This window comes from Dermacentor andersoni, chromosome 1 (assembly GCF_023375885.2).
Source record: "Dermacentor andersoni chromosome 1, qqDerAnde1_hic_scaffold, whole genome shotgun sequence".
Classification (NCBI taxonomy): domain Eukaryota; kingdom Metazoa; phylum Arthropoda; class Arachnida; order Ixodida; family Ixodidae; genus Dermacentor; species Dermacentor andersoni.
Window position 1 is genome coordinate 100,820,565 of NC_092814.1, and position 211,740 is coordinate 101,032,304.

Below are 211,740 nucleotides of genomic sequence, written 5' to 3' on the forward strand. Positions count from 1 at the left end.
TCTCTCTGCTATTATCATCGTGGGTTCCACTCGTACTGTATAAATCTCTATAGAACTCCTCAGCCACCTGAACTATCTCATCCATATTAGTAATGATATTGCCGGCTTTGTCTCTTAACGCATACATCTGATTCTTGCCAATTCCTAGTTTCTTCTTCTCTGCTTTTAGGCTTCCTCCGTTCCTGAGAGCTTGTTCAATTCTATCCATATTATACTTCCTTATGTCAGCTGTCTTACGCTTGTTGATTAACTTCGAAAGTTCTGCCAGTTCTATTCTGGCTGTAGGGTTAGAGGCTTTCATACATTGGCGTTTCTTGATCAGATCTTTCGTCTCCTGCGACAGCTTACTGGTATCCTGTCTAACAGAGTTACCGCCGACTTCTATTGCACATTCCTTAATGATGCCCACAAGATTGTTGTTCATTGCTTCAACACTAATTTCCTCTTCCTGAGTTAAAGCCGAATACCTGTTCTGTAGCTTGATCTGGAAGTCCTCTATTTTCCCTCTTACCGCTAACTCATTGATCGGCTTCTTATGTACCAGTTTCTTCCGTTCCCTCCTCAAGTCCCTCCTCAAGTCCTCAAGTCTATATATATATATATATATATATATATATATATATATATATATATGTGTGTGTGTGTGTGTGTGTGTGTGTGTGTGTGTGTGTGTGTGTGTGTGTGTGTGAATAGCAATATTAAAAGTTACGAGAATGAGTGAGCTACGAGCGGTTCAGTGTTTTCTCGGACACTTTTCACGTCGCCGCACTGTCGTGCTTCTTAACCAAGATTTCACGTCCGGTAATGCGAAGGAGGAGACAGCTAGCCAGGACTCGTGTGGCACGCGTAATCGCAGTTGACTGCTCATGCAGTCATGATAATAAACTGAGAACGTCTCCCGTGTAAGCACATTTTTCTATCTTGTGGCAAGTACAGGAGTTAAAAAGTTGTTGTTTCACTGCAAGTTCTGTTCTGAGCACGTAAAGCATAACGAAATATCTTTAACCGGCTGAACATTTGTTGAAATGCAAGACAACTTTGCAGATGTTAGTACTATTTGACGGTCGCCAGTGCATTTCCCTTTTTTGTGCTTTTGTTTTGCTTGCCCTGCAAAGAGGCGCAGCCGGCGCGAATAATGGTGCAAACCTCTCCTTTGATGTTAATCAAAAAGGCGTTTTGGGCGCAAAACACTTAATTTCATCAATCCTTCTTTATTTAAAATACGAATTCGATGACCGATGAGCTAATATACTAATGGCGTAGCTAACTGGGCAGAATTTCTCATGTATGTATATATATATATATATATATATATATATATATATATATATATATATATATGCAGGGTGTCCCACGTAACTTGAGCCAAACATTAAGAATGCCACGTAGCTGGACAAAAACCAAGGTAATGTTGTTTGCCGTCGCCTGGAGATACTCAGAATATTTTTTTTCATCCTGCCTAATTAGATAAGTAGCCTTAATTAATTATTCAATCAACTTCTCAAATATTCAAAAAGCGGAATTTGATAAACCACCCCTTCCTTGCTACTGACAAGTGGATCGGTATGCTGGGTTCTGCTCTCATGCAAAAAAGTTTAGTGGACAAACGGGGCGATGTTTAAATGAAAGGCTAAAAGAACATGAACGCTCACAGGAAAAGGGTACTGGTTCCAATATGGCCATCCATTGCAAAGAGTGCGGGTGCAAGCCTCGCCTGCGAGATACCATTGTTCTAGACAGAAGTCGAGACAGCGTTGCCCGTGAGCTGAAGGAAGCCTTCCACATTAAAAGGAAGGGCCTGGAATGCGTCAGCAAACCATCAAAAATTCTGTATAAAAGTGAAATGTCCTTTTTAGAAACCCTTAGTTAGAACTGAGCACGTTGCTGCGCCGCCTGCGCTTGGTGAAAAATCTTAATATTTTTGGTTTTAATGGGGTACTCCCTTACGGCGGTGTTTTTTGTCCTTTGGCCCTATACACCACGTGTCATGTCGCGATCGTCATCTTTTACAATCGTTTTATTGCCTTTTGCCTAGTTACCACGTGATTTTCGACAACGTGTGAGTTGAGCTGCCAGATTTGCGTATATTTTGTGTGTTTCTGACAATAAAGCATCAGTTGTTAGTAAGCGCTCGTCCGTGTCTCTTCTTCTGTCGTCTGTTTGGCACTTTAGTACTTCAGCAAGACGCTCTTTGACCTAAATAAAGCAGTTAATGTAGTTTGCCATGAGCTCCTCATTACAAAGTTCACGCAAACGGGCATACCTCTTTACATCACTGTCCTGGTATCTAATTACCTAAGCAATAGATCATGCTTCGTTAGCATTTGTGACAGAGCTCTGTTCGCTATGAGGTCCGTAGCAGAGTTCCTCAAGGATCCGTTCTTGGCCCTCTTCTCTTCTTATTGTTCATCAATGACATTTCGTCATCAATTCAACACACTTCATTCCTTCTATACACTGATGACTTAAAGCTACTCAAGACTGGCAACAATGTTCACGAAAGACACTTTTCTCACTCTCAAACTGGTGCAGAGACAATAAGCTATACTCTTAAATGCTTCCTAAACTATGGTACTAAGTTACTCGCGAAATACACACCATGTGCAATTTTCGTACACCTTTCGCGTTGCTCCATGGCTCAGGGTTGATTAAATAAATGAGATATCCGTATGTACTTTGACAAAACCTTATGGTTCTTTTCACACGGGGAGGCTAAACATGTGGAACAACGTGCTCTTCGAGCTCTTGGTATTGTTTGTCGTATATCGCATGACTTTAATTCCCCTGTTGGTTTTCTGAAATCGTATTTTACTGTGTGCCTTCAACTACTAGAGTATGCCTCTGGGATGTCCATGGGACGGAACTTGCAAATTTAATTTTGATTTCATCGAATGCGTGCAGAATAAATTTATGTATATTCTCAAGCACCGCTTCTGCGCCGTCGTTGGGACCATGGTCCAGCCCCCTCAGATTTACCTCAACTCGCACCTCGAAAATCAATACCTATGAAATCAGACCTTTTGTTCCTTTACAAGGTGGTTCATGGAACTATACATTGCCCAAAGCTTCTTGATTACATTACCGTTTTCCGCGCTGCAAAAGTATACCAGGCAGCATTTCGCGTTTTCTGCGCGGCCTTGCTGCAGTAGTCACTGTCGTATGGCTCGACTCCAAAAAAAGATGTAATAAGTATTCCGCCTGCATTTATATAATTCACAGTGCATTCCCTGTATTCTGTACATGTGTAGATAATCATTTTGTATGTTTATAACTGTGTTTTACTCCCGCCTCCTCGTTTTCTTTTTCCCCTTTTGTTTCTCTCCCTCAAATTGTTTTGTGTGCCACATCCGTATTTTCTGTAGATGGTGTCACGTGTATTACTTTAAGTGCACCAGTACAAAGGCTCTGTATCTGTTTTTGGCACTATAATAAACATTTGATTGATTGATTGATTGATTGATTGATTGATTGATTGATTGATTGATTGATTGATTGATTGATTGATTGATTGATTGATTGATTGATTGATTGATTGATTGATTGATTGATTGATTGATTGATTGATTGATTGATTGATTGATTGATTGATTGATTGATTGATTGACGCCTGAAGACGAATCATGATTCGTATGCCTCGTTTCACGTCTCGGCCGATGATGTAACATTTCGAAGCCTACAGGACCCCTCTGTGTGGCCAATAAACTGCTTATTTAAGGCATTTGAAGGACCTCTCCGCGAAAGTCTGCTTCCCGCAAATGAGTTAGATAGTCATACTAATTATTATCATGACTAGAAATCTTAGTTCTAACTGATAAGGGGATTTATTGACGGCAAGCGACAGACGAAAAACCAACGCAGTCCCAAGGGAACAACGGTCTCGGCGCCAACAGCTCGTGATCTGCACTCGCGTCCTACATCGATGATAGCGCCCCTCTACTGCTTGCTTCCTGCTCTTCTCCTTCATCACATTACTATCAAAATGCCAGTAGTCTGATGACAAAAGCTAGTCTATTGCGTTCCATTTTTTTTTTTCATACGCTTCTATATTAGTTTTGACAGAGACGTGGCTTTCTTCCGGTATATCCTCATCAGATTATTTTCCGCCTAACTATAGCATGTACCTCCGCAACTTTGACACCAATCGGGGTAAGCGCATCGGAGGAGGAGTCCTGGTCGCTTTGCATAGTACGCTTGCGTGCGTGTGTTGCGCGGACTTGGAATCCACGCCTGAATTCATATGAGTAGACCAGTCCTGCGGCGGGGGATAGCGCATGCTATAAGGTGCATTTTGCGTATCACCCTGAACGAATCCATCTTTATTCCACGAGCGTCTAGAATCAATTGAGAATATTGTCACCTCCCACCATAAGCGTAAATTTAAAGTACATGCAGATTTTAATGTACCTGGAATACAATGGGATAAACTGTCAATATCTCACTTTAACAACTAGAGAAAGAGAGAGAGATAAATGAGATGCAAAAGAAAGGAAGGTTAACCGGAAGATAGATATCCAGTTTGCTATCCTGCACTGGGTAAGGGGTAAGGGGAGATCAAAAGATGAAGAAGAAAAGCCCACACAGAGAAAGAGAGGGATATATCTTAAATATCGCTAATCTTCAAGAAATATTAACATTAAGTTTCGGTCTCACTGTTTTTCTTTTCAGGTGTACTACCATTTACAACACCGAATACACGAGCAAACGAGGCGGGCCATGCTGCAACTTCTTTTCTGAGGGAGCATATATAATGCGTCTAGATTTGAGGCATATCGTCAAAGTAACGGCGGCGCAAGAAAGGAAATAGTTTTTTTTTTTTTTTTCAACAACCACCAAAAACCACAAATCACTGCTTGATAGGCCTTTTTTCACGTTTTGCATTTCCTGAAAGAATCGTTTCTGAATACGATTCTCACTTCGCTTCGCACGGCTTCAAGCACAGCTTCAAGCATAGCTTCAAACAATATATATCTTTTTTTGTTGTAGCGCAAGCTGAACGACAAGGACAACAGAAAGGCGTCGTGTGTGTCAAATGGGCCTTTCTATTGTCCATGTCGTTCATCTTGCGCTACAACAAAATAAGATATCCCGTACCAACAAGCCCCTATAGCTATCTTCAAACAAGAAATAAGGGCTCGTCACGTCCTGATTGCCGCCTACATGGTTCAAATGACCGCACACTGGGGTTTGCCTTGACTCTCAACAACGCACTTCGCAAAGGTAATGCAAGCAGTGTACATGAATTAAAACTGCACAATGTTTTGATGCCCTACTGGAATTTTTCGCTTGCTAATATGAGTTTCCCGTTGTCTTATTCTTGAGGCATCGTTCATGCTCTCGTCTGGAAGGTGCAAAAATGGCCGTTGGGAAGAAAGTATAATAGACCCGAATCAGTTGAACTACAGCTATAGCTGTAGTTCATGGGCAGATCTTGGATCGAAATTAGTGCAGGAAGCTAAACCGGCTGACTAGAGTCATTGTTTCGCGGTTGGGACTTCTGTAATTCAAACTGCGTGTTGCTATACTCCAAGTGATGACTTCATCTGGAGAGGACAAATGGATCATTTGCTGTCGCGTCCCCCCCCCCCCCCCGGGCCACGTTCAGATTTCAAGCTGGCCCTCCCTCAAATTTCATTTGGCCCATGTTCAAATTTCAAGTTGACCCAACCCCAAATTTTAAGCTGGCCCACCTCACATTTCCAGTTCGCCCACCCCCAAATTTCAGTTGGCCCACCCCTACTTTAAGCTACCCCGTGCATTTTCTAAGGAGCCCTATGTATCTCTATGTGTAATCTCTTTTTATTTTATTCTTTGCTTTAAATTGTTTTTAAAGCTATCAGTCACCTACATTTACACTATCATAATGATTGTGTCTTAACTTTGCAAATTACGCATTTTTGTGCAGATAGAAGGCATTACACATTTCGAGTGACAGGGCTGAGGGGCCCGCCAAAGAATGCTTACGCATTAAAATACCCCGTGACTGCGCTCCCACTCGCGTCATCATATAGCACCCCCGAACAGGCTCCAGTCCGAACGAAATAAAGGAAATAAAGAAAAAAACATCGTGATCGTGGTAGTGCCTTATCTACCGCGCCCCGGCTGAAGTAACACTTCGCGTTTGGTGATAGTTTGAAACAAGCTGTGAAAGCTGTTGTCTTTGGGTAGATAAAGTGCACGGATGGTTCTTTTTTTTTTTGTCACAATACCCGTCAGCAAAAAAAGCGAGTTGACAGCATCAGTGCAAAGGTTTAAAGGTGCGCTTTGTTTCGTCCCAGTCGCCATGTGTTTCTCTAATGAGCAGAAGGAAAACATGATCCTTGCCTTAGGAGCTGCAAATGGCAACAAGAGGAAGACCGCAAATATATGTCAGTCATGGAAGCGCGGCGGTAGACCAAACGCATTGACGATCATCAGAAATTATGAAAACCTGCGACAAACCGGCAGCTTCCAGAAACAGCGGCGGTGGACTCCATCTTTGAGTCCTAGTCTACGCACGGATGTTCTAGTATTTATGGGCTCAAACCCTCATGCTAACGTGCGCGACGTGGCCGCCCAGGTACCAATTTCCAAATCATCAGTTTGAAGGATTCTAAACGACGGCCTTTCACCCGTACCACCTTAACCAGCACCAATGCTTGGAAGACAGGGACCTGTAGAATCGTCTAGATTTCTCGAATTGGGTCCTCGCAAAAGTCCATGAGTCATCAGATCACCGGACAGATCAAGCCAATTTTTGCAAAAACACCCAGATAATTTGCATAATGCACACTATTGGAGCGTCTCCAATCGACACTGGGTCAAGCGCACTCAGCACCAGTACCAGTGGTCGTTTAATGTGTAGTGCGGAATTGACACCGGTGATATATAATTGTTTCCACCTTCTTCGATCACACACTGAGTGGACAGCGTTACGTGGACTAAATCCTTGAAGGAGTGGTGGATGAGTTTCTCAGCGAAGTCCCGCTGTCACGTCTTCCTCTTCTGTGGTATCAGCAAGATGGGGCACCAGCACACTAGCTGGATGAGACTTTTCAAGTGCAATGTAGAATCGTCTAGTTTCAAGCATCATGGCTCACCCGCATCATTATACTCGCACTGAAGTCAGAACGGCTGGGGTTTAGCTTAAAAATATACTGCCACGTACTGCAACGTACTGCTGACGCCCACCGGATCCTTGGTCTTCACTGGTAACTTCAACGTGCATCACCAGCTATGAACCACCAAGATTGACGGCAGCCTAACGTATCGACGAAGCACTTGCTTTGACTTGACTGATTTCCAAGCACTTTGCTGCGTGCACAGACAGTGTTCCCTCTATCCCGCTTTCTTTCTTTCTGGTCCCCCTTTCCCTTCCCCCAGTGTAGGGTAGCAAACCGGACGCGCGTCTGGTTGACCTCCCTGCCTTTCCTCTCTTTGCTATCTCTCTCTCTCTTCAAGTGCAATAGATTGGAAGGCGCGGGCCTGTAAATAGGCCGGCTATAGGTCAACCGGCATCTCTACACTCGATTTCTTCGTTTGGGGTTATGTAAAAGATCGTGTTTACATGATCGAGACCACGACGTCAGATGAGCTCAAGGGAACTATAACGGATGTCTGCCACAGAATTCCAGCGCCAGTCATCAAAAAATCCACTGAAGATCTGATAAAGCGGACTCAGTACTGCGTAGCTGCATAAGGAAGCCTATTCGAACACGCATTCTAGGCAGCAGCTGGTGTTCAACGACGCTTACGAATCCACAGATAATAAGTGCACACTGAAATCTAATGTCTTTATTTTCTTTATTTATTATTATTATTTTGCAGACGTCCCGATTGCCAATTCGGCACATTTAGAAGTGGTACATTTGCTTTCTTTAACGCATCGGTTTTGCCTTTTCTCTACACGTGTGTCGCTTCCCGGTCTGCTTATCTCGCTTTTATTTTTGCCAAGAACCTCTTTTTGCAGCACGTATACACTCTCATGAAAAATAAAACCGTCACTTTAATTTGGCTTTGGTCCGAAGCACGTTTCTGGCGCGAAATATAGTTTTGCGCGCACTGTTTCGATGCGGTGCGAGCAGAGCCGGGATTTTGAAACATGATATGCCTAGTGCATTGCTTTTCGCGTTTCGTCCGTGGTCAGAGTGGCGCTTCGCCTGCATATTCAAGGGGCTTTTGTTATCAGTGTGATCAGTCAGTTTTTACAGACGGATAATAAGTGTGACGTAAAAATGAGAGGAAAGAACAGCTGCGAAGCTGCTGAACTTGCTGTCAGTGCTCCTTCCATACCATTATCAAGGTGATGCGCTGTTTCTTCGGGTTTGCGATAGGCAAAGCAGTTGCATTCAATCAGCTTATTTGAGGGCGCTGCCTTATAATGCGGGTGGGAGCGAAATCACGCGGTATTTTTCATATTTCGTGGGGTTTCTGTATCAGTCGGGAAACAATAGTACACAATTGGTACGTCGCTGAAAATGCTGCAGTTAGATGTCATTTGGGGGTGCCTCAAAATTCCTCATTCCTCAAAATTCCTTAAAACGTTCTTGAAGTGGAGTTTATGTGGCTACTCTATTCGACAAGTCGCCAGTGTTCGATTCCTGGGCATTACTCTGGACCACAGGCTAAAATGGCGTCGCGCTGTTGACAACGTGGCGACATCATCATCACAGAGAATCCATGTGCTTCTTTCACCGCGTCGCTGGCATACGCTGGAGTAATCACCCGACGTCCATGCTACGGTTACATTTAGCGTTGATTACCAGTAGGATACTATACCAGCTTCCTCTAATGTCGTCATCGGTTAGCCAGTATGAGTGCCTAGAAGCAATACACAGGAAATGCCTTCCGCTATGTCGAGGAGTTCCTTCTGCAGCTTCGAACAAAAAGATATTGTGCGAAGTTGAGTTATGCCCTGTTGGATCAGTCGACATTGAGAGGGACTTTGAGAAATGAAGGTTTTACACTATGTACAGGAATAGCAAACAAAATAATAGAAAAAAATCATCGACGGCCGGCAGCAAATCGGATGCTGTGGCCTGTGGCAAGAACAACGATGGTTATCTGGCTTACAGCCCCTTTCAGTCCGTCGGCGTCACGCCATTTTCAGCCAATCGTCAAGCCCGGGCAGGTGTCGGCATTTTCATCGAATCGTCGAGCCCGTACAGGTGTCGTCATGTTCATCCAATCGTAAGGCCCGTGCAAGTGCCGTCATGTTCGGTTAATGGGGACACTCTATGGGCTCTATTCTCCGATGGCTGCCTCCATCCGGCGTTGCCTCCTCGCCTAGAAGGCGCTCAGCTGCAGGGGACGGGTCGTCTTGAACGACATTACAGTGCTGCAGCAGCATTTCCCGGGTCTAGGGTCAACTACCTCGAACTGCGCCGGCTTTCAGTTGCGCTTTCGGGAAGCCTCACGCAGGGGGAGACAAAAGCTCCACACGCGGCACACGAGGGCGGGATAGCCAATCTGTCTCACGGGTCCAATATTATGGTTGACGTGAACCTGCGCACTGTAATTCGAATGCGAGTACACTGTAGCCTCATCACCATCACCACCGTCGTCTGGATCATCCTGGCATTCCGTGCGTTTTTCTTCCGTGTAGGAATAATCATCATTGGGCTTGGGAACTTATAACGTCTGAGTCGGTCACTATCCAGGAGCAGGAACAAAAACGCACGGCGCGAAGTAGGGGTTCATGTTTTCCATGTCGTCCATAGCTGCCCGCGACCGGAAAGAGGCGACCGTGACAGGAAGCAGAGGCGGGTGAAGGAAATACGTCATGGGAACTTCCGGTCAAATGTGCCGATTTCGGCAGAGCAAATATTTTTGCTCCGCAGAGCGATCCGGAATCGGTGGCTGCTCTCAATCTTCCATTGGAACACATAACTCACGCTCTCATTCCGCCATTGGAATAGGATTGTTCCATCCAGAGCAGAAAACCTTGATCTGGATCTACCATTGCAATTCAACATAAATGAGTCTTCGCCCGGCAAAGCCCTTCTCAAACTTATAGGTGCCAGGACAGGAAGCGTCGCTACTTCACTGAATAAGGACAGGATCTGCATGTGATACCCCTGCAAGGCTATTCAAGACGGGACGTACCGACTCTCCGCTGTGTGCTTCGCGCAATGAGACAAGAGACCTCTAACACTTTCTGTGGTCATGCCCATGCCTACTGTGGTGAAAGGGACGCTATTCTTGAGAACTTGAAAAAGAAAGGCATCCCACATGCGTGTCTTCAACACCTAATGTTTCCGAAAGGATCTGCTACAGTCTGCAAGGAAGCTTCATGCCTTCTCCTCACATTTGTAAAAGACACTGAACTGTGCGACAGATGGTGAATACTACAGTGAAAATACCACAGCAACTGCAGGCTTTGATCACCAGGCGAAACACGCCTGTATCTACAACACACCACCACACACCCTCATACGGACGGTGTACCAAAATTATCCTTGGCAAAGAGTGAGAGAGAAATAGAAAAGACAGGGAGTTTAACCAGGATGTACCCGGTTTGCTACCTAACACTAGAAGAGGGAGTAGAAAAAAAGAAGTGCAGGGGGAAATCAAGTGATGCGCGCGCACTCACAACAGCGTTTACCGCACCCTCGAAGGCGCTCGCTGAGCCCAGTCATTTTTACATAGTGTAGCAGGGCTCTGGTGTCTCTGTGCGCATGACGGTCGAGTCCATGGTCCTAATATTTTTTTTTTTTTTATTCCGAGAACGCTCTGTGGTCACATCGGCTTAAAGCGGTACGCAAAATCTGACTTTCCCCATCAAATGAAGGGCACTAACTATGGGTATGTACACTATGGTCTCGTTGCAGTCACAAATGTTTCACGAGGCATTGTCCATCATGTCGATGAGATAAAAGTAGGTGTTTGTAAAAAGTAGTGGTTACAACATCAGGGCTCCATTTATCGAATTGAACTAGTTGCTTTGATTTATACCCAAATTAACTTCCCCTTGACATTCGAAGGACTGACAACCAGTAACAATTAAAGAAAAGTTCGCAATCATGAAGTAAAATTGTCTTTTATGTAAACGATAAAAGAAATATGCTCATTTCTTGTTGATTCTTCACGACAAATGCGGTAGCAGTCACGCAAGCAAAATAATCTCAACTTGATATACTGTTTTAGTGGCTGATTACATGTACAAGATGCATAAAATCCGCAGTCATTTCGAAAGAAATGTCGAACTAGCATTTTCCTTACATGAGCCCGCACAGTGCATTGATGCAAATAGACAAAAGTGCAACCACATGTGCGTTCTGCAAATTTAACGTAGAGGCAGCCTTAGCACCAAACAGAGCTAGGAAAGGGAAGTAAGTCATTATACGGCGGTCCGCACACATGTTGTTTGAGTAAAAGTAAACATTGATTTAACTTTCAAACAAAACGAACAGCTTATGAAAGAACACTAGCTGATATTTTACATACAGCACGAAATATTGAAAGCTGGGCACGAGTGCATTTCAGGGTGAGAAATAACATACATACAAGAGAAAGGAGCAAAGGAGGAGGTTGCTAAGGGTAGGAAGGGAATCTCCTACGCATATATACCATGCTTCATTCGGCAAAGCACTGCAACGCCTTCGCTTCAGGGCTCAGTATACGCAGTTGTGCACGGAACACGATTCAAAAGTCACATTTGGGCACACACATCTACGTACAGATGTCCACCCACCCTTCTCCCTCCCTATCATTCCCGACAACGCAGCTGTGTTGTTATTTCGTGCAGCTGCATTCGGTTCCACATGTTTTGCTGTTCCTACTCACTCTCACTTACATCTGCTTTTATTGTGCGTTGGGTGGGAAACTCCTTCCTGTTGTGGATGCAGCGATGAATCTCCAGCTTTGTGGAATCGATGTCAAATTTAGAGAGCTACATAGTTATTATTGTATACTCTTGTGCTCATTACTCCCTCCAAGCTGACGCGTAACTGAAGCAAAAGGCCTTCCCGAACTTAAAAAGAGGCACGAAAACATATTCAGTGACGCTAACATCAACAATATAGACAAGCTCAATAACACTTCTGAAAGAGAAAATTGGTCACTTGAACAGAAAGAAAATTTTCTCCAGAAGACGACGTAGGAGTGAACAGGCCAAATGCAATGACATTTTAGAACGCGTAAAAAGCCTATTGTTTCAAACAGTGCCGATATATAACAGACTCCATGCTAAGTTTTCCATTTGAAATACGAGTGGATGCGTCACGTAAAGCTAGCAAATATGGAAGTTTTTCAAAAAAGAAAAAAGAACACCGCCATTCGCACTGGCCGAAAATGACGCAGGACCTACAACGTTGAGGACCAGGGCGACTCCTCGGCATGACCTCTGAGATTACCTGGCTCCGGCGGAGCGCTGAAAATCTCGAAGGCGATATACTGGGACTTGTGTCACATCAGCTGACCGCCAAGTGTACGTGTCGTCTGCTAAGGTGCTCCTTGAAAACGATTAAGGAGAAAATAAGGCAGCTACCTACTCTGAACCTTTGCCAAGATTGTTTCAATAGTAATACTGTAGTACTCATTTATAAACAATCTGGTCAAAGTTAAATTTGGTTGCAGCTGGCCTTTAAAAACGGATGGCAGCGCCACCTTTGAATTCCCGCAGGAGTGTCCCGTGACGTCACAGGTAGCTATTGTTCAAGCATTTACCTGAGTTTCAAAATTCACGGAAAATAAACAGGGGCACTTTTTGTAGGCATATCAAATGGTAAAAAGTGATAACCCCGAGAAAAGACCTCTAAACATTGTGACATTGCGACGTTACTGCCGCCGACAAAGACGGATGCTGCAGCTCGGGCGACAGGGTTAAGCAAAGTGTAACTTAACAAAATCAAAGAAACAGTTCAATATCGTCCGATATTTCATCAAGGCGCCTGTGTGCTTTAGAGATACCTATGAGCCGACATTATTATGTATAGGTATTATGTCGTGATCTATTGTCTGATTACACAGAACAGAGGTGCGAACACATCTGCAGAACACTGGCACTATTTTGTTGGTCAAAGTGCAAAAGTGTATGGCCGACCTATAAGGCAAGCGAACCGAAAATTGCCGACCGACGATCCGCGCCAGACCCCGGGGAGATAGGCAAAGAAAACTTCGCTTTAGATGGGAGCGAAAGATTGAGAATTTAGACAGTGTAAACGCCGGCTGGCTGCCCTGTGCTGGGGAAAGCTTTTCTGTAAGGCCGATTATGTCGCACACCAACAGGTAAATACCTAAAGCCCCTTTAGTTACGCCGACCTGTGAAGCGCGGTGTATTGAAGACTGCTTATCAATGCGCTTGTACGAGATCTGTCGTGGTGCGGCTGCGCTGCGATACTTCCAACCTTCTGGGAATCCTAGGTACCTGCTGATACATATTTCCTATATGTCTCGTATAACCCCTTCTGCGAACTAATTGGCTAGATGGGCACATGGCTGTAGACTTTAGAATAATTTGTCCTGTACTTGTGTCTGGCTCTTGAATTCAAACCCGTCACCGGATACTGCGCATTTCAATCATCAAACATATCCCTAATTAGAAAGTCTACGACAGTGTGTACATTCTGCTATCCTTATTTGGTAATGATCCTGGAGAATTCGTCAATGTACACTAGGAAAGACTGCGACTTCTTTGTATCCTCGTTTTTTTTCTTCTTCAGCTCTGGGAAATGAGAATTGACTCGCTAGAACGGCACACTTGAGTAAGGTGGAAATGTCATACTGTCGGTTTTATCCATGAGTTTCTGTTGACACTCATGGCAGGAACTTATGTAATCACTAAGATGTTTCTTTATTCCGGGTCATGTAAATCGTTTTAGCATTTTGCTGCAGATTCACGAAAAGCTGTCGTGCCTTCCAGAATCTGGATTGTCGTGGTACAGTTCAAGGGGCTTTCTTGCCAACGTAGCTGAAAAATGAAACTTTCCGTCTGTGTAAAGCAAGTGATCTGCGTCTTCCTGGATTTTGAGCGAGCATACGCTTTTCTCATTATTACAACTTTTGATAATGAAAAACCTAGAATGTGTCACCGTTCGACATTTCTTGTTCACTCCTGCACTTGTGCCACCTCAAGTTGCTAAATTCAATTGATCCCGCGAGGAACCCTCCCTTTTGGTTAAAAACATTCAGTAAATGGGTTAGATACCTGATCGTCAGTGAGAAGTTAATCGCTAGCACGATCACAAATGCCGTTTTCCGTGGTATGCTCTGGTCTTTCTTTCGTTTTTTTTTTCAATTTTGTGTGGGTATGCTATGTATAGTACAATAGCCAACCATTTTGCTTCCTCGTTCACTGGCACTTCGGCGTCTTCTCTGGAAGATGGTATGGTATGATGAACTTTATTTAATGTCCTGAAGATCAACCCTTAGGTTGACGCAGGCGGCTCCCACGTCGGGACAGTAAGGTTTAACCTTACCGCCGTATCATGGGCCTTCTGGACGGCCTGTACTTGATCGAAAAGACCTCCACTGTGTAGGACTCGCTGCCACCAGTCTCTCTCCTTGTCACAGTCTGTGAAAGTCACAGGACACTGCCAAAGCATGTGATCCAGAGTAATGATGCCATTACACTTCTCGCAATTGATTGGTATCTCTCTTTCAGGATATATCTTGTTAATAAAGTTTGGACTTGGATAAGTTCCTGTTCTCTGGAAGATAACAGAAACTATATTGTTTCTAAAGAAACATCCGTGTCTGACCCGACATGGTGGATAGCGAATCTTTGTACGCACTCTTGCACTCTTCTGTGCAAGCATAACCGGCCTTCTTCAGATGTTGTTCAACGGCGTAGCTCGTGCTGCGAAGCACTTTGTGGGATTTCTGAAATGCCCGGCGAGGCAAAGCAGAACTCTTATCTCTGACTTCATCTGTCGAAAAAGTTCCACGGACTATGCTTGGTGCTCTTCGTGAAGCCATTTAGAATCATCCCCTGGAGGAAACTTGACTATAGTTGTTGCAGCCGGGTGTGATTCCACGTGCACCACTTACGTCACTTCAAGCGGGGCACATGTAACTGACGTCACATAAAAATAATCTTCGCGTTGAATAAAACTGACTGTTTCCGTGTTAATAACTCTGTTGTTATTGTGGACTACCTAAATAATGAAGACTTTACTACTGGCTTCAGAGCCTTCAGCAATGACGTTATCGATCTTTAATATTCTTTGTCACGTGGACAGCTTGTTAAACAGCGTTATACAATGTATTGGGGAAAGTATTGTCAAGACAGCGTTTAGGAATAACTGTGGGCCAACAGTTGAGCCTTCTTTCTTTTAGGAATTCTGAGTTTTTATATGAAATCGACCTTTGTTGTTTGGCTTGAGAAATTGTGCATTCACCAATCAGACATGTGTATATGTTCGAGCGTCTCGCCTATCTTAAGCAGTCTTTTTCTATCCAAAGTAGATAGGGCTCTAGACGTTAAACCTCAAGAAGTTATTTCGGTCTTCGGATACATGATTTATTATTTACGGATAGAGCTCAGGGAAATGAAATCATAATTAGACGTTTTAAAGAAGGAGGCTGAGTCGGCCTGATTTTCACTTCCGATTTGCCTTAGAATAAATACAGTTCAGGTATTTGACGTAGAGTTGCACTTTCTTACTGACCATGTGGTTTACATTTCGCTTATAACCACTCAGAACTTGTGAACCATGGAATTGCCTAGTCCTGCCGACGGTCGGCTTTGGTACAAAGTTGTAAGAATTAACTCAGCATTGACAAAAGCATACTGATCGCTTAGAAGCTACCCTATGGAAGTGCACAGGATACCATGTGCACGTCCTCTCATCACTTTGTGAAAATCTGTTAAAGATTGTCGAGAAAGAATACGGGCCTTTATCTTCACTGCAAGCTGAAAGAAACAAGAATTTGGCAGTCGTACCGCATGTGCACATGATCTCACACGCGGTCTTGAAAATATGGGCAAGCGCTTTCGTGTTCATGTTGAGTTTTCTGCCTCACGCACCTCAGGAAGTGACGGGATATCAAGCCAGAAACACGCAAGAAATTTGTGGCGTGCGATTCCCGAGTAATGTACAGGATCCCTCTTTCCCGTTTACATATATGTATGTACATCAACGAAAGAAGTCGCTGTATAAATGTACATCTATAGGAGCACCAAAATTCAATGAGTAGATCGCCATTCTCTCATCTTGCGTCGCATTTGCAAATCATGCCAGTGTCATCCGTTTTTTGAACATAACGCCGCTGTGCCGACACGTGCCAGCCAATTGCATTTCACTTGAGGATGAAAAGTTCAATTGCATTGATCGTCATCGTTAGACATGTCTCTTTGTTGTTTTTCTTCTATTTCTCACATCACGCCTCTGACAAGAAGTAGTCCGTGTCACCATGCAGAACAAAGCGTTTATTTTCCGCAGAGAATATATATACCAAAGAAAAGAGGGAAAGGGCAGGGAAGAAAACAAATGAGACTAGGGCGCCTACGCGCTCCACAATTGTGCTTAACACTGGGAGCGTGTGCACTGTAACAGTATATTTCCTTATGTGCGATAAAAAATCCAGCTATGAGACCAACACTCTTATGGGCCTTTTTCCTTATTCGTTTGGCGCTTGAGATATAGAATCAATGCAGTGTTATGAAAGAATTTTCTAGACATGCTGCTCTACATATCAGAGACCGAGAATGTACGCAGAGGCTTGACCAATCTCAATTGGTGAGCAGAACTATAGCGATAGGACGGCGCATGAGATTATGGAATCAAATGAGATAAACTTACAGGCACATCAGTTGGCCGTCAATGTGAATGTAGAAAAAGAAATTAAACCTTTCATGAAGGAAACGTCTGAAAACTTTACAGGATGACACGCTATGGTGTCCTTCTGCTAATCTTATGTGTTTGTCTTTTTATGTGTTGTTAATCGCGTAGGTGCGTGTGTGTGCGTGCGTGTGCGTGTGTGCGCGTGCGTGCGTGTGTGCGCGTGCGTGCGCGCGCGTGCGCGCGTGTGTGTGTGTGTGTGTGTGTGCGTGCGTGCGTGCGTGTGTGTGTGTGTGTGTGTGTGTGTGTGCGTGCGTGCGTGTGTGTGTGTGTGTGTGTGTGCGTGCGTGTGTGTGTGTGTGTGTGTGTGTGTGCGTGCGTGCGTGCGTGCGTGCGTGTGCGTGTGTGTGTGTGTGTGTGTGTGTGTGTGTGTGTGTGTGTGTGTGTGTGTGTGTGTGTGTGTGTGTGTGTGTGATGTACTGCTCATAAATTCTGCATAAACTTTTGTTGACAGCATCTTGTCCGTTCTTTCTGCAGTCATCGCGCCTTTTGCGCAGGACAAAAGAAAATACGAATTACACGCTCATCAGTACTCTTAAGCAAACGTAGCCGCTCGGTATATGGGCGAGACTACCTGTGCATACAAGCAATCGGCCCGATTACGACTACTGCTGTTCCATGCGACTACGAGCTGTTCCAGAGCGCCCCTAGTGTAATGACATTTGTCCGATTTCCCAACGCTATGCCGACACGCACCAGCGATTGCGGGAGCAGAGCCGTAAATCTCATACGTTCCTGTCACGTCCGCGAGGTGGCGCCACGCCCACAACCGCTACGCACAACGGCCTGCGACCTACGCCACAAGCCGTGCGGTGGAGACCGCATACTGAGTCGCAGCAAGGGTGTTCGCAGCGCATAATTAGCGCCGCGCTTGTCTCGGCGGCGTGATGCCACGTCGCACTGGATGTCCGAGTACCCGGCCAGGCCCGTACAAGCTAAGCTTTTGCGACGCAAAGATCAACACGAATTATTACTCGAGTTTCCCATTAGCAAAGAGACACGTGCCGAGGTCGTCTTTACCATAATTTAGAAGTTGTGGGGGACCACTGCTGTACTCATGTCCCATTCTGAATACCGTACACGCACGCTTGCGCGCGGCTGCAGCTCTTGCTATGGTCAGAGGTGTAGGGCGCCAGCGCCGTCTGGGCGTAGCACGTGCCTCGAGATGCAGTGTTTTCGTGTGCTTGTGTCCGTTGGCATTACAGGGCAACGCGTTCATCAGGTCAACCCATAGCGCAATATTTAAGCGCAGAACTAGGACACCATCTATGAAGGACGTGCGTTGGCGTTCGCGCGTGTCATTCGGCCTTCTACTTATGCGTATACAGCGGAACTTTATCGAGTAGACCTGAAAGAAGCTACTTACGCATTCGCTTTCATCAACAAAATGTGTAGTTCGTGTATGCTTCCGGGTAAACGTAGTTTTTTTACCGACCTGCACAATAGCTGCTTTCCATTACAGCGCCCTGTTAGCAGCACGGATCGGAACTGACGTATATATGTATACGGCGATTAACGAGCGCTGGATACTTGCTCGTGACTGAAATAACTGCGGTTCACATCCCTCACAACAACAACGATAATAATAATAACAACAAAAATAATAGAAAGTCACAGTTCCACACGAAAGGCGAAGCACTGATAGCGAAAGCAAAGTATTAGACAACTACACAGAGTATTCTTGTAGTTTTATTGGTCCTATAAATTGCAGTAAACATTCGCTTACTAATTAAAATAAAAAGCATGGTGTCACGCACGCAGAGGCAGACATGACCAATTATCGCTCGATGACCGCGAACACTCGCTGTAACAACGCTGGAGTGATGAAGAGCTGCCTTTCGCTTCATCTCCTCGCCTAAACTTGAGATCACGCAATCTCCTATAGTCATAGGCGCGCAGAAAGACAGCGCACATGAAGTCACCAGCTATCTAGGCTCGACCAATCTTTTCACCCGCCGTAGGTTACTTCCAATATAGGACGCACGGGCCGCGTATGCGCTCAGACAAGCTGCGCGTGTGCACAGCAGCTTGGCCGCGCTAGATCACGTGACCTCCAACATCGGGCGGGCAGGAACACGGCATGCATCAAGCCACCATCCTTCTTGCCTCACCTCCTCACGTTTTTTAATGCGATAGTAACTATATGGACACTCTAGGCGCATTTCTGCCGTCAGCGTCACCATGATGTTCTGTATAAAGCTCAAGGGCGATAACGTCGTCGCTGCGTGCCGTATGCTCTATGTGCGAGTGAAAGCTTGCGAGGGTGAGCCGACGATGGAGGCTCAATCTTGCGCACGCAAGGAAGGAAAGCGGGGATGAAGTGCGCCGTCTTCCCTCGCACACAAGGCACCGAGAAAAGGGGAGGTATGGGGGAGTTCTACTCCGACGGCTGCTGCGTATGGCGCGGCCGCGCGGGTCTTGAAAGCGATTTGCGATGAGTACAGAGTCCAGGTGCGCCGGGAGCTTATAGCTTCGTGTGCGCTGTGTTCTCGCAGCTTAGTTCGCGTCGAAGCGAGAGGCAGCACGAAAGTCAATTCGCTCGCTCCTGCTGCCGCGCTTCCTGACTCCGGAGCTTTGACAGCGAGTGTCCGCGCTCATAGAATGAGATGTGTTTATGTTTGCCTCTGCACGCGTGACTGCATGCCTGCTACAATAGTTAGTAAGCGAATGTTTATGAATTTATACGGACGAGAAATCTGATATCCTTACTTCGTATAGCTGTATACTAATTTTCTATCGCAATGGATGCTTTGCCTTTCGTGCGAAACTGCGAATTTTTTCTCGCACCCTGAGCACACGGCGCGCGGGGCGCGATAGTATCTTATCGCACTTGTTCTTTTATGCAGAACATCACGGCAACGGTGGCGGCGAAAACTAACCCTGAGTGACCCTATACGATTGATATTGCAATAATAATAATAATAATAATAATAATAATAATAATAATAGTAGTAGTAAAAATTGACAGTCACATTAGCATAGGCCAAAGAGGCTGAAGGAGAAAGTCTGCACGCTCAAGAGGCATTCATTAAATTACTTGACATTCTCATTCGAATGCGTTGTTACTTCTTCTTACTTGTTTTCACCCACCAAAGGTCGTGTGTTCGAGTGCTTTAATTAGCGCTACCTTAATTTGCTGTGTCATGATTAACTTTGCCCTAATTAACACCAAAGGTCGTGGATTCGTCTCCCATCAAAAGACGAGGATGCGACTCCCACGAAAGGTCGTGGTTTCGAATGCCTCAGTTAACTCTATAATAATTAACTGTGCCTTAATTAACTTCGCCTTAACACCAAAGGTCGTGGGTTCTACTTCCACATAAGCTCGAGGGTTCGACTCCCACCGAAGGTCGTTGGTTCGAGTGCCTAAATTAACTCTATCTTAATTAACTTTGCTTTTTTTTTGGCACGATGAGTGGTATCGGGACCAGTTGTAGAAGACGACGACGCTGGACGCGCGAGCAGTGGCACGAGCGCATGTATGCGCAAGGTGAGCTCACATGACTTTCTGCACCGCACGCCGCGTTTTCCAGACTATCGTGGGTATGAGCCACTCAAGGCTTTCACCTTAATTATTATTATTATTATTATTATTATTATTATTATTATTATTATTATTATTAATTTCCTTATCGTGCCCAGGAACAACCGTATAAGGTCTGAATGCTGGCGTACGCAAACATTAAAAAGCAAACAAAGAAACTGCAGAGCAATATAAGCAAAAAAAAAACAATGATTAAAAAGAACAAGGTTGAGAAGAGTGTATAGACATACAACAAAGCGCAAGATAAATGCAAAACAAAAAAGAGGAGAAGGGCAGTTGAAAATTTTTGAAACTATGGCACTACAAAGCGAAACTCAGAAAAGAACAATGACAGCGAGTTATGAAAAACATAGAGATTATGAAAATAAGCGTTACAAATACTTTATATTCTATGGACGGATAATGTTGTTTATGACAGGCAGTAACATGGAGAGGTCCATGTTCTCTGTTGATCTTGCGCGGAATAATAAACATGATACCACTGAAGAGTTCGGGACAGGTGGGGATACTGTGAAGGAGTTTGAAAAAAAGTCAGGTCAGCGCGATTACGTGCGCAGCGAAGTAAAGACAATTACAATAACCTAACGGTGCTAGAACAAGGGCCAGTGTCCCTGTTAGCAAAACTGTGATTTATATGCTTAAACACTTTTTCTGGACCCGATCTATAATGTCACTGGTGGATCTAGAAATACCATTCCAGATCACCGACGCGTATTCCAGTTGAGGAAGACAGATTTATGTGTACAACTTGCGCAATGGTGTGATTTTATATCATCATCATCATCATCAGCCTAGTTACGCCCACTGCAGGGCAAAGGCCTCTCCCATACTTCTCCAACTACCCCGGTCATGTACTAATTGTGTCCATGTTGTCCCTGCAAACGTCTTAATGTCATCCGCCCACCTAACTTTCTGCCGCCCCCTACTACGCTTTCCTTCCCTTGGAATCCAGTCCGTAACCCTTAATGACCATCGGTTATCTTCCCTCCTCATTACATGACCGGCCCATGCCCATTTCTTTTTCTTGATTTCAACTAAGATGTCATTTACCCGCGTTTGTTCCCTCACCCAATCTGCTCTTTTCTTATCCCTTAACGTTACACCTATCATTCTTCTTTCCATGGCTCGTTGCGTCGTCCTCAATTTCAGCAGAACCCTTTTCGTAAGCCTCCAGGTTTCTGCCCCGTAGGTGAGTACTGGTAAGACACAGCTGTTATACACTTTCCTCTTGAGGGATAGTGGCAACCTGCTGTTCATGACTTGAGAATGCCTGCCAAACGCCCCCCAGCCCATTCTTATTCTTCTGGTTATTTCAGTCTCATGATCCGGATCCGTGGTCACTACCTGCCCTAAGTAGATGTATTCCCTTACCACTTCCAGTGCCTCGCTACCTATCGTAAACTGCTGTTCTCTTCCGAGACTGTTAAACATTACTTTAGTTTTCTGTAGATTAATTTTCATACTCACCCTTCTGCTTTGCCTCTCCAGGTCAGTGAGCATGCATTGCAATTGGTCTCCTGAGTTACTAAGCAAGGCAATATCATCAGCGAATCGCAAGTTGCTAAGGTATTCTCCATCAACTTTTATCCCCAATTCTTCCCACTCCAGGTCTCTGAATACCTCCTGTAAACACGCTGTGAATAGCATTGGAGATATCGTATCTCCCTGTCTGACGCCTTTCTTTATTGGGATTTTGTTGCTTTCTTTGTGGAGGATTACGGTGGCTGTGGAACCGCTATAGATAGCTTCCAGTATCTTTACATATGGCTCATCTACACCCTGATTCCGTAGTGCCTCCATGACTGCTGAGGTTTCGACTGAATCAAATGCTTTTTCGTAATCAATGAAGGCTATATATAAGGGTTGGTTATATTCCGCACATTTCTCTATCACCTGATTGATAGTGTGAATATGGTCTATTGTTGAGTATCCTTTACGGAATCCTGCCTGGTCCTTTGGTTGACAGAAGTCTAAGGTATTCCTGATTCTATTTGCGATTACCTTAGTAAATACTTTGTAGGCAACGGACAGTAAGCTGATCGGTCTATAATTTTTCAAGTCTTTGGCGTCCCCTTTCTTATGGATTAGGATTATGTTAGAGTTCTTCCAAGATTCCGGTACGTTCGAGGTCATGAGGCATTGTGTATATAGGGCGGCCAACCTTTCTAGGACAGTGTTCCCACCATCCTTCAACAAATCTGCTGTTACCTGATCCTCCCCAGCTGCCTTCCCCCTTTGCATAGCTCCCAAGGCGTTCTTTACCTCTTCCGGTGTTACTTGTGGGATTTCAAGTTCCTCTAGACTATTCTCTCTCACCTTATCGTCGTGGGTGTTACTGGTACTGTATAAATCTCTATAAAACTCTTCAGCCACTTGAACTATCTCATCCATATTAGTAACGATATTGCCGGCTTTGTCTCTTAACGCACACATCTGATTCTTGCCTATTCCTAGTTTCTTCTGTACTGCTTTTAGGCTTCCTCCGTTCCTGAGAGCCTGTTCAATTCTATCCATATTATACTTCCTTATGTCCGCTGTCTTATGCTTGTTGATTAACTTAGAAAGTTCTGCCAGTTCTATTCTAGCTGTAGGGTTAGAGGCTTTCATACATTGGCGTTTCTTGATCAGATCTTTCGTCTCCTGCGATAGCTTACTGGTTTCCTGTTTAACGGCGTTACCACCGACTTCTATTGCGCACTCCTTAATGATGCCCATAAGATTGTCGTTCATTGCTTCAACACTATGGTCCTCTATATATATATATATATAAAGATCCCAGCACACAGCCGCTCGCGCCACTTGCTCTGCGACAGGACTGGCTTCGTTCCAAAGGTCTGAAAGATCTTTGCGCCTAGCTTCGGGTGTCTTAAATTTCACAGGTTCCTTCTTGCTGTAAAGGAGATAGAATAATTTGCCTTTGAACTTCATTACCTGCCATGCGAATTGAGTAGCCAGGCTTAAAATTTTTATTCCTCGGAAGCTTCCGTTGTTTAGAAGAGCTATATATACAATCAGGGCCATCTGCCGTGAATGGTTGGAGCTTTCATTAACAGAGCCTCATGTGCATGCGCATGAATGCGTGTGAGAATGCCAGCTTATATACAGTTATCTTTGTTCGTGTATATAGTAGCTCATCGTATCATAACATAATCACTCGCCACCTACCTTTCCCTGTATTTCCCACGTCCCCTTTCCACAGTGAAGAGTAGCAGGCTAGAGACACGCTTTCCAGGCCGACCTCTCCTCCTTTCTCTTCATTAAAATCTACTCCTCCTCCTCCTCCTCCGTTAGACGCTGGCCAAGAATCCTGCCGACATCGATACGTGCCTTCTCCCAGGCCCCGAAAACTATAGTGATATGTAACTCTCGCGAAATATTGGCGCCGTGAACAATCCGCGGTACTAATTTTTTCCACGCGCTTCTTCAGGGGCATGGCCATCTCTCGAAGCTTTCCATTCACCAAATATTCAGAAATTTCAGTGTAGAATAAAACCGCGATACTTTCTTTAGTGGTTGATGGGTAGCATTTATTATGTCAAAATATATTCACGCGTATTATGGACGTTTAAAAGCACACTGAAGGCTAATATAAAGTCAAGCTAAAGTGATAGGTTATAGAGAATCTCTAAGGCGTCAATGTTATCGCGAATAGAGCCCTAATAATCGAGAAATTTCTATTTCTAGCGCCGATTGCCCCACCGTATTCAACACGTTTTTTTCATCTGTTTTCACTCAGGAGGACTTTTCCAATGTTCCAACTTTTCCGGAACTTGATGCCGCATACATGCAACCAATCGATATCACTGTTGAAGGCGTTAAATTACTCATTAGTAACCTCAAAATATCTACTTCCGCCGGCATTGACAACATTAATTCTAAGATTTTAAAAAACACCATCACTGCCTCAAGCAAGATTTTATGCCATATTTTTCAACAATCCCTAGCATCTGGAAAGTTACCCACCGATTGGTTAATAGGAAAAATAATACCAATTCACAAATCTGGAGATGTTCATACACCTGACAACTATCGGCCCATATCTTTAACCTGCATATGTTGCAAAATGCTCGAGCACATAATCACTTCCCACGTGTACAGCCACCTAGAAGCTCACAATTTCTTTTTTTCTAATCAGCATGGTTTTAGGAAGGGATTTTCTTGTAACACGCAATTGTTTGAACTAACGACTGACTTGCACTTTAACATGGACTGCAACCTTCAAACTGACTGTATCTTTCTTGACTTTTCTAAAGCTTTTGACCGCGTGCCCCACTGCCGCCTAATTTCTAAATTATCTGCCCTACGACTTGACTCTTTAACATTATCCTGGATTCGTAATTTTCTTTCTTTTCGAAAACAGTTTACTGTTGTTAACAATTTCTCTTCCCCGTCTTCTTCTGTTAGCTCTGGTGTGCCACAAGGCAGCGTCCTTGGCCCCTTACTCTTCTTAATCTACATTAACGACTTACCCACCCAGATTACTTCCTGCATGCGCCTTTTTGCCGATGACTGCATAATCTACCGTCCTATTCACACGACTGACGATCACTTGAAACTTCAAGCAGATCTTAACCTTATCGCTAACTGGTGTAACAAATGGCTCATGACTCTAAACTTTACAAAGTGTGAGGTGATGTGCTTCAGCCGAAAATGTGTAAATTCTAAATATTCGTATCACCTTAATAACACTATGCTTACCCACACTTCATCATATAAGTACCTTGGTGTTGTTCTTACAGATAATCTTTCATGGGCCCCACACATCACTTCTACATGCGCGAAAGCATCACGTTCTCTTGGCTATCTACGACGCAACTTGCGAAATTCGCCGCCAAACATTCGAAAACTCGCTTTCCAAACATTCATTTTGCCACAGTTAGAATTCGCCTCCCCAATTTGGTCTCCTCATCAAAATTATCTAATAAATATGACGGAAATGGTACAAAACAGAGCAGCCCGGTTCATATCCCGTAACTACAGCATAAACTCAAGCATTACACAAATTAAACTAGACCTACTGTTGCCGCCTTTAGATATCCGCCGCCACATCGCTCTTCTCTGCTTATTCCACAAATATATTTACACTAATAAACGAACCCGGTTACAACTACAAACACCCCACTCTTTTTCACGCAGATTACATAATCAGTTCAGTTTCATGCGCATATACGGTAGAACAAATGCATTTAATTCATCTGCACTACCACGTGCCATTCGTCTCTGGAATGACCTCCCCGATAACATAGCCTCCATATCTAATCCCGACACGTTCCGCTCTCAGTTACTCATGCTTTTCCCATTTAATACCGTTCACGAGTAACCAATCTAGTGTATGTTATCGTGCATTTTTGCCATGTTGTATATCATTTTCACAAACGGTTTTCCTTTGCTCTGTTAACAGTAACAAGTGTTCGTGTGCCTTCAGATATTGCTTTGTATTCCTAGTGCCTTCAATATTGTGTAACACAGTAATCTTTTTATAGCACTGATCCTGTTGGAAATTTGTACTTTATACCTTTACTATTTAATATGCCCCCCTTACTTTATGCCCTGCCATAGGGCCTGTAAGGTTCTTTTGAATAAATAAATAAAAATTGAGGTAAGTGCAGGACATTATTAGAGACTCCTCCGGGACATTCAAGTACTTGCCCGATGACGAAAGAACTCCTCTGTTAAATTCTGTGACTAGTACTCAGCCAAACGTTGCAAAAAAAAATATCCCTGTATTGTATTATAAGACGAAATAATATACTACTTGTCGAGTTCTAGTTCCTTTTTAGAAAAAAGAAATTGAAACTACCCTTTACAACGACGTGGGCGGTCGCAAGGTTTCGTTTTCGCTCGACTCCGCGCCGCCCAAGCTTTCGCGTTTCAGTGGTTTAGTTATCGCGTAGTGTTGCGCTGGTTTGGCTGGCTCGCGAAGCTCGCACAAACTGCAAGTAGCAGAGAATTCAACTTGCATGTGATATCGGGGGATGCCCGAAAGGTCTACGCCACTTGACCAAAAAGCAGCTGCAGTGGCGAATCCGCCGCTATGTCTTGGCTCGGTACCGCCGTCTGTCGGGCACCGTTTTATTCTTCGACGGCAGCGAATGGTGGTAATGGCAACGTCACCACTGCCCGGTTGGGTGGCGGGAAATTTGAATTGCGATAAAGGTACTCGGACTCTTCAGGTGCAATTTTCTCGTAAACTAAGTTTTTTCTTGGCACGAAACAAGCGTTGCGAGGTTTCTGGAATAGTATTTAAGCAGTCAACATTGACAAAAAGGAAATTTCTTACATTTACCATCTGCTTTTATTATATTTCCATTAATTGCGCACTCACAAATATTTGCCTTTGCAATGTCATGGCAGGAGAAATGTCTTGCACGCGCTTTCGCGATAATTAAAAGCGCTATGTGCCTTCATCGCTTCGGAAACGTTATTTGAAGACAGAAATTTACGGGTTTTTGATTTGACAAAGTTCTAACAGACCGATCATTCAGATCATGCAACATCTGGGTGCCTTTGTGCAACTTTTGTTTCTGCAGTTTGCGCATTCCACCACACAGCGCTGGTCGCAGACAGCGTGGTCAGCGCTCTCAGAACAGTATATTCAACGTGACGAAGGGCGCTGCGCAAATGCGGAAAGCAACATGACTGACAGCGTAACCGGCTGTAGTTCATAGAGAAAAGTTCGTTTATCGCGCCCATGGCAAGCCGCGTGCCCACGCGTATTGCTACTCACCTCTGGTGCATGCTGAGGCGGCAGCGATGGACGAACGGACGGACGGACGGATGGACGGATGGATGGATGGACGGACGGATGGACGGATGGATGGATGGATGGATCCTTGCGGTGACTTTTGCATGAGGCACACGAAATCGCCGTGAGGTCAATAACTGGTCACAATCGATGGAGCCACGCACAACTTTATGAAGAAACTGCATGTCATGCACAAATCGCCTGTAATGAAGAGAACACATACTAAGGTCTGCTAGGGGAGAATCATAGTTATAGAAACGACGGCGACCAATATATATATATATATATATATATATATATATAATAAAAGAGGCGTACGAACTTACGCTGAACATTTCCGATTTGACTGGGATAGCTAACGGAGACGCTGTTCCAGGCTACTGACGCGAACTCGAGATGTGGTCTCACAAGAGCACAGTAAAGAGTGCGCAGACACTCGTATCAACGAAATTTTCTTGTTAACCTAGAAATAACGCCAATATGTCTCAATGCACGCAAAACAATTGAAGATACATTGTGGGTCTTTGGGTCTTACCGGAGCACCGACCACCGCTGGTTCGAGTTTAGCGAGCCACAGGGCCGCGTCAGCCGTCAGCCTCTAGCACGCCGCTGCGCGCGAGCTCAGGCCGCAAGGAGTTACCGAGCGACGCACGCAAGAACACAGTATTGCCCTAAGTTGACGGAAACCGTTTATTGTCTCCGGCGGCACCCAACACTGCACAAACGCCCGGTCCCGGGGCCGCGGGGAACCGAAGGGGTCCCGCACCAAGGGCGAAAATATAGACAGGGGCGCCTATAGCACGTCGCTGCGGGAGCACATGCAGGCTCTAGCTGGGACACGCCGCTAGGAAAAGTCCCGGCGGCTATGCTACTTGCTCTCGCGATAACCAATGGGCCAACTCGCGCGAGCCCGGGCAAGCTCGTTCGGCTTGGTCCCCCGATAAGTGCGGCTCGTCATGGTACGACCCCGCGCGAGCACTAGGCACCCGTTCTTCGGCTTAGCGTCCGGAAAGGATCAACACAAAGTACGCGCTCCCCGCACGGGAAAAGGCACCGTGCGTGAGCTCAAGTCCTAGTCACAAAGGTGTCGGCGGACGAGAGCAAGCATGTACGTACTCGGTGCAGTCCAAAGAAAGGAGCCACGCTCCTCTCCGTCGGCAGCTGAACGCGGCCGCGCCGTGACTGAGCGCCCCGGCCGCCATCCCCCATAGGTGGTGTTGCCTCACCGCAATTAATCGCGAGTGGTGCGCCACATTGCGCCACTGCTGACAATTGGTTGCGTGTGGGAAGGGGGTGAGGCGTAGGGATGGCAGAACAGGTGAATGCGCGCGCAATGATGCCGACACATTCCTTCATCCCCGAAACATGCAACCGGAAAGCGGGATTTGAGTCAACAACACGACCAGTGTCTCGTACATGGGCAGCACGAAATATTTTTCCGTCAAGAAGAGTATCATTAAACATAACTGTGTCGTGTTTTCTAGTAAAAGACAAAACATACGTTTTCTTAATGTTCAACTTAAGCCTATTCATCAAGCACCATTTCTCGATGATGCCAATGTCAGCTTGCAAACGGCGGCAGTCCTCCAAGTTCTCAATATTACGGAAAAATGTTTAATCACCTGCAAAGAACAAGACCTTCAAGTACATGACATGTAGCGGCAACCCATTGATAAAAACTAGAAACAACAACGGCCCAAGGCTGGAGCCTTGAGGAACTCCCGATGATGATCCTGACATGAAAATCTGGAATCGATGATGATCCATGGAATCGACGATGATCCATGAAAATATGACCAGAGTACGGCGGCTGCAAAGGTAGCTTTTGAGGCATTTGCAATACAGGGGGCAAAGTCCGTATTTTTCAATCTTCATCAGAAGTACCTCATGGGAAACCTCGTCGAAACCCTTAGTCAATTCAAAGTAGATTGTGTCTACCTGACCGTGATTAAACACGTGAGGCCCAATGTATCCAAGAAAAGCCCATAAATTCGATTCAACGGATCGTCCTTTTAAAAAATCGTCTCGCAAAGACGAGATTTTTTGTTTGAAATATGAACTCATGCCTATTCAAAGGGCGCAGCGCGACTGGGACGGAGACAAAGGAACACGAACCACAACAAAAGCGCTGACTAACAAGTGCTTTTATTTGCACCGAAACCAGCCTATTTATGCGCAAGGAGGCTTGCCATGTAGCATCGCAAATTGGCAGATATGGTCACACATGATCAATTAAAAACAATATCCCGTAAACGTTTAAGAACACGTTACTAAATTCATAAAAACAGTAAGAACAAGATATGGCCATCGAACATACTCTACTATCGCCACGTATCTCGATGCTTCGGCCTAAGTCGAAGTCACTATGCATAAGAAAATATGATAATGTAAACAAGGAACATGCGGCACAGAACAAGGTATCCACCCACTTGGTTTGAGCAGGCTTCTGTAACGAAAAAAAAAACACCTTTAAAAGGGGGTGAAACTTTTTAGACCTAAACAAAACCTTCAAGAAACTCAATCTCATCGTCCCTCAAAAATATGGATGGCTTGCAGACACAGTTGTGCGCCAATCTTTTGATAAAAAAAGTTTCCACGATTTCTCGCTCAGTCCTTCCTTTGCTTTCATCAGAAACTTAGTGTCGTCAAATTTTGGTTTGCAGCCGCACAGCTTGCAATGTTCAGCCAGAAATCTGCCTGTCTTATTACGTACACTAAGATTATGCTCCCTAGCTGGCCCGCTCGTTGAAACATCTCCCCATTTGGCCTATATACCGGCGACCGCAACACAAAGGAATTTCATAGACAACATTTACCATACAGTCTGTGAATTTATTTCTGTGCTGAGTAGTGCATTGTGGCAACTTCTCTTTGTTTGCCATTGTACAAATTTTTGACAACTTACACGGCGTAGAAAATACAATCGGAACTTCATGCTTCAAAGCAATCTTCTTAATGCTGTGTGACAATTTATGAATATACTGAATCACATGCACTGGCCTTTTTCGCTTACCAGGCTTACTTTTTGGGTTAGGGTTCTTAATCTTTCGAAGCAACGCTTCTGAAACAGTAACTAAAACCGATGGGTATCCGGCTTCCTCCAGCCGTGTCACCTGGAAGTCAAAGCTTTCGCTCACTACGTGGAAACATGTTTTCGTTAAGGCTGATTGAAGGCAATTCATTACAATTCTTCTTTTGACAAGTTTGCAATGGGCACTGTTAAAAGGCAGTAGTCCCTTTTTAGACCTCAGGTTATATTTCCAGCATGTATGGTCATCCCTAAATAGCAACAATAGGTCCACATACTGTAGTTGGCAATTCTTTGAAGTTTCCCAAGTGAAGCTAAGCCCGGCAGAGTTGGATGAGAACGCCTTAATAGAGTCATGAACAACAGCGTTCAGCTCATCGTTTGAAACATTTCTTAAAATTACGAGAAAATCATCTGCATACCGGCATATTTTAACAACACGAGGCTCCTGCCCATGTGAGTGAATGCCTTTCCCGACATAGGCCAAAAACACGTCACGAAGAACCGGAGCTACAGCCGAGCCTATACATATTCCTCGATTTTGGAGGAAAAACTTTCCCTCAAACTTCACAGCAGTTGAGTTTAAATAAAATTCTAATAAGTTTAAGAAAGCGTTATTTTGAATCCCTGTAGCATTCTGAAAATTGCTTTCTCCGTAAGTTGCTATCATTTCTTTTAAGACACTTAGCAGCTCTTGATGTGGAACAGAGTAAAACAATTCGGCAAATCCCCGCTAGAGCTCACCTCTTACCGCCCAATAGCGCTGGCCAGCTGTGTAGGAAAAATAATGGAACGGATGAACCTTGGTCGCCTCTAATGGTACCTTGAACAATACAAGATTGATCCGAATTCCATGGCTGGTTTCCGACGTGACCGCTCTTCGATCGACAATGTAGTTGATCTCGTTTCATATGTCCAGCACGAAAGGTACCGTAAGCGTTTATCTGCAGCCTTATTCTTAGATGTGAAAGGGGCATACGATAACGTATTACATGAGGCCGTTCTCGACGCTCTTGTGACGGTTGGCCTAGGTGGTCGAGTATTTTTGTGGATTGCAAGTTACCTATCTGCAAGATCCTTCTATATGTTAACTGACGATGGCCCAACTACGCGACGCTATATCAGTAGGGGCGTTCCTCAAGGCGGTGCTCTCAGCCCGACGCTATTCAACCTCGCTCTTATTGGGCTTGCTGAATACTTGCCAACTACCACCAAAATTTCAACATACGCAGACGACATCTGTGTCTGGACTTCGGCAGTCACACGTCCTCAGATACGTGCACGGCTTCAAAGAGCGGCTACTTTGACAGCGAGCTACTTGTGTGAACAAGGTCTCAGCATATCACCAGAAAAATGCACACTAGTGGCATTTACTCGCAAACCAATGACGCCTTATGTCATCTCAATCAATGGGCGGACCATTTCCTATGTCAGTACCAACAGATTTCTTGGCGTAATTATCGACCGAGACCTCTGTTGGAGCCCGCACGTGGCCTGCATGAAACGGCGCCTGACAGCAACCTCCCAGTTGTTTAAATACTTGACAGGAAAGACGTGGGGGATGTCAGTAGACGCAATGCTGAAACTCTACAGAGCTCTCTTTCTCGGTGTTTTTAAGATATAGTCTACCTGTACTGAACAACACCTGCAAAACAAATATTCGTGTTCTGCAGGCAGCACAAGCTCAAGCACTCAGAGTTTGCCTTGGTTTGCCCAGATGCACGTCAACAGAGGCAACTATTGCGATTGCTCGGGACCATCCAATGCAAACTCACATTACGGTGGAGGCCCCATTACGGTGGAGACATTATGCACGTGCCCCCTATCACCACCTTGCAACACTACCTTCAGAGAGGCACCAAGCATTATTCCTAAATCTATCGTCAAGTACAACGACAAACTTCCCTTGGGCTTCACCGCTGCATCTAAACCATCGATACCCCTTGGTGTCTTGTCAGCCCCACAGTCCATCTCAGCGTACCAGGAATCGGGAGAAAGTCTGAGCTGTCATCGCCTGTGCTGAAACAACTGCCTCTGCTTCTTCTGCACGAGAGGTACGCGGACAGTGCACATATTTATACTGATGGTTCCACATACATCCAGTGTTCGTCCGGTGCTGTGGTCGTCCCAGCAAGAGCTATTACCATCAGCTTTAGGACCGCGACCACCCAACGACATCGACATCTGCGGAACTAGCTGCTCTTCGCGCTGCACTTTGTTTCGTCAATCGGGAACCACCTCGACAATGGTCAATCTTCAGTGACTCAAAGGTAGCCCTATAATCTGTGCTATCAGCTCTGCGTCGCGGGCCATTCGAACAGCTCGTGCTCGATATCAGATGCCTACTCCATACATCACATGAGAAAGGACATCACGGGACGTTTCAGTGGCTGCCAAGTCACTGCGACGTCATAGGAAACGAAGACGCCGATAAAGCCGTTCGGGCAGCTCTTGAAGACACACAGGAAGAGGCCATACCACTTTCACGGTCCGACGCAGCCAGCAGACTTCGAGTGCTTACACGGGAGATCCCGCTCTCTCTATGGTGCACACCAAGCAGCCAGACGTGCCCTTTTGATGCATCTCTGTATGCCAACTGGACTCCGCCGAAGTGAGGCCACTCTGCTTTATCGCTTATGGCTAGGGGTGACCTTCACGAAATCTTATTCATTTCGCATTGGAATGGCCGACAACGCTCTCTGCAATGCCTGCATTTGCGAGGAGACGCTAGAACACATTCTGTGCGACTGTTCTGAATATAATGTTCAGAGACAGTCCTTGGCGTCCGTTCTACCACACCTTGACAATAGACCATTGTCAGTTGCAACTATTTTCACATATCGCCGACAGAAGACATCGCAGCTGAAGGCGACGAAGGGACTACTTCGGTTTATGAAGGAGACGGACTTGGACAAGCGGCTGTGACAGTGATGTCACGTACCGCGCAAGAGTGACAGACTGTAACTTACGATGTGTGTGCCATGTTATGTGCTCTCTCTATCTCTTCTCCCTATCTTTCATCCCCCCATCCCGCTCCTATGTGTAGGGTATCAAACTGGTTAAGCTAAACTGGTTAACCTCCCTGCCTTTCCTTCTCCTCTTTTTCCTTCCTTCTATATCAATTAAAAATCCAAATCCAAAACCCAAAAGTGTTACAATGTCCGAAGAATTCCTTATCGAAAAGGGATCTCCGCTCACCAGAAGCTGCAGATGCTTTTGAAGGTATCGAGCGAAGACGCGTTGCCATGAGCCATTTTCCGAAGCTATGGCGGAAGTGGTGCTCCTGGTTTATGCGTCTTCAGGGTGAAAAATACGCCAAGAAACCCAAGAAAGCCTCACTAAGTGCAGATCCTGCAGCAAATCAAGTGTTTTTATTTTTTGGGTCTGTGGATTGAACGTTACTTTTTTTTAATTCTTGTCAATGGCACGAGCTGCTTTCTCCCGAGCCATTGCCTTTGGCAACACGGAAAGCCACCTTCCTTGTCATCTTGCAGAACAATAAGGTTGTTTTCTTCGAGGGCTTTAGAAATCTTCGTAAAAGGCGGGTTTGAGGCCGGAATGGTCGCAACATTCCTTTTCAGGCTTCTTTGTTGTGCTAAGCGCTGCGGTCTGCAATCCGGCGTACCATGGAAAGCAACTCCGAACGCCGGACAGAAGGTGGGAAGCTGTACTTTGGTCCTTTGTCCAAAATATTCTCGGCCTCTGGTGGGATCTTCGCTCGCCCTAGAACCTTCACCTTATTCCCGTCGACGATTGGCTTCCTTAGTCGCATTTCCAGGCTTCGAAGCGCTCGTTGCCAAAGAAATTCAGTGGAAATCGCCGCTTGCCTTATCATTGCTTCCAGGCGTGTGGATTCCTTTAGTGGTACAATTCCTGTTAACACAAGAACCCGTAGCCAATCATGGAACATCCTAACTTGTCTCCAGTACTCCGACTTAAGGATCTTGCAAACTCGCCTACAATATCCCCAGGACGGCTCAAGAACACCACAGATAGCTTGGACTTCTACTGGGACAACCATGTGCTTGATGCAATACGAGACTACTCTGGACTGGCTTGTCGAAACAGCAATCAGGTTTGCACAGGCCAAGGCTGGATCAGTCCGAAAAGTTCCAGAGAGAAAAGGGCCCAATGTAGAAGACATATGTCGCAGTAAAACTTTGACAACACTACATTTCTGATGAAAGCAAAAGAAAGGACCGAGCGAGAAATCGTGGAAGCTTTTCTTTATCAAAAGATTGGCGCACAACTGCGTCAGCAAGTCATCCATATTTTTGAGGGACGATGAGATTGAGTTTCTTGAAGATTTTGTTTAGGTCTAAAAAGTTTCACCCCCTTTTAAGTGTGTTCTTTTTTTCGTTACAGAAGCCTGCTCAAACCAAGTGGGTGGATACCTTGTTCTGTGCCGCATGTTCCTTGTTTACATTATCATATTTTCTTATGCATAGTGACTTCGCCTTAGGCCGAAGCATCGAGATACGTGGCGATAGTACACTATGTTCGATGACCATATCTTGTTCTTACTGTTTCTGCGGATTTATTAACATGTTATTAAATGTTTGCGGGATCTTGTTTTTGGTTGATCATGTGTGACCATATCTGTGCTGATTGCGACGCTACATGGCAAGCCTTCTTGCGCATAAATAGGCCGGTTTCGGTGCAAATAAAACCACTTGTTAGTCAGCGCTTGTGTTGTGGTTTGCGTTTCTTTGTCTCCGTCCAAGTCGCGCTGCGCCTTTTGAATAGCCATGAACCAACTCGCCCAAATCAATGTTTTAATGAACTGATGCGTTTGCGCATTACCATTTCAAGAACTTTCGCAAAACAACAAATAAGTGACACTGGCCGAAAACTTATTCACATCACAAGCATTGCCGTATTTAAATACAGGAACAATTACGGATAGCTTCCAACGGCAAGAAAAAACACCAGTGCTCAAAGATAAGTTCAACAAATACGTCAAAACAGAACTAAAAATGTAAGCGCATCCTTTGATTATTAAGCTGGTAATTTCATCGACTCTTGTTGAAAGCTTTGCCTTAAGCTTCTGAATTGCCGATAAAACCTCATGGTATGGTATGAAGAACTTTATTTAGGTCCTGAGGAATCAGTCTGGGACTGATGCGGGCCGCTCCCACGTCGGTACAGAGAGGCCGAACCCCTATGCCGTCACACGGGCCCTCTGGACAGCCCTGAGTTGGTCCACCAGCACTTCACTGTGCAGCATCCGCTGCCACCACTGTTCATCTCGAGAACTATCACCGGCCAACGCCAGGCAGCGCCAAAGCATGTGTTCTAAATCGAGCAAACCCCCACACTTACTACAATAGACTGAAACCCCGCAGTCCGGATTAATTTTATTCATGATGACCGGGTGAGGGTACGTTCGTGTCTGCAGAAGCCTTAATGTAACCGCCTGTGGCCTATTTAGTTTAGAATGTGGCAGGGCGAATGCCCTGCGCCCTAAGTAATAGTGCTTGGTGATTTCGTTGTAGGTTAACAGTTGGTCCCTGTACTCAGGAGCGGAAGATCCAGCCCCTTCAGGGAGTACACGGCACACTAATCCTCGTGCCTCCCTGTGCGCCACCTCGTTGAGGTTACGCGGGGCTCCCTCCACTGTCCCCATGTGCGCCGGGAACCAAGTAACTGTATGCGAAGTGATATCCCTACCCTGCAGCAGTCTGTTAGCCGGTTCCGCAACAAGTCCTCTTGAGAAGGCTTTAATCGCAGATCGCGAGTCACTAAACACCAAAACTCTTCTTGAAGCAATTAGTGCTAGAGCAATAGCCACCTGTTCGGCGACCCCCGGATTTTGGTATAAATGGAAGCGGCATTTCTAACGCTCCCTTTGCTATCTACCACCACCACCGAATAAGCATTTTTACCATTAATCCATGCGGCGTCACCAAACGCAGACTCCTCCTCCTGATCCTTTGCCCTTCGCAACAAAGCCCTAGCTCTCGCGACCCGCCTCCCTACCTTGTGCACGGGGTGCACATTCCGTGGAAACGGACGAACCATGCTATTTGCCCTAAGGTTCCCGTTCAACTCGTGTAGGGGAGCCCTATCGTGCGACACAGCCACCGATTCTTCAATTGACTCTAAAATATACCTACCCGCTGGTGTATCTAGCAACCGCTCCCTGTGTGCAGTACGCTGAGCCTCGGCAATTTCATCTAAAGTATTATGCAAACCCAGTCGTAACAACATATCGTTTGACGTAGTCGTAGGCAGACCAAGTGCAGCCTTGACGGCTTTTCTGATTAATGCTTCCAATTTATTTTTCTCCCCCCTATTCCAATTTAGCATACCTGCCACATACGAGAAATGACACATAATAAACTCGTGAACTAAGCGCATCGCACCTTCTTCTCCTAAACCCCTATGCCTATTAGAGATCCTTATAAGTCTTATGGCCTCCTCCGTCTTCTTGGTAATACGCTGAATGGTTCTAATGTTCGATCCGTTCGCTTCAAGTACAAAACCCAGGACCTTGATTGCTTCAACTTTGGGTATCACCGACCCTTCCCTAGTATTAATTCTAATGCAAGGCTCAACTTCCGGTACCCAACCCTTCGGCCTACGACCTAGCTTCTTAGATTTAAAGATCAACAACTCCGACTCTTCAGTGGAGCACTTGAGCCCCATGAGACCCAGATACTCCTCCGTAAGCGTTACCACCTTTTGCAGCCTAGCCTAAAGCTGTCCATCACTACCACCGACACTCCATATAGTAATGTCATCCGCGTAGATAGAATAGCCAATATCCTGGACAATGTCCAGCGTATTAGCCAACTTCGACAACGCCAGATTGAATAACATAGGCGAGAGTACGGATCCCTGCGGAGTACCACAGCAACCCAATTTAAAGACTTCCGACTTTATCTCCCCAAACCTGAGACACGTCCTTCTATCCATAAGGAAAGCCTTGACAAAGTGGAAAGGCCGCTGCCCCATATTCAAGTCCGATAGCACCCGTAGAATGAAAGAATGTCGGATTTTATCGAAAGCTCTTTCCACATCAAGTCCAATTAGTGCCTTAGTATCCCTTGTCCGCCGGTCAAGAAGCTGATGCTTAATCTTGATCATAGCATCTTGAGTCGAGAGGCCGGGCCGAAATCCTATTATCGAGTGCGGAAAGACCCCATTGCCCTCAACGTAACGCGTTAGCCTATTTAAAATGACATGCTCAGCGACTTTCCCCAAACACGATGTCAGGGAAATGGGTCTGAGATTTTCAAGCCCTATGGCCTTCCCCGGTTCGGGTATCAGAACAGTAGTTGCAAGTTTCCACTCTTCCGGGAAAGAGCCTTCCTTCCATCGGCAATTGATCTCCCGCGTAAGGAACTCAATTGACCCGTCGTCTAAATTCCGTAAAATTTTATTCGTAATTCCATCCGGCCCTGATGCCGATCGACCATTAAGGTTCTGCAGCGCCATCCTTATATCACTTTCAGTAAATTCCTCATCCATAGCTGCATTTTCGTCCCCACTATATTCCAAAATCACGTCAGGTGTATCGTGCCAGGTCTCCAACGGAAGGTATCTATCAGCCAAATCCTTCAGCAACTCCTGCTCTGTGGAGTCCCGACACGCCTGATGGACCAGCTTACCTATCACAGTCCTCTGATTAGATTTAGTGTTTGTCTCATCTAGTAAATGTCTGAGCAAACTCCAGGCGCCTCCCCTCTTAATGCGACCATCAATAGAATTGCATGTTCGTCGACGATTTCATGCACCAAGCAGTCAGTGCTGCGGTTGTGCTGTCAGAGCTCACAAAGCAAGAGCTAAAGTGTTCTGCGAAAGCTTGGCATACATCTTGCGGTTTGAAACAAATACTGTCGCGCATCTTCAGAACAGCAGCACTGATCTCATCTTTACTTTGCTTCCACACAAAAGCCCAAAAAGAGTTTGGTTCTTTCTTGAAGTTCTCTTCAAGAAGTTTATGGTATTCAGCTTCATTGCGTACAATAAGTTTTTTCACAATGTTTCTACATAATGAATATATTTGGTACCAATACTCACTTTCTGATTTCACGTACAGTTTGGATACCACTGTTTTTTCTTCAAGTAGTGTTTCAAATCGCAAGAAAACCAGCAAGGGACTCTAGATATCTTCGGATGACATCGTGGTACACATTATTTCATTAATCCTTGTACAACTGATGTCCCTAGCTCAACGCATGAGCCAACATTGCCGATCTCAAAGAATCGATACCAGTCATAGTTTTGAAGCTCAGTGTACAGCCCAAGGTAATCGCCGTAAGCGCGTACCTAAATTTTTCTGGCTTGAGTTCGTTTCAGTTTGGACGAAAAGACAAAAAGAATCACAAAGTAAACGGTCAATGAAGCTTATTTACCAGAACAAGAGGATCGCGCACCCTTTGAACATCAAAAACATGCACGTTCGATATAATTATATCTAAGATGTTACCAGCGCAGTTATTCATCGTGTTATATTGACGTAACCCATGAAAGTTAATCAAATCAATGAGACATCTGGCTTTTTCTCGTACGGCTGTGCGGTCACTGTTGACCAAACCAGTTGCCCATTCGACATTAGGAAGATTAATGTCTCCGTAAATGTAAACCTTGCACTTTGAAAAATCAATTTTTTTCCCCAATATCCAAAAAATTATTCGTGAAAACGCTAGGATCCGAATTAGGCAGAAAGTAATAACAGCCAACGAGATAGTGCGATTTGTCACGTGTTGGAATTTCCAACCACACACATTCATCGTACGTCTCCAAGTCTTGCCTTCTAAATGCACCTAATACAGAACGGCATGCTATGAGAACTCTGCCACCGTATTTAACCTGGTCAGAGTAAATTCTGTCAGCTCTGAAAACAGCATACTCATCTGAGGAATGAGAGGCACTTGTACATGACAAGTTTAGCCACGTTTCCATCAGGCATATAATATCATGCTCACACTGGTATCCATTCGCGAAGAACAGTTCAGCTTTAGTTCGAAGTCCTCTCGTGTTTTGATAATACAACTTCCTGTGCCATTTTCGGAGGAAGTTAGAGCACTGTTAAAATTAGCAAAGTGCCGTGAGGGCCACAGGTGGTGACGCCAACACGGTGCAAGCCATAGGAGGTGTCTCCTCCGCGCCGCCTCCGCGGTCGTGTTCTATGCCCTCCTAATTGCTTCCTCGCTCGAGCATGCCAACCGTCCTACCCCCCCCCCCCCCCCCCCCACCCTCCGCCCGAAGCGAGGACGTGCTCCTCATTTCAACATATCCATTCGGCGCCATTGCCATTGGCGCCTTTATCTCGGCGTCTTGATGGCAGGAGCAAACCGGGACCAGCAGATGTGAGGACCGACAGCGCTAAGTGCTTCGTCGATACGACGCGCTTCTTCCATGGGCAGTAAATATGCAACCTGCCCCTATTAGCAATGTCCCTGTTTCATTTATTTTCTTCTTGTCTGCACACGAGATAGGATACCAGTTGGCCAGCCAGGCAAGTCAACGCGAAACGTATCTTTACGAGAGGGAACACAGTGGTTCAGCGCATATAATTATTCGGCAAAACCTTCATCGGTAGTTGCTTCTGCTATACTGCTGCTGCTGCAGGTACCAGATACAAAGCATAGGTGTGCTTTGGCGTCCTCCTATAGAACACTCACTAGCGTAGGAAATACTACACGCTGATTGTGTGGCAAAATCAAACGCGTCTTGCGCGAACGTAGTGGCAAGAGGTGTCCGAATCGGTTGACGCCACGCTTCTCATCTATACTCACTGCAGTTCTACTTGGAGCACCTCTATTTTCACAGTCGCACTTCCATTTAAATCATTGTTATATTTAAGATTAACTTTATCTTTTGATCATTGCATTTAACTTTATATCATTCATTTTCACGTCACCACTCGTAATTTTCTTCGTTTCTTGACTGGGAGTAGGGAAGGGCGCCGGTCACTATAAGCACGTGCACACGGGCCTAGGCTTAGTCTTCTAATGAAGCATGACCTTTTACTGATCCGATATAGCCCTCCGTCGCCTACCTTTCTTCCTTGTTACTGTGGAGCGCATAACCAGAGGTCTTCCGGAAAGCCCATGAGCCTTTAACAATGACTGTCGCGCAGCAGTATTTCTAAAGTTACAAATCAGTGGTTCCTTTAATCTATTCGTTGGTAGTCTGTCGTCTTGTGATCACGCTGTCTTTCAGAGAGCGTACACGGGACATAGCTGGCTGTAAGAAGTCAGTTGGGAGGAAACCTTGCCTTTCATTAAGCGCAGTGTAGCTCCACCCCGCTCTTGGAAAACGCCGTTCTTAAACTTGCATGCGGGCAGGCTCGAAGGTGAGCATAGATACTTATTTTGTAAGGAAATTATTTCATCAGTGTACCTGACTGTAACTGGCGTATTGTGAAGTCGCAAGGGTGTGCCAACGTGTAATAAATGGCTTTACTTCACCACCAAAGCAGCCGGGAAGGGATACAGAGGCTTGGCCTTGGGGAAAAGTTTATACAGAGACTATTCACATATAGCTATGAATACTCTCTGGCCATTTGGGGCTATCTCAGGCCGTCTATGCCAGATTGATTGACAATAATCCGGCACGGCCTTAAATATATGTTCGATGTCCCTGGCTCGCCCGTCAATCCTTGGGCATAACAAAAGCGGAAACGGACGGTGGCAATCGCAGTAACCCAGTCTGCTTCCCTTCCCGTGAAATAGTACTCGGGAGAGTCCATGATGGAGTCCCTTAACAAAGAGTTAAACGGCGTCGCTAACCTAACAGCGGCTTTGTGTGAGCGGAAGGCAAATCTCCAGGCGCAGATTGAATGCATGCGGAGAAGCCCTCGTCTCCTGACAGTGCGAGTGAATCGACGGGGATGCTACATGGCACAGCAGACGTCATGGATTTTGAAGTGATTGGAATCTGCTTTCGATAGAAAAAAAAAGTATTATAATTCAGCTGTTACTCCCTCGTAAAGAAACTTTTACAATCCCTTTGTTCTTAGAGCGAGGGCACGCAGCCACTAGCCGCATAAATCTTTAAGAAAGAACGCAAAAACCCATTTATTACCATCAACTCTTCAGTTCGAATCCACGCGAGCTGCTTATTTCTCAGTTTGTAGAGCAACGCCCGTGTCATCCGAAGGTTGTAGGTTCGGTCTTCATGGGCGACAAGTTTTTTTCTTCCAGTTCCTTTTTTTACCGTTATAAATATGAATATTATCGTAAATTTAACCCTCACGCATAATTAAACTACTGATAGAGTGCCTCGAGCAGCCAGTCGCACGGCAATTTTACGTGTATTCGCGGGCTTCTTCCACGCTCAGAAGAACACTTTTATGTAGCACGTATTGAGCAACAGAAAACTGTATCGGGAGTTTTTCATGCTGCTTTACAATTTTTTCATTGACACTTTTCATCTAACTATAATATTTGAGAAGTCGATTAATTAATTAAGACTAATTATGTAATTAGGTGGAATGAAAAAACAATCTGAGTATCTCCAAGCGACGGCAAACAACATTAAATTGGTTCTGTCCATGTACGTGCCATTTACATATTTTTAAATCTTGGTGCATGATAGTGGGGAGACCCTGTATGTGCTAACTAATGATAAAATGGTGACCAACATTACTGGAGAAATTGCAGCACAGCTACCCTATATTTACGAAAGGGAGGCATGATTGACATTGCCGAGACTGCCATCGCAGTGCAACAGATTGCGTGCGAGACCACCGCAGCCCAATGCCAGAGGCAAAAGTACATCTGACACTGCAGGAGACAGAACACTGCGAGTACTGCGCGTAATACTGGGCTAGTTACCGCTGTCACTTCGCACAGTGGTCAAAGCAGCATTTTTTTAAATTTTCATTTCAAAGCATACCCTCTCAGAAGCGCCGCCACTGCGTCTAGATTATACATGCCGCAGCAAACAGAGGGCCGCATGCGCATGATTTGATTATTATTATTATTATTATTATTATTATTATTATTATTATTATTATTATTATTATTATTATTATTATTATTATGCTGATGATGATTTATGGAGTTTAAATCACACGCGGGCGCAGTTTTTCAGCTATTTCTGAGTTTCTGGACAACTATCAGTGTGGCTCTTTTGCCAAATCACCTGTAGCGCCTGTAGCGCGTTATGGGGCTTCAGCGCCTCCCCTCCCCCCCGAAATTTTTTCGTGCTGTCGTGCACCGCCGGCCAAAACAATCCCTGGCACCGGAAATGATTCTGGATTTTGTCTAGAATGTCTTTTTCACGCTTGAAAAGACATAGACATTTCAGCGCGCACATTGCCAACTCGGGCTGGATTTCGTGGCAACGCCCATGCACCTGGAGTCACATAAGGCGAATGAGCCCCATCTAAGCACAAAGTTTTTTATGGCAAGCGGGCTCGTCGCGGCACCTCGCGGAGGCCGCGGAATCTACGGAGCGCAAGGATTTTCATTCCGAAACTTTATGGGAGTAAAGTTCTCATAAACTTTTGATGCGAAAGGTGCATTGACATTTCCAAAGTCGTGCTTTAGATTTTCAATTGCCGAACTTTGTGGGTTTAATGTTGTTATAAGCATCTGACGCCAAAGGTGCATTGTGGCACCAACACAGTTTTCTAAAGGCGTATGAGACAAGCCAAATCAACACACTATCAGACAAGTTGACAAGACACGCTGCGAGGTCTGATGAGACGAAGCGTTGTGGTGGTTCATTTGTACCGTTGGGTCACAGAAAATAATATCAACAATATATAATTTGACTTTTATTCGCGAGGACACATTGAGCCTCTTCAATTTTTTTGTTCTCGCTACCCGTGGGCTGCCTGAGCCAGCCAGAGCGCATGTGTTTTTCTCGTGTTGCCCCGACCACCGCGCAGCCACTTTGGTGCGCCTTCGTTTTTCTCTGGCTGAGTGGATTTTCGCCTGGCAGGGTTTTATACGTTTTCCGGCTACCAGATGAGAAAAAGAAACAATGGTCGCTCGCCACCATCACTGCGGGGACTCGACGGATCGCAACACTCTCGCTTGAGGGCAACCTCTCCGGAAAGTCTTCTGTCGCCGGCGTAAGATATCGAGCAGTATGCGTATGGTTCTCGGTGGACCAAGCGTCTCACGTTTTCTTCAATATTCCTTCGGTAGTCACATTAGGTACCCGCCGTGGTTGCTCTGTGGCTATGATGTTGGACTGCTGAGCACGAGGTCGCGGGATCGAATCCCGGCCACGGCAGCCACATTTCGATGGGGGCGAAATGCGAAAACACCCGTGTACTTAGATTTAGGTGGACGTTAAAAGTACCCCAGGTGGTCAAAATTTCCGGAGTACTCCACTACGGCGTGCCTCATAATCAGGAGGTTTTGGCACGTAAAACCCCATAATTTAATTTTTTTTTATCATTCCGATAAGACACAGCGTTATCTAGCCCCTTTACAAACGAGGCAGGGTGAAAACCTCGCACCTCGACACAACAGTTGTTGAGGTGCGAAATCAACAGTTATGCATGAAGCAACTAGCAACAGTTCAACATGCGCGAAGCCACGCATAACATGGATGCAAAAACATGAATCGCGTGACAACTGGTGCGAGGATTTACTGGGCCGCATAAAATAAACAATTTCAGTTCTTGCAAGCTTCAGTAGCTTTAACATGCAACACAATGCGCTTGTGCAGCCGTGCTGCCTAGCTAGCGCAACGCGGTAAAGAAGCGGCAAACAGTATAAGCGGCCAACGGCATTCAGAACTTTAGCGAAATGCCTTTAAACTTCATGCTGCGCTGCAGGCGAACTTCGTCGCTTAACCGTCTGAATATGATCGAGTGGAAAAAACACCGACACGACAAAGGAAAGGGTGAGAACAAGAAATTGAAAAACCTCTTGAAAAATTGCAAGAATTGCGCTTTTACTTCAAAATCAAAACCTCGGATATGTTTTGGACAACATTCGGCCAATTGGGCTTACATCGAGTCAAGTCAAAATTGTAGAAAAAGTAATCCATGTCCAGCTCAATGAATTTACTTCTTCGCAGGGTATTCTGTGCTCGATACAAATAGGATGTAGGTCTCAATGTTCCATATGGTTAGCTCACGTTGATTTAGAAAGCCGCATTTGACTCGCAGGACTCTCAGGAAATGTATCAGCATTGGTAACTTTAAATATTGCAAAAGCATATGACAGTGTCCAACATGTCATTTTAATTTCTAGATTAGCAAGCTGTGCTTTTCCAGACTATTTAGTGGCCTGGATACAAGAGTTCCTTTCTGGTAGAGAATTCTTTTGTTTCAAGGATGGGGGGATATCGGGCACATATAAACAGACGAGAGGCCCACCACAGGGATCAGTTCTTTCACCACTTCTGTTTAATATTTTGTTATCCTCTATCCCAATTCATCAGGATGTGCAAGTTTATCTCTATGCTGGTCACGTGATATCAATACGTTATACCAAACCTTCCAATCATAATTGCCTGAACTCAAGTCCAGGCTGGACGGACCATTTTTTTCACTCAACGCCAATGCTTAACGTAAAAAAAAAAAAAAGAACAGAGAGGCATGGTCTCTCTGTTCCGACATAGGACTAGCCAACGGCTGGGTAGGGACCTACCTAGCAGGCCCCCTGCCTAGCTCCTCAGGACCCCAATAAAGTCATTTACTACTACTACTACTATTTATTTTCATTATCGAAGTGAGCCGATACCGCAAGTTGCAGCTTTGAAGTACTTGGGGATAGCCTACGATAGTAAGCTAAACTGGCAGCAGCAAATCGAAGCAAATGCTACTAAAGGAGAACGTGCAATGGAATTGTTGCGCCGGTTCAGTAACAAAAACACTGGGATGCGTAGGGCTGCGCTGCTTTACGTCCACCCCATTCTCGAATTTGGCTGTGTTCTTTTTTTTTTAGGATGTGCAGCATACAAGCTAAAACCTTTAATATCACTGGAAACGCAAGCGCCGCGTCTTTGTCTTGGACTGCCAAGTTTTGTGGCTAACAATGTGCTTTATCTGGAGTCTCGAATTATTACGCTTTAATCCAGATTTAAGCAATTTACTGTCCCGACTTTCCTGAAGTTTTATGATGCATCTCTCTCCCATTTGCAACCCGTTTTCATCAATTCTCCCGATTCATTTTTCAGTACAGGTTGGCGGTTATCTACAGCCACAAGTTGTTTTTGTTCAGGTGCTGTTATCAAAACTTCAAATTTGTCTATCGAGCCTAATTTCTCCAAATTCTAATTCGTTGAAACTGAAACTCTTTTTTTATTATATTTTTCCAAAACACGCAAAACCTCATCGTGCGCGCATACTCGAAGGTCTCCTTCAAGATCATCGTAGTCAATTTCCATCTCACTTGGTTATTTCTACGGGCGCAACACAAAATTTAGAGATGGACGGAATTGCATCTTTTCAAATCAGCTTGACTAGTCTTTTGCTCTCCGTCTCGCTAATTACACTTGAATATTTCTTGCAGAATTTCTGGGAATTATTGTGGCTATCGGAAAATTGGGTGCACAGCAATCTAACGTAATAAGTGTTGCAGGCGCGCTTTCGCTTTTTACACATTTAACTTCTACTAATCGCTCACATCTCCCGAGTATATTTTCGACTCTTACCCCAGGCAATTTATCGAAGTCCGCTTTGTCTGGGTCCCTGGAAATAAGGAATCTTTTTCAATGGATCAGCTGACTCCCTCGCATCGTCATCATTAAATGGTCCGGTCTTAAGTGTTCTTCCTTATTGCTTTTTTATAACAGGAGCTAGATATAAACGTCTCTTATTAGTGAATTGTAATGAATCATCCATACTTTCCACAGATGATTTTTGACATCTAAAATGTCAGTGCAACACGAGCAAATGTCTTTCCCGCCAATGCGAGGTGACGTTATCAAGCTTCCGCTGTAGAGTTCTCCCGCCTTAATTTTTACCTTCATAGATGTGGTTTATCCATAACTGAACTCTGCTCTTTTTGTAATGAACCAGAAACTATTACCCATTTCTTTCTCACCGCTGCTTCCCCTCCCTCCGCAGAATGTTCCTTGGATTTCCAACTGGTAATATGGGTTTAGCGCTTACAACCATAAACATTTTAACGCGACAGCGAAGGGTGTCGTGTCGCAGAAAATCCGGTATTGGTGTCCGGCGTTGGCGTCTTGTGAGCGAAAATTCCCGTATATATTTAGGTATACGTATATGCCAGCGCCTTGCTACATAACATGCGGTATATGCGGGTTATATTTCCACGCCATTCTATCACTGAAGTTGCTCATACCTTGTCTTACATTCTTGAAAAAGTTATTCCTCGGTATTTTGAGAATGACAGCCCACAAACAAATGTCATGAAACAAAACACCGACAGCGCATTCCTTCTATGTTAAATCTTCGGACTGAAATAGTAAAAGTGCGAAACAATAACGGGAACCTGAAAATGATGTAAATATTTTGGCGGTGGCTGTGGGCATTACCTCCGGGATCGGCCAACGCAAGAGGCCGCGTTTCTATCAGAAAGCTCGCCTTCGTGCATAACGTTTGCCAAGTTCATTGCTGAAGTTGCGTTGCATTGTATGTTTGTCAGTGTTCTCACTGAGCAATTACCGCTAATTCTCTTTCTTAATCCAGTAAGTTTCATTGTTTGGCGCTACACAAGCATGAACATATGCAATGCATCTTTAATGTGCCCATTACCGTTCCCTTTCCATTCCAGTAAACTTGACAGTATCTAGCATCAACAAATACATAGACCAAAGCTTCATGACATTAGCCGAGCAGCGCGTGCGGGCGAGCGTCTCAGTCAATGCCCTTACAAAACATTTACAGAAAGTCTATAGAAATTTGTCTATGACGTCTAAAGACTATTGATATTTCTTTAGCTTATAGACCGTCTATATACTTATGACCTTACACTTTTTATAGACTAGTGCATAAAATGTCACTCTATTGACATTTTATAGACTGCCTAAGATTAATGAAAATTCACGTTTGTAGACAAATGTCTGCAGAATGTCTAGACAAAAGTGCATAGGGTTATACAGCTCTATTTTTGTACACTGAAGTCTGTGGAATGTCTATAGACAAATGTCCATAGATAGTCTATAGACATTTGCTTAGACATTTTATAGACTTCACTACAAAAGTATAACTGAACATTTTATAGATTCAAGCTATCACAGCCCCTGACCCTAATTTATCCCCTCCCATAAAATCTGCATTTTGCGGCTTCGTAATTACCTCTGTCCTTTGATTATTGTTCTTTTTTTATCGAGTTTGGTAGCTCGTTTACATTATTGAAGGGCGAAGAGTTTATCTGTCTTTAGATTTTATATAACTTATTGTGGAAATGTTTGTACTGCCCAGTGTTTCTCAGATACGAAGAGTTTAAAACCTTTGTATTTTTGAATTAGCTTATTGTGAAAATGTTTGTATTGTCCAGTGGTCCTTACAAACGAAGGGTTTGTAATGATCTTGTAATATTTGAATTGTTAGCTTGTTGAAGAAATGTTCGTGTTGCTCAGTGTTTTCTCTCCCTTTGCCCAAGGGCGTTATGAAAGTCTACCATGAGTGTACGTATTTTTCTTTTTTTTATTTATTTATTTAGTACCTTAAAGGGGCCCCTCACCAGGCCACATATCAAATTTCGTTTATACGCTGGAAGTTGTTACGTGCCCTCTAGGGAGCGTTCTGCCGCAAGAATTTTTCAAATTGGTTCATTAGTAGCCGAGATAGAAATATTTCAGTACCGCGAACCCATAATTTCAAGAGGCGAGTGCCACTGCCAATAAAACCCCTTAAACTTCGTAAACGCAGCGACACTCTCCTCCTCCGCCTTCACTCCTCCTCGTTTCTCCTCTCTTTCACGCTCCCTCCTCGACCGTGGCGCCGCCTACACTGCTCGAGCGTAGCAACAGCGCCAACATGCGCTCCTCGCCACTCCGTAGACGTGCCGTAGACGCTTCTCGAGCAAAAATGGCGCTGATGCACGGTGCGAGGGCCCACGTGATGCTATTAGGCCAATAGCGACACGGCGTCGGCCTCGGCCAGAGCGCGCGAGGAGGAGGCGGCATTCTTCAAAGCGTGGCACTACTTTACGAAGTTTAAGGGGGTTTTAACTGCCAAGAGAGACACTCTCTCCACTAGCCCCTTCTAGCCTCCGCAAGCAAAATTCCTTCCCCGCGTTCTCCCATACCGGAGCTCGAGGATCGCGTGACGCAACGCCACGGGTCCCACCTTCACTTTTTCTTTCCTCGCTTTTTACTGGTGGTGGTGGTGGTGGTAAAACTTTATTAATTCTTGAGATGGAAGAGGGGAGTAAGGAAAAGGGTAGGATGGTATGGAAGCGGTTGGGTGGGTCCCTATTCCAGGACACCAGTGATCCTGGCTACTCTCTCCGCCTGGTCCAAGAGGCCCCTTTGGCCCACAGCCCCGGCCGGGCGAGGAGGGTCTACTACGGCTCCCTATTAGAGTGTTTTAGTTGAGCGTCTTTACGGTACGCTCCGCTCCGAGCGGCCCCGCTAAGCCACAGCGGAGCGGCGGGCGATTTTCACGTTTTAGTAGAGTGTTTTAGCAGAACGTTTTTGACGGTCCGCTCCGCTCTCGCGTACCCGCTCACAGTTAGCGGAGCGGCGGACGAAGAATCAGTTTTAGCGGAGCGCCCGGCTGCGTCCGAAAGGCATGTGCTCACCTGACGCGCCACCTTGCTGCAGAAGGTAAAACCGCTATGAACATAATACTCAAGTTGTAAGAATTGCCGCAATAAAATAATATATTTGGAATTACTCAAATGTCTGAAGGCATTTCATGCAATACATTGCATTTTCATTTCTTATATATATATATAATCCTTACATTAACGAAGCCGTTACGCTGTGTTGTAGCCAAGGCAAGGTTTATTGCTATTTCAGTACACCTAAAACGTGGTCCGCATAAACAAACGCGCGCACATGGCAGGGTTCTGTAACGGATTCATGGCCACAACCTCCCGAAGTAGAAGATCTTCGTGTCTCCTAAAGTGTACTCTAGGTTTGCGCTTTAGAAATCCCCATTCAAACGAGCTCGTTGACGGTCCAGCAGCACTGGGGGCAGCCATTTTGCTTCGCTAGACCCGCTTGACCCGCTCGCCGCGCTCCGCTGAGAAAGCTTTCTAGCGGAGAGGGGGCTCCCGTCCGCTCGCCCGCTCACGGCTGAACGGGTCGCGCATGCACACTTGCGCTTCCGCTAGCCCGCTGAGCGGAGCGGACCGTCAAAAACGTTCTGCTAAAACAGCCTACTAGGCTGTTTTAGCAGTTGCACGTTTAGCGTAGCGGAGCGGACCTTTCGTAGTTGCAGCGCCCCCTGGCTAAATTCAGGGTAATGAAAGAAAATGAAAACACTTTATGATCACTCTTATACCGTAAAACGTATATATGTATATATATAACTTGTTTCTCCATGAAGTATCTAGACGTGCGCTTGTAATGCGTTACCGGTCCATTTTATCCAATGGAAAATAAAGCGCCGTCTTGAGGAACGCCACGTGTTAGCCAGCGCGCTTGCTTTCGGCATCCAATCCAATCCGTTCTGACGCCAACGCTAGCCAAAACACTGCGCAGCCCGCTCCGCTCAGGCAGCTTCTAAGCGGACCGTGTTCCTCGCTCCGCTATCCCGCTTACGGCTAAGCGGACGGCGCATGCGCATTCGCGCTTCCGCTCCGCTTAGCTGCTTAGCGGAGCGTAAACACGCTCAACTAAAACACTCTATTGTAGCTAAGCATCTCAGGCGAGTTCGCTTCTCGTGGTCTTTTTGTACATTCCCACGTCACATGTGGCAGTGACGGCCACGCACCACACCATGGACAAGCGCCGGCATGTAGTGTGGGATTCATGTGGTGTGCTCTTCCCAAGTAGGGATAGCTCTGTCTCTGTATTCTTCTGTATGCGCGGGCTTCTTGTACCCCCAGTTGCCGTTGCGGGAGGACAAGGCGCTCTCTCGTGCGACGTTGGTGTTCGAGGATGTCTCGGGCTGTAAGTGGACTATCTTGGAAAGGGCTGTGGTTCCCGCTCGGTTCGCGAGTTCTCGAGCTAGGGAGTGTGCCCTCTCATTTCCTGGGATGCCCTCGTGTCCTGGACACCATATGATTGCATGTTCTTCTTGGAGTGCGTCGCCTAAGATTCTCAGCGCGATTCGTGGCAATCTGCCTTGCATGTACATTCTGCATGCTGCTTGAGAGTCGGAAATAACCAGTGCCGAGTGCCCGGCGCTGTCACTGTGTTTGATTGCCATCGCGAATGCTGAAGCTTCAGCAGTGGCTGTGCATGTTGTGTTTATTGAGGCCGTTATTCCGGCTCTTTTCCGCTGCGTGTTGCGAACTGCTACTATGACGTGTCCTCTAGCAGTCCGAGCGGCGTCCGTGTATTGCACTTCTTGATTATTCCCAAAGCTTTTGATAAGTTGCTTGGCATGGGCTTGTCTTCGGCCTTTGTGGTATTCGGGATTCATGTTTTTTGGTATCGGTGTGGCTTGTATTTGCTTCCTGATGGGGCCTGGTATCTGGTGGATTTGGTCACTGCAATATTGCGGTTTCACCGAATATCTTAGTTCAGTCAGTAGCTGTTGTCCGGCTTGTGTGAGACACAGGCGCTCTGTCTGATTTATCATAACCGCTGCCTTGAGCTCTTCAAAGGTGTTGTAAACTTCTGTGTCGTGTAGTCTTTCATTTGCGGTGTTCACCGGTAATCCTAGCGCCACCTTGTACGCGCACCGTATGATCTGGTCCACCATCTTGATTTCTGTGCGATTTAAGTTTTGATAGGGTAGTGCATATGTTATCCGGCTGATGACAAAAGCTTCAACGAGTCGTATCGTTTCGCTTTCGTATAGGCCTCTCCCTTTCTTTGTGATTCTTCCTATTAGTCTTGCTATTTGCTTCATTGTCGCTTTAAGGGTCGCGATAGTGTGATCCGCTCGCCTGTTGCTTTGGATCCAGAGGCCCAAGACACGAACCTTGGTCTTTTCTGGAAGCATTCGGTTCTCTAGTTGGAGGTGTAGGTTTGGCCTGTTACAGTAGTTTCGTCCATGGACTCTGATCTATTCGGTCTTTTCTGGTGCACAGGCCATGCCGTGTTCTGCCACGAAGTGTTGGACGGTGCTGATGGCTTCTTGTAGGGTGCTTTCTTTGTGGCCTAACGATCCCTTGTGCATCCATAAGGTGATATCATCCGCATAGAGCGCGAATTTGAGATCTTGGATTTGATGCAACCTTCTTGCCAAATTGTTCATGCCAATGTTAAACAATAATGGCGAGAGTATAGCTCTCTGTGGAGTTCCTTTGTTGGGGAGATTGAGCTTGGGTGATCGCATATCTTCTAAACCTATCGTGGCAGTCCTACCAGTTAAGAAGGATTTGACGTAGTCAAAAATTCTCTTTCCGCATCCCATTTCTTCTAGTTCCTCCATGATGAGCCTATGGGACATAGTGTCGAATGCGCTCTTTAGGTCCAACGCCACCACTATGTTTTCTTCACCAGTCGCCACGTTGTTTATGGGGCTCTTGCATTGCCCAGGGGGCGCTGCGAAAAAGGTGCTAAAAAGCGCCCTCTGTCCTAAAATGGGTCGTACCAACGCCTTGGTCGTACCAAGCTCGGTCGTCTGCTTCGGAAAGCACGTTTACAATATGGACCCGCCACTTTCGGTTGTGTTGTATCACGGCCTGCAGCGAATATCGGGCGCCGAAGATTTTTTCAGGAGTGGCACGCTGCGTAAAGGCAAGAAATTATGCAGTGCCGAATACGTGTATGCCGTTCAAGAATTAAGCGGCGAAATTTTAGCGCGGTGTCAATCGCAAGTGAAGCGAGTCGCGTACGAAGTGGAACTTCAGGTAAGGTTTGCACGCTGCTAGATTCAGGCGCACAAACGCGAGGAAATGCTTGCTATAAATGAATCCACAGCAGCGATAAGCAGACATCATGTGTACGGAACTGTTCGAGCACACGACGTTACGCGCCGCGACGGCAGCGGTCTTTCAGCATGCCGCGATGTACGAACTGCTCGAGCGCACGATCGTACGCGCCGCGACGGCAGCGGTCTTTCGACATGCCGCGAAACGGCGGGTCTCCTGCAATCTTTGTTGACTGCATGCCGCTAAACAAGTAGTTAGGCCTGCGTTGTAGTAGCGGCCATCTGTCCCTTTTAGTAACTGGTAATAACTGATGCAATGCATATGAGCTCGCACGTACGTGCGAATCGCGCAGCGCGAGCTCGTGCGCTGCTCGCTTGATGTAGCTTTTAATGACAACGCTCGAAAATCGATCTGCTGTAATCAATACTATCTTGCTGCGCTGCCTCAACATGCTGGCTTGAGGTCAAGTATGAGCACATTTAACTCTCTAACCTGTGCTGCTCGTAGTGTGGTAGTGAATTATCACCGAATCAACCCGGCCATTTGTGGTCATTTGCACACACCTGGGCACTTCACCACTTCGCACCGGTCGAATTGTTAATTGTCGCTGTGGCCGGGTTTCGAATCGTGAATCAACAGCCATGCCTGCTGATATGTCGGTCTGCCGTCGGGACTGTAGGTGCAAAAGACCGAATTTTAGAACGCAGATCTATAATCAAGCAAGCTTCAAGACAGGTGAAGCAGTCAGCATGGCGCGAAGTTTCGCTTACCCAGCGCGACGAACTGCAGTTATACAGCGCGCCCGACGCTCCGCTTCGTGAGGCCTTGAAGGGAAATGATAGAATCGGATGTTGGGATTCAGGCCTTCTTGTTCATGGGAGCCGACGACGCAGCAGTATCGACGGTGACGCTTTTTCGATGCTGAGCTAGGTCCCTCCGGATCGGCGTCGCCGATTCCTCCTGCTTCCAGCATTACGTCCCACGGCACACGGAGAGTCCGTTTTCGTTAAACTATAGGCTGCGACCAGCTCGCAGCGTGGTCGACGTGGTCTGTGAGAAGTGACGAGCCTTTTCGCACTCGCAACAGGGCAGAAAAAAGTGCGAATCGACGCAAAACTCGGCCTAGAAACGTGCTTCTCGACAGCCAGGGCTCAATACGACCCAAGCTGGTACGACCCAGATGTCGTTTCCCGCGCCGCCACCAGGCGCCGCTACTATACCTCAAACTCCAGCGCAAGACGCCCATTACTTCGTCTCTCAGCCTAAGGAAAACATCCTGTGTTAAAAGATGTTTGCGGAAACCGTACATGTACACCGATAGGAGGTTGTGACTTTCGATATAATCGGTTAACCTGGTGAGTATCACTTTTTCAAACAGCTTCCCGAGACATGACGTAAGTGAGATTGGTCTGAAGTTCTGCATAGTTTTCTGTTTTCCCGGTTTAGGGATTAGGACTATGGTGGCTTCCTTCCACTGCTGTGGAATGGTACCAGTTTCCCATATGCCCTTGTTGAAGTAGTCGACTAGTCGTCCGAGCTGCTCATTGCTGAGGTTGCGCAGCATTGCGTTGGTGATGCCGTCCCCTCCGGGTGCTGTCTTTCGTCTGATGTCCTGTGCCGCTGCATACAGTTCCGCAACCGTAACGGGTTTATCTAGAGGTTTGTTTGTCGGCCCTTTGTAGCTGAGAGATTCGACACTATCGCCCCCTGTTTTAATGTATTTGTCCCTGAGCGCTTGGATCAGGGGCCGAATCTATAACGGTTCGGTTGGGGAACCGTTCCTTTGGCCTCACCTGATTGGCCAAAATTTTGATTACGTCACAGGTCGTCAGAGGCAGCGGGGCGGTATCGCAATTTTTGAATACGTCGCACATCTGTCAATCATCTTCAAAGCGAACCGGTCGTAGGAACCGGCGAAGGGGTAGTCCGCTTTGGGTTCCGTTGCTGTGGCTTGGCTTTGGCTTGTGACCCTGGCCGCGCGCGCCGGTCGCGCGACCCCGGAGACACGCGGGCGTCGCGCACGCGTGCGTTGGTTGCTTCGGAGGCTATTACTTGCCTTCGTCGTCTGCTTGGCGTTCCTCTTTCGGCGTCGACCACGGCTGGAAGCGCGATACGCGTTCGAAGAAGTGACGGATAATGAGTTGCACCGCCCTTGCTGGCTTTCTAAGTAAACCTTTTGCAGGCTACGCTATCAAATGGAGGGGACTCAGGTGCAAGCGTACGAGTGGCCATTCCACGCAGAGGAAGGAATATTGCGCGCTGCGGTTCATCGCCACCGGCCTGCAGCTCCCAGAGGTCGGTCGGACGTGAAGCATTCATCGAAATGACCTAGATCTCTGCTGCCGACACTGTCCACAAAGTTGCTCTCGCAATTACTGTGTTGGCTGGTTGAAGGGCTGGGTCAGCTTTCCCGTGACCTCAGCTTCAAAGCCAATGCCAAGGAGATATTTGCATGGTGAGATCGAATTCTCAGTGCTATCGCCAGCGTGAATAGCTCGCAGATCGCCGTTCAGCAGTCAGAAGGGTTCAACCTAGGCTGGTTCAGCACTTCCTTCGTTCGGCTGATAAAACTATACAGTCAAGACGGGAATATATTGTGGAGATCTCTTATTTGGCTGCCTTTTTTTTTCTCTGGTTCGGGAGTGCCGCACTTTGTTACTCAATTTTACGGCACAGCGCGCACCGTCAGCACCACACTCTTCGATTTGACTTTGCGCAAGCAATGCAGGGCCCGTGTATCGTAATGTTCGATTTCAAGTTCCATTGCTTTTATCACGCGACGCGCCGTGGGGCTTATCGCAGGGACAGCGGCAGCGCGGCGGCGAGCAAGTCATGTCCGAGCCGATGACGAAGGGCGAAAAAAAGATGGAAAATTGATATAGTCGGCTAGTAAAGGTGTCCCTAAGAACCAGTTCACGGTTTTGTCGCGCTCGCTACTTGAGAAGTGCCGGCAGTGCGTTCCTGTTGCGTGCATCGTGCGAGCTCCTGGTAGCAGACGACATAGCGCGGCGCTCTGCCAACTCATTTACGCTTGCGATACCGCCTGTCGGCTCAGAACAAAAAAGAATGACATTAATAAATTACTTCTGCATTGCGTAAACGCCCGGCACCACACGTTTATACTTCAGAACTTGGCGTATAATATTTAATTCATATTTTACATTTATTTAGCAAGCAGAAACATTCTGCAATTCCTCGATTAGCTCGTCATATAATGACGTACACTTCAGAGGTGGCACCCTCTCATCTATTGGTCGCGTCCTCCCATTCTTCCACCGCCGGCTTGGGAGTGGCCACGGAGGAAGGAAACTAAGGAGAGGCCCTGACGTCACTCTTTGTGAAGCAAAAGTGAAGCCGGAATTTGGCGTTGCTCATGGCGATGCTCCGCCTTTTGGGCCACCCTCCTCTCTTGTTTACATCTTTCGCGAAACCATGCCGCGCTGCCCGTGGTGTCGCGCGCGGAGCGCGCGCGCTCGCGCAACATCTGGCAGAGCACGGTGCAGGTAACACAGCGCAACAAGACACGGTGACTAACGCAAACCCGCCCACTCAGCGCCTTTGCCACGGCCCGAAACCTACCAGATCAACACGTGTGAGCGCTCAAAACCATAACAATGCCGCCATTGTGGCCCAAAAGGCGTGGCCATACAACAAAAAAAAATTAAAAAGCAGCAAAAAAATGAGAACCTACTACGTCATTTCCGCCACACTTTTCTCCTAGCGCGCGGAGGGGGTAGCGCCTCTCCTTAGTTTCCTTCCTCCGTGGGAGTGGCACATCTAGTGACGTAAGCGGCGAAGCGAACGGTTCGTATTCCGAACCGTTATAAGATTCGGCCCCAGTTTATCGGTGTCACCTTCGTATTCGCCTACTAGGGTGCGTATCGTTCTCGCTGTTGCCGTCTTAGTAGAGTCCGGATCTATCATGCTACGTAAGATAGCCCATGTCTTAGCGGTGGATAACGTCCCTCTCAGTGAATCGCAAAATTGGAGCCAATTTTCCGCTTGCAGCTCTCTGGCATACTCATTTGCTTGTTCTGTTAGCGCTGCTATTCTTGCCCTAAGTTTTCTGTTCAGTCTGAGTTTTCCCGCGCTTGGTTAAGCTGCGCCGGCCCTCCCAAAGGTGCAGCAGATGTGGGTCGACTGCAGGTGTTTTCGCGTTAATGGCTATGTTTCGTGTTGTGGCTTCGTGCGCGACTTTGAGTTCCTTTGCCCAATCCTCAGCTGTGTTGGGGGGTGTTGGATATTTCCTGTACGCCGTCCAGTTTGTGATTCTGGCCTGCTTTGGTGGAAGCTTGAGCCGGGGTGTGGTCATGAATAATATAGTGGTCACTTCCCAGATTTTCGTCTAAATTTCTCCATTGTCCATCCGCTATGTTTAGCGTGAAGGTTAGGTCGGGGTAGGTGTCCCCACACACGCTATTTCCTAATCTAGTGGGTGTTAATGGGAGAGTTGCTAGTTCTAGATCACATTTGTCTGTAATTTCTACCAGGCTTCTGCCTTTGGGGGTATCTCGTCGGTATCCGCAATTGGTGTGGGGAGCGTTGAAGTCGCCTAGGAGTACAAATTTGTCTTTTCCTCCCAGGTGGCCTAATGCGTATTCAATAATTGCCGCAAAGTCCGGTCGACGTTCCCTGGGAGGGCTGTATACGTTGCAAATAAAGGTCTTTGCTCTCCCTTTCTTCGATGTGTGTATTTCAATGATTTGGTGCTCGGTTGTGCATTGAGCGACACAGTGTGAGCTCACCGCTATTCCTTTATGCACTAATGTAGCAACCCGCGGGTACTGCTGATTCGTAATTGTGTAGTAATCCCTTAGCTTGACTGTACCCTTTCCTATTTCTTGGAGGCATATAATATCAGGTTTGCTGATGGCCGAATCGATGTAAGTCTGTAGCGCTGCCGCTCTTCTTTGGAAAGAGCGGCAGTTCCAGTGCCATATCTCAGCGGTGTCTACGGTTCTGGGCGTTTTACTGGCCATTGTTGATGACGCTTTCGACGTCCGTCGAGTCCGAGATTATGCCATTCTTGGCTTTTCTAGCCGACGGTGCGCTGGGGTTGCTATTCGCTCTTTTACGCAGTGGTCGTTGTCGGGCCAGCGTTTCTTCTACGTATCCTTCAAGTCCCTGTAAATCAGCGTATAGTTGTTCTTGCAAGTTTTGGATGCTTTGCATCTGTTGCACTAGAAGCTGTAGTGTTTTCTCCGTAGTGGGTGTAACTTTCGTGTGTTCTTGTTGCGCCGCATGCGTGGGTTTTGCTTGTTCCGCCTTAGCTGTGAGCCTAAGTTCGCTTGAGTTGCTTATTCTCTAATACAATCTTTTGGTATTCTGGGTTCGATGTTATGGGAGCCGTGGTACGAACCATCCCCGCCCAGCTCACCTTGTTGTCGGTGGGTTCCTTCTTCATTGTTGGAGTGGGAGATCTTTGCCTGGACCCTGTAAGAATGGGCTGGCGGTTGGAAGTGGGGTGGTCTGAAGAGTCAGAGTCCTTGTGTCGCCTTCGTCGCGCTCTTGATCGGGATCGCTGTCGTCGTGGCGACACCGCTTGTAGGTCTTTTTGTCGCTTTAACGGTGGCCATCCGTCGTCGTCCGTTTCATCCGTGTCGTACCACCGTGGCCTTGGTACAGACTCCTTGATCGGAGTTTTGAGTAGTCTGGAGGAAGACTTCCTACGCGTTTTGTTGTTCTGCCGTGGCTGTTTGTACCGTTTCTTGCAGTCCTTCGAACCGGCAAGATGCTCCTCTCCACAAGTGGAGCAGGTGGGTTTACATTCGTGCTCTGGCTCTGGCTCCTTAGTGCCACATTTGCTGCATACTGAGGTATGGGGTAGAGGGCACACGTCCGTCCTGTGGCCTGTTTGTATGCAGGCGTTGCAGAATTGTACGGTGTTCTTGAATGGGTAACAGGGCATTTCTCCTCCCATGTAGTAGACAAAGCGTGGTATCATGGGGCCATAGAAAGTAATGACCGCTGTCTTTTTTTTCCCCAAGCATGCGCGCTCGTAGTATCTCCACCCCTAGCGTTCTGATGCGCAGTTTGGCTTGGAGTGTTTCCGGACTCGTGTGCTGTGCCAATCCGTGCACTACACCTTTCTTTGTGTCTTCTCCGGCCGTCACGTAAGCGTTTACTGCGTGTTGTTTGCCATTGATAACGAGCGTCATTATCTTCCCGACTATATCTGCTACCTCTTGTTTGGGGGTAGATATGATAAAGATGTTTGATCCTGGCTTTAGTCGTAAAAGGAAGTGTTCCCCTATCGCCTTCCTTTGTGTGGCCATAATGACCGCTTCGGAAATCTGTGGAGCCGTCAAGTCTTTAATTGGTAGCCCTTGATGTGGTCGGACTATTATTTTGAAGTCTTCCTTTGGTAACGGAGGTAGTCTGTTGACTCGTGGCTTTTTCTTCATCGGCGGTTTCTTCGCTGGTCCGAGGTGCTGGCTCGACGAGTCGTAGGCACCCCCTGCTCCCATGGTTTTTCTTCCAACTCTTGCGAGAGCCTTCTTCTGGCGAACAGTTAACACCGTTTGCCAGTCTCCTTCTTTGTCCTCCTCCTGCCCGACGCGTGTGACGGGCATATCGGTGTCTTGTAGGATGATACTATCCCCTTCGTCGGTGTCTTGGTACTCCATTTGTTCCCGGTCCAGGTCCGAGAGCGTCGCTCGTACTTTTAGTGGCTCGTGCAAGCTTGAAGCTTCAATGTAGTTTGGTCCAGGCGTGCTCGTCGTAGCGTTCGTCGCCTCCGTGGGCGTCGCAGCTCCGGACGCAGCCGGCGTCGCCATCTGCTGCGGCAGCGCGCGCGGAGTCTCCCGCGCAGCCGCCGCCGCCGCCGCTGTAGTCGGCGTAAGTGTTAGCAATCCGCACACGTGTGGCGGGCACGTCCTGGCCCGTATTTACAAAAAGACGAAGGGCTCACCGCTAACACTGGTATGTGCACAGTCCTTAGATGTTCCCGAATCATGTATTCCACACGAAATGCAGCACATCGTAGGAAAAACTGGTCAAAAGATAGAAAATCACAGAGCTCCACGCCGAGCCAACCGCTCTGCTCGGCACCACCTCGGCGTTCCTTTTTACTGGGCAGCGCACTTGCACTGACGGCGTCGCGCTCGAGCTGTTGCGTGTCTCGTTTCGCGCAGCGCACGATTTTGCGCGCTGTGCACGAGAACACCCGACTAGCGGTATAACTCAGTGCTACACGGATACTGAGGCAGAAACAAGCGTATCGCAGAGCGTGATCGCGCGCTGGCACACGGCAGAAAATGAGTTCCGTTGTCTGCGCGCGACGTGGGAACAAGCAGACGAAACGGAAGTACATCTTGCTGCGGTATGAAACAAAAACACGCAGACATTCTCAGTTTGTGTGTTTTATTATTTCTCTAAACATTAATTCGTCTATTGAAGCAACAGATTATAAAAATAAGATGTTGCTTGAATTCCCGAAATCGCGTGCCAGTATGAGCGACGTCACAACACTGTCATGTACGTAGTCGCACTTGTGCGATATGCGTCGACTCTCCGGCTGGGCGCGCGGCGCCCGCGAAGGGCATAGAAGGGCAAACGGCATTCGGTTTTAAATTTCAGCTCTTTCCGCGGCGCGTAGGCGTAGCGATGTAATACTAGAGACACGATCGTTGTGCGCATTGTATGCACGGCGCTTGTCAGCTCAAAATGGCCAGACCTGGTGAGGGGCCCTTTAAGAACCATGCGGTCATTCTTTTTAGCATATTTGCTCGACTTTAGGAACAAATAAAACTTATGTTTACATATATTGCCTCTCCGCCTGTGTATATCTCTTTCCAAGGAGCATGCGCAGGGGAGAAGGGGGGGATTAAAGAAGAGAGGGTGCGAAATCATTGAAAAATTGTTGGTGGCACAACAATAGACATCAGAAATCCCCCCTCTACATTTCCTCAACTGATGCGCCTCTTGTATACGACTAATGTAGACGGACCTCCACCAGTATAAGACGGCAAATGATGTTTTATTGTGACATCAATTATATGGGCACTCCAGGCGCACTTCTGCAGTCGGCATGGCCGTGCGGTTCCGTATAAAATGCAAGGGCGATAAAATTGTCGCCGCGCGCCATATGCTGTATGTGCGAGTGAAAGCGTGCGAGGGCGAGCCGGCCATCGCCGCTCAATCTCGCGCACGCAAGGGAGGAAAGCGGGGAGGGGCGCGCGTTCTATTCCGGGCCGCTGTATCTCGAAAGCCATCTGCGACGGGGACGAAATCCGCCAAGCGCTGCGTTTTCGCGGTTTAGTTCGCGTCGGATGCGCGAGGCAGCACGAAGGTCAATTCGCTCGTTGCTGATAGCGCGCTTCCTCACTACAGCGATTTCACAGCGTTTCCGCGGTCGAGAGAGATGCATCATGTTTGCTTGTGCGCACGTGACACCATGCTTAATTTAGTTAGTATGTCTATGCTTACAAGTTCATACGGCCGATAAACCTACTATCCTTACTTTGTATAGCTGTCTACTAATTCGCTATCGCAATCAATGCTTCGCCTATCGGGCGAAACTGCGACTTTTTTACATGAATATCAAGTAAATCAATCGAATATTGTATTACTACAGCAGTCTTCTTAGTTAAAACTTATAAAACTTCGTGAAAATTGTCGACTAGCGTGTCCACGTTATTGCGTTGCCCGACGGCCTAAATCCCCTCCGAATGTACCGGCTGCTGGCCATTTTAATAATCAAGCTTCCCTTCGTTAGTTTCACTCTCACAATGCGTCCAATGCTATGGAAATGCCAATGATGAGCACAACAATTGTGAAAATGATTCGTTCTCCATTTATACATCAAACCCTAGTAGGAATATTTCATGTAGAAAACACCTGCAACCTTTTTCTTTGGTCCTTTTGCATGCGACTGGCTACACTTCAACAGAAGTGATAAAAAAAAATGGAGTTCAGCTTCCCAAAACTGCACAGGGGGTTATGAAAAAAACTTGTACACGTTACAGAAAAAAGTAACTAATTACAATTGCTCCATTAAAGAATTGCTATTGATAACAGTTACCAATTAGTGCCCCATGAAAGTAGTTGAGGAATTGCTCAAAAGCAATCGATTACTTCTACGTTACTTTCCTCTGAACTTTTATTAACATTACTGGCCTGGCCCTTTCAATGTGTCCTCTGCAATCCTCCCCACATTGCTTATCTTCACTAACAATTGCTTATAGAAAACTTTGTCAATCTTCTTCCTTTGTTTTTGTTGTGAAGACATCAGAAGTGGCACTAAAAACTTACTCGATGTGCGCTGGGGTTAGGGCATTGTTGTAACGGACGAACACATTGCACACATGGTTGTTGTTGCTCAGCACCTGGGTCCGCTATGAAGCACAACACTTCATTGTTACTGGATGGATGGATGGATGCTATGAGCCCTTTGGAGCAGAGTGGCAGGCTGCGCCACCAACCTCTTGTTATATTACGTCTTACCTATGTCAAAAAAAAGACATAGGTAGGACTGAGTCTTGAAGACACTCCCTGGTAATCCAATGAAAAGTTGAAAAAACATCGTCCATATGCGATTTCCTGGCATTAACTTTCCCATGTCCTCATGCATCCATGAAGTTGCTGCCTGGTGCTATCTCAGGCATTCTACTGCAGTTCCTGCCTAATTCAGGTTGTCAAAGTTGCATCGCCTGTTACAGCTCGACCCGTCAAGAAAGTAACTGCTTAAATGTAATTGGTTACTGAAAAAAGTAATTTAATTACAGTGTGCGTTAATGAGTAAACGAAGTAATAGTTCAATCACAAATTTAACGAAAAATAGAATTGATTACAAGTAATTACACGTAATCCGTTACGTACAAGTATGGTTATGACTCATGAGAGATGCCATAACGGAAGGCTGGGCTGTGAATTAATTTTGTCCACCTGCAATTCTATAATGTGCACCCAAAGCACAGGCCACAAGCGTTCTTGCATCCCCCCCCCCCCCCTATCTAAACTGCAGCAACTGAGCCACCGCGGCAGTTATCAATGATTTAAGATTTCGGCAGAGAGTCAAGAATAGTACATGCATACTTTCTCAGTGATATTGTGAGACTGCACTGCAGAGTAAGTTGTGCTGCACCATTGGTGCACTTTTACGAGTATGCTTCAAATCATCATAATACAATTAAACTGCAACATCATTACTGCAAGAAAATTTTGAATCATTTAGGGCTCGTCCTGTTCCCAGCAATCGTGTATCCTGCGTGCCTTACCTTTCATTAACACTGCGTGCCCTGTTCAAGTCCCAAACAGCATGCTCGTAAACCGTGACACAGCACTGCAGACAGGAAAGTCGCGAGCGCAGAGTTTTAAATAAAGGAAGTGTATGCAAGGTTGATGACGATTATTTACGGAAAAGATGAGCCCCAAAAAGCGGGGCTTTTTTTTTTTTTTTTTTAAGGCATGGCTTATTGGTGTGGGTCCATGTACTAAATCATATGTGGGGCGATCATTAAGCTTTACAGAATTTTTTAAAACTCACCTATGGCAGGTAGCATAATTCTAGTCCTTAAGGTGGATTATACAAAAAGGCAGACATTACTTGCACAAGAAATCGAAACACATTACCAATTGACAAAAATTCACTGGTTAACAAATTGTAGCCAGTGAGCTTGCAAGGCATAACCACTTGGAATGAATTTTTAGGGTGGCATAGGTTTCTAGATATGCAACATCGAACAACCAGTAAAAATGCACTGTTGTTCCACTTACTTATTTAACATGCTGTTTTATGCACTGAAACACAAAAGAAACTGGAATGCCCATGTAATTTGTCGCACACTTTGGCAATGAATATATCGAAACTGGCGTCATCCTTGCCAAGTTGCCAGCTACAATTCATTAACTGCAATATGTGCCGTAAATCAATTAATTAGGAGGTGAATTAATTATCTTTCTAATTAGTTGAGTATGTATTTCGATTTCTCATGCAACTAATTTCCGCCTCTGAATAATCCAACTCAACGATATGCTATCTGCCACAGGCAATTTACTTAAGAATGATCACCCAGTATAAGAGGTGCATCAGTGAGGAAAATGAGAGGGGACTATCTCTCTATGTTGGTAAGTCTTGCCATTAGTCAAGTGCAGCCTGACAGACTGACAGCAGCCATGTGAACTTCCATCCAGCTCTCGCCATGGCCGCAACTACAAAGATTTAGGTGGGGAGCCTTGAAAGCAGGAAGGTAGTGCAGATCTACGGCGTGGCTGGACTCGGCATTTGCTTTTCTTAGTCTCAGAAAGTGCTTTTGGTGCAATAAAATTTTTCCTTAATGAGGAATGATGGGGCGACTAGTTGGCAAAAAAAAGTATTCAATATTTAACAATAAAAACCTGCTGAAGTTGGCAGTTACTACCATACTGACAACCACCCGAAAATAAAGCAGAAGGTATCAGTGAAAATGAAATGCTGCCATGTTGATAGCCAATAGCACACATTTGAAAGGCTTCGTATGTAACGGCATTTCTTGGTCCTATTCTGTCCTGCATAACCTTCACTGATTTACAAAGGTTTCAAAGAGAAAGCACTGGCAATGTAAGCAGGACACGGCATATGAAAACAGAATATGGTACAGACAACTTATTTCTTCAAAATTTTCTGTGCTATTCACGCTTTACAATAAACCATACTATCAGCAATATGGAAGGCACAATTACTTAAGCAAAGTCTATGTATAATTAAGAGACTGTACTAAAAGATAAACAGGAAAGGAAGTAACATCATGGGATGGCTCTGCCCCTTTCATGCTTGCTCTTTTTCTAACTCTTTTGCTTTCTCTTAATGCTGTCCTTTATTGCATACATTACCAACTGGATCAAAAGTCCACGATGTGATTATGCATGTTTTTTAACTGCATTACGGAACAGTATAACAAAGGAAAACATAATTCACCCTCTCACAAGACTACCTCCAAAACAGAGACCCCTGTGCAATGAAACATGCACAATTAATAAATTACGTACTTAAATATTTACCTCTTTAGCTGCTCCACCATACTAATACAGTTGTAATCAAAGCCGATATCCTATCACAAAAGTTTGGCATTCTCAAAGCTCCTTTTTGTCATGAAGAGAATGTCACATCAAAAGAATTCGTGCTACCCACATCCCTTTATCACAACATGGTGGGGGTTTAAGTAATATGAACAAAGAGAATGAGGGACAGGGTACAGTAACCAATAAGCCAGGTGTGACAGGGTAGCATGTAACACTGGAACTGTGAACATTCATAAATCTGCAAATTTGAAAGCGCATTTTGTGCAAAATGTGCCCTAATATCCGCCAGATTACTCTATGGGAGTTAACAAATGTTAGCCAAACAACAAACGCAATGTAAAAACCAAATTGAATCTGATATTAACCTGCCATTTAATTCCTCCATAACCAGTTAATTAAGATTACATTAAGAAATGAGCATTACCACACTTTTTGCATTACCTTCCAAATACACTGACCAATCATCAATTAATGAGACCACTGTGAGCCCATAAAATAAGAAACAGAGGAGAAGGGTGGGTAGCAGGGTATGCTTTGTGACACATCAAAGCAAGTTTTTGTAAATTGAACTGAATGTGCAGTGTAAAATTCTCCCCACATATTTCAAACATTTCAGAGCTTATTACAATTTCCTGTTCCTACATGTCCAAACAACTCACATATTTACCCATGTTTATGCAAACGAGCATGCATATACAAATGAAAAATTTATAGGATGAAATGTCACGCATGCTCTGGCAACATGGCCTATCATATGTCCAGAATGAACAATACATCTTTGGCTTCGAGAGTGGAGTTCAACCGAAGTGATAAACATCACACCAGAATAAACTCCAAAAAAGAAAAAGGGAAAAAAAAAGCCATGAGACCCAGTGTACCATGCTCATTCTTTATGCAGGAACGACTTTAGCATAAAAAAGTCCCATTGCAATTACATTACAGTTCGAAAACACACAGTAATTACAAATTCCTTCAAGGACCGTGTCCCCTCAACAATAAAATCTTATTAAATATCTCTTGAAACATGTGCATACATATGGTTATTTCTTCGTAATTTACAAGCAACTATGAAATATAAGCTAACTATCTGGTATCAAAGGTTAACATGATGTGTTTGTGAACTAAAACAAAAAGCTTTTGCTTTATGCATGTGGCGTACTTACATATACAGTGCACATTATGTTTTGACGGAGCATAAGAATGATATTTACAAGTAGTATCTATTACAGTTCGTTTGCAGATGGGAAAAGCTTGACATGGTCAGCAGACACTGCACCAATGCAATAACTTCTGAACAGCACGCAATGTGAAATAAACAAGAGACCGGGTGGTTGTGAAGCGGTCATAAAAAAGGCATGAGAAAAAAGGCATGATACCATCTACATACCACTGCATGGAGTTGACAGTTGCATCAGTTTAAAAACAGTTCCACACTCAACAATTTTGCAAAGCCTCATTTCTTTCTTTGCTCATGCATCAGAAATTTATACATCATATCACAGAAGTTATGACAGCACAAAAGACTCCTGTGTAAAACAAAGAATAACCTATACACGGTGAAAAAAAAAAAAAAACCTTGTACATATAAAGATATTACTATTTGCAATATAAACATATATACAACGTGTGGGACAGGAGAAAGAAGATAAAGAATAACAAGTATTTATAAGTAGACGCGGAGAACTCTGCAATTAACAGAAGACACATTTTGCAGACACACTCTAACGTAAAAATTTCTTGAGCTTACCATGACAGTGCATACAAATGGAAAAAAAAAGTATGCTTCTTGCCAGATGCAGCCTTGACAGCACACAGAAGACAGCATTTCAGTGATGCACAAATCTGCCAATTAGCTAATCAAAACATGGAAGACCTTTGAAAGACCAAAAAAACTTGCATATGCTACAGTTAAGAATCATTTTAGTTAGATTAAAAATAAATTTAATACATTTTCCCCTGCATTTGTGCAAGACAATACAAATTCACTTCAGAGAACATGTAACACAGTTTTTTGAAATGCAGCTTGTTGCAGAGCTCATCCCACTTTGTTTTTTTGCACAAAATCTAGACCTTACAACAAGAAAGTAAAAGAACAATGTATAAACCAACAAAGTGCACTGCTAAACAGGCAGCAATGGAGACATGGCTGGCACAAGTCAACATATCAGGGTGGGCAGTGGATGAAACTTTTAGAAGTGCGCACTCGGTCCACTGAGAGCTGGTGGTTTCTAGGTGGAAAGCCACTTGTGTGTCCAAGGTGCAATTGCATGTTTGCCACTTTCTATTTGAGATAGGATTTATACAGCAGTGTACTGTGTATGCTGTCACGCTCTTGCTCCATGAGGAACAATATGTCTTTCAGGTTGACTCGTTTCACTCTTGGCCGCATCTGAAAGACAAGAAAGTTCAAAATGGCAGAAGGTCCCAGTAGACCAACCGAAAACCCATCGAGTCCCTTTGCAGAGACTCCATCAACAAATCTAGCTACTGCACACAAAGCCGCCAGATGCAACTCCAAGTTCAGTGAATGACAGAATTGATAAAGCAGGCCTGCTTCTCAGCAAGGAGCCACTACAAGCAAACAATTTGAACTAAAGGAAAGAAAAGAAATTATTTCTTCTAACAAAAATAAATCATCTTAGTCAGCAGTTTACCGTTGTTTGCACAGAAAATGAACATTGGAATCATTATACTGGCAGACACATCAGTATGCTTAATCTTCAGTAGCATCTGAACACAAGATGCATAATATTACCACCACACAGAAGTAAGGTTCTGCACTAACTGAAGAAGTAAATAAATATATGCACACAATGGCTTACTTTGCCACAACTGCCTTAACTACCATGCCAATTCATTATATAGACCTTTCCATCGGAAGAGCACCTCCTCTCTGAATATTGCACATGAGTGCAAAGCACACATGAGCACATGCTGTCACTCCTGCAGTGCTTTTGAGCGGGGCGCTCAAGCAGTTTCACAACACTTAAGAGGGCAATATGACAACATCGTGAGAGCTCCCGTTGGGAAGGTCTATAGCAGACTAGCATATAGTAAACATATCAGCGCTTGTTTTGTCAGTTTCTCTGCCCCACTGTCCATGTCTTTTCGCGCTGCTAGTAACTTCCATACCACAAATGCATACTAACTTGCCCAACTTTCGACGGTTTTAAACTAATTTACTCAATCAGTAAATTGTTTTGTAATTACAATAATGGCAAATGGCAACACAACACAGCATAGTGTCATGTATGGTATGAGAATACTAATATTTGTCTTTTATTTAGCGATAAACGATCAAACATGTTGTTAAACAAAGACAACAAACAGCAGTTCATGAAATCGTTTTGTAGGAAAGAGAGCTTCATAGGTTCACTCAGTAATATCAGTAATATGACTAGTTTAACTTAGCATTTTATGTAAATATATGATCTGATTTGTATAGACAGGTGTGCATGAACCAATCTGGCTTGTTTAAGCAAGGATGTAATTGATTACTATGGTGCTGTTAGCTGATACATTAAGTGAAAATGAATGACTGGCATCACCTGAGGATTCTCACATAGTTTGATACACTGAAGAGATACTGGCTAAAAAGTTTCGTTACTAAGATGCTCTGTTCAAATAAAAGCCTGGGCTGAGATCTAATTTACAACAATTACAACACAAAAATAAGCAAAAAGACATGCTATTTATTAATTATTCTGAGACACAGTACTCTTAGTTGTTCCGAGATGTCACGCCTGCCCAGCTTGCTTGTTGTTATAAACACGCTGTTGTGGTATATGACCAAAGCAGCCATCCACCTTCCTCATTTTCTCCTTTTTTTTTTTTCATTACACTTCTGGTACATCATGACCGCTGAACAAACGAGTCTTCACCACAGTAGTAAAAACAGGAAGTCACATTTGTTTCATCACTACATTATAAATGTGATAAAATTAGCTTATAAAAGTGGCATTATGTAAAAGTGATATTGCAAAAAAATTCCACAACTAGGACGCAGTGTGTATAAACCAGACAAATCTGCCACCCTATTACGATGGCGCCAAAATGGCATAGCACACTAACCAAGTTTTATTACCAAGTTAAACTTGCCTTTCAGCAAATTTAAAGGAAACAGCCCATTTTCACGAAGGCCTGGCAATTATAACAAGCACATCTGTTATTAATTCATGAGCTTCCATTGTACCAACTCCAGATCTGCAAGGGGTCTAACTTTCCATAAAAACAGAGAGATTCAAGCCTCAGATGGAGAAAAGCAGGGAAGTAAGAGCATTTTTACAATAACGAATTGATGGCTGACATGCCATTTATTTGTTTGAATAATGCTATCCAAAAGTACGTTTGGAAAGCTTCCCTACAAATGTCAGTTCAAAGGTGGAGAATGTGCATACCCTATGCAGCTTCACAACACCACTGCCATCTGTAAGGCACTTCAACTTTTGCATTTTATTTCAATGAATGTTGAACACAGCTGTAATATGTTTGCACAATAATATGCCTTTATGGATTGCTTGTACATATGGTCGTGCATTGATTAGTTTCTCACCGCATGCAAATATTATGCAGCATCTATAAGGAGGCTAGCAGCACTCTGCCTCAACCATATTAAGTGCATTTGTATTTAATCGTCATACAACCTATAGCAACCTATTATTCGAATGACACACATGAGGCGCACTCTATGTAGGAGGGCGAATCAGAAAGTCTTTGTCCCTATTTTTTTTAGCCGAATTAAGCCTGTAAGTGCGAAGCCAACATATCCATTTCCAAAAGTATGGTTATGCTCTGCTTCTTTTCTTTTTCTTTTTTTGTTGCGTCGGCACTTTGCCCTGAACTGTAATTTTTTTTTTCTCTTGATGTATTCTATATTAACTGCTTTTATTTGTCAATGACATATGATATATACACGCCCGAAATAGCTCTGAAGGCCTGCCAGTACACTTATTAGGAGTCTCATACAGTGATAGGAGACGGTGGGTGCACACATGTATAATTAAAGAATACATAAGGCATACTATGTTCTGCGACAGTGGCCCCTTTCCAAACTTGATATGCTGCCCCGCAGTACACTGCATATGCTTGCCCACGTGACACTACTATATTGCGGCAAAACTGACTTTTGCAAACCGGCATCACTTGTGCATGCTTTCTGCACTTTGAAGCTATCGGCGAGGATGGTGAAGATGGAGTCGGCGTCAGTGCTGACAGCAGTGAATCTTTTCAATTAAAACACAGCATCGAACAGCACAAAGCTTGGCATCGAATGTCCAACCACATAGGCCTAGTGTTGCAGAGCGCACGGTGGCTATGGCTGCCCGCAAATTGGCATGCATGGGCACTAGTTCAAGGCTGCCTGTGGACTTCACTGTGGATTTAGTGAATACTGCAAGAATTGCAGTATTCAGAAGATGGTGGTGTCTAAGCAGTGCGAATCGCTGTCTTTTCCGATGCCTTTTCCAATGCCGTTTCTTATCACACTTGGTCAGTGGTCATAGCAACACTCTACCTGCATTGTCAATGGGATAATCCAGCCGAGAACAGTGGATGAAGGAATGGCATATAATCAAGCAGAAGGCATGGCTACAACATCGCTGCCATGGGACAGTATTCCTGGTCGATTATGTTTCTGCGACACGAGCACTTTCACAATATTTCATGTGACTAGGCTTTGAACATGTCAATGCCTATGAGTAACAGCGTCTGCGTGGCTCTGTGCAAGGATTGCTGTTGCTCACAGAGGCCCAACGTACCAGTGCCTGCTGCAGTGCGAACCAGCCAATGCGCAAAACGCATGTAAACTCAACTTGACGATGCTGCACAAGCTACATTTCATGAGCATGAGAAGAAAGGGAGTTAACCGAAGGGCCCGATTTTTATTAATCGTGTCATTAGAAGCCAACAAACAAAGATGCCAAGGACAACATAGGGGAAATAGTTGTACTTACTAATTGAATTAAAGAAATGATAAATTAATGGCAATGAAAGTGGATGAAGAAACAACTTGCCGAAGGTGGGGAACGATCCCACGTCTTCGCATTATGCGTGCGATGCTCTCTTATCATTTCTATGATTCAATTAGTAAGTACAGGTAATTTCCGCTATGTTTTCCTTGGCGTCAGTTTGTTGGCTTCTGATGATACAATTTCATGAGCACAGCCACTCACCCATGCAAGATCTGCTTGACGAACTCTTTCTCGGGATATAAGTACTATAAGCTGCAATGACGCACTAAAAGCAAAGGTAAGTTGTATTCAAAGGCGATATTCTCGTGCAATAATTTCCGGTAGTACGTCATCTTCAAGACCTTTCGCGCATCTCTACATCAGACACGTCAAAGTAGATGAACGAAAACCTTTCTGACAATATGCCAGAAATGCTGTAAGCAGGAACTGCATGCTGCATTTCTCATGAAGGAGAACACGACGTGGCAGCCATAGAGTAGATGCAGCGACAAGCAGTGCAGGCATGTGATTCCGCCAGAGCGTAATGGCCAAAACTTTACGGCCACCGGAGTCCAGCCTATCTGGCAGTGAGCATGCGTTATTAGATTCGTCGGACGATCTCGCCGCTGCCACCATTTGTTCGAGTTGTAGGACGATCTACGAGCTGTAGGCCGATCTCACCACTGCCATTCAGTTGTCAGATTTGGCAGTCGTAGCTGTAGGAAGGAGCTTGTTGCAACAGGGCTAGGCGAGCAGAATTTATTAGCAGTATTTACATATTAGACATTTTGAACAAGACATAAATCGACAGTCTAGCGTGAATCCCAAATGGTGCCCGCAAGACGACGCATACAGCAAACAGCTTACGAGCACACAGCTCACTAGTACATTTCTAGCCTGACAACGAGCACGCAGCTCACTACGCCGAGCACACAACGAGCACGCACTCGCAGCCGACAACCGCTGCTTATAAGCACTTGCCCCCCCCCCCCCCCTGATTCCAAGCGAACGGAAACGTTCGTCCAGTCATCGTTCGACGTCACTCAAGATGACCCGCCTTTTTGGAGGATGAGGGCTGTCGACTTGGAGGAGGATGAGGGCTCACATACACGTGCCGCACATACACACAGGTGAAAAGGGCCGGAGCCGACGTCAGAGGGCTTCGTAGAACTCTGCTTTGTCCCGGGTGGCGCGGCCAAGTACCACATTCCTGAGCTGACCGCGCGCCACGTGGCTGCCGGCCATTCGCAGTTCTCCGAAGTGCGCCCCGTCCAGCCGGATTGGAACACGTGCTGCGGGCTGAAAGCTGGCACGTTGTCACCCCGTACGGCCATTCCTAACAGCTCCTCCATGGCACGGAAAATCTCGCCTGGCCAGTGCTGGCAACCGCTGGGCAGGAAGAGAATGGCTGGCGAGCAAGACGATGGCTTTGCTCTCTGCAACCCCTGCGTACTTGGAATGCCTTCAACCATCTTACAACAACTGGCACAGAAGAGTGGACCCGGCAACACAATACCGCTCAGTGTTCAAACGCCCGGAATTAGCTGCTAACCCACCAGGCTTCCTATCACAATTTCCATGCAAGTCACTCAACTGGAAATCCCAAATTTTGCCCCAAAATTTCGTGCCGCCAAAGCGAGCGTTCACGTTCCTCTTGAGTTCGACCAAACCCAATCGTCGCGCTGCACAAGAGCAAAGGTTTACGCAGAATTAAACTGAAGGCTCTCAACCACCAATACCCAAACATATCTTAAGCAGCCTAACTTCACGAACAGCCTGTTCTTACCCTATCGCAGTGGCGTACTTATCTCACGTACTGTTACCACTGAACAGTCTGGCCAACTACTCCACAGGTACGTCATCACAACTGCGCTAACTTTGTGGTCCCTATTCCGAACACATGCTTGCATCATACAAAGTTTTCATCACGCTGACTCACATTTGTTCCTCTGGTCCATACTGGACACGTTCCTTAAACGAACAACTACCTTGCGTAACTCACGCACACCGCAGAACCCTTAAAAAAATGCGTCTGCCAATAGCTCATTCTACGCACGCTCACTAAAGAAGACAGAATACGGCTGCCCTCAACACACACGAGCACAACCAAGTCATTAACAACCTGCTTCACTCCGTCCACACAGGACATGCGCTAATGGAACTACGAACTCTTAGTGCAAATCACGCACTTACTGAAAACCTACGCGGTTAACCTTAGAAAATAAAAAAAACATAAAAAAAGAAGGTTAACTAATACACACGTGCGTTACGATAGGCCTCTCAACGATAACCTTGACCTTCAGGTTACTCACACACACAAAAAGAAACCCTATCTACTTATTAATGAACACCTCGCGATACTACATGTTTTAAAAAAAAACACGCCTTTCAAATCTCGAACTTCTCAAACAAAACAAAAAAAGCTCATACCTAACATACTGAAAGAAATCCTAGTCTCAAATCGCGAAAATTATCCAATGCTCAAAAATAAAACAAAACAGCACTTTTTACTTCTACGGAAGCTCTCTTGGCCTCCCGTCCCAAACATTTTCAACTGACTCATACTTTTGAGCCGTACCCGAGGTGGTCGCGGTCCGAAAGCTACTCTGGCTACCGAGGAACAACAAAAGGGCCGACTCACTATCAGCTCCTCCAAGACGTTACAGTCTAATGCCAATTTGCGTCCTGGCACCCTGCTTTCAACACGAACTCGATTGACCGCATCGCTACTCCCCACCTGGTCTCGTCTTGCCACCTTGCGCTTCTTTGTACTACACGCTGAGCTTCGAAAAGAACGACGGAACGACGAGGAATTTAACTGCCCCGTGCCCTTTGTCCGCGTCCGTGCAGAACATGCTTCTTGGTCTCCTTTTGACCTGTGGCTCGAACGTGTTGGGTGCGTCAACATCGTCAACGACGACCGCACCTTTCTTTTCCTCGCGCCCTGCCCTTTTGGGTCACTCGCCGTCTTTGGCGGCGCTACATTAGTCACCGTCTTTCGGTCTTTACCGCACTTCTTTTTACGGCGCTTTCTCTGCATTTCCTTTCATGCCGTCTTCTCGCGCCTCGTGCTGGCCGTTACACATTTCATCAAACCGGATCGGTCTCTTATCCGCACAGTCTGAGTGATTAATAACTAAATCACCCCTCTCTTGGCTAACTAGACTGGCGGAGAGCCGCACCAATCCCTGAATAATGCAGTTGTCTTCTCTTGAGCTACGGAGCTCGCCATCCTGAGAACTACTCTCAACCGCATCGTCCAGCTCGCACATCACTTCGGCACGCAGATCTGACACGACATGGGTGCTCGCGTCTGTCAAGTCCGCAGTATTCTGTACCTCGCTAACGACCTCGCTACTATGAGATGCGACGCACACGCGCGGTAACTGTGCCAATTTGTTCGCAGCTGGCCTAGCTGTCTCTACAGCCCTCTGTTGGCACAGCACCTCGTCGCTCTCACTCTGGCCTTTAACGGCCTCTGCTGCCACTAAGGCTTCGTTAGCTGCTAGCACTTCGAGTTCACCTATGAACATGCTGCTACTCTCACAGGTACTACTACTTTCCTCGGCTTTTGAGCAAAATCTGATATCTACTTCCCACTTTCGCTGCATCCAGCCTACAGATTTCTCAAGCCGCTGTGGACTTCGTGCTTTTAACTGCTGCAAATCTTTTATCTCTTTGTTCACTGCTGCCATTTCTTTTTCAACAAGTTGCCGTTTTTGCTCACGCTCTTGGCGTTTTCGTTCGCGCTCTTGGCGTTCTTGCCTAATTGATTCCTGTTCCTGTCTTTTGCTTAGAATTCGTTTACCTAGATGTTCGATTAATTTAAAATCATTGCCACTTTGCAGAATGGCCTTACGAATTTCTGATTCCGTCAAGTCCTTCTCTACGTCTACCTCGAGCTCTTCACACAACCACAACAGGTCAGCTCCTGTCAAACACATTAGGACCATGGTCGCTACTTTAAGCTTTGGCTCTGCTATCACACAATACTTGCTGTGATACCCACGCAAATCAAAATGCAAGTAAAAGATCCCCAGCGAATCAAATTTCAAAAACACAGAGAAATTGAAGCCTGGCAAATCTTACAGCCAAAACCAAACGCTCACCCACTGAAGCAGCACCATATCACCAGTCCTTCTCCGCCGTACCCAGTCAGTTGCAAGAGGTGGTCAATCCCAAGTCGCCTCCAACTTGGATCAGGATGCCGGTCGGTCACCATGTGCCAACGTCCATCAGCTGTCGTTGCTGTCTCCCGAGTCGTAGGCCGGTTTAGGAGCCGTAGGCTGATCTCACCGCTGCCATTCAGTTGTAGCGATTTGGAGCAGTCGTAGTTGTAGGGAGGAACTTGGGGACGACAGGGTTAGGCGAGCAGGGTTTATTTACAGGATTTACATTTAAAACAAGACATACATCGACAGTCTAGCGTGACTCCCAAATGGTGCCCGCAAGACGACGCATACAGCAAACAGCTTACGAGCACACAGCTCACTAGTACATTTCTAGCCTGACAACGAGCACGCAGCTCACTACGACGAGCACACAACGAGCACGCACTCGCAGCCGACAACCGCTGCTTATAAGCACTTGCCCCCCCCTTGATTCCAAGCGAACGGAAACGTTCGTCCAGTCATCGTTTGACGTCACCGTTCGACGTCACTCAAGATGACCCGCCTTTTTGGAGGATGAGGGCTGTGGACTTGGAGGAGGATGAGGGCTCACATACACGTGCCGCACATACACACAGGGGAAAAGGGCCGGAGCCGACGTCAAAGGGCTTTGTAGAACTCTGCTTTGTCCCACGTGGCACGGCCAAGTACCACATTCCTGAGCTGACCACGCGCCACGTGGCTGCCGGCCATTCGCAGTTCTCCGAAGTGCGCCCCGTCCAGCCGGATTGGAACATGTGCTGCGGGCTGAAAGCTGGCATGTTGTCACCGCGTACGGCCATTCCTAACAGCGTGCACTTTGTATTGAGCCCAAGGTATTGAGCCCAAGGTATATGTACGAATGGTCGCGAAGCACCAATGGAAGCCCTTACGTCCTGCAATGGTGGCTTGGGTAGGTACGGCAGCGCCATCTACATTTTGCGGGGTCAACTTCTCAGTGGGGAAAAATTAACACTTGCCAAGCAAGGCTTGTCGCGCTAAGTCATCTCACACTGCATACATTACATACAAATGTACACAGTACAAACAGTACAAATTAACTGTAAGTAAATGAGAATACTCGCCACAAGATCACGTCACAATCCAATGTGAATTACTAACAGACTCATCTGTATTGATAGTCCTCATTTTATGACAGCAGGCATTACACCGGTGAGCCTTAAGAGTTTTGCATGAGTTCAGAGCAGTAGGTTTGCCCAGATTTTGAACTAAGTACCACATGCATGTGTCCTTAGTACCAACACACATCTGTTATTTCGGTGTCAAGATAAAATCAACACTACATTGTAATAATAATTAAGAAAAACCCTACTTTCATCTTCAATAACGCAGCCCGTGTGCCACCTGTAGTTTTTCCCTGGTCCTGAATACATAACTAAAACATGTTATTTAGTGAAAAGGCAGTTAAAAATGAAGTTACTAATCAAATCTCATAAGGTTGATATATATATATATATATATATATATGTATATATATACAGCCGCCGACTGATTTTTCGGACTCCAAAAATTCGGACATGCTCGATTATTCGGTCTGCTTCGCGGCACCACCATTCTCCCCATAGACCATAATGTATAACAACTGCAGAAAGTTCGGACACCTTGCAACCTCTCGTCGGATTTTTCGGACACTCCTTGAGCCAACTCGATCGAGAGCACCATGCACCGACTCTGACCGGTGCATGGTTCGACTTGCTGAACGTCATTTTTGTTTTGAACGGAGCCTCCTTGTTGCCCCACGAAGTGGCACTACTGCAAATCCCCGCTCATCATCATCGTTTCTGCCTGGTTCGTAGATACAGCAGTTCCAGTCTCAGCTTAGTAAGCCATGTCAAGACAATCCAGCAGCCGATTTGTTTCTTCATGCACGACACTGCGAGTAGGCCATGTTTTTCGTTTGTGCGAATGGTGTCAGCGTGACGGCGTGGTGATGTTTGCTTTGTGTGCTGTGTCGAGGTTGTGGTGATGAAACGCGGCATACGGAAACATTGTGTCAAGTTTCTAATGGCACCGACAGTGCTCGCGCAGACAGCAGTGGGGAATGCCGGCAAGCGGGTGCCGGGAGGCCTAGGATTTGTCACCTTCCGATGTGCTCCCTACTGACGCCGAAAATGTTCTGCTGAGACCTGCGCAGTGGTTGCATTGCGATTCAGGACACCGTCTCATTTGACAGTTTCACAGGTGCTGATACTGCTGTACTGACATGCGCAGAATTCGACGATGGTGAGATCATTCATCATTCTGCTGTTCTGCCGAATGATGACTCCGAGTCGGAAGATGACGCACCATGTGCTACGCTGCCGTCGCATGCGGAGCGTGTACAAGCAGTGACTGTGCTTTCAGCCGCCTATAGTGACCGTACGACCCTCTCCAAGGTTCAGGCTTACCTGATTGCGCGTAAACGGAACAGCGTGCAACGGCGCATTCACGATTTCTTCAAGCCAACTGCCGAGCCCGAATAAGTGCGTGGAAATAAAGGATTTCCATTTTTTTTTTCTTAATCTGCTTTTCCGGACACCTGTTTATTCGGACATTTCCGCAGTCCCCATGAGGTCCGAATAAACGGTCGGCGACTGTATATATATGTATATATTCTAAAGGTGTTTATTTGGCAGAGCTCGGAGCAGCGCAACGTCGACGTGGATCAGCGCCGAGGCCAACACCGCTGGCATCTGTGTTGGGTCGTAGTGGCGCAAAATGGGAGGAGCTTCCAAGCACGAGAGCCGTTGCTGAGCAGGAGCGCTCGACCCACTAGCGTTTAGAGCCATTAGCGCTGAACCCACTAGTGTCTCTCTTTGCTACAATCACCCCCCGGGAGCGAGAAGGGAGCCGTCCAGCGACCTAACAGCTCGTCACGATGAGCGGGTCGTAGTAACGCTTTAAACGGTCGACATGGACAATGTCTCGTCCAAGGCGGCGCATGTCTGAAGATGGCTCAACTGGTTCTATGACATAGTTCCCAGGAGATGCGCGTTCGAGAACACTCTAAGGGCCTTCATACTTAGGGACCAGTTTTGATGAGAGGCCAGGGGCAGTTAAAGGGACTGAGAGCCACACGAGTGCTCCCGGATAGAAGGTGACCGTGGCAGTGGCGTCACTGCGAGTGCTCCTCTGGCGCTCTTGATCATCGGAAGTAAACGCCCGTGCGAGGTCACGGCACTCTTCTGCATGTCTGACCGTGGCAGAAATAGGCACGCACTCGGATGCATCCGGCTGGTACGGAAGAATGGTGTCGATGGTGTGCGAAGGGTGTCGACCATACAGCAAGAAATATGATGAAAATCCAGTGGTGCTCTGCGTAGCGGTATTATACGCGTAGGTGACGAATGGCAGAATGGCGTCCCAGTTCGTGTGGTCGGAGGCAATGTACAGGCGCCGACATAAGTGGTATACTCCACACAGCGGGAGCCGGAGCAGCGGCAAACTGCATCGCAACGCCATCTATAGGCAGCATCTGGGATCGAGACAGCCAATGGGTGCCCTTTATTATCTGCAAGCATGTCGCTTGACTCGTGTCAATGTTTGGTGCTTCAGCTCGCCAAAATGCCGAGCGACGCCGCTGCAGTAGCAATCTGCGTGGAATATACCACTTTTGTCGGCGCCTGTACATTGAAAGCATGTCGCCGAGCGTACGGTTGAAGCGTTCTGTGAGGCCATTTGTTTGAGGGTGGTATGCCGTAGTCGTACGATGAACAATGTGGCACTCTTTGAGAATCGCTTCAACTAATTCCGACAGGAAGACGCGTCCACAATCGCTGAGCAGTTCTTGAGGTGAACCATGCCGCAGGATGAATCGGCGAAGCAGGAATGATGCAACATCGCGCGCTGTAGCTGCTGGGAGAGCGGCGGTTTCAGGGTATCGTGTTAGGTGATCTACTACCACAATGGCCCAGCGGTTACCAGCCGACGTCAGGGGAAGTGGCCCATACAAATCGATGCCAACGCGCCCGAACGGCCGGGTAGGGCAGGGTAGAGGCTGCAGACCAGCTGGCGAGAGGTGGGGTGAAGATTTTCGGCGCTGGCAGTCGGGGCATGAGCGAACAAACTTTTGAATGTAGTTGTACATTCCTCGCCAGTAGTAGCGTCGTCGGAGGCGCTGGTAGGTTTTGAAGTCCCGAGTGAGCACACTGTGGATCAGAGTGGAACGATGCGCAGATTTCAGAACGCAGGCTTCGAGGTACAACTAATAACTACTGGCGGCCGTCAGAGGTGTAATTGCGTCGGTGAAGCAGGTCGTCGCGAATGGCAAAATGGCGAGCTTGACGGCGCAATGCACGAGTGGTTGGCTGCGATGACGGATCAGCAAGGCAGTCTATGATGGAGGCAATCCAGGGGTCCTTGCGCTGCTCAGAAGCGATGGTCCCAATGTCAATGGAAGAAACGTCAAGCTGGGATATTGCGCAGCAGGCATTGTCGTCTCGCAAGGGAGAACGTGAGAGGGCGTCAGCATCAGCATGCTGGCATCCGTTGCGGTACAGTACGCGGATATCGTAATCCTGTAAGCAAAGCGCCCAGCGGGCGAGGCGGCCTCAGGCATCCTTCAATGACGACAGCCAGCATAGTGCATGATGGCCCGTGACGACATCAAATTGGAGACCATACAAATAGGGCCGGAACTTGGTAAGCGCCCAGATGATCGCCAGGCATTCTTTTTCCATGACGGTGTAATTGGTCTCGGCTTTAGTAAGCATACGGCTTGCATATGCCACAACATATTCAGGAAACCCTTCTTTGCGCTGCGCTAGGACAGCGCCGAGGCCAACACGGCTGGCATCTGTGTGTACCTCAATAGGTGCCATTGGGTCGTAGTGGCGCAAAATGGGAGGAGACGTCAGCAAACGACGGAGCTTAGTGAACACCTCGTCGCGCTCGGACGATCACGAATGGAGCGGTCCGTTGCTGCCAAGGAGCTTCGTCAGGGGCAATATGACGACTGCGAAATTGCGAATGAAGGGCCTGAAATGGGAACACAAACCTACAAAACTGCGCAGTTCTTTGACGGACGTCGGTTTAGGAAATTCAGCTATGGCACGAAGTTTGGCTGGATCGGGGAGGATTCCATCCTTCGAGACGACGTAACCTAGTATCGTGAGCTGCCACGCTACAAATCGGCACTTCTTTAGGTTCAGTTGGAGGCCAGCGTTTGCTAAGCATGTCAAAACACGCCGTAGGCGTTGAAGGTGCGTGGTGAAGTCAGAGGCAAAAACAACAACATCGTCAAGATAACATAAGCACGTGTGCCACTTCAAACCGCGGAGAACTGTGTCCATCATGCATTTAAAGGTTGCTGGCGCATTACAAAGTCCAAACGGCATGACGTTAAATTCGTATAAGCTGTCGGGTGAGACAAAGGCTGTCTTCGGCCTATCGACGTCAGCCATGGGTACTTGCCAATAGCCGGAGCGTAAATCTAGAGATGAAAAGAATTCTGCTCCTTGTAGGCTATTGATGGCGTCATCGATTCGCGGCAGCGGGTATACATCTTTGTGAGTGATCTTGTTCAGGCGCCGATAGTCTACACAGAACCATACCGAGCCGTCTTTTTTTGTAACAAGGACGACGGGGGATGCCCATGGACTGTTCGAGAGTCGGATCACTTCACGGCGAAGCATATCGTCCACTTGCTCATTAATCACACGACGTTCTATGGCAGAGACGCGATATGGTTGTTGCCGCAATGGCGGTTGGGAGCCAGCGTCAATATGGTGCGTGACAGCAGATGCCCAGCCCAGGGAAGGTTGCCCGACATCAAAAGAAGAACGAAATTCTTCTAAGATGCGCAGAAGTTGCGAACGCTGAGGTGGGGTGAGGCCATCGGCAATAGATGAATCGAACACACCTGTGGGCAAAGGGTCGGATGTAGAGAGAGAACCGAGCGTGTTGTAACTGGCGCAGGACGTGTCTTCGGGAACATCCGTAATTTGTACGGCGTCGATCACTTCCACGTGGCCAAGACATTCACCATAAAGCAGCATCACAGGGTATGAGAAGGGGTTACAGACAAAAATAGCTGTGGAGCCCTGTTTGACGTTCACAGTCGCAAATGGCAGCAGCAGACCTTTTCAAGTATAAAAGCGGCCCGACGGAGAAAGTTGTGCGATAGCGTCGGAGAGGCTGCTGCAATGCATTGATACAATCACTGACGAGTTACTGACGAATCACTGTTATATATATATATATATATTTTAACCTCGCAATAACGAAATCAGCATGGAACGCAAAAAGAGTCGCTTTCGCGAGAATTTCGTTGTTGCGAAAAGAGACAGCACAGATAGGTAATGCACCGCAGAACAAAACTTTACAGTCAAAATTCCGTTAGCCTACTTTGCAAGCTTTGCTCGAGGATATAGAACCGCATTGCCGACAGTACAAAGTGCGCCGCATGCGTAGACCAGCAGTTGCAGTACTGCCGTAGCGCAGTATTCTCGGTCAATTGCTTTCAGAGGTACAATCACTTTTGCAAGATTTTGCACAACTCGGCACCGGGCGCAGAGCAACAGCGCATGCTCTCCAGCGCACCCTGTTGTCCGCAGGCACCGCCGCGTCCAGTTCTGTGCGCAAAAGTGATCCTATCGTGTGCACCCAAAGGCAAACAATCGAGATAACGGCCCTTTCGTGCAAATCTATGTCCGGCGCCAAATCCGCATGCGATGCCTGTCGGGTGGCACCAAAATCAGCGTTCTTGAAGCAAGGGATGCAGATTCCCAGATGATCACTCGATCATGGCCCAATGCGTGACACTCCATATGCTGCGAGCATCATCTCAGGCACCATAAACAATTCCATGTCGGTGGGACGTGGAATTCCCTGTTTTTGCTGCATTTTTCTCACCGAAGCACACATTACGCAGTGCATTGCCGCGATCGTGATTGTTGTTCGAAACGCGCATTCAGTTTCACCTCACACAATTGGCCTAGGCCTCACCGAGTCATCAGCTGTGAGGAACGCAAAATGAATGCGCGTTTTGAACAATAATCTACAATCTTGCTTAGTAGGCATGCAAAAACCATGGTCACATGTCGGTAGCAACAAGTGTGCCGCTTCAAACAGGCGATCAACAAACAAGATGGCGGCCATGACGTGTTTTCAGCACACTGATCGTTTCTGGCACTGGGTTGTTTTTGTGATCAAAAATGGCGGCGCCCACACAAGTGTAATCTGGTGGTACTTTACACAATTTTAGTGCAGAGCAATCGCATTTGAGCACATTTTGGAGCCTGTTAGCCTTACACGAGTAAGCAATATGTGGAGTTACGTTCCGGCAAATTTTGTTGAGGCGGGATTGCAGTACAGTGACATTTCGTTACTAAGAGGTATGAAATGCATTGAATCCTATGGGCGTTCGCCGGGGATACGAAAATGTTTCGCTGTCGCGAGAATTTCGTTGTTGCGGGATTCCATTACCGCGGGTTTCGACTGTATGTATGTATATATAAATTGCCATTGCTTTTTATGGTTAGGCCCAAGATAGCTTTGACGACATTAACGTGTTAAATAGGGTAATACCAACTTGGTGTATCTCAGCACATTTCACCACGAGCAAACTGCAGAAAGCCTGCATAGTTTCATACTCATAATTATTTTTGGCTGGAAGCAAACAGCCTGTGACTTCACATTTTCCTATTCAAATAACATTGTCTGTACTTTTTCAAATGTTTCCGTTAGTGATATAATGGATGCATAATTTTCATCGACTGGTGTTTTGCCCCACGAGATGTAGCCGCGCTTCCATCGCGCTTCATAAATGATCTCACTGCCAATTTGTTTGGAACCGCATTTGAGCCTTGCCTTCACAACCATGTGAAATTACCTTGGAGCCCACGGCATGGCTAGAGGGTAGACCCCTCTACACTCCAGTGGACGGAAGCATGAACCAGTCAGTAGTTGAGATAAACAAGAGAGATTTACAGTATCAGTAGAAAACAATCAGGCAAGAAATTGATAAGACTGGATTTGTTACAGGCATAGGTAGCGACAGCAGTTAGATAGAGGAGTTTTGAGGGGGGGAAGAAGATGGTGGAGATGCACACAAAAATGCTAGGGTGATCCACCATGTTGACTCTCTGATTAGCTGTGATGAAGTCTTTGTGTTTTGAAATTTGTAACGGGAAACAGAAGTTTTGCCAAATCCAATTTTGCATTTTCATCAAGAGGATGAAACGTGACGTGGAGCTGCAAATTTTGTCGACTAATAGTACTTCTTTCCGGACCTAGGCAGCTATACTGTGACTTTAACGCTCTAAAAAGAAAGTGAGCAGTAGCATGCAGAAGACTGTGCAATGCATCTGGAATTTCACCAATATGTGATGCCGGTCAATGATAGCAACCATGTTAGCCTGCTGATTGACTGAAGAAATACCCCATAAGAAGCGTCACAGGAAGGGCCATTTCGTAAACATCAATTTGACGTTGCGTGACCCATTGCGATGGGTCGGCACTGCAGATATCTTCCACCACAATCTGTGGTGCAACAAGCCACATGAATTATGCTAATGAACAACCACAATTAATGGCAGCCGAGAGGCATGCATATCCTCACATTTCCTCATAATGCATGCTCATAGTATTTAGATCATTCTCAGGTGATGTTATCATTTATGTGTTGGGCCATCATATTTAAAAAAAAACGCATTTATTTGTAATAATGTTGGTCGAGCATTGCAAACCTTATGCAACCTTTTGCATTTTTCACGGCTGTGTTTGTATTGTAATCAAGATTAACAACTTTTGACAACAGTGGCCTTTTATTTTATAAAAAGAAATAAATGCAAGGTGGCGCCTTGAAGTTTCCTCACACGGTGCGAGTAAGCAGCGAAGTGACAAGAGATTGTAGCGCCAGAATTTGCATCACGCAAGCCGATACCTGTGGCCCACAATATGCTATCTATGATATAGCCAAGTCGGGCCGAGTCACTTGCACTTCGCAAGATAGCGATAACGCAGCCAAGAAGGCACATTCATCACCAGTGGTAGGTCACACATGTTGTCTCAAGGTGGAGAACAAGCACGTTGGTCCCAATATACAATAACTCTCCGTTTCCTGGGGACACGCATCCTAGCTAATGAAGCAAATGGTGGCTTGTATGCAGCAGACGACGAAAGAAGTGTTTTCGATTACATAATCGTACGCTTTGAGATAACTGCTTTACTTTTACTGAGCAGGAAAACTTTTTTCCTTTATCAAGAACGCAGGGTTCAGTGCCTTCATTTCAGTTTCTTAAGTATGTTAAGTGTGCGTCACGTTATGAAATTAGAACGGGGCCATCATCGCCATTTTGTACATGGCGTGCTTACGTTACACCTGGATGGAAATGGCAGAATGTCCAGAATTAGCCAAGCTAGCGGCTCCAGCGAGATTGGCCATGTTCTAGGCCCGCGCCAGCCACTCTAGACTAGAGCGTCCAATTTTCGCCGATTTACCGTAACTGCGCCGCACGTGAATTGCATCTGTATTACACAAGTCCATATCCGCTGCTTTACCTTGGTCACCACAATGCGCTCTTCTCTGAGCACAGACAGAGCATATTGATGCTCTGCTCGCTGAACGTAGCCAACCAGATATAGAAAAGCAGCTTGACTCGAATACTTCTCATTAAAAGAATTACGGGCGCGCAACTACGTGGGCATAGCGCACGAAGCAGCTAGCAGAGTATGCTATATGGCTAGGAGACATGCAGGACCTATTCATTGATACATGGGAAGGTATACAAGCGAGGGAAGCAGATGACCCAGGCACTGGTTTTCTACAGCCTGAATAGTACATCACTTCTGGCAAGTGGTAATGGCATCCCCCCTCCCCTCAGTTTCGGTATAAAAAGCATAGGTTTTTGCAAGCGTTTTGTGAAGCACCCACTCACATTCCAAGCGTAATGTTTCCCACAGAGGCTATTGTATGTCTAAATTATCTGAAACAGAGCTTTTTACACGATCCAGAATTTTGTTGCAGTTGGCCTTTAAAGCTTTAAAAAAGTTACCCTATTATTTCTTGCACTACTTTACTATAGTACTCTGACATCTGCAAAGAACTCTCCCATTTGTAGCTTGTGCTGTTTGAAGAATATTTCTGGGCTGTATCACACATTACTTCTACAGCATGGACTGTCACGAAGTCTCAAACGAAGCTTCAGGCCCATCAGTGGAACAAATAAGCAGACCACATACAGGTCGCCTAAATGTGAAAATCGAGGTTCATGGTAGTTACTCAAAATTCAGCAGCTTGGTGTACACCCTTCAAGCAACAATATTAACAACTTCAAGGATCTAAATAGCTTCCTGTCATTACACTTCTGTCAAATTTATTTTACAAAGCAAATGGTAAATGACATAAAGAAGAAGAAAACCAGTCTCAGCTTCCCATCCTAATAAGTTTAGAAGTACAGTCACAGACCAATAATTCAGACATGCTCGATTATTGGGACTGCTTCATGGCACCGCCGTTGGCCCCACAGATTTTATGTAAGGAGATGACAGAAATTTCTGTCACCTTAAAGCATGCCTTTTGATAATTCAGACTCCACCTGCACGACTACGTGCTAATTTCACCATTCTGGCTTTGACGTGTTGCTGGCATGGCCGCAGCAAGGTCGTTAGCCATGTTGCCAGTGCTTCCTTAAAACCAAAACTAGCGAAGCCTACTAGTCGATCCAGCACCAACCGTGCACAAACTGCAGAACAATCTAAGTCCAGCAAGCTGTTCCAAAGCTGCATTGCCAACTTTCTGTGGCTATGAAGGGAAAGCTACGGGTGCGTGGCTGCTGCACATGTGTTACCGCGCCTAGTCGGGCAGCATTTGACAGTGCTTTTGGTTGCTCAGAACCATAGAGTTTCTAAATAATTACCTTAGAGGGAAATGTGGCGCTAGTGTCTACGGGAGCTCTCCTGATTGTTGCCTCAACCTACATGGAAATGATGGGAAGTACAGGCTTCAGATTGACTTCGATCTTTAGACTAGTGGCCTTTGCTTGCGGCTCAATAAACGAAGCTATACTCAAATATTTTCACATAAAATCTTATTTTATTTGTGCAGTATTTTATATAATGCACAATACATCTAAACATTGTATGACTTTGAGATTGACGCAGGATTGAAGCATGGTTTACCACAAGGGCACACCAGGGTATGCATTGTTCTGCAATTCTGTTCCTGATTCAGCGCCAGTGAATAATTATTTATTTATTTTTACAACAGCAGCAACAACCCTGCATGTACTTATATAAAAATATTCATCAAGTACTTATGGAAATAAAAATGTATTGTGAGAAAATCTTGTGCCTCTGAGAGAAATGCTACAAGTGTTGTCTGCTACGACGTCTGCTCGCTGCGAACGCGAGACTTTTCACGCAGACGACAGGCACTTGCGAACTCCCTCGCTCTTTCGAAAGGCTGCGACGGCTGTCATAACTGCTGAACGTCTTCAAGTACTTTTAAGCACATCTGCTGCAGTGCTGGCTGGGACGCTTGTGGCCTCCTACGGGTATGCTTCATTACATTGTATATTGACGTACTGCTTCTTCTGAAGCGCGCACCAGCAGCTGTTATTGCTTGGCTTTGCGCTTACCCATTTTGTGACACTAGACTACAGCCAGGAAGCAGCAACCTTTCCTACCCCAAATAAGTTCTTGTTCTCAAATGTCCTGAAACACACATTTCAATGAGCACATAAACTAGCAATGCGTAATGAAGCCCTCAAGCATATTTTATTGTCAAGCCACTAGAAGTACAAGTGAGTATGCAGTAAACAAAATGCGTTATACAGGCAGTCAGCTGTCTTTCTATTGCACTATGCATTACTAGTAGAGCAATGTTACTGGTGGGTTATTAAAAACCTAGCACATGTGTGCACCTAAACTTTACAGCTTTAAGGCTCGCACTGCAAATACAAGCATGTACAAGAAGCCAAACAGCTGTAGCAAAACAGTAAGTTGCATCTACATACTGACCACGCAAAGAGCGACTGAACAAAAGATGTTACGTGTAACTGCAAGAGACAGGAAGAGAGCAGTGTGGATGCTAACAGGGAAAGCCGATGTCCTATTTGGCATCAAGAGAAAAAATGGAGCTGGGCAGGCCATGTAATGCATAGGGCATATAACCGGTGGACCGGCAAATGCCGGGCCGGTCAGTCATTGCAAAAGAAAGTACCAGTAGATGCACAATCACGACGCATATTAATGAAAGCCCCACTCAAGCTTATTAGTAGGCCCTTCACGTTTTCTACGTGCTTTAAAGGTTCTAAGCATAGAACATGTACGTAGTATATCGTGCTTGTATCAGTAGTGCCTTCATTTTGCTCTTCTGAAGATTGATAAAGTACATGACGCTACAGCACCAACCTAACACACTTAACCAAGGTCAAAACGGTCAAAACACGTCCTTTCAACGTTTATGATGCCATCGCTTTCTCGTCAGGGCTTCGTCACCCCTACCACAACACAAACATTGGCCCAGCTGCTGGCCCAGCACGGTATCGCCAGTTCAAACAACAGAACAAAGGCAGAGAGCTTTACGTTGCACTGTCCCACTGCGGGTTATAGCAATTGCGCTTGTAGCAAAACCAAAACTGCCAAAAAACACTTGCAGACTAGTTCGCCAATCAACAGAATACCAATCCGTAGCCTGTACTTCCATCATTCCCATAATAGTTGAACGATCCCAGTGCCAGATTTCCCTCTAATTATACTAATATGAAACTCTATGCCCCCAACCTTTTGTACAGGACCGCATTACAAAAGCTAGTTACTGCCCAAACAAGTTCGAAAAGATATTGCTTCAGAGTCCTTGCTAATGTTTGTTCACAATATCACTCAAGCTGTGACTTCTAGTACGCTGAAGTTTTATTTGTCATCTCCAATAGGCAATGTTTTCCCTCTAGATATAGTAATATAGAACTCTATGCTCAGAACAGACGCTGAATCGACGCAGCTTCCACATGCGATGGTTTCGCATTTCACCAGACGCGGAAGAGAAAAAGCCGTAAAAATAAGTAAACCTTACGCTCAGTGGTGTGTACCGTTTTAAATGTTGCTAATAATTTTTTATGTCTTCCCTAGCCTAAACTGCCGTGGATTAAAACATGAAACTCTTTTCAGAAGTACTTTCACTTGCGTGCGCTTTGCCTCTGTAAGCTTTCTCTTCATAGCCACAAAAAGTTGTCCGCAAGTACTCTATTTACTTGCATAATGATCGCACTCGCGTAATGATCGCACCCCTGAATTTTGTTGTCAAAATTCGATTTTTTTTCCTTTCCCGTGTAATGACCACACCCCGAACTTGCCACAGCGATATGTCGTGTGCCAAGTCTAACTAATGATGATCACGCTTACCATTCGGCAGCATTCGACAGAATGCTGCCGAATGCTACGCGAACGACTCTTCACGACATGCCAAGCGGTCTGCACGCACCAAACATCTTTAAGCAGATGCCCCATTTCATCCCTTTCATCACTTTCCGCACTTCCATGAAAAAAAAAAGCTACAACCAAACTTGCCTTGGCTTCATTATTTGTAGGCTTTATAATGGTTGTGGTCAGCAAGAACAAAAGAGGCACTTTTCGATTCTTCTCGTCTACACTCGTGGGCACGCAACAAATCGCGAGCCGTAACGATAGTAGCCACATTTACACTGATGCGTCAGAAGTGTACCCTATTTATACGCCAACACTTCTAACACAGCTAATATATTCGCCCACCTATAGCAGAAGCGTGCCGTATTAAGATAGTAGTGAAGACAAATACCGTAGTTTTCGCAGTGTGCCCGCCATGGGTTTCTATGTCACTGGCAGCGAAGCGCCCCATCTCTGTTTCTGTCCCCTCAAAGTGGTCATGGCTATGTTATTGCCGCAAACTTGCTGACAGTAGCGATATTATTCATTACTGATACAAAAGAAACTGTTTCAATGCGCGTAATGTACTCACGAGAAGAAAAAAAATCGCGTTTGGCACATTTGGCTTGCTCCGCCAGCCGCCATTTCTGTTTTGATGTCCCGCACTGTTACAGCGGCAGCCACCTATTTGTTGACCTGTTGTCATCCCGCAGCAAACATGGGATGAAAAAAAAAAAATGTTTTCTTTCGCGGAATATTTAACCCACGTAATGATCGGACCCCTGAATTTGCGTAGTTTTTTTTTTACAAAAAAAGTGTGATCATTATGCGAGTAAATAAGGTATATCACCACCAATTTTATTGTGATAAGCATCTTTGCCTATCTGTTTCGCAGTGCATGGTGCCGCCGAAAGCATAGCGCACGCTTTTAATAGGCGATAACCGAAACGCGCCGCCGTTCCCTGCTGCAGAATGCGGTCGTATACGTTTTCCGGCCGCTAGATCCCATATGAACAAGAAAAGGCGGGAGGCCCGCAAAAACACGAAACCTGCAGAGTTTACCTTCACAGAATGAAAATTTATTCACATATGTCCAATGCTTTTTATCAATTTGGGCTACATTGTGAACTCCTGCATGGTACACTGCAGTTGATATTCCGCATTTCTTGAACAGCTCCACAACCACAGTTAACAAAAACGTGGCCCACACTTAGGCTAACCACTTCACCATTTTGTCCCGTGATTAACACAAGACTTCAACACGCCGAAAGCATGTGATGCAGCTATGTTGCCATTAGCTTAGCACGTAAAATAACTTCTCGTTTGAATGAATTTTTGTAATGAAAGCGCATAATCACCAACTTCCATGAAAATTTGCTTTGTCGCCATCTTGTGATGACGATGGCTATGACGCTGGCTCTGACAGTAGGTCGCTGTCAACGCCGCGAATGTGGATTCTGTTTCTGATTGTAATGTGCAGGCCATTTTGATCCTATTTTCTTGGGAACAAGGCACACATTAGAATATATGTCAGTAATAATTTACTGCAAGCTGCAGTTTTCTCTTGAAAATCTGCTGAGGGCAGGCCGAAAATCTGCAGCAGAGATAACATGTCCTTTAACAGAGTTAACTGTCCCCTAGTGCCACCAAGACAAGACACTGTAGCATTGGGGATCAGGCATGCTGATCAGTCAAGTTCAAACTATCTGACAAGGGCCAGTTACAGGATCGAAGTAACAAAAGCTTTGGCCCATAGAAATGTGTGGGTGCTAGCCCACACTTTGGTCAAAATCAACTTACTGAAAAATCAATTTAACTGGACTCAAATTACTGGACGTCTACTGTACTACATCTACAACCTGTGTCGATTATTTTGCTACGACTAGTAACCATCATTATATTTTCTGGCTGAGCCACAGTCCAGATTTAGGTAAGCCTTGGATTTTTTTACTTAGATTCAGACTCAGTTTTAGCAAATTTGACAGTTAAAGAACCATTCTCATTTGGAAGCCATAGCTACATATAGCAGCAATTATTTCTCTTAGAAGTACCACAAAAAGAATATTAGGAAGTAGAAGCCTTACTTACCGGAAGTTTTGAGAATGAGTTGCTGAGGCCAGAACCAGTGCCAAGGCCAGCCTGAAGAATTCAGGGGACAGGGGACAAGACAACGATGTTGCTCATACCAATATTACACCAATAAAAATATGAGCAGCTGAGTGCTACTATTCATTATCATATACAAACAAGTCATGCAGATTCAGAGCAATGTTAAAAAGCTCACCCCTGCATTTCCACTATTTTCTGTCTTCAGCTTCTTTCGCGGACCAATGGCCAAAAGGGCTGTCATATTCGCCTCTCTTTGCCGCATCTCCTCCATTTCTGCCTTTTGCATCTGAAACCACCAACAAAGCTGTTTAATATCAAGAGGAAAAAGAAACAACTGTGTCATCATAAGAAGTCAGGAGGAAAGCATTTATAAGTTCAGAATAAGTGGCACTGTATGAACCCTTCTCAGTGGTTTAGTTTGTGAAGCTTACAACAGAGGATACCATTGGCTTTTATGCCACATCTTGCCTCTGGAGTGCACTTAAATGTTTAAATCACAATAGTAAGCATCATGATAGTGTTCCACCTGCAGCCCCAGTAAACTAGGAAGTCCAGTGTCTTTGTAGTCGAACTTGTTGAGAAAAAGGTGTGTTGTGTCCTCAACTCAGCTATGGAGAATATGCCTGTTTTTTGTGTTCAATTAGAATGCACACATCTTATACACCTGTCAAGCGGGCAAGTGCACTTACAGAGAGTGTCACTCGGTTTAAGTGCACTTTGCCAAATCTAAACAACACAAGTGGAGTGTACTTGGCAACGAGTGCACTCCGGTCGGAGTGCATTCACGGAATGCACTTTGCTGGTCGAGTGCTTAGCCTCGCCACCAGCGGTTTGAATGGTACAAGATGTAATGCATAAAAAAAGGACACTTAAGTTCATTTTAGTTCTTGAACAGCTTTTAACAAAATAATCAGAACAGAACTTGCTCATATTCTGTTTTCAGCATCATCATCATCATCAGCCTGGTTATGCCCACTGCAGGGCAAAGGCCTCTCCCATACTTCTCCAACTACCCCGGTCATGTACTAATTGTGGCCATGTTGTCCCTGCAAACTTCTTAATCTCATCCGCCCACCTAACTTCCTGCCGCCCTCTGCTACGCTTTCCTTCCCTTGGAATACATTCCGTAACTCTTAATGACCATCGGTTATCTTCCCTCCTCATTATGTGTCCTGCCCATGCCCATTTCTTTTTCTTGATTTCAACTAAGATATCATTAACTCGCGTTTGTTCCCTCACCCAATCTGCTCTTTTCTTATCCCTTAACGTTACACCTATCATTCTTCTTTTCATAGCTCGTTGCATCGTCCTCAATTTAAGTAGAACTCTTTTCGTAATCCTCCAGGTTTCTGCCCCATACGTGAGTACTGGTAGGACACAGCTGTTATAAATTTTTCTCTTGAGGGATAATGGCGACCTGCTGTTCATGATCTGAGAATGCCTGCCAAACGCAACCCAGCCCATTCTTATTCTTCTGATTATTTCAGTCTCATGATCCGGATCCGCAGTCACTACCTGTCCTAAGTAGATGTATTCCCTTACCACTTCCAGTGCCTCACTACCTATTGTAAACTGCTGTTCCCTTCCGAGACTGTTAAACATTACTTTAGTTTTCTGCAGATTAATTTTTAGACCCACCCTTCGGCTTTGCCTCTCCAGGTCAGTGAGCATGCATTGCAGTTGGTCCCCTGAGTTACTAAGCAAGGCAATATCATCAGCGAATTGCACGTTACTAAGGTATTCTCCATTAACTCTTATCCCCAATTCTTCCCAATCCAGGTCCATATCTGTTCTGCAGGATCCATATTCTGTTTTAGCAGGATCAAATGCAGTCTCGTCGCATGCCACCATGTTCTCCTGGATTGGCTAGACATTCATCTTGGCGGGCATTGACTTGCAGCACTCTCATAATAAAAATCTTTTAGTTTTTTGTTGAGAAAATATACGTTATGGTTTTTATCTATATTACAACGTAAAACAGTAACTTTTTAGAACTTTTCTTTAATCTACAGCTACAAAAAACATGCTCTTAAGCTGTTGCCATCTTTTTTTACTCCGAGTGCGCTTGTTTTCCTGCTTAGTACTACGTAGCCTGAAGTGTCGCTCAAGGTCCCGAAGTGTACTCCCCGTAAGTGCACTTAACTTGCCCACTTGACAGGGGTATTACACTTCAAGCATATGAGTGCACAATGTCTGGCATATTTTATGGTGAAATTAATGCGTAAAACTGTGGTTTGCTACGGAAAAAAAGTATTGATAGATTGGCAGTCCCATACAGTCACCGTACGATAATTCAGACACCCAATAATTTATACACACTTGATTACTAAACAGGGAGGTTTACCATCCCGAAATCGCACAGTGGGTTAGGAGGGAAGCTGTAGTGGGGGGCTCCAGATTAGTTTGAACGAACTGGGGTTCTTTACTGCGCACATAAACTTAAGGAAGCGCTCTTGCATTTCGCCCCCGTTGAAATGCAGCCACTGCAGCCAGAAATGGAACCTCATAGGTTCCATTTCTGCTCAACAGCACATGCTCAACATGCTCAACACCTCATGCTCAACAGCACAACACGCCAGCCCACTGGGCCTCTACAATTATCCAGTCTGTAACAGTCATGGACTACTTGAGACTACTCTCTAACATTCAAATTTATAGGCAGCTTTAGAAGTTCCACCCGCTATTCTGAGAGCTGCTGTAATCAAGTTCCCTTTTCACAGATCAGCAGTCTTGGACTGCCCAAGGACTCCTGGAATTCTCAGGCGACATACAATTTGGAGTGGCAGTCAGCTATAAGCGGAAGAAAGCAACCATGGGAGCAACTCCCTGTGAAACTTCAGGCACCCTCAGGCGGATAGGTTACATGATTGACATGTGCCTTTCTGTCAGTGTGGAAGCTACAAAGAGTCAGTGGACTGCCCAAGCCAGGAAAATCAAAGAAGCCCACTGAGCAATGCAATGAGCCACTGCAGTGAGTCATGCTTGATTATTCAGACAGTTTTGTGGCACTGCCACTGGCCCATAAACGCATGTACAAGGACGACAGAAATTTCATACACCTTATAGCACAATGTTTATTAATTCGAACTCTGCCTGCACAACCACATGCTCATCCAGCCACTGGGCCAAGTAAAAAGAGCAATGGTCTGGTTTTAATTTGTCGCCGGGGCCTCCTTGAAATCAAAGGTAGCAAAGCCTAGTCGATCCATTAATCACTGACCAGACTCGCTCAACTGGACAAGCCAAGCCACTAAATTATGAAAGCTACATTTCCAATTTGTTGTGTGTGTTCCATGCATCCAGGGTTTGTTCCTTTATTTTATCGCTCAGAATTATGAAGCAGCTTTAAATGGCACCAGCTCCACCCTCAACGTGTGCGCCAACACAGAGGGCACTCAAGTGCCGGACGATGACGGTTGACGGTTGTGAAAAAATTCACAATCATTCAGCTATCATAGCACGGCCAACCTCTGTTGCCAAGGGATATAGATCTACTGGCACATGCGTGGAGCGCACACATTTACTGTATGTAGCAACAGCATGACAATGATTGAAATACAGACTGACCAAGTTGCACAGAAGATGTATATGCAGCAATGCACCCGCAAGCTCTTTTGGCCATTTATGGCATAAGTCCTTTATTTTCTCGCGTAGTATGCGATATTTCAGACTTCCGAATATTTAGACTTTTAGACAGTCCCTACAAGCCCAGATTATTGGTTAACGACTGTATAGGAACACTACTGTGGCCTGACACATTATTTCTTGCACCCTATCCAACATTTAGTAGCATACAGCGAAACCAGTTGCCTTCTGAGGCTTCGGTTTGTAAACAGCAAACTCGCATAGAGACCGAGTAACTGTTAGTGAAAGGTACTCCATGGGCTTCAAGCAAGATTACTTGTTGGCTCATAAAAAAGCTGTTCATACCAAGTGAGAATTCACTTCAAGTGAGGCAATTTAAGTTGGCTCAGCTGTACTTCCTGAGATAACCTTATCTGCACTGAAAACAACCATGGCAGCGTTGTTCATCTTTGATCCATGAACTAAGTGCAATGACGGTGTGTAATCATACAGCAAATGCATGCAGAAAGCTTGTGTTACAAAACATCATATAAATGTGTGGGTCTATTGTAGTCCCAATGTCAACTCATAAAAAAGTCCTAGCCCACTTGTATGTGGCCACCACAGCTCTGTTCTCTCACAAACAATGCACATGCCATACTATGGCCTTTCAGCACCCACAGGCACTTAACCTGCCCAGTTTTCAGCATACACATGCCATTGCACAACACACACCAACTTTTTAACTGTGTCCATAAGGAGGGCACCACCTGCAACCTTTGCAGCACCAATAGTCTTTCATTGTTTTCAGAAGCCTCATTCACTTGCAGAAGGCATGACGATGATGCCAGCTTTCAGAGTGAAATTCACTGTTTTTGTTTTTGTCAGGAAAAGGGCAAATCCAATGCACTCCTGGCTCAGGACATAATCCCCCTCATGCCAGGTACTATGTCGTGCAACAAAATGGAGAGCAGAGCAATAAATGGGGCTTGGTGATTCTCATTATTTCTTAACCCTTTCATGGTTATATTGCGCTCAGTTTTACAAACACGATATTAAGGAAGGACAGGACGTGGACGGACTTGCGCTGCGTCCGTCCACGTCCTGTCCTTCCTTAATATCGTGTTTGTAAAACTGAGCGCAATATAACCATGAACGTTCACCAACTAGCCCCCTTCATTGCTTTACTTAACCCTTTCAGTGCCAGTGATGAGCCGATAGGTTACCCATTCTTTCCAGCCGGATGTATGCAGTAACACAAAGTTGGCGAGCTCAGAAGTAGTTACGCCATTTATTGAATATTTTTAGAAGCATATTTTCTCATCTTTCTGGCTTTGCTCAGTTTGTTAGCATGCTGCAAAATGCACCTATTCGTAGGCATGGTTGCGCCGTGCAGAGCGCGCCTCCACCAGTCGGAGGGATGGCTCCCGGACTCTGTGCATCACTACTGCAGCAATTCTTTTTCGTTCAAATATCTGCGCCGTATCACAAGGACCACCATTGCATATTTCTGCCATATCTTGTACAATTAGAGCAGGAGTGTTTTTCTTCTTTCTTTCTTTTCTTTTTTTAACCCTGACATGGCAGCTCTATGCGGTAGGTAATGTGCACGGTAAGAGATAAAAAATGAAGATAGGAATGTGAGGATTACACAAAGAGTGCAACTGCCATTATCACCCCTTCTGAATAACTGAAAGCAATCTGTTGTGTTCGTTTTATAGTATCCAAGAAAAAAATCTACAGTGAAAGGATTGAAGCATGCTGAATTGTAGAGCATAACATGAACAGTGACAGAAGCACAGGTACAGTGAAACCTCGTTAAACCGTACCCACTTAAACAGAAGTTTCGTTTTAAAAGTAGTAAAGTCAAATCCCCAACTCAGCGGCAATTGAACATAATGTGTTTTGTACCCGCATAAACCGTACCAGCTTATTGCGTACGTATCGGTTAACACGTAGTGTTTCCACTTTCCGTCGCGCAAACACACGGTGCGTCGTCTCCATCGGGCGGCCCGGCAGAACAGCAAGCCCCAGAGATCGGCACAACGGCCTCCAAGCACCCTGTTCGTTTGTGTGTGAAGCCACATCAACATCAACATCATTTCAGCGCTGTGCCAGAGAGCGTTATGGCGTCGAGCAAGCGACAACTCACGTCATGCCAAAACTCAGGTAAAAAAAGACGCCGGGTGCTCAGCACAGAAGAAAAATGGACATCGTTTGTGCAATCGAACGTGACACGAAAAGTGGGCGCTGGCACACGACATGAGTCTATTGTAATACGAAGAAGCTGCTCGGCAGTGCTGCTGCGACCGCGAAGAGATATCGGCAACGAGGTTCGACTTTTCACCATCGTTGCCTCTGTTGTTGCCGAAGTGTCAGCTACTAACGACAGATATAAGGACAACACGGAAAGCAACAGCACAGGTGATTCAGGCCCGACAGTGGCAGAAGCTGTGTGTTACATTAGCTTACCCCACAATGAAAAGGTGCCCCACGACTTCTGCAATGCAACCGCGCCTGTGCATGGAGAATATGCAACGCCAACGAGGAATCTGCCATGCGAGTGTTTGCCGAGAAGAGGGGGCTGGCTGAAAAGCTGGCTCAAAGTTTCAGCAAGTTTGAGGCTGCTGTCGTTGCTGCTAGGCCGCCACGGCATCAAGCGAAAATAACCCATTTGTCGCGCGAAGTAAATAAATACTGCATGTTCTTTCCCCTTTCATCGCACTCTCTCAGAGTTCCATTTTTGACAGGTAAGTGGGCGATCTCATGCTATTTCGTTTAAGCAGTACTACCGTTTAGTACGTACTTTTTCCAAGCTCCAGTCAACTACGGTTTAACGAGGTTTCACTGTATATGCAAATCTTCTCCGGTGTCGTCGCACGCGGAAGTGACAGCTATCACCGCCAATCCTATTGCGATAAGCATTTTCGCCTATCTGTTTAACAGCGCGTGGTGCCGTCGGAAGTGTAGTGCACTTTTAATAGGCGATAACCGAAACACGCCGCTGTTCCCTGCTGCAGACTGTGATCGTATACGTTTTCCGGCCGCTAGATCCCATGTGAACAAGAAAAGGCGCAAAGCGCGCGATCGAGAACGGTATATAGCCGCCCGTCTCTGTGTAAACGACGGCGCGCAGTTTCTTATTCCGGTACCAGCAAATCTACCGTTTACTACCGTACTACCGTTTAGTACGTGCTTTTTTCGAGCTCCGGCCAACTACGGTTTAACGAGGTTTCACTGTATATACAACTCAGCACAATTTAGAAACAACACTACAGAGATATCACAGAACCTCCAGGATGGTCTTGACTAGATTACAGCTAAGGCACATATGGCTAGACTCACTGGTCACCCATTTTTCATACGACTTTCGCCTTAGGTGGACATATACCATAATTTCCAGACTATAGTCCACACCAGGTGTATAGTCTGCAAGAATAAATTATGACCAAAAGATGGCCCCCCCCCCTTTTCCCCCTTTTTTCTTTTCTAACAAAGTGCTGTCAACTTGTTGCCTACAGGGGTGTCAGCACTAAGGCAGGGTGGCCACTACTGGCGAAACTTGGCATGACTTTGCTATGAAGGGACTGGGGCGTAAAATGAATTTGACAAGAAATAACAACACATATAATTATTGTAGAAATAATTAAACACTTATAAATGCATGGGGCACACGAGGATTACTGTAGTAAATAAAGGATTAATTTTTATATCTGGTGCAGAACTTTGTTGCCAGCTTCCTTCATGCTGACATACAATTGCTATCACACATTATTTTCAGCACAAGACCACATAAATGCCATTACATCTGCATATTAAAAATTTCTTAAGAAAAATATCGTCTGTGGCACTTCCCACTTAACAACTGCAAGTATTGGACACTTTGGACTTAAGAAACTTTCCGTGAGGGGAAGGGGGAAAAGAGAAAGAAGAGAACAACAGATAGGTACAAAAAGATTAGTAAGTCAGAACGTACCTCCTTTGCCTTCTGCTTTAGCTTGAGCTGTTCTGGATCCTCCATTTTTGATCGACTCTGTCAAAGTAGAAAAGGCTGATCAGTCAGGAAATCCATTAATATCAGATGGGAGTACAATAAGATGCCCCCACTGACACGATAATAACATGTCTAACGAATCCTACACTTCCAGTCATTCTAAACACACACACACACACACACACACGCACGCACAATGAGCAAAACGAGAACAAGGCGAAAGCAGGAGCCACCGTTTCGACAAGTGGCCTTGACTTCTAAAAGGCTTCATCTGGCCTTAAAGAAGACCTTGCCTTGAAGAAGACAAGTCCACTTGTCGAAACGTTGGCTTCTGCTTTCACCTTGTTCTCATCTTGCTCATCGTCTTGAATTTCCATTTCCTGCCTTCCCCATGTTTACACACAGAGACAGACAGACAGAGACAGCGTCAACTTCAATTCAACCTTGATGGGACCAACGAAATTTATCTAATTATCTGGTGGGCTGAATTAAAGAATGAGGTAGAAAAAAGACATCGAAAGAAACTGTTGCTTAAATTTAGCATTATTTACCAAATTATAGTGTGCTCTCATATCTAACATGCACCCAGTTTTTCATGTAATTAGCATTCTTTGCCTACTTCAAGTACTTTGAGTCTACCTGTTATCTAGTCTCTTATGCCCACCCTGTGAACCAAGTTGACTACTAGCTTAGGCCACTAGGTATGAGTTTGTAGCAGTGATGTCGTCGTGCTTTTTCCATCGTCATTCCAGCTTTGTCATGCCGCCACCGTCGTCATGCTCTCATCATCAGGCCGTCATCTTCGTGCCATTGTCATCAAGCTGTTGTCGTACCATTCTCATTATTTCAGAAACATCATCCTATTGTTGTTATGCCGTCATTATCATACTGCCTTCGTCGTCGAATCTATGTCCTTCCTTCATCATTCCATCAAAATCACGTCATCACTGAATCTTGATTATGCCACCGTTATCATGCCACTGTCATCATACATTCATTGTCATACCATCATAGTGATGCCGTCGTGGTCGTTCCATCATCGTCATTTCAGCTTTGTCATCCAATTCTCATCACTCGGTCATTGTCCCATGGTTGTCGTCCTCCCATTGTCATTATACCATCGTCATCATTTCAGAATAGTCATCTCATTATCATATTGATGTCATCGCCGTACTGCCTTTGTTGTTCCATTCACGTCCTTTTTTCATCGTTCCTTTGTCGTCACTGCGTCGTCATGTCGACATGGCCATGGCCAACCCTGGCGAGTGAGTGTTATAGCAAAGTGGGCAGATCCTGAAGACAATGTACGAGGGGGAACCCAAAAGGAACCCAACTTTCATTTTCATACCTCTTACGAGAGTACTTCCATGTACCGTCACTAGGTATACTCAGCTGTAGCCCTCTTTTATCAGTGCCTTGATGGAAACCATGGTAGAAGCAAGTCATTTTGCTTAACGCTTTGTTTTGAAGAGGTTAAAGGGACACTAAAGTTTACTATGAAGTTAAGTTAAAGTGATAAAGCAATGCTCTAGAACGTCTAAGGCGTCAATACAATCGCGAACAGGGCTTTAGTAACCGAGAAATTGAGGTAAATGCGTGACACGATTTGAGACCCCCCAGCGACATTCCGGTACTAGCCCGATGACGAAGGCACTCCTCATCATAATTTATGTCACTAGTACTCAACTACTCGTATTAAAAAGAACATTTCATTAGGTTATAAGATGGAAGAAAATGCTACTTGTCTACTTCTGTTCGATTCTAAGAAAAAATAACATTGTGACGTTACCCTTCAGTAGTATGGGTGGTCGAAAGGTTTCATTTTCGCTCGACTCTGCGCACTCGACTCAGCGCGCTCGACTCAGCGCGCTCGACTCAGCGCGCTCGACTCTGCGCCGCGCGCGCTTTGGAGTTTCAGTCGTTTCGTTATTGCGTCGTGCTGAGCTGATTCTGCTGGCTCGTGAAACTTGCATTTGGAACAAGCAGCGAGAATTCCACATCCATGTGATGTCATGGGATGCGCGAACGGTCCGCGGAACTTGGCCAAGGGCAGGTGCAGCGGTGAATCCAACGTTACTTATCACTGTGTGCCAACAAGTGAACCTCTCCGTTCGAAGTGGTTAAGTGCCATACCTCTGCCACAGCGCGTTGGCAAAGAGCTGAAAAATCACATAGTGCACTCGCTGCACTTTCGTACAGAGGATTACGACTTCAACGCCGACTTACTGAAGTCGTGTGGAGTGCCTTTCAAAGCAATGCTTTCCCGTATCGCTGTTCCGTCGGTCTTGCCTGCATTCTCCGAAGCGCAAGAACTGCAGGTCGATTCCAGGGCGGTGAGTGCGGCATTTGGTTTTCACAAAGGAAAAGCTACAAATGTGCGAATATGTACAGCCATGACATACAGTTGCCATCGTAGTAGTACGCAAAGACGCCGGCAGCACGAGCCCTCAGCAGCAGGTCACATTCATCAGTACTTAAATAGCTGAAATCGAGCCCAGCATCGCGAGCCAATGTGTCATTGTCAGGGTCGTCCATTGCAACGAGCGTCAAAGTTGGCGTCATAAAATAAAGAACCAGCTTATCGTCGCGCGCTTTCCCTTCCGCTAGCCACCATAGTTCAGCTTTCACACTGCTGTCGGCTCTGTCTTGGCTCTGTTTCTGGCCGCGCGTTTGCGTTATGCGCAGAAAAGCCGTAGCGCCGTCTGCGGGCGCCGTTTTACTCATCGACGGCGCAACGTCCCTATGAGACCATGACGTCCCCACTCCTCGGTCGGAGGGTGGGCGATTTGAACTGCGCTAGAGGTACGCGGACGCTTCAGAATGGATTTTCTCTTGAAGTAAGTCTCTTCTTCGCATGAAACAAGCGTTTCAAGGTTTCTGGGATAGTATTTCAACAGTCCACGTTGACTTAATATTAACCTTCAGTGTCCCTTTAACATGGCACGTCTGCGAAACATTTAATGTGCGAACATAGCCTGAATGTTTACGGAAACTCATGGAATGCTTTGAGAAGCTTTCAAGGAACAAGTCTTAAGGCAAACTCAAGTCTATGACTGGTATCGTCGATTCAAGGATGGCAGAACGAGCATTGAAGATGAATCTCATTCGAGTTGCCCTTCAGCCAGTCAAACAGACGAAAATGTTCATTTGATTCGTGAAACAGTCAACTAAGGTTATCGAATGACAATTGACAAGTTGTTAGAGAACACAGGGATTAGCTGGAATGCATGCCAACGAATTTTGACAAAACTGCAGATGAAGCGAACAAAAATTAGAAGGGGCAGCGTCGAACAGGGTATATTCGAGATATGCATGTCATGACATGCATGTCATAACATGTTTGGCATGAATGCCATGAATGCATATCATGGCATGTCTGTAAATCAAGCCATGACATGATTCCCATGAATGTCATGACAATATTACCGTGACAAGAACTTATGCCAACTCAGTGGACCAAGTTATCTACTAACTTGGGGCGATGCTTATACGCTCGTGTTCAACGATGCCGTGATGTTCGTTGCGTCATCATTCCAGCTTCGGGATCTAAATCTCACCTCCGATTCTTGCGTGCTACCTGCGCTCGAGCCAGGTGCCATGCGCAAGATCCTGGCATCTCGGCAGCAGAATACCGGCTGGTGGTTGTATCCATTAAAACCATAATTGAAAAGCAAGTTCCTCACAAGCGGTGATTTCTGAATGCCGGACAGCAACACGTCGCCTCCTCACTCCTCCCAAAGCTGAAGTTAGTACCAGACATTCATGGCCCCTCTCGTCGTTGCCAGGCTGCTAAATCAAACAACGAGGCCTGCTCTTTCCTGGTGCACATAGTGTCCGAGTACAACAATGCTGCAATGAATTCCACTATGGCAGACTCATCACGGCTCAGCCAAGGTGATCAGTGCACCACGCCACTCCTGCGAATGACTATACAAAGACACAAGCTTCAGGTTGTGCTACAGTTTCGCTGTCAAGTCATCCGTTTGTGTTCTCCAAGTGATACCACATGCTGCCATCAGCAAGCACTTATTTTCTGCATTTTTTACCCATCTCACATCTCCACATTACTCGTTCACATGAATTCGATTGCTCATAGAAATCATGTAATCGTCATCGTCTTGCTGCTGATGTCAAACACATGCACTTTTGCATTAATTCGAGTTCACTGTACTTGTATCACACACACAAATACTGGATTTCCACAAATACATTGGTCAACCTGGTATCGCTTTGTAAAACCCCAAACAATGCTGCATAGCCAGCTGCCAGCAAAATTCTTCGCATAACATCATTCCCGCAGTGCATGGGCTCTGCACAATTTTATTTACTTGGTGCATGAAAACTCGGTCACAGACTGACAAGCATTCTCTGTCTGTCTATGTGGATGCATGTGCATCTTGTGATCTGAAAATGGCTGCTGCTTTTCTGAATAGAGTTTGGCAGGAACTTCATAAGCAAAAGTTTTTTTTTATGTTATTGTTCTTAAACAAAAAAATGGAAACCTTACACTGCAAACTCTATATATACAGGACTCGAAGGAAAAGGGAAAAAAGTATTCCTTATTCCAAAGTTTTGGCTGAGCAAAGAACAAGCTCAAGATTTCAAAAGTTTCCAGAGCCAGTATATTTTGCTATTCCTTTTGCTTGATTCTATTCCTTTCTTATTATCCACTGCTCATGACCAGTCAATCTTGATAATAACGTAAGTGGAAAGCCACTTGGACCATTGATGAAGCACAAAAAAGGAAAATAATAAAAAAATGATCATTAAAATATCCTGGCCCAGATTTGTTAGCTTATTATTCAGATGCAAAGTGAGCATAATTATGATCACCCTTGATTTCTGCAGCTTTTCTTTTTTTTTTTTTTTTTGCAAAAGATGTCTTCAAAGGTGAAGGATGTCCGGAGAATTCTGCAGAGCCATTGTTTGAAGTAACACTGCAGAATCTCTGCGCTCTCTTACAGTTTGGGCTGGTACTACAACACACAGTTTTCACTCTGTCAATGTAATCATCACTAGGCTGTTACTCTTCTTCATCCCCTTGACGCAATTAACAACTTCAATAACTTCAATTACTGTATCAATCATAAGTGTTCTGTCACTGGTGCACTACAGTGCACATAAGCAAAGAAATCAAGTTAAGCTGAAGGCATCAAGCAGCTCTAGTAGCCCCTACTATAAAATATACCACCAGTCCCTTGTCCACACTTCGCTTGAATTGTTACGTCATTGGGAGCATCAGAAGTACAAATGAGTTGTCTTCTAACTGCATTTTTCAAGAGTGCTTCTAAATGCACATAAAAACTGCGATACATGGTATAGAAGGTCTGGACTCAAATATCTTGAAGTAACATACTTTCAATTAAAATATCCTTTCAGGTTGAAAAATACTGTGCTCACCTTTGCAGCCCTAAGCAAAATCTCCCTCTCCTGCTCTTCGTGCCTTTTCTTCTCTAACCTGTCCAATTCTTCAAGAAATTTGAGCTGTGCTTTAACGTCCTGAGTCACTTCATATCGAGAATCAGTCTGGAAAAAATAACATGTCACAAGGAATGAGAAAATATGAGAAGTTTACACCAATTTCACCACAAAAACACTAACTCTGTAGCACTGCATTAACTCGCTTGCTGCCATGCCCAGTCATTTATTCCAAAAGTTGAACAAAATGAGTGCTAGAAGGTGCTGAAAAATTACGTAAATACAGTCTACGCACGTTACAACGGTCCTGCGTACAACAGACTTTCGGATATAACGAACCATATTTCTGCCTTAGTTTGTTCTACCTATTTTATTAATGCAACGAAGTTCACTTTTAACGGACCGTGCTACAATGGACTATCGGCCACAGCGGGCGAAATCAGCGCCAATTTTTGTCAAAATCGGGCGTATAAAACGAACTTTTACAGTGTCAACACGGCTTGCGAGGGTCAACTGACTTGCGAGGGTCAGCCGACGATCGCGGCTCAATATGTTGCACACAAGAGAGAGAGAAAAGTGGGGCTGAAGCGCGCCGTCTTTGGCAGGCGAGACAGGGGGGGGGGGGGGGGGAGGCGAGGGAAAGAGCGGGGAGTTCTACTGCGGTGGCTGCAGAAAGTGATCTGCGATGTGGACAAAGTGCACGCCGGCGTAGACGCCTATCTGGAAAGCGATCTGCGATGTGGACAAAGTGCGGCCAGTGCTGTGCTTTCAAAATTTAGTTCGCACTGAAGCAAGAGAGAGCATGAAGGTCAATTCGCTCACTGTTGCTGCTGTTCTTGCTTAATTTGCTATCGCAATCAATGCTTCGCCTTTCAGGTGAAACTGCGACCTTTTGTTTGTTTTTTACTTTGGACGTTCGTCACTCACTATTTGCAATAAAGTTGTTAGACATCGCAACGAAAGTTTCGGAAGTGAGGCGTTTCGGATATTACAGACTTCGAATAAAACAGACGTTTTTTGCCGGATTAGCAGGGTCCGCAGTAACAAGAGTCGACTGTATTATGAAAATGTCAAGGTGCAAAAGAGAAAATATTTTTCCTGACCTTGATGTTTTCAAGACGATGCTCAGCCACAATACCCAGCTTCTGCACAAGCGTTTTTAACCGTTCTTGTGTGGCATGGGAAATTAGGGCAACAACGTCTGATGGGATTTCTTCAATGCCGTATTTGACAGCTGCAAGACCAACATGAGCCATTAGGGTCAGTGCCACACAATCAATGACCCCCATGTGTCGTAAGCCGCCATACCTATACTTGTGATCCTCCTTTGCAAAGGGTTCGTGAAGAGGAAGTTCTCATCCTTACAGGACCTTATCTGTGTTCCAACAATCTCAGCATTAGAGGCGAGAATTCTCTGGCTCTCTTCAACAAGGTTGACACCACCCATAGCTGCCACATCGTTGATGTCATCATCGTCCCTGCATAGAGGATCATACATATGTTCAGGACTTGTGGACATTACCTGTTGCTCCCTTGCCCTTACAGAACTAAATTTGAAGATTTCACTGGCTGAGTCTAGGTTTAGTCAGTACAGTGACTCTCTCAAGTGCATCTTCTACATCCCTGTGAACATTGCATCAACTAGCAAATTTAAATACAGAAGTAATCTGAAGAATTCTTTCCTTTCATTTGAAATAACAGCTCACAAAATTTTTCACAAGTTATCAGACATGCATCACAGAATCAAGAGGTTCATCATAAGAGTTGTACAGCATCACCTACACATAGGATAGTGCGATCAATAATTTTTTAAACTTTTATGTATTTTTCGTACTTACAAGAAATATCTTGCTTTTCAGTTATTCACATGAAAGGTCACAGTATTCATGGTGACTACACGCATGAAAGTTTAATGTTTCTTTCCCATTTCTTGTTTTTCATTTTGTAATATCTGCAGACTTTTTATTTTCCAGTAAACAGAACATAAAGGCACAAAATATGGGATCAGCAAGGCATCTAATTTGACAGCTTAAACCAGCACAAGTCTACCTGTCGGCTCCCACTCTACATGACCCTACAATGACCAGTAGCATTTCAGCCACATTGTCAGACGTGCTAAGCACCATAGTCTGGCACCCGCTGTCAAGCAACATTACTTCTAGTCTAAAGAACTCTCATGCAACAATAACAACCTGTGGACTGAGAGTGTTTGCAGGACTCGAGCAGTTCTGTTTCTCTACAATTAAAATTGACTTCAGTACCTTTAAGCTTATACTGCAAACCAGCGGCAACTCAGGCCACTAGACCTAAAGCCTATGAATAGGCCTTCTTAAAGCTAAGACTTTCTTCGGTTGGTTCAATCTGCACTGCAACCTATTTTCTCTCCATTGCAATGAGTTGCTTCCTCAAAGACCTGCATCCACTTCTGTGTATGTGCATCTATATTCACCATGAACATTAAGAGGCTGGTTTCCCCATGCAGCTAAGTCACACTGTGGAATTGGGGAAACAAGATTTCACATATTTGAAGCATGGACCCTAATGAAATGTGAAATGCTTTTCAGCTGGTAATTAGCAGCTACAGCAGCAGCAAGAACTTGCATCACATTTCTGCAAATATGGTGCCTCTCTTGTACTTAGTATCGAATTCAAGCTGCTAACGCTGACAGTGCCAGCAAAGATGATTCCAGCCACTAAGACCCACATTTTTTACCCGTCATCGAGCATGAAACCCACAAACAAGAAGAATGAGGGGATGTGGCTGGCTTTTTAGACATAGTAAGTTACTATCAGTTTAGGCCAAAAATGCACAAAAGCACTTTTAACTGAAGGTAGACTATAACTTAAGTTTGATTCTATGATATTTATTAGACTGGAGACAAAGTGAAAGAAAGTGGTAGGCAGCATGCCACTGCCATAGGCATAATGCGCAAGTTCCTATGTCACTATGTCACACATAGTGCTTTACCAATTCAGTTATAACAATGGTTGTTCCGTCTGTAGCTTAACCACGAAGAAAGTAAGACAGCACTGTCATTGACCGTGGAAGCAGTAAATCTATATGATTCATTTAACCACAGGCATAGCGCACAATATGGTCTTAGGAGTAGTTATGCTTGAACTTGAGCAGACTACCAGCATTTCAAATACAACACATGATCGACCTTTAAACCTTAATGTACCATATATTCTCATATAAGGGTTGTACCTTCTTTCTTAAATTTGGATTTGAATTTCTTGCTTGCAGCACATAATTGAGTTTTAAAAAAATGTAATTATGGGGTTTTACGTGCCAAAACCACTTTCTGATTATGAGGCATGCCGTAGTGGAGGACTCCGGAAATTTCGACTACCTGGGGTTCTTTAACGTGCACCTAAATCTAAGTACTAATTGAGTTAAAGATAAATGTGAATCTTCCATGAAAAACGGACTTATTTACTGCCATGTGCAACAATTTCACCATGTGCGACAACGTTGGAAGCCTTTACTTTTCGCTTCAATTGTTATTTATTTGTAATCACCGGCTATTAACAGCGGAGTCAGGGCAGCTGGAATTCTGATCACTGTAAGTGCACTGTTCATATGGGAAACCATCCATGGATGCAGACTCAGAAATCGCACAATATGTATGGCTGCACAATGAAGAAAACTACTGCAGTTTTCACATGAAATGTGAATGTTATGTTACAGCTGATTGCACCCACATACATTGCAAGCAAGGGGCGACAAAAGCTCTCTGCACAAACGTAAATGAAAAGTGCAAAAGATCTCTGTGCACAATGTACGCATACTCAGGGCAGCGCTTAGTGGCAGGCACTATCTCCAGAAAACAGCTTGCACTCCGACACTGCAATAACAAGCACAGGGAGAAAGCACAACGGGACAAGCAGTGTGGCACCAGGATATGGATTATGCAATGACAGTGCTTTAAGTTGAAAAGTTTCCAGGTAACTGATAGACAGAGGAGGATCTTAATTTGCCATGCAGTACACCTCCATGCATCGCACAGATACCCCTTGGAGTTAGCACAGTGTGTGCCACACAACAATGGCTGATGAGGTACACACAGGGTGTCTACCAAGTTGACATTTCCAAATTCCCTGAGTTTTCCAGGTTTTCCCTGAGCGCCTTCGTGAAATTCCCTGAATGAGGCAGAACTTTGTTTTATTTCAAGACAAGCTGACACCATGTTGCTCGTTGCTGTCACTCTCTAGTAAGCATGTCGAAACAAAAATATGACTTAATCCAGTTTGAATAGTAAGGAGTAATATCTATTTTATTTAAAAAGAAAACAGAGGGCACAGAGGAAAAAAATGGTAAAACCCATTCCAAATTGAGTCGAACATCTTCAAATACGAATGAAAAGGACATGCATACATAAGTAAATATTTTTGAATATGAGCTATTTCTATCAACCGATAACAAGCACATCGGTATGAGGCCTGAACTTTGTCACAACTAAGATTCTCTCTCAGCATCTGGAAAGTCAACCTCGACTGTCCTGACATACTCTCAGCCCATACACAACATCTCAGTGTTGGGTTTCACTGCTTGAAAGAGTTTATTTTGGTTTGAATGAGGGACAACTGCATCTTGGCGTCAGCCAACACTTTGTTTTTTGAGCTCAAGCTCCTTCAAAGAGGCGGCGGCACTCTTCCTTTCCCGTTCAATCCTCAATGTCTCAGTTCTTTCTGTTCTCGTCCTCCTTCTGCTGCGCATTGGCCACACGGACCATTTGAAGCATCCTCCTTTTCAGTAGTACAGTCAACATCCAATTTTTCGGACTCCCTAGGGGCGGCGAAAACGTTCGAAAAATCGGGCAGTCCGAAAAGATGAATGCATGTCTTTTAATGCCCGTAAGGGCTCAAATCACCACAGGCACGTCCGAAAAAGCTCCGAAGGGCTGCCAGTAGACTTATTAGGCATATCGGTGCTCATACTGTGACAGGAGATGGCGGGTGCACGCGAGTATAATTAAGGGATAATACTGTGTGCCGTGACAATTACCCCTTCACACGCTTAGGCTTCACACCATACTTCTGCGTATGCTCCACTGCATAACATTTCTGTATTGAGCCAAAGTTGACTTCCGGGAACCGGTATTATGCAACGCGCCATGCTTTCCATGCTTCGAAGCCAATTGCGAGGATTACAAAGGCAGAGGCGGTGCCACTGCTGACAGCGGCGAATTTATTTAGTGAAAAACACGGCACCGGACAGCAGAAAGCTTAATAGCGAACGTCAATGCAGCTAGGTCTAGCGCTGCCGTGGTGGTGGATACGGCTGCCAGCGGATTTGCGTGCGGGAGCGCCGGTTCGAGGTGGCGTGATAATCAAAATAGCAGCAGTGGTAGCATTGACTGATACCATTTCGGTCCTGCGGTCACGACAAAAAATCCGGAAAATCGGACGGCGAAGGGTTCTTGCATCCGAAATTTCGGACATTCATATACACTGATTCTATGGGGTACGTGGTGGTGCCGCGAAGCCATCCGAATTACCGGGCATGTTCCAAAAGTTGGGCGTCAACTGTACACTGCAAACTCCTCCAGCTGACGACACGGCGTCAAAGTCGATTCGTTACGATCCCTCTCTGTTACTCAAGCGAGCATTAGCGAGACTTTCGTTTGCTTTCAATAATATTACAGCTAATTTTCCCGGATAGAAGCATACATTACCTGAGCTTTCCCTGAGTATTTCCAGACTATTTAAAATCCCTGAGAAATCCCGGTTTTCCCGGTTGGTAGACACCCTAAACTTGCACACTTGGCAAGGGGCGTGCTAGACATGCACGTCTAATTTCCTTTTCCCCTTTCCACCACCACTTAAATTTGTACCCAAATAGGGTGTGGCCCTTACACAAAAATATACGGTACAAGTTCTCCTACATACCTGAGTGAAGAGTAGGTACGTTTTTCTTTAAGGGCAGTGACAGGCGTCCTAGTTGGTACAGGTGTGGCCACCTTGGTCTGCAATGCTCCAACTGTGGCTGGTGACAAAGCTGCAGTCAAGTTGCTTGTCTTGGCCACCAACAAACTTTTCGTACCCGGAGCTACAACTGTTGTTGCTGGTCGTGGCTGGAGAACACATAAAGACATTAGACTGAGCATATTTCATTCCAAAGTTTGCACACAATCGCAGGAATACTATATTATTGTGTCTACATTACTGCACCGTAAGTGCAGTAGACTTTCGTCAACTCGACTCTGGTTAATTCGATCCTGAACTAAGGTCCCAGCCGGTGCCCATGCATTTCTATGAGTACAAACTTGCGTTATTTCGATCCTAAAATTGACCTTCAACAAATAATTCAAACTTGAGTCAGCATGCACACACCTGGCCCCTATGGTGACCCCAATAGTGACTGACCCCTTTAGTGGCCACGTATGTCAAATTTCTCAGCACAGCTTAATGCCCTAAGTGAATTCGTTGAACACACGTAACCTACCGTCGAAAACGCCCATTGCCGGCCTGCCCCATGAAGTATTTCAAGCAGTAACCATTGCTCACAATGTCTGATTACAATATTTACCCGATTCTAATGTGAGAATATTTTTTCTTTAAAAAATTTGGGCCGAAAATTGCTTGCCACGACACCCAAGACCGCCTTTACTGCGTGTGTATGCTTTACCGCACAACACGGATGCATTGCGGCAAAGCTGACTGTAAAAACCCTCCCCTCTCTTCTCCACCCCGCCCTGCCCAGGCACCACGAAGCAACACATATTAAGACTGTTGCCCATTTTTCTTGCTAAAGAATTGGTGTGTGTTATATTTCTGCTTTCTTTGGGAGATTTAGTGTTATTTCTACGTTAGTTTTCTACTTAGGACATATAGAAAGCGGGCACGCATTTGATTGTGGGGTGTGTTGGAATCCGGCAAATACTGCCAAATGAATCAGCGGTGTGTCTTGGAGGTTTTTTTTGCATCTTGTTTAGTTCTACCAATCAGATAATTCGATCAATTTCATCAGTCCCGTCAGGGTTGAATTAACGAAAGTCAAATGTAGTAGGCACAGAAAAAGCACAACCACTAAATGCAGTTCAGTTAAGCTAGATTTGGGAGTATTCTGAAAAGGGGTCTGCACACAATCGAAGAATACTCCATTACTGAAATTCAAGTACCAGGCATAGAAAAAGCACAATAACTAGCCTAATGCAGTCTAGCTAAGTTGATTTACGAGTTTTCTGAGGAGGGACTTCAAACAATCACACACAAAAGGCAGTTTCCCAGCAAAGTTCACTGTAATGTAAAGAGGAAAAGTGCACACTTCGAACTCCTCTTAACAAATTTTAATTTCAGTTTCTAGACGGAGCTTCCAACACCAAGCATATGCAAAAAGCGACAAGTGTCAAGTTTTACAATGAAAGTTGCATAGAGAGAACTCGCTGTTCTCACAGCACTTTGTATGACCAATATCTGTGAGAACATAGTAAAAGCAGCGCAAAAGGAACGGCAACAGAAGACAGAGGAGTGCACAGCACCTGTCTGTATTTCTCTGTCTTGTCTTGTCTTTCCTTTTCCGCTGCTTTTACTATGTTCTCACAGATATTGGTCATACAAAGTGTCATGATGATGCACAAGGTATTGCAATAAAGGTTAGTAACTGTGTTGTTTCTGCTATTTTTTGATGCACTAAAAGCCACATTTTTAATAATTAATTTTATGCTGCACCTTTCAATACCAAAGCTTCAGAGCACTTTTAAAAACAATTTTTGCTATTTGGAGCACACTTAATCTTTTGCACAGGTTTTTCTTACATGAATGAAAGAAACAGGGATGGTAGTGGCCAAGGAAGTTTTGGAGCAGCCCTGGAAGCAGCAAATTTGGCACTTTGGAGCAGGTATGGAGCATGAATTCTCCGTTTCGGAGCAGTAAATACATGTCTTCGAGCATTTTGGTAAAGGTCAACATGAGTGAAAAGGCAGATGAAAAAAAGGTGTTTATTGATTTTGCAGAACACTATTAGAACATGGCAAATCAGTTCTGCAGAAGCCCGCTAGGTGAGCGAAATTCCTTGCAGGGAAAAATTATCCTCCCCCTACTGTATGATAAAGCTACAAAAGAAACCCATACGGGTTTCTCACAAAGTTGCATACCCGGTCTGCCAACTAAATGTGGCCAAGAAAAAAATAACCGAGGGCTTTCCGCAAACAGCGCCCGCTGTTTGTTGACAGGTGTTTGTTAATGATAGTTGAGTATTTTTTTTTTTTTTCATTGTGAACAAGCAACAAATATTTAAGTTTAATGATCTTACATTTATTACCTTACTTATAAAATAAGGTGCCAATGCAAAGGTTGTGGAATATGTCGGGAAATGGCCGATAACAGTGTATATAGTAGCATAAAAAGCAAGAAAAAGCTTGCGAAATTAAAACAAAAATTCACGTGACAACACATCCCCACACTGGAACTAAATGTGGCCTCAGGCAGAAACATCTAGTACAATGTGCATTTTATGAATGTGCAAACTTGGGCCACGGTCTTGCCAAATTGTTACAAGATCGCACTACCTCACATTTGATAAGGACTGAAGATGTGCGCTAAAAACTGCTGAGGCATCGAGCAAAAGGCACGGACACTCGTTCTCAGTGCCTCTATTTGACGAGGTTTGCATAAGGATTGATGCAATCTTTGGTCCACAGAAACGCTGTCACAGTCACAGCAGGAATTTTTCTTTAGTTTTTATTTATTTCACGAACTTTCTTTTCCATTAAAAAGAAAGTCTTCACGAATCCTAGGTTGCTTTAAATGCTATTATCGATAATTTCTCAACGTTCTTCACAACTTTTTCGTTGACGTGTCACTGATTAGGTAAATTTATAAAGTTAGCTAATTAAACGTATTCGTGCACAATGAACGAGAAATATTGAATTGGATTATGGGGCTGTACGGGCCGAAATCACACTAGGATTATGAGGCACGCCATAGTGGCAGACTCCGGATTAATTTTGACACCGTGATGTTCTTTCATCATCATCATCATCAGCCTAGTTACGCCCACTGCAGGGCAAAGGCCTCTCCCATACTTCTCCAACTGCCCCGGTCATGTACTAATTGTGGCCATGTTGTCCCTGCAAACGTCTTAATGTCATCTGCCCACCTAACTTTCTGCCGCCCCCTGCTACGCTTCCCTTCTCTTGGAATCCAGTCCGTAGCTCTTAGTGACCATCGGTTATCTTCCCTCCTCATTACATGTCCGGCCCATGCCCATTTCTTTTTCTTGATTTCAACTAAGATGTCGTTTACCCGCGTTTGTTGCCTCACCCAATCTGCTCTTTTCTTATCCCTTAACGTTACACCCATCATTCTTCTTTCCATAGCTCGTTGCGTCGTTCTCAATTTCAGCAGAACCCTTTTCGTAAGCCTCCAGGTTTCTGCCCCATATGTGAGTACTGGTAACACACAGCTGTTGTACACTTTCCTTTTGAGGGATAGTGGCAACCTACTGTTCATGATTTGAGAATGCCTGCCAAACGCACCCCAACCCATTCTTATTCTTCTGGTTATTTCAGTCTCATGATCCGGATCCGTGGTCACTACCTGCCCTAAGTAGATGTATTCCCTTACCACTTCCAGTGTTTCGCTACCTATCGTAAACTGCTGTTCTCTTCCGAGACTGTTAAACAGTACTTTAGTTTTCTGCAGATTAATTTTCAGACCCACCCTTCTGCTTTGTCTCTCTAGGTCAGTGAGCATGCATTGCAATTGGTCTCCTGAGTTACTAAGCAAGGCAATATCATCAGCGAATCGCAAGTTGCTAAGGTATTCTCCATCAACTTTTATCCCCAATTCTTCCCACTCCAGGCCTCTGAATACCTCTTGTAAACATGCTGTGAATAGCATTGGAGATATCGTATCTCCCTGTCTGACGCCTTTCTTTATAGGGATTTTGTTGCTTTCTTTGTGGAGGACTACGGTGGCTGTGGAGCCGCTATAGATATCTTCCAGTATTTTTACATATGGCTCATCTACACCCTGATTCCGTAATGCCTCCATGACTGCTGAGGTTTCGACTGAATCAAACGCTTTCTCGTAATCAATGAAAGCTATATATAAGGGTTGGTTATATTCTGCACATTTCTCTATCACTTGATTGATAGTGTGAATATGGTCTATTGTTGAGTAGCCTTTACGGAATCCTGCCTGGTCCTTTGGTTGACAGAAGTCTAAGGTGTTCCTGATTCTATTTGCGATTACCTTAGTAAATACTTTGTAGGCAACGGACAGTAAGCTGATCGGTCTATAATTTTTCAAGTCTTTGGCGTCCCCTTTCTTATGGATTAGGATTATGTTAGCGTTCTTCCAAGATTCCGGTACGCTCGAGGTTATGAGGCATTGCGTATACAGGGTGGCCAGTTTCTCTAGAACAATCTGACCACCATCCTTCAACAAATCTGCTGTTACCTGATCCTCCCCAGCTGCCTTCCCCCTTTGCATAGCTCCTAAGGCTTTCTTCACTTCTTCTGGCGTTACCTGTGGGATTTCGAATTCCTCTAGGCTATTCTCTCTTCCACTATCGTCGTGGGTGCCACTGGTACTGTATAAATCTCTATAGAACTCCTCAGCCACTTGAACTATCTCGTCCATATTAGTAACGATATTGCCGGCTTTGTCTCTTAACGCACACATCTGATTCTTGCCTATTCCTAGTTTCTTCTTCACTGTTTTTAGGCTTCCTCCTTTCCTGAGAGCCTGTTCAATTCTATCCATATTATAGTTCCTGATGTCCGCTGTCTTACGCTTGTTGATTAACTTAGAAAGTTCTGCCAGTTCTATTCTAGCTGTAGGATTAGAGGCTTTCATACATTGGCGTTTCTTGATCAGATCTTTCGTCTCCTGCGATAGCTTACTGGTTTCCTGTCTAACGGCGTTACCACCGACTTCTATTGCGCACTCCTTGATGATGCCCATGAGATTGTCGTTCATTGCTTCAACACTAAGGTCCTCTTCCTGAGTTAAAGCCGAATACCTGTTCTGTAGTTTGATCCGGAATTCCTCTAGTTTCCCTCTTACCGCTAACTCATTGATTGGCTTCTTGTGTACCAGTTTCTTTCGTTCCCTCCTCAAGTCTAGGCTAATTCGAGTTCTTACCATCCTGTGGTCACTGCAGCGTACCTTGCCGAGCACGTCTACATCTTGAATGATGCCAGGGTTCGCGCAGAGTATGAAGTCGATTTCATTTCTAGTCTCACCATTCGGGCTCCTCCACGTCCACTTTCGGCTAACCCGCTTGCGGAAAAAGGTATTCATTATACGCATATTATTCTGTTCTGCAAACTCTACTAATAATTCTCCTCTGCTATTCCTAGAGCCTATGCCATATTCCCCCACTGACTTGTCTCCAGCCTGCTTCTTGCCTACCCTGGCATTGAAGTCGCCCATCAGTATAGTGTATTTTGTTTTGACTTTACCCATCGCCGATTCTACGTCTTCATAAAAGCTTTCGACTTCCTGGTCATCATGACTAGATGTAGGAGCGTAGACCTGTACAACCTTCATTTTGCACCTCTTATTAAGTTTCACAACAAGACATGCCACCCTCTCGTTAATGCTATAGAATTCCTGTATGTTACCAGCTATTTCCTTATTAATCAGGAATCCGACTCCTAGTTCTCGTCTCTCCGCTAAGCCCCGGTAACACAGTACATGCCCGCTTTTTAGCACTGTATATGCTTCTTTTGTCCTCCTAACCTCACTGAGTCCTATTATATCCCATTTACTACCCTCTAATTCCTCCAATAACACTGCTAGACTCGCCTCACTAGATAGCGTTCTAACGTTAAACGTTGCCAGGTTCAGATTCCAATGGCGGCCTGTCCGGAGCCAGGTATTCTTAGCACCCTCTGCAGCGTCACAGATCTGACCGCCGCCGTGGTCAGTTGCTTCGCGGCTGCTGGGGACTGAGGGCCGGGGTTCGATTGTTGTATTCATATAGGAGGTTGTGGCCAAGTACTGCACCAGGGTGGCCAATCCTGCTCTGGTGAGAGAGTGTGTTACCGGTTCTGGTCACCGGGATCAGGCCGCACTCCAGGCCTGTTTGTGCAATTTTCTCAACACACGGTTTTTTTTTTTTTTTTTTTTTTTGTATTTTCCGGTGGAGAATAGCGCGGCACCGGGATTTGAATCACGGTCCTCTTGCACTGGAGACGGATACTCTACCGTCCCCGTAGGAGTTAAATTAAAAATTAATTTATGGGGTTTTACGTGACAAAACCACTTTCTGATTATGCACGCCGTAGTGGAGGACTCCGAAAATTTCGACCACCTGGGGTTCTTTAACGTGCACTTAATTCTAAGTACACGGGTGTTTTCGCATTTCGCCCCCATCGAAATGCGGCCGCCGTGGTCGGGGTCCGATCCCGCGACCTCGTGCTCAGCAGTCTAACACCATAACCACTGAGCAACCACGGCGGGTCCCGCAGGAGTTGTACGCCTCATTTAACCTACAGTGGTGCCCTACTTGGTCAGTCAAGGTGGACCAATCTGAGCTCGGTTATACCGCATGGATGGCACTCGGCTAGAGAACCTCGTATTTATGACCTGCACATGTGAGGCCTTACATATTTGAAGATATATATCTATTTTTTTTTTTTTTTTTTTTAGGAGGGTTCCCGTACAGTGATAAAATAAAGGAAAAGACATTAAAAGAAAGAAAAAAAAAAGAAAGAAAAAGGGGCGGAAAAAAAAAAAAAAAAAAAACGGAACATAACAGGTGATTTGAACTCGTGACCCTTCGATGCTGCCCGGAAAGATAGCTCAGTCGGTTGGTTCGTGAGGCCCCAGGCTACTTTCAAGCGCCACAGCTCCTCCTCCGAGCCTCACACTTACGTGAAAAGAGACTCATGTTGTCCGCGATAGTCGGTTTTTGCTGATTCCGAGTAGTTGGAAGGCATACTTTCTAGGAAAAATGGCCGCTCAAGGAGAAGAGCGAACTCGAGCGGCTTTAGAGGCTAGGAAAACTGCCTTAAAATATTTAGACTTGAGGGAAAGCTTCGTTAACAAACTATAACACGGCAATCAGCACTCGAATACGACGAGAGAAATTACTGAGACGTGGAAAATTCCCTTGAAAAAAATCTGGTTTGCTAGACAAATGCTCGTAAGTATTGAACCTCTTAAAAGATGAGGGGTGAAATATGCGCTCACCGAGAGGGCATCTTCAGCGCGAGACATCCACAAGGCACCTTACAGAGATGTGGGGAGCTTCGCGGCCGGAACGAAGCATCCCTTCTCCGCCGGCCAAGAGGGGGAAACGTGCTTTCCGATCGCTCAAGGTTGCGCGGACAACGCATAGCTCTAGCGTCTAGGAAAAGCTTAACCAGGTGCGATGGCGGCACGCATAGCGTGGGAAGCTAGCCGCCGGAATAACTATACCAAGGGCTGCTGCTGATGAGGGCGAAGTACCTTCGTGTAATTATAATAACCCTAATAGGACTACTTTCGAAAAAAAAAAAGGAAACGGCCCAGAGGGCTATACTACGAGAGCTATGACTGATAGTTTTCTATATATATATATATATATATATATATATATATATATATATATATATATTCATCTCATCTATGGGATCGCATTCGCGCGCTGTTTCTTTGTCTCTGCGTGTAGTACAGTTAAGAGAGCCAGTTTAAGGGCGGAGAAGAAGAAAGAAGAGAAAAGCAAAAACTGCAGCGCCGTGGTTTTAAAGCGCACCCGTGGTAGAGAAACGGAATGCGATATAAGCGTGCGTAGCCATGATACGCACACGACAAACTGCCTTAAAATATTTAGACTTGAGGGAAATCTTCGTTAGCAAACGATAGCACGGCAATCAGCACTCGAATATAATTATAACCCTAATACTAATTGTAAATATTCATCTCATCTATGGGATCTAATGCGCGCGCTGTTTCTTTGTCTCTGCGTGTAGTAGTTGAGAGAGCCAGTTTAAGGGCGGAGAAGAAGAAAGAAAAGAAAAGCAAAAACTGCAGCGCCGTGGTTTTAAAGCGCAGCCGTGGTAGAGAAACGGAATGCGATATAAGCGTGCGTAGCCACGATACGCACACGACAAAGTGCCTTAAAATATTTAGACTTGAGGGAAAGCTTCGTTAGCAAACGATAGCACGGCAATCAGCACTCGAATATAATTTTAACCCTAATACTAATTGTAAATATTCATCTCATCTATGGGATCTAATGCGCGCGCTGTTTCTTTGTCTCTGCGTGTAGTAGTTGAGAGAGCCAGTTTAAGGGCGGAGAAGAAGAAAGAAAAGAAAAGCAAAAACTGCAGCGCCGTGGTTTTAAAGCGCAGCCGTGGTAGAGAAACGGAATGCGATATAAGCGTGCGTAGCCACGATACGCACACGACAAACTGCCTTAAAATATTTAGACTTGAGGGAAAGCTTCGTTAGCAAACGATAGCACGGCAATCAGCACTCGAATATAATTTTAACCCTAATACTAATTGTAAATATTCATCTCATCTATGGGATCTAATGCGCGCGCTGTTTCTTTGTCTCTGCGTGTAGTAGTTGAGAGAGCCAGTTTAAGGGCAGAGTAGTTGGAAGGCATACTTTCTAGGAAAAATGGCCGCTCAAGGAGAAGAGCGAACTCGAGCGGCTTTAGAGGCTAGGAAAACTGCCTTAAAATATTTAGACTTGAGGGAAAGCTTCGTTAACAAACTATAACACGGCAATCAGCACTCGAATACGACGAGAGAAATTACTGAGACGTGGAAAATTCCCTTGAAAAAAATCTGGTTTGCTAGACAAATGCTCGTAAGTATTGAACCTCTTAAAAGATGAGGGGTGAAATATGCGCTCACCGAGAGGGCATCTTCAGCGCGAGACATCCACAAGGCACCTTACAGAGATGTGGGGAGCTTCGCGGCCGGAACGAAGCATCCCTTCTCCGCCGGCCAAGAGGGGGAAACGTGCTTTCCGATCGCTCAAGGTTGCGCGGACAACGCATAGCTCTAGCGTCTAGGAAAAGCTTAACCAGGTGCGATGGCGGCACGCATAGCGTGGGAAGCTAGCCGCCGGAATAACTATACCAAGGGCTGCTGCTGATGAGGGCGAAGTACCTTCGTGTAATTATAATAACCCTAATAGGACTACTTTCGAAAAAAAAAAAGGAAACGGCCCAGAGGGCTATACTACGAGAGCTATGACTGATAGTTTTCTATATATATATATATATATATATATATATATATATATATATATATATATATATATATATTCATCTCATCTATGGGATCGCATTCGCGCGCTGTTTCTTTGTCTCTGCGTGTAGTACAGTTAAGAGAGCCAGTTTAAGGGCGGAGAAGAAGAAAGAAGAGAAAAGCAAAAACTGCAGCGCCGTGGTTTTAAAGCGCACCCGTGGTAGAGAAACGGAATGCGATATAAGCGTGCGTAGCCATGATACGCACACGACAAACTGCCTTAAAATATTTAGACTTGAGGGAAATCTTCGTTAGCAAACGATAGCACGGCAATCAGCACTCGAATATAATTATAACCCTAATACTAATTGTAAATATTCATCTCATCTATGGGATCTAATGCGCGCGCTGTTTCTTTGTCTCTGCGTGTAGTAGTTGAGAGAGCCAGTTTAAGGGCGGAGAAGAAGAAAGAAAAGAAAAGCAAAAACTGCAGCGCCGTGGTTTTAAAGCGCAGCCGTGGTAGAGAAACGGAATGCGATATAAGCGTGCGTAGCCACGATACGCACACGACAAAGTGCCTTAAAATATTTAGACTTGAGGGAAAGCTTCGTTAGCAAACGATAGCACGGCAATCAGCACTCGAATATAATTTTAACCCTAATACTAATTGTAAATATTCATCTCATCTATGGGATCTAATGCGCGCGCTGTTTCTTTGTCTCTGCGTGTAGTAGTTGAGAGAGCCAGTTTAAGGGCGGAGAAGAAGAAAGAAAAGAAAAGCAAAAACTGCAGCGCCGTGGTTTTAAAGCGCAGCCGTGGTAGAGAAACGGAATGCGATATAAGCGTGCGTAGCCACGATACGCACACGACAAACTGCCTTAAAATATTTAGACTTGAGGGAAAGCTTCGTTAGCAAACGATAGCACGGCAATCAGCACTCGAATATAATTTTAACCCTAATACTAATTGTAAATATTCATCTCATCTATGGGATCTAATGCGCGCGCTGTTTCTTTGTCTCTGCGTGTAGTAGTTGAGAGAGCCAGTTTAAGGGCAGAGTAGTTGGAAGGCATACTTTCTAGGAAAAATGGCCGCTCAAGGAGAAGAGCGAACTCGAGCGGCTTTAGAGGCTAGGAAAACTGCCTTAAAATATTTAGACTTGAGGGAAAGCTTCGTTAACAAACTATAACACGGCAATCTTTAACGTGTCCCAAAATCTAAGTGCATGTGCGTTTTTTATTTCATCCCCGTCAAAATGCAGCTGCCGCGGTTGGGATCAAATCCGCGACCTCTAGCAATGCCATAGCCGCAAAGCTACTGCGGCGGGCACAGAAGTGTTGATTTGACAGTTGACCGCTTCCGTAGTATTGCCTGGACCCTGCAGTACGCTTTAATGAATGCAGTTTTAAAGATTGGTTGCGCGTTTTCGACTCATGCCCACAAATGTATGACATTTTACTGGCCACTCTGTGTTTGTGAAGTCAGAAGCTACACCACCACTTAGCCCAGAAACAGCAAACCTGGCTCCTTCTTCTACAAGACAATGGGCGACAATCATCGTTTTGACAGATGTGATAACCGGTGCTTCTCTTCATCTTGCCGAAGCACAACGCATTAAGCTTGGGCACTTCAGCTTTCTCACATGGTGACGGCGGATCAAAAGCTAATGGCGATCCGTCAGCACTCATATCGTCGCTGAAATCGCAGCTGAAATCATTGCTGCAATCGGTGCTGTTTAGTTCGAAAGAGCTGGAAAAGCTTCCCGTCTCGTCAGAAGACATAGTCAGCTTCACTTTTATGGCATTAGCACCATGTGTACTGAGTGTTTACATTATACCAGTGAAGGATCCAACGTCACTGACTCTTTATGGCACCGCATGAAGCAGCTGTCCATTTTGGTTTCGGTACCTTGTTTATTGGTCAATTAAAATTATTGACAAGTTTCTAAGCAAATCGAACCACTTTACCGGTGACAGTACTGTCAATGCCATTTGAAGATGACAATATCGTAATATGGTTAAAAAAAAATGCTGGAGTTGCCCTTTAAGGGTTTAAGGAGCGTACTGGATCTTGGACCAAAACTTTTCTTTCTATTCTTTAATCTTTGTTATGGTGCTAAATACATGTAAATAGATGTAAATTTACGTGCCTATTCGGAATATGAAGCCCATTTTTATTTCATATTGTCCTAACGTTATGCAAGCTTCCGTTACTTAATTTTCCAGAAAAATTTGCAAAAAACCAGTTCTTCAGTCTTTGTTTAGAAATGGCTTCTGCATGATTCAAGAAATCCAATAAGACTGACCTTTCTGCTCTGTTTACCCTAGAACAAGAGTAAGGAGACTTTGAAGTTGATGCTAAGAAAAATGTTTTTCTAGAAATCTTATTTGGAGTCTTGCAACTCTTGGAGCAGGGGCAATGTATGTCTTGAGTTTCACACTCATGCACAACGGTTCACTAAAGCGACGAGTATCCTGTCAATGTACTTGATAGCTATGACATGAAAATAATGCTGCAGTTGACGATGCACTAAATGTGGCATCCCCTAAAATAATCAATTAAGAATATGGGTGTAGATTCTAAACAGCAGCCCACCGTGACCAGCCTCTGGTGTTGTGCCAGGACACCCTGGATGTTTGCTGTGTTAGCCAGCTGTGCTGCCAGGCCACCTGTTGTTGGTGTCATCACCCGCACCTGTGTCGTCGCATGAGGTACCGCTGGCCGCGCCACTCCAGCCACTTGCTGCACAACGAGGTACAATCAACTTGCTTCTCTGGCAATGGTGCCTCTACTAGCATACCAGCATACTAGCATGTGCCCCACGAGTGGGAATCAATTTTTCCAGTGCAACCAACCTGGATATTCGGAATAATGGTAGGTGTTGACGGCAGCGTAACTGCACCCTGTGGTGGTGGCCGCACTCCTTCGATGGTGAGCTCTTTCGTCATAAGAGAGTGTCGCAGGTATGGAAGGCTTTTCTGAAAACACACAACAAGATGTCTCAGCCTATAATGAACTCCACTTATACACAATAAGACTTCAAGAACTACTACAAACATTGAATATTAAAGATGCAGAAACATGCTTAATTAAATGGTTCATGTGTTCTATCGAGGATGGAAGATGGAAGAGCATGAAACTACATATAAGTTAATCAGTAAAGCTAGAGTGTACGTACAGTTAAATCTCAATATAATGAACTTCAATATAATGAAATTCTCGATATAACAAAGGAATTACCTTGACCATAGAACACCATGTATTTCATCATCAGCATCATCAACCGATTTTATGTGCACTGCAGGACGAAGGGCTGTCCTTGCGATCTCCAATTACCTCTGTCCTGCATCAACCGATTCCAACTTGCACAAGTGAATTTCCTTATTTTATCATCCAACCTAGTCTTCTGTGATCCTTGAATGTGCTTCCCCTCTCTTGGCATCCATTCTGTTCCCCTAATGGTCCACCGGTTACCTAACCTACACATTACATGGCCTGCCCAGCTCCATTTTTTTTCTCTTAATGTCAATTAGAATATCACCTATCCCCGTGAGCCCTCTGATCCACAGCACTCTTTTCCCGTCTCTTAACATTACGCCTAACATTCTTCATTCCATCGCTCTTTGCACGGTCCTCAACTTGTTCTCAAGCTTCTTTGTCAACCTCCAGGTTTCAGCCCCATATATTAGCACCGGTAGAATGCAGTGATTGTTCACCTTTCTTTTCAGTGATGGAGGTAAGCGTCCAGTCAGGATCTGACAATGTCTGCCGTATGCACTCCAACCAATTTTTATTCTTCTGTAAGTTTCCTTCTCATATACAAGGTATGTATATTTAGAACCTAACTATAATGAAGTGTGTTTGTAGGCGATTTCAATATAACGAAATTTCACTGCCGCCACAAAGGAATGCCAAGACAATAAATGTAAACTTCCGCGGACGCAAATAGTCAAATGATTGAATTGCATGGGATTGCTTGCAAATGCACCTCTCCAATCACGCCACGCGACAAGTGCAACCGCCAAAGTAGAGCTGCATCATGTTCCATATAAAGTCCTAGTGCGATAACATACTATTGCACTCCGTGCACTATATGCTTTAGATGCGAGTGAAAGTATGTGAGGGTGAGCCAAGAAAGATGGTGGCTTCACGAGCGTCACCTTCTCGCGTGAGCAAAGGGAAGGAGAGGTAGGGGAGTGAGCTTGCAGTAATGCAATCAAGTGTGTGCGAGGGGGCGGGAGGAGGGAGGGTAAGTTGGCGTGCATCTCGACCATGGCTATGTATGGCTGTAAGTGCAGCCCGGTGCACACACACCGCGCACCCTGCTTTAGAGGCAACCCGCCGCCTGTGCAAACAGTGGGTGTGCCGAGAACGTATGGCATCATCTAATATGTCTTCCTGCACGTTTAGTATTGGAGCTTGCATAATCTTGAGTTTCGGTGACCCGTAGGAGCGAGAAGCGAAGCATTCGCTCCCCACTGCCGGCGCTTTTCATGATAGCGTCATCCCAGTACGGGCAACGCTATCAGCCGTGGGGGCGAAGTGCACGGGAAAGCGTGGTTAACTTCACTTAATTCATACTGCCGATTTGAAGATATCCTCGACATGTCATGAAACCTTACCATTCGCCAGTGTCATGAAACCTTACCATTCGCCACCGACTCCCAAATTCATCAAAATGAATTGTTTTCTGATTCAAACTTGCTTTTTTCGATTGCCCGCTAATTTGGTAAATTCTGTGGCCCCTTTCAGTGCAAGAAAACTCGATCGGCAACAATAGTTATTAGCATAAAAGGTCACATTTAAATATAACGAGTCAAATTGCCAATTTGACTCATTATATTGTATACATAACTGTATATCAACTGTATTGTATATATACCTGTATATCAACTGTATTGTATATAAAACTGTATATCAACTGCATATATAGTTGAATCTCGTCATAACAATGTCGCTTCTGACACAAAAACACCTGCAGAACCTGATATTCATTATTCTTATACATGCAAATATTTGCTGAAAAACAAACTGTAATGACGTCTATGCGAAAGACGCAAGCAAGGTGTCTCTAAGAGGTCAGCAAAGGGTCTCCTGCAGATTTTGATGGCCCGTCGGCAGCTTGCCATGTAAATACGAGGTACGGGACCAATAAATTAGATATATGTGCTCTGTATCACTGTGAATACGGAACTGTGCAATCAGTTTTATCATGCAAGAATGGCACATGGCTTGCTGACTGTGGTCCAACGAAGCCAAGGCGCAGGTCAAAACGCACATGCGCGTCTCATTTGTGCCATTTCAAGTTGATATTGTGGAGTATCACCAACGACAGGCTTTTTGAACATGACGACGACTGCACATGGATCTGAACTTTGCTGCTACATCCATCAGTCTGGCTTGTGCATCTGATCTCACACTCAATCACTGATAAGGCAAACGTATGGACAGCTTCTCGCGACAGCTTGTCACCAGCCACTCTGTCAGTCGGTGAATAATTTTTTTTCACAGCCACTTCGTGAGTAGTCAGCAGTCAAAGTTGCAGTTTCATGCCTAGTCAACACGGCGGCACCTACGTTCATGGCCGCCATGTTTGCGGCATTGCGTGCACGGTTCATGTACGCTACACTGTGTCTCTTCTGAAATTCCGGTTGCCATTATACATTGGTGTTTGAGATAGGTGGCAGTGCCACAGGGGAAGTCTGCATAATTTTGCAGGTCTGAAAAATTAGTCAGCAGCCGTATTTCACATTTTCACTACCAGAATATATTTATGAAGCATATGCAAACAAATTTTTGCTTCACTATAACTAATACTACGCTGGATCCCACATATCAGGAGAATACTACATTGAATTAAACATGATCAACCAAATTTTAATTTTTTTCTTTATATCCAATAATTCATTATATCCATGTTCATTTATGAAGGTTCGACTGTGTGAGTGTGGGCACGTGCTTGTGTTAGAGTGAGAAACAGAGATGGTGCTGCAATTTCAGTGCATTTATACAACTGTAACTAACTTGTGAAAGCCATGTCCAGTAAACTGATAACATTTTCAATATCATCCAAGAAATTTGTCTGCAATCATGTGACAGTATGCATTCAGACCATACCGATATCTCAAGCATAAAATAAACACCTACAAAGACAAGTCTCTGCAAACACAAGCCTTACTTTTAGAAAAGGTACAAGGCATGGCTGTGGCGAAGAATTGAGCTCCTTTTGAAGCTGATTTGTGAAGTCTTCAGGCTGAATCGTTCCATCCTGTGAGAAGTAAACAAACACAAAGAGGGACACATTACAAGCAACTCAGCCAAAACAAGTAAGAAATTAGACGGTAAATGTATCACTTACAATGAGCCCCTGGATGAGACCCTTGACATTGGAGGCAACTTGTTCCGGCTGATCACTAGCGAGCCGTATCAAAGTGGACAGAAAATTCTTGCATTTTTTCTTGGCAGTGTTTGGTGACATCTGAAACATAAGCAGCATAGTCCAGCACCTGAAGTGTCTATATCCTACATTTTTACAATGAAAGACAAGAAGACATTTCTCGCTGTGGGGAAGAGATCCTTTTTACAAAACCAGTGTGGGGAAACAGCAGCATACAAATTTTGAGGGGTGCTAAAGTCAAGTAGAATAATTTGAATTAATTTTGGCCATCTGGATTTCTTTAACATGCACCATAACTCAGTGTCATTATTTCTGTTTTTAGCTCATACAAATTTCTGACTGCAACGACTATCAGCAGGAATCAAGCCTATACCTTTGCACTTAATCGTAAAGTGCTTTGGCTCTGGACCCAAGCTTTAGAACCGATCAGACCTGCTCTAGAGGTTAGTTGGTATCTAATAACCATGCAGGTGTTTGCACTGCTAATGTTACTAAAAACACAATAAGACAAATAAGAATGATTTACACACAACAAGCACTTATAATAAGTCCTTATTATACTTCATTCTTGTTTGTCGTCTCGATGTGTTTGAAGTCATGTCAGCACAAATGCCATATTTACTTGCATAATGAACGCACTTTTTTTCCCGAAAAGTATGCATGAAGTTCGGCGGTGCAGTCATTATGCAGGGTAAAATTTTGAGCAATTTTTCTTTCCGCGGCCCCCTCCAAAGAAGTCACTTTCACCCTAAATGCAAACCATCGATTGCGACAGCAAATGTGTAGACAGCTACATGAGCAGGAATAGTAGTTATATCGGCCGTATAAACTTGCAAACGTTTGCTTCAATGCAAACTGAGCGGCAAGAACGTAGCATGCACAAGCGTATGAGCAGCCATCGACTCAGCCCTCAATGCAGATAGCTTTGACGATAGGGCGTGCCACAGTCGCGCAATGTACAGTTGCTGCCAGAGTAAAACACTCCCCTTTCCCCACTTTACTCCCCTTCTCCTGGCGCCATGCGCACGACAGAAGACTGCGTGTTTCCTTCCCACTTTCCTCCCTTGTACGCAAGAGATAGAGCCGTGATCATTTGCACACCTCGGGCGCAGTTGTGCAATACGCAGTTGCTGTCAGAGCAGAGTATAATGCCCCCCCCCTCAAGGCCTTTTGAGCGACGAAAGACGGCATGCGAGATTGACCTGCGATCGTCGGCTTCCCTCATGCACTTCCGCTTACACCTACACCGTGTGGTGCACGGCAACGACAACGACGACGGCAAAAATGTGCCTGGAGCGTCCATATAATTGCTATCGCAATAAAAGTAGAGACACAGCATGATTCGGCATCTGACACGGCGTCGGGCACAATGGCACTCGCCGGATGCTATATCAGATGCCGAATCGTACCGTGTGTCTCCTACTTCACGGCAGCAAGTTCAGGGTGCGATCATTATGGGAGAAAAGGAAAAAAAATATACTTCCTGATTGGAAAAGTGGGGGCTGCGTTCCTTACATGAGCGTCTTCATAATGTGAGTAAATACGCCATACCTATAATACTGACCTTGGAATACAAATTGCATTCATAGCAAATACAATTCTTTACAGTGCAATAACACATTGTTGGGCAAGTTTATGCATGTCTATCTGCAATTATAAAGAAGCTGTAACATAACATGTGAGCTGGTGGAGGCATGTTTTATCTGCAAACAGGATTATTCATGGGAAAATGTCTACTACACTCCATACGAATTAATTTAGTTTTCTGTACAATCATTTCTATTGTGCTTTGGCGTTCGTTCCTGTTGCTCTGAGCATGCAGTAAGTGTACTGTCTGCCTTCTGGGAATAAGCAAGCTGGAAGTGACACTATACATGTTGTTTTAATTCTTATCCTTCTCATTTGTGCCACATTTCTTGTCTTTATTGTAAAGTGCATATATATCTGGCTCACTACTACAATCCCATTCAATTCATTTATTTAATACAGTGCAAATACATTTAGGAAAGAAAAGAAATATATAAAAAAGGAGGTAGGTCTCAAAGGCAAGGACTCTATAAGGCTGAGACTTCCTTTTGTTACTTACAGAGCGATAAAAAAAATTTTACAGTGGAGCACAAAATGTTGCGCAAGTTACAGAAATGTGAGTGTAAATACATAAATAAACAATAGAACATAACTGAATATAGAAAAACTACAAAAGTATACAAAATCAAGCTTACACATATGGCAAGAAAGCATGCAACTTGAATTTAAATGAACTAATGGCAGATAATTCTTTACCACACTCCTTACTACACTTTCTATACTTCTGAATAAAGCACAAACCAAACCAGAAAAAAAAAAAACACGGAGCGCCACCATGTACTCACCTGAGATGGCGTTGTGGCAGCAGACTGGCTGTTAGCAACAGTTGTTTGAATGGTGAGAGGCTGCGTAACAGAAGCTGTAGTAGTAGTGGCTGCCACCTAGGAGCAAAGATAAGCAATTATGAACAAACATTTTTTAGCCTTCATAATGACCCCAAGCGCAAGAACAACAAGAAAGCTATACCTTAACTGTGACAGTCTGCTGTGCCAGTGGCTGCCCCAGTGTTTGGATAGGGGTGCTACTGGGCACTGTAGGCACAATGTTGATACTTGGCTGACCCTGCTGCAGGACTGTACCCACCATTGGCGTTGCATTTGTCTGCAGTTTAACAAGGGAAACATACCACCAGTAAGTAACAACTGAATGCATATCACAATGTAAACAGACTTAAAAAGCCTGCTTTTCAAACAGGGCATGGGAAAGAAACACATTAATTTTAATGCATCTTTTGTAGGGATGAATAGCTTGGTGTGTTCAAACTATGTTGTGCTAGTTTTGACACAGGAATGATAGCTTTTTGTGAAATGCCAGCGATTAAAAAAAAAATTTCAATCCCCCCACCCCAGTTACATTTGTGAAACAATGCATGATGCTACAGCCCGGTATCACATTTTAACTGCAATGCATCATGAGGAACTGATGGGTAGATGCAAGAAAACAAGAGCAGTGCTGACAAGTATGGATTGCTCATAAGGAAAACTATGATGTTGGTCTTGTATTTCCAGCCACGTTTTGCTATGCTGTTTCAATTTTTAGAGAAGCCAACAAAACAGTAGTTTTTAGTACCATGCCTCTTTCTGACAGCAGAGGTGGTTTTAACACATGAAGAGCTGCCCAAAGACCATTGTGACCTGGAGTCTAGTCGCATCAAAAGTACATGAACGGAATTGAAACTACATCAGCTTCGTGCAGTAGCATCTTGGACAAGTGACTCTGTAATGCTCACGTATCTTGCGCTTAAAGCTTTATTTTACCAGACAGATTCTAATAAGAGAATAATTAGTGACTTTCCTTATTTGCTAAGCTTTGTCACTGGCAACTTCAAGCCTAAAAAACCTGCTTACTCTCTAGGCTATTGCATGATGGCCCATGGAGTGGAAATATTTGTGGAGCCAACACATGCACCTAGCTTTTGTTAATATGTTGTTTACTGAAACTCTACCCTCAGTAAAAACGAAGTACTTTGTAGTATGCACTACAAATATAAATTAGAATTTCTTTTATTCACAGTCTCTTAAAAATGGCAAATTTCACACGGTCTGAAAAAAGGTCCTAGTGAGACAAGACAATCGTATATTAAAACCATGCTCCAAGAGAAGGCCCTCTATAAAAGGCCCTCTATAAGATGCTGTAAAATGTCAGAAAGGTATAATAGATGTAGAGTCAAATATAGAATAAGTCATCCTAGCCATTGCATCCCTCCACAAGCTAGCTGGGCTCATATTGTGCACACATTAAATGGCCAATCAAATGTTTAATTTTTTTAAGTTACCAAATTTCCTTCATCAACTATCATCAACTATACACACAATCATAACTTACCATGTGATATCTATTACTTTTTCTAAGTTAACTTCCTTTAGCAGCCATACATACAATACAGTACTTTCTTGGTCTTATCTACAATATACATCCATAAACACATAAAACGTTTCAGGCAATTTTGGCACTAAATAATTCAGCTATTAATCTGGCACTTACAAGCAATATGCACACTGGTGATGGTCAGTGAAATGTAGGTCTCCTTACACTGCACCTACAGAACCTATACATTACAACAGCATCATGCTAAACCAAAAGCTACTTTGTCAAACTTCATTTGCCTGAATCTCTTAAGTCTTTAGATAAGATTGCAAAGATCACAGGTGCTGATGTGGCTATAAATATAACCTACTTTTCTGCCTTGAAGCTGCTGCACAGGTTGGGTCCCAAGGTTCTGTAAAGCAATAAATGGCCTATTAACCTTCCCAGCCAGGCGTAAGCATAAGAACACATTTGAAATTAAAAAGCAAGATGTTGCTTGGTGAATAGACGGCATTTATCTTTACTCACAGTGTGTGTTATAAAAGAATAAAGATCCAAAATTATAAAATGTTCTATATTGCATGCATTTGCATGCGTGTGTAAATATCGACTTCCTATTGCTTACTGTCTGGATGCACTTTTCATACTACACATAATCGACTAGCAAAAAAATGTAGACATTCAGGTTACGCAGTATGGAGCTCCAGAAAACCACCTATATTGTAGTTTCCAAGTAAACATTTCAGTATATAATAGCTATGCAGTATGGGAACCACGAGAAAGAAAACCTCGCAGCTGACGTGTGTGTAAATTGAATGGTGCAGTCTGCACTTCTGTTGGTGAGCACTAGAGTGCACCTGTGAATTCAAAGCAACATAACTAAGGCACCAGGTGATTTCTTCAAAACTGCCATGCTCAAAAACACTTATGGTTCAAGTGCTCCTGACAAGCATAAGATAGAAAAGGATGCAGTGCCATGTGGGATGTCTATTCGCTCACATATTCACACACCTCTGCAGTATACCATCATGTGAGAACACTTCTGAGATATCAGAGTCAAACTTGCATCGCAATGAGCACAGTTGGAGCCTAGATATCACCAATGAGTATGCATTCAATTAAACTCCTGTCATTGCAGCACACTGCCAATTGAATTGTGCTGCCATTCAGTGTGCGTAGTTCCATCCATTGCTCGTCACAAGACTGGAAAGTTCCACTTGACTTGCAACATAATATCTTCAAAAAAAAGCACAATCAAGATGTTGCTAAAAATAAGTCTTCGGTGGAAAACAGCATCAGCATCTGTGCCATCTCGGTAAGTTCTCTACTGCTCTTCCCGCCTGCAGCTATCTTGCCAGCACTGTTTTTTTTCCTCTCTCTCGCATTCCATGAGATAAATCACATGCATTTTTACAGCTCTGCATCCCATTCCAGATTCTTTAAGAACAGAATCATTATTCACGGAAGATAACTTTGCTACATCCACAAAATTTCATTTAAGGGTTTGGCCATGTCTGACACATGTTGGGAGTTATTGTTCACACAGAGATAGTTACCTATCAGTGGCAGCCCTTTCCAATTAGTGAAAGTTTTGAGATATCGGCAGTCCACAAAAAATATTTTGATATAAGGCGTGAAACATGGAACTTATGGAAGTTAAGCGTGCCAGAAATGTGATTCTGTTACAAGACCTTTCAATAACAAGATATGCGAATTCGAGTTAGCAAGCATTTATTAATTTTTTCCGAGACTCGGCAATACAAGTATAGTGATGTGCCACTTTGCACAACTATCTGGGAGTTTCAAAAGATGTGCACTGCAACTTTTTAGGTACTACATGTTGTTAAATGAGACGAATAACCAGCAGTACATTTAAATGTTAAAGGGGCCCACAACACCTTTCTTCAAAACTGAGAATACATTGGAGTAAGTGCAACACCTTCAAATTTTTGAAAAGGACCTAAACAATAATGAAGATAGAAAGAGTGCAATGTTTACGTTCCACATTCTTTCTCAACACAAGGCTTCCTGTTGGCAGTAGAGGTGCCAATAGCAATGCTCTGCACCTGACTTCTCTTTTCTTACTTTTTATTCTTTCTGCGGTGCATTTAGGGTAGCTTTTCAAGGTAGGCATCTGACATTGGTTTAGAGAGCAAGAAAGGAACGGTGACAAGACAGGCAGGATGCATTAAGAAACATCACTTCCCCATTTGCTAAAGGATTGGAGAGGTGTGCACACGTGCACAAACTTTCAATCAGCTTTCAGTCGGTAGCAACCTAGGATCATGGACAATCTGAACAATCGCGTAATGGCTGGCGTCTATTGCACAGGTCTATGATGTCATAGACGGGACATAATAGAGAGCACCTTGAACAGAGTAGGAGAGAGCGAGTGATCCTTTATGCGAGATTGTGGTCTCCCTGCTGCGGAACAATAACTGGCCTGCATGATCATGGCAGCATTGCATACAGACAGCTAATTTTTTCTTGCCACGTCAAGTGTCGCAGCGCCCCTTTAATTTTTGAAACAGCTGACGCATCAAATTTGAACAGCCTATTCCTTGAGCATGAAGGTGCATTCGTAACTTTATGACAATCCCATGCGATGCATCTCCTGTCCCATTTTCAGGTAACTGCTAATTTGCAAGTTACAATTATGTCCAAGAAGTAACAAGAGTTATGAGCAGCTCAAAGTTTACAGTCTGGCCACACTATTTCCGTGTTCAACAAGATAGGATAACAACCATGTCTAAAGATTACTGAAAGCTACACTCAAAGCAGAAATATTCAGGTTCATTACAAAAGACCTAGCAACCCATTTGCTGTTATTTTCATGACCTGCTAACACAACTAAATCCTCCTAGATGGCAATACATTAAGCTTGCAGCATACACAGACTGCCTGCAATTGTTCTTAAAGGCCCTCCCTCCATGTCTTCCCCCTCCAAGTCTTTTTTTTCATAGAACAGTGTTTAGCCTCAACCAGAACCAACAAGCCCAGTTATTTACTTTTACAGCATTAATTTGCTTATTGCACATGATTTTGGCTTAAAATGTAACTAATTGATCCACTAATTATATTAGTCGGTAGGATTTTGCATAGACAATTTTGTAAGAAAACTGCAATGTTCTTGACATGTTTCCCTTCATCTTCACTTGATCAATGCTATTTTACACACAAAAAGAGAGAGAGAGGCAACATGCTACATAATGAGTTTCATGATCATGTGCACCACTAAAAAAGCATAATGCAGCTGTGTAAACAAATTATGACATTAAAGTAGATGGTGTGCATCAAGACAATAAATAGAAGCTAGGAAATATTTAAAAAATACAACATTATATTTACTACGCTACAGGAACTATCACAAGATATCACAACACTTTGAAAGCTTTGTTCATTTTTATAACATTCTAGTAAAAAAAAATAAAGTGACGAGTTTAGCACATGCACACAATTCATCATTAAAGCTAAATAAATAACGCACACAATAAACACATATACAAAAGTGCATGTAACATGCATTCAAGATGCTTCATGCATAATGAATCAGTGAGTCTTACCGGAAGATGCGGCCATGCCTCATAGGTGAAAAGGAATTGAGATGAGAGCACATGCAAGTCAAAGCATGAACCACAAAGAGAAGCACAAAAAAATGGAGGTAAGCAAAAGCAAAGCATACTGCAGGAAAAGCACACTGCACTTGAAACTCAGTGCTACGATAATCTATGCTGTTTCACAATATTCATGCCTTAAGCTTAATAATTAGTATGATGCTTAAACACAGACGAGCCAGACAGAAGAAAATTAAATGGAAATCTCTCTGGTTACTACACATACATCAACTGCTTTCCAACTTTTTATCCTCGTCATTTACAAAAAATGACGCAAACTAGCTAGAGTTAGTAGAAAAGTTAGGCATGTGTGAACTTAAGCAAAACTTCCTTGTATATAGCTATTTCCTGCAAAGCAAGAAAGAAAGGCTACATGCAAGAAGCTACGTTAATGTTAACAAAGAAAGAGATGGAAAAAGTGTGAATTTAAATGACTTATCGCATTAAAATTTCAATGCTCTAAATTTCTTTCTTGAGCTTAGAGTTTAGTACACTTGCCCAAGGCAAGAAACGAAGATTTCTGCAGCTACCATTGTATCATGCTCATTCCATGTTACTAATAGAACAGTGAACATAAATGTTCATGCAATTAGGAAGGAAGCGGTTCTTTAACAAAAGCTGGTCCACTAAAAAATGACCTCATTTCCTACAATAACGATTAGGACAAAGCTGCAATATTTTTACGCAAGAAAAAAGCTAGTGACGACTTGGTGTTAGGCTTAGGCATCCAACTACAAAGATGAACACAATTTACAGTCATGAGACAAACATTTTGGGCAAATTTGGAAAGGCCTTCGTATGCCTGAGTTCCAGTTCAAACAACTACACATAATTATGCACTCATTCATATCACAATCTATTGATGCAATGTGTTATCTGAGTGCACATTATGTTGAAATAGTATATTTATGCATGAACACAAGCACTGACAGACAAAACATTTTTTTCTAAGGCCTTCCTTGTTTAAGCGGCATACTCTTATTGAGCAGCAGCTTTTACCAATGCAACTTTCACAGCAGTACAATAAAAGAATACACATGACCACAGAAGTTTTCAGAACATGAAGGCCAACAAACTGCTATTTTTTAGAAGCTTAAAGGGACACTAAGGACAATTTTACGCTTGATTTAAATGCTTCCAAAAATTTCGATCCAAAGCCTCCACACCCCATATCATAGGTGTAGGTTAATTTAAATGCATATGTGTCATAAAAAGACCACTGAAAAAAATGCCTGTACCTGCCACACTCCTGAAACCATGCAATCATCAATCATGAGCAACGTAATTGTGGTATTAATTACTAGTGCTAATGGAACCATGCTGTCCTTCTAGCTAAGCTCAACTCCATTATGCTGGCTTGGCTAGCTAGTGCCACCTAAGCTGGAAGTGGAGACATTTGCATGCAAAGGAAGGCTGGCATTTTCAAGCTTGAGTCACAATGACCTGAAGGTCCAACTACACTCATGATGCACAGATTTTCTTTTGGATAAATGCTGTGCTGTGTCGACACAGCAGGATGGCACCAAAGGTTGCAGCATATATGGATGCACACTACCAAGCACCAATGTCCTCAGGTTCTTGTTGCACAACTATGCGTTAATGTCCTGTGAGGCGGTTTAGTGCCACCAACTAGGTTGAAGATTGCCATCTACACCAAAAGTGTGGATAGAGTTCCACGTGAAGTGGCTGTTTGGTGAGATAGTTGAGAATACAGGTGCCGTGACTTAGTTCGTCCATTTTTGTTAAGCACCACGATACGAATACTGACATAACTGTGCTTTCTATAAAAATGCAAATGCAGCAAGTTTCAGGGCAGTCGATAATAATATGAGGGTATCAACCAAATGCATGCATTTTACTAGAACTATTATTCAAAGTGTGCAGCATTTCACAGTAGCACCTGTAAAGTCGGTATGGAAATTTCGTGCCTGCGATAACAGTGTTTAAAAAATAAATTAGAGCTCTAGAATATGGCAGAATAGTGCTGTAGTGAATTATAAAATAGGCTATACAATATACATCCTGAAATGGAATTTACTTTAGTGTCCCTTCAAGTTTGCAGCCTCCTACTTTTGTAAATGACCTGCAAGGTGCACAAGTCATCTTGGGCTAAACAATTTTATTTTTTTTTGCAAGGTCTGCATTCCAAAAGCTTCTATTGGGAGCAGTACAAATGACTGCAACCACAGTCATGATGGCATTAAGAAACATGCACGATTATAAAAGTGCAAAATAATATAATTTTACATGTTAAAATGATAGCTGAAGCTAAATCTTATCCATTAAACAATATATAAGTTAAGCTTAACTATTACAAAAGAAGAATATAATGATACTGAGTTGACCAATCACACTCAAAAGTCCATATACAGTGTCTAGACATACCTAAGTAATAAACTCATCAAGAACCTAAACATTTAAATATTTTGCTTAAAGAAATCTGCAGTAGTGACTCTCGAACAATGCTACACACATTTCTGAAGTGAACCAATTACTACTGAATAGACACTTTACAGGTTAATATTTTGACATACAGCTGTGAAACTGAAGCAAAGAAACCACAGCTATACACATCTGAGAGACACAGACAGAGGTTGTACACTGCTGGTGTAATGATGGTAAAATGGCAAAACATGCACACTGAGAGTAGAGCAGCACAAATTGTACCAACACAGCTCTGAATCAATTGAAAGCAATAAAGGATATGTTATTCTCACCTGTTTCATGTGCTCATGAATAGGAGCACGACGAACTAGAGGAGTTTGGTGTCTGCAATTCTGCAATGATAGGCTTCTTTAACTACCAGCACATAAGAACTCCTCCATATGCCAACAATCCTTCTTTTGAACATTTGTTAGAGAGCTTTGGATACAAAAGAACAGCGCCTACAAATAAATGCAAAATTTTTATTTCACAATGGCACTATGGTTAAAAAATGTGATTGCTTTTTGCCACATCATCCAGTGCTACAGATGTGCATGTCATAAAGGCCACTTTGTGTGTGTGTGCATGGGGGGGGTCTAGTAATCCAACCACGAACAGCAGCATATGCATGCTTCTGTACTTCCAGGAAGAATGGGCAGAGTATGAAATTTCAACACAGTTGTAACAAAGACATTCAAAACTGGTCCTTAACCCTCTAAGTGCCAAACTCGTCTTATTTGTCTTGACATTTTTTGTAAATCATACCATGCATAATTTTGACTTGTTCACGTGCTCTAACACTCGCTTGAAGTTCCGAACACGAGCTAACCTCATCCACTGTAATTCCAAGCTGCGGTGAGTTCCTTCTAGGGCCACTAGGGGGGATAAATTCATCCCAATGATGCTACCCAAAGAGTGGCAATTTCAAATTCATCCAGCAAGTAGTATTAAAATAAATGGTGTGGTACAGTCAAACATGCCTGCAATAGTCATGTTTTATGTGATTGAGTCATCAAGCTCTGGCGATCATCTCGAGCTTGAAAGCACTGGAAGCGGCCTTGTTACTTTGAAGGACAGTTTAAGTGACTAGGAGGTCAATGACACCAACAACTGCTTTGATTCACTATGGCAGTGGACAAAGTTGAGTCAGCCGAATTTTTGCCTTATTTTATTTTCCTGAAACTACCTGGCGTTGCCACCAACTTCAGCAAACCCTGGAGTGAGGACACACAGGTCTCACTTATCGAACAGCCTAACATTTTATGGACTACATTCCTCCCAAGACAAGCAAAAAGCTTCAAACAAGAAGGCACATGGTCTGTTGTGACGGACAAAGCAGCACTGTCAAGGTCTGAAAGGAAACATGCTTTTGGTGTCAGGAGTGTGTAGGTGTGTAGGTTGAATTGGGTGTCATACCGTGTGTTTAAGTCTATCACACAAGAGCAATATTTTAATGTTCCCCAACCAACCTCATGGAGAAAGGTGACACTTTGCATTCACAAGAACTTAGCAGCAAATATAGTAGAAGCATCATCAGTAGGACTGAACAAACTAAGTCAAGTTTAAATGCTGTCTAGTGATTACACATTGTTTCTTTTTCTCTTCCCCTCCATCCTTTTTTTCCCCCTCGGAAGATGTTTTTCATACTTTTAACTGGCACTTAGAGAGTTAATCGTCGCAATGATCAGAGCCCTGGATCCAATTGTTCAGAGAAGCAGCGTGCTAGGCCATATATGATTTGCATGGGCACATCATACGCATGTCCTCCCTCTGAAGAAGCCCTGTCTTTCTGCACAAAGAGAAGTGGGAGACTTAAAAAACAAACTGATGATAAGTAAGACCTCTCGCAACTGGTATCACATGAACACATGTCCCACTTTATTGTTTGCATTCCTCAGCCTACACACGCACACACATACTGCCTTTAGCAGGCAGCAGCACATACCATACCAGTTTGTACTATATAAAAATATATTTTATGCAGAAGCCAGTGCTACCTTACAGGACTAGTGTCCTTTACTCAATGACATACGTCCTTTAGCAAAGGCCCACATTCATCAGTGCATTTCCTGTCACCATGACAGCATGTTGCATTGCCATAAAGGTCCAACCACATGCATGCAATTTTCGAGCGATAGTGAGAAGGGACAGGTTTTCTCATCCCGGAAGGTGATCCATCCTTGTCGCGTCTCAGGTTTTTGGCAGCTAGAACATATCGCTTGTCACACAGAAGTCCGCGCGGCGACTTCCGCTGGGGACATCGTGATTGCACAACAACATGGCAGCAACCAGCCCGCACAGGTCCACTCGCTTCTATCTGAATTCACTCTTCCAACTTGCTCTCTACTGTGCCAGCAACAGATAAATAGCAAAATTAGCCATCGCTTCGTCTCATCTCAAGCTGAGGCCAAAGTATCAGCGTTATCTTGTCATTATTGAGATCAGTTGTTTGTTTTAATGCTGTTAAGCCTGAGACCCCACCAAGAGCTGCAAAAGTGTTTTGAGTTTTGCTCACCAGATGGCACCATGATATTTCACGCTGGCAGCATGGTAAGAATTTCCACTGGCAATGACAGGATCTTAAAGCTAAATCTAATACACCTTGTTTAAAACATTGGCCTCATGGTACATTTGCGATTTCTTTACATGTGAGCATTTGTATTTATTTGGACAACAATGTAAATTTGTCGCTGCCACTTTTCACAATGTCGCTTGCGTCTATGTGGTTGCTCCCTGCTGCAGCGCGACAGCGTGACAGGGTCTGCCTGTAGCGTCGCTTGTCGCTGTCACTTGAAAATAGTGTGCATGAGGTTGCCACTTAATAATCTAGCACAGCTTTGATTCTCAAGATTTCACAAATCCTAACATAAGTATTTTTCACATGCATATGCAGCAAATCAACTAAGCTGTAGGAGAACACAAAGCTGTGCCTGGACATTCCCAAGAAAGTTATCAAGTTACATCTGCAGAAAACTGTTTTTTAAATTACTTTATTAAAATTGATTTTCAACCGCCAATGGGCAATATTAAATGGATATCCAATAGGTTCACGTTTATCGTTACCTGCTACAAAAAGACAAAATGTTATTTCACCATGTGTGATAGCCTTTACTTTATATCCCTACCAGAAAAATATGACAGAACTACAGAGGTGGTTTACCAGACCCTATAAAGGTCCATAATACTGTGAGTAGTGAACTTGAAATGCAGATTTTACATGCAACTATTAACCATTGGCTCACATATCAGGCTCTATATGGTAAATAAATAGCAGAGTGAAAGTTCAAATAACTTAAATTATTAGTAAGCAAAACTGAAGCCTTAGTTCATATCTTATCGAATTTTTAGAGGCATCAGATTAATGTTTTAAAACTAATTTCTTAATGCACCCTGCACAAGTACACATGGAGTGCACTAACATATATTGTATCACTGCAAATTTTATTAGCTGTACTTTAAAACAATACAGTGGACTCTCTTTAAACGGAACCTCAAGGGACCAGGGAAATTGGTTCCATTTACTGAAGGACAATGCTGAATACAATTGCATGAATATAAAACCAACCAACCATGAGGTTGGTGTTCCGTTTAGGAGGCAGTTTCATTTAAGCAATTTCCGTTTATCGAGATTTTACTGTATTTTATGAAATTTTATCAGTGACAATTAAATAAACATCGAAATGCAGCTGCCGTGGCCAGGATTCGATCCCACAACCTCGTGCTCAGCAGCCCAACACTATAGCCACTAAGCAACCGTGGCAGGTCACAAAGACATGCATGAGCAGTGAAGTGTTAGCACTACCTTTCAGCAAGTAAAATTTAGTCAAAGCATTTAAGAGGTGTGTTACAATAGTCATTGCCGATGTGCACTATTGCACTGGGCCACTACACACAGACACAAAAGCACTTCTTAATGTCAGCAAGTATAACACAGAATTCGATATTTTTCAAAGTGGAAAAGACTTCTTGAATATGGTTATACCGAACTTATGGGGCCAGGAGAAAACGCCTACCCCACAAGGTATACTATTACTATGCTATGCTATATACTATACTATGCGCTCGTCCCGTGTTCCTGCTTGTCCCTATGTCTTTCTTGCACTATGTATCCCAGTTTGCATACTATTAAAGGGAAGCTGAAAGGTTTTCCAGAAAAAATGAGTGAACAGCAGTATGCCGTGGTTTTCAACCCTCTGAATTCGAATATTGCATCGAAATTGAGTGAAAGAAAGCGCAAACATATTTTATTTCGACGAAAAGTGCAGCAGAAGACACGCCCAGCTCGCGCGCCTCGTTTCCGCCTGTGATTGGTCGGGCGCCTCGTGACGTCAACAATGGTGTTCGTCCGGACCGACTGCTGCCGCTACACACGAAGCACGGTGCAAAGTAGTATGGTGGTGTTTTGCTGAGACGGTCATGGAAATTTTCGAGAGCTTGCGTTTCACTGAGGAGTTCGACGTTAAGTCCAAACTCTACGAGAGCGATTTTGCGCGCGACGGTGACGGGCGACAGCTTCAAGCGACAAAACGGGCCGTCGCTTGAACAAATCGCTCGGTGTTGTCGCTCGATCGTTCGTTTCTAGAAATCTAGAACTCGTCGCTCGTCGCCCGGAAATGCTATGAGCGACTAGCCAATTGTGCGAAGCCGAAACTGGATGTACATAACTCAAATACTGCTGTTTGTCGCACGGAACGAGCAAACTATTGAATTTTACACGTGCAAGAATAAGAACCTAGTCCAAGACCTTCAGAAATATTTTATGCTCCTTCTTCAGTAAAATACATCAACTTAAATTGATAAAGCATGCGTCACGCTAGTTTCGGCGCGTATATTGCTGCCCTCATTCCGGGAAGTCGTCGCTCAAAGCCGTCGCTCGCGTGGAGTTCGGCTTGCAGACGACGAGTGAACGAGACAGCCATCGCCTCGCTTGTAGCGCTGTCGCTGTCGCGTGCAAGATCACTTGTAAGGGGTTTATACTTGTACATACTACACGTACGTACATACTTGTACATACTACATGTACGAGCCGATTGCGAAGAGCCGGCCTCTCCAAGAAGCAAAAAATGCTGGTGCAAGCACTGTTTTCCACGCGAACGAAGGCGAAGTGTTAGCATCTCCTTGTGTTGGAAATGTTCTTTGGCGAGTACGTTTTTTGCTAAGCTGCATTCAGCGTTCCAGTGAGTACGTTTACGGGCAAACAACTGTAGTGTTATGTTCCTGCATGCCTCCTCGTAGAACGTAAGCGGTGATGCAATCTTCAGCATTTGTGCGCTGCCCCAAAACTGTCGGCAATCTACACAGACGGTTTAAACGCGGGAAAAGTTTACCGGCTGTTGTAGCACGTGTAGTATAGAACCTTCATCAGCGCGCCATCCGCACGCTACTCGTAACCGGCGAATTACGTCGGCTACGTGAGATGGTCGGTTTCTTATGTGTGCGAGAGAAGGGGGAGTGCAGCGTCTTGGCGTGAGCAGGCTTTCCAACACATGCAAACTTTACGCTTGCACTGCGTTATGGTAGCTGCATGCAGGCTGTTTCACAACACACGTGCGAATAGAAAATTCGCAGCGCTTGGCGATGAAACCTGCGTCAAGGGTGGGCGATAAACATGCACCTTCTGTTCAGCGTGCTATCTTTTTTTTAGGAGAACCCAAAGCACGCATTATTGATAAACTCCGGTAGTAATCGTCACGAAAGTGGTTAGAGCACAACACTTGTTCTTGAGTGCTTGAAGTTGTTTCGCTTCACAGCAGCCTCCCACTTAGCTGAAAGCTTCTTGTCTTGCAGGAACTAATGGAACATCGGAGCATCGTCGCAGCCGCTGGTGTTCGTGCAAGCGTAGGCTGCACAGAACGCCGGCATGATCGGCCTACAAGTTCAATTGATGCTGCGCACATCAACTACCACTTCTATATACACACAAATAAAGGAATGTAGGGTTGAGCGAAGCAGATTAGGACGGCACGCACACAGAAATAAGCCGGTCAGGCACGGTCGCGGAGGCTGTGAAGGAGCGGAACACCAGTGTTGACGTCACTACGCCGCCGTTTCCGGTCTCCGCTCGCATCGTCAGCGTCAGCAGCAGCGCGCAGCGTTCGACGGGGGTCGGAGCTACAGCGCAATTTTAACCGACGATTGCGTCGCTCCTAAGTGAAAAATCCCCCCCAAAATTTTACCTTCATGGTTTATCAGGTCCCCGCATCCGTATATGAGCGTCTTATTGAATTCGACAGACTCTTCAGCTTCCCTTTAAGGTGGGTGAATTAGCTGCAAACATTTATTAAAATTTTACAAGCCCAAGCACCCAAGATTAGAGAAATTATGGCTAAACATGGTTGTAGTATCAAGACATTTTGTTGCTCAACAGTTCTGCATCAGCCAGTTAAACATGCCGTCTTACCACATTTTTCTGCAAGGACAGTATAGTTCTACCAAGGAAATTCCCAGTAGAATGCTGAATGTGTATCATATGTCAGTGAATGTCCTTTGTGTAGTGTAGCAACTTGTCAATTACATGAGTTTAGATGCCATGCGGATGTGCAAGATGACCAAAGGAGCTACCACACTGATTGATTTCTATCATTTATCTCAAGCTGAGAGCCTTATCGCAAACAATAGTCTAATTAAGGTGCCCAAAACTATCCCTGAATTGAACATTTCATATGGCACTGTCTGCACAATCATTCGTGACATTCAGGCATGCCAAAGGTCTTTGCACGATGAGTACCACAAAACCTCTCTATGCAAGATCCAACACCACTGCTTGCATTCATCAAGGCAGCTTTTGAAAGCCTCTATGAAAGCGTATGTACGTGTGTTCCCTGCACACAAGCCAGATTTTCTAATTCACAGTGTTACTGGCGATGAGATGTGGCAATACCAATGGGACCCATAGACAGCACAACAGTCTATGCAGTGGAGGAATTAGTGGTCATAGCAATGCAGCATTAAGCTTAAACACGGACAATAAAGAAAAAGGAGGGAGTGGGGAGAGAGGTGTCTGTTTCATCTGCATTTACACTGTGATAAGGAATCCTTAATATTTCTGCACTGTGACATTTCTTTTAATCATTTGCCTAAACCCTCTATACTTAATGTCTGTATGTGTTCTGTGACCAAATGGCACTATGGACTTGACTTCAGGTCTTTTCTTGTGCGTATGCACAACTTGAAGTAGAGTTCCTTTTCTGAAATGATTACTCACTGCAATCCTCCATCACGTCACCTAATCGTTGCCATCAAATCAGCTTCTCAGAGGTGGGACTGCCCAAAGTCATTTAAGAGCAATTTTTGGAGCAAGTAAAATTGCAATTCGGAGCAGGTTGAAGCTGGGCAATCTGAATTTTGGTGAAATAATAGAATAAGAAACATGGCAGCGCACTTCAAAATTACGACAAAACAGAATAAACCAACACCAGTGCTGTACTGCAACTGTCTTAAGCTGAATTTTGAAACAGATTACTCTGGCTGCTGCTGTGTATGGCGTGGCTGTGCGGGCCCTATCTTGAAAGCAACCTGCAATGGGGACAGTGTGCATACGCCAAGTGCTGATAGCTTCGCGTGCACTGCATTTTCGTCACTTAGTTCACATTGAAGTGAGAGGCAGCACTCGCTGCTGCTGCCGCACTTCCTCACTCCAGCGTTTTGACAGTAAGTGCACGTGGTGATCGAGTGAGATGTGTACATGTTCGCTTGTGCGCACGTGACACCATGCATGCTTGTTAATTTAGTTCATAAGCAAATGATTACAAGTTTACACGACCAATAAAACTATTATCCTTACATCGTATAGCTGTTTACTAATTTTCTATCGAAACTGCGACTTCTTTTTAAAGCCATTCTACATGAATAAAGGGAAAATCAGACATCCACCCGTTCGTAGCAATTGCTACGAAGGGAACCCATATGGGTTTCCTTTGTAGCAATTGCTACGAACAGGCGAACGAATGGATGTCTGATTTTCCCTTTATTCATTACTTCTCTCCACCTTGCGGGTTTCCGAAGAACTACTACGCCAGCCATTCTACATAATAGACCAGGGCGGTTCCAAAGCACCTTATGCTTAACTTTCTGGTGCAAGTAGTACGATGATGAGCCGCGCACGAGCGAGCGGGGTAAAACATCTTCAACTCCTTCTATTTCAATCTGTTTTATTCCAAATCCGTCATTAGCCCTTCGCAATAGGTCAAAATGGTTCAGGCCTTGCCTATATGGGCATAAGAAGAAATTGGAATAGTTTCATGATATACCTGCCTTGGAACAGCAACACCCACCCGCTGAACCCACTGCAGCGCGTGCACCTCTCTAATATTTAGTTCACTCGCAGCGCCAGCAGCCTACTTTTCGTTGTTTTGCACCTCAGCTAGGGAGAACCGCGCCACTCAACCCACTCAACCGTATTCTAGTACACTTTAACTACAGCCGCCCCAGCCGTTCCTACAGCAGCAATGACAGCTGGGAGTGGCCATGCCGCACCGGCCACTTCCGGCTAGTCCAGTATTATAAGTGCGAAAATTACGACAAACTGTGCGGGAGGTGCCATTGCGTGGTGTGTGGAATGTGAACGGCTGTACTCTTTGTCGGAGAATGAATCCACTCCCTGTTCGTGGGCCCTGCCGAAGCGCACATGTCAAAGCCATTTTGGCACAGCGCGGTGCAGAAAATTTGTATCAAAATGGTGCAATTGGTATAGGAGTCCCACCCCTGCTTCTAGACGCAACTACAAATAATTGTTTGGAAAATGATTTTTTTTTCTGTAATCTTATTTTAGCAAACTCAACACACTTTAATTTATCCTGTTTTTGTGTTGTATACCTGCATGCACCACTCCTTCCATTGCCTCATCTGGCGCTGAATATGCAGAAGTAAATAAATAACCATATAACATTTTTCAATTGTTCAATGATGGCACAACCGAAAGTACAGACTATCTCCAGCTAACAAGCTCATTTTAAACTAGACAATGCTCTATGTCCACAAAGAAGACCTACAATTTTTAGGCACTGTTTTACACGGTATACAACTGTTTCAAAGGAAATGCCCTAAAACATAAAGTACAAAAGCTATTAATATTAACTCTCTGCAACAGCTGTAGTACTTGTTTAAAATTTTTTGATAGTTCAAAATACACAGACTCAGGGTAACCAAAATTATGCAGATCCCACAACTATGAGAATCGATGTTACGCAAAGTACTTTACAGGTAGCTAGCTATCCAGCATTGTTTGGGGTTCTGCAAAGCATTACCAGAGGGTTGTGTTTGTGTAAAGCTAGCAACTGTGTGTGTGATGCGAGTGTGACATCAGCAAAAGGACAACACCGATAGTATGATGGCAACGGCATTACGACAGATCTTGATTTCAGAGAGTACAGGCTTGCACCTGCCTAGGGTGCAGTGCATAGCCAAGTTTCCTGCAGTGAGAAGAAAGAGTTTGAAAGAAAGAAAGCGTTTGTGTTCTACAAGCTTCTTAATCTAACGATAAACATAACTACAAAAGTTCTAACTCCATTTTCAAGCTTACATAATTTTCACCGTGATCAAGACAAGAAGAAAAGTCATTTTCTAAGGAGAAATTCTGTTTAAGTTAATGCAGGTCAGATGTCACCTAAAGCTAGTCAAATACAGATTGCTAGCGCAGTGTGGAAAAAAATTATGCAGATCCCACACACTGTGAGAATCCATATAAGCGAAGCTTTCTACACTGTTTGCTTTGATGGACAATAATTAGCAAGTATGTTGACGGTGAAGGTTTAATTTCTTCAACGTTTAGTCTAACACGAGAATGGTGAATGATGTTAAATGTTACCTTGCATGCACCACTGCTGTTCATCTGTGTAGTACATAGAACACACAGGGGGAGGTGTTTGATGGAGGCGTTGGTTGTGTGCCATACTTCATCCCCTCTGAGAGGGTTGAGCTTATTCATTGCCTCACATGGCACATCGCAGAGTGGCAAAAGTATTAAACGTTAATTCAATTATGGGGCTGTGTGTGCCAAAACCACAATTGGATTATGAGGCATGCCTTAGTGGCAGACTCCAATTTAATCGTGACACCGTGGTGTTCTTTAACGTGTCTAAATCTAAGTGCGGAAGCATTTTTTCTTTCGGCACCGTCGAAATGCGGCTGCCACGGTCAGGATCAAACCCGCGACCTCAAGCAATGCCATAGCCACAGAGCTTCCGCGGCAGGCACAGAAGTGTTGATTTGACATGTAACCGCTTCCGTAGTGTTGCCTAGACCCTACGGTGCGCGCTTTAATGTGGCTTGTTTCTGCATGGCCAGCGTAAGTTGTCCACTCGACAAATTTGTATGGCTCTTTTTTTTTTCAGAAATATCAGAAATGTACCGTACCACACCTTGAACTTAAATTTATCCCGTTTGACCGCAACCACTGTTGTGTCTATAGAAGTAACGTTTCCTTCCCTTCTCACGTCACTCCCTCCCCCTCCTCCTCCATGTATGCGAACTGCGAGCGAAGAGTAGCAAAACTGCTATTCACTCATTTTACAACTGCATCAGTTCTACCCATGCTCTGCCTCCTCTCACCCCTACTCTCTACCAGTTCATCTAGCTTCCCTATGGACTTGCACATCAGTAGAAAGGTAAGTGCTGAAATTTCTACAATGCTCTTGCGGGGGGTCACGGATAGTCACAGCTGTCAAGAGGCTAATGTGGCGATTCCCACAGAGCTCCAGAGGGCATTGTGCATATTCGACTTGGCGCAATGTTCCAAACGAGTTTCTGGCACCACCTTTCCTCTCTGCCGTGCTCCTGTCATGTACACACATGCTCTGAACCACACCCAGACACTGTGTGCCAGACAGCAGCAGCAGAAACAGCAGCAGTGAGGAAGTCGAAGGAAGAGGCAAAGAAAGCTTCACTTTAAAATGCAAATAGTAAAAATTATGCAGATCCCACGCACTGTGGGAATTGATGTAAGCGAAGCTTTCTGTGCTGTTTGCTTTGATTGACAATAATTAGCAGCGATGTTGACGGCTAATGTTTAATTTCTTCAACATTTTATCCAACACAAGAGTGGTGAGTTGATGTTAAATGTTACCTTGCTTGCACCACTGCTGTTTGTCTGCATAGCACACAAAATACAAAGGGAGAGGTGTTTGCTTGAGGCGTTGTTGTGCACCATATTTCATAACCTCTGAGAGGGTTGAGCATTGTCATTGCCTCACATGGCACATCGCATCGTGGCAGAAGCATTAAACTTGAATTGGATTACGGGGCTGTTCGTGCCAAAACCACAATCTGATTATGAGGCAGGCCGTAGTGATGCACTCCGGATTAATTTTGGCACCGTGGTGTTCTTTAAGATGTCCCTAAATCAAAGTGCGCGAGCGTTTTTTATTTCGCCCCCGTCTAAATGTGGCTGCCTCAGTCAAATCCGCGACTTCAAGCAATACCATAGCTGCAAAGCTATTGCGGTGGGCACAGAAGTGTTGATTTCATGTACAACCGCTTCCATTGTGTTGCCTAGACCCTACTGTGCACTTTAATTAATGCGGCCCTATCCGGACCTCTTGATTTTAAGTATGCTTCTGCACACCCTGCGTAAGTTGTGCGCTAGACATATTTGCATGGTTTTATTTTTGAGAAATAACAGAAACGCACCGTACCGTACCTTGAACTTAAGTTTATCCAGCGTTTCCTTGCCTTCTCACGTCACCTTTTCTCTCTCTCCCCTCCCCCCCTTTTATTTGTATGGGAACTGCGAGCGAAGAGTGGCAAGACTGTTATTCACTTGTTTCGTGACTGCGTCGGTTCTACCTATTCATTGCCCCCTCTCCACCCCTCCTCCCTTCCATTCGCTCTAGCTTCCCTCTGGACTTGCATGTTGGTAGAAAGGTAAGTGCTTCCAGGGGGGTCACTGATAATTACAGCTGTCAAGATGCTAATGTGGCGACGACCCAAAAGCTCCAGAAGGCATCGTGCAAATTCGACGCGGTGCAGTCCAAACGAGTTCCTTGCGTCTCTTTTCTTCTCTGCCACGCTTCTTCAATGTATATACGTACACGCTCTGAACCACCCCCTGACGCGGTGTGCCAGACAGCAGCAGCCACAGCACACACAGCAGCAGCAGCAGTGGGAAAGTTGAAGGAAAAGGCAAAGAAAGCTTCGCTTTAAAAAAAGAGAAGTGTGTTCCACAACAGCTGATCTCAATGGGTCTGTCAATGACCTTCGAAACCTTCGAAGGGCCTGTCAGTTAAACTCTACGATTGGGAGGTAACCATAAAAATACAATGGCAATGCAAAAGTTGTAAAACAGTATAGTGCACAATGGTGAAAATATATAGCCACTGACAATGAGCTTACCTACAGTCATTCCTCATCACTAAATGAAGACATAAAACTGTTCCATGACAAACCAACTCTGCTACCAGATAAAGGCAAGAAGAGCTGCACAAATCAATGTACCAGCCATACAATATTCAGATTTTCCACCAACACTACAACTTGAAAAGTTCGTTTTACTGAAGTAAAGAACTTGAAGTCAGTCTGTAAAATAAGTCACCTTATTTCCTGCACTTTCACAGAAACAGCAAAGAAGCAATATCTCAAGTGTATTCAAGACGATCAAGGTAAAAAAGACAGACACTAATAAGTAAGTAGGGTAGTTTGCCATGCACCCCATAACAGCTTTCATTCAAAGCTAGGCAAACACTCCACTAAATACACCATATAGAGCAAATGCATAAACATCTAGATAAGCATATAGACAGACATGCAACCATAAATGAAAAGTGTTAGCATCTTGCACACAAGGCACACAAACTAAACAAATTTATGGCAAAGAGGTGTACACAGCCTGCAGGCACACAGTGGAACACCAAGCACTTCTACAGTGCTAATTGGGCTGCTTATCCACCTTAGCATGCACTTATTACAAACAGCCAAACAACCTACCTGTACAGACTGCAGCCGGTAAGTGGGTGCTCCTGACATACTTGCAGCTGAAGAGTTTGGTGGCAGGCTGGGGGCCACGTTGACGACCTGCAGTTGCCCGTTTTCTGTTTTCACAAGCAGGGTGCCACGCATCATGCCTGGTTGAAGTGTGATCGTGTTCTGCAAGCAAAAGTGCCACACATACAAAAACTTCAATCTAATTACAATGTAGCATGATAACTCGGCCACCAAATCTTGCAATGTGAATTTTCTGCACTCAGAAAATATACTTATGAAATAAACAACACAGTTTTTTCTCACACAGATGCAATTAAATATCTCAGAAATTATGCAAACTGTCACATAGATGCTTCCATACACAAAGATACAGTTCAGATTACTGCTTAATAGAGCTAACAAACTGTAGAACCAAATGCCGGGATAATTAAATCATACTCTAACAACACTCCTAAAGCCACTACTACAACACAAAGTTGTAATTTCTTCAACCCCAGCAGCTTTCTGGTAACATTAGAAATGAAGTTATCAGCTCGGATAAAAAGAGCTATTCATTCTGAAAACCTAGCGAGCCATTTATTTTTGCCTTTTAATATGATTAGCCTACTTAGGGAGCTTCACGCACTTTTAGGGGACTCTCAGGCTGGGTCTCAACCCTTTTCCCACCAAACAGGGTCACTTGGTTACTTGGGTCTCATGGTCTGATGGGTAGAGCATTGGCCAGCTGGCCGAGGAAACCCGGTTCAAACGCAACCATCGGACCAACTTGAGTCACTCAGTACGTGGCACTGGGTATGTGCCACTCTTCAATTAACATCTCTGATGATAACTTGAGAAACTGAACATGAACCTCTTCCACCCCAACTTGGGTCACTGGGTATTTGCAAGTGGGTATGTGCTCCACTTCAATAAACCTCTTTCACGCCAACTTTTGGGTCACTGGGTATATGGCGCTGGGTATGTGCCGTTCTTCAATGACTAAAAAAAAAAAAACTTATAAAATTTAACCTGTTTTGGGTGGAACCTCTGTCACATATATCCAGAAAAATCTTGTCTGAATATAAATTCACACACGTGCCATGTGCGAACTTCATGCGGTGCCAACAGGTGGCACAACATGTCCAGAGCGGAAGCACGAAAGGGAAGCCAAGCTGCATACATGCCTGACACACGATGTATTTCGGCAGTGGCAATACAGTGTGTCGCTATATTGCTTCAATGCTAATTGCATTAATGTTGACATTCATTGTGAGAAGGGTCCTGCCAGATTTTTTTTTTCCAGTCATATCTACACGTAGCAAAGCCCTGTAATAGCAACAGGAATAAACGTTAACAGTTCACTTAGTTTTTCCATCAGTTTTTCCAAAAGTATATGCGAAAACAGCGCCGCAATAGCTCATTTGGTAAGAGCATCACCCGTGTGATGCGATTACATGGGATCGTTTTCAACCTGCAGCCAATTGCATTTTCATTATTTTCATTTCCACTAATTGATGTTTCTTTAATTCAGTTAGTAAGTACAATTTTCACTGTACTGTCCTTGGTGTTTTTGTTTCTTAGGTTCTTATATGAATATTCAAAAAATCAGGCCCCTTGGTTCTTCTTTGTTATTGTACTAACACAAGGGTGTACAGAAAAACCCTACGGTTGCCTGCTCAAATGAAATAAAATCCCCATAAGGGTAAAAAAATTTTGTTTCATGGAAGACTTTCAAGGAGCCGTAAGTATAACAGTACACGCAAAACTCAGTGCAACATGACATAGTAAAGAACTTGAGGGGAGAGAGAACAAATTTGAAGTAGCAGCAAAGCAAGCAGCCAGAAGTGAGCATTATTCAGAAAAGGAACCTTTCATGAACACATTAAGCAAACATTCAAAGCACACAATACGATAGAACATACCCTTAATGGACATCTTTGGGACGTAAGACACTATGGTGCAAACAAAAAAAAAGGGGGGGGGGGGGTGGAGGGATATGAAGCATGGTGCTTGGAAATGGTGATTGCCAGATACATGTGAGAATAAATGGCTCACCAAATTATCAAAAAAAGGAACAATCTACGTCTGCCACCCAAAATTTAAAGTAGAAAACTGCTGATTTGCACTTGTCAACATATGAATTTTTCTGAATGCTGATATTGAAGGGGGAAAAAAAGGACAGGGGGGGAAGCACAGATGTCAAATACATTTTTTAATACTCCCAGAAACAATACTGCAACCAATACATTATAGTGCAGCTTCTGAAACACGCAAGCTCAGGTCACGCATTTCACTGTATGCATGATACAATAACAGTGAAAATACTGTATGCTTCAACAATGAAATCAACTTACATTAGAAATGTCAACAGTTGCATTTGAAACTCATATACAATCCAAGATGCAAGAATGTGCGCCCAATATATAAACGCATAGAAGCATTCCTGTGACACAGGAAAAGCTTTAATGCAGCTACAAAGTCACATACACAGGGCAAAGCAGGCTAATTATTTTAAAGACATTGTGACCACAAAAAATGAAAGTGAATATTTGACTAATTAACAAATTTTTGCAAATTAACTTTTAGACTGCTTACTTTACGCCACATGTTGCATGCAATCTACTATTTGTAGGCAATGTGTAATATCCACTTCAAACGAATTCTGAGGATGGCACCAGCTTCAAGATATGCGTGCCCAAAGTTGTGACGAAATGCATTGGTGTTGCATTAACTTGGGGGCTCCAATGCATTTTCGTGCTTTGATAAAAAAGTTTGATGCTCATACAAGTCGCATATCGCGCTTCCGTGCACCGAACATCTGCACTGTCTTGGGCTTCGTTGCCGGCATCGCGTGCAACAATGAAGATGAAGGCCACAGAACTAGAAAAAAAAAAAAAAGCTGGGAAAATAATGTAAAAGTTAGCGCAAGGCGATGAGCAGCTCGCAGGCAGACGTCTGCCATGCATCTGTTGAGGCGGATGGAGCAAGGGGCAACAACGACGCGAGTGCAGCGGGCATGGCATCAAAGGGACCAGCCGCCACCGCACGCGCAGCAACCAATGGCAGGCGCGCTTTAGCTCGCGGGATTTGAATGTGCTGCTCCGGCCAATCAGCGCTCTGCATCGCATCGCAGGAAATGCCAATACCGCCTCAACTGCGCTTCCGATGCCATTTTGCAAGGCGGCAAAACAGAGACAAAGAATTTACAGTCAAAACGACCCCAAGATGGCACGGGCAGGCCACATGGACTGGGAATGGCGCGCGCACAAAGCTTGTCTTCATTTCAGCATTTGGGCGTGTCTTGTGGGCTATGGTGGCCCAAAAGTAACGCTTTTTATTTTTTTTTGTACTTTGTGGTTGAATTAAGTGCTGATAATTACAGAACAGGTAGTTTATGAGACATACAACCCAAAAATATTATTTTTGAAAAATCTCTTTTTGCGATTTTTCAGTTTTCAAGGGCCACTTCCCCCCCTTAATATGTGACTTCTACAACGTAAGAATATATATATATGTACACATAGAAAGAGAGAGAGAGAAGCATGCCGAGCCCCAGCCCTCACCTGGAAAAACGAAAGTTCTAGACCCCAATATATGACACACAAAAAATTCATGGGGCACTTAGTTATGAATTCAAAAGCATTGCAGCCATGTCAGGAGAAGCAAAGCGACGTCCACTGGTGCCACTGGCAGAGTCATGTGACTCAAGCGGCCACGTCAGCAGAAGCGACACGACGCCATTAATAGTGTTCGTCAGAAGGTGCATGTAACGCATGGTCGTGGGCTCGACCCCCACCAAAGTTGTGGGTTCAAGTGTCTAATAACGCTACCTTAATTGAGTGTGCCTTAACACCAGAGGTCGTGGGATCGACTCCCACCAAAGGTTGAGAGTTCGAGTGTCTTAATTAACTATATCTTAATTAACTGTGTCATAGTTAACTTTGCCTTAATTAACACCAAAGGTTGTGAGTCCAAGTGCCTTAATTAACTTTGCCTTACACTAAAGGCCATGGGTTAACTCCCACCAAAGGTCGAGGGTTCATATCTTCCTAGCGTTTCACATGCTGAGGCCGCACGTATTTGCCTGAATTTTGGATCGACAGGAAGTAATTACGGCATGACAAGGAAGTCTGAAAGTTTTATTTCTTTTGCAGCTTTATATATGGAATCACTGCATTATGTTTTCTGTTTTCATTGTTGTAATGATTACGTAAAAACTTCTGCAACGTGAGAGACACATATCTTAGCTGGCTAAGTTTCCTACGTCTAAATAGTGTTTCGCTGACCTAGGCCATTCAAGCGTACTGTTGCATTCTCTTTTTGTTCAGGGAGGTTGCTTTCAGTTGAAGAAGTGGTTGAATTTCCGTTCAGCCTTCCATATGATTTCCAAAAAAGCGACATTGAGAGTGAGCTGGCAGGTAGTGAGACGGAAGTCGTGTTCGCACTGGCGCCAGTTGAGGAGAGTGACTTGGATAACGACAGGCTTGATCAGCAGTCCACAAGCACAGGAAAAAGGAGGTGAACATTGTACGTCAGAAAAACCAAAGAAGCTGCGTGAGAACTTCTGAGCCAGAAGAACTGGACAGCAAGTCTGACAGCAGATGTGCCACCGAAGCAACCACTCCGTGGCCGACAGCTCCGCCAGTTCTCGTTTATCACTCTGTGTGTAACTGCGAACCGCAGTACTCAAGCAAGTTGTCCTCGTCTAGTACACCTTCCGAGTCATTCAGTCTCCATTTCGATGATGATGTGCTTGAAACGATCGTGTTTGAAACTAACTGCTATACGAAGCACGAGGCTCAAAAGGGGTGGTGTGACCCTAGAAAAGAGAAACTTAAAGCCTAATTGGGCATTCTTCTTCTGATGAGTGTCAATCCCACGCATCACATGTACCTTTATTGGAGTACCAACAGTTTTTTCAATGTCAAGGAGATATCCAGTGTGACAAGCTTCAAGAGATTTCAGGCCATTATGAACACATTGCACTTCTACGACAATGAGCAGATAAAAGGTTGAGGTGAAGATGGTTTCAATAGACTGACCAAGATAAGGCCACTTGCGGATGCCTTGAATCAAAGATTTCTTGAAGAGTACAGGCCTTCCACCCATCAGGCAATTGATGAAAGCATGGTGCACTTCAATGGATGCTCAGCCTTGAAACAGTATACCTCCATGAAAGCAATCAAACGCAGTTACAAAGTGTGGTGTAGAGCCGACTCTGCAACTGGCTATTTATGCAAGTTTCAAGTATATGAAGGATAGTCTACAGAATGAGAAGCTGGACTTACACTTGAAGAACATGTCATTATTTCTCTTTGCAAAAATGTTGAAGTGAACAGTACACACTATTTTGATAACTTTTTCACTACAACCAAGATTATGAACGAGCTATCAGAAAAGCAAATTATGGCAGCAGGCATGGTTCAGACAAACAAAGTACATACCACATGAAATCAAAGAGGATCAGAAGCTGAAAAGAGGAGAATATGTTTGTAGATCAAAGAGACAATTGACGGCATACCAGTGGCGTGACAACAGTAATGTGACTAAGCTGTCGAACTTTCATGACCCATCTGAAGTATGCTTGCAAATGGAGCCAAGGTGGGTGTGACATGCCCCAAAGTAGTCTCTGACTAGAATAAGTACATGGGAGGTGCGGACAGATTTGACCAAAAATTGAATGAATATTCACGTGACCGGAGGTCGAAAAAGGGTTGGTACAGGCTCTTCTACTATATCTTAGATGCGGCTGTCTTCAACGCTTTCATTCAGCATTACCACATCACACCAAATGAATACTTGTGGTTTTGCCTTGCCCTTGGAAGAGAGCTCGTTGGTGGTCAGAGCTTCAAGAAAAAGAGGGCGATTCCCACTTTTCAGCACAAGAAGCGTGGATGTCAGTCTGCACAGAAGATGGTCGGTGCTAATGAACAAGTCAGACTTCATGGAGGTGACAACAGGGCGTAATCGGTGCAGGTGGTGTTCTACCAAGGCAAAGGAAATCAGAACGACACTTGTATGCAAACTCTGCAAAGTGCCCTTGTGCCATGTTTTTTGCCTTTCCATAAAGAAAAGTGAAGATATGTATGTAACGAGATGTTGCTGTTTGCAAGAGTGCAACTATGATTCAGTTTTGAGCACATGAATTTTCTTAGTTACAACAACCCGTTGTATGTGCTCACCAGGACCATATTGTCCCACTTTCTCCAGTTCTCTAAAGAGTTAGTGGGACATATGTGAAACCACCTTTCCTGAAGCCCCCTTTGCACCTAAGAAGCTCAACTGTTATATGCGACAAAGTGATGTCGTAACCATCAGTTTTTTACAGATAAAATGCACCGAGCATGCTTTTTCTCAATGTGTCCGATGAAGGGTTATGCCTTCATGAAAAGCAATTCAAATCATCATCTGAAAAGTAGACTCTTGGATAAAAGGAAAGCTCTGATGTAATTTTCAGGCCAACAAGTAAGTAGCAGCCTTGTGTGCAGCATGTGGTCCTCATAATGAACACACCATAACAAAAGAGTGATTTTTTGCAAGGGCACAAAACACCCAGCAATAAGTGCTTATTCTGGTGATATTCCCTGTTAAAAACAAGTATAGTCATGATACCACACTGAAATCGAGCAGCATCATTGTTATGCAGTACAGTGTTCTTGCATTTGGATTCTTTTGTTTGTGTATCTTGTTGATGAATGTGTATTTTCATTGACTGAAGTTATGCATGCCACAAATTCAGCACCAGTTGCTAGTACTCAGAAGAAACTGCATGTCCAGTGGTCAGAGAGAATGACATGCCGTCAGACCTGATTGGTGCCTGCCATCACTTCAGATGGGCACTAGAATTCATGATCAACTATTGTGTGTCGCAACCATCATTCTGTGGATGAGCACTTTCAATTTTTGCTGCAGGAACATTATTATACAATGTGCCACAAGTGCCTCAACTCACGCACATAGGCATGCAACGTTTATCTATACATTGCATTGCTGTGCTTTGCACATGTATAGAGCACCTTTGCTTGTTTCTACTATTCCTATTATTTTTTAATATGCCAACATTAATAGCCAGCTCAGGAATTCAATTTAAACAAAGCAGGAGTTGCACACACACTTACTAAGACTCGATTCTCCAAAATTTAGTCCTTTACTAGTTACCTATACCCACACATAAAGAAGAGTTAAATGAGAAAAATATGAAAATTCACTGTAGGCATGAAATGCAAAACCAGAGCAGTCAACATGGTGCACTGACGAGTGCTACTTGCCTGATCTGCCTGACCAAAATCTCACACTTGAACTAAGATAATCAAAAAACCTGCCGCTGCAGCTCAGTGGCTATGGTGTTCGGCTGCTTAGCATGAGGTCACGAGTTAAATTCTCAGCCATGGCAGCTGCATTTTGATGGGGGCAAAATGCAAAAACGTTCCTGTACTTTGATAGGGGCACATTGAAGAATCCCAGGCAGTCAAAATTATTGCAGAGCTCTGCACTACAGCATCTCTCACAGCCCAAGTATTGTTTTGGAACCATTAAACACTATGAATTAATCATAAGTCAAATCAATCGAGATAATCAAGGCATCGTTGAGATACTGTCACACCTGCATCACACCTTCAGCCAATTCACAAAATTACAACTGAGGCACATTGGAGCTGGTCATGAACTCTCGTACTCGTTGCTTACTGCTTGGTGGTACTACATGTTCCAAAAACGCATACTCCAGTGTCAATATTTTAATCAGTTCTCATAAGCACCGACTACAACTCTTCAGTATACAAAAATTCGTGGACTAGTGGCAACTTTTGTTTTGTTTTCTATTGACAGTAATGCTGGCAAAATTACTTATAAGCAGTGATACAAGCTGGCAAAATGTTTATAACTGTTCCCATTTCTAAGGATTAGTGGTTAATAATTGGTGGCCCTATGTGTTACATCAACAAATACGCTGCGATCCGCTCAGCATACTACTACAGCACCACCTGCCCTTAGCGGGCTAATGCAAACCAAAACAACATTTTCTTTCATAGCAAACATTATTACTGCACCCTCAGCTGCAAACCAGGTTCAAAGAAAAAGTTGAAAGTGCCTACCTTATTCTTAGTGATCTTTATTTAGTTCATGAAAACTTGTTAGAAATGAAGAGATGTGCGACAGCTGCAAGAGATGTGTGCTTGAGTAGTGCAGGGTGCGTCAACAGTGAAAGAACCAGATGTCAACAAAGTAAAAGAAAGAAGCAAGCTGGTAATGGCAGTCTATTTTTGTGGTTTTGGGATTCAAGACAAAAGAACATAGTCACATACTGTCGTGTTATCACATTCTTGCATCTGAATGCTGCAAAACTAAGAAAATGGGGATATAGGCAGATATAGACATTCACTTAGTTTGTAATGATGTCACAATATGATCAGAAATGTTACCCAGGAGAAAACTTGCTCTCTCATGCAGTTTATTTTGCATGGTTCATGCATGGCTTTTCAAGACGACACTGAAAATGAAATTAAATTCTTACTTTGTGACCACAGTGCATATCATTCTGAACACAATCACCTTGAGCATGTGGCACAATCTGAATGACTAAACAGTTCACCAATACTTAAGGGGCAATGGAAACATACAATGAGTATAATGCAGGCTATGGCTCTCAAGACAGTGGGGAATACAACCTTTGTGCAGACAAAAAGATAATAGAGCAGTGAGCACTGTAGTAATGCTTGCAGTAAAGCAGGCATTCCTTGAATAAACGTGCACATTCAAGACAAGATAAAAACTAGAAAATGTTGAAAGTCGATGCTAATTAGCAGTGAATAATGCCAAAAATATAATGCAGCCCTACTCTGTACTGATGCAGTAAAAAATAGCTGCCCTGCCTGCTCAAATAGGATGCACAATTCCTTCAACACTTTGCCATTTCTTATTAACACAAGCAGTGCAACCATTCTTGCTGCATCATCTACATGAGACACTTCAATGGCCATTGATACTAAGAACACTGTCATTCAGTCCATGGGGCAACTACTTTATGGAATGGATCCTTCACAGCAGCAAAGGTTCATCAAGAATTTTTGATCTATGCAGGTGAATGAGGTATTGGGGACCTGTGCTACTTATCAGAGTGGCTACAAGGAATTCGTGCACAGACCCACAGTGCAGTAACGGTGATAAACCTATATGTTGTGCTGAGGTGTTCAGTGCATTCGTAAGAACTAGATCACACAGATATACATTTCTTTGATAAGGCCACTCTGTGCAAATGAAAAAAAGTTTAGGGCCAAGCGTCTACCAGATGACTGAAGCATTAGCCTGGTTGTTCCCAGTACAGTGCAACAGAGCAAGATGCTCCTAAAAAAACGCATATTTGTACATTTGAACCTGTATGTGGGCTTTGTATTCTCATTTGTGAACAACAGCACAACGAATGGCAAGCTGGCACCAGTTTGCTTTTATTGTGCACATGCTAAAAGAAACCCAAAGCAAGAATATATGCCAATAGAGTGGCCAAAGTCAAGGAAAGTTTTGCTGTGAATTGTTGGATTTTACAGCAAAGGTAAAATGCCAACTTGCTCGGTGGTCTTGGGTGTGCAAAGTGCAGTGAAAAGTGAACGGTGACACCAAAGTTCCCAGACCAGTGCTAGCTTATACTCACGTCATGTTCAGGAGGCCTATGGTAGCGGTATCTCTGCAGAAACAAGTTGCACACTTTACATTACAACACTTGAAAGTGTTGAAAAAAGAGAGGTCTTTAAACAAAACAACCCCATACACCATAACAGATTAGCAAAAAAATTAATGAAGACCAATACCTAAGACAAATTAAAACTTATTGCAGTAGACAGAAAAATAACACTTCACAGAATTTACCAAAATGCATTTGCAAAATCTAAGCTAAGTGACAAGTCAAGAATGCAGGAGTGGCTCCTCCCAATAAAGGCATGACGTGCCTGCCTTTCAAAAAATATATTCTCATACAGATCACACTGGCATGAAGAGGAGGTGTTCCAGCAGCTCAGCAGCAATGAGCATGCTGCTGTTATGCAATGTAGGTTGGACCAAAGATAACTCACAGCACAAATGGGTTGTTTGCGAAGCGCATAGAAGGGATTTCCCTGACCCCCTGTTCAAAGAATGTCCTTGACAAACATACCCACCCATTGTACAGGTGGACAAGCACCAAAGAAGGCACACCAGGGAAGGCCAAAAGACCTGTTTCATTGCTTCACCAACATGACTATCACTCACATTGCAAGAACAAAAGGTGTCCCCAGCGTGGTAAGGAGTTTCATGACATGACAGTGCAAGGTGAAGGCAGAAACTTGGACACAAAGGAGGAGGAAAGAGAGGAAGAATCAGACAAAGTGATTTGGCGGCGCATACATACATGCAGTATTTGAAAGGCACTTGATGTTGCATTCTTGACCAGTCACTGACTAATAGCGTATGATGGTACTGCCGAGTCTCTTTTCTTACATGATGTCCAAATATGCTTCCTGGCTAGCACGCCTTCATAATTGACCACCAATGAGATTTAGCAGATCTTCACAATAAAGGCCCATCTTCATTGTTATTTGAAAAATATGTGTTATTTGTTCTTTCTTTCTTTTTTTTAAATTCAACATTAGGCAACTCAAAACTAGAAAGCAGGGTGGCTAGGAGTAATTGGTTTTTACTATCAAAAAACATCTTTACAGCAGCTACTTGAAGACAATGGGTAAGCCAAGAGATGTTTTGTTATAAGATGCCTCCACTAACAGCTCACTGTAATGAAAGAAAAGTCTGACACATCAATTATATGCAATAACTTATAGAACTATATGCTCATTATTGTGGCCCACTTTGGTCGGAAAGAAAATTTATTTCATAATGTCATGAGCTGCACTACTGCTTGATAGTGCTGAGTACGCAACAGTACGGTCATGTTGTGAAGAAGAACTCTGTCTGAGAGGCCTTTGCCTGCAGAAAGACTCATTAATCCTTGCATTTAACAGCTCTTTTTAATAAATAAGTTGTCAGTAAATTTCACAGATTAATAGGCATGCTATTTCTATTTTCAAAAAGTTCAAATGTAGAATGCTAACATCCCAAATTATTAATATCTTTAAACATGTAACATGACACAACATAAGTAACATGATACTAAAATAATGTGTCTATGCTATAAAGAATCATTATGAAAAAAAAAAAGAACAAGATCCAATTTCAGACTTTTAAGACAGCCAATTTCTTTTTGTAAAGGCTAACTTTAAGTTTGTGCCAACCAATAGGAAAACCTTACCACAATGGTGCAATTGAAGCACGCACAAAGTGATTCCCATTTTTAAAAAGCCTGCCAATTTTTAAAAAGCCTGCCAATTTTCAAAAAGCCTGCCACTCTATGCCAAACATCCTATTTCTGTCCCACATAATTTTTAATAATGTTTCAGCGACGAGAAAGTACTAGTGTGCAAATATACAGGTTTCGCTGTGTCCCAGAGGTCTCTTGCATACATACAGGCTGCAAAACATATCACAACGATGCAGTGCTGCTATCAGTTTTCATGCCACATGCCATCTACACAACATGGTCTGAATTAATGACATTTTGAGCAGGATTATTTTGACAAGAGTTCAGATTGACTAGTAAATAGGAGAAATTGTCTGCAAATTTCTTTTATGGATTTGGGGTAAACAAAAAGTGCCTAAATTTTCAATTCCCTGCTTTGCAAAATCAGGCTCAGACAGGCCCAACAAGTGCTGATGCATACAAAAGTATGCTATATTCATCTCAAGCAACACACCATATCACATCATAATTATCACATTGCACATCACAACCAGAGAAATACAAGAGGGGAGCTAGCACTGCTAGTCCTTTGAACCAATCATCATTCATACTAACACCTGCATCTAGTGGTGCCCAGTGCCAATGTGGAGCGAAGCTTCATACAGCTCCATATTATAAACTAAATACAGTGCTGCCATTTGACCAAAGCATTACATGTGCTTCCAGAGGTCTCCAGATTTTGTCCTGGGGGGTTATTCTGCATAATGGACTGTCCATTTCCACTGCTGCTGAAGTGCTGATTGGCTGGGCTGGGGAACGAGCGAGAAGGAGGCAGGCACCCCCAGCCTGCCTCCTTCTTGCTCATACAGCTCCAGCCAATCAGCTGTGGCTGAAATGGTTAGTCCACTAGGCAGGAAATTACAGAATACCCCTCTGATGTCAGCCCCAAATGTTTCATAGATTTCTCAGGAATTCTGGAAGCAGACCACTATATAAGTGAGAGCTGCCACAAATTTTAGCAAAGTTCCAAACTCACAAGAGCTCTTTGGTTAGCATTATGGGCGACAAGAATGTACATATACTACAATGTGCTGTAATTTTAATTTCACACTTCATTCTAAAGGTATCAAGCATGACACCTTTGCTTTTCTTTTCCTTTGGCAGTAACTAAACAGATACTAAATTTTTTTAAAAACCTGAAAACACTCTAAAGGCGGAAGATGCACAAAATAAATGCTTTAAATAGAAAATCTTATGACAGCCAATAGAGCCAATAACAACCCACCGAATCTAATAAAAATAAACACCATATAACATTGAATTCCTAATTATAGCCTATTCCAATGGCATACGCTTTATCAAAAAATTAATAGCTGAAGGAACATTTCTAAGTTGTTTCCTAATGGGCATAACTCCAGGCAGTAGACAGCAATGAAGCCACGTCAGTGCTATAATCTCTCACTTCTTTTTGTCAACATGCTAACCATGCATTGCAGCATCCCATTTAAAATCATGCATCTTTGTCTTTAAGAACAGTTTTTCTGGTTGAAAAATTACACTCTGAAATTACTAGAATTGTAAAAAAAAGGACACTATTATACACAGCCATGAATAATTTTCTCTTTCCCACCACCTTCCTTCCTTAATTAAATAGGAGAGCACAAGAAATTTTTATTTTATTTCATAATAGGACAAAACATTTTGCATTGGGCAGGACATGTAATTCGTAGGGCACATAATCAGTGGTCTATCAAAGTTACAGAATGGGTGCCGAGATAATGGAAGCATAGTCGGGGACAGCATAAAACTAGATATAATGAAATTAGGAAATTTGTAGGTGTAAAATGGTGTCAGCTGGCATAAGACAAGAGTAATTGGAGATCACTGGGAGATTCATTCATCCTACAGTGGACATAAATAGGTTGAAGATGATGATTAGATATGTTGTCAAAGGAAACTGCAACAGTAAAACTAGTGGCACCTGGCCTTTCTTAGCAAAATCATAAGTATCAGATGATATAACAGTCATATCAGCATTTGCAACATTATAGAAATAATACACCAAGAGTGGCTTTCTAGTCAAGCCCCAAGTTGCTGCCACAGCACAAAGACCAGAACACAACCTCAGCACTAACTGTATTTGGCATTGAAGCATGTTGACATGTCACCACTGCCTTCAGTAATGGCATGAGCTCACTGAACTACGACATTATGAACTGCATTAATGATAAAATTTCAAAGGTGATGTATATTTGCACAAATGTAGATATTTTCTGACAGGAGGTCCCCTTTCAGCCACACATTCCGGGACCTCCTTCTGTACACTTATGTAAGCATGTATCCACTTATGAAATACATAAACTGAAACTGAAACTCATGTACCTCTACTGCTTAAATATACAAGGTGATCATTTTTAACTTTTTCTGAATGTTTAAAAATCATCTGTGGCAGATAGCATAATTCTTGTACTTCAGCTGGATTTTTCTAAGAGGCAGACATTACCAGCACAAAAAATCAAAACACATATTCAACTAATTAACTTCTTAATTACTTTACAGCACATATTACAATTGTAGTCTATGAGTTTGCAAGACATACCCACTTGAAATGTGGACACGTTTTGGCAACCAAGCAAGGAGTGGCCAGTGCTATCGACCAGGAATTGTTTCGAGCACTTGGCCAGCCCCAGCAGACCACATGAAGAAAGCTGGAGCCTACTTGAGCAGGAAGAGCCCTTCCCAGTGCCAAGGCGATTCAAACCCAAGAATATTTGCTTCTCAAACCGACAGGTGAGTGAGCCAGCCTGCCTACCTACCTGTCCTACTCTCTCAACACTACCAGGCAGCTCCGAAACGCCCACCCCATAAATCTTCCAGCTATGTCCAGGCAGCTGTTGTCACCCCCAACCCATTCAATGCAGCCAGGGCTATGCCAGCAGGCTTTTGCAGGCATCAGCTCACGCCGAATGGGCACTCAGCACAAAAAATAACAGACCCTCCAGAGGAGCAATCAACAGCCTCTGAAGTTAATTTCAGAAAAGAAAAACGACACGTTCTCTAACAAAACTGATGACCTAACTACCAAATTTCAAAGATATGCACCACTCATCAACACCAGCACACTAAGATATCCTCACCAAGTTGATATTCAATGTCACTGCCCTGGCAGAGAAAGTGGAAAAAATGGCTGAAACACCGGCTCTCGCTCACATTCACCTGCGCAAACAACAAGTGGCCAGTGTAAAAAGTGTTCCTTAAAAAATTTCACCTACCAACAACCAAGAATATTGCATCATTGACATGAAATTTTAATACCAATACCCAATCTACCACACCCTTTTCACATCCAAGAACTCAACAGTGAAACTGCAGACATATCTGCAGAAAGAGAGATACAGCATATGATGCTGCATACAATTCAGATGGCTCCCCATCCACCAGACAATTTAGCCCCCTGCAGGAAACGTACAGCATTACTATAACCCTGCCGGGCTGTAGCACCCTCCCCTCCTCTTGTCATGACAATAATTCTGACGGCCAAACACTTAGCTGCTGTTCAGCTCCATAACTCCACACATCGATAATACAGCCCAGGAAACAGTAGCCATTAAATGTTGTCTACCAGGCAGTGATGACAATGCCGTAATTATCAACTCCTAGTGGTTACCGCAAACACACAAACCAGACAAGCACTGTTAAAGTCAACTCCATCAGGCCAATCGTAAATTCCAAACTTTCCTGCTTAGAGACTTCAACAGCCATCACACGAACCATGGACACACTGATATCACGACTGCCGGGAGAAGAGTGCATCAACTGGCCTCCACCCAGTCCTTAACACTACTTACTGATTTGAGCTTTTCCACCAGGGTAGGAAATAGTGTATAATGAGACACCTCACCCCATCTTACTTGGTACAGAGGAAGCTTAGCTGCTCAATGGGATAACATGCAAGGAACTTATGGCAGTGATCATTATCTGCTGCACATAACCGTCCAAGTGGGCCAAGAGAAGCCGAATAATAGGCTCGCTACTGCAATTCCCAACTGGGATGCTTCTAGATACAAACTTAACACATCCCCTCTGCCCAAATAGCCTAAAAATATAGTGCAACACCATCCCCAACTTCCAGAAGCTTGTGACAAAAGTGGTTATGAGATTTGAAGATCACCCCCAAATTAACACCCATCTTCTCAACCTTGGTACAAAAATGCTGCAAACGAAAGAATGATAAAGCCTTCAGAAAATTATGCAAGCTATCACAGAAGAAGCACACCTATATGCAGAAAAATTGGGTGCTGATAGCTGGTTGTCACTGCGTGACTCACTTAACTCTCGAATGTACACATCCTGTACATGGGCCATTGTATGGTCACTGTTGGGCCAGGAAAAACCCAAGCACACACCACCTCTAGACTACAGCTACGAATTGAGAGTGACTCTGAAACAGTCGGCACAGTCATACTAAACACCTGCTATGCCCTTGTGGAAGCAGACCACAAAACCTCACAGATACCACCTGGACAGTGGCCAAGCATTCACACTGGCTAACTCCACAGAGTCAAAGCTGGTCTAAAGGAACACTCTGCTCCAGCGGCTGACAGAATTACATACAGGATTATAGCCCCCTTGCCCAACAGCCATTTAGAACATCCCTATTCTTTTCAACCTTGCGCTTCTTGGGCTGGCCGAATCCCTACCGGAAACAGTGAGTGTCTCAATCTACGCCGACGACATCTGCATCTGGACATCAGCGCTCACTCGCCTGCAAGTTCACGCAAGGCTACAGAAAGCAACAACACAGGCATCTGACTATCTTCACACACAAGGCCTTACCATCTCAACAGAATAATGTGCGTTAGTTGCTTTTACGCGAAAAGCGCTGTCTCGTTTTCCAGTATGCATCAATGGCCAGCCTATCTCCTACAAGAGAAATCATTGGTTTTTAGGTGTCACTGTTGACCGGGACCTCTCTTGAGCCCTCAGGTTGCAAACTTGATGAAGCTCACATCTATTGTTCACGTCTTCAAGCTCACCGCCGGCAAAACATGGGAATCGTCAGTGGGCTCTCCATGCTGCAGTTATATCGAGCACTTTTTACCGGATTCCTATGTTATAGCTCTCCCATGCTTGCTAAAACATGCAAGTCAAATCTTCGAGAACTTCAGAGCATGCAAGCACAGGCACTATGTGTTTGCCTAGTCCTTCCACGGAGCGCCTCAACAGCAGGAACAATTAGAATTGCTCAAGACCATCCAACCATGACTTACATTAGCACCGACACACTTTGGGCCCATGTTCATCATGTTTCACGGATGCAATCAAGCTCTCTTGCCTGCCTGCCAGAACGACAACCACAGGCGTCCTTCTCCAACGAGGTCAGCATCTATTGTGCCTCCCCAACATTGGGCTTCACACCTTCAGCACGTTCAACCTCAGCTTTATGGTGTTTAAAACAACTTCAAGTGCGTCTTACGGTTCCAGGGATAAGAAAGAAGACCGACCTGCCTACCTTGGCCTTGAAGCAAGCAGCTCTGGATTGTTTGCACACTTTCTACTTTGACCGTGTCCACATATATATGGATGGCTCTTGCACTCAGACCAGCTCCACCGGCGCCGTGGTTATACATCCCGAACAATAAGCATCCGACACAAGATTTCTCACTTGACAACATCGACCGGTTCGGAGCTTGTTGCCCTGGTGCCGTTGATTATAATAACAACCAATCGGCTAATCGGTGGGCAATATTCTGCAATTTGAAGGCGGCGTTACAATGTCTTCTGTCATCTCTTCATCGCGGGTCCTGTGAACAACTCGTGTCGGATGTGATGTACCATCGTGATGTACCATCATATGATCGCGAAAAGACACGACGTCCTGTTTCAGTGGCTGCCTGGCCACTGCGTTATCTCCGGCAACGACCTCGCTGACGAAGCTGCCAGGAACGCACACGAAGGAGCAACCTTGTTTCTGTACCTTTATCGCGGACTGACGCAGCCCAACGCAAGATGACGCACCATATGCCATTGGAGATGTGGCACACACCTGCCAAGATCGATTGCATTCCCTCGACCCATCTATGCAACTGCGGCTATTACCAGGGCTTCCACGAAATGAGAAAACAATGCTGTGCCGCTTACATTTGGGCGTCGCATTCACCAATGTGTATATGTTTTTGATTGGAATGGCTGATAGCGCCAAGTGCAATGCCTGCGATGTCGAGGAAACTATAGAACATCTACTGTGCTACTGCCCATCTTTTGAAAATGAAAGACATGACCTCTGCACAGCTCTCAATCAGTTAGATAGAAAACCGTTCACCTTGAACAAGATCTAGGGACCACAGCCTCGTATATCGCAGCTACAAAAAGCCACAAAAGCAGTGCTGCAATATTTGAAAGCTACCGGATTGAGTCACAGTCTGTGATCCGGAATGAGTGACCGAATGATATCCCCAGTGGACTTTCTCTTCTTTTAATCTTTCCATTTCCTTTTCCCTTTCCCCAGTGTAGGGTAGCCAACCAGGCTCAGTCCTGGTTAACCTCCCTACCTTTCATTTATCATTTTCTCTCTCACTCTAGAACATCTTCTGTCCCTCTATAATGAAATATGGGAAACAGGGAACGCAAGGCATCATGCTTCGCATCCGCCAAGACATGTATGATCACCAAAGCACAGAACTGCACACTATTGTGAGCATAGATGTCAAAGGAGCCTTTGACAGCGTTTCTCACAGGATAATCATGGAGAAGTTTAAAGATACCAATCTAGATGGCAAGACGTACTGGTACATTCAAAATTTATCTCAATCATCATGTGCAGGTCAAGGTGGAGGACCACTAAACAATTCCACATCCACTATCAACAAGCATACCACAAAGCTCTATTCTGTCCCTCACAGTATTTAGCCTTGCTATAAAAGACCTCCCGAATAATCTGGAACAAGTATGTCACTTGAAACAGACTGCATATGCCGACGATACAACTCTGGTGCAACACTGGATCTCCAGCTCAACCAGAGTGCACCCTCCAAAAAAGGTATTGACATCATTCTCAACTACATCAAAGCTATAGGGCTCTCTTGCTCTCAAGAAAAGACTGAATACCCAGAAGTCACAAAAGGATGCGAGCCTAAAGTCCAAGCTAAAAACCAAATATCTTTACAAATAGCCGATCGACCCATTACCTGAAAGCCACGCATTCGGATTCTGTGATCCTGGCGTCAGCACGACGGTAAATGGAATGAATGAATGAATGAATGAATGAATGAATGAATGAATGTGTGTGGTTTAGTGGCGCAAGGGCCAGATATGGCCAAAGAGCGCCAAGCGGTAAATGGAATGTCTGACACCAAAGGCTTATTAAACAAGTTCAAGAAGTCCAAACACATGTTATCCCAAATTACTCACAGGCATCGAGGTGAGCAAGAGGACCAGTTACGTCATATTAGAAAGGCACTAATATTTTCCTGCAGCCTTAATCAACTTCCATACATACAACCAACAAAAACTCAGAAAATGAAACTAAACGTAGCTTTATGGGCTTGCAACTGTACGACACTGGGGATACCACAATTCAGATCTAAAGATAAAGTGGACGGAATGGGTATTTTTAACAACCTATAGGAACAATGTGACATGCACAAATTCACTATCTCCAAATGTCTGCTATGAAAAAAAAAAACCTTGATGATCCAGGATACCAGTCACAACACCTACCTGTCCTCCCTCCAGCAACACCTCCATGCGATGTTATTGGTCCTCTAAAAGTCTTACCTATACCTCAAAACATGGACCCCCCCCCCCCCCCCAGCACCATTTCAGAGGAGTAGACAGGGTGAATTGTCTGGCATCACAGACACCTTCTGCAGAATAAATATACAGAAGCTGCATTTCAAGATGGTCAAGCCAATACGGTTACATCCTGTGATTGCGGCTGCGCCATTCGAAACCATCACATCAATGTTCCAACTCTGCTGGAAGCAGAGTTATTGGCTATCTCAGAAACAATTATGCTACCCAGCCACCCTACAAATAATACACCCATAACAACTGACAGCCAGGTTGCCTGCAGGACCTTCTCACGATTCCATTCTACCTCATCATATCTTCAAAAACCCTTAAAACTTACACTTATATGTCTCATCCACAACTACAAGTGACAATTGAATGGGCACCAGGGCATTCATTGATATATGGAAATGAACTAACTTATAATGATGTGTCACCATGCAAATCAAAGTGGGAATCAACTAGCACATACCCTGACCTCTGAAACCATACTAGGTCCCCCTGTTGGCTGGCCCCATGCCTTTGACCTCAAGTCTCACCACAACCAATTTAGGCAGCAAAGAAAAGCAACCCTAAATTAGTTGCAGCACATTACGAGTTGAGTTGCAGCACCCCACCAGTCCCAATCGCACTAAAACAGCACTTACAGGTGTGCCACCCAAACCAACTCTCTCCTCACATAGCGTTATCTACACCATACACACGGTAAAAACCACCCCACCAGTGCAAGCACTGTGGTGGCTACCCAGAAAATCCCGACATTCATTCTTTGGAACTGCCCCTATGTGAAGCCAACCGTCGCCCAATCCCTTGCATCTATCTCTATTTCAAAACATCCCCGATGGTGGGTGGATGGCTAACCACCACACCCTTACTAAAGCTCTACTGGGAAGCTATGGCAAGGCACGCCAGGGTGCTCCTGGACACTTGGTTGCTGGACCAGGTGTATAAGAATAAATGTTTTTTCTCTCTCTCTCCTGGTGCAGGCAGAGTTCCCCTCAAATTTTCTTCGTTCTCAATGGTTCTTTTAAAATCTCATGTGGATTGCAGTCACAGAAGAGCTTCAAGCAACACAGTGGACAAGAACCACCTTGTTCGAACAAGTGACAACCCAATGCGCTCAAGTTTTTGGTGCCAAAGTGCAGCCTGAGGCCACTATACCATGTTTTACAGGAACTGACTGGTACATTCTTTGCCCATCAGTGATTTGTAATGCCCCACTACGATCACCAGCTGTGCCTATAATGTCACAGAGCTCCCTTGACATCACAATGCAGTCAACTGCGACAAGACAACTGAAGGCAGTAGCACTGCGATTGTTTCAAGCTGAAGAAATGGTCCGACAGATACTTACTAAAGCAAAATAAAGAAAAACCTTGTCTCGGCACTCTTTTGAAAACTATATCTGTCGCTTCTTTTCCAATCTGGTACAGCTTTGACCAGTGTGACATACCGGTTTGAAGCTATCAGAGCATGGCTTACATGTTTTAGTGGTGAGCGAGTGGAGTCATCAAAATTTCATATGCATTTTTTCCTTACAGCAATACAGATGAAATAACCCATTACAAGTTAAACTACAAGTTAGAACTCACCGACACAATGAACCAAGGTCAAACAATAGTGTAAACTCTTGACAGGTGCCAGAACAAAAACTGTGCAGAAACCATAGAGGAAAATTGTCAATGTAAGTGAATTTAGAAATGCGAACGGTTACATTCAGGGCCACGTCTCGCAGCATACTCGAGGCATTTTTGCTATAAGCTGATTCGTCACATGTGCACTGTTCTCCAGCAGCGCAAGTTCTGATGTGAAAGATGACTGCCGTCCTTCTTTTCACCACCAGAGCCCTCTCCGCAGCTGCCACAGAGGGAGAGGGTGGTGGGAGAAGAGGAAGGCTGTCCTTCTTGAGCGTTCCGCCACAGCATCTAAAGCAGGGCTACACAACTTTAAATCACTGAGGGCCAAAACCAACTTCTGTAGGAGCCATACGGGATGCACTTTGTGGGAAGCATTGCATCTCTTGCTTGCGGAAAGACATGCGTCTGTATTTTGTCATTCACTGCTGTCCTCATCAGGTCTTGTAATTTCTGTCCTTGAAGAGTGAAGGCAAGTTTTGTTCTGAGTCAGCAAAGAAAATGTCTGTTCACAGACGTAGGCGTTTTCAGTGAGACGTAGGCGTTTTCAATGAGATACACCAGTTTCAAGGCATCATCATCAATGTTTCTGTATTTGTTTTTATCAAGGTTCCTATAAAACCAAAGGAGAGGCTGCTCCCTTTACACGCCTTTTAGCTCTGGTGGTTACTGCAGTATCCACTGAAGAAGTCGCAGTCTTTCAGCGTCACAGAGAAAGGGCCATGAAGAAGGTGGTCGCTGCATCTATCTTCAAATGACATGACACACTTGTGCAATGCTACTAAAAGGTTCACAACATGTTTTTAAGATTTGTTCATGCACATAAATGTTTCTCTTTTAATTTACAAACATCTGATGCTAGAAAATATTTAAAAATGGAGATTCTTATTTCAATGTTTGGTATCATACGGATAGAAAGCATTGTAGCTTTCACTATTAGAATGGATGAGAAGTGGCTGTCTCTGCAACCTTTAATGGTATGAGTTGGGCTAGCAGCATGTTAAGAAATAGGCCTGCCAAGCCTTGGTCACATTATTACAAGCTTCTTAATATGTATACAGGGTGTCCCATGTAACTTTAGCCAAAATTTTTAAATATGCAAATGCCATGTAGCTGGACACAACCAAGGTAATGTTGCTTGCCGTCACTTGGAGATAGATTATTTTTTGCATTCCACCTAATAACATAATCAGTCTTAATTACTTAAGCAGCTTATTAAATAGTATAATTAGATGAAAAGTGTCAATGAGAAGATTGTTGAGCAACAGGAAAAACTCCCAATACAGCTTTCTGTTGCTCAATATGTGTTACACAAGTGTTTTTCCAAGTGTGAAAGACGCCCATGAATACACCCCAAGTGTCTCGAGCGGCCAGTCGCACGGCAATCCTTATGACTCATCACCAAGCTAGCAACTCTCATCGTGAAGGTATGGACAACGGTGTGGGCCCGCTTGGCCTCTATGTGATGCACTGATAGCGTACGCTAGCTACCCCTTTTTGGGACGTACCGGCGGTGTAAGCAAGAGTGTGACCATCTGTGTGACACCATACTACCAGGCCACAAACACACAGGCCTGCGGGCCACAGGATGTGCAGCCCTGATCTAAACCTTCATATGCTTTAAAGCTCTCACATGACAACACATGCGTCTCAAAGAGCTATAATAATTGGCGTTTGGAGATGAAGGTGCCCCATGACTTGGCTGTGAGAGGTTGTGTCCTTTTAATCAGCAGTGAATGTCCAACTACCATGAAAATGGGCAAAAGAGCCCAAAAAAAGAACTATTCACTTTAATAGACAGCCACATAACATTCTACAAAGAAAAGCAAGAAATAGAGGCATGCAGAACAGAAGCATCAATAGGCGGAATTTGGTGCTTAAAACACAAGGTTACTGTGCTTGTATAGTATGTGACGGATAACTGATCAAGAAATAGATAATGATTGGAGCTGTTGTTGTTGCCCGTCTAACTCTTGGGTCCTACATACCCACTATGTACGAAGGATTGGCCAGAAAATGGGTGAATTATTCTAATTATTACCACAAATAAACTTTCAGGACAGCTGTAGAGTAAGAGCAGTTGAAAGGTGAAATTACACAATATGAAATAAATAATAGTAATACTCTCAATAGGCAGCATTTGGTGACTTAAAACACAAGGTTCATGTGATTGCATTCTATGTGATGATAAAAACCCACAGTGCAAACAAGCTGTCACTGTGGATTTTTATGAGACAGTGCCAGCTTGGCTTCCCAATGCACACAGCACATCTGTGAAATTGTCTTGTTGCACCCCGGAGAATAGATTTCAAGCATGTTTAACCTTGCTCTGTGACTAACATGAAATATTACCCAAACTTTTTTGCAACACTGCTTTCATTTCTCCTAGTGGCAAATGCAGTGCAATTAAGACAGAAGTCACTGGTGTAATGCCAAAATCTGGTTTAAACAGAACAGGAAAATATGCAGCATGTTATTAAGTCTTTAGACCACCCCATATACACATCATTCAATATTTATCACATTATGCCATGGTACAAGGATGATTTAGCTGGAGGTTGCCTTCTCATTAATCCGTGTTGCACGAACTGTGGGGCCAACAATCACTCTGGGAGTCGTAAAAATTTACAGGGGGCTCATGAAATACCTCAGAAACTTGATAAAAAAGGGCAGCCAAAGAATGTCTTTAAACCACATTCTGCCTGGTATTCTGCATCTCACAGCAACTTAAGGGACCTGTTGCCACAGCTGCCAATGTACATGGGGGCACATGACAGCCTCAAGGTATGACACAGGCATGACAATTTGTCATTTGTTGAGAGTACAATCAAGTACAGTGTTTCAGTGTAGTGAAGGACATTTAAAATCCGAAATTTTGCTCTAAATACAGAATAAGTGAGCTGACTAGATGAGAGAGCTATAGATGATACTGGCTACTGATAACTTTAATGTGTTAAAACAAGAATGACATGTAGACGTACCACTAGATCAGAGTCAAACCCTAAGCATAGCTTTTGATGACACCAATAAAGGAGTGCATGTACCCTTGGGGAATACAGTCGCAATTTGTTCTTCTCTTTGCATCAAATTTACATGGAAAGTTGGCTTGTCCGAAGACGTTGACAAGAACAGGGTAAATGTCACAAACAGGGCCACAGCTCAACATCAAGCCATATAAACAGTTGTAGGCTTGTAGCATTAATCCATTGTCTCATCTTTTGAGAAACTGTGCTCTAATATGCATATTATTAATTGAAGAGACAGCCATCTGGGCTGGTATAATGTACCTATTCCTTTCACTGAATTATATTCCTTTCTTATCTATTGCCTACAAACAGCCAATTCCGATGACAATGCAGGCAGAGTGCCGCACAGACCTGATGAAGTGCAACAAGGAAAATGAAATTGTTACAGTATCCAGGCCACATTTTGACACTTGCATTTTTTTAAAACTTATATTCCCTAAAAGCTATATTATTATGAGACAATAGGCAATAAAAAAAGTTTATGGGACATTTACAAGGCAAAAAAGAACAATGTGGATAGTAGCACACACTAGCCCACAGCATCATTTCTGTCAACACAATTTTGCTGGACAATGTGATGAACAGTGCTATGAGAATATTACTGCCAATGATAATATTAGTGGTTTTCTGTATTACTGTTTGTGCACAGGTGCTAGAACACTTGTGGCATTGTAAGAGATACGGCAGGATCTTTTATTTGTGATGGCCCGCAAAGTGACAGGATTTAGGAATCAATGTTGCAAATGTGTGGCACCAGCAACCAACAAGGTAACCCCCATAAAGAAAATCATGATGAAAAGAAGAGCACCAGGTATAGCCGTTGGCATTTCGTAGTGTAGAGTTTCATATCTATCACTCGGTTGTCACGGGAACTGAGGCAAAGAAGCAGCAGCCTTTTTCAGCATCCAGATGACATCAGTATGCTCAGAGCTCTACGTTGGCCAGACTGTTTGCACATCAAAGACCAAAGTTGCACCTTCTAAATGTTTCTTGTTCCTTACTACAATCTTGGCACTGCCCACCAGGCGTGTAACTGTGTCATTTATTAGAAAATGCATAACTATGAACGAGTGCAGCCCCTACTTGAGTGTATATGGTATGACTTTTAAAAATGTAATTCTTAGGCTGTACAATCGTAGAAGCAGCATTTGAAGATATTCGAGCAGCCTATTCCACACTACTTAAAGAATAAACAATTGTGCTCAATTTTTCATTCTTTATGCTTTTCTTTTTTGCAGTAACTAAGACAAAAAAACAAACATTTGTATGCAATGCTCAGCTTTTGTCAGTTCTATAAATCCATCAGACATTTTCTCAGAAGTACTCTACACCTTTACTTTCCGTAACTATCTGTTTCAAGACAGAAAAAGAGTCTGTACATAAATTTAAGCCACAGCTTGGTTTTGGATAAGGGCTATTGGCATTAAAATGTGGAATCCCACACAAGCTCAACCAAAGCTGACAGCAACATGTTACAAGATTGAGAAAATGTAAAGAGTAGCGTCGTTACCAGTGTAATGCAGGACTTTATATTAAATTGAAATGTAAATAAGTGACTGAAACAAGCGAGGATGACAAGCAGCAATCTATTCCTAGCTGAAGATAATTTTTTCTTGAAGAGACTCTTTACTGTAATATTTTAGTTTCTCAAAAACAATATACTACTTATTCCTTAGAATTGTTCTGAGGAATAAGTAATTATTATTATAGGATTAGTTATATTATTATTAAACAAGAACTATTATTCCACTGTACTGCATGACTTCACAATAACACCCAAAAGATGGGTTGAAGCAATGCCGGACTTCGCTTACGAGTTATCAATGTTGGAATATCATGCACTTAAAAGTAACTCTAACTCATAAAAATCCTGGACAAACAAAGTTGATGTTAGTATAAATATTTCATGTCCATACTACATAAACAGAACAAGATCAGGACTATGACCTGAAGTAATGCAACCTGCAGTTTTCTGGAAAGTGGCTATAATATTGCAGCTGCCTTGTGTATGTGAAAGGCTCAAGGATAAAACATGGCACAATGCAACATGCATGTGTCAAATGCAAAAAGCAGAAGCATCCTTTAAGAGATTATATCTTCGGAGACACCACAACATTCTACAGTAACAAAACCTCTCAATAGGGCATTTGAGTTAAATAAAGATCCTTGTAGTTTGATTTTATGCCTTATTATAAAGCACACTGTGTACAGAGAAGCACAGGTGTGAACATAGACAGGTGAACATAAGTTTGAGGAGCTTTAGTTTACATACATTTGAGTGAATTCAGGAAACCAAGTTATTTTCCTGAATTTCTGCAACACCTAATAATAAAAAAAGCTGTTTCACACTAGCTGTCGTGACTAAAAAATTATGAAGAAAATTTTGCACACCAGGTTACTGATGCTAAACAAAAGTAAATCAAGACTGGTGAAAGTAGATTTAAAAGCAAAATTCATCTTGCTGTCTGTAAAAGTTTTTTTTTGACATATAACCCCCCTTCCAATGATGGTTACTAGAAAGATACTAGCTAAAGCTGTAAAATTAATTTTGTTAAATGTGTTATATCATAGTGCAAAGATTATTGAGCCGTACATGACATCACCCAAGTTGGAATAAAATATTCAAAGCTCATCCCACAGAGGGAGGCAACTGAAAATAACAAAATCTGCAAAGTAAAGCAGTATTCTTGCCAATACAAAATTTTCCATCACTTGCTATTACAAACACCTAAAGCTCCTTCACTGCACAAACTAATCCAATGCACAGCATGGTTAAATGTAGGAGAGAAGGGAGACCTGCAACCCTTTGCTGCAGCATCTCCACATTCGTTAAACAAATGCAGTGGCTCACAACTGCTACTTTTCACATACTTAACATCACCTTGGTTGTATCACACTCCACAATATATATTGCACAAACACCACCAAAACCTTATTGATAAGCCCAAAGGCTGTCAATTATATATGCACAATACCAAGACAACAGAATAATGGAAGCTGAACGACTGAGAAGCATATATACGCTTGCTAACTTGCAATGTCAGCGATCTTGAGCACTTGAAAAAATAAATTCAACAACCAAAAACATGAAAACATGTTTTTGACTGTTTTTGGTGCTTACCGTAACAAAATCCAAGGTGTTCTGCGATTTGCTCATAAACAATCGCAAGAAAACCAATGCGACAGGCAAGAGCACACAAACGCTACGTGCGTTGCCAGCGATCTGGCAGGAGAGCCAGGGAGTGCAGCGTTCCACCTGACGGAGGCGCCTTCGTCGACCCGTGGCTCGAATGCCACCTCGGGAATGACTGATGTCATAGGTGACAGGACACGCGCAACTCGGGCGCGCGTGAAGCCACGAGGAACCACTGGCGGCGACGTCAACGCGGCTCTATAGACTGTGTGGTCGCCGTAGGCGACCAAACGCTGGCGAGACCACATACCTGAACGGACGGAGCTCCTGGACGGGCAGCCAGCATCTGTGGAGCCAACCGCACAGGACTGCCGATGACGACCCGGGGCGCCAGCGTCTTCTGGCCGACGACGCCTGGCGCTCCGGGCCGGCCAGGGTTCACGTTGACGATCTGCACACCAGGCGGTAGGATGCTAGGACTGGACACAACCTGCGTGACAACGCTAACGGGCTGCGGGCCGGCCTTTGACGCCTGAATGACGCCCGCAGCAGGTGACGAACAGCGCAGAAACTCTTGGCCAACCGAGGCAGCCGGCGGCTCCTGCTTGATGAGGATCTGTGGCTTGAATGCGGCCTTCGGATCCTTCGGGTCGACGACGATGCGCGGTTTGGCCGGTTGGCTGATGATGAGAGGCGTCTGCTGCGAAGCCACGTTCGCCAGATTGTGGATGGCACTGAGGCCAGGAGTTGTGGCGGGCGTATGCGGGCTGGAACGGATAGCGGTGCTTCCGTTCGGGACACCCTGTATTTTCACATTTCCCCGTTGCTGGATAACAGCGTTATTGACGGCAGCCAGATTAGCCGCGTTAAAGTGGCCCTGTGGTGAATACACAATCTTTATGTCCGAGTTGCTGATCGGGCGCACAAGCGATGTGTTCAGCAAAGCCTGCTGCGTCGTGCCAGTAACTTGGTTTATGTAGCCGCTAGCTGGGAGAGCGCCAGGCAAAGTCACCATCACAGTGTTCGTAGAACTGGCAGGAGAAGAAGCGCAACTACTAACGCCAACAATGTGAGACGTGGTCGCGATCGTCTTTCCAAAGCTCGACACCACGATGCTTGGGCATGAATTTGCAAGCGCTGCAGCCACACCGTGTTTTTGTCCGTCGTGCTGCAGGCGCTGGAGACCGTCCGAAACTGGCACACTATTGACGTGATTCGTGGTTGCTGAACTGACGCTGAGTTCCTGATTTGGAGCATGAATCCCAGAAGATGAGAGTTGTGACTCTAAAGACCCTACTAATTCGCTTACTACTGACTCGTCCACATCTGTGGTTAGCATTTCCTCTAGAGATTTGGCTGACGCCATTTTCGAGTTACAACTGAAAAATAAAGTACGCATGCGTGTCCCCGCCGACAAGGAATTGTGGGTAGTAACGCGCTAATACCAGTATCAAGCATTGTCTGTTATGGCAAAATATTTTTCACAACACGCTGAAGCAAAGATTATATAAAAAATACAATTGCAATTATATTTCTTTTTGAATTTTAATTATTTTTGTTGCTGTCAAAGTTAAGACAGTTGAATTTTACCAACTCCACTTAGTTGGACTGAATAGAAGTATTAGGACGATGCTATTTTGCATACTGCTTTCGATGGTGGCGCCTCCTTGGCCGGTTGCGTAAAAACGGGTTCAGGACCGCCATTTCCTCATCCCATGATTAGACCCCGATTGTGTCCGTTAGGCTGCGGTAATCTATTGTGATCGTACTGGAAGCACGTTATTTGTTTCAGAGTTCACAATGAGTACTGGTATACCGTACTTGGGCAGCAAAATAAGCCTAATATCAAAGTCAGAGATTCGGTATGAAGGCATTCTGTACACAATTGATACCAAAGAGTCAACCGTCGCTTTGGCTAAAGGTCAGTATCATCGTCCTGTCCAAGTGTTTTAAACGTTTTAGTCTTTGACAGCGTTTGTGTGTAATATGTCTTTCGTTTGCTCTGGTCGTTGCTTTCAAACGTTTAGAATTGTCACGTGCCTGCCGTTCTCGGGAACCATGCATAAGTGCAAGCAGTACAAGTTGCCGCCGTTATGTGGGTCCAATGTTTTAGGCTCTTGAGGTGTTGCAAATGTAGCACCCAGTAGAATTTAGCTACGGGAAACGTGTAGCCGTCGTCTGTATGTTGACCGTGTTAAAACGAGCTGGGAACTGTGCAGGTTTCAGTCTTTCCTGCGTTGTCATTTTTAGGCTTACGACTTCGGTACGTTATCAGAGAGTGAAACTGCGAATTTGCGTCTGTGCGAAACATGCTACGCAAGTGCCAGTGTGCGCATATAAAAGCACAGCATTGCAGAACATACATGCGCAACTTTAGTCTATTAGCGCGCAATTTCGCGGTACTTCACAGAAAAAAAAAAAGCTTCAGCGTCTCGCAGCCCCCTCCCCCTTTCTCACCTTTGTTGTGAGTGACAACGCGGTCCGTTATCGCTTCCGTATAGTACATAGCGCGACATTGCGTTCAAAGCATCGCCTACAGAATGTAATTAGGACCTCCGTGTTTTTTTTTTGTTTTTTTTTTCTGTCATGCCGTATACGTAAGAAACGGATACAACTGCAATTCACTTGCCATCTTCAATTCGAATTGCGTAATGTGTTGTTCGCTGCGCGTGCACGTGCTTATTTTGAGGTTCGAATTCTCGCCCTATAGGGCACTGTTTCACTAGCCGAAGGTACGCGGCCGTAGCCCTGCTTAGTTTGCCAATTGAAAAGGCTGCCTTGGCGTCTATTGGGTGTCGTGAGGCTACTTTAGGTATGCGCGTCTTGCCGTTCGGAATGAGTCGGCGTAGAGGTTTGTGGCGCGGAGGAATTGGCAATTAATTTGCTCTGGTACATGCCTCGTAGCATCAGCCGCATAGCGCAACTTCGTGGTAGAGCATTTTATCGGGCCTGACACGGCCAGTTTATTGCGCATGCAGGTGTTTTTGTAGTAATACAGCAAATTTTGAGTGCTGCAAAGCTGTGTTGATTTTCATTTTTGCAGGCAAATGTAGGACAAAATGGCCCTAAATTTGTCGTGCCTTAAAATCTTGCGCTGCAATTTTAGAATTTATAATCCTGTGCATAAGGCATCATTCTTAGTTTGTTCCTACTTGAAACTTAATTTAACGTGCTTTACAGCAGCACTGTCATTTCAAATTGGTTTCTCAATGTTGCTAATGCCCTTGCCAAAAATATTGTCAAAACTAGTGTATTAAAGGTTACACTGTCATGTACTCTGCAAGTTTGAGTGGGAGCAGTCTTGCACATAGAACAAATAGTTCTAGGAATATGCAATACAAGCAGCTTTGCATATGCTAAAGGGAACTTGGCATGCTCTGGGTGTACCATCAACAGCACTGTATATGCGTCGGCTTATGCACTGAATGCTCCTCAGCTTGGGATGCTCTTGGACACATGTCCAATAGCATCCATGTTTTAGGAGTCTTCTCATTCAGCTTAGCAAGGTTGTGAGGTGCACAGGTGTTGTGCATAAGTAGCCTATGCTGCCCTGGTGTTCAGCAGATGCGCATTTATACCTTCAGTATGTTACTGTTCATTTTCACTTCATTTGTTGTGGAAAACTGGGTTGTCAGCAAAAGCTTTCAACTCATGGCAATCTGATGTCCTCAATTTGTATTGCCTCCAAAGGTGGTTTTTCCACCTTTGCAGACGGTACAGAGGTTCATTTTCTACATGTACTAAGCATGCAACTTGATATAGATAAGCAACCTTAAGTGATGTGCTTTATTCTTTCTTTTGCCCAAGACATCTCAAACATCTCGTTCATTTTATGCAAAAAGTTAGGCATATTGCAAGCCTGAAAGTGAAGTTCAGGCTAGCATTTTGTACAGGCCACTCGGTTTGTCAACCTGTACTTTCTACTATTGCACCCTTCTATGTAGTGCGGTCCTTTGGCACAGAAGATCGCCCTACTGATCGCCCGGTGGCACCTAGAGATGAAGTTTACGAGTACATAATCTTCAGGGCTCATGACATCAAAGATCTCAGAGTTTCGGAGCCTCCTAAACCGCAGTCAACTCTGCCTGGAGGCTTGACAAATGATCCTGCCATTGTTCAAGTAAGTGCCTGTACAGGGTTGGCTAAATATTTGTGGCCTTGCAGGCAACTGTTCTGGTATAAAATGCCAGTGTATGGCAAACTTTGGTGCAGAAGGAATTCAAAGGTTATCAGATACTATTAGGAGTATTTGCCTAGGTTCCACTGTAGTTGCTGCATAAGATGCATAGCTCAAGAGGAAGCTTTCTAAATGCACGGTAACAAATCATTTTCATCACAGTCCATGGCACTGATTTTGATAAGGTTTGTTCCATTTAAAAGAAAGGTAAATGTATATATAGTGACTGTAGGAAAGATGATTTGTATTGGTCATGAAATTTTTTACAAAAGTTCCTCATTTGTAAAATTTAACAACTTGATTACAAAGTTCCTATTAAGACGTGAAGGAGCCAAAATTGATGTTATAAACCACTCTCATCTTGAAACTGTAAAGGTGCACAAAGACGAGAACGAAGACGGGATGAGGCGTCTTCATCCTGTCTTTTCATTCTTGTATTTGTGTGCTTTTAGTTTCAAGATGCAAGTAAACCAACTAGCCCAGTTGTCCTTTCTGTTAAACCACTTCATTTACTTTGTGATCACATCTGCAAAACCCCTCCAAGCGTTAATTTTCACGTACGCTATAAACTGTCAGCTTTAGATGCTCTTGAAGATGCAAGTTACAGAACTGAAATGTCTTTTGGTGAAAAGTTAAGGGTTTGTAAACCTTGTACTTTCTGTAAAAAGCAGGAGGTCCTAAATGAAAATTCTTTGTAGAGTTCCTACTTTCTCAACGGCAACAAATTTCATTGAAAATGGTCCCGCATTTGCCTCGCTAGTTTTACATGCATTTGAATAGGGAAATAGGAAGTTGGCCCCAAGCCACAGCTGCCTCTTTGTTGAAATCGTAGCACTCATAATGGCTGATATTGAGCTGGAGTTCAAGATGTTACAGCTCTCTAATCTATGGCTAGTGGTACCTTCAGCATAGTCCAATTACTTCCACAGGCTGGATTTTGTGATGACCTTTTCCTTCATCACTGACTAGAACGCTAATGCTCTAGCATTATCCCACGATCAGCCATTGGATGAAACAAGTAGTTCAAACATCTGCAGACAATGCAATGGGTCATTACAAAATACAGCACCAGCATTATTGGAAGTTGTGTGCATATGCAGCCACAGGCTCAAAGCAGTCGTGGACCTTTGTCCATTTTTGTCTCAAACCACACAATTTGCATTGTCATGGTGGCAGCCTGAGTTATGCCCGTTTGGACCTTGTGCACTAAAACGTAGTACCTCCTTCGTAGTCCAGGAGCTTGTTTACAAAGTAAAGGAATTTCTATTCATACTAGGACCATGTCTTACAACCAAGTTAAGTTTTGCTGTGTCCATTCATCACTAGTAACAAAGGGCAGGGATCGCGTGGGGACAGCCAAGCACAGTTGCATCAAATTGGAAGCTCTGGATGAGAAGCTGCATTTTCATTTGCCACTTTCATTTGCATTTTCATCACAACCTTTCATTTAGACACTGGTGCAAAATCCAGCTGCATGAAGTGTGCAGTGATATGGTGCTACTGCACAAGCTTTCTATGGCTGTATTTTATGTGGATTACACAAATGAATTGACAGTGAAATTCTAGGGGTGTGTTCTAACTTTCAGCATGTAAATGTACACAAGGCCCACAAGTGCTTGTAAAAGCTGCTAGTGCTATTAAACATATCAAAATTGGGCATAAGATGCAAGCTTAACCCCTTCCGATGCATTCTGCTTGCATTAATGCTTGCAGTCAATAAATTGTGCATATACTTCAAGCGTTTGATTCAGTTAATGCAGAAATGGAGCATTACTGACTGCTTAAAATATAATTCGTGTCATGAGAATGACTTCTCAGAAAATGCTCTAAGCACCACCCTACCACCATGTCTTTCTTAGAGTAGTGTCAATTGCCTTACTATAATTTTTTAAAATTTGACGCATGTATAAGCAGTCCATCAGAATTTTGCACCTGAAGGATTTCATGGTATGTACAAGTGCCATTTCTAAAAGCAAAGAATTTCCACTTAATTGTCTGCTTTACTTCCAGCTCTCCCTATTAGTGACACTTACATGAATGCAATAAGCATATCGCATCTCATCTAAACGAGGTAATTCACTAGAAAGGCATATTGCATCTGATGCACCAAACAGGGGTAGTTGAGATGGAGAATGCTCATTTCAGCGGCACATGTAAACTGAAGCGTATTGAGAATTAAGGGAAAGCATTTGCTGTGGGATAAGCGATGAACAGACGGCCACTGCTGTACTGTGGGACATCAAAACAAAAATGGTGGCTGACGAAACGGGGCACGTTCGATTTCTTTACACTTGTAAGTACGTTAAGTGTTGAAACAGTGTCGTCTTTGCCATTAATGACGTTAAGATTGGTGGGTTACTTCATTTGCATCATTCATATATCCAAGTCCACTCAAGGTAATAGAAGCTGAGACAGCTGTGCTCAGTGACTACTGGACATGGCAACCGCTCCTGACATGCTGGGAAATTTTATTATTCTCGTAAAGTACAATACGTTACTGCAAAATAAACATAGCATAAATATGTCCATGCGGACAAATAGAGAACCTGAGGAATGTAGCAGTTGCTCTGCCGGCATTTTCGAAGCATTTCGCAATGCAACAATAAAACTGGGCTCGTTGGAAGTGAGCACTAACTCCCAAATATGACACTAGGTGCTATTAGTTTGCTGGAAAACAAAATGCGCATTCATGTAAAGGTTGACTTGTGTATATGCAATACAGTAAATATGTGCTTCTCCAGTGTATTTAAACAGAGCTATTGAAACTAGAGGAAACAAGAAAAACTTGTTGCTTTATTTCACTTGTAGGGGGCTTGCAATTGTTGCGAGAACTCAAATTTCTGTAGATCATCAGCTTCATCACCTCCTTTGTAGTGCAAGCTATTCAGATTACGCTGCATAACAGTGCATCTCCTGACATGGGCTGCGGTTTGAAGGCTCATCGTATTTGCTGATGGCTTCCGTGATACCCAATGCTTGTCACTTAGTCCCTCGCATTTAATCAAAATGAAGCCTCTTGTCACAACTGCTATTGCAACCTTGGACCTGGTAGCTCCAAACAAGCTGCAAGGAAACAGCTTACCTCAACTGCAGTCCTCTCGTTTCAGTTCTAGACATTACAAATGTTCACCTTTCTTTTAGTGTGTGCATGTATTGTTCCATATGCATAATGCTTGTAGCAATACAAGCATTATATGCTCATTGCCTTCGTAATTTCCTAGTCTTGCCTGTGCTAACTTTCACGATTTTCTTGCTGTTAGTGGCACAGCTGCAGGTGGTTTGATTGATCCTACACATAGTTAAGGCATCAATCCATCTCTTTACCACTCTGTATGCAGCATTCAGCTACTCCTGTTGGCACTGGAGCCAGCTTTTCTGCACCGGCATACAACCAAGCACCCGCATCATATGGCCCAGTGGGGACCCTACCATCTTATTCTATGGCTTCTCAGTATACTTCACAGCCGTCGCAGCAGCCACCAGCAAGTCTGGGTGGATCCCAGCAATCTGGTGAGCCTAGTTGGACATTGACAATTCGCACATTGTGCATGCCATGCTTGCTATAACTAATTTTTTTCAAGCAATTGAACTTGTCACTAGAATCTTTCTTCAGCGGTAACTGCTAATCTGGGGGGTAACAGCTGGGAGTGCAAAGGCAAAAATCTTAATTCGGGAACTGAAGCATTTTTCTGCCTCGTCAAAGTACTTTTCTGCATGGCCAAACTGTAGTATTTCAGATGACCAATTGGATTGGAGGTTCCTCCTCCATAAATAGACTAGTATGCTCTCGTTTAACCAGTATTGCATTCCCATTTTCATTTAGGGTCTCAGTCTGGCAGTACAACTCCTCTACAGCGGAAGAGCCCCACAATGGATGCTGGAGTTCAGGTTTCCGGCCCTCCCGGTGAAAAACGACAATCTCCACGTGGGGGTTCTCAGCGAAGTCATGGACAGCAGGGTTCTGCAGGGCCAAGCAGGCAGCATGGACAGCAGATGCAGCACCAGCAAGCCTTGCCACCACAGTCTCGTCAAGGGGGCGTTCAGCAGCAGCGAGGCCGTAGGGGAGGAGTTGCTGGTGGTTCATCTGGAGCAGCAGGTGCACGTCCTCGCCAGGGAGCATTCCGCACTGCAAAGCCAAAGGAGCCATTGAAGTTTGACCGTGAATACGACTTTGAGCAAGCCAATGCGGAGTTTCAGGAGCTCGAGAACAAGCTGGCACAGACAAAGATCAGTGAGTTCATATGTGCTGCAAATTTTTGCACTCTGGAATGGCAGTTCACGAGACCTCAACTGTTTTGGATGGGATAGACCGGACTGTTCCTTAGACAGACCTTCACCATTACAGTGTGCATGCAGTGCATTATGACAGCAGAAGCACTGTATGACTAACCAATACATTTAGCTTGTGAAAGTACTACCCGTCCACACAGTAAACTTAGCACGCATGGGGAGTGAGGGCCCTGTTCCTTGCCAGTTTAGCAACTAAACGCTGTCTACTCAAACCTTTCAGCATCTCGGATGTTTTCGTTCAGTGTGGTGCTTTTTGCCACTGCCTAAATGGTCACTTAAGAAAACAGAGCTGCTCAGTAGTCCATGCTTTATTACCTGTTCAATTTCCCAAACTGCTGTACCACTGTCGGGGAGATTGGGTACTGTTAAATCTTTGTAGTTTGCCCCTTTGCCTTGAGCTAAAGGCAAACTGCAACACAATTCTGCACTGCTTACAAATCCCAGTTTTAGATAACTTATACAGAAGTTCTGTGGAAAGTTCTACCCTTGCAGTGCAATTGCGAGGTTTGCAAAACTCTTACAAAAATCTGTTTTTCATACCGAAACTGAAACAAATGCTGCCATTACCAGTTGCCGGAAGTGACCTACCTTGGAGACGATAGACAGCCGGTGCCGAGGCGTCTGCTTTCCTTGCATGCATAACGTTCCCATGTATGAGTGACCAGGTCCAATACGTCTGCTAGCCAGAGTTCATATACTTTACTAGCTGCTTTGTGCACTGGGCCAACGCTGTTGCATGCCCAGTGTTCTAATGCGAAGTATTATCAGTCAAGCCGGTTTTTTCTGTCTGGCGGTCTTCGCTCGTAGAAGAGGGCATGGAGTGGCCAAGCTAAAGGCAAGGTATAGTCCGGCTTAATGCGAATGTGGTCCACGCTTGCCGCAGTTGCACTACGTTGCAGAAAACTGCCCTAGTCTAGTGTAGCTGGCATAATAGCACATGTCCTATCGCACGCCGGAACCGCTGGAACAGGTTGCCTCGTCCACTAGCTTGGCTGAACAGCAGCATGCTGACCTATATGCAGTTCGAGTTCTCTGATGCAAGCATATAACCTCTTTGGATACAAGCATGTTGAGCTTCCACCTTCTACAACAAAGCTCTTGCTCTCTGCGCACTTCTGCACTTGCACTGCAGCAACTGATAGCCATGCTGCCGTGGGTAGCGTTTAAAGCGAGCGTAAAATTTTGGCGTCTTCGGCATAACGCACCGGTCTTCACCAGCCGCTGCCTGGCAATCTGGAAATGCCGGACTCGTTCACCAATCAGGTTAACTGCCATCTGTAGTAAAGGATAAGTACCTGAAGCTCAGCACGTGCGTTGGCTAGAGGGTACTACCATATACAATAAAAGCTTGTTAATTCGGATCTCACGGGAGCGGGAAAGATGTCTGAACTAATGAATGAACAGGAAAAACATTAAAATCAAGTTGGAAGAGTTAAGAAAAATTGATGTCAGCCCGCATCTGCGCGAAAAAGCAGACGACTATTGCAGTATACTTCAGTAAATAAAGGTACGCTTCTCCAAGTGGCCAGCAGCCCACAAACTGTCGGAAGTGCTCAGGCAAACGTCCTCCAATATCAAAAGCACCTCCGTGACTTCTTGTGAGGTGCGATGAGGTCGCGGCTGCACCTCCTCGCATGACTCTTCGTCTGAACCATAGTCTTCCCGGGTGCCCGCGACATCATTAATTTCTTCATCGGTCAGGAGACCAGTCGTGGCGACCCCATCGTCAATCGCGATGTAGTCCTGAAGGGTCACATCTGTGGGAAGGACAGCATCGAAGGTCGGGCAGTCATTATCGGTGAACTCGGCCAACACCTGGTTGGCTACTGCTGCATGCTCGGGCGTCTCAAAACCGCTGTGCCGCAAACAGTTGGCGATGACTTGCGGGGGTGTATTTTTCCACTCATGGGTGATGATATGCACTGCGCTGAGTAAGTCCACTTCATCCAGCTTTAAAACTTCTGAGCATAAGATCATTCGCTGTAGCAGGTGCTTTCGGTACTTCGACTTCACGTAGTTAATGATACCCTGTTCCATCAGCTGAAGGGCACATGTAGTGTTGGGTATTGTGTAGTGTTGGGTATTAGGATAGCGGTAAAGACAAATGCCACAGTTTCCGCAGCATGCCCGCCATGTGTTTCTGTCACTGGCAGCTAAGCGCGCCATCTGTTTGTCTCCTCAAAGGGGACATGGTTACGTTACTGTCGCAGACTTGCCAATATTAACGATACTGATCATTACTGATAAGGAAGAAGCTGTTTCAATGCACGTAATGTACTCTCGAGAAGAAACATAATCGTGTAATCGTGTTCGGCTTGCTCCGCCGGCCGCCATTTTTGTTTTGGTGTCCCGCACTAACAGCGGCAGCCGCCGGCTTGTCATTTCACAGCAAATGAGGGATGAAAAAAGTTTCTTTTCGTGGGAAATTTAACCCGCGTAATGATCGCACCCCTGAACTTGCATCAATTTTTTTGACAAAAAGTGCGATCATTATGCGAGTAAATGCAGTACCTTGACGCTGTTCAGTTCGACTGTACAGTTATGTGCCCTGCAGTTATCAACAATTGTACTAATCTTGCTGTCGTTTGACATGAAGTGCCGGTCTAACTGATGCAACCAGCCTCAAAAAAATGTCCAGGGTCATCCAAGCCTTCCTGTTCGCTCTGTACTCGACAGGAAGGCTTTTGATGTTTTTAAAATGTGGCTTATGCGCCTTCCCGATGACAAGTGGCAAGCACTCCGTGCCAGTCAAATTGGCGGCAAGAAGCAGTTATCCATTACTTGCACTTGTCGCCAATGCATGGGTCCCCTTTGAAAGTGTCTTGTCGGGCAGAGCTCTGAAAAATTGAGCAGTTTCGTCTACACGTCACTTGGTTCGTATGCGGCGATGTGCTCAAGCAGCTTCACACTTTTCCACTAGGTGCAGGGGTGGTGTAGAGGTAGAACACCCGCCTCGCGTGCAAGAGGGCCGTGGTTCGAATCCTGTTGCCGCGCAATTTTCCACCAGATTAAAAAAAAAAACTGCGTGTTGATACAATTGCATAAACAGGCCCCCAAAATGTTATTTACTTTAGCAAGTTGGCCGAGTGCTTGAAGCCTGCTTCACCTCCCCCGAGGGTCGGCCCAGTATTGCACTATCTTCGTAGACTAAAACTGTGGGCTGATCTTGGACATCGATCTGCTAGAAACTAGCCGTATACAGCTTCGCTGTAAAAGTCAAATCGGGGTGCAGGTTGCAGTACTACGTGAATTTCGCCTTAAGGTGCGGATTCACGGTAGCATGTGCCATGCTGCTTTATTGAATGAGCTTTGTCTAGTAGCTTCAGGTTTTTTGTTTGCAGATTGCAGTGGCCGAAGATATGTATTGCATTGTCGATTCGTCCCAGTGGTAGTTCAGTGCTCAGTCTAAGCACAAAGCGCTCAAGTCTCACCTGCTTTTGCACTGCCTCCAGTGAAGTTTTCACCAGCGAGTGCTTCACTTTAAGCTGAACTCAACCTCCTTTGTAAGCATTGTGCTGGAGTTTTCCTGGTGACTGCTGATCGGATTTCATTGTGAAGAAATCCCTCTGCTATATCTTGTATCTTCATTTATCTGGCCGGCTCGGCTTGTTTCTTCCTTTGTATGTTGCGCTGTACCAGTTCTAAAAGCGCCAGAAGCAATCGCGTGCGCCAGAAACACTTCATGGGCGCCATCTTGTTTGATCACCCATTCAAAACGGCACACATCTTGCTACCGGCATGTGATAACGGCTTTTACACACCTAGTGCAGTGCATAATGCAGTGCACACCTAGTGCATGCAGTGCACACCTAGTGCAGTGCATGCAAATTCTCTAAAATGCCAAGAACATGAGGCACAACGTGTTGCCAATAGCTATTTTTTTTCATACTGCAGGCCAGTCATTGCCCATGCAGGAGGGGGTATATGAACAGGTTAGTGGTAGAAGGTACATAAAGTTAGTAATTATTCATGGTGAAAATTCAATACTGTATTAGGCTCATAAGAGTCAATGTTATCGCAACACACAATATCATCTGGCAAATTGTTCCTGTAGAAAATAGCCCACGGAAAAAGGGAGTATTTGTGAGCGTTAGCATGACCCTATGGTTGGCGGATTGTTTTGGAATGAGTGTCTCGGTGAGTGCTTAAGGGTCTCGCAGGTAATTGGAACGTGTTATGTTGAAATAGCCATGGTATAATTGACAAATGAATTTTTGTTCTGAAATTATTTTCTACAAAAGTGGTTTAAGGTTTGCTCTTGCGAGCAAATCTGAAGCACTAGAAAGCCTTGAGTGATCAGAGTATACAAGTCTGACTGATAGTTTTGTGTGCATTCTATTTTATTAATGAGATGTTTTTGAAGTGGACCCCAGAATAAATCAGTGTATTCTAAGCATGGCCTCATTAGTGTTTAGTGAGCATTTAGTTAAATTAGGTTAAAATTGTTAATCATCTTAAAATTGGGTAAATGTGCACTGTAATACAGTGAGAGTTGTTTTCCTTTAATATCTTCCTTTGGCGGGCTGGAAATAGGTAAACAGTCCCGGATATCAAACCTTCCGAGTATTTATTTTCAACAGGAGAGTACGTGTGTTCAATGCATTGACTGTTCGCTAAATGCCACCAAGGGCACTACCACTACTGAAGTCTCCATTAAGGTTTGGTGCATGTGTGATGTCCAGCCAAGTTCAAATTACCTGGTGAAAGCTAACTTCAGCATCAAAATAATGAAAGCTTGGTCCTGTAGAAATGCATGGCCACCAGCCAGGACCATTGGAAAAATATTCAGAAGAGAAACTTTACTCTTTTGCGTTGCCACATGTAAGCATTCCCACACGGTGAAAAGTTTTCGACAAGCATTAGTTCTTTCTGCTGAAACGGTGTGTGCGTGTGTGTGCGTGCGTGCATGCGTGAACGCTCACCTCAGGCTCGAAACATTCAGACCATTTTGCTGCAGAACGATGAACTTTGTCTAATGGTAGGTCTATCATGACTGTCGTCTTTTGCGTTCCCTAGCTTTGTCTTTTGAGGCATGCTTCTGCGAGTGACCCCATTTCACATCTGCCACTGAGGTAGACACTTTCGAGTGCATTGCAGAGACACAGCACAGATGAAACCTAAAGAGCAAGTGAAGCGTGGGAGGCAGTGATTTGACATGTGCAGTGACGCACATACTAGGCACAACTTCAGTCAACCATAACCATGGAGCCACCATGGCATCTGGGAAAGTCTCTCGCCCCGGAGCTCGGGGTTAGATTCCCACCCAGACAGAGATTTACCAAATTTTATTTTCGGAGGCATTATTTTACTTCATTTACAGAAACCTGCCTGACCAATTTCAGATCAATCCGAGCATTTTTTCATTTTTACTCATTGCACCGTCAGCTATTTTTGGTACCATCTTTTGGTCACGCTGCCGCCCACAGCACTGTATTTTTGTGTAATGGGGCATATAATGCTTTTGCATTAATGACCGAAAAATCAAGTCTACTGTATTTTCTTAAATTTCTCTTGTATCCTCCCTCCTGAACTTCTAGAAGGTTGTTTGGTGCATTAAATGTTAAGGATACACCTAAGTGCTAGCTCACAAATAGGCATGGTACATTATCTTCCCTCAAGCCAACAGATCAGCAGTTTTAGATCGCCTTTTTAATTTAAATAGACTTGTACATAATAATAATGGACTCCAACTAGCCATTCGAGCTTATTATGCTGTGTTCATTGTTACAGCTCCTTATATTAGTGAAGTGCATGAACACAGCACCTCATCAAACCATGAACTTCTCTTCTAGTAAGTTTTAGCTGCTCGTCTCTTTACATTATGCCACTGTTGCCTACTTTCAGGTGATGAGAAGAAAGACGACTCTGGCACTGAAACTCAAGTGGGAGACAACCATGAAGATGATGATGTGGTATATTACGACAAGAACAAATCCTTCTTTGACAACATCAGTTGTGAGGCCATTGAACGAAGCAAAGGGTAAGCACTTGTACTGTAGGCTTTCAGTGTCCTTGTTCTGCATTGTTCTCATTCTTGCCATTCCTGCTCCATTTATTCCACTGAGCTGTGCACATCGTCACTATATAAAAAATTGGACATTCTACTGTTCAACCAGACAGCAAAATCAGCAGGGCAATCTAAAATGTCCTTTTTTGAAGAATTCTTTGGCGATGAAATGGCACAAATAGGAAATGCTGATAGTAAACTTTTGTTTATGAAAGTTTTGTTAGTATACTTTAGCAAGCCTTGATCTAGGCCAGTGGTTCTCAGCCATAGGTGCATCGGGGACCCCTTGTGGACCGACTGGTAGAAGTGAGGGAATCCTTGCAGTGTGGGGTGGGAGGAGGGTAAATTAACAGAACATGCGCCATGAAACAAGTGCCTTTTATTGCCACCTGGCAAAGACTGGTCAAACAAAAGTTCCACATCAATTCAATCTGGACAGCTTGTCAATATGCGGTCCGGTTGCACTTCAGCAGAGTTGCATACCTGCAGCCAAATTCGACCCGTTTCTGTATAGGCTGTCAAAGTATGCAAGCCTGGAAAAACCATGCTTGCATGTGTATGTTGTAGAAAACTGCAACAAAAGCTTCACAGCCATTTCATAGAGAAGGGCAAACATTCCTGCAGTCCTCAACCAGAATGCCTCAACACTTGCAGACATGCTTGCAAATTTTCTTCATGGACATGGGTCTTCCAGACCCCTATTTGGGAATCTCTTATTTCGGCTGGCACGTAGCACTATTGTCTAGCCTTTTCTTCCTGTCCATGAGCGACAGCATTCCTGCAGTGCTGAGCACACGGTCTTGATGCCAGGAACACTGTTGGCTGTAGGTGCTGATATGTCAAGTGCTGCATTCTCATGAGAATCTCTCCAACAGTGATGGACCGAGAATCCAGGCATCTTCAGCAAATCTCCATAACTTTATTGCAATAGCTCTAGTGGAGATTTGCAGTCGCCTAAATGATCTACTAAAACTGATCAGTCTTCGGGAAAATCTACATCCTTGCGCAGTGTGCTGGGCGCTACCGAAGCCGGCATGTGTTAATCGGGAACTGTATTCTCGGGTCTCTCAGATGCAACGGCCACCATCTCGAGTGCTATTAAAAAGTCCATGTACCACCCACTGCCATGGGTGGAATGAGGACTTCGTTTTCTCTGCACACCACAGGATACCGTATTTACTCGCATAATGATCACACTCTCGTAACGATTGCACCCCTGAATTTTGTAGTCAAAATTCGATTTTTCCTTATGTAATGATCGCACCCTGAACTTATTGCAGCGATATGTCGTGTGCCAAGTATAACTAATGATCACTCTTACCATCTGTCGAATGCTACGCGAACGACTCTTGAAGACATACAAAGCGGTCTGCAAGCACCGAACATTCCTAAGCAGATGCCCCATTTCATTCCTTTCATCACTTTACACACTTCCGTGAAAAGAAAGCTACAGCCAAACTTGCCTCGGCTTTATTATTTGTAGGCTTCGTAATGATTTTGGTCAGAAACATAAAGGGCGCCTTTCAATTCCTCTCGTCTGCACTCGTGGGCACGCAACATATCGTAACATATTGTTTACACGGATGTTACAAGTGTACCCTATTCATACGCCGACGCTTGTAACACAGCTATTTGCCCACCCTTAGCAGAAACATGCTGTATTAGGATAGCAGTGAAGACAAATGCCGCAGTTTTCACACCATGCCCACCATGTTTGTCACTGGCAACTAAGCGCGCCCATCTGTTTCTGTCCCCTCAAAGTGGACATGGCTACGTCATTGTCGTAAACTTACCAATATTAATATTATTCATTACTCATACGGAAGGAACTGTTTCAATGTGCGTAATGTACTCGCGAGAAGAAAAATAATCTCGGGTGGCGCGTTCGGCTTGCTCCGCCGGCCACCATATTTGTTTTGGTGTCCCGCACTGACAGCGGCAGCCGCCTGCTTGTCATCCTGCAGCAAATGCGGGATGAAAACAGAAAATTTTTCTTTACGTGGGAAATTTAACCCACGTAATGATTGCACCCCTGAATTTGCATCAATTTTTGTTTACAAAAAGTGCGATCATTATGCAAGTATATACATAACCTCAAACCACACAAAGCCATGGAATATACACTCACTATATATGGTATGCAAATTGTCGGCACATGTCGGTATAGGCCGTGCTGATTGATTTTGATGTGGCCATGACATGTTTCCGGTGCCTCCAAACTATCTTTGTGCTCTATCGTTTTCGTAAACAAGAATGGCGGGCACATAAATGAACTGTAGCAGTATTTTTTGCATTCAAGTGGGCAGAAAATACATTTCAGCACTTTTTGGACTCTTCGTGTTACACGAGTAGATAATCTGGGGGCTATCTGCTGATACTTGTCAAAGGGTTGTATTGCACCTGATCTCGACTAGGTACTGCCCTTGCATGGGACCAGGTCATTTTGTCCCATTTTTTTCCGACTAAAGCCGGTTTCACATACAACCGACAGCGCGGCGGTGGTCACTGCGGCTAAGCGGCACGCAGATGCAGCTTCGTTTCACATGCTTCGTTCTGGCGCGACGCATGCCGCTGTGATGCAGTGTTGCTTGCAAAAAGCGCCTGTGAGCCGCGGGTTTCGGTGTGGACCAAGGCGCAGCTCTTGAAGACCATTTCCATGTTTTGGTGTGCTTCATCTGCGGGTTTGATCGGTGTACTAAGTTGGTGCCCCACTTTCGTGCTTGCAAACCTTGCATAAAATAAACCCTGTGTATCAGAACGGTTAATGCAACTTCTCTATTCACATTTTTCTCTTAGCTCTTTATAGGCTCCAGTTAACAATGCTGCCAAGTACATGCACACAATTATCCACATGGAAGCAAATAAATTGGTTGGTTTGTGTTTCCGAGATTTAGGCTTGAAGCACGTGCATGTCTGCTAACAGCTCTTGTTTACGGATGCTTCAAAGCATTCGGGCGCCACCTGGATCCAAGAGGCGCCTATGGACGGCTTTCAAAGAAGCTCGTGTCCCTTTTCGCCTCCAGGCATTCAAGTAGAAAGGCAGTGAGCCCTTGTAGAACTCGGGTACGTGACCTTTTCGACTCCTACATGCGCTGCGAACAAAATGTATGGACTGCCATTCCATCTCATCTGTCCAGACCCATATGGGGTCACCATCGAGGGAAGAGGTAATGGAACAGCACGTGTGCACAATTTGGCTCCAAAGAATGGAACTCGAAATTGACACATGTAAGCAAGCAGCAATTCTGAGGCACCAACAGACATAGCCAATTCGAGTGACGCTGACATTTCCTTCATGGAAGTATGAGTCACTTGCGACGAGTACCTTCAGCTTCAATCCGTAGCTTCTTCCCATAGAACTCTCCTCTTATATTTGTGGTTCTATAATGGAGTATTTTTGCAACAAACAAGTGGACACTGCACAACTTAAGTGATGGAACAGCTCGTTGAAAACCGTAAGACATTGCAAACTGGCAGCGGATATAGTCTGCTACAAATCTTGTCTGTTAGAACTGTCCGCTCTTGTGGGGTAGTTTCGCCCAGCCACGGCCCTGTCACGTGATCTTAACAGCGCTGCTCAAGGCACTTGGCCATTGGTTGCCGCTCGCAAATTTTTCCAAATGTTTTGATCGTGATTGCAGCGGTGCACACCACTCCGAAAACTGGTATTGGGAAAGGAAGCTTGGTCACACGATGGGCGCTGCCCAGTTTCTGGACCAAAATTGCTTGCATGTGAAACGGGCTTGAGAGTATGAAATTGGCCATGATCCTCCGCGATCGCCCACCACCACAAAAGCAAACACCACCATTTTCATATTGAATTTACACTAATACCTCGTTAACTTGAAGCAGTAAAAAGCTGGAAAAAATTTCGATAAGCAAAGTTGCGGAAATTGTAGTGAAAAGCATAGTTCTCAAAAATATTCACTTCTACTGACCAGCTTTTCAACAAGAGCTTTTAAACTGGCTCTTCGTAAAGGTTTCAAAGAAAAAAAGGCACACCAGGGGTATCGCCCAGCTCTGTTTTACAACACTGCCATTTTATTCAGTGCATAAAAACTGCATAAGGCTGGTGTGCTTCGCAGTAGCACTTGAACTTGGAAAGGTGTCCACGACCTTATCGTTTCCACCGTTGCACTCAACTTTATTTGGCAGCAAGTGCAGCATGTTTATTTCGGCTGATGTCAGCACCTCTGTCTTTCGACGTTGGTAAATTCACCTTTCTGTGGCACCGTTCCTGATAAGTCCGTGCAGTGTGTGTTGCATAGACCACTGCCAATGTGACATTGCAACTTTCAATTCTGTTCGAACAGAATTGAAAGTTGCAACACTACGCAATGCATGCTGCACGGACTTGCCGGAAATGGTGCCACAGAAAGTGACGAGAGCATTCACAAGTGCGCTCTGGAGAGCAGTATGTACACCCCCTGAGCCTCTCAACGTTCGGAGCCTGGCACACGAGAGAAGACTGCCCGCTTCCTCATCGCATTCGTTCCTTTCGCGCAGCCGCGATCATCGGTTCTCTCTCGCGCTTTCACTCGTACATACAGCAAGGGTGCACGGCGACGGTGAAGTCGACTGCAGAAATGCTCTTGGACTGCCCATACAATTATCCCAATGCAGGGCCGCAGGGCCACGTTCATGTTTTAATCGTGAAGGTCTTGAGAGAGAGAGAGAGAACGGACCTACAACAGACTGCCGCAGATGGACAGAGCAAAGCTGCACGGAGACGATCCACGATCGTGCGGAGTTCGAATTATCGGTGGTGGTGCAGATTTCAGTGTGAATTAGCTAGATGCATTACATATTGCTTTCAATACATTGTTGGACGGACTGCGGCAGCTACTTCTAATTATCCGAAATTTCAAATTATGAGCTCTGAATTGAGCTTTTACTGTATGCTCATTCTTTATCTTTTAACTGTAGCATCACTTGTTTGATCACACTTTCTGGGGAGTCCACTTTTTTGGGGGGTATGTCAAAGCTTCTGGAGACTGAAAATGCAAGGAACAGCCTCTGGATGCAGTCCAGATTTCTAAATTTTTTTTGGGGTGGTCCAGGAATACCTCGCCTCTAAGCTCACCGTAGTATTTATCCCATCTCGTGATGTTGCTCGTGAAGTGCTTCTCGTAGATGTAATATCTCGATGCGAGCTCACGGCCATCCCCAGAAATCGCTGCAGCCCATGCTTGCAGTCATTCAGGGTCATTGAGAGCCTTGAAGATCCTCACCTTTTCCTTCCAAGAAATGTACTTGCTTTTTGCAGTTTTCATCAAAACACCTGCGTCCCATCGTAGGCAAGTAAATTCTGAAGGGCATTCACACATAGCAGCGCTTTTAGTATTGCAGACCTCTAACAGATGCCAACAAGAACTGTTGTTTGACTTGAGGGCACACAAACTAAATGTTACGGCATGCCCACTGAAGCGAACGTCGGGTGTCTTCTGCATTGAGCGAAAGACATGGGTGCCACCGAAGAGAGCTCATCCGGGCTGCCCGCCCGAGCATCTACTTTTCTTCCTTGTTTTCCCTGTGGCTTGCATGACGTGCCGCAAGGCGCCGCCCACTGCATGCACCCAGTCGGCACGTGCTATTTTAAATATTGCTAACTCTTAAATATTCTTCCTCTGTTATTGCAATGCACAAGGCACATGTGCTTTTATTCTACGTTGCATAGAATAAAACTAAACCAAATCTCGCCTCCAATGGTAAATCGCATACGTTGCATAAAGCGAACAAAACTGTTAAGCATGCTCTTTTGTGGCAGGTGCGGCAACCTCGCGTGAAGCTTGTTAAACGGTCCGGTGGCAGTTTGTTCCAGTCTCGGTCAAGATTGCAAGATGCACAATTTGGCTCAAAAATACTTGAAGATAAAGGGCAATAAATACATGGCACGTAAATAGTTCGGTGCCATAGGAAATTTCAACTGAGCAGATTTTTCTAGGGTTAGAGGTATGACTATTCATTCACGCCGTGCCACTTGAGCACTGCCACAGCGGAACGAAGAGGAACTGGTCATGGCAACGCCTCAAACATAGGACATCCTTCCTCCAATGAGAGGTACAAGTGCAGCTCTCGCCATCTTGGTACTGGTGCACGAAACTTCGATGATGCATGAGAGCGGCATCTAAGGTCAACCATTCCACATCACACATTCACTTTGCGGCAGCATGTAAACTCCCAAGCATCAACCACCTTCACGCTGCACTTGGCACGTTGCAGTGTCCATTGCACAGCGCTGAGGTTAACCCCACTATGCATTATGCTGACAGTAGAGTAAGCTAGGCACCTGTGTTCGTGCAACTTTGACCTGCCAGGAAAAGACATTGCTTGTACAAAATAATTGCAGTTAACATAAGGATTAACAAGATTTCAGCCAAATTGCAGGCGTCATCGGAAATTGTACATCCTGCTGGTCATGTTAGTGCTCTAGCTGTGCTACATGCCTTTTTAAAGACAGATTATAGCTATATTGCCAATAAGCAAGCACAGTAGTGATAACGCTGACTTCATTGTCGCCTGAAAAAAACTGAAAGTTCGTCTAGTTCATTTTGACTCCTGAAAATTTTCTGCTAAAAAGGACAAGCCCACACATGCAGTGCTGTGCTCTATTGTCGTCGGTTGTCCCTGTCCTTTTTGTGCAAATTCTCAAACAATTGTCAAGATTGGAGTGTCCTTATGCTTGCTCCAAGATGTAGCCGCTGTCTTGCATGGCCATTGTAGCAGCGTCAGGGTGCTGTGGAATGTGCCACAAGTTTCCAGCAGCTTGCAGCGGTGTTCCACATGACTAGACCCTATGCTCTTACTATGTTCAGTGCGCTTGAAGATGCAGGACGTCGTGAGCAAACTTGCTAGCATGGCACACATGCACAGAATTCATTTGACTTCAACGTGGCCATTGCAAATCTGTTCTTGAAATTTTGCTTATGTAGCAGAGCAAGGGAAAAACGGCACCCAGATACAGTGCATTGACTTGTCAACTCTGATGGTGGCCTTTCAAGTCTTGAATTCAAATCAATTCTTGGACTTCAGTGCCAAGCACACTGTCTTGGCACGGTGCCAGGAATGCTGTTGTCCTTGCAGACATGTCTGGTTCAGTCAAGTGAAATCTCTAGAAAGTGATTGGCTGGCAATACTGGTACTGAGCTTTTTTTTTTTTTTTTTTTTCAGAAAGTTTGTGGCTGCTTATCTATAAATTTTTTCAGCATTACGTTCACTGTATCTGCATTAGTGTGCCTAACATTGCTTCACACCAGTAAAACTCTGTTTAGCAAGTCAACCATTGAATAACCAGTTTCAATGTGACTAGCATTCTTAAAATTCGCCCACTTTCCAGCCGGTCTCACCTAGTTTTCCCCAGCTTCTGTTAAAAAATTATCCTTCAGAATTTCTCCAGTGCTAACCAGAATCAAACCCATGCCACAAGAGTTCCTCAAGCACAGCAACTGGTGCAACATGCCTGGAGAGAGGGATTAATGGTATCTTTCTTTCTAAACTCTTGCGAGTGCACTCCTCAGGTGCATGTCAATTTATAAAAGGGAAAACGCCCACTGTTCTAGCTGACAATGACTGTTATGCCTGAAATAGACTCCTGTGCAATCATGCCGTAGTTCATAGGAGGTCAGGTATGCGGAACCATAATTCTACAGTTTCAGCAGGACAAAACCGGCCATAGTTGGGAGGCCATGTTTATTGAAGCTTTCTTTGTGGTGTCTGAATGTGCACACGCTGTAGTCTGTGGTGGCACTGTGGCACATCCACGTAGCATTAACGCAATTAACATTCATGGCCTACTTCCCCCACTGCAGATTGTAAATCAACGTGGCTTCAGTTTGTATATACATTGCTCGCATGATAATTGCATTAGTGCAGTGATTGTGAGTTCTTCTGGAAGCTTTATTGCAATAGTCTCTCCTGTGCAAGATTGTATACGTAATTCACAGTACTTCAACTAAATTATGAAGGAATTGAGACGGGTGGTTGTACAACAGTATTCATTTATTTGCAGCACTGCACCATATCCTAGAACACAGTGGAACGTTATCCTGTCATGATATAACTGTTCTTGTCTGTGCAGGGTTCAGAGGATAGACTGGCGGCAGGAACGCAAGCTGAACCATGAAACATTCGGCATCTCTGCAAACAACTGGATGAGGCGTAATGCATGGCGGGGTCGTGGGGGAGGTTTTTGGCGTGGAGGGCAGCGAGGTGGCCAGCGTGGAGGTCGAGGTGGAGGAAATCGTGGGGGAGCCAGACCACGCAATGGAGGCGTAAGAACCCCTTTATGCACTGTGCACATCCATTTCTTCTTGACTTAGTGTTTAGGCTGATGGTATGCACCTTCATAATGTACTGAACTATTAGGAGCATGCACAAGCTTCTGTTGGGAGTTCAGTTTAGCGGAGGCAAGTAGTTGCAAGTTTTGACAGGTTGAGAGTGGCTTTACTCGAGAGTAAAAGTAGGTTTGCCGAGTGGCAGTAGTGGTGCCCCTGTCCGTCGGAGGCTTCGGTTGGAGCAGGGGGCCACGATCGTCAATCCATTGATCGGAACGCATAGCTCGCTGCTGCGCAAATGCGTGCGAGAGGTGTTCGTCACCAATCCAAATCTAGAACAGCCGAGAGGAGAGTGCCCTGTGCGCCACGCGACTACTGCACCCAATCGCAATGCCGCATTTGCCTTTCTTTTTTTTTTTTCTAGAGTTTTCTGGTTAATTTTTAGATGGAGAACCACGTCGCTCTGGCTTTCTTTAGCTCCAATCTCTCCTACGATGATGCCAAGATGGCGGCGCTGCGTCAACGAATAGCCGGGCTACAGTGGCTAGAATGGGGAAGTGTGGCGAGCAGCACGTAGTGCCTATGGGGTGCATTGAAGCCGCCAACAGGGGAGCTGCAAAGGGGTGCACACTAACGTTTAAAAGTCACCCGGTGCAAGATGCGCCGGCTCTGCTGCTTCAGTAACACCACGTGCCCTGACCTGTGGGAAGTAGCACTCGTTTCTTTTTCTGCTGCAGCAATTTCAAAGCATAGAAGAGTACACGCACAAGCCACTTGCCAACTGAAAGCGAAGCTGTCGCATTGCACTCAAACTATTGAGAAACTGAAAAGACAAAGTGCAGAACTTAACGAGGGCGTCCTCGCAGACCGGTTACAAGCCCTTCCACCGAAGCAAAGACTTGCTGTTATGCAATGCTTTCAAGCCGCTCGCCGCAAATCAACTAAAGGTATGTAGTACAATCCGGACTGGTTGCTGGATTGCATAATAATGCAAACGAAAAGCCAGAGGCTCTACGAGCATTTTCGGCGGGAAGGCATACTCATCCTCCCAAGCAGAAGCTGTTTGAAGGTGCACATGCAGAAATACAAGAATGGGTTTGGCTTCAGCCCTGCTATTATCACAGGGATTGAAAAAGATCCTTGGAGGAATTTAAATGCCACGGCAGCCTGATTGTGGACGAAATGAAGCTGTCGAAGTTCTTGAATGTTGGCGCTAGAGGGAAAGTGGAAGGCCTGGTGGATGGGAAAATTCGCACTGGAAAACAACAAACATCATGGTTGCGCGATTGTTTCAGCTTTTCACTGGTTCCTGGCACCAGATACTCAGTGTTTTCACTTCCAGGGGAAATGTGAAGGCTGCGCTTTTGTGCGCGATCTTAATAGAAGCTAAGATAAGGCTGGACTGAAGATCTTAATAGAAGCTTAGTAGATAAGGCTGGGCTGAAGATAGATTATATCGCGGCGGATGGAGCTTCATGGAACCTTTCAATGTGGCACCTTTTTGGGATTTCTGGCTCCTCGAAGTCTATAAAGCCATCTGCACCACATCCTGTTGACACTGCTGGGTGCCTCTTCTTCATTTCGTATTTTCTGCACCTGATAAAATGTTTGAAATTGCCTTCTTAAAGCAAGGTACAAAAGACCTGAAGGTTCTGTTTATACTGAGCACATGGAGCGGCATACGAGGATAAGTGTCCGTTTACCCTTAAAGTGATGCCGACGATCACTTGCTCACGTGAGCCCTAACAACTTATGAAAAGATGAAGGTAAACCTGGCATTGCCCCTTTTCAGTCCTCAGTTGCTTCGGGGCCCGTTTTTCCACAAGAAGCAAATAAGGGAGCACTGGGGTCACCCGCACGAACTCAAGCCTTTGTTCTGCTGATGTGGAAGCTAGTAAAAGCAGTGACAGCACGGATTCCATCTGAAGGGTTGATACCTGACTACATATGAAAGGCACGTCAAGGATGTATTAGACTACCTAAACTGATAGGAGGCTCATGCGGGAACTTCACCAGCCGGATTTCTTTCAGCAAGCACTGCCAAGGGGCTAAGGGTCACCCTTCAGGCCACACTTGATATATGAAGTACCTTCGGGAGAAGCTTGGCTTTAAGTAGCTGCGGATGTGTCGGCTGAGCCAAGACTGCCTCGGGAAAATTTTGGTATCATTAGACAATTTTCTGGTTGCAATGACAATCCCACTTCCGCCCAATTCTTGCTCATTGTGAACTGCCTTAGTTTTTGACTTTGTCAAAGCTCCCAGCAGTGGCAACTGTGAAGCGGGTGATCTGACCTTTCTCCTCAGTAGTGAGGATGCAAGCCATAGTGGGCAGGTAGAAGCTTCTCATGTGATGAAGTCCACAATGCTCCCCGACAAAGATGAGCGATTCGTGGCTAGTCTTCTACATTGCAGGGTTATGCTGCACGCAAAACAATCCTGAAGACTGCGTGCAAGGAATGCTTTGATGAGCTCCTTGTATCCGCCGACGAAGCCACAGAACAGCTGGCAATGCTTGCCAAGTTCTGCGGTGCCTCGTATACCCTTCTGAAAAGCTCTTCTCATATGTAGACACCCTTGAAACTACTTTTTCAATGTGGTTCAGTTACAAGCGGCACAGTGACAGCTTGGAAGAGCTTGTCTCCTGCCTGCAAAAATTGGAGGGCGCTTAAGCTTCGCCTTCAAGAGTGGAATGCGATAGCGTTATCGCACCCCGTTCGCACCGCCCACTCATTCGCTTGGCATGCTCTTGAGTCGCACAGTGACGAAATGTGCGCCTGAGCAAGCGGAACGAACCAAAGAACTCGGTGTCTCGGAGGGAGAAACTATCTACGCTAGCCAAACGGCGTGATCGGCACGGACAGCCGGGCCGCGACGCACCAAGTAGGCGGACGCAATCATGGGGCTGACGCCTCGATGGGATCGTCCTCTATCTCGCTTGGGAGCATGACTCAGACGCATGGCTCACCAGCAGCATGGCACATCTCGCAGGGGACGCTTTACCACCAGACGCGCTACGGCGCAGCGATCACTTCAGAGGCGACCCGCATCGAACGCTGCACCTAGGAATCGCGCTGTGAGCGGAAAGAGTCGCCACGTCGCGCGAGCGAGTGGCGCTGCCACCTGTCGGGGCAGCGCCGTACACTGCGAGAAGGGGGTCTTCTGTGTTTGTTGCAAGATGGCTCTGCGTGTGCCCAGAGCGCTGAAGAAATGTAGCGGAAACGTACTTCGCTACTCGTGTGACTGCGACTTCTGTAATTTACATGCTCATAATTACCTATATACACCGCAGTATAACTTCCTACGGCACATTTCGAAGGCAACACTGCATTCACTAGAGGCGCTTTTGTCCTACTTTGAACCATCAAACTCTTGGCTGAGTGGTAGCGTCTGTCTCGCACTCCGGAGACGCTGGTTGGATTCCCACCCAGCCCATCTTCCAAGCTGTTTATTTATGAAGTGCCTTCTGGGATTTATCGCTCACGGCCAACGCCGACGACACCGGCTTTTCTGCGACACAAGCTCCTTAACGCTACCGTGTTAAAACGATGACGCCATGCTAGGCTGTGCACAGTAGAGCCCCAACCTCGCCAACCAGTTTTTTTTTTTTTTTTTTTTTTTTTTTTTTTTTTTTTTTTGTCATCTGTTTGCACTTCTACACGAAGGCACTCAACAAAGAGATAGTCTTCCCGTGAAAAGAAACACCTGAAGTTCAGGCGCGTCACTTAGCAGAGGCTGACGTTCTGTTTGAAAATTTTTGTTCTCTCGAAAAAGGGGGCACCAGCTCAGGTTTGTTGCATAGCAAAACATAGATGACTGAGAATAGTTTGTTCTAAACTGATTCTAAGCCAATCTTTTAAAAATGAGTTGTTTGCGGAAGAAGTGTTAAAAATAAAATTTTTGCTTCAGAGTTACCGCTAAGAATTTTCTTGCTTTGTGTTCGGTAAACAGATAAAGCAAGCTGCAGTCTACCATCTACGCACACTCAATCTGATTCTTACCTTGGCACCTTTTAATTCGTAAGGGGCTATGCTTCTCTGTGGCAATTTGCAGCCATGAACGAGCGAGCATGTATACACACTTATGTATACTGCAAACGCTCTTATTTGTTATTGCATTCCTGACTTCACGCGCGGATGACCGAATTCCACCAGGGCCGTGCACTGCGGCTACTAGCTACTGTCGGGGCCGCTGTATATGTGTGGCAGAGCCCCCTGGCAGTTTCCTTTCAAAACGCCACGCGCATTCATCACACTTCCTAATTCTAGCCACTGTAGCCGGGCGATCCGCGGTGAGATGGGGCCTTCAGGAGCCCGATGTTCTCGCAATTTTTTATGACAGCACTCTAGGAAAGTGCTGTTTTCTTGATTTTTACCGCATATTTTGTTATATTTCGCCACATGGTAAAAAAACGTCCGTGAATCCTGAAAAATCGGAGAACCGAAAATTTTGACAATTCGACCACTTCAATTGCCGCATCCCCCCTTAACTAAGGCACATAAAAGTATAGACTTGGTCACTCCGTGCCAGCTGTCCCAACTGTGGCACTCGAGAAAAATTTATCTAAAAAATTGTGAAAAAGATTACATGCATGTAACCATTACTAGAACAGTATTTCCTCAAAATATTTTGAATGGAAATAGTTTCGCAACGTAATGCCATTTGAATTTCAAGAAATTATGGAAAATCAGGTGCAGAAAAGAAATTCGCCAAAAATAGTTTTGCACATTGTTTCAAAATTTGGGGTTTTGTGTTGTCTGAACATTGTTCTTTCATCAAAGCACTTCCACAAAATAACTTCATGTTTTTTACTCCTTAGCACCAAAATGAACATGCGCAAATTCTAGTTTTTGTGAAATTTTTGACAAGGAAAGTGGTCAAGGGAGAAAACCTGGAATTTCGTGGAACTGTCACTAGAAAGGTCCATCTGAAATTTTGGCAAAAACGCTATTTTGGCCTATGTTTAGACTTCAGTAATGCACTAAGGTGGTCCATGAAAAAAAAGCAGAAAAGTGGATATCATTCAGAAGAATAACAGCTTTCGCCACAGAAATCTTAACGTAATTTTGTTGTCATCGAGAAAAACATTTTTTTGAATTTGAGTGCCATCATTGCATTTTTGGTTTGTGCTGCGAGTTCACCGGATAGCATGTTCGCGGGAAATACAAACCAGGGTTTGACAATTCGACCACTTGCTGCACAAGCTGCACGTAGTGGTCTGTGTGGTGAGGAATGAAAGCCGACATCACGAGAAGTTTGTAAGAATTTGAATCTTTAAGGTAGATGGACATTGCGCACTTCCATGCTACTGAAAGTACACATATGCGGCCACCTATGCGTTGCGTGGTAGAGCGGGCTACAAATCGCTTTCATTTTCTCAGACTTTTATAAAAGTATTCGGTGAAAATGGTTTCCTGAGGCGCGACATCAAAGGCCCAGCGGTCCGTGTCCCAATAAAAACCTTGCCGACTATTGTCTATCTGGCCTGAAGCAGCAGGAAGAAGACATCGCAGAACTAGTGCAATATGCTCAATAAAGCTCCCTGTCAAAAATATTCACCAAATCTGTGTTTACACTGGTTTCACGGTGACTGAACATGTTTCGTTGAAGTGGTGCTTGCAGTTCACGCTCGTGAAAGCAATTTGTGGCCCGCGCTATGCTTCATGTGTACGCGGCCACATATGTAAGATGGTTTCACTCGCACGATAACACCAGCAAGAATGCGGCCCCAAGAAGTGTCCAATCACGGGCATTATCAGCCTACTGCGTCTGAACACAAAGTGCGTTTAAGTCTTTTTACTGTGCCGAGTCTATTAAGTTTCTAAATAAAAAAGATGCGCATTATGCCTCAAAACTAATGCAAAAAATATTCTTATAACTTACGACAGCATTCACTTTTATAATTGTCATTATGTACAAAGGGAAAGTGTGAAGTCTGCTGGCTTATATTTTAACGCACTCCTGCTACTCGATATCGCAGCCAATGCCTTTCTTGCTCGCTGAATTTAATGGGCTACGTCAATGAGCAAGACCGGAAGCTGTCCAGGGCCTATGTTTGTAAACTGTGAAGGGGTCTATACTTGCAATAGCATGGAAGTTCACAATGTCGATCTACCTTAGGTAAGCATACCTTCAAGATTCAAATTCTTACGAACTTCTGGCAATATTTGCTTCTACTTCTCGCCACACGGACCACCATGTGCACCCCCCTGGTTTGTATTTCCCGCCCATATGCTATCCAGGTGAAGTGGAAGCACAAGCCAAAAATGCAATGATGGCACTCAAATTTTTTTTTAATTTTCTCGATGAAAACACAATTCGGGTAAAATTTCTGTGGCGAAAGCTGTTATTCTTCTCAATAATACACTTCATGTGTTACTAACGTCTAAACGTAGGCCAAAGTAGCGTTTTTGCCCAATTCAGGCTTCTATTTTGGAGCTTGTGAACAGCACATAGGCGAAAATAAAATTTTAGAAGACTAATCATTAGTGACAGTTCTGTAAAAGGAATTCCAGGTTTCCTCCCCTGACCTTTTTTTTGCGAAAAATTTAACAAGAACTCTAAAATTTGTACATTTCAACCATGATCAGACAACGCGAAACCCCACATTTTCAAATAATGCGCAAAATGGTCACTTTCTCGCGAACTTTTTTTTCACCTGGTTTTCGGTCATTTTGTGAAAATCAAATTGGGCTCATGTGGCCGATAATTTTTTCGTAATTATTTAACATTTTTCTTGAGTGCCACGATAGGGACAGTTAGTGTATAATGACCACTTTCTGGCAGTACCATGTGCCAGTAGTGCTAAGGGTTATTTGCTGGAGGCACAAACAAATCAGCAGTTGCATCCTGTTGCATCCATATTTTGGGCTTGTTCAGTAACATACAGTGGCTCACTGCTGAGGCACATGAACAGATGTCAACTGTGTGTGGCTGCGAGTGCAGTCATCCATGAGCACACATCTTGGTGTAGGTGCCATGCACGAAAGCTGCTGTACATGTTCTGCCTGAGGAGGTGGTCCAACAAGGGCTAGTCGTTATCGGCGCATAGCACAGATGGGCTTCTAAACCTCATGCTAACATGATACTATGAACACTAATAAACTTTACACAGTGGCAACAATGTTTAGTTCTTCAGGGAGTGCATTGTCCCAGTGCTCGGGAGCTGAAACGGCTCCATACATCTAGACTCCATACAAGACCAGCATGGCAACTCTAGTCCACACGTCTAGCCATCTGTGAAGTGACCTTGCACCTCTACCATATGAAATCGAATATGTACTGTACATTGGGTGCGTGTTAAAATACCCCAGGTGGTCAAAATAGTAGTACCCCATTCTGCATGCCTGTGGCATCTGTGGTGTTGGCACGTAAAACCCTAGATCTTAGTTTGTACTTAGTTTGCATTGGTCAAATTGCAGGCTGCTGGCACACCTATTAACATCCTTGGCATAGGTTCTAGCGGCAAAATTTGCTGCTGTGTTTACGGGGGAACTTCAATCCCTTGTGTGCTCCATTCATGCTTTCTGCAGGTGCCACGGGATGGTTGGTCGTCGGTTCCTCGGGCAGATGCGAGCAGCGGTGCGGACACCACGTGGCCATAATCTGCACTGTTTTCCCATTGCCTTGCACCGAGACTACTGTACATACCCAGCCACAGGGGCTGGAAGCAGAGCATCACTTGAGACATGGGATACAGGGGCACTTTCGGCAAGGGCATCAGGCCATTTAAATGAGCAAAGGATTGCTCCATTACCTTTTAGTGCACCATGGGATTTGTGCAGGGTACCTGAATTTTTTTTGGTAGTAAGCGTACCTCCTGCTTTACTCTGTGCACTTTTTTTTTTTCTTGGTTGAAACAAAATTTATGCCGAGACCTACTCAAGTCATTGTCTTAAATTGCCTTTCTGTTCATATGTGGAGCCTAGCATAGCCCATGCATTACTTTGTAATATTAAAAACATTCTCCTGTGTCTCTGCAAGCCACGCACAGCTGGATCTTATTTATTTTGTACTGTTCAAGGGACTCCAGTCAAGGAAAGTGCTGCCTTGACTTCATGGCCATATCACGCAAGCTTTTCATGTAGCCCCAGTCTTGCCTGCTGCCCCTTAATTAAATCAAAGGGGGTGATATGGTCCAGAAAAATAAAATGTTCTTCGTATACTCCTGTTTACTGTTTTTTCTAATGTCAAAATTTTGAAGAATACCTACGGTGCCTTTACCAGACATAGTGCTGTCTCAAAAGATTTAGAAAATGGGGTTGAAATATTGACAAGACACTATGGAGGCAAAGGCTCGGAACTTTGCACTAGTGCAGTTACTGCCACAATTGGCACCAGTAGTGCCAACTTCGAACTCTGTCGGTACAAAGCAAGACAATAGGCCATGACTACACCCCCACCTCAACGGCAAATAGGTGCCCTTCAAGTCTTAAATCTTGGAAAATTTAAATTGTTGGCTCTTTATTTTTTTATTTCTCGCTGCCTGCACTCTACTTAACGTCTGTCTCTCGATTATTCGGAAAAATAAGCCATTGTCAGGTACTTGGTTGCCTTGTGCCCTTCACTAGGTGTGCAGCCATCGATGTGTCGTGGCAGAGTGGCACGCTGACTGTGGCGCATTGGCTTTCTGCTGCAGAGTGATGTGCAGTAACTGTAGTTTGGTGGCTGTGTCTGCTTCCATTTGCTCGTCTGCTGCAGTGTTGAAATTTTGCATGCCCTGAAAGCTTGATTTGTTGTGCTGCAATGGCATAGAGAATCTCGGTTCCCAATTTGAATGGTAATTTGGGAAGCATGGAGAGCCGACTTCAATTTACCCATTGCAACAATTAGCCCATAATTTGACACTTGTCACCCACAGTGACTTTAGCCAGCATTTGTGCAGACTTAAGAAACCATACTTGCATCAGAAAAAAAAAATTAAGTTATTCCTCTTCAACCACTGGCACTGTAAGATTGATGGCAGCTCTCCACTAATCATACCACACTCGTAACAAATGGTTGAGGACCTTAACAGAGTATAAGAGGGGTTGAAGATTAATATGTGGAAGGGGCTGATATTCATTAATAGCCAGGCGAGGGAACAAGCGTTCAGGATTGCCAGTCAGCCTCTAGAGTCTGAAGGAGTATGTTTGCCCAGGCCAATGGTGGGGAAACCTGATCGTGAGAAGAGAATTTGCAGAATAAAAATGGGTTGGAGCGCATTCGGCAGACATTGTGAGGTCCTTGCTGGAAGCTTACCATTATCATTGATAAAGATGTACAACCAAGGCACTCTACCGGTACTAACATATGGGGCAGAAACGGAGGTTGGCAAAGAAGCTCGAGAACAAGTTAAGGGCCGCATAAAGAGTTCGAACGAAGAATGCTAGGCTTAGCGATAAGAGACAGCAGTTTGGATCAGAGAGCAAATGGATATAGCCGATATTCTAATTGACACTAAGAGAAAAAAAAATGGAGCTGGGCAGATCATGTAATGCGTAGGTTAGACAACCGGTGGACCATTGGGGTTGCAGAATGAGTGCCAAGTGAAGGGAAGCGCTGTCAAAGACTGCAGAAGACTAGGTGTGGTGATTACGTCTGTTTGCAGGCGCTAGCTGGGGAATCGGTTGGCGCAGGACAGGTAATTGGAGATTGCAGGGAGAGAACTTCGTCTTGCAGTGGACATAAAGTAGGCTGATGATGATGATGGTAATTATATTGTATATAGTTGTTTTGTAGGCATTACTGAACGTATTAGGACCAACTGACATATCGAGCCCAATTAAAACTGGCTAGATTCTAGTGCAAATATGCATGACCTAGCATGAACGCAATGAAAACGCAAAACTTGCATTGAGCAGCTGTGACCTTAGTCTGCAATTACAAGGCAAAGCTTTGTGCAACAGTCCCGAATGGGGGTGGACCTAATAGATGTATATTAATTTCAAAAGTATTATATGCCCTATTATGCAAACATCCGGCATTGTCGGCACGAAGCGTAAAACTACGTCAAAAATGCTCGGATTGACGTGTTTGTCTGGCAGGTTTCCGTGAAAGTAGACTAATGCCTTCGAAAAGAAAAGTAGGTCAAATTTCGGTCTTGGTGGGAACCTAACCTGGGCCTCCATGGTGCAAGATGAGCACGCTTCCCCGGCAACACGATGGCTTTCTTCTCTGCACCTCATGGTTATGGTTGACTAAAGTTGTTCCTAGTGCATGCGTCATCGCACATATCACTGCCTCCCATGTGTCACTTGCTATTCGGATTTCATCGGTACTGTGTCTACTGCAATGCACTCCGAAGCGTCTACCTCCGCAGCAGCTGTGAAACGTGGTCGCCCACGGAAGCACACCTCAGCAGACGAAGCAAGGGAACACAATAGACATATCACAGCATGCTACATCCTTGCAGGAGTTTAGTGTGATTGATAACACGGTTTGACCGTGATGGTGCTATTGTATTACAGTTGTATAGGTGTATGTGGACCTAGCTTCTTTCTACTGGTTTGGCACCTAGTAGACATAATGAAGAATCTCTTGCACAACTGTGGCACAGAAAGGGCAAGCACAAAGAACAGCTGTGATTATAACGTGGGGAGCTTATTCATGTAGTTCAGCGAGACTCTAAAAGACATTTACCAGTCTTGGTTGGAAGTTACTGCCGATTGTGTCTATGCAAGGAGTTTTAGACGTTAAAATTCGGACATTATATATGTTTCGTACCACGGAGTACCTACACTCATACTTGCAATTCTATCTGCACTGTGATACCAACAGCCTCTTGGTATTTAGTGTGTTGGAAGCAGTAGCAGGTATGAATATGCTGAAATGTGAATCAGTGACTTCTTCAATTTCGGTCAATGAATGAACCTACGTCACCACATGCTTGCCATTAAAGCATGTAAAATAATTTAAAAAAATTAAATTATGGTGTTTTACTTGCCAAAACCACTTTCTGATTATGAATAATATCTACAGTGCAACATTATATGACAACAGATTTAGCTTAAATGCAAGCATCTACATCAAAGAAGCTCCGTGTCCAGCAATTCCCACGGTGCTCTGGAGCCTTCCAGAATGCTCTCGTATGTAAATGTCCGAGAATTAAGCTAAAGTGATGCAGACGTTGCTTTAGTGTAATGTGCACTTGCCAAGTGCTAATGTGCAAGGGTATGAACAGCTGAAGAAATACAGTAAACGGGTCAGCATTACAAAAAATATTCTGCATGCGGAAGCTCGTGGTGGTGACACTGTATACTGAAATGAGCGGTGCCAATTGTGTGCAATGGTTTGAAGAGGATAGTAGGGCAAAGCTGCAAGATTGTAAGCACGCCGCAGCCAGACTGTGGCCTGGTGGAAAAACGACGCATGCTCAATAACATCTCGGCTTTCAAATCGTGGGACTTGGATGAGTCCAAGATAACAGTACTTAAGAGAAAAAAATGAAAATCCTAAACTTAAAATGCAAGTCGCTTCACGTACGTTAGGCAATTTGCTGTGGACCTGCGGCCTAATATCAATTACACCCGTGCCCACAATATGTTGTAAGTTATTAAAATTTGCCATTTTCTTTAAAGACGTCTTCCTACACTTTTAACCTTATGTCACCTCTCTGCTTTTGAGCCACCAAACCTCCAATCGCTTTTTGGTAATTCCCACCGCATATTTATTTACATGACTATTGTTATCTCTGAACCCTAGGGCCTCGGGAATCGTGACCGGCGTGACTGTGCCCGCATCGACATCGGGATGGATACCATCACATTTTAGTATGAGGTGTTCTATTGTTTCTACAGATTTACCACACACAGTACATGTGTATTCTTCGTTAAATTTCTTTTTATAGCTCCGCGTTCCAAGACATCCTGACCTGGCTTCAAAGAGTAGGGCACTGCCTCTTGAGTTATCATAAAACGCTTCCTTCCTGATCTTCTGTTTCCAGTCTTGATATAGTTCTACACTATTCTGTTCCATTGAATTTATCCAATTTTTACCTTCCGCGTTTTGAACCTGTCGTTTAATGCTCGATCTGTCTTTCTCCGTCCTCGTGTCTGGCATACTTACTGGTTAGCCATAGTTCTTTTCCACCATTGTGAGTCTACGCTCTTTCTGTATAGATATTTAAATACCTTAGCTGCCCACCTGTGGATGCATGGATGGAAGGTTGGAGCGTCCCCTTTGAAACGGGGCGATGGCAATTGCCACCATGCTCAGATTTTTATTTCGCCTTTTATTTTTATTTTTATCTGTGTTGTGTGTTATTGAATTTCTCGATTTTCTTTAAATACGTCTTCCTACCCTTCTAACCTTATGTCACCTCTCTGCTTTTGAGCCACCAATCCTCCAGTCGCCTTTTGCTAATTTTCACCGCATATTTATTTACATGACTATTATTATCTCTGAACCCTAGGGCCTCGGGAAGGGTGACTGTGGCCGCATCAACATCGGGCTTGATACCATCACATTTTAGTATCAGGTGTTCCATTGTTTCTACATATTTACCACACACAGTACATGTGTCTTCTTCTTCGTTAAATTTATTTTGATAGCTCCGCGTTCTAAGACATCCTGATCTAGCTTCAAAGAGTAGGGCACTGCCTCTTGAGTTAGTATCATAAAACGCTCCCTTCCTGATCTGCTGTTTCCAGTATCGGTATAGTTCCACACTATGCTTCTTTTCCATTGAATTTATCAAATTTTTACCTTCCGCGTTTTTAACCTGTCGTTTAATGCTCTGTCTTTCTTCGTCCTCGTGTCTGGCATACTTACTGGCTAGCTTCCTAGTTCTTTTCTGCCATTGTGAGTCGACACTCTTTCTGTATAGGTATTTAAACACCTTAGCTGTCCACCTGTTATCGTCCAATTTCCTCAGATGTTTTTCGTATAGGATTTTACTCTGAGCTTCCCGTGCTTCGAACGATGCCCAGCCCATATCTCCCTGTACTGCTTTGTTTGTGGTTTTCCCGTGGGCGCCTAGTGCTAACCTTTCCACAGCTCTCTGATTTACTTCTAGTCTCGACTGAACCTCTGCCCTTAAACACAGGACCGCATTCCCGAAACTAAGCCCCGGCACCATTACTCCCTTCCAAATACCTTTCAGTACCTCATACCTGTTGTAACCCCACAATGCCCTATGTTTCATTATCCCGGCATCTCTTCGCCATTTCGCTATGAGAGACTGTTCGTGCTTTTCCGTGTACATCTGCCCTTTGTTTATCCATACCCCGAGATATTTGTATTCGGCCACTCGGGGTATTTCATGGCCTTGTATTGTAAGCTCCTGATCAGTGGTATCATTGAAAAACATCCCACCGGACTTAGCTGCATTAAAACTGAAATCTAAACTGTCTCCTTCGTCTCCACAGTAATTAACCAGAGTTTGCAAATCTTCCTGGCTATCTGCTAACGGTACAATATCGTCCTCATACATTAAACCCGGTAGTCGTTGCTCAACAACTTTTTCGCCTAATCTGTACGACAGATTATACCTTAGATTGCTTCGTTGTAACTTTCTTTCCATGCTTATCATATAAAGCATGAACAGCAGCGGTGATAGAGGACAACCTTGCCTTAATCCTTTGTGAACCTCGACAGTTGTCGTACTCTTAATTCCTTCCCATATTATTTCAACATTATTTTCTCGATATATTTCCTGTAGAAAATCATTTACCTTATGACCGATACCTACAGCTTCTAATATGTTCCCCAGGAGTTCCCTATTCACGTTGTCGTATGCACCACTTATGTCCAGGAAGGCTAAATACAGAGGTCTATTTTCCGCCTTAGCTATTTCTATGCACTGGCTAAGCACAAACAGGCTATCATCTAAGCGCCTACCACTTCTGAACCCGTTCTGAAGTCCTCCGAGTATTCTATTACTTTCTACCCATGACTGCATTTTTAATTTCACCGTCTGCATCGCCAGCCTATATATAACTGATGTTATCGTAATTGGTCGGAAGGATTTTATGTTCTTCTTGTCACCTTTCCCTTTATAAATCAAATTCATTTTACTCTGTTTCCAGCTGTGCGGAATTTGCTTATTTGTTATGACTGCCTCCAATGCTTTTATCAGCGTTTCCTTGCTTCTTGGACCAAGTTCATTAATTAACTTGATTGGAATTTCGTCTATACCCGCGGACGTGCATTTTGGAACATTTGCTTCTGCCTTTTTCCAGTTAAGATTGGTCAGTTCTAAGCTGTTTTCTATTATGCTATTCTGTGTTGCTCCCTCATTTGGGGCGATTACCCTATCGTCTTTCCTATGACTCTGCTATAACTGAACCAATGTAGTTCACAGCGTCATCTCCCTCTAAACAATTTCCTTCGGCATCGTGAATCTGTACCTGTTTTCTGTGATTAGCTTTACCCAGCCAGCTTATATGGTTCCAGAATTTTCTTGACCCCCCTTTAGTTGCATTGCGAACTTCAGCCAGCCAGCGGTCAGAGGACTGCTTTATTTTAGCCTGGATGAGGACCTGCACTTGTTGTTTCTTTTGTCGATAATATTCCCATTTTTGGCCTATTTCCTCTTCAGATAACTGCGCCCTCTTTGCTTCTCTGTGTTCCCGAGATGCCCACCGTCGTTGTTCGATGGCCTGTCTAATTTCCTTATTCCACCAACTTCGTGGCTTCCTCTTTCCTCTCCAGCGGTTTACTCCTTTTACTTCTTTTATTTTTGTACTAATGAGTAGTTCTAACTGATTATAATCCCACCTTTCCATGGGATGTTTCTCTATTGCTTCCTCTATGCCAGCCGCTATTTGCGCTATTTGTTCGTCATTTAATTTTGCGTACTCTTTTTGACTTCCCTGCATTTCTCTTTTGAGTAGGGCTCCAAACTGTAGACTAATACGCTTATGATCACTTCCGAGGCTGTACTTCCCCTCTTCGTCCATTTCCATTATTGTGAGCTTGCTATACAACCCCTGTGACATTAAGCAGTAGTCAATGGTCCTTTGTCTGTTACGGGACCCCCACGTGATTTGTCCCTCACACTTAGTTTCTCTATTTACTATAACTAGGTTGTGTCGCTCACAGAAGTCTAGCATCAACTTCCCATTACAATTTGTGTATCCATCCAGAAGATCCTCGATGTGGCCATTCATGTCACCCAGCAGACAAATATCGGCACCTTCTCCAAACTGCTTTATATCGTCATCGAGACACTTCACTAGATCTTTGTTCTCTTGCCTGCATTTGTCTCCTGTCCCTAAATAAACTACTCCTAGCCATGCCTTTTTACCAACAATTGTAACTGACACCCAGACATGTTCTTTGCAAGTTAACTTTATTCTTTGCCAATTTGTTCCTTGGTGTATGAGCATACCTACTCCTCCTCCCTTCCTCTCCGTTGTTGTTCTATTGCTCCCTTCC

At 44.4% G+C, this 211,740-nt stretch overlaps 2 protein-coding genes across 7 annotated transcripts; one reads left to right on the forward strand and one right to left on the reverse strand.

Moving 5' to 3' along the window:
• Window positions 1–59,249: 59,249 nt before the first annotated feature.
• On the reverse strand, window positions 59,250–175,177 carry LOC126545464 (transcription initiation factor TFIID subunit 4-like). Of its 6 annotated transcripts, none has more exons than XM_055061840.2 (21): window positions 173,950–175,177; window positions 156,442–156,474; window positions 146,820–146,978; window positions 134,195–134,254; window positions 131,427–131,444; window positions 128,234–128,275; window positions 126,523–126,657; window positions 126,342–126,437; window positions 123,931–124,050; window positions 123,751–123,840; window positions 120,428–120,550; window positions 120,168–120,314; window positions 110,190–110,240; window positions 108,322–108,506; window positions 103,738–103,907; window positions 103,533–103,663; window positions 102,412–102,537; window positions 96,994–97,050; window positions 89,629–89,739; window positions 89,433–89,483; window positions 59,250–66,293 (listed from the first exon to the last, which is right to left on the reverse strand). In XM_055061840.2, the coding sequence occupies exons 1-21, from the start codon at window positions 175,036–175,038 to the stop codon at window positions 66,186–66,188; spliced, it is 3,102 nt and encodes a 1,033-aa protein (XP_054917815.1). In that variant the 5' UTR covers window positions 175,039–175,177; the 3' UTR covers window positions 59,250–66,185. The 6 variants fall into 6 exon arrangements, with proteins under 6 accessions (XP_054917815.1, XP_054917816.1, XP_054917818.2 ...); XM_055061842.1 differs by lacking the exon at window positions 173,950–175,177 and adding an exon at window positions 173,628–173,678 and having other exon boundaries at window positions 60,683–66,293; XM_055061841.2 differs by lacking the exon at window positions 131,427–131,444.
• A 119-nt stretch (window positions 175,178–175,296) lies between these two features.
• Window positions 175,297–204,547, forward strand: tral (LSM14 family protein trailer hitch). The gene is made up of 7 exons (XM_050193341.2): window positions 175,297–175,560; window positions 177,584–177,759; window positions 181,155–181,326; window positions 181,640–182,047; window positions 187,951–188,086; window positions 196,191–196,383; window positions 203,916–204,547. The coding sequence occupies exons 1-7, from the start codon at window positions 175,440–175,442 to the stop codon at window positions 203,985–203,987; spliced, it is 1,278 nt and encodes a 425-aa protein (XP_050049298.1). The 5' UTR covers window positions 175,297–175,439; the 3' UTR covers window positions 203,988–204,547.
• Window positions 204,548–211,740: the final 7,193 nt, after the last annotated feature.

Excerpts from the sequence above, each read along its gene's own strand:
- LOC126545464 (XM_055061840.2), bottom strand. The coding sequence starts at position 175,038 with ATGCGTACTTTATTTTTCAGTTGTAACTCGAAAATGGCGTCAGCCAAA. Across the intron at positions 110,241-120,167 it reads AACACCAGAGGCTGGTCACG|GGCTGCTCCAAAACTTCCTT; the intron begins GTGGGCTGCTGT and ends TGCTGCTTCCAG. Across the intron at positions 108,507-110,189 it reads TCCCTGTTTCTTTCATTCAT|CCACGACCAGCAACAACAGT; the intron begins GTAAGAAAAACC and ends TGTGTTCTCCAG.
- tral (XM_050193341.2), top strand. The coding sequence starts at position 175,440 with ATGAGTACTGGTATACCGTACTTGGGCAGCAAAATAAGCCTAATATCA. Across the intron at positions 177,760-181,154 it reads ATGATCCTGCCATTGTTCAA|CATTCAGCTACTCCTGTTGG; the intron begins GTAAGTGCCTGT and ends CTCTGTATGCAG. Across the intron at positions 196,384-203,915 it reads CCAGACCACGCAATGGAGGC|GTGCCACGGGATGGTTGGTC; the intron begins GTAAGAACCCCT and ends TGCTTTCTGCAG.